General features: G+C 39.3%; 5 protein-coding genes and 3 pseudogenes across 6 annotated transcripts; 4 read left to right on the forward strand and 4 right to left on the reverse strand.

Annotated features, from left to right (window-relative positions):
- Positions 1–5410: 5410 nt before the first annotated feature.
- LOC139464624 (zinc finger C2HC domain-containing protein 1B-like) lies at positions 5411–218734 on the reverse strand. Of its 2 annotated transcripts, XM_071246160.1 has the most exons (8): positions 218668–218734; positions 202895–202950; positions 197374–197496; positions 155291–155429; positions 123412–123557; positions 53790–53895; positions 18325–18374; positions 5411–7513 (listed from the first exon to the last, which is right to left on the reverse strand). In XM_071246160.1, exons 1-8 carry the CDS (start codon positions 218684–218686, stop codon positions 7502–7504), a joined length of 651 nt encoding a protein of 216 aa, XP_071102261.1. In that variant the 5' UTR covers positions 218687–218734; the 3' UTR covers positions 5411–7501. The 2 variants fall into 2 exon arrangements, with proteins under 2 accessions (XP_071102261.1, XP_071102254.1); XM_071246153.1 differs by lacking the exons at positions 5411–7513; positions 18325–18374 and having other exon boundaries at positions 53167–53895.
- Positions 50470–51841, forward strand: LOC139464607 (uncharacterized protein KIAA1958-like; annotated as a pseudogene).
- LOC139470837 (uncharacterized) lies at positions 124237–129699 on the forward strand (annotated as a pseudogene).
- On the reverse strand, positions 142219–143384 carry LOC139464614 (uncharacterized; annotated as a pseudogene).
- LOC139470846 (uncharacterized) lies at positions 143938–146481 on the reverse strand. Its single transcript, XM_071253160.1, has one exon. It carries the CDS (start codon positions 146479–146481, stop codon positions 143938–143940), a length of 2544 nt encoding a protein of 847 aa, XP_071109261.1.
- Positions 218735–220038: 1304 nt separating the features above from the next.
- On the forward strand, positions 220039–220500 carry LOC139455843 (uncharacterized). Its single transcript, XM_071237393.1, has one exon. It carries the CDS (start codon positions 220039–220041, stop codon positions 220498–220500), a length of 462 nt encoding a protein of 153 aa, XP_071093494.1.
- Positions 220501–234841: 14341 nt separating this feature from the next.
- Positions 234842–244843, reverse strand: LOC139464642 (uncharacterized). Its single transcript, XM_071246169.1, has 5 exons — positions 244756–244843; positions 242517–242738; positions 242042–242248; positions 240494–240718; positions 234842–236353 (listed from the first exon to the last, which is right to left on the reverse strand). The coding sequence occupies exons 3-5, from the start codon at positions 242054–242056 to the stop codon at positions 235715–235717; spliced, it is 879 nt and encodes a 292-aa protein (XP_071102270.1). The 5' UTR covers positions 242057–242248; positions 242517–242738; positions 244756–244843; the 3' UTR covers positions 234842–235714.
- Positions 244656–248156, forward strand: LOC139455855 (uncharacterized). The gene is made up of 6 exons (XM_071237401.1): positions 244656–244890; positions 245297–245367; positions 245671–245844; positions 246794–246908; positions 247176–247416; positions 248020–248156. The coding sequence occupies exons 1-6, from the start codon at positions 244656–244658 to the stop codon at positions 248123–248125; spliced, it is 942 nt and encodes a 313-aa protein (XP_071093502.1). The 3' UTR covers positions 248126–248156.
- Positions 248157–288358: the final 40202 nt, after the last annotated feature.

Consider the following 288358-nt stretch of genomic DNA (forward strand, 5'->3'; position numbering starts at 1 on the left):
CTTGCACCCGGGAGTAGAGGGAGACTCCATTACAACCTCACAAACGTTTAGCACCAGTTAATACACACGTGCTTGCGATTGTCACTCCAGAAGCGGCTATTATTATCTGTATTATAGAAAACTATTAGAATAATCTTAGATTAATGTGACTTACTACCAAGTGCTTGATCGTCACTACCATTACAATAGGTGTTGAAGCACACAAGGAAAAAAGTGAAGTTGCTGCCATTGCATACGTCATAGCTTGGGTGGTTACGATGCTACTTGGGAACAAGTAATTGTGTGTGATTGACAGTGAAAAGGACGTCTTTTGATAATCTGAAATTTTTTAGTTAGTGTGACTGAAGCCAAAATACATGATTTATGGCAGAGATGTAATTAAATAGAGGTAGAGATTTCGTAAGAATTAGTGGAATAATAACAACCACCCATCCAAAATGGTGTGGTGGTTTGAAGCAAGAACAAGTAATTTTGTATTGGTGACAGCAGTCCAGTGTGCTTTCATGTGAGTTCCACTCTGTGTTAGAGATATCCAAGATTAGACTGAAATTGCACAGAGTTGTACACATGTAACATTATAGTAATAATTAGTAATTATATCAACAAATGTCCAAAGTGGTATCAGTATCAATATTTATGATAATTTGAATGGTATATGTAATGACATTGAATATCACATTATGAAAATAATCAGATCATGTTGCAAACATTTTTTAAGCATTGATATCAAAGGGCCAACCTTTTTGCTCCAGTGACCACACTGTGGGTGTGAGCTTATCATGTGTCCAGATTTTTGTTTTGTTTGTAAACAAATCCACTTATTCTGAAATAAAAACAGATGGGCCTAATGCGACCATTTTGGTGTGCTTTACATATTGTTTTGCATAATTAAACAGATATATTACTACAAGTGCAACAGTGAGTCACATGACAATACATCTTTACACATCCAAGTGACCAAAACACTAGCTTTCTGTTGGGCTTCAATGACAGCACATGGAGGATAAATACGCAAAAGGGAAATAGTTTTTCACATTTTAGGATACTTTCTCAGTGAACAATAAACATTTCAAGACACATTAATGAACTGTGTAAGATGTGATAATGTTACAGAAGTACTTCGCTGGCTGCAATTAAAGGAACCCTGAGTACGAGAGTGATTGGCTTCATACTACCATCGCATATTATTATTGTAATCTAGGCTTTGATATGCACTGGCTTCTAACGTTATCAAGCTGGCAATCAGTATTTTGTAACTCATCCATAAGAAAAACACACAAGCTTTCTCTTCAATTTGCCACTAATAACAAACATGACCGAAGTTTATTCTGTGCAGCACTTGTTTTGTTGGCTTCGCTGTGTGGAGACCTATTGTAATCGGGCATGAACTAAAAGTGTGACTTCAGACTCAGAAATTATTTAATGCATGTTTCACAAACACTGTCCCTTTTACTGTCCCTTTAAGTACATTGACCCAAATCTGAACCAATTTAGAATAATACCTTAATATTGCAAATATGAAGCTTGCATAATTATTGAAACTAAAACCTGAATACAAGTACCTTGCCAAACTTAAGGATGGCATGCACCAAATTAATAGATTTAAGCTACTGTTATAGTAAGAAAATTCACAAGATAAATTAATAACAATAGGGTCAACTCATTGTAACAATGAACATATGTCATACACAACGCATGTAAGGTTGTGAGGTCACAGTGAACTTCTACTGTTGTGACAAGTTTGTCACCACATGTCATACATCACATATATCAATCATTATGGGTATGGCCTTGAAGATAACTTTGACCCTGGACATGACCCAGGTTCATTGTGTCAGGAACATCATTAGATATACTTGAATGATAATATGCATGCAGACATAAGTATCTTAGACATTAGATATACTTGAATGATAATATGCATGCACACATAAGTATATTAGACATTAGATATACTTGAATGATAATATGCATGCAGAACATAAGTATCTTAGACATTAGATATACTTGAATGATAATATGCATGCAGACATAAGTATCTTAGACGTTGATATCTATCAACATGACATCAGTGTCTTATGTAATATATGTCCAAAAGATGCAAGGTTGTGTGGGACATATGAAAATAGAGAAGGGGTAGTGCTTAACTTATAGCCAGTTACATACATCAATGTGCAGGAATTCCTTCATCTGATAATGGGACTAGAAGTAGCTCTGAAATGTTAACCATAAATAGTTTCAAATGTTTATGTTCTGCAAACTCCAAATATGAAATCAAAGACATTACACATTTTATTTGCATCCAAAACATCAAACAATACTGTGAATAATTACTCCGTCTATAACATTATAGCCATAAATCCTGTATTTTGGTGTCATCACACTATAAAATCTTAAGATTTTCAACAGATGTTCTCTTCACTGTCAACTTACCTCAAACTTGTTAGGCAAAGCATCTCTCAATGTCCCAGTTCTTCTGCGCAGCTGGGAAATCATGACTTCTTTCCAATAACCAACATCAATCTAAATGCCGATATTTTGGGGAGGTGGGCGGGATTACTCCTGATGTAATGGAGGTAGTATTCTTAGAATTATTCACAATAATAACTATTGTTAAAATATATTCCTTCGAAAACCCTACCTCTATTACATGTTAGCCAGTATACACAAGAGGGATCGGTAGAGCTATCCTAGATAGCAGTGAGATATCAACACTTATTACCCACGTGGTGAAGATACAGGTGGTAAGATACTAATCCCTACGTCACATGTGTGTCGTACAAGGTTGACCTTGTATTATTCATTTTGATTGGATAACCGTGTCCTCTGTCATACCGGGACTACTTTATTCATTCACAAAAAATCGTGAGACATCATTCATTTTGCAACTACAAGGCAGAAATGAAGCAATCTCATGAGAGCGAGAGGTATTTACAAACACTTTATAAAACCCAACAAGATAGTCACATGCATCAAATTTGGTTTACATTCTATATAAGTTATGCATAGAGCTTCTACAGACATTATAAAATCGATCTATATCCATTTACATTGTACATGATACGACTACCAATCAATAGATCGAGAGTCCTCATGAGCGAGACGCGCCCGACCACTTTCATTTTGATTTAACATAAAAGGATAAGCATGGTGATATGAAGTCAGTTCAAACCATCTGGACAGATATCTAGACCTATGTTTGATGCTACAGTTGTGCCATCAGTGTCCCATTCAGAGCGTATTTTGTGGCACTGTTTCGGGCGTTGTTTGTTCACGACTACACGACCAGATCACTCAAACTGAACATTTCCGATACAAATCATTTGAAAATTCCCCAGAAGTGTGACTGATTTCTCATAATGTGGCCCAAAATATCCCAAATGTGAACGATAACATTCCCTATCACTAGTGTAAAATGCTGTGAGTAGATCACTGTTGTCTTTTCTTATTCCGGTTGTGACTTTGCCCTTCGCTCGATGCTGTCACTGACATGCAAGCAGACTTGAGTTAGTTGATTTTCACGTCTTCAGTGTAGGGTGGTAAGGTTAACATGAATGTCTTTGGCGAACACTCTCATTTCCCTCTTCGAAAATGGAAGGGACATAATATATATTCAGCTGATAAATCAAGGAAACTGAACCATTTTGAATGCACAGACGGCACCCCTGCAGTTCGAGTGATGGAATGTTGGTCCGATATTCAAAGTGCGAAGCTAATGGTACTTTTCAAATTTTCTTATAGGTGTCCTGCGTACTAACAACATGGCGCTTGAATTACCATAAGTTGAAGAAATTCTGCCAAAAGGATCTTGAGCATCAGTGCTGTTATATTTGCCAACACAACTGCAGGTGCATGTTGTTAATGTGTATACATAGAAATGTCAACAATGCCCGTATATGAGCATATAACAATATTCATGCGCAACCAGATTTTGCAACCGGTTTCAGTCTGTATCAGTTTCAGTCAACGAATGAAAATTGTTATGTATTTACACTTAAATATATATTTAACACGGGTAATAAATAAAATACCACACTCATTCTCGTTAGATACCCTTTTTATGAAACTCGTGAACTTTCAGTGGTATCTGACCTCACTTTCGCTTGGTTAGATACCATAGAAAGTCCCCTTGTTTCGTAAAAATGGTATCTAATGAGAATGAGTTAGTATTCTCTATATAGAAACATTGGGAAAATGCACAATATCTGATACTTCCACTGACAATACTGTTGTAATGCCACTTCCATTACATCTCTTCTCCTGATATGACATCTCTTCTGGGTCAAATGACATCACCTCCATTTCTGTGGATGATCTCAGGTTCCTATGATGTCACTTCTGGTCTCCTGACATCACTTCCTTTTTATGATGTCACTTCCGGTTAAGTTGCAGTCACATCTGGCCATGACAAGGCTTAGTACTGCCATCACTTCTAATGGACCGTACATCACCTCCAGGGCTTCTAATGTGAGTCCTGCTGTTAACCTATGATCTGTCCCACTATAAGCTGACAAATGATCAAAAGGCTAACCTACCAGCCAAGCTTGTAGTTGCTGGATTCTCCGGCACACCCAAACCCCAAACAATCCACCCCACCCGCTACTTTTTTCTCAGAAAGAAAGGTGATCTGAGCTACTATCAAATTGTCACCTGAGCAGCCACAAAAGGCCACAGGGAATATAGCCCTTCAAGATCTGGTTGAATATCATGCAAGTAAAGATTTGTGAATGACTTGTTCAACTGAGACCAATTTTCACAACAGTAAATTGGTTGATGAGGCTCTTATCTCTTATCTCAGTTACCAAAGACTGGCATGGAGAGCTGTGGCGGCAGCTGCCAGATATAGTGGTCTTCAGTCATCCTGAAATTGTGGGCATCATGAAGGCCTTCTGTCTGAATACATTTTGCAGGAGATGAAAAGTCCATGTGTCATCCCAAAACTTACTGCACATCATTTGAATCAGAGGCGTCAGAAATGTAGGGTACGTCAGTACTGGATAATCAATGTTGGGTTTATGTCATATATTCTGACAAATCAAGGTTCCACGACCAAAGGAATTTAGTTTAGAGACGACCTAATGAGTGTTTTATGGACGTTAACATCATACAGCATTATGGTTTTGGGGGCGGGTCCATTATGGTGTGGGGTGGTATCACAATGACTTTCAAGATCATAATGCACATGCTCATTGTGTCAGGATTGTGACCTAGTTCCTCCTACAGCAAAACATAAAGGTTATTCCATGGCTAGCACTCAGTCCTGACCTTTCTCCATTGAACAGATCTGGGATGTCATTGGCAGATGTGTATGTCAACATCAAAATCCACTGATGGGTGGAACAACATGAGTAAAGCTGACATTGGTCAACTCATCAGGAGCACGCCTCCAACAATTCATGCATGTCTGGCCAACAGAGATGGTTTTAACGCATATTAGTGACATATTTTGAATTTGACCCCAGACCTCTTTAAAGACCTGGTGCCACCATCCCTTAACACCAACCATCAGAACCAATTTAGATCAAATCGCGTACTCCCCAGAAGATATGATCATAGCATTTCCACTTGGTGTAGTTATCCTTGTGAACCAAGGTGCTACCAAATTGGAGAATTTGAGACTCATACCTCTGTGTGTTGACTGTGAAACAACGATACTTTAAGCAACACAGATGAATGGGTATATGAAGATATGAGTCCTGAAGGCGATTAACCAGTCTTCCATTCTGAGAGTGGTTCTTACCTTCATTACTGACACTTGGGCAGACAAACGAGGTAGTCTTTGTTGAGGAACTTTCAAGTCTATTATCATAGGCATGTCTGACATATTGTTTTTTAGCACTAGGAAGACAGGAATAAAACCCTGTCGGGATATCTGAGAACTTCAGTGTACAAATTGCTCCCTTGTCTAGAAGAGATAGTAGTTGATAATTGAGATCTATAATCAAAGTCAGGTCGATATAGTTTCATTGAACTTGTGCTGCTTTGACCTGCCTGCCTCCCCCTCTATGACTTTATTGATTTCAAGAGTAGAGAAGGGGTGAGACGATCTCTACTTTCATGAAGGGGATAGAAAAGAAACCCTTCTTAATGTAAAGTGTCTCCTCCGGAATGATCGCAATGTTGCCTTGACAACTTGTTGGTTGCTTATGTGCCTTTGTAGCAAGGTTGATGTTTGAAACCTGTAATCTTTCCGCTGTATCCTGTCAAACTTCTTCTACCACCTTGGAAGTTCCTAGTTGGAAGAAGGCCGGCAAAATGATGAGACAGACTTCTTGGTAGGCTCTTATATACATGTACAGTCCATTGCAAGGAGATGTTCCCCTGTGGTATCAGCATCATCCACATTTGGGCAGATAGAATATCTTGCATCTTCATAATGCTCTTCAAAGCACTGTGGACAAAGCTTACTTCATCAAATATCATATTAATGAGCGTATCTCCTAGCATGTCATAGTTCTGATGAAGATGTTGTAAGAAGTGGCGCAATCCTGACGTAAACCAGTTGATGTATAAGCCAACCTCGATCATTTCTCTGTTAGCTACTCCCGTATCTCTTAAACTTGGACACTTGATATTACAAGTTTGTAGTAATCATCATCATCATCAGTGGAAGGGAGCTCTCAGAACAATGAGTGCATCTTGTTTGTGCACTTCTTCATCAAATGTATCAGCAATTTGTCATCCAACTTAACCTGCTGATGCTCTCATTAGCCTGTTTAATGACCTGGTCTGTGTAGCTAGGCCACAGCAGAGTATGGTACTTGATGGAAGAAGTTGCTGTTTCTGCCAACTCTGGTCACTCAAGCCTGTGGGGTGACAGTTCTTCCTATTCACTGGGTCATGGCTGAAACTTGTCGATCAGAGCTGATTCTGCTTCGCATCTTCCCTTTGACAAGCCAACTGGTAGGTTGAAAACCTTGGTCACATGGTGATGTTTTGTCTCTGCCTGTTGATTGGCGTGCAAACATCCTCTCTGCACAGTCAGCCAACAGCGATCAGTGAACATGAGTAGACGATGGATGACACTAGAGGGGGAGTGTCCTTGCTCCCACAATACGTTATGCCTCTAATCAACCAGGTAAGTACTATTTAGTTATGGTCTGTTAAGTTTAGAAAACATAATGAACTACAGTGTCATAACACTACTGAAAACATGTGTGTCATAAAAGTTTTCAGTGTTGATCCCAGGACACACAGGAAGCTGCCTAGAAGCACTGGGGCACGGAGAGACTGATTTCTTAACAAGTTAGAGGATAGCTGGCAGTGAAAAGGACATGTGTTGGAAATCGTACGATTTTATAGTGTGATGACAGACAAAGTACAGGATTAATGGCTATGATGTACTAGAAGTATTTGAAGGAATTATGCTATTTAAGGCTGATAATATTCATTAGATATAAACCTATCAAGGCATCAGGATATATATATACAAAACAACAGGTTTCATAGAACAGAATTCTGGTTCTTCATGATGTGGACAGGCATCGTCTTCTTAGAAAGCTTACCACCCTCCCTGAAACAGGATTAACATGTTTATTCACGGTAGAATGGAGACATGTATAAAACATATATTACACACATCGTTCATGACTTGAAAATGGCTTCATTTATTGTCAAACATTCAGGCCTATCTGATTTTGTTGAAAGTTTGGGGATGGGTCCCTCATCATGCATGACCAGAATATACCAGAGCAAAGATATTTGTTGTGTCCACTTGTAAGCAATGGTAAAACTGTTAAGTTTTAAAAGTTATATTCTTATGTTTCCAAGGCACAAAGTTAGAGCTGGGTTCATTTCGGTGAACTGGCAACAAGGTCCAAAAAAGGGAAGGGTTTCCTTTAGAGCATAACTCTTAAAACATCAATTTTGTAATTGTTTAGCTGTTTTTATTCTTGGGGGATGATTTGTGATAGAAATATTCAGAAAAATATTAGTAACATAAGTGTCAACCAACTTCTAAATGAAAAATTGTACCTACTGAAAACTAGTAAAATCCTAAAAAAAATCTATATTTGTATACATCATGCATTTACTGCTTGTTCTTGTCAGAGAAAGAGCTGCATGATTCAAAATTAGTAGTGCCCTTAAATTCTGCCGAGGGCACACCTAAAACTGTAATGGCACGGTGAATTCCTTACCTGCATGCCCCTATGGCACACTTAATTTATCGATGAAAGTGACTGACGAGTTTTTCTGTTGATAATTATGACTCGTATGTAAAAATAATTTTTAGAAATAGGTGCGAAAACAAATTGAATTTGCTTTTTGGAAAATGATGATCAACACGATTTAACTCTTTCAACACTGTAGGCCGGTACACCGGCCAAGAAGCCTCGAGTCCTCAGACACCGCAGGCCGGTAGACCAGCCAAGCTGTAGTCACGTCAAAATAGTATATAATTTTATGAACATACCTGTCATATCAATCATTTATTAAATTTTATCACATTTCACAATGTCTAAAATACGTATTCCATTTCGATTTGTCATTATTTATCCATAAATTAAAAGAGTATTCACTAGATCTATTTTCCACAATGTTATTGAAAATAAAATTCTCGGACACTTCGTCAACGGGTCAACATCGAACATGTCAAAGAGCAAAATAAAGGCCTGTCAAGCAAATCTTGTAGCAGATTTCGCCAAGAAAGCATCATTAGGAATACTTTTTTTATCCAATAACATCGCATGTTACAAATAGACTCTAGGTGAGGTTACTATCGTGTAGATGATAAAATAAGCTTTCTGATGGTGTGTCACATGGCAGTCTTCGACGCACATGTTATTCATACGATGCTTCGAAAACAGAGGTATTTCTTCATGTAACTGAGTGGACAGACACTATTATCAGGAAAATGATGACAGATATCATTCATAATTCTTTTTAAAATAATTTTCCGATTACGTAAACAATGAAAATAAAAAAAGACATAGGTAAAATTTTTGCTTCCTTGGTCCTTAATCTGGATGTTATGAATGTGTTAGGCTGAAAAAGAAGAAGAATTGGTTCTCAGGCAATAGTTTTTGAAAATATTGTGTGGATGAGCAGCTTTTTTGGTGTGTGTGTGTGTGTGTGTTTGTGTGTGTGTGTGTGTGTACAAACTAGTAAAAATCCAAATCCGTATATCGCTGTGTTAAAGGCGAGTTTTTCATAGCTGAAATTAGGAGGCTTTCAAAGGGGGGTGGGGGTCGTCTTATACACAGGGTTGAAGGGTTATTTTTTTAATGTTTCTTTTCCCCAACACAAACACATTACTGTGAGCACGCAACACTGGAAATACCATGTCAGCAAATCCTTGCTGAAGTACGCAAATTAATCATGTAATTACACTGTCTGGTTGTAAAAAGAGTTCATAATATTTCTGGATTTATATTTGAAATCTATTTTATTAATTTATTCAACATTTCATTCAATATTGTTTTGATTCATTTTAGCGAAGATCACATAACTCACTGTTATTTACAGCAACCATGGCCATATTAACGCTATTGGCGCCTTGAAATGAACTTTAGTGGATAGAGAATGGATATATATATCATAAATGCCATACATTGAATCACTGAAAGTCATATTTATCCCATGGCGACGGGAGCATTGACGGTGATGGGTCAAATTCTTCCATACAAAAAAATATTCGGCAATAGCGATCAGCTGAACCAATGTGCGACGCTTATGGTTATTAATTTATTTCACATGTATATATATATAGTAAAGCTACAACTTACATGATATTGGAATAAATTATTCCTGATAAATAAGTTATAGAAATTAAACCCAGTTAAAGTCTTAAACTGACGTACCGAGCCAATGCATGCAGTCTGGGGTGACACGCACCAGAGAGGTCAAAAGGTTGGCTCTGGACATGTAGAAGCATCAATGGCGTCTTGTGGCAGTGACCAGCTAAGCAACCACCAAAGGGCAAAAACTGTGGACTCCTTCCATGTCTTCTGGCACAACGTCTCGCAAGTAGTGACTGGCAAAGACTTTGTCTAAGCACCAGAAGCAGCCTTCCACAATGGTGTGGATGGAGCAATTACTGTGAAGCGCCATGGTAGAGGCGACCGCCTGAATCTAATGGGCGTTGTTGGCCCTCAGAGGATCCAGTACAGCAGCCTCATAGGCCTGAAGAATGATGGCGCGAAGCCATAGGGCAATCCTGTTGCGACTGACTTCCATCTCTGATGTCGTAGATACCGGGATGAAAAGGCGGCGACGTTGGTTCCTGACTGACAACTGACAACCATGGGACCATTCGTTAAGGTATGTGTTCTTTTCCTTTACCCTTAAAATAAGTTTGACAACCAGTGCGGCACTATCGACATATATTCATATTCTCAGTGGACAGTGTTTTATGATTATGTAGGATGTGTTACTTGTTTCTGTGATGTAAGATTATTTATGAAGATGCAACTACTAATAGGTAGGCCAAATTACTCAACTTAATATGTTAGTCTGTTACCTGACAGCATGAGCAGTGTCATGAAAGCCATGCCTTTGAAAGTTTGAATAGACATTATATTAGGCAAGATTTTGAGGATGAAATTTGGTAAATCTACGCTTGGTATAATTATTTAAATGTGAAATTTATTTTAGTAAATTGTATTTATTTACTTTTATAGTAATTATAGTACTTAATAAACCAGCCATGAGTTTGAAACTAAAAATCTAATATGCATCATATTTGTTCATATTTATTCCTTTAATTAAATATATAATTTTACATCAAGAAACTTGTTAGTTATGAGTAGAAATACTTTTTACATTTTTTTTATGAAGGTGACAATAGGGTGTTATGCAATGTAGAAAGCATGTGCATAAATTGTTGTGTAATTAACAAAAAAAATTTTTGTATATTAAATGTGAATAGATATAACAATGCAGATGTATTATTTTTTGCACTTTGGTAGGATTGCACTAAAATTTTACTCTCTACCACATGTACAGGATGACTGTATGGAAGTTAAGATGACAGAAATTAACAAGAAAGACACAAAAAAAAGACCACACCCTCATTAAAAAAAAAAAAATGTCTATAATTAAGCATAAAAAAGTTATAGTGTTATAGTGTCACAAGTCAATCAATAGTTAATCAAATAACCATGATAGCAAGGCAATACATTATATTGATTAATATTGCCCTCTCTCAAAACGTGAGTTATCTGTCCTTGGCGGCCGCTATAAAAAACATGATGTGCATGTGCTGGTCAATGGGTATCTACATCCGGGACATGTCACGCCTTTGAGAACATTAAACGTCAAGATGCCGTCAAAACAGCGATACTGTTGTATTTGTAGCAATCACTGTAAGAAATATGCGAATGGCTGGAAGATCACGATGCACAGATTCCCCGCAGATATATGACTGAGGAGGGTTTCGATTAAAAGGTGCAAACTTGTTCGTTCCAACTTTAAATATTCAAGAAATGACAGCATCAGATTATGCTGGGAACACTTTGATGGACATCAGTGACTGAGTAAACTCCCTCCTTTGCCAACTGTTTTTCCAAACAAGACATTCAAACTTTCGGTAAGTTATTTAAATAAACAGATGAATCTTACTTTAGACCTTAATGTTATTTCGTTTGCTCCAGTCATTTTGGTGCAACCAAAGTGTTATTGTTAAAGCAAGGTATTCCATTAGCATGATCAGGCTGTCCTACAACTTTAGGAGCCAAGACCCACGTATTGTACATATTTAGATCAAGTACTGAGATTAATGTTTAATATTTCTTATTATAGTCAGGATAAATTTGGCTTTAATAAAATTTATACATAATTATACATGACCTCCAAAAACATTTTGGTAAGTAAGAAAATTAGATAAAATTAGATAATACCTTTCTGAAAAATATCCCAGCTTATGTTTCATTATCTTATCTTCTTCTACAGAAAGTGTCCCATGTTATGCCTGGAACCACATGCGAGACTGTTTAGGATCAAGGTATTGGCGAGGATCTGCACATCAACACAATCAACGGTTAGAGATACCAGTTCAGGGTACTACCATTCGGCATAACCATAGCCCCATGGTTATTCATCAGGATCACCAATCCCATCATCGGATTCGCCCATATAAAGATCATAAGGTTACACGGTTACATAGACGATTTCCTATCGGCCGATCAGGACAAATCGCAAATCAGATTAAATACTGTGTGCCTCATCCAACTACTAACACACTTGGGATTCCTGGTTCACCCTAAAAAATCAGAGCTAGTACCCACACAGGACATCACCTACATAGGCGCAAGATTTCTACTCAACAAGGGCTTAGTAGCACCTCCAGAGGACAGATATGCAAGAGTAGAACACATGATAACAAGCACACTCGATCAGCCCATCAAATCGAGACGCTGGTGGATGTCTTGCCTAGGCACGCTCACATCTATCGAAGCCCTAACCTACAGAGGCAGGCTACAATTATGGCCCCTGCAGAATTGGATGAACACCACCAAAAACCTAGAGCTTGAAGCATTAATTCAACCTCCAAAAGTTCGAATCTCAGAATTTCATTGGTGGCTGACCCGTAAAAATGTCATGCCAGGTATTCAAATCCCATACCCCACCCCCCTACATCAACCCTACACAGATGTGTCAGGAGAGGGATGGGGTGCCCATATGGACGATGTTACCATACAGGGAAAATGGTCCTCCCAAGAGAAAGAGTTACACATCAATTGTCTAGAAATGAGAGCGATATATCTAGCCTTAGAAGCATGGCAAGATCGTTTACACCACTCGTCAGTGAAGATCGCTATATACAACTCGACCGTGGTCGCTTACATACAGCATCAAGGGAGCACAAAGTCTCAGCCTTTACTGAAGGAGGTTACACGTTTATATGCCTTGGTAGACTCAGTGAGTTGCAGAATCGAAGTGAGACATGTACTGGGCAAGCTAAATATCCTTGCAGATTACCTATCCCAGAAAAACAAGATAGTACCCACGGAATGGTCACTACATCCCGAAGTATTCAAGTGGATAACCCACCTATGGGATACTCCAAACCTAGATCTATTCGCCACATGTCTCAACAACAAACTACCAGTCTACGTCAGCCCCGTACCAGACCCGTTAGCTCTACAGGTCGACGCTTTATCCATGGAATGGGAGGTAATATTTGCGTACGCCTTTCGCCCATGGGCTCTCCTAGACAGAGTACTGAAGAAAACAGAGGAAACAAACTGTGTCATAATCCTCATAGCCCCGGCATGGCCGAACAGGGCTTAGTTTCCAAGGTTACTACAACTCCTAGTGGAAGAACCTCTGAAACTCCCAGTATGTCACGACCTATTGAGACAACCAAAAACAGACATATTTTACGCCCACCTCGACAACCTCCATCTTCACACTTGGAAGTTATCTCGAATAAAATGCAAGCCGACGGTTACTCTAAATCAGCTACACGAAGAGTGGCAAGCTCATTGAGACCAGCATCATCTGCACTATACAATAACAGATGGGACAAGTTTGTCGAGGCAAGAATGAGAAAGCAGTTAAACGGGGAAATAACGTTACCTATAGTGGCTGAATTCTTGCTCTATCTCAGTCCTCATAATAATCTGATTCAGCATGACTGTGCGCGTGTCTGCTGTGCGAGGATGCGCTGTCATATTCAGCCTTAGATATCTTTTGAATCTCGTGTTGTGCGACGGATTATTTTATATATTTCATGAGACATTGATTGCATACGTTTGTCAATCATTACAGATATGGAATTGGTTATTTTTTCACGTCTCTTTAGCCATACCGTGTCCTAACAGTCTGCTGGCTGGACAGTTGGTCAGTCAGCTGGGTTGCCGTGGGTGGATGGCTGGTCCTTGGCCCGTACAGTATTGTCTCACAGTAGGGAAAAGTCTGCTGGCTTATACAGGGCTGGTTGGATGGCTGGTCAGACGGCTGACCGTACTGCTCAGCTGGCTGGTCGGTACAGTCGACTGGGGTAGGCCCTACAGCTGTGTGCATTGACAGATGGCAGTCCCCCATGTGGTCTCGTGACTGGGAGACTTATCTTCGCCAGAGCTGTCTCATTTGCACTCTTCATATTCTCCAGTTCTTCGTCCGTCTTGGCGAAGATATTCTTCATCATCTCCTGCTGTTCACTAAAATGTTGTTGAATTAGACTCAGGGAGAATGCAGGAGATGGTTGATCAACTGGAGTGGGAGGAGCTGGGGAGGAAGCCGATGTCTCGGCTGTGATGTCCTCCACCTGTACCCAATGACACAACTTCAAAGAATTTGGATGCAATGGTCGGAAGAAATTGTATCTGAAATCATTATTTCATCAGGAATAATATTTTCCAATATCATGTTATTTTAGTTGCAGCTTTCACTATATACAGGGGGCGTTCAATAAGTTTTGCAACTTCAATATGAGACAAAGTTGCAGAATATCTTTTGCACTTTTATTTTTCAATATAATGTCCATTCACCTCAATACACTTATTCCATTTGTCCTTCAAGCTTTTAATACCACTTTTATAGAAATCCGCAGATTGGCCCTCTAACCACGTCTCTATAGCAGCCTTATGTCCTCGTGATCCTGGAAGTGTCTTCCACGTAGGGCAGATTTCATTTGCCGGAACAGGAAAAAGTCACTGGGGGCTAAGTCTGGGCTGTAGGGTGGGTGATTTAACTGTTCGAATCCACATTCACATATGGCGGCCTATGCAATTCTTGACTTGTGAACTGAAGAGTTGTCATGCAAAAGTAGAATACCACGTGTTAACATCCCACAGCGTTTCTGGCGAATTGATTTTTGCAATTCTTTCATTACATTGGCATAATACTGTCCATTGATTGTAGTTTTTGGTAGCATGTAATCAATCAGTAATATGCCTCTTGCATCCCAAAATATGGCCATTACCCTGCCAGCCGATGGTTGAGTACAAAACTTCCTCGGAGGTGTAGAATTGGGGTGTTTCCCTTGCATGGATTCCAACTAAGTTTCTGGGTCCCAGTGGTGGATCCATATTTCATCACCTGTCACCAGATGAGAAAGATATCTTCATCAGCAGTATAGAGATCCAGGAGGTCTCGATAACTTTCAGTTCTCTGATGGCCATCTTGAGCTCTGAGGTTTCTAGGTACCCATCTTGCAGATACCTTGGACATACCAAGATGCTCATGAATAATGGTTACAACAGTTTGAACTGATATTTGGAATTCCCTAGAAAGTTCAGATACTTTCACTCGTTGGTCGGACAATACTTTTATTCTTTCCGGTTGGGTGGCATCTGAAAGCCTCCCTGACCTTGGGTCATTGTCTATGGACTCCTTACCCCTTTTAAACTGTAGAGACCAACAGCAAATAGTCAGGAGCATCCTTACCCAACACTTTACACATGCGATCATGGTTTATTTTTGCTTTGCATCCCTCCTTGGTAAGGAACTTTATTACAGTGCATTGTTCATGTTTAAGAGAATCCATGATTGTGACCACCCTTAGGTGAATGAAGCCATGACATCTAACTCATTGTTGTGTCTGGAACTTGTTATGACACGTGTCAACCTGATGTTATGACAAGTGTCACACCTGCCACAGGTTGACATTGATTGTGTAAACACAAATGCCCAAGTTGCAAAACTTATTGAACACCCCTCGTATTTTTAAAATTATAAGAACCATATGCGTAGCGCTTTGGTACAGGAGATTGCTATTGCAGGATATTTTTACGTATGGAGCAGTTTGACTGGTCACCCTTGCCACTTTACCATGCTTCATGTATTTCGATTGCGAAAACGTTATGTTGACATTCAATACCGGTGGTCAAGCTGCCTCAAATATGACTTTTCAGGAGTCAAAGTATGGCATTTATGATATTTGTACCCATTCTTTTGCAACTAAACTTCGTTTCAAGGCGTCAAATTACGGTAGTCTGACAGCGGTTGCTGTCAATAACAGTGAGTTGTGCGATCTACTGATTGCTTCGCTGAAATTAATGCAAACATTATTGAATGAAATTTTGCATAAAATTAACAAAATATATTTAAAACATAAGTCCAGATAAGCAATGAACACCTTTTTATAACCAGATTGTATCATAATGGGATTAAATAGCTTACTTCAGTTTGGGTTTGTTGACAGGTGTTTCCAGTGTTATGTGATACTGATACTTTTAGATGGGGTAAATATCGTGTCATTGGAAAACTTGAGTTTATTAAGTAAATTTTGGGAGCCATGCTTTACTGTGCGCTATAACCGAGTTAGCGCCATATTGAAGAGTGCAAAAGCGAGGGAACACAGTATTAGCATACAAAGGCAACATTTCGGGGATAGCAGTAGGGTTATTCCCATTCTAATTCTAACTTTAACATACAATATTATAGCCTGTTTTTTTTATTGTTACAACTCTAAAGATACTGACAAGATGCATTTCACATTTTTGTTTGATTTCTGTGCAGGGAAAAGAAGTGCCACAAGTCATTGTATTCAAAACAACAAAATGTGACTTATCAAACTATTTATTCTGAACAAGCAGGGTTATGTCCCCAAAAAATTTATATTTGTTTTGAATTGTAACATGCTTGTTCCACTTTGAGACAAGTCGTAAACGTATTTGGAAAAAAACGTGAGTGTGGTCAACAGTAACATAGTCAACAGATAATTTCAACGCATCCCTCTGTGGACATATTCAACATATCAACATGTCACCTGACTTTACTAAATGTGGGCAAGACCAACTAGAAAATGATGAACCTTTGAATTGCTTTTGATGAGAATTGGGAATATACCTATTATATACCTAGCCAACAAGCAACCTGAGGCTGTAACACATTGAAGACTTTATTCTAGATTTAGACCTCGATTTTTAGAGTTTTAAGAGTTCTTTCTGAAAACAGGAAATTCTATTTGCCAATATTTGAGTCACATTTTCCATGGATTATTGTTGCTTCTGCTAATCTGACAAAACAATGTTGTAGCTATGAATACTTTACTTATATCTCTGGGCAGAAATCCTCATAATGTAGTAAATAAGAGTGAAGCTTTGTTGTTTTGTTTTGAACTTTCTGAACACAACAGTTGATTCAAGTGTATAGTGTATTCTTAACCAAAAATATATTTAAGCATATTCACTAAACTTAATCAAGATAGGATGCGTAAACAAGATTGAGCAAAATTTAATGTTAGCGGCCCACTGGGGCATAGTCCATGGTCCATGACAAGTGAGTGACTGAGTGTTTGTTTATAGTCTTATGCAGCTTTTAGCAATATTCCCACAATATCACGTGGGAAACATCCGAAATGGGCTTCACACATTGTACCCATGTGGGGAATTGAACTCAGGTCTTCGCCGTGACGAGCAAACACTACCCCAAGACCACTAGTCCATGATGAGAAGGCTATATATATATGAACAGATACTGATGTATACGGGCGGTCGGTTAGCCTACCCAGTGGTTAAAGCGTCATGCCAAAGACTCGGGTTCGATTCCTGACATGGGTACAATATGTGAAGCCCATTTCTGGTGTCCCCCGCTGTGATATTGCTGGAACATTGCTAAAAGCGGCGTAAAATCAAACTCACTCACTCACTGATGTATAAGACCTATATGGAAGCATTTTCAGTGTCTGGACCTAATCAAGCACATGGTGGCCCAGACCTCCCGCTGTACTTACTACTGCAGTGCAGGGAAATGGCACTCTTCAAAGTCTATCATACAGTTCTTAAACGAGAAGAAAAAACATGTCCTGTCTGGATGGGTTGACAAGGAAATGCGAGTATCTGACGAAGTGAGTGACATTTTTATGGGCTGTCAGTGTGCTATGGATGAACGACTGCGGGTTGACAACAATATTTGCCTAAATTTCCAACAGGGAAATAAGTCTACATAAGTAAAGAGGTTGTATTAATGGTATAGTATTATGTTCCCTCAATTAAGATACATATTGTTTGTGTATTAAGGAACATTCTTATTCAAAAGGCACATGCATGTGTCGTTTTTATCATTGTATTTAGATCTAAGTATAAAGATTCCAAATTTGATGCATCAGTGACAAAAATTATGTCCGATGTAATTCCTTATTTTGACTTGTAGCATATGTTCCCGTTAGCAATTTTATTATTATGGTATAACAAAATTATTTTGGGGCAAAATTGTGTAAAATCTAACGTTTTTCCTTTGCAGTAAGTAAGTGACTTGGTTCTAATCATTTGGTTTCTGAATACTACAATGAAACAATATCATATTGGTTTTGCAATGTTCAAGTGCATGAGTGAGTTAATATTTAAGGTCATATCGGCAATATGTAAGCCACAACAATGTTCAAGAAAAATAATCATTTTATCACGTAAATATAACTAACAGCTAGCAGAAACTTACCTGGTTAGTTCGTCCCTTGCTTGCAACAGACCTTCCAACACCTCGGCTGCCTGTAGTGCACACAATTACATGGTTGCTATCAGATTTGTAATCAACTTTATTTTGCAGGTAATTATATACCGGTAGAGGATTCTCACATGAGGTAGAATGTTGTCCCTAGCACCCCATTGCTTGTCGTGAGAGGTGACTAATTTTGGACAGGTTCTGTGATTTGGTAGATGGCATTTCAACAACAAATTGGGTGACTGTTCATAATATCAATCACTGGAATGTCTGATCCACACCACTCGATTATGTACATTCTGCCATCTTTCAGAAAACTGCTAAGTGCATGCACTTTCATCACAAATTTGCAAATCCACCATTCACTTCTCAAACACTAACAACGTAATCATTGCCTGTGTGCAATCTGCATGTGAAACATGAACACAAGGCCTATAAAAGCATAAAAATACATACTTTTTGTTTACCTGTCTATTTTATCTAGGTGACTATACAACAGCAAACACATGCTGCATCTGAGGGAAGTAGGAAGAAAAAAATTGGGTGCCTCAAAACAGGTGAATCCAGGTTGGCCATTGCCAGGGCGTTTCATGCATCCCCAAGCATCATAGTGAGTGAGTGAGTTGGGTTTAACGCAGCTTTTAACAGTATTCCAGTTATATCACAGCGTATCAGATTAATGTTGGAGGAGAGCCGGAAGTGATGCAGGTCTCAGACATTTACCACTTCGCTGAAACCCACATCCACAGGTATGGTACTAACAAACCTAGAAACATAATCATGGCGAACTGGGATTCAAACCCACAATCATAGGTTTGTGTCCCAAGGGTGCATGGAATCATTACCAACACCAAGGGACAACATGTTACTTTTCCAAATCCAGTGTGGCTTCATGTGCCCCCACCATGGCCTTGGACTGTTACATCCAGGTTTGTCACCAATGGCAAAGGTCCCACACAGCAACCTCTACAGCATCCGTCATACCAAGTTTGCATAGAATATCAGTCTAGATGGTGAGGAACCATCAATGTTAGGCAAGTCTTTGAACAAAACAGCCTGTTTGATGTGTCTTTTTAATGGACCAACATCACAACTATGTCAGTGGTGTTGTGTCCACAGTGTGGCTTCACCAGCAATAGAAAACTGTGTGGTTCAGTGATGCATCATATTTTTTGCTTGTTTTTTGTAAAGACATAAACATTTACTATTTGCCCCAAACTGAATACAGGAAGTTGATAGATTTGGTGAAACTTGTGTGATGGTGTGGCCAGCAATCTCAAACAATTGTAGGACGAACAGTGTTTACGTTGAGGGCATCTTAAAGGGGCACTGATCTAACGCATTTCCGCGGACTGGTTGTTGCCTTTGTTATTGTTTTTCCCCCTTGAGTACCCGGATGATACGCAACGCAACTGAGCGTGACCAGAGACTGGGCTACCGTCTGCAAGTACAGCTAAATAAACTTTGGAGGCTGGAGGCAATATTTGTTTTACGCATTTTTGAACACTGATTGGTTAACTGTGATCTATAAAAATTTCTTCAAAGGGCGCATGTTGATTAATTTCTTCAGCCTAAACAAACAGACAAAAAGAACGGTGGAGCTCATCGGATGTCGTCATTTGGAAATACCCCAGGCGGTTATAGTTTAATATAAAAAAAAGTATCCATGCAGTGAAAGCATTTTCGGATTTCGGATTGCGTCGATAATACGATTACTACTCCCTTGATGTCATCCACGTTTTCTGGTATAACCCTACACTTGTGTATTTGTCGTCATTCACTTGATGCTCAGTTAATGAATTTATTACAGGTACAATTAGTGGTAGCACCACTTAGATTACCTGACAAAGGTTCCCATTTGGCATTTATTGTGTCTGGGGAAATTATTCAATCTAAATCCAGGTTTGAAGTGAGGTGAAATTCATGTTATGTAATATGCACGTGGCAGCCCAGCAAGAGGTGAATGATCGGTTGATTTACTTATTTTTGTAAATCAACGGATCGTTCCTAGTCATCAAAGGAATATTACAGGAAATACGTTGATTGATTAATCACTGTTATCTTGCACAGTGGATATGTCAAAAGTGAGTGTTTACATGTCTAGGTTTACTAAAACAAAGGGAATACACTCATATCATGGCGTGAAGTGCTGATGTAAAAACAACATACTTTGTTCAAAGGGTTAACTGATAATACGTTGATTGATTGCTCATTGTTATCTATCACTCAATGGATTTTTTTAGGAACCGTGGACGTTATGAAAATAGTTGTCACGTGGGCTTTCTCAGCCGACCTTTGAGACTTGACACCTATGTGAAACACCTGAAACAATCTAAGTGATCAGTTGAGAAACGAACACGGGTTATAATATTCCGAAACGATGTATATCTTGATTGTTACAGAGACACGTGACATCGAATAAGTTTCTTTGTACAGCTAAAAAAATCTGTCCAGATTGATTTAGACGATCAAAAGGGCCTACAAACATCACAACAGATTATTATGTAGGATTAGAAGCCAAACAACACAGAAATGTACTTTTCAGTCTCTTGGTGATGACATTAAACATCAAAATGTTTGGAATTCGTTATCATAATAATACAGATGGAAATGTTTTTCAGTCACTTTGTTAAATAACTGAATATTTAGGCGTTAAATAAATTTTAAAATGTTACACATTTTGACAAAAATATACACACTATCAAAAAGCAATGCTCAGGTGAAACTTTGTGTTGCAAGTCAAAATAGTGTAAACGAAAATCGCAAAATTACCAAGCAAGTGACTTATCAAAACTACGTCACCATTACCGATGCTACCCACAAAGATACTTACATTTCCTTATTATCTCGAAAACTGTATTTCATTTTGTTGATCAATGTGACCATATGCCCTTATTACTACCCATACAAGTGACTAATGCGCTTACGAATGGCGCAGCAGAGGTCGCGAACTAGTCTAGATTTCTGCTATACATCCGGGTACTCACTGGGAAAAAACAATAACAAAGGCAACAACCAGTCCCGGGGAATTGCGTTAGATCAGTGCCCCTTTAACTGCACAATAGTACTGTGGTGAAATTCTGAAGCCACACCTCGCTCCCATTGTGCAGAACATCAAAGCCATATTCCAGCATGATAATGCCACACCACACACAGCGCAACTCACAATGGCATACCTACACAAAAACAACATTCAGGTCCTGGCCCAACTGATTATCACATTTGAAGATCATCAAACATTTCTGGGATGAGTTGGCTAGATGGGTGCAGACTCTGCCACAACTAACACTGGCACTACAGGCCGACTGGGCCACCATTCCCCCTACTTCTCATTGTTTGCAGGGCATAGGATATCAGGCAGTTCTTGACTTTCCAGGGTGGAGATACTGACTGCAGATTACTAAGAAAGTGTTATCCCAAACATACTATTTGTTACATTTGACCAGTTGTCAGACTTGGTGGCTGAGTGGGTTAGATCACTGACTTTGTGTGATGGCAATTAGGTGCCTCTGTGTGGGTTCAAATCCACATGTGACTCAACCAAAAAAAGTACTAGAATCTGTACTTTACTAAGAAAGTGTTATCCCATATTCAACATTTGTGCAGATGGCCTTGACCTTTGCCTTTCGACATGTGATGTCGGCAACTAATGTCAACAGTTGTAGCATGTGTCACATGTGAACATTCAGCTGCTTTCTGTTGATCCATGTAATGAATCCATCAATGTCACCAAAAAGTAAATGTTTCTTTTGGGGTTATATTTGAAACAATTAACAGAATCTTAGCTGGACGCTCAGCAAATACTGCTAAACTGAATCTTGGTTGGTACTTTGTATAATAAATGGCATGAGTGGTAAATTCCATTTATCAATTTCACTGTAACCTTTCCCATTTTCGAAACAAATACTTTAAAATTGTTGCAATCTTACAGTACATAATACATAGAAACTCAACATTTCCTCTGATATGTGTATACCCAGAAATTAATTAAGCACCCCTTGACAAAATAAAGAACAGTGAAATACACGTTTTTACAAATTCAAGTTTCATGAAACTCATTCAGAGAATGGCTGTCGATTTCGTGTATAGTCACGAAAATAACTGACTGTGTCACCTAAACACACTGACATATGAACAAGAAGCATGAAACCCTCGAGTTTCAGGAAAAACACTTAGATACTGATGCAAATAAGGTTATATAATGTGGCAATTATCTGACTGTTTAGTCAGCACATGTAACCATGGCACGCAGGAGGCGCCAGGTAAATTATTGGCATGCATTACACAGGAAAGAACTCTGGCTTCCCAACAGGCATCTGTCCATCAGAACTGTTCGAAACCAGCTAAAATACTTGAAGTAGCAAGGGGTCATCAGACGTCCCTTGTTAACTGCTCATCAATAGAGACTTTGACTGGCTATGTGTATTGCTCGACCTCATTGGAATCTGAGGAGATGGCGACAGATCCTTAGATCTGATGAAAGCAGATTCTTGCTGCAGGTTTGGAGACAGAAACACTGCGTATACTCCAAGGAACTTTGTACCTAGATTCCCGTATTGTGGAGGCTCTGTCATGGTTTGGGGAGCAATATCTCATGACTGAAAACTGGACATGTTAACATAATGAGGCAATCTCAACGGTGATCGTAACATCCAGGACATCCTCAATCCTGTTGTTGTTGTTGTTGTTGTTCACATGCTGCATGTGATTGCATTTCTTCAAGGACAGGCTATTACTTTGCCTTGGCCCGCAATGAGTCCAGATTTATACACATTGGAACATGTTTGGGACATTCTTGGACTTCAGCTGCAGGCAATGGATCCACCAGTACAGAATATGTAGTCCAGGCACTTAGGGGGATATCGTGCAGATGTGTCTACAAGCATCAAATTTGGCACAGGTGTAGACCAGAACATACTAAATTCATTTTTGGAGGGCGCCAAAGCTGGTGATCATTGGGGCCGCCATATTGGCAAAATCCAAGATGGTCCCTATTGGATTTTGTCCTTTCTTAATAACCAAAAGTCATAGGATCATCAATGAAGGCTCTTGTTAAAGGTTTTTTACCTTAAGGATTCCAAATCTGAGCTTTGTTTTGACATAGAAGTGCGTTATGTCCAATTAAGTGATTTACTTGTATCCTCGAGAGTTGTCCAGTATGGTGACCAGATACCACCGTCTTCCTTTTGCCACCCCCATTCACTGAAGCCAGGGATTTTCTGACGACCTGAGGCTGCTTGATTCCAGTGAAAGTTTGCCTAAAGCATTGCCCTTTTTATGTGTTCAAACAAGGCTGCCTGAGTGGGTGGTGAATTCTCAGTTGTAAAAAGACGATGTCTGGCTTTGTTGACTTTAGCCAAACCACACCCCTTACTAAACATGATAACTACAAATCGTTCCAATTTCTGCATGTGAAGACTCAAGGCTGAACAGTTCTGGTTGATTGGTTCGAGTCGCCAGAGTCCTGTTGTGTTTTGCCAAGATGACCAGTCAGTCTTCTGGCCACACCCAAGGAGCTGTGATGTCATGTCGCACCCTGTGATGCAATGGAAAAGCGGCAATGTCAGAGATCATGAAGGTCCAAGATAGGAAGAGATATCATGGATTGCAAATTTTTTCCCGCTACCGAAACACACCCACAGCTCTGACAGTGTAGTGAAGAAGCCACCACATCACCATCAACAATACGAACATTGGTGGCCCTGTGCTATAGCAGTCATGCTTTGGCCATCCCCAGTCATAGTCCATGGACCTGTATCCCGACGCTGATGTGTGAGGGATTTGAGGTTGTTTTCTGGGTTGGTATCCCCAATGGCATCTATTCGCGTAACTGTTGCGGTTATCTGCATGATCTGCATTTTTTGGGTGAACTCTGTGTTCATGGTTTTGACGCAGCCTCTTCACACGAGAACTACTACAGTAGCTCCTACATGTTTTGTGACACTCAGCATTATGGGATCGGATGCATTATTTAGTTGATCAAAGAAGACTGTAATATCAGACTGAACGGCATTGATTTCCTTAAAGTCAGTCAGGTCTCTGCCAAGAGTTAAAAGTCCTTCTACCTTTGGTGTTTGCAACTCTCCATGTTTATCAGACTGGCATACACAGCAATGTTCCCAATTGATACTTTCCATTGTTGGCACAATATCACAGGTACAATTTAAAAAAACAAAAGCTGGGAACATTGTTTCAACACGACAGTGCCAGGCCCCATACTGCAAGACTGACTTGGAACATACTAAACCAGCAGAATGTTGACGTTTTGCCCTGGCCTGCCCACTTGTCCGATATGAATCCTATTGAACATCTGTGGGACCATCTTGACAGACAGATTAGAGCATGCCATCAGCCTCCCGTCAACAGACAAGAATTGCAGCAGGCCCAGTAGTATAGGTAATGGTACGATCCGCAACTCCACTGGAGCCAGATTTATATACCTATACTGCTACTACAGATGGAATTTTTTATGTGTAAATGATGATGCGATTCAACGATAGTCATGAGATTAAACTAAATTGACTCTAGCTCACCACCACCTGGAGTCAATCAATGCTTCTATGATATAAATTTTTCTAGGTAATGGGGGTTCTGCCGCAACTCCACTGGAGCCAGATTTATATACCTTTACCACCACTACAGGGGGAATTTTTTATGTCAAAATGATGATGTGATTCAACGATAGTCATGAGATTAAACTAAATTGTAATGAAAATATTCTCTATTATTTTTACTAATACGTACACCATTATTTTTAACAAAGTGATATTCAACAAGTTCTTCGTTCATTTTACTAGGAGACCAGACTATATACTCTTCTTGGTATTTGGAAAGAAACAATTGATGACCGTATTTGGTTGGTTTGACATCACTGATATAATATATACCTTGTGGTAATTCTCTCCATTTGAAAATTTTGTCCGTGAGCATAAATGTTACGATAGCTTTTTCGAGTTCTTCCTTTGTTGGTTTGTAATTCTCCATTATTATATACTTATGTAAGCATTCTTCTAAATGTGATCTAATGATAGTAAGCAATCTATTTTTAATCTCAAACCAGTTCTTTGGTTTTGGGATGGAATAATTGACTCGCTTGTTTTTGGATTGTTTTTTCTCGTCTTCGCTAATACCACTGGTCTTATGAGAATTGGATCGAATCTCCTGCTTCATTGCGTTGTATTTGGTGAGTTCTCACAGCACTAAACGAAACTCATCCTCGGATATCTTACAATCAGCCATTGCTGTTGAAATATGATCCTCAATGCTGTTCAACTTTGCTTCGGCGAGTATCCGTATATTATCGTGTTTTAATGCTTTCTTTTGTAACCTACGAGAAATGAATTTCATCGTTATTCCTGCCAGTCCTGAGACTCCAGACGCTTTTTCATGCCAAGTACGATAGGCGGGGCGATTATAGTTGATAATAAACCAACACCGGCTGCACCGAGTCCCATGCCAGCTGTCACAAGTGCAGTATCAACTCCGTCGAGAGCATTCACGGCTCTGCGATACTTTATATACAATCCAAGGCTAAACTCCCTTTCCTAACCTATTCGATGTTTTATGTCGCTTATTTGATGTAATCGAAATCCATCAACAGTATCCATCTTTTCAAATGCCTCATCGAGCGCCGGATATAAACTCATAGTGTATTTTATTATATCATATAATAGTGTTTAATTGGTCTTGCTTAAATGTTTTGAGAGTATACATCAACCTTATCAAATGTATAGTATACGGCATGAATATCTTAGTAAGAGAAATGCTGTCACTTTTAATAATTTGGACCCCCTCAAGGGTTGCAACGGGTGATGCTCCAATATGAATAATACTGCAACGTTGACGTTGGAGTTTCTTTAGCCATTTAATTGATTGACCTGGTAATATTTCGAAGGCATTTTCCGGTGCATCTCCAAACAAAACTTCAATAATAAGTGTAGAAATATTAGGTATTGCACTCAAGTTCTGTTTAATATCATTGAATTCAGTAACCAAATTTAAACCAACATTTTTTACTGCTGGACGACTAAATAACATATAACCTGGGTTTTCTGGCAGGGGAGAGACTAACACACTTTTTCGTTTTGACGGGATATAAGCTGTGAGTACGATCCCACTATTTATTATCTTAGTTAAATTATGTGCCTTACCCATCATCACATACGGTGGGGTAATGACGATATTCAATAGCCACTCAAAGTTTGCTTCAACCATAGTCCATTTATTATCACCGTTGAGAATAAGATTGTACAAAGTGTTTTTACGGAGTCTACTAACGTCGACATCGCTGAAATCTCCTAGATTACCTGTGAATGTAACTTCTTTCCGCTTGTATACATTATCGTGTAAGTGTAAAGCGTATAACTTACCATCGGTACCGGGTTTACCGAATCCTTCTGTGTCTCCGAGATCGGAAAGCGCAATTGTATTAAATTGTCTGAGTGTTCCAGGGCCTGATGAATCAACCATTATTTATAATATGGAGTGTTACACTTAAGTATCCTATATGTACAGGTTGATGTTTTACATCTAATACAGAAATTTTGAGGTCTGAAATAATACCACGCTTTAATTTTTTATATTGTAATGTTGAGAAAGATTCCGTTCTACCGCTATTGTATTTTTCATCTTTGGCTGGAATAGATCTGAGTAGAGTTGAAGGACTTTCTAGTTGAATATTATCCGTTGTACTGACCTGATCAAGATGGATGCACAACTCTTTATAGGGAACTAAATCGGGTAATTTAACTCCCTGTGCGGACAAGAAACACTTCCTTTTCTCCAGCATTCAAAATCAGCATCCCATTCGACTCATTTTGTGTGAGACTAATTTCATTAGGCTTAAAAATTTCATCATTGAGTGAGCATACGCTGTAATACCCATCAGGTATAATGTGTCATTTACTATTTATGTTTACACTAATCCAAAACATATTATTACCTCTCACAGCACTTATATTTGTCCACCTCGGGTAATACGTTACATTGCATAGAGCGACTTCAAGTTGTCCATCCGAGTTATCCATAGTATGAAGCAGTTCAATAGGCTGACCATTTGTTATTCCCGGGAGTGTGACATACATATTAAATATACAATGATACTATATCATAACTTAAATATGAAATCAACTTATATTACTAATCAGTCGATTTTAGTAAGTGCCCCTGGAGCTAATTTTTTGGTTGAATTCCCTGATATCTTTGAACAATACAGGTTCACGGCAACTAGTGATAAAATGGTGCACGATTGGTTTCACAATCCGATGCAATTTTGGCAGAACCAGTTAAACTTTGCCATATGGTGTGCCACAACAGGATGTGGTGTATCTCTTTATACCCCAGGATTTGAACTAAATAAGTCTGTTTTATCATTTCACGTGTACTATCAGATTAGACGTATACTTAAAGAAATTAGTGCTCCATTACCGCAGGATCGAGCATGGAATGCATTAAATAATCCGTACAATAGGTGGGCATTCGAACGTATTTGCCAGGAATTTAATATTGCTACGAGTAAAGATTGGCGTCTGAGTGGAGTTAACCATGGTCTAGGTATTCCGTACGCTGGTGCACACTCTGTTAAAGAAGTCAGCGATGATTTACTGAAAAGAGGTCGGCTTCTTCCGAGCTGTGCTCTCTCGAGTAACGAGTGGAGAGATGATCGTATGAACTTTAAGGGTGGTGTTGCTTTCACCTTCCAAAACGTTGAGCAACCACCTGGAAATGCTTGGAATGAATTTCTTAATGATAAAACAGAAAATAATTTTACTAACCCAGGATTTGTTAGAGTTAATGAATCAATAAGAACTTATGTATGGGCAATTCTTGGTGCACAATCACAAACACATACAGGAATCATTGGTTCTGGGACGGCGCTCGATGCGCTCGATGCGCAAAAAGTTTGTTGCAAATTAATTCACCAGTTGACATACCATCTTCTATAAAGCGTTATCAAGATGTATTACAGTACGCTCAATCCAAAGTAGACTATGTTTATGCGCCGGGACTATACATGTCTCCGAGTAATATGGAACTTAAGATCGGTCAAGTGATCGGTTATAATAATAAAATTGTTATTGCTACCGATCAACAAAAAAACAGGTATAAATTCAGATATTAACACCGAATTAATAAAGCAAACAAACACAGGCGAAATGGGAATAGTCAAGCCACAGACACCACAACCATCTACTAACGCACAACCACATGTGCCACCGCATACTGTAGTTAAAAATCAACAACATATCGATGAAAAAACAGCGCTTATAGTAGGTGGAGTCGCGGCTGGTTTACTCATGACTTGGTTAAATAGTTCTTAGTGGATACTTACAACAGCCCTGCAATTGCTACGATCAGTGCCCACAAGTTTTGACTAAGCCAAGTGGTGGTCTTAGCTAATAAATTCAAGAGCCAGTAAACTATACTCCCTATTATACTGGGAAGTGCAGACGCGGCTTTCCCAGCGAGCTTTCCCAGTGCTGAACCTAATGCTTTTAAATGCTATTTTATCCACTCTTTTATGCCACCCCTATCACTAAGGGGTGTTGGTGGTCAACTGCCAAGGGTTAACGCGAGAGTCAAAGTTGATATAATAAATCCCAATGCAGTTAAAATACTGGCAATGGCTATTCCTTGTTCTCTGAACAATGTTTTAATTTTATCGGCCAGTGTAGTGTCATCGTTGAGGACTTGATCGATAGTTTCTTGAGTTCGACTGATTTGTGAACAAAGTGCCTTTCTATTACTGGAAGCCGCCTCGAGGCAGGCCGATCTTTTGTCTTCTAAGTTACGCAATCTTTCTGCAACGCGACGTCTACTGAATTCATCACCCGCTTGTTCAAGTTTGGTTTTCTCATAAGCTATATGCTTGTCGAGTTCGGATAGCTTGGCTATATTATTGATGAGTTCTCCCCGCATTGTTTGGCATTGCCTTGTCAAGACCTCGTAATTCTGTCATGGCGAGTGATTTACGACACCCATTGTCTGAAGAACATTTAATTGCAAAGGCTCATTACCCTGGAACCATGACATCTATATGCCTTGAAACATTTAATTGCTGTTATTTATAAGATGCTAATCCTAATTGTTAATCCCCATTTTTGTGAACATCGACCGTCTGCCATCCTGAACAGGATGTACAAGTATGTCACTGATGATTTACTGTTTACATTTATATTTATTACTTACTAAATGTCAGGTGACCTTGGCTATATAAGCCTTGGTCCAGAGAGAGGAGAGAAGGGGTTTGACTCTCTTACCAAGCAGACCTCTCTCCCACAGCCCAGAGTGTGTACCGACTCTCTGTGGCACCCTCAGTTATTTCTAAGTATATTGTAAATTGTTAATTGTTCTTGTAAATAAAATTGTGATTAGTCTCCTGTGACTCTGGCTCTTTGCTGACTAATTCCCCAAGAAAACCAGCACGTCATTTGGAAGGTATTGTTCACCCAGAACAGTTCCATGATAATTCCCTAAATACTGAACTCTGAATATGGTGATACACTGACCATGGAATTATTGTAGTAGGTATCCAAGATTTCTCCGAGTCCGTCCGAGGCCACCTCCGAGCTTTCTTCCAAATTATCTATGTTACCGAGTTCATCACACACAGTCCTAAGAACCTTAGTAGTATTCGCGGAAAGTTTTTCTATAATAAACATAAGTAAACATAATTTCAATATAACAATGTCTTCACAATATGGACGCAAGTTAAACCCACAACGTAGACTTAGAGATCCATTAGGGGTCAAAGCAATTCGTCAGTCTGTAACTATAACTAATAACCCGAGTACCATTGATCAGAATCAAACGCTTCTGGTTCGCTTTCCTAATCTCGGCGCACACGATGTGTTAGTTCCGGTAACTGTCCGACTAGCATTTACGATTAGTTTGAATTCTACGGACATTAACAGGAAGCATGTTCAGAACATAGGTCGTGCTATCGTTAAGAAAATCGCGATTAAAATTAGCGGTAATGAGGTTTTGAGTATTGACGATAGCGATGTATACTATTGTTACATGGATCTCTGGAGAACGGATAAAGAGCGGGAAAACTTACAGTACCAAGGTATTTGTAATCGGAACACATTTAGACTGCATTTGGGTGCTGAAATTGGTAATAATACCGTCGAAAAAGATCTCGCTGTTGCTGGTGCATTAGGTAACTGATTCTATATTCCCCTAGACTTTCAATCACTAGATTCCCACATGCCCTTCTATCAAGCATCCCTAGGCGATAGGTTAGAATATGAACTCACTTTTAATGACTACAGTAGAGTAATCAGAGCTGCTGAAGATGCTAGCTATTCCATTGACAATATTTCACTGGAGTATGATATGATAACAGATCCCGAATTAGCCAGACAAATTCGTAACCAGTATACAGGAAGTTTAGCCATTTTGTACGACCGCGTGTTTCGACATCGAAAGATCACGAGGAACAAAAAAGATATGACGTGGAATATCAATCTAAACATCCCCACGGGATCTTTGAAGGGTATTTTAATTCTGTTCGAGGACTCCTACGATGCATTTAAAAGAAATACCGAGAACTTCTACAATCCCAAGATTACAAAAGTAGAATTGACTATCGAGGGCATTCTTAATCAACTATATAGTCAAGGAATGCTAGCGTATCAACAATGGGATGAGAAAAGGTGTGTATCCTTTCGAGTATATGGATGATTGGTCAAGATTCGATGAAACTAAATTACCACCCCTTGAATCATTCTATAGTAACTTAACAGAATCTAAAATAACCGATGCTGATTATGAACACGCTCTGACGGTGTGGGATAAATCAGGTTGTAAGAATTTAGGCGATTATCACGATCTGTACTTAAAAACCGATGTACTGTTACTCGCCGATATATTCGAGATATTTAGACAGACATGTTTAGAACAATACAGCTTGGACCCGGCATGGTACTATTCCAGTCCCGGACTATCGTGGGATGCATTGTTGAAGAAGACCGGTGTATAACTAAAATTACTGACCGATTACGATATGCACTTGTTTATTGAGAAAGGATTAAGAGGTGGTATATCGATGGTAGCGAAAAGGTATTCTAAGGCTCATAATAAATTAGTGGAAGGATATGATCCGAGTAAACCTGACATGCATATATTATATCTCGACGCCAACAATTTGTACAGATGGGCTATGAGTCAACCTTTACCCACGGGTGGTTTTGAGTGGGTCGATGTGAATGATATCGAAAAGAATGATATCCCCTCAGATTCCGATAAAGAGTACATACTAGAAGTTGACTTGGAATATCCAAATTTGTTACATACAGATCAGATTGGATGTTGGAATATCAACACTCCTTGATGGGTAATACTAGGTTAGCTAACGTAGAAAAACTCATACCAAATTTGATGGATAAGACAAAATATATAGTTCACTACAGAAATCTCCAGTTATATCTATCGTTAGGTATGAAACTAAAGAAAATACACAGAGTTCTAAAGTTTGATCAAAGCCCGTGGATGGAGCCCTATATAAGGCTGAACACAGATTTAAGAAAGATAGCTACCAGCGATTTGGAAAAGAACCTATATAAGATCATGAATAACTCAGTATTTGGTAAAACTATGGAGAATCTAAGTAAGCGTGTTGATGTTAAATTAGTCAGATCTAATGAGGAAGAAAGACTAAGGAAACTTATAGCCAGTCCGGCTTTTAACAGAAGCAAGATATTTGATAACGACTTAGCCGCAGTACATATGAGGAAGAGTAATATAAAATTCAACAGACCGGTGTACGTTGGTATGAGTATTCTTGACTTGTCAAAACACTTACTGTATTTTACTACAACGAACTTAAGAAGCATTATGGTGATAGATGCGATGTGTTATATACTGACACAAATTCTTTGTTGATGGAAATACAAACCGAGGATGTGTATAAAGATATGGTAGAAAAAATAGTTATGTACGACACGAGCGATTACCCAAAAGATAATCCACTGTACAGCGTAGTAAAAAAAAAGGTGTTAGGTAAGATGAAGGATGAATGTGCTGGGACCCCTATTTCTGAGTATGTCGGATTAAGACCTAAGATGTATTCGATAAAGAAATCCGATAATGGAGAGATAAGAAAAGCTAAGGGCGTTAAGAAGTATGTGGTAAAAAAGCATATCAAACACGAACAGTATAAAGAAGCATTATTCAATGGTAGAACATTCAAACACGAAATGAACTCTTTAGGAAGTGTCAATCACAAGATATATGGATTAAGAATGAACAAGACATCATTATCCCCCTTAGATACAAAGAGATGGATTGAAAAGGATGGTGTAACTACCTATGCTTATGATTATGGTGGTAATACTGTATCGTTGGGAACTATGAGCAACTCTTCTCGTACAAATGCCCTGCCCGGTCCATCTTGAAGATAATAAAGAATAGACTAATGTTATATGTCTTAAGGGACCAAATCGGATCGGTTGCGCGACATAGGCCTCCTTCGATTTCACCGGGCTGGTATAAATATCTCACGCTTACTCTTTCCGGAAGTTTTTGTTCTTTGCCTCTCCTCGGTGCTAAAGATTCTGAAGTCACAGATTTAATTTTAATCGCATCGGATGGTTTCTTCCCGATTAATCACGTTACTTCATTATTCAGCGCTGATAATTGTGTCAACTATTCGATTGATCTCAATTGTTCCAATTTCATTTGGATCCCATACAGATAGCCAAACAAACGTTCCGCTAATGTCCTGTTAAATCTTTCGACGATAGCTTGACTACGGTGGGCCTCTTTTTCACCATGCCTGATTTCAACATCGTGCTTTGTTAACAGATTAGTTACTGATCCCATAAACTTGCGACCAGGATCTACTTGAAATAGCTTAAGCCATTTTAGTGGTCTGCATTTATATATGCGGCTCAGTGCATTAGCTACTTCTGTTGAATCTTTTAAGGTTAATGGCTCAGCCTCTTTGCATCGACTAGCCACATCCACTACGGTAAAAGGGTATTTATACATTTTGCAACTTACCTTATCGTACAAGAGGTCAGCCTGATGAACTTCATTCGTTGTAAAAATATCAAACTTCTTTCTCGGTATATAATGCGGTGCTGGTAAGTATATTTGCCACATCGCTTGTTTCTTTAGCCAATCCTTGGCCACATCTTTAGATACCTTAGCCGCAGTGGCTAATTTTTGTATTGCTCCTATACCTTTCCAATACCCTCGTGGGCTATAGTTAATTTTATTCATTATTAATTAATATTGATGTTTCTTTTAATACGACTCATGACGATCGTTGAATCGTATCATTGTTTTGACATAAAAAATTCCATCTGTAGTAGCAGTATAGATATATAAATCTGTCTCCAGTGGAAGTGGTCCAGAACCCCCATTACCTATACAACTTCAGTACCCTGTGGCAGCAGCTGTCAGTCAGGGTACTAAATCTGCATACTCTATAGGCTTCCAGTGCTATGTAAACTGTTGAAATTCAGCCTAGTCAGCAACCTGTTACTCCAGTCCACCCTCCCACCGATAAGTGAGACTTATCTACAATATTTCGTGCCCCATTGTTTTGGAGTGCTAAAACTGAAACAGTGGAAACTTACCTGGCCGGCATCAAGTTCATGTACAGTCGTGCCCCGCTTATACGGACTTCAGATATCCGGAAACCTCAGTTCCCGGACGATTTTCATTCAAAACGAAATAATGCCTATATAAATTTACCCGTATATCCGGAAATTCAGTTTCCGGAACCGGACGGTCATTTTCATACACAAAACACTGAAATGCACACAAAATTGTCTCACTTATCCGGACAATACACTTCCGCTGGTGGTAATCCTTCCGCTGATGGTAATCCTTTGACTCGTGAGAAGTCAATTAACAAAGTGACACTGAGTTACGTTTGAGAGGAGCTTGTTTATTGTACATGTAATCCCCAAGCACAAGTTCGTGGCTTGTATAGAGACCTTGATTACCTATTACGAGAACACAGGCGATCTGGACAATTTGGATTTATTGTTTAAAATTCAAACCTCAAAATGTGGTAAAGTTCAAACTTCCATGACAGACTTCCAGTAAGAAGCTGGTTTCAGTTATACGGAAATTCGTTTATACGGACGAATTGTGAAGTGACGCAAGTGTCCGTATAAACGAGGCACGACTGTACCTCCAAGCTGGTATCAAGACCCTTTTTGACATTGTATCTTCAGGAGCTGTACACAGACTACAGACTTATTAAGAGGTTACAAGAAAATGTAATTAACATCTTCAAGAAGCGCTTGCCTATTACTTACAGTGTTTAATGTAAACTAGTGGCTCAGTTACGAGCAGGCGTGTGTGGATATTTCAACGATCTGGCTATGCAAAGTATGTGCATAACTGCCTATTTTGGATATCTCCATTGTGGAGAATTTACTTGTGTCTCGTCGTTTGATCCAGATGTACATCTAACAGTGAGCGATGTGCAATTTGAACAGACACAACATAAGTGCATCCTAACCTTAAAAGCTTCTAAACAGATCCCTTCAAAAAGGGTGTGCAACTAGCGTTGTTCGCTACATCTAAGACTGTGTGTCCTTATGTAGCGGCCATAAAATTTCCGCGTCCCGTGATGGGATTTGAATCACGGACCTTCTGATCCGATGTCGGACGCCTTGTCCACATCACCAAAGAGGTTAACCCCGTCAGCAAGCTGACAAGGTAAGGATGTCATCTGTGGGATGACTCCACGCCCTGCTACATACTCCCCAGTCAACACAAGGCACGTCCCGGGCCCCATAGTAGGGTACTGAGGCTTATTTTGCTAAAATTTAATATGAACGTTCTCAGCCCCACGTTGGGCATGTATGTAGCAGCCTCCACGCCCTGCTACACTTACATGACCTTTATGACATGGCTTCAAGTTAGGAAGTTGAATGGAACAAGACCCAGTAATCCTCTCTTTGTGGAATCGAACTCTAAGGCCATTACCAGAACTGTCTTCTTGTCCTGGCTGAACATTGCTCTCACCAGGGCAGGCTTAGAATCCAGTGCTTATTCTGGACATTCATTCCACATGGGTGCAGCAACTACAGCTGCTAGTGCCAGTGTCGAAGATCATTCAGACTGTTTCACCAGATACATGAGAACACAAGAAGAGATATTAAGGAAAGCCGAACGAGCATTATGCTATGAGTGACTCTTTCCTTCAGTAGAGACTTGACCAACGTGTGTGTTGTGACCACTGACCCGCAGGGCAACCTTTCTTATCTGGTGTAACCTTTTTAGATCAACCTGCAGGGCTCTAAATCATTTTCATATATACTCAACAACAAAAGTTCCTGGGACACCAATATTTTAGTGTATTTTTCAAACAAGTAAAGTTTGGTTTTCAATATTGTAGTACATGTATGGAATCAAGTCACAAAAATGCAACTACTCAAGAAAAGCATGCATTCCATGCAAAAGTTGACTTTTATGCAACCCCCCTCCATTTCACTACCCAAGAATGGGTATAAAAACATGTGCGTTAACAGGATTCCATATGCATTGTTTAGCATTGTGCTGACAACCACTCAGAAAAGAACAAAATTACGCAATTATTCAACATAAAGAAATGCCATGCCTGTCCGAAAATGAGCGTCTGCTTGAAGCAGGATCGAGTCAACGTGATGTTGCAAGACAATTTAACATCCACAGAAACACAATTTGGTGTTTATGGCAACATTGACAACAGACGAATGTAGTCAGAGACCATCCTCAGAGTGGCAGGCCACACATAACCAATAACCGACAAGACAACTGGATTCGAACAATACACCTAAGAAATCGATTCCAGCCAGCAACAGTGACTGCAAGAAGCATCCCTGGCCTTCAATGAATATCTTCACTAACGGTACGTCATCGCCTCAGATGTGCAGAGATCGTCACTGGAAGACCCGCCAGACGTCCCATGTTGACAGGAAACCACCGTCAAACACGTCTACAGTGGTGCAGACAGCGTCTACGCTGGAGGACCATGCAGTGGGGAAAAGTTCTATTCACTGACGAGTCACGTTTTCACCTCAGCCACAGCGATGGACGGAATCGAGTGCACCGACGTCGAGGTGAACGTTCCGTCAATCATTGTGTCATGGAAGAAGATCGGTTCGGGGGCGGCAGCGTTATGATATGGGGTGGGATTACAGCAAGACAGAGGACCCGTTTGATAGTGGTAGAGGGAAATCTCAATGGACAGCACTACCGCGACGAGCTCATCGGTCCTGTTGTTCTACCTTTCAACATGACAACTCTCGGCCTCATATTGCTCGACTTGTTCAGGATTCTCTTAAAAAAAACAATGTGAATGTCATCCCCTGGCCGATTCGCTCTGATCTCTCACCATTTGAGCATATGTGGGATGAGATGGATCGACATCAACCACTTGTGCCACAGACACTCCAGGAACTCCGAAACATGCTCCACCAGATATGGACAGATATCCCACAGGACTTTGTGCAACGCCTGGTCCATTCCATGAGACGAAGGTGTGTTGCTTGCATCGCAACCAGAGGTTGACACACACGCTATTGATTTGTAAATTGACATTTTGACATGTTCATGTTTTTTATGAAATCACACATTTTCTGAAGTCAGTATGGCAAATTAAACCATTTGAACACTTACTTGAGACTATTTTCTGTTGCAAACTCAAATTGTTTCAGATTTGGTAAAAAACATAGCTTTGCATTAAATCTTATTCAATGTCACAGGAACTTTTGTTGTTCAGTATATTTTTCAAATTTACTTATGCGACCAGCAGGGCTGCCTTTTTATACTACTTACCCGCAGGGTAAGTTACCTTTCCAACACCGAGTCAGCCCCTGAATCTTATCTTGTATATAATAAATAGAGGATTCATCACGAGTGTTTTTTAATATGGGAAATATCAACCGAGTCTTAGTTAATCGGTATTTGCCGAGCCTTTGGTGAGGCAAATACCGATTAACGGGACGAGGTTGATATTTCCCATATTAAAAAACACGAGTGATGAATTCTATTTATCATTTTTGCTTCCCTATTAAGGAATAATTGCATTAACAATAACATCAGCAACTTGTCGAAATCTTACGTATAGATCGTGCGTAGTGATACATGTTTTCCATAGCCATGTAAACCAAAATAAACAACCTCTTAACTCCTTTATGGCATATTCGCTGAGAAAAAAAGTTCCTCGGATTATTTTAAACAAAATGCTTGAACAGACTTTCGCAGAATAATTGAGACTTTAATTATGGTAATAACAACGATTCTTTGTAATCTGTTAACATCTCTGGTGTAACTTCACTTATAATATATAGTTTCAAATCAAACCGCTCTCTCACTTGAAGAATGTCTCGCAGCTGAGAGGTCAGAGTAGATGCATTAGTCGGTGTCACTATCACTTTCGATGACAATCCGGCGTCTTTTGACTGGGACCGGGCTTGGAGGTTTAACGAGATGAATCGTTATGTTTCCACCAGTAATGTTGCCAGCAAACATAGTGTTGACACCACCAGAAACATTTATTATTTGAGACCGCTGACTGTGTTGTCTACTGTCGATTTGGACATTACGCGAGGGGCCGCTCTGCATGACGGGAGTTTCATCAACAAGCTGAGATGTCACATAGTGTGGGATGGAGTGTTTCATGAAATGATGTTGGATATTTGCTTGTGCTGGTCAGGATTAATATGGCAGTAATTGTTCACAGAATGGATGTTTTTTGTGGCCAGTTATCTGCATTATTTGATTTGGAATTGTCATTCAACTTTTGTACAAGGTGTTTGCGTGCAGAGTGATTTGTGAGTCGTTTCGATGTTTGGAGACTGGCGGCATCGCACATGTTTTTCATGAGAGAGGAAAGTTTGTTTTTCCCAATACGATAGCGGATAAACCACTGTTTGCCAGGTTTAGGCATACCTAAAGTGTGTGTGCCGATGTAAAAGGGATCGTCATCTCGACAGAAGTCGAGTGGACGCGTGGAGGCATACAACTTATACACCTGCACAGGGCACCGAGAGGGATCAGCAACATTAGCCAAACTTTGGCCACAGGGAAGTTTTGATAATCTGCCTTCATCACAGTCAAATTTAAATTCGGTACCATCAACCTGTAACCTGTAATATCCATTTGTCAACACGGATATCAAATTAGCACTTACCCTTTGATCTATTAAAACATTGTCTCCAACATCAAAGGTGTCCATGTTGTTTGTAAACACCTACTCACGTGCACCGGCGACAAAAAGTTCACTTCCGGCTATCTAATTTGCATATCTAATTTGCATACTTATGTCATTGGGGTATGACATACATGTTTTTATGTCATAAGCTTATGTCATGGATAAATGCTTTAGGTAAATGATAAATATTTGATCGTACTCAATTGTTTTTGTTGTCACTGGACAAAATGTTACTTATTATTAACATTGATGTCTACACAACAGATGTATGTATTTGTCACCTATGTAAGGTTTTTTCCCTTTATTTCCAGTTGTCATTTATCATTCAGAATCGTCCATGAACATTCACATTTCTACTCTGTATCAAGTTACTATTTTCTATCCCAGAATGCAATATTTTTTCTACAGAGCATGCTCAGTAATACAGATGTGACGCCATTTTGTTTATCTATATTAACAACAAGAGTCTCAATGTCATTCAGCTTGTTTCCATTGTTCTCTCAGCTGTCATTACGACCCTCCATCCATCCCCATCTCCACCAAGGGGCTGGCTCGGAAGGGGCTTTGCAAGTAAATCATTCTGTAAACCATCATTATATGGCTTGCAGACCCCAAAGTATTTTCATTTTCACTCATACCCGCAGGGTATCACCCTTTCTACATATTTTCATTTTCACTCATCCCCGCAGGATATCACCCTTTCCATTGACCCGCAGGGTCTATAAATTACATTGCCCACAGGGCAACCTTTCTTATCTGGTATAACCTTTTTTTAGATCTACCCGCAGGGTTCTAAATCATTTTCATAAATATTTAAAATTTACTTATGCAACCCGCAGGGCTGTCTTTTTATACTACTTACGCGCAGGGTAAATTACCTTTCCAACACCGAGTCTTACGCCATGTCTTGTATACAATAAACATTTGATCGTTCTCAATTATTTTTGTTGTCACTGCACAAATCGTTGATTAAGATGAAGGAATGTTTAAACAAGGTAATCCGAAACCAAAAATCTAATTGGGGAGAGCAATGTGGTAATGTTCAGATTGTGAGCACAAGAGAAACATTTCAAACAAGCTAGCTGGCACGAAAATGAGAGAGTGATGAGTCAGACTGGTTGGTCACATGGTTCTGGTGCACCTGTGCAGAAGAGGGCTGCATTTGGGTGAGATGTTTTCAGTTCACTGGGAACACTGCACAAAAAGTTTCCACTAAGTTTTGGGAATAAGAAGAGATAAGCAAGTCTGAAGAGCGTAGTAGGGTCTCTATAGTTCTGGGACCTTAGTCATCTAACAATTATCCGGAAGGGCCAACAATGAGTTAAGTGCAACCATACGTAGTAATGGTGCTACCTTTCAAGTGTCTTTGGGTACACAAATGTAGGAGGTATTCAGCTAAAAACTGAGGTGACGTAGTAGTAGGGTTTGACTTTTTGCCATACAAAATGTTTCAAACGATCCCCACTTGTCATCATAAAGGCCTCCAGCAGAGGACGATGAAGTAACTTTTTGCTATTGCTGCCTGTGTCGAATAGCCCTTTGCCCTTAACACCTATTTGAGACGAACCAAGCGTGGAGACAAAATCTGTCTGGTGTTGGATGAGGCAATTTGCTGTGAGGGTGAATGAGTAGGTTGGACAACTGTAGGAGGGGTAGTGGAGGGGTTGTGGATCGTTTTCTGCTCGATTTCTGAGCTTGATGAACCACTCTCTCACCAGCCACGAGAGTGCGACCAAAGTCTGGGCAAGTATCCTTGTCTCCTTGATCTTTTGTATTACCCTGGGAAGTAAGATTGGTGGCAGAAAGGCATACGCTTTTAGTCCTTCCCAAGGAATGCTGTCCACAACACAAACCTTTGAATCTGGTAGCAGGGAGACATACATCATGAGTTAGTCATTTTGGCAAACAGGTCGATGTTTGGTTGCCCTAACTTACGAAGCAGTAACTGGAATGCTTCTGTGTGAAGTTACCACTCAGTGGGTACGACCCTGTCTGGACGCAATTTTGCATAGGCCAGAATGTTTCGAACCGTAGTTGCAGACAATCCACTAGATGGAAAAACCTGAATGTCTGTTGAAGTAGAGAGTGGGAGTGAGTTGATCCCTTATTGCGCAGACACCACACCCGAGTGTGCCAATGAGATATGGCTAGAATTACAGCTTCCAATTCCAAATTGTTTATGTGCCACCTTCGATGAGCACCTGACAATAGCCCTGAGGCTGTCTGGTCTTGCAGGTAAGCACCCCACCCTTGAAGGGAGGCGTCTACGAACAGGTGTAGATTCAGGGACAACCGAGACAAAGAGACTCGGATCCTCCTAAGGCATTCGACTCTACCGTCAACAAAATGAGGTAAGGCTTTAGATGAGTCGGTAGCATGATGGCCTTGAGTGGATCATGACTCCTGACTAAGGGTTCAGGAAATGTTGAATTGAGTGTACTTGTAATCAGCCTCTGCTGGGTTAGATCCTTGGCTGAGGTGAGTAACCCTAACAACACTTGCATTGATAAAGAGCAGGTGACAGCGTAAAATCTTGTGTCATCTGTCCCCCAGAACTGATAGGAGTTCCTGATCTGCCTCCTATTAACTGGAGTCGAAATGATAGAGTTAACTCTGACTTCGCCGCGCTGATTATCCATCCCAGTCGATATAGTAACCTTAATATGATGAAATCCCGGTGGCATACTAATTAACGTCGGTGTGTGTTGATGACACAGGAGACAGTCGCTATGTAGGACTCAAACCAAATGTTCCTCACTTGTAGAAATGCAGTTATGGGCTTCATTACTCGTGTAAATAGCCACGGGGCCACTGAAATGCCAAATAGGAGGACTGCCCATTGGTAGTGAACCCCACTGAACTGGAACCTGAGGAACCTGCGGTCATTGGGATGGTTCGGTATGTGCAGATATGCATCTTGCAGATAGAGACTGATCAAGGAATCAAACGCTTTTATGCTGGTTCTGAGTAGTCTCAATGTGATGAGGCGGAAATAGGGTGGACACTTCAGGTAACTTTCGTTGAAAACAGAGAGACGGTGTATCATTCTGATCTTGTCTGAGCCTTTCTTGGGTACCAGGAAGATGTGAGAATAAAACCCCGGTGTTAACACTGGGGTGTGTATAATCTCTACGCCTATCTTTTCCAACAGCAAGTCTATGTTGGCCTTTAATAGCAGATGTTGATTTCTTGGATAATTCCAAGGGAGAGGAGCCATGGTCAACGGTGGAAATACTTCTACCTCTACTTGGTAACCGTGATGTAGAATGAGGAATGAGGATGCTCCAGTTCTTCCAAAATCGACTCAGTCTCCTGCCTATGGGGGTATCGACAAATGGGACGATCTCAGTCATAATTGTCCAACATTTCAATGTTTGCCACTCCTATCACCTCCTTTACTGTGGTATTTACCACGTCGGTATTGATAAGAACCTTGAAAGGAATCTTGTGCCTGTCCTTCCTTGAGAGACTCAAGTCTAGGCCTGCAAGTGTCTGGCCTGCCTGATAGCTGGGATAAACACTGAAAAATGTGCTCCAAAGCCTTGAGTGCCGTTTCATCCCTTGCATAACTAGAAACTTTGGCATGTATGTCCGTAATTTGTTCATTGAACAGAGATGTGGAAGACCAAGGTTGACGTAACAACCTGCACTTAAACTCCAAGTCCCAAGTAGATGGGGCTAAATAGCCAAGTCACCGTGTGACAGTTATTTCTGCTAGCGCAGCTTTAAGATGATTTCTCATATGGTCAATCTGACGCTGTTGAAAATCAACCATAGTTTGGAGGTGATCTTGTCGGTTAGGGTTATCATCTGACAGATCCTGCTCTACCGCATGTGTTGATGATGCTAGTGCTGAGAAAAGGTGTTAATACCCTTCGAAATTCCGTTTTGATAAATGCAACTCTGGTATCCTGAACCTTCAGAGTAGTAGGCCTTGACGAGCCTACCATCCTCTGTATCCTCGTCCAAACTATGTGCCTGGTCTTCTGCCTCAAAGCCATGAATAGGAAGTTCTTCTTTCTTAAACCTGGGAGGCTTGAATGACAGCACAAGTGTCAGCCTGGCAAAGTCCTCATCTAAATATCTACCGGTAATCATATCTGACATCATAGGGTCGACCGGAATCGACATAGGATGTGTCCAAATAGTATCTTTTTTATCCACCCCGCTACCCGGGAAGGTACTGAAATGAGGCGGTCAGCTACCCAATCAGATACTTACTTGTGCCAAGGTAAGTATTCAATTCAGTCAAGGAATCTCCCTCCTCCCGATTAGAATCAGAACAATGTTGACGTGTGCGTTTAGATGGTGAACAACTTCTACTCCGATGTGTAGTGCTACCTTTGACTGAGGGCTTAGATGAACTGCCGGGTGAAAAGGAGTCACGAGTTGATGTCCAAGTACGTGCAGGGGTACTGGTACTACTCAACAAAGAATGCACTGTATTATGTCTTACAATGGGAGTATTATATACATTAGGCACTGGAGTAGGTGGTAAAATCTGTGCCGTAGATGTAACTGATGCAGGTGTCTGATACATAGGCGTCGGTGTAGGCGCAGGATACAATTGTGTCATGGACTGCAGCCACATGGATTGTAAATTTTTTTGCATCCAATTAGTGTCTGTATTGGCATAGGCGCCTGAGCTTGCATCTGCTGCGCTGGATACGCTGGTACAGCGCTAAGCTGATCATGCGCTGCTTGCGTAATATTGTATGCTGATAGCCCTGGGGCTGGCATTATTGTAGATACGCTTGGGTAGTAGGCAGTGGCTGCGCTCGGCGTGGGCACAATGCTCTATGGTGTAGGCTTGTGCGTGGCTTGGGTTTGCGCTACCCCCAACAAAGCATCTGTTTGCAGATCTAGCAGATGTAGAATTTTCAGATGACTGCAAATTAGGGTCAATTATAATACTCACAACATCATCTGGAATAGAGGATTTCGGCGGAACATACACTTCCTCAGTGACAGTAATGGCGGACATAGAACCCGTCGAAGATAAAGGTTGCGTCATAATGCCCCAACTCTGTCCCTCGCTAATCAGGCGGGAATCACCTCACTTCTTTCAAACCATGGGCCTCATGAACTAGATGCAGATATTTGGGTAGGTGGGAGGGTTTAATTCCTGATGTAGTAGAGGTAGTATTTTTAGAATTATACACAATGATAACTATTGTTAGATAATTCTTGTGAATACCTTACCTCCAGTATACACCAGAGGGACCGGTGGGATCTGGTATCTAGTATCCCTTAGATAGTTGGCTTTTGTGAAGTGGGAAAACATGAAATGTATACAAACAGGACCAAAATGGAGTATGTCTAATAACCTAACTTAAAGGCTAGACATAGAAAAATTGTCATATTAATATCATATTCATATATTTAGCCATAAATGTGATACTTAGACATATTATGACGTCACTTCCGGTGATGACATCACCTGTGACGTCACTTGCGTTTGTCATTCTATGACCTTGTTTGCGATTATATGTCTTCTATGACTTCATATCACTTCTTATGACGTAGTTTCCGTTATGCCCTTTTTGGATAGTGATATTTAACATAAAATGACGTTAGTCTTGACGTGAAGTCTCCCATGATGTCATTTCCGATGGTAGGACATCATACATCCTAGATTATCATGTAGAGACCGTATATATCCCTTCGATCTATGATTTCAGTGTTGCCACTTGACTTGTTTACTATCCAATAGCAAACTAAGTACAACAAAGGTCAACTTACCTTGAGTTCATGAGGTATTCTGAAATCTTCACACCCCTCCCCTCCTCCCCAAGTTCCCGACAGAAGGAGGGGTGGCAAGGCTACTTGGAGACACCTGGGCTGCCACCAAGGGTCCCAGTGTGTATAGTCCATCCAGATCGGTCTGTTTGTTTGAGAACGTGCTATGGGACTTCCACTGGTAGCTAGCTACGACTTGTTCAATGGAGACTATATTCCATGTGACTAGACTTGTTGCAAGGGCTCTGATCTCGTGAGGCCTGCAGCTTCCCCAAGTTGGTGTGGAGACTTGTGCCAGTCTGTAGCTATCTACAATCACCGATCTGAGCCATCCCCCTACAGTTCCCTTGGTTATGTCCTTTTCTGACGAGGGTTTGCAAGAGATAAAAAGGCGTTTTCTCTGCTTTCTGTGGGGTTGAGTAGCTGTAATGAAGTATCTCAAGGCTCTTATATAGTCCACACATTTACTTAAGTCTGGTATCGTATATTGCCTGTGTCCGAGTGGGCTGAAGGTCGACGAATGGTTTTTGGCAATAAAATCTGGAAGTGATCTGAACTACACTGATTTCAATTCTTGGGTATGAGTTATGGTGGAAATGATAGTAGCATGTAATTCTGATACACGAGCCGCAGTGGCCATGGCTAGGAGAAAAAATGGTCTTCCTGGAAAATAATAGTAATGTCACAGTACTCATTGGTTCATAAGGTGGTTTCATCAATGCTGACAATACTATAGAGAGATCCCATTTTGGAAATATACATGGTGTTTTAATGTCTTCCAGTCGATTCAGTACTGGGTGTGTACCTATAGATAGGCCATCGTGTTGTAATACTGATGCCAGGGCAGATCTATAGCCTTCGATAGTGCCTTGTCGAAATTTCTTGTCGTTTCTGAGATAGAGCATTAATTCGGCAATTATAGGCATCGTTATCTCCATGTCTGAAGAATTTCTTATTCTCCACTTGACAAACTTGTCCCATCTGTTATTATATAGGGCAGACGATACTGGTCTCCATGAGCTTGCCACTCTTTGTGCAGCCTATTTAGAGTAACCGGCAACTTGCATTTTATTCGAGATAACTTCCAAGCGTGAAGGTGAAGATTATTGAGGCGGCCGTACAATATGTCTGTTTTCGGTTGTCTCAGTGCCGGGAGTTTCAAGGTTCTTCCATTAGGAGCGGTAGTAACCATGGAAACCAAGCCCTGTTTGGCCATACCGGGGCTATTAGAATTATGATGCAGTCTGTCTCTTCTATTTTTAACTCTGTCTAGAAGAGTCCGTGGGGGAAATGCGTAAGCGAACATTTCCTCCCAGTCCATAGAAAGAGCGTCAACCTGGATAGCGAGTGGGTCTGGTACCGTGCTGATGTAGACTCGTCATTTGTTGTTGAGACATGTGGCGACTAGGTCTAGTTTTGGAGCATCCCATAGGGAGGTTATCCACTTGAATATTTCGGGATGTAGTGACCATTCCCTGGGTACGATCTTGTTTTTCCGGGATAGGTAATCTACTAGGATATTCAATTTGCCCGGTATGTGTCTTGCTTCGATCCTGCAACTCACTGAATCTACCAAGGCAAATAAACGTGTAGCCTCCTTCAATAAAGGCTGAAACTTTGTGATCCCCCGGTGCTGTATGTAAGCAACTACGGTTGAGTTGTCTGTAGCAATCTTTACTGATGAGTGGTGCAGATGATTTTGCCATGCTTCTAGAGCTAGATATACTGCTCTCATTTCTAGGCAGTTGATGTGTTACTCCTCTTCTTGGTGGACCATTTTCCCTGTATTGTAATATCATCCATATCTTGGGCGTTTTAAGAAGTGAAGTTTGTAACCTTTTCTTACTACTTCGAGCAGCCATGAGTCGCCTGTGATGGCTTCCCAGTTGTCTGCGTTCTGCATAAGACGACCTCCAACTGGTCCCAGAATAGGGGAGTGCTAAACTTGGGTAGTCTTGGGTCCATGTCTATGAGACAGGCTAGTTTGACAGGATTCAGTGTGGTTGTAACCTTGATATTCTGAAGTTCTAAATCGTTGTACAATGGGCGGGCAGGTTGAGTCATTTCTGGAGGTATCGCCCTTGGAAACCTCCTCTGCCTCTACCTCTTCCTCTTTGTGAAGTGGGATGGTCATCTTTGGAGTTCTTATTCTTGGAGTGAAACGATCTGTCCTTCCATGTAGAGGCTCGAAAAGAATCCCGACCAGAGTTCACATGACGAGATTTAGGATTCTGTTGTTGATGCTGGGAATCTGCAGGCCGTCTGGATCTTGGATGCCAATGAGATTGTGGATGCTTGAAACTTCTGACCAGTTGATGATGCAATGGTTTCTTTCACTGACTTCAGTCTACCATTGAATATCTGTGGACCTGTAATACCTTGTGAATGCATGGATCTTCTTAGCGGCTCTGGAATCATGTGATAAAATTGCTGTAGCAGATGATTTCTTTGCATGAGCAGGAACTGTGCCGACATCCAAACTTGTGCTGATTGTAGATCTTCCTGCATCTTCCACACATGTGGTCCAATGAGCTGTGTATAAACCCGGCCTGCTGTAGTGTCATCCCCATGGGGGTGTCTAAGGGAAGACCTCCACTCTGATTGGTCGGATGGATGACATGATGAATTCCAGCTGCAACCCAATTAATAAATGAACTGATGTTAATCATCTGTTTATTGATGTTATCGAAGTCCCTGATTTTGGCCATGTCAACATGCATCCTGGTGTTTCTTAACAAGATCATAAAAATGTTCATCAATAATAGACTGTTGTCCTAAAAGGGCATTGTGTGTCTTGTAAGCACTTTTATTAATAGCAGGCATATGAAGTCTGATATTATGCGCCGATGAAGTGTTCAGTGATGCTTTGATTTTCTTGATGTCATGAATGTATGACGGACAGGGGAGGGTATGAAATTCTTCAGTTTTGCTGACAGGCTCTTCATACCCAGGACGTTCTAACTAGGGTTTGGTAGCCGTTTTATCTTTGTTATCTGATTTTAAGGCCGGCATCAGATTATAAAGTTCTGCAATGATGTCTTTAATGGAATAATTATTTGGTTTGTAGAGTTCCCATTGCATGAAGAACCAGTGTTAGCGATAGAACCGCACCCCCTGCTCAGGCTGCGCTGAGAAAAGGAAATATGGCTGGGGGTAGAATAATCCCGGTCATCGGATGTATGGCTAGCGGAGCAGGAATCACATGTTCTATAACTGTATGATTGTGACGTAACATCCACTTCGCTTTCCCCACCTGTATAACTGGGCTGTGTGACGGTATGGGATGGAGCACGCTTGGGAAATCTATCATGATTTGCACAAGTTTTGTTGTCAACTCATCTATCATAGTGGCTAGAAGGTGACTGGTGTCTATTTCTTTGCTCACTGCGATGTGATGTCCGTGATTCCCGATCTACCCTATGATATGTGTGGTGGGGATGGGATCTGAGATTCTTTTTATGACACTCCTACTGTCCTCATAATAATCTGATTCAGCTTGACTGCGTACATGTCTGCTGTGTGAGGATGCCCTGTCATATTTAGCCTCAGATCTCTTTTGAATCTCGTGTTGTGTGACGGATTATTTTGGATATGAGATTTCATGAGACATTGATTGCATACGTTTGTCAATCATTACAGACATGGAATTGGTTATTTTTTTCCATGAACTCACGGGGAAACGTGGCATAGAGGGGAGATCGGTTGCTTCTTCCAAGCCCAGATTATCCACCGTAATTACCAGACGCTTCCGGATGTACATGACTGGTTACATTAAAACATCGGTTCCTTAACTATATTGGGAGAGTGGGATCCCCAAGGGACACTCGCTTGTCACCCACATGATTATCTTTAGGTGTCACAACGGACTTAATCACTTTTTGACAGGAAGCCGATGAAGATTTTCTGACACTCTAGTCCTCTTTTTATAATCAGTGGACATTGAGCCATGCCTTTTTCAAACTTCTCCTTGGACAAAGGTTCGCAATAACTGGACCTTGATTTTTGGGTGCAATTGCTTTTCTAGCATGATAGGCACCTAGGATGAGGGTCACCAGTGATTTGATGCTGCCCACAACCTGAACAGTCCTCATCCCACAACACGTTCTACGTTTTGTGGATTGAGGACTGTTCAGTTCTCTAACTAATTACTTACTAGAGACTTGACCCGTGAAGATCCGGGGTAAAATAGGTCTTCAGAAACCCATGCTTGCCGTAAAAGGCGACTATGTTTGTCGTAAAAGGTGACTAACGGGATCGGGTGGTCAGGGTCACTGACTTGGTTGATGCATGTCATCGATCCCAATTGTGTGGATCTAAGGCTCATGATGTCAATCACTGGATTGTCTGATCCAGACTCGATTATTTAGAGACTGCTGTCATATAGCTGGAATATTGCGTACATCTGTTGAAAATTTATTAAAATTTGTAGTGTGGTTCTCAGCATAAATAGGAATTTATGGTTATGATGTAACAGAGGTAGGGTATTCACAAGAATTAACACATTTAGAATTTGGTGCACAAATTTGAGTACATGCCAAACAACATGGATAAGTTGGATAAATCTTTAATAGATTATTTTCCACGACAATTAGTACAACGCGCAAACATAAGTTACGCAATATAGATAATTTGATGAAAAGGGACTGTAAAAAACTGCCGTAGACAATTAGTAATCTATCGGCAAATTTTGTAATGAGTTGAAAGTGTATTCAGTTATTTGTATATACGCAACTCAATGAACTGCCAAAGCTAGTAGTATTGAAACACACATAAAATATGCTATACATACATAGCTGAGAATTGTAAACAAATTGACTACCCTGGCAGGCAAACAATTGTTACACAATTCAAAATGGCGGGGAACAGATAGCATGTGGCAGAAAAAAAAGACAAAGTCTTTTTACGCCCACATAAATCACATACAACTTCACAACATGTTGTATGAAGGTCTAAATAAATCCAAAATGAGAGCTCTGCTGGTACACGTCCTAGCTGTAGTGCAACAGGCAGTGATGTGAAGTGGTGACCTAGGTCACGTGAGGCCACAGGGATGGCGACGGCATGGTATAAAAGAGGAATTCAGGAACAGTTTATTTATCTTCACCTAGGACCATCGTCAGTACGCTGTCACAGTTTTGTTGCAAGGTTAGCAGTGAATGCATTAAGGAGTAATGCAGGATAAGTAAAAATTATGATTATCAAACACCACAAAATGGCAAATAATCGGCATGCATAACGCAGGAATTTGGGGTATCATCACACTGTCCTATGCCGTTAGGTCGAGAAACATGCTCAGACCGGTGATGTCCAGGACCGTCCCAGATCCGGAAGACCTCCTGTGATGACACATCGTGAAGACAGGGACCTTCTTCGTCTCATATGCCAAGAACCCTTTTTAACAAGTACTCGTCTGAAACAGCTGTGGTTGCCCAATCATTGTTTCAGCACCAGAACCGTCAGGAAAGCAGCAGGACGGGGGGCTACACGAGTCATAAAGTGTCCCTTGATGAGTGATCACCACAAAGCTGCTCGTTAAGCATGGTGTATTGTGAGACAGAACTGGAATCTGAGAATTTGGAGATGGATCTGCACCACGTCAGTGATTGAAGAACGAGAGTTAGGAGGCACCGGAACACGGCCTACACCCCCAGGAACATTAAACCGACTGTTGCATACAGCGGGGGCTCAGTAATGGTTTGGGAGTGTATCTCTCATGACTGCAGGTTGGATGTGTAGGATAAAGCACTCCTCCTCGGTTATGTTCGGGAAAGTAAGACCTCGGCACTCGGGTATCCGTAAGGTAAGAACGAGGCGCGAAGCGCCGAGATCTTACCTTGCCGATACCCAACTGATAAACCGTAAAAACAGCGGTAATAACATGTTTTCAGTATGTTATGCTTCGTTTAACGGTATTTAGGGGTACAACATGGAATGGGCAACTGCTCGTCCGCGCCGTTAGTCACGTGACTTTTTGCACCTCGTGGCACATTCACGCTGAATGCAGTAGCCTAGCAGTACACGATGGACGACACAGATGATGATTTATTTATAACGCAGTCGAAAAAGATGATGATGATGAAAGTTGTCATGATGATGACATTTATTACCGTTTTAAGAACCCATTGGATGAACAAACTCTCTCTGAGAAGACTGAACAGCGTGTTCCAAAGTCTACTAAATATAAACTTGACTGGGCACTTTCAGTTTTCAAGAGATGGCAAGAAGAGAGGCGGAACCGGCCCATGAAGGAAAATACTAACTTGCCAATGGAATGTCTACAGTCGCAGGTATAAGAAATGAGTGCTTCCGGATTAAATACGGCCATTAAATATTTCGTTTTTGAAGCTGCCAAGCAAGACGGGTCAGACTATCCTTCTAGTACAATCTATGCACTATTTGGGGCCATCCAGTCACACCCTAAGGGCATGTATTCGGGTTTAAACATATTTGAGGATGAAGAGTTCCGAGAGGCCAGGGCTGCTCTGGATGCAGTTATGAAAGAAAGAGCGGCCACTGGCCATTGTCAGCGAGAAAAGCAACCGAGAAATTACTGACGAGGAGGAAAACACACTGTGGGAGAAAGGTGTGTTAAGGTGATGACAACCCCCAAAAGCTGGTGGACAGCATTTTGTACTTAAATGGTAAGTGAAAATTTCAGGTTATACAGGTCAATTTTTAGTCTAAATGTCCCGTCTAAATTTGCATACTCAGTAATTAATGATAGGTAAAGGTAACTAACATACATTGTATTTTCCTGAAATGCAACATTATATAAGAGAATTTTTTACATGATAAAGGTTTCTACACTTGCTGAACTAACCTCTAATCTCAATACAACCGAAAGTGTCAAGTAGAAAAATCACTTGTGAGACATCGACTTTTCAATGTAAAGTTCAAAATTTTCACAGCTGCATCAAAACACGTTTACATATTGTTTAAATATAGCCAAAATAATTGAAGACTTTTAAGTTGAAATTTAGAAATTTGAAAAGGCTTTGCGAAAGTATTCAGGACATCAAGTTTAATCAACAGTATAAATCCGATATGAAAACTAATAACTAAAAATGTAAGTAAAGAACTTTGAAGATATCTTAATGAATTCATTTTAAATGTTTTATAGGTCTACATTTCTCGCTCAGAGGCAGAAATGAGCATTGACGATTGCGTCTTTATAAGGATCCTCAGATTACTGGACCATACACTGACGCCAATTGAAGGTCTTATTTGGTTTACAAAGAAGATGTGTCGAAAAACAACGCTGGCGGTCTTAAGCAGAGAAAAGTCGCACCAGAGCAAGTGAGAGAGCCTATGAGAATCGATGATATCCAGACAGATGTTATATCCGGCCTTTCAAAAAATACAAGAGCCTTTGGTATGATGTTTATTGTTTATTGAAGAAAGCTTAAAATATTGTACTTTAAAGTGATAAATTGCTTTATGCTTTCTGTACAGCGGATAGACGATCTGAGAATGGTTTTGATATTCCACTAAAGTTTGATAATTTTTTTGAGAAATAAGTTTATTTTCATTGATTAAAATTTATGATCAATTTCTTTTTCCATTTTAGCAAATCAGTTGCCGAAAAGACTGATGCCTTTTATTTCACTCCACTGAAGAAGCCAAAGCCCGGGGAGTGGTTTTAAAAAATACCACTGGGCCACAACACATTTATCAGCACAGTAAAAGGCGTGTGTGCAGCGGGGGGAATTGAAGGGCGGAAGACGAATCATTCCTTAAGAGCCACATCAGCAACGCGCCTTTATCGTGCTGGGATTGACGAACAGTTGATTTGTGAACAAACAGGTAAGTGTTACATAATGACGAGACTTAAATATTTTTGTGTGTAATCAGATTGTACTGCTTACTAAGGGTTGTCAGAACAACAACACCAGCTTATGAAATTCAGTCCTATTTATCAAAACCATAATTCTTAAAATCGCTGAGACACACCGTTTTGTTTTGTCTGAAGGTTGACTGTAACGGTTTGCAGGCAGTTACTTAGTCCAGAAGAACAGTACCCAATATGATGATTTTTGTGTACAATGAAGTCCTCGAGAAACTGGTTGACATGAGGTTTCACTTTTGTTCGGTCATATACCAGCCTTTCAACACACGTCTCACTACATCAGTCATGACCAGTTGTTAACAGTTTAACGGGTGATGCCTCCTAATGAATCGTTTTGTATGCCTGTGATCTGACAAGTTAGCGCTGGTGGAAAAGAACATTCGATTACAAATGTTAGAGTATAATGCTAAAATAAATTTGTTAGTATTCCACTTCTGTGAATTAAAAACAAATATGGTATAGTTTTAGTTTGAAAAAATGCAGTATTACAATTGTTTACACTTTAATATCATTTCCTTTTAGGACATCGCAGCGAAGCTGTAAGTATTTACAATCGTTCCTCAGATGAACAGAAGTCTTCTGTATCTGATTTGCTCTACATCCCTCCTGAGAAGAAGACTCAAACCACTTCCTGCATGGTGGTAAGATATTCGGAGAACGAGGATGAGGCAAAGACTGAAACTGTCAGACCCAAACAAGGTGGCCATGGTGAATCAAAGGAAACCAAGGATGCAGATCGGCATTACTCTGTAATTCTGAATTTTCACTGAATAAACAGAACATTCCGTGTTGTGGTTCAGCAACAGTCATCGTTGCTCGTTTTGACAACCATCCTCCGCAGTACATGGATGACAATGCCAGGCCTCATCGTTTGCATGCAGTCATGGATTACATGAGGGCCAATGCAATAACGACTCTACCCTGGCCAGCAATAAGCCCAGATTTGAACCCCCTTGAACATGTTTGGGATATTCTGGGGCGGCGCATACAGGCAAGAGATCCTCCTGTACAAGATTTACACCAATTGGAAGCAGCATTGCATCTGGAGTGGTTGTTGTTGATCCATCAACAGATCCAACGTCTGACTGGCGGCAAGAGACGTAGGGTGGAATGCATCATCCGGGCACATGGCGGTTATACCCACTACTGATCTGTTTCATGTGTCATGTCAAGTAGAGACTTTAAGGAACATTTTCTCATGAAATATCAAACGTAACTCATTTACTTAATCCTGCAGCTCCATACTTTTTTTAGGTATAGTGTAAGGTCAAAAACAGTAGCTGTGTTACCATGATGTTTTTTGTCGGTAAATTTCAATTACAAATCACCAATATCTTCTTTTTGTTGTTGTCAAATGTTTGTTCTATACGATGACATTGGTATTGCCCAGCTCCAGTGGTCTGTCATATCCCATGCCATTATTTTTGCCTTTTGACATGGTTCAGGAATAGGGGTGTGCTTATCTTTTTTCTTTGTGTATAGATAGCAGAGGCAACCATGCCTCAGATACTGACAATAGTAACCTTGACCTTCGACTAATCTTGACAAAAATAGGGCCCCAAAGAGAAGACAATAAAACCATCAAAACATTTTGAGGAAGAGTGACCAGAAACATTTCAGTGAGGTTTGAATTAACAGGTCCTCTTTGATCTTGATCCAGGTGAATCAAAAGTTCGCCATCAGAGATTTCATGTTTTCTTGCAATGCTTTTCTCACCAGGTTTGGATGCAGCTGAACTGAGGACTTTGGACTGCACTCCAGGAGCAACACCAGAGGATAACCCACTAGGACTGCCTTTCACTTTAGGACGAGGAGCTTGGTACTGTAGCATAGAATAGAAAGTAAATAGGTGAGTTTACGTACAGCTAATAATGTACCAACTTTCACAAAAGATAATTTAGGATCTCTGCTCAACTGGAAGTACAAGTTGTTGGATCATCATGTGACCTTTGAGTTTGACCTTATCTTTGTGGTAAGGAAACCTACATTGGTGGTCAACTATTAAACTTGACCTATGTTTATATAACATTATTATATACATTATTGCCTGAACCACCACACATTGGTCAGAGCATGTGCAGCAGCGTCGCCTCAATGTAACACAGTTACACAAATCACTGTATTCTGTATTCAGGCTACTGTTTGGTCTGATGCATGGGTCAGTATTCAAAGTAATCAAAGTTTAGGAACATTGCACAGTACCCTTTAATTAACCCTAATGACATACATATCCTTAGATAACGTTGGCCATAAATCTGCCAGCTATGGTCCAATCTTCCATGTGGCAGCTGAAGGCTAACTCAATTTTTCTGTCAATGTCTATGGGGCAGTATGCTTCTTCTAGGGGGGCTGTATTTGCTACATAATGCTACTTAATTAGGCAGTCCATTTCCGTGAGCAACAAAAATGACTGGAGTGCCTGCAACTATGCTTATTAATTTAATGTTATGCACTGACAAGACATTATCATTTCATTCTGCAGCCTTTATGTTTTATTTGTTTCAAAAATATACTGAATGCAGCCTCATGCTAAAATTAATCCAGCAGGCAGGAGTAAGAAGTGTGAAAATAATTCAGCAGGCTAAAGGTTAATAGCCCAGGAATTTAAAAGTTTCAAAGTTGTATCACACTGGATATGTTTTATCCCAACAGGATGTTATGTTTAAGTGCTAGTTATTAACATGGTTAGAGGCATAGGATATTAACATAATTCATTTTTGAATGTATGACCCTGAAGGTGATTTTGACTTTTAGTATCAGTGACAAGTATTTCAAGAACATTCCAAAGGGCTACCCAGAATCTTGATGTCCCTGGATGGAATTCAATGTGACAACAAAATGATACCATATGCTACTCCTTGAAAGTAGATCGATCATAGTGACCTACCGCTGATGTCATCAGATTGTCATCACTAGTCAGGTATACTTATTTTTTTTAACATTATATAACCACTACATGTATAAGACTTTTAATATACCTGCTGCAAATGGCAAAAAATATTTTATGAATAACCTCCTCTATGACCTTGCCTTACACATAGGTCACACGTGGCCTTTTCCAATCTAGGCCTGCACTAAGGATAACATGTACCAAGTGCTACTGACCTACAGTAAATTCTTCTTGAATTTATGCTACTAATTTAAAGAAGGTCCCCATGACCTACTTTTGATATGAAATAATTGTCATCACTTGTAATTCATAAGCGTTTAGGTATAAGACTCAAAATAAAGTCTGCAGAAAAATGAGTAGTAAAAATAGCAAACATTCTTTCCAAATGACCTTTACTGAGACTAATCTTATGTGTAGGTCACTCACAACCTTTTCAAATTGTGGCCCCAGCCCAAGTATGACATGTACCAGCTTCAATGACATACCGCCAATGTTTCCTGAGATAGACAGCAGACAGACAGACAGACAGACAGACAAACAGACAGTATTGCAATCATTTTAGTAGCGTCTTCGCCATGCTTGTGGTTTTTGACACAGAGGTCCATCGATAGTACGGACCCAGAAAATGTAGAGGGGGTCATGGAAAATGATAAAATCAAAATTCAGAATAGGTACCTCCCAATCTGTTGGCAGACATTGGCAGAGTACCCGGGTTTGTTGCAAGGAATACAGACAGCCCTTCTGGCAATCTGGGCTGATGGAGTGAAGATAACCCCTAAATTCAAAACAATAAACTATTGAAACAAGTTCATACTTTTAATGTATCCAACCAATTACACTATTTTCTATAATGAACAATGTTTCTAATTGTGGATAAATTCATTTTTTATATGTGAACTCAGTTACTATGTTGTTTTGTAACAACGTTTCTATCCTAAATTCCCGTCTTGGGACTAAACCATAAGCACATGTTGCCACCTGACAACATTTGCACAACTGAAAAAACTCAAAACCACAGTCGCATAACATGTTAAGTGCCTCTTGTACTTGAAACACAACATTTTCATGTCCATTGAATGTTCGTTTGGGTGCGTTTTGGCGCACTGTTTTTACTGCTGCGTTTTTGCGCACAGTCCTTCTGTCCATATTCCCCTGCCTTGATGGACTGTAGTCTATCAACTAAATAAATTACTATCCTCAGTTCACTATGTACATTTCCTTGCACAGTTCTTTGCACAGTTCTTTATCCTTGAATGCTTTATCCTTGAAATCCGTTCTTTGCACAGTCTTGATCCTTTAATGCTTTATCCTTGAACCCCGATCTTTGGTCTTTTGAGTCTTCTGAGTCGTTCCATTCCAGTGGACTGATGTTCTTTATAGATCTGGTTAGTACAGTCTGACCAACCCTTACATCCACTACCCGAACTTGACCGTCAGCTCCAGGGTAAGTCTTTATGATTGTTCCAAGCTTCCAGTGTCCTCTGGGCGTGTTTTGCGAGATCACCAGCACGAGGTCTTTTTCTTGCAAATCTCGGCCTTGTCTGTTCCACTTTTTGCGTGTGTTGAGACTTGGCAACCATTCTCACATCCATCTTTTCCAAAAATGGCGAACCAGTTCCTGAATCCTGCACCAACGTCTTCTGGGGTTGAAGTCTTTTGTGTCCACACATTCAGGTGCAAATACACCTCCAGTTTGTCCATGAAGGAAGGGATTTGGTGTGTGTGGTGTGTCATCTTGAGGGTGAGCTGACTGATACGTTAGAGGCCTGGAATTTATGAGACCTTCTGCTCGTCATTGCAGTGATAAGATCCTCATCTGTGATGTCACCTTTGCTGAGGATGGCATAGATTGCCTGCTTTGCTGCCTTAATCATTGTTTCAAATATTCCCCCAAAATGAGGAGTGCATGGAGGATTGAAAAACCATTTTACTCCATTATTCACAAGAGACCTCATAACAACATCTTGATCCTTTTGTTGTACGAGCTCCTTCAGTTCTTTAACTGCACCCACAAAGTTTGTACCATTATCTGATACCATGACTTCAGGAAGACCTCTTCTGCTCGCCATGCGATAGAATGCATTCAAAAACGAGTCTGTATCTAGACCATATGCAACTTCGAGATGCACAGCCCTGGTCTTGAGACAAATGAACAAACACAAATAACGCTTTTGTCTCTTCTGATTCCTCCCTTGTACTGTCAAAAACGAACCAGCAAAATCTACACCTGCATCAGTAAATGCTCAAAGTGATGGTTGTACTCTGAACTTCGGTTATAGTGCCATCACTTGGTATGCTGGCTTTGCTTTGTCTCGTTTGCACTTAGCACACTCAAGTTCCCATTGTCTGATTTCTTCTCTGCCAGAGATGATCCAGAATTTGGACAATATGGCTGATAATGTCTGGTTTGTTCCCATGACATGATTTCCTGCTTCATGATAGTGCTCATGAGTCCCTGGTCATCAATTACCGGTTGAAGACTAAGAAGTTTGGAATTTGGAGACATTCTGTTTCTTCTTTTTCTAGGAATTCAGGACCTGACCACCAGAACTTGTTGTTTGTCAGTTGTGATGCAGCTACACCTCAAGACAACATGTCAGCTGGGTTCATTTCAGAGGGAACATGGTTCCACTGAGACGGATTAGTAACAGACTGTATTTCACCAACCCTGTTGGCTACAAATGCTTTGAAAGACCTACTGTTGCTTTTTATCCAGCATATGACATTCAAAGTGTCTGACCAAATCTTTACAGTTTGGATTTCAAAGTTGAGTGCATTTGCCACTGTCAAAACTAACCTCAGACTAACTTTGGCAGCCATCAATTCCATTCGAGGTATGCTTACAGCTTTTAACGGTGCTACACGACTTTTAGCTACCACCAATCTACTTGATCTGCCCATAAGAAATGGATGAACTGCATACACAACAGCCCCATACGCCTCCTGTGATGCGTCCACAAAAGCATGATATGAGACAAGGTAATTGTAATCTAAGCACAAGTACCTTGGTACTTTTAAAGCATGCATTTCCTTCACTTCTTCTAACCACCTTGATACTTTGTTTTTCAGGTCTCCAGTTATCTCATCGTCCCAGTCAAGACCAGCTGTCCATGTATCCTGGAGCAGTATTTTATCAGTGATGGTAAATGGAGCAACAAAACCTAATGGATCAAAGAGTTTTGCAATATTACTCAAGAAGGTTCTTTTTGTTTTCATTGAAGGTAAGTAACCTTTGCCCAGGTCTACCTCAGATGCTCTGTCTTCTGGTGGAATGCTTTCTAGAACCTTATGAGAATTTGACATGCATTCCATCTTTTGACCATAACTCGGACAACTTCTTGAAGGGTTCATCACCTTTGTCTTCAGTTTCTACAGAGCCCATGCTATCTTCCATGTAAGTGGAATTTGTAACTGTCTCTGCTACTAGTGGTAAGTCTACAGCATGTCGCTTTGCATGTTCCTGGGTGACGTATTGAGCTAAGAAAGGAGATGATGTGACCCCAAATACTACACGACTAAATTTGTGTACATCAGGTGGTTAGTTCAATTTCAAAGATCTCCAAAGGAACCTGTGGTGTGATCTGTCACATTCTGGTATTTTGATTTGCAAATACATTGCCTCAATATCACAAACAAGTGAAACTGGATGCTTTCTAAAGCGAAGTAAGATGTCCATTAAGTCACGTTGTAGTTTTGGACCTGGATAGATCGCATCATTTAAAGTTATTCCTTCATACTTGGCCGATGCATCAAATACCAATCTGACTTTAATTGTCAATCTATCTGGCCTTACAATTGGAAAATGAGGCAAGTACCACTTGCCACTCTCAGTAGTTTCATCAGTTGATTATTTTGCGGATGTACCCTTTTTGCAATTATTGGTGAATAATGTCATCATATGCCATCGCTGTATTTTTGTCCTTACATAGTTTCTTTTCTATGTTTACCAACCGTGTCATCAGTGTCTGGAAGATTTTGGACATTATCTTTCCAAGGAATGGCAACTTGATAATGTTCATTTTCATACAACAATGTATCCTGCACTTTTGCAAGAGCATTCCTATCATAAGGCATTAAAAGGGACTCTGAACTGTAGTCTTCTACATCCCAAAACATGTGCATCAAGGTATTGAGTTCAACATCAACTTCGTCTGTGAAGTATGCATCTGCAAGCACAGAGTTAGGATTTTTCCCTTGATGTTCAATATTCCCAATACATGTCCATCCCAGAGGTGTCCTCCTTGCAATTGGCTCTCCTGGGTTTCCTTGAACCTCTTCATAAGAGCAATGCAGATCTAAGTGGTCTATGTCTATCAACAGATCAACAGATGGACTTTGCCCTGTGTTTGGAAATTCAATGTTTTGCAAATGATGCCAATTTTTTTTGTATTTTTGCCAATCAGTGACCTTCATATTTCCCGTGACCTTTGTTGTTGTCAATGCTGTAACATTTGTATTTGCAACGCCATCAATACTTTGAAGTCTAAACTCTACAGGTTTAGTCTCGAAAGTTTCCATTTTCCCATTCAATACATTCACAGATATTCTCTGTAACTGCCCTTGCAGACCCAATTCTGCTGCTACATCTGCGTTGATGTACGACCTTGTACTAGCATCATCCAACAATGCATTCACAGTGACATGTTTGTTGCCATTTGAAAGTATCACTGGTACAGTTCAAAGTGCTATTACAGCCTTTTGTACTACAGTAGGTGAGATGGCATGAGACCTTTCACCTTCACCCTTTTGAATCTCTTTAGTTTCATTTCCAGTCTCAGTACATTCACCTTCTTACCTGGTAGAATTGTTTGATCTTTTGTGACGACGTGTCACCTTTGTCATTGTGCAACAATCTATTGTGGCTGCTTTTACATCCAATAATGCCACATTGTGCCATACGTTGATATGTTTTACCACTATGATTTCTACCAAGACACCTGAAGCAAAGATTTGCTTTCTTTGCAACATCCCATCTTTCAGAAATCTCCATGCCTCTAAAGACATTACATCTCCATATTTCATGATGTTCTTTACAAAGACTGCAGCTTCTATCTTTACTGCTGAATGTGTTACTGGATTATGTCTTTGTGGTAACTTTTCTTTTGATCTGATTGGTGAACCTTTTGATCAGACTTACCTTTTTTAGCAACACCATGAATTGTCTCTGAAGCAATGGTAAGGAACTCTGCTTCCTGTATAACCCACATTCTCAAAGCTTCAACAGACTCCTGTCTCTCCGTTTCATAAACCATCCTCTGATAACGTGCAACCATCGGTTCTGTCATCTTTTTAAGTAGGCTCGAGTAGAACAACCCATTTCCTAACTCTTCAAATCTATCATTTTCTTTTAGATTGACAACTGCAACATCTAAAATGTCTGCAAACAGTTCAACATCTCTGGCAACACCTTCATGAATAGGTTTGAAGTTACTCAATTCTTCCATATGAATGGCTATTTGACACCGTCTACCCCCATATTTTCTCTCTAACCTGTCTAATGCAACATCATAGGCAACAGCACTATGGCCTAAACTTTCAACCACTTTCAATGCTTCACCTGAAAGATACTGTCGCAACTGGAGGAATTTGTATACAGAAGTTGCTGGAGACTGGTCTACACAGGTCATGAGGGTGGCCAACTCTCATATGTCTTGACATTTCCATAAAACACAGGTATCGAAACACGTTTTAGTTGTTTCCACATATCATTACCAACAGCGATATGTTGCTTTTCTGTGTTTTCAAACCTTCATTGCGATTAGGAAACTCATGCTAATCATCAATGTCACACAAGCCCCCCATCCCCATGTTTCCTTCATTTCCATATGCTACTGTCTGTTTCACCTCATTTTCATGATCATATTTCTGTTCCATCTTTGGTATGACCTACTTTCACACCTCTTGTTGCCTTGCCATTTTCATTGAGGTCATGTCTCTGTCCTACAACTACAGTTTGACCTCTACGAAGATCAGGCTTTTTATCACCTTTGAACAACCTGTACAATCTATGGCTGGACAGAGAACAAGTACTTGAACCACTATCCAAGTACGCCTGTGCTATGTCTATCACTTCAGACGTTTCACATTCAAGTTTTGATATTTCAGCATCAACCTTGTTCATATTCTCTGTATCATGAACTTCTGTGTAAGCCTGTGTAAGTTTTACCATAATATCCATGACTTTCACCTGAAGAGAACTCACTTCATCAATGCCTTCTCTAACTGCTTTTCGTGTTGACCTATCTTGTTCAACAAGACTAGTCAGCTTATTTTTTCCCTTTGTAAACGCACATTTAGCTTTTGCTTTTTGCTGTTTAAGGCTACGAATAAGCTGATCTAATTTTTCATTTCCTTCATTTGAAGGTTCCATTTTTTCGCTTCCTTTTTGGGAAGTGATTAACTTTTGTTCCGACATAACTTGAGAAACAACAACTGCTGCAATAATAATTTTCATCTAAAGTAATGATGATGTTTAAACTCACCTGTTTCCTATTCTGGTACAGTTGAAAAGCAACTGAAACCATTTAGCATTAAACAAACTTTTAATGTATCCAATCAATTACACTATTTTCTATAATGAACAATGTTTCTCCACTAATTGTGGATAAATTCACTTTTCATATGTGAACTCAGTTACTATGTTGTTTTGTAACAACGTTTCTATCCTAAATTCCCGTCTTGGGACTAAACTATAAGCACTTGTTGCCACCTGACAACTTTTTGCACAACTGAAAAAAATCAAAACCACAGTCGCATAACATGTTAAGTGCCTCTTGCACGTGAAACACAACATTTTCATGTCCACTGAATGTTCGTTTGGGTGCATTTTGGCACACTGTTTTTACTGCTGCGTTTTCATGCGCAGTCTTTCTGTCCAGCTGATGATGAGCGAAACCAGCCCAACTGTGCCAGGATCACCCAAACCCTCATTGCTGCATTTTTAATTTTAATCTGTAAATAATAATAATAATAATAATAATAATAATAATAATAATAATAATTAAAGCTGCAAGCAGCAATGGCGGGCTCCAAGTAACACTGTGCCCAAACGTCCCTGTTCGAATCCTCAAACGGTTTCCTTGAACCAAATCCGTCAAATGTAGGCACCACTTGCAGGGTATTGTTGCAAGGAAAATGGCGTGTGCCAGGGTGTCCAGGTCTGTTCTAAAACCATTTACGACCTCGAACATGTTCGAATCCATAAAAGGTTGGCTTGTGCCAACTCTGTCAAAAGATAGTCACCAGAAATCGCTGCTACGAAATTGGCGTGTTCCAGGGGTGTCCCAAATATAAATCAAATATTACCACCAAGCGGTGTTACTTTTAGCATACAACCAACAACAATAAATGAGATGCATATTGCACACTAACTTCATGTAAACTTGCAATAGTTTCTGTGGAGAACCTTACAAAATTTCGTTGAAAAAAATGATCAAAATCAAAATTCAATACGTCCGTGACTAAAAAAGAATTCCAAAATCGGCTATGAAAGTTTGATGTGTTATGTATGGAGACAATTATCAAAAAGTTTGAAAGCATTTCATGCTGTGGACTCGGAGTTGTTTGCGTTTAAAGACAGGTACCCAATAAACACTGCGGAAACCTTGAATCCAAAATGGCTGCCAAACCATGTGACCAATGAACAAAAGAACAAAAGTCAAAGAACAAAAAATGAGGTACATATAGCACACTTATTTCATGTAAAACAATCAATAGTTTCTGTGGAGAACCTTACAAGATGTGATATTTATAGTAAAATTTCAATGAAAAAAAATGATCAAAATCAAAATTCAATACGGCCGTAACTAAAAAAGAATTCCAAAATCGGCTACTTAAGTTTGATGTGTTATGTATGGAGACAATTATCAAAAAGTTTGAAAGCATTTCATGCAGTGGACTCGGAGTTGTTTGCGTTTAAAGACAGGTACCCAAAAAACACTGCGGAAACCTTGAATCCATAATGGCTGCCAAACCACGAGACCAATGACCAAAGTCAAAGAACAAAAAATGTCAAGCATCAGATACATGCAAGGTTTCAAAGTAATCGGGTAAGCGGTTGCTGAGCAATAGGGCGAAATACATCTTCAAAATATTCTGTTCTTTTAGTTTCTGCCCTTGGCTTTTGGGCCTACGGCCTTGGATTTTTGGCGGGCACTAGTACCCAAAGGTCCACATACACATACAAAATGTGAACAAAATCGAGCCAGTGGTTATTTTTCTAGCTCTGGTACAAAAATCAGCGGAATAATAATAATATTAAATCAAACGCTAACACTGGGACTCTTCAGCCTTTCGGCTTGGTGACTCTTTAACAGGCTGAACTTCTTTGTCAGTTGGGCTCCAGTCAAACGGATTAGCGTTCTGCGTTCGTCCGGGCCCCGGGTTCCTGTCGCATTGCTGAGATAAAGTGCTAAATCTGTTTCCCACCTCGTTCATATATTCGAATCCTCAAAGGGTTTACCTGTACCAACGCCGTCAAATGTAAAGAACCTCTTGTGAGACATCACCACTACTAAATTGACCTGGGTGTCTCAGGATGTTTTAACCAATTTCCAACTTCGACCATGTTCGAATCCTCAAATGGTTTGTTTGTACAACCGCCATCAAATGTAAGGAACCACTTGCAAGACATCGCCACATGTGTCCCAGTGTGTTCTAAACCCATGTTTGACTTCGACCATGTTCGAATCCGCATATGGTTTGCTTGTACCAACGCCATCAAATGTAGTAAACCGCTTGTGAGACATCACCTCACGTGTCCCAGTGTGTTCTTAACCCATGTTTGACTTCGACCATGTTCGAATCCCCAAATGGTTTGCTTGTACCAACGCCATCAAATGTAAAGAACCTCTTGTGAGACATCACCACTACTAAATTGACCTGGGTGTCTCAGGATGTTTTAACCAATTTCCAACTTCGACCATGTTCGAATCCTCAAATGGTTTGTTTGTACAACCGCCATCAAATGTAAGGAACCACTTGCAAGACATCGCCACATGTGTCCCAGTGTGTTCTTAACCCATGTTTGACTTCGACCATGTTCGAATCCCCATATGGTTTGCTTGTACCAACGCCATCAAATGTAATGAACCGCTTGTGAGACATCACCACACGTGTCCCAGTGTGTTCTTAACTCATGTTTGACTTCGACCATGTTCGAATCCGCATATGGTTTGCTTGTACCAACGCCATCAAATGTAATGAACCGCTTGTGAGACATCACCACACGTGTCCCAGTGTGTTCTTAACTCATGTTTGACTTCGACCATGTTCGAATCCGCATATAGTTTGCTTGTACCAACTCCGTCAAAAGATAGTCACCGTTTGCAGGACATTACCAAATTGGCGTGTGCCACAGTTTCCCAGAGTGTACTAAACCAATTTCCGACCTCGACCATATTCTAATCCGCAAATGGTTTGCTTTAAACAACGCCGTCAAAAATAAGGTACCCTAGCAATTGGCAATTGAGAAATGAAGAATCAAGCCAGCGAATCTGACCACCCAATCGGATTTGTCGCCTCCTGTGACAAGCATAGTTGCCTCTTGAGACAAGCATCGGTTGAAAAAGGCCAATTCTGATCCTGGTCGTCAAGGGTAGTACACACAATATTGAACAAGGCTGTGGAGAACGCTTGGATATCTGCATAGCCAGTGAATGGGGGTGTATGGTAGATTTATGAGGCGCTTCCTTCAGTATTTGTACTCAAGTCTGACTTTTTTTACTTAAATCAAATAATACCACACCAAGCAGTGGTGCTTTCAGTATGTAACCCAGCGCAAAATGAGCTACATATAGTCTCAAAACTTCATGCAATCTTTCAATAGTTTCTGTTAAGAACCTTACAAGCTATGATCTTAAAGGTAAAATTTCGGTGAAAAAAATGATCAAAATCAAAATCCACTATGGCCGCAACTACAAAAGATATCGACAAACGGCTATGCTGATTTGTTGTGTTCTGTATGGAGACAATTCTCAGAAAGTTTGAAAGCTTTTCATGCAGTGGATTCAGAGGAGATAGTATTTGAAGACAGGTACCCAAAACACCCTTTGAAAACCTTGAATACAAAATGGTTGCCTAACCACGTGTCCAATGACCAAAGTCAAAGAACATAACATGTCAAGCAGCTCAAGCATCAGATACATGCAAGGTTTCAAAGTAAACGGACAAACGGTTGTGGAGCAACAGGGCAAAATATATCATCAAAAAATACTTGTTTTTCAGTTATCTGCCCTTGGCCTTTGGGCCTATGGGCTTGGCTTTTTGGGGGGCACTAGTACCCAACGGTCTACAAACACGCACAAAATTTGAACAAAATCGAGCTAGTGGTTATTTTGCTAGGGCAGGTACAAAAATCGGTGGAATAATAAATAATAATAATAATAATAATAATAATAAATATAGCTGCAAGCAGCGATGTCGGGCTTCGTGCGTTATTGAAATATAGTAGCGGATTCTGGTTTACATTCGTGGAAGTTCATTCACAATATCTCACTTGCGTTACACAGAAACCTAAAACAATGAATTTGAGTTCTAGATGTCCTAGCTTATAAGGCATTCTCTGTTGTCTTATAAGTCACTTCCGGTATCAGGAAGGATATGAGCACTACTGTATGTGATTATTATCATAATGTGTTTATTCGCAATCTGATACACAACTGGTCCGTTTTGATTGAGAAAATATTGTCAGTTTTGGCAATGCTCCAGTTTGGCATTTTTAAATGTGGTAACTCTATTTGCTTACTTTGCAATTTGAGAGCGCATTAGCCACCAATACGACCGCCAGTAGCAACAGCTGCATCATCCCATTAGTTACACGTCCCATTTTTCATACACATTAAAAGAACATAGGTCCTGGCTGCAGGGATTCGCTGGTCAACCTAAATTTAACAATGGGAGTGATCCAAGAAAAGTAGAAAATTAATCTTGAAGGGTGTGTACTTTATGTACTTATTTAAGAATTGACTTTCACTTTGTGTGAGTTCATTGGAGTATGAACCTTCATAGAGTGAGGGCCAAACTGTATGAACGTCGGAGCTTGCGACGACGTTCATACAATGTTTGGCCCTCCCTCTATGAAGGTTCATACTCCAATGAACTCACACAAAGTGAAAGTCAATTCTTATAATTTTTTATCACAATTTCTTGCCTCAAAGGATGTAGGCCAAGATCTAAACACAATTTTATTTAGTACGACGTCGTGTGACTTCATGTTTACACTGACAGCCATACAACAACCAGCTATATCGCGGAGTAAAACAGTTCCTCAAAATGAGAGGTGACATGAGCCTATGGATACATAACTTGCTCTTCAGAAACATCTTACGCTGCACATGTGTTCAAATCATATCCTCATTAGATGAGAAAGTTCTGTAAAGAACTACCTCAGTAAGTCAGTCAGTCACAATGACAGCGCGTTGTAATACATTTACATCAAGTACAAGACGTCAAAATGGCCGACACGATAAACGTGACGGGAGAGATTTCTGAAGTTGTTAATGAACCTGTGGCGGTTACATATGTTACTCATCATTGATTAACTGGCCCATCATTTAAAGGTGAAGTGAATAAAGATGCGTCAAACAGACAATAAGGTAAATGCATAGATTGCTGGAGACGGTCAGTGTCAGCCTAGACACGAATCGAGTCTATACTACGATAGTTCAGATGTGCATTTCTTCGTTTGTTCATTAGGATAGGCCGCAGCGAGGATATTCGTGAACAATCATGCAGTCACGCTCTCTGATATATCTCAATGTATACTGAAACGCTGAGACCAAGAATAAAGGCACTAAATGATCAGAAAGAACACTTATGTATGTTTTCGTGCTAGGGAATTCCCAGGGGTTTCACAAGGAATGTGGAAGTAGTCCGTCAGTGTTTACGTCATTTCAAGAACACGGTCTCGTGAAAAACGTATGAACTTCAAATTGTGTCGTTCATACACTTATGAACGTCAATTTCGCGGTCATGTGACCGACCTCTCGTCCAATGGAAAAGCCGTATATCGTGTAAACTTCAAGTTAAAAAATTATATAAAGATATATACAATAGACTACGGTTATATGCAGAGTCAGATCATAGTTTGGTGTATTGTGATTTTGTGAATGCATTTCAATATCGAACTGCATATATACTAGAGAGTGCCTGGTCTGACAGCTATGGGATGGTCTGGTGAGGTACAATAGGTTAAAGTTAAAGGTTGTTATAGATGAATTCTGTTTCATTTTTCTTTCCGTAGCTTTCAATTCTATGTCGCTAGAATTAAACATGGCTATGGACAAGCCCAGTGTTTAGAAACGTACGAAATTACGTAGTAGCTAAGCTATGGGTGTTTAGAGTTTTGCTATATGTGAAGTTTATGGACTTGCGCCAAAGAGTTCGCTCTTTCTTTATGGCCCTAGGTAATGAGGCATTTCAAGTTGTCTTATAAGTCACTTCCGGTATCAGGAAAGATATGTGCACTACTGTATCTGATTATTATATGGTCTTTATTAGCAATATGATATTTAAGTGGTCCGTTTTGAGTGAGAAAAAATTGTCAGTTTTGGCGATGTTCCAGTTTGGCATTTTTAAATGTGGTAACTCTATTTACCCCCTTTTGCAACTGAAGACCGCATTGACCCCCAATACGACCGACAGTATCAACAGCTGTAGCCGAGAATAGTGTGTGGGCTGTTATGCACTACATGGGCAACAACGTAATGTACCCGACGCAGTCTTTTTCTAGTCATGAATCTTTGGATACACATCAGGAATACTCTAAATTAGTGCCTAATGCTATAGAGGGAGTTTCTATGTTTGTATTTGTTTGCGTTTCCACGGTCCCAGGTTGTACTTATGATTCAATATTCAAAGATGCAAATGTATATGCACATCACATACCATAGAGCCCTTTTTGGATTCAGGGTTAAATGAGGTCCCCTGAAACCTATGCTTGTTAGCAGGGTTGACTAAATCAGAACTGGGTGACAAAGTAACAATACAGTCATGATAAGCAAACAAAGCCACATATATAAGTTCAGGCATTGTTCATATATTCTACTTTGTCATGGAATAATTATTGAGGGTTTTGCAAATATTATATGTAACATTGCTCCCAAATGCAAATTAATGTATTGAAAAGATCCATCATTTCAAACTCGCGTGATTGGATTTTTGTTTGTTCGTTGTTTACATATATACTCTGTTGTGAGTTTGTGCATATATTGAAAGTGGCGGGGCTATTGACGACTTTGTCTTCTCGTTAAACTCAAGGTCCACAATGTCTCGAAAATATTGACAGCTATTACTATCTTGACCTTATTATGTTCACTACTTGTAAAGCCAAAGCTGACAGATATCAACCAGAAAGGTGCATATACTATCTTACAGAACTGAATTATCCAACGGGCCACAAATAAACTTAAAAGGTAATTCAGCTTGGGACCTGATCGGCTTATCACTAAATATTACATTCAGAATTAGATGTTGCAATCAATATCAAACGGGATGGACATTGTTTTTGTATTAGAAAGGATCTCTATTAGATTCATAAATACATCAGACATTGGTGATCAGAGTATGGTTAAAATGGGTAAACTATTTATACATGGAAATACTGCATTAGATCCAGCTGAAAACATTAATGCTCTACGTACATTCTGTCGTACAAGTCGTCTGGTTCTGTTATGCGTTTAGCACACAACTGGAAAACCCATACAGAAAGAGACTATAGAAATCGTTACCGTCGAAACATAGAGTGAATGTAAAATCGGTCTGTTATTACCTTAAGTTGTTGTAATAAAATTATGACAAGTACGTGAAAAGATAGAAAAATTATCGGAGAGTACAGCGATATCAAACTTTCTGTCACAAACTCCCTCAAATCCTAGAGTCTGAAAATGATTTAATTATGAAGGTGGTGTTCTCGAGCGAGATATAGGGTTATGTTTTGCCTGTAGGACCCCACACGTGCCTTTCGGGTGAAACCGCTACCAGCAATTTCATTTACCCGCTCTAGCGCTTCCGCTGTTTCCTGTACCCTTACTGTGGCTCAAGCTCCAATACGCACTCGACTGACCTATCCGCGCATGGGTCAAAGGCAAACTGACACGCTGAGAAGTCAAACACATGCATGCGCAATTCTTGGTTTATTTCACGATGCTTCCCTATTGAGAGTGTGTATTGTGAATTCGCGCCAATTTCTGCAACGCAGATATGACATAACATGACATGACATGACATGATCAAGCTACTTCTGTACGCGCGCGAGACAATCACCTTGTCGCCTTGCCGAGAATACCACGTTCAGCGATAGCCAAATCAGACAAACTGCGCGCCCGTGATTTCTATAGTCCGTTTCTCTATGTTGCGCGCTTTGCACTACATATTCACAGTTTGTATCGTAGGTCCAGAGGGGGATGGGGCCACACAGCCAATACACAACCTGGGAAACAATACAGTTTACTAAGCGTATCGCCTGGTGCCAGTATCCGCGCTGTAGCGCTACCGTTGTCTCGCTATACCGTTACCGTTACTCGCGCAACAGTGTACCCACATTTACCCATTCCCATTGCTATTAGGGAAGCAGATAGACTATATCGGCAAGGTGTGTATTGTCAAATTGGGGTCATACAGCCAGCGCACGACCTTGCACTAGTGCTGGGAATTCAACTTTTAGGGATAACCGAATCAGCATGTTGACACGTGATTTCTATAGTCCGTTTCTGCAAACGTTAAAAGTAAGTCTCTGCTGACATCCGTAAACCATAGCGATGGAACACAGTTGCAGTTCACCAGGAAACAGGGCACAACAATCACATCACAGACCGCACGGGGTCGGTATTAATTCAAGAAATAAGTATGCTTATTGGAAAAGGCCCTTCCTAGCACGTTCATTAATATTCTGAGTTGATTGAAATGCGGTTAACGGGGCTTATGCCGATATTTTACTGCAGCTTCTTTCACTTCTTTCTTAAAATATATTTCTATAGTCCGTTTCTGCTTGCGTTGTTTACCCTCAGTATGTACACTCTATTTCACTGAGAATGACAAGTGATCTCGGTAGTCGATAGCGGATAAACACATTCGCAGTTCACTGAAAATTATACCCAAAGACCACGTACTTGTTTATGAAATCGACAAACCTACACCACAGGTTTACAGACAATGCTATAGCGTATAGCGCGAAGAGCAAGGACGCTTGTTTCATCGTCTTTCCTGAACAAGTTTGAAGTGTCGTAAAATATTACTGTTTTCCCCCACAAAATGACATTCGCAGAGTCGGATCACAGTTTGGTGTATTGTGAATTTGTGAATGCATATCAATATGGAACTGCATATATACTAAAGAGTGCCTCGTCTGACAGCTATTGGATGGTCTGGTGAGGTACAATAGGTTAAAGTATGTTGTTATACATGAATTCTGTTTCATTTATCTTTCCGTAGCCTTCAATTCTATGTCGCTAGAACATGGCTATGTACAAGCCCAGTGTATACAAACACACGAAATTTGGGCGAAATCGGCCCATTATTAGCCGAGATATTAGTGTTTAAAGTTCTGCTATATTGCAAGTTTATGGACGGGTGCCAAAGAGTTCCCTCTTTAAAATGTTGTAACATCCTTCTCAATTGAGCTACAGTCAAACGGTTTAGTGTTCTGTATTCGTCAGGAGATAGGCTACCAGAATAGCACATGATAATGCATGTGGAAAAGCTTGAATCCAATATGGCTGCCAAACGGTGCGTTGTAGCTGCCATGGTCCTGCAGTACAAAATGATGGGCATCTGATTGCGCTGCCGCATGGCGAATCTGGAAGTCATTGGACAATTGGTTTCGAAGATTATTGCTGCTGAAGTTGAAACTTTGATGAGTTATCTGCCCTTAGCCATTGGGCCTATGGCCTTGGGTTTTTGCTGGGCACTGCATCACATTGGTGTCCATGCTGCTGTTGATTTTGGAGCGATTCTGGCTACTGGTGGCTTTTGTAGCAATGGTACAAAAAACGGCGGAATAATAAATAATAATCTTTGTAATTACAATAGGTCTTCTGCCTTTCAGGCACGAAGCCCTAATTAAAAATCGTTATTTGAGCGATTTTGGCAGTTTTGACACCGGAATCGGGTAGCAAGACAAAAAACATTTCGAAAAAACCAAGGTCACCAAGGTGACGGGGTCAAGGTCATTTGTGTACTTTTTTATGCCTTTTGGGGGCGAGCTGAATCGTGACTGTAGTTGCATGTATGGTGGTGGCGATTAGTGTTTGTGCTTAACCCCGACTTGATGTATCATTCGTATTATTCAGATTTGGAGAATATTATGTCCGCCGTCCGTCCGCGTGTCTGTCCGCCAAAAATGTTTTTTTAGCATTACTCATGAACCGTTCAATGTACAGTGCTGTAACTTTGTAGAAATCTTCATATGGTCTGTATCTACTCATGCTGTGAAAATCAAGCCATTTGGTTTTCAAGTTGTGTTTCCAACGCAACCTGAAAGAAAAAATCTTAAATCCAAGATGGCGGCCAAACGGTTGAATTTATCAATTTTTAGTCTAGGGGGTAAAATGATCAGTATCTTATGACGGTGTCGCATGTAAAATTTGAAAGGTATTGGGTCCATAGTGTCTGAGATATATGCTGTTTTATGCCGTTTTTAATCAATTGATGCATTCAATCCAATATGGCCGCCAAATGGCTCAACTTTTGACAAGCTACTAAGAACAAAACTTGTTCGGCTTGCTATGCTGATGCGTCATGTCACTTTTTAACGTTGATTCACGAAGAACTTGGGCAGATGTGCTGTTTGCAGATAAATTTCCAGAATCCAATATGGCCGCTAAACTAATTACATTTTGACATGCATGTAAGAACAAAATATGTGCGACAAAAAAAGTTATTATATACTGCCAATTTACAACTATGTCTATGCGAAACCAATGACGATATATTCTTTTTAAAAAAATATTTAGGACAGTATTTTCATCAGAAGCAAACTCTTATATTTCCGTAACAAATTGAGATATGTCAAAACGGTTCTAGAGTGTTGACGTTTGAACTATGGACAAAATATGTGCAAATTTTGAAAGTACTGTGGCTGATACAGGCAGAGAAAATGATTGCGGAAGAGGCGAACCGAGCACAAAATGACAAATCCGCTATCAACATGTTCAATCCAATATGGCCACCAAACCACGTGACTTTTGCCATGTGTTTAAGAACAGAAAATGTTCAGCAGCCAATGGCAAGATAGGAAGCAGTTGCTGCAACTACTTTGCATGATAAGATTCCATGTAAACACGTAATTGCAAAGTCATGCATTATGTTGGTGACAAATTTCGGCCGGAAGTAGCATTCAATATGGCGGCTATTAAAGCAGATATCAAAATTTCGCTAAGATAGTTTGTAGTGTGGTGCATAGAGACCAAGCATGCAAAGTTTTGAAGCCTTTGCTCTGGTAGTTTCAGAGGAGATAGATTTGGCGGCCAAGTGGTGAGAAATTGCTAAAATGCATGTGGAAAAGCTTGAATCCAATATGGCTGCCAAACGGTGCGTTGTAGCTGCCATGGTCCTGCAGTACAAAATGATGGGCATCTGATTGCGCTGCCGCATGGCGAATCTGGAAGTCATTGGACAATTGGTTTCGAAGATTATTGCTGCTGAAGTTGAAACTTTGATGAGTTATCTGCCCTTAGCCATTGGGCCTATGGCCTTGGGTTTTTGCTGGGCACTGCATCACATTGGTGTCCATGCTGCTGTTGATTTTGGAGCGATTCTGGCTACTGGTGGCTTTTGTAGCAATGGTACAAAAAACGGCGGAATAATAAATAATAATCTTTGTAATTACAATAGGTCTTCTGCCTTTCAGGCACGAAGCCCTAATAATAATGATAATAATAATAATAATAATAATTAAAGCTGCAAGCAGCAATGGCGGGCTCCAAGTGACACTGTGCCCAAACGTCCCTGTTCGAATCCTCAAACGGTTTCCTTGAACCAAATCCGTCAAATGTAGGCACCACTTGCAGGGTATTGTTGCAAGGAAAATGGCGTGTGCCAGGGTGTCCAGGTCTGTTCTAAAACCATTTCCGAACTCGAACATGTTCGAATCCATAAAAGGCTGGCTTGTTCCAACTCTGTCAAAAGATAGTCACCAGAAATCGCCGCTACGAAATTGGCGTGTTCCAGGGGTGTCCCAAATATAAATCAAATATTACCACCAAGCGGTGTTACTTTTAGCATACAACCAACAACAATAAATGAGATGCATATTGCACACTAACTTCATGTAAACTTGCAATAGTTTCTGTGGAGAACCTTACAAAATTTCGTTGAAAAAAATGATCAAAATCAAAATTCAATACTTCCGTAACTAAAAAAGAATTCCAAAATCGGCTACTAAAGTTTGATGTGTTATGTATGGAGACAATTATCAAAAAGTTTGAAAGCATTTCATGCAGTGGACTCGGAGTTGTTTGCGTTTAAAGACAGGTACCCAATAAACACTGCGGAAACCTTGAATCCAAAATGGCTGCCAAACCATGTGACCAATGACCAAAGTCAAAGAACAAAAAATGAGGTACATATAGCACACTTACTTCATGTAAAACAATCAATAGTTTCTGTGGAGAACCTTACAAGATGTGATATTTATAGTAAAATTTCAATGAAAAAAAATGATCAAAATCAAAATTCAATACGGCCGTAACTAAAAAGAATTCCAAAATCGGCTACTAAAGTTTGATGTGTTATGTATGGAGACAATTATCAAAAAGTTTGAAAGCATTTCATGCAGTGGACTCGGAGTTGTTTGCGTTTAAAGACAGGTACCCCAAAAACACTCTGGAAACCTTGAATCCATAATGGCTGCCAAACCACGAGACCAATGACCCAAGTCAAAGAACAAAAAATGTCAAGCAGCTCAAGCATCAGATACATGCAAGGTTTCAAAGTAATCGGATAAGCGGTTGCTGAGCAATAGGGCGAAATACATCTTCAAAATATTCTGTTCTTTTAGTTATCTGCCCTTGGCTTTTGGGCCTACGGCCTTGGATTTTTGGCGGGCACTAGTACCCAAAGGTCCACATACACACACAAAATGTGAACAAAATCGAGCCAGTGGTTATTTTTCTAGCCCTGGTACAAAAATCAGCGGAATAATAATAATATTAAATCAAACGCTGACACTGGGACTCTTCAGCCTTTCGGCTTGGTGACTCTTTAACAGGCCGTAACTTCTTTGTCAGTTGGGCTCCAGTCAAACGGATTAGCGTTCTGCGTTCGTCCGGGCCCCGGGTTCCTGTCGCATTGCTGAGGTAAAGTGCTAAATCTGTTTCCCACCTCGTTCATATATTCGAATCCTCAAAGGGTTTACCTGTACCAACGCCGTCAAATGTAAAGAACCATTTGTGAGACATCACCACTACTAAATTGACCTGGGTGTCCCAGGATGTTTTAACCAATTTCCAACTTCGACCATGTTCGAATCCTGAAATGGTTTGTTAGTACAAACGCCCTCAAATGTAATGAACCGCTTGTGAGACATCGCAACATGTGTCCCAGTGTGTTCTTAACCCATGTTTGACTTCGACCATGTTCGAATCCGCATATGGTTTGTTTGTACCAACGCCATCAAATGTAATGAACCGCTTGTGAGACATCACCACACGTGTCCCAGTGTGTTCTTAACCCATGTTTGACTTCGACCATGTTCGAATCCGCATATGGTTTGTTTGTACCAACGCCATCAAATGTAATGAACCGCTTGTGAGACATCACCACACGTGTCCCAGTGTGTTCTTAACCCATGTTTGACTTCGACCATGTTCGAATCCGCATATGGTTTGCTTGTACCAACGCCATCAAATGTAAGGAACCGCTTGCAAGACATCACCACACGTGTCCTAGTGTGTTCTTAACCCATGTTTGACTTCGACCATGTTCGAATCCGCATATGGTTTGCTTGTACCAACTCCATCAAATGTAATGAACCGCTTGTGAGACATCACCACACGTGTCCCAGCGTGTTCTTAACCCATGTTTGACTTCGGCCATGTTCGAATCCCCAAATGGTTTGCTTGTACCAATGCCGTTAAATGTAACTAACCGCTTGTGAGACATCATGACATGTGTCCCAGTGTATTCTTAACCCAAGTTTGACTTCGACCATGTTCGAATTCGCACATGGTTTGGTTGTACCAACTCCGTCAAAAGATAGTCACCGTTTGCAGGACATTGCCGCTACCAAATTGGCGTGTGCCACAGTTTCCCATAATCTAATCCGCAATTGGTTTGCTTTTAACAACGCCGTCAAAAATAAGGTACTGTAGTAATTGGCAATTGAGAAATGAAGAATCAAGTCAGCAAGTCTGACCACCCGATCCGATTAGTCGCCTCCTGTGACAAGCATAATTGCCTCTTAGGACAAGCATCGGTTGAAAAAGGCCAATTCTAACTCTGGTCGTCAAGGGTAGTACACATAATATTGAACAAGACTGTGGAGAACGCTTGAGTATCTGCAAAGCCAGTGAATGGGGGTTTATAGTAGATTTATGAGGCGCTTCCTTCAGTATTTGTACTCAAGTCAATTTGTACTCAATAACTTTTACTAAAATGAAGTAATACCACCAAGCGGTGGTGCTTTCAGTATGCAACCCAGAAAAAAAATGAGGTACATATAGTATCAAAACTTCATGCAAACTTTCAATAGTTTCTGTGGAGAACCTTACAAGATATGATCTTTTAAGTAAAATTTTGGTGAAAAAATTTATCAAAATCAAAATCCAATATGGCCGCAACTAAAAAAGATATAAAAAAACGGCTATGCTAATTTGTTGTGTTCTGTATGGAGACAATTCTCAGAAAGTTTGAAATCATTTCATGCAGTGGATTCAGAGGAGATAGTATTTGAAGACAGGTGCCCAAAAAACCTTGGCAAAACCTTGAATCCAATATTGCTGCCAAACCACGTGACCAATGACCAAAGTCAAAGAACAAAAAATATTAAAGAACTGAAGCAGCAGATACATGCAAGGTTTGAAAGTAAACGGACATACGGTTGTGGAGCAGCAGGGCAAAATATATCGTCAAAAAATACTTGTTTTTCAGTTATCCGCCCTTGGCCTTTGGGCCTATGGCCTTGGATTTTTGGCGGGCACTAGTACCCAACGGTCCACATACACATACAAAATTTGAACACAATCAGGCAAGTGGTTATTTTGCTAGGCCTGGTACAAAAATCGGCGGAATAATAAATAATAATAATAATAATAATAATAAATAATAATAATAAATCGAACGATTACAATAGGGCTCTACAGCCTTTCGGCTTGGAGCCCTAATAATTAAAGCTGCAAGCAGCAATGGCGGGCTCCAAGAAACACTGTGTCCAAACGTCCATGTTCGAATCCTCAAAGGGTTTCCTTGAACCAAATCCATCAAATGTAGGCACCACTTGCAGGGTATCGACGAAAGGAAAATGGCATGTGCCAGGATGTCCAGGTCTGTTCTAAAACCATTTCCGACCTCGAACATGTTCGAATCCATAAAAGGTTGGCTTGTGCCAACTCTGTCAAAAGATAGTCACCGGAAATCACCGCTACGAAATTGGCGTGTTCCAGGGGTGTCCCAAATATAAATCAAATTTTACCACCAAACGGTGTTACTTTTAGCATACAACCAATAACAATAAATGAGATGCATATGGCACACTAACTTCATGTAAACTTGCAATAGTTTCTGTGGAGAACCTTACAAGATATGATCTTTAAAGCAAAATTTCGTTGAAAAAAATGATCGAAATCAAAATTCAATACGGCCGTAACTAAAAAAGAATTCCAAAATCGGCTACTAAAGTTTGATGTGTTATGTATGGAGATAATTATCAAAAAGTTTGAAAGCATTTCATGCAGTGGACTCGGAGTTCTTTGCGTTTAAAGACAGGTACCCAAAAAAACACTGTGGAAACCTTGAATCCATAATTGCTGCCAAACCACGTGACCAATGACCAAAGTCAAAGAACAAAAAATGTCAAGCAGCTCAAGCAGCAGATACATGAAAGGTGTCAAAGTAATCGGATAAGCGGTTGCTGAGCAATAGGGCGAAACATATCTTCAAAATATTCTGTTCTTTTAGTTACCTGCCCTTGGCTTTTGGGCCTACGGCCTTGGATTTTTGGAGGGCACTAGTACCCAACGGTCCACATACACACACAAAATGTGAACAAAATCGAGCAAGTGGTTATTTTTCTAGCTCTGGTACAAAAATCGGCGGAATAATAATAATATTAAATCAAACGCTAACACTGGGACTCTTCAGCCTTTCGGCTTGGTGACTCTTTAACAGGCCGTAACTTCTTTGTCAGTTGGGCTCCAGTCAAACGGGTTAGCGTTCTGCGTTCGTCCGGGCCCCGGGTTCCTGTCGCATTGCTGAGATAAAGTGCTAAACCTGTTCCCCACCTCGTTCATATATTCGAATCCTCAAAGGGTTTACCTGTACCAGCGCCGTCAAATGTAAAGAACCTCTTGTGAGACATCACCACTACTAAATTGACCTGGGTGTCCAAGGATGTTTTAACCAATTTCCAACTTCGACCATGTTCGAATCCTCAAATGGTTTGTTTGTACCAATGCCATCAAATGTAAGGAACCACTTGCATGACATCGCCACATGTGTCCCAGTGTGTTCTTAACCCATGTTTGACTTCGACCATGTTCGAATCCGCATATGGTTTGCTTGTACCAACACCATCAAATGTAATGAACCGCTTGTGAGACATCACCACACGTGTCCCAGTGTGATCTTAACCCATGTTTGACTTCGACCATGTTCGAATCCTAAAATGGTTTGGTTGTACCAACGCCATCATATGTAATAAACCGCTTGCGAGACATCACCACACGTGTCCCAGTGTGTTCTTAACCCATGTTTGACTTTGACCATGTTCGAATCCGCATATGGTTTGCTTGTACCAACGCCATCAAATATAATGAACCGTTTGTGAGACATCACCACACGTGTCCCAGTGTGATCTTAACCCATGTTTGACTTCGACCATGTTCGAATCCCAAAATGGTTTGGTTGTACCAACGCCATCAAATATAATGAACCGCTTGTGAGACATCCCCACACGTGTCCCAGTGTGTTCTTAACCCATGTTTGACTTCGACCATGGTCGAATCCCAAAATGGTTTGGTTGTACCAACGCCGTCAAATGTAATGAACCGCTTGTGAGACATCACCACATGTGTCCCAGTGTGTTCTTAACCCATGTTTGACTTCGACCATGTTCGAATTCGCATATAGTTTGCTTGTACCAACTCCGTCAAAAGATAGTCACGGTTTGCAGGACATTACCGCTACCAAATTGGCGTGTGCCACAGTTTCCCAGAGTGTACTAAACCAATTTCCGACCTCGACCATATCCTAATCCGCAAATGGTTTGCTTTAAACAACGCTGTCAAAAATAAGGTACCGTAGCAGTTGGCAATTGAGAAATGAAGAATCAAGTCTGAAGCGAGTCTGACCACCCGATCCGATTAGTCGCCTCCTGTGACAAGCATAGTTGCCGCTTGAGACAAGCATCGGTTGAAAAAGGCCAATTCTAACTCTGGTCGTCAAGGGTAGTACACATAATATTGAACAAGGCTGTGGAGAACGCGAGGGTATCTGCAAAGCCAGTGAATGGGGGTTTATAGTAGATTTATGAGGCGCTTCCTTCAGTATTTGTACTCAAGTCTGATTTTTTTACTTAAATCGAATAATACCACACCAAGCAGTGGTGCTTTCAGTATGCAACCCAGGACAAAATGAGCTGCATATAGTCTCAAAGTTTCATGCAAACTTTCAATAGTTTCTGTCAAGAACCTTACAAGCTATGATCTTAAAAGTAAAATTTCGGTGAAAAAAATGATCAAAATCAAAATCCAATATGGCCGCAACTACAAAAGATACCGAAAAATGGCTATGCTTATTTGTTGTGTTCTGTATGGAGACAATTCTCAGAAAGTTTGAAATCATTTCATGCAGTGGATTCAGAGGAGATAGTATTTGAAGACAGGTGCCCAAAAAACCCTGTGAAAACCTTGAATCCAATATGGCTGCCAAACCACGTGACCAATGACCAAAGTCAAAGAACAAAAAATATCAAAGAACTGAAGCAGCAGATACATGCAAGGTTTGAAAGTAAACGGACAAACGGTTGTGGAGCAGCAGGGCAAAATATATCGTCAAAAAATACTTGTTTTTCAGTTATCTGCCCTTGGCCTTTGGGCCTATGGCCTTGGGTTTTTGGCGGGCACTAGTACCCAACAGTCCACATACACATACAAAATTTGAACACAATCAGGCAAGTGGTTATTTTGCTAGGCCTGGTACAAAAATCGGCGGAATAATAAATAATAATAATAATAATAATAATAAATAATAATAATAAATCGAACGATTACAATAGGGCTCTACAGCCTTTCGGCTTGGAGCCCTAATAAATCGAACGATTACAATAGGGCTCTACAGCCTTTCGGCTTGGAGCCCTAATAAATCGAACGATTACAATAGGGCTCTACAGCCTTTCGGCTTGGAGCCCTAATAATAAATAATAATAATAATAAATCGAACGATTACAATAGGGCTCTACAGCCTTTCGGCTTGGAGCCCTAATAATAATAATAATAAATCGAACGATAACAAAAGGGCTCTACAGCCTTTCGGCTTGGAGCCCTAAATATAGCTGCGGGCAGCGATGCGGGCTCTATGATTTCTAGAAGCACTGAGTCATTCAGTTTCAGCCTACTTGAATCCACTTTATAATACAGTGCATAACAGTATTTTATAATGTAATTAATAATTTGATATTTCACTGACTTCTTCTTTGATAGGCATTTAGAAGTTGGAGTACTAAGTATGGATAAGAATTTATGGATGAAAAACTTCTTTATTACAATTATGAGTGACGTTTCGGTGTAGGTTCTATCACCATTATCAAGCAAGTGATATACAGAGTGTGGTTGACAAGTATCTATACAAGTAGGAGGCAATGTTTATGCAGTAGAGCAAATATTGTTATACTGGAGTAGAGAAGCCTGTTATGTACACACAAGGGTAGTGATGACAATCGTCGGTGAAGACAGTGACAGAAACAAAGGATGAAGCCAGTAATATTAACAACGGGATTATGGCTGATTGGGGCCTTTGATGAGTTGATGGTACACCGGGGGGTATGAAAATCAAAATCAAATATGGCCGCAGCTATAGCCCAAAGTATTCAATGGGAAGTACACGGGGTACCACTAGGTAGTGACCACTTCCCCATAAATATAACTATAGGAGACGTAAACATCCCATCACCAGCCCCAAACCAGGAACCTAAATTCCACTACAACAAAGCCGACTGGGACAAATTTCAGGACATTTGCAACCAGGCTAACCTAGCTGACCTAGAAAGTAACGACCCCGAAATCTACTGTAAAAACCTCACTGACTATATAATAAACGCAGCTAAAAACTCCATTCCTTTCAAAACAACCAGCATAGGCAAACCCTCGGTTCCTTGGTGGAACAAACTAGGCGTAAACGCAAATCCGCATTCAATAAAGCCAAACGTGACTTCAAACACCTAAAGATAGCACATGAACTAAATCACAAAGTACAAAGCTTAGTTAAAACAGCTAAAACAAGAGACTGGAAAAATTTTTGCGAAGAAATTAACCATCATACAGACGCCAGAACAGTTTGGCGCAAAATCCACGCCATTAGGGGCATTAAACGTCATAAAAAAACTCCCAACATAAACAATTCAACAAACCCCACTGAAAAAGCTAATAACCTAGCAAATCACTTCTCGGCCGTCAGTAGCAATAGCAACTTCAACCAAAAATTCCAGGAACAACTAAAAGCAGAAACCAAATTTACAAAAGAGCCAATAGATAATAACCTAGAAATTAATCTCCATTTCACAATGGAAGAACTACTCCACGTCCTACAAAATAGGAAAAAGGGCACAGCCCCAGGCTTAGACCTTACTTCATACCAGATAATTAAACAACTACCACCCAAACTAATCCAAACTCTTCTGAAACTCTATAACCTCATATATCTAAACGGACAGGTCCCATCACCTTGGAAACAAGCCCTGGTCATACCAATCCCCAAACCCAATAAACCAGCTGACCAGGCTAATTCATACAGACCAATCTCCCTAACTTCTAACTTATGCAAAGTAATGGAATCAATGGCCAAAAACAGGTTACAACACTACTTAGAACAAAACAACATAATAAATCCAGACCAAAGCGGTTTCACTCCTGGACGCTCAACATTAGATAACCTCGCCCGACTAGAGCAGGACATTAAAACAGGCCAACTTAACAAACAATATACTACAGGCATCTTTCTAGACTTCTCCAAAGCATTCGACATGGTTTGGCATAACGGGCTAATACAAAAACTACAAAAAATAGGACTTAAAGGTCAAATAATTAACTACATCCAAAGTTTCCTAACAAACCGCAAAATCACCGTGGGCATAGACCAAACGCTATCGGACCAATGTCCCCTAGAAAATGGCACTCCCCAGGGCAGCATCCTAAGCCCAACACTCTTCAATATTATGATTAACGATCTATTCGAGGGACTATCCCCCAAAGTAAACACATCAAAATTCGCGGATGATGGAGCCCTCTGGATCCGCACTAAAAGCATTAAAATGGCCCAAAACTTACTACAAAAATCTCTAAATAAAATACAAAAATGGGCTGACAAATGGGGCTTCTCCCTAAACTCAGAAAAAAACACAGGAATAGTATTTAAACACAAAAATATGCAACCCGCCACCCTAAACCTCCAACTAAACAACAAACCAATCAAATTCCAAAAACAAACCAAATTCTTAGGATTAATCTTCGATGAACATCTCACCTGGGATGCTCACATTAAAAACCTTGTAACCAGATGCAGCAAAGACCTAAACACGTTAAGATGCCTAACCGGCTCCAACTGGGGGGCCTCTAAAAACACCCTCCTCTCACTCTATATATCACTAATTAGGTCCAAACTAGACTATGGCAGTGCCATTTACGACACCTTAAACAACTCTCTCATTAAAAAACTAGACTCGATCCAGTATCAGGCCCTAAAACTAATCACACGAACTCAACATGGCACCTCTTCCACCTCACTCCAGGCCTTAACAGGAGAAATGCCACTTAAACTACGTAGGGAACAACTTACCCTAAACTTCTGGGCCGCGTCCCAATCAAACCCACTAATCGAAAACTTAATAAAACAAAATATTAGCCCTAGAAACCAAGCCCTAGCCCGGAAACATCCACTACTTACTCCAATTTCCCAAAGAATAACCAATTACCTAAACGAACACAAAATAAATAATCTAAAACAAAACAATAAATCATCCAATATCTTCACTCCAAAACTTAAAATACCAAAAATAGACACAACACTAGCCGATACACTAAATAAACAGACCGATCCTAACATCGCTAAAACCACCACACTAGCATACATACATGAAAATTGGCCAAATTGGTGTCACATATACACAGACGGATCCTCAGATCCGATCTCAAAACACACAGGTTTCGGAGTCCACATCGCACAACCAACCAAAGACACACAATCTTACCGACTCCCAAATAACCAATCCATATTCACGGCCGAACTAATGGGCATGGCCTCAGCACTACACAATCAGCAATCTAAAAAACACCAAAAAATCCTCATCCTAACCGACTCCCTCAGTGGACTACAAGCCCTCAAAAATAAAAACACTAAAAACCGCCCCAAACTAATAAATCAAATACTCAATAGCTCAAACAACTTAACTAAGGTAGGTAAACAAATAGAGTTCATTTGGATCCCCGCCCACGTAGGAATCTTTGGAAATGAAAAGGCAGATAAAGCAGCAAAATTATCCCTTAAACTCCCAGAAATAAGCTTAAACTTACCCAGCTCAAAATCAGAAATCAAAAGTGTCACTAAACAAAAAATTAACAAAAAATGGCAAAATATATACCAAAACTCAAATAGCCAAATCAGGAAAGTACTCAAAAAAAACCTAAATAAACCCAAAATACTACACCCATCCAAAAAAATCGACAGAATAATTACCAAACTACAAACAGGCCACACCAAACTAAATAATCACCGTAAAATAGCTAAACTACACACAACAGGAAACTGCCCACATTGCAAACAACAAGAAACACCAGAACACGTACTCATTCACTGCACACACTACCAAACCCACCGAACAACACTACAGACCACCCTAAATCTTAAAACCGGACTTACACTAGAATCAATCCTAAATCCACAAAATAAATTAGAAAAATTCAAAGCCTTAGGCATATACCTAATAAAAACAGGACTAATTAGTCGCATTTAAACCCCAAATAAAATATTAAAACCAAAACTACCTTATTTGATAACCACCCAACACACACAGCTCCCTTAGTTCGTCCCCCACCCACTCTTGGCATTCTTTCCAAATCTCAAAATTTCAAAATTACTATATAAGTAACCCCTAAAGCCCCCTCCTGGGTTGCACAAACTCACTTTTTCCCTTTTTGGAAACACATTAAATGGCCTGGCCGGGCCCGTGTGCGACATACGCTTGCAGTCGGAAAGCGCACGTTAAATCTCCAATATAAGTAAGTAAGTGGCCGCAGCTAATAACTATCCCATCAAATATATCAATGTTTGATGTGTTATGTACGGAGACAAATCTCAGAAAGTTTGGTAGCATTTCATGTGGTGGATTCAGAGTCGTATGCTTTTGAAGACCTCTGTACCCAAAACACGCTGTGAAAACCCTGAATACAAAATGGCTGCCAAACCACATGGCCAATGGCCAATGGCCAAAGTCAAAGAACAAAAGATGTCAAGCACCTAAAGCAGCAGGCACATGTAGAGTGTGAAAGTAATCGGAGATCAGAGCAACGGGGCAAAATACATCTCATGCCAATAGTGAGTGAGTGAGTGCGTATGGTTTTACGCCGCTTTTAGCAATATTCCAGCAATATCACGGCGGGGGACACCAGAAATGGGCTTCACACATTGTACCCATGTCAGGAATCGAACCCGGGTTTTCGGCGTGACGAGTGAACGCTGTGACCACTAGGCTACCGGACTGCCCCTCATTCCAATAAATCATTTAGTTCCAGTCAATTTGAACCCACTTTATAAATGCAGTGCACAAAAGTATGCTATAGTGTAATTTATTTCTTGATATGTCATTAGTCTGTTTTGACAAAATTGTGTATGGAGACAATTCTCAGAAAGTTTGGAAGCATTTGATTAAGCGGATACCCAAAAAACACTGTGAAAACCTTGAATTCAATATGGCTGCCAAACCAAACAAAGTCAAAGAACAAAAAATGGCAGACACCCAAAGCAGCAGACACATGCCAATTTTGAAAGTAATTGGACAAGCGGTTTGGGAGAAATAGGCCAACATAAATGTTAAAAAAATACTTGTTTTGGGGTTATCTGCCCTTGGTCTTTGGGCCTACGGCCTTGGGATTTCTGTGGTATCTGCTTCAGGACATTGGGAATCTTGGTGCCAATTTTGAAGAGATTCCGAGCTGTAGTTCTTGAGTTATGATTGGAACAAAAAACACCGGAATAATAATAATAATAATATTAAAGAATAATAATAATAATAAATATAGCTGCAAGCAGCGATGTCGGGCTCCCGCAAGTTAGAATTGTAGAAGCGGATCCTGTTCTATTCATAGAAGTACTTTTTGAAAATTGCACTTTGGTTATACAGAATACTAAAAACCATTGAAACTGAGTTCTTAATTAAACTAATTTGTTACCATTAATGCATTTTCTCCTGTTGATATATAAAAGCATTCAGATATGCGGAAGGATATGTGCTATAATGTTGTTATACATGAATTATGTATCATTTCTCTCTTATATGCTGCATGACTACAATACTCTACCAATACACACGAAATTTAGCCGAAATCGGACCAGTAGTTCCCGAGTAACAGGTGTCTAGAGTTGTGCTATTTTGCAAGTTGATGGACTGGGGCCAAAGAGTTCCATTTTCAAAAGTGTGTAGCTCCGTTGTCCGTTCAGCTACAGACAAACGGTTTGGTGTTCTGGAATCGCCAGGTCAAGTGCTATCAGGAAAATATATCACATTTGACATAAAAACATGTTTTCTTTGAAGTTGTTAGTATGGTACTTGGAGCCACAGTATGGAGAGTTTGGAAGCTTTTGAGCTAGTAGTTTGAGCTGAGGAGATTTTGGGAGTTAAGCACTGAGAAATCTGGTAAAAAACAGTGCAAAAACACTTAATCCGATCTGGAGGCCAAACGAAGCAATTTTTGCTACATCGTATGTGTAGAGAATTTGTTGGCCATCTGATTCCGCACCAGCTCAAGAATTTTGGAAGTCTTTGGAGCTTTCGTGGCGGAGATTTTAGCTGTTGAAATTGCGATTGTTTTGAGTTATCTGCCCTTAGCCTTTGAGTCTAGAGTCTTGAGATTTTTGTGGATATAACTTCAGTAGCTAAGCTATCTTTGTGGAAATTTTCAAGAAATTCTGATCAGCAGTTTTTGAGTTACGATTGGAACAAAAATCGGCGGAATAATAATAATAAATAAATCGAACAATAACAATAGGGCTCTTGCCAAGATGGCAGGGAGCCCTAATAAGAATAATAAATCGAACAATAACAAGAGGGCTCTTGCCAAGATGGCAGGGAGCCCTAAATATAGCTGCGGGCAGCGATGTCGGGCTCTATGCTTTCGAGAATTACTGGGTCATTCGGTTTCAGCCTACTTAAATCCACTTTATGATACAGTGCATAAGATTATTGTACAATGTATTAGCAATTTGATATTTCACTGACTTCTTCTTTGATAGGCATTTAGAAGTTGGAGTACTAAGTGAGGATAAGAATTTATGGATGAACAACTTCTTTATTACAATTAAGAGTGACATTTCGATGTAGGTTCTATCACCGTTATCAAACGAGTGATATACAGAGTGTGGTTGACAAGTATATATACAAGTAGGAGGCAGTGTTTATGCCATAGAGTAAATATTGTTATACTGGAGTAGAGAAGCCTGTTATGTACACACAAGGGTAGTGATGACAATCGTCGGTGAAGTCAGTGACCGAAACAAAGGATGCAGCCAGTAATATAAACAACGGGATTATGGCTGATTGGGGCCTTTGATGAGTTGATGGTACGCTGGGGGGTATGAAAATCAAAATCAAGTATGGCCGCAAGGCTCTCACTCTAGAAGCAATACTAAACCCACAAAATAAACTAGAAAACTTCAAGGCCTTAGGCGTATTCTTAATCAAAACGGAACTAATAAAACGCATCTAAAAACACAATAACCTACCAAATCAAAATCACATAAACAAACAAACATCCACCATAAATCCGGCGGCGCGAGCGTGTTCACAAAATCGCTCTTTCTACTTCCTTTCTCATGTGTAATCTCGTTCTAAATATGGCGCGAAAATCGCGGATGTCACCTGTTTTCGCGACAGGTATTTTTCTCGCTTGAATCGTAAATCAAGCGTAATGGCGAACAACTACGATTCGGATAGCGATCAGATGATTAACAAAGACTCTATCGGGAATAATAATGTGTTTGAATTGAATAATTTAAGCGAAGGGGAGAGGGAATTTCGCGAATATTTTGGTGAAGATTTTGACGGTTTCGACGAGGTGTCCCCCCCGCCAACTTTCAAGAATGGGAGTGGCAGAGGGACCACAACAGTGGAGACATGAGGGATTTTGAAGAGGCGACCGGACTCAAGAATATATATATTGACACGGTGAGTGAAGAGTCATGCTATTGATTTTTTCCAACTGTTTTACAATGATTCTGTGTTTGAACAGATTATCAGTGCGACGAATGAGAATGCAGCCTACACGTGAACGAGCGATCACAACAACAACAAAGGTGAGTGGCATGACGTATTTGTTTCTTTTTTTTTAATTTATTTTTCTGATCGCAATCGGAATTGTAGTTTGCCGGTTTGTCGTATGTCCTTATATTTCGCTCAATTTGAATAAAATTTATTTCTATATTCATGTTTGTTCTCTTGTTTTTTACATCTTAATTTAAATTTAAGTAACTGTATAAATTATTTATTTATTAATTGATTTAATGAAGTACTGATTTAATTATATTTATTTTATATTTGCAGAACTTGAATTTACGATCTTTCTGTCCTTTTACAATCTTTCCCTCTTCTGATCAATCTGTGATATCTTCCCTGTGATGTCAGTCTTATAATAGCTGTGGTTCAATGTTCAGGTAATGTGATAAATTACTTTTTAAAAACTTAAATTCTTAATTTTTGTTTCAAATCCTGAAAAAGAACAAAATATATCAAATATTTGTTTTTACCTGTGTTAACGAGTTTACCTGCGTTAACAAGTTTACCTGTGTTAACGAGTTTACCTAAGAGGCTGTAGGTGTATCATAAGTAATATGTGACATCAGTATAGAAAACAAAGTCAGTACCAAGAGTTGTAAACTTGTTTATTTGTTTACAGATGTGCACGAAGAGAATTTACCTGTAGCACCTGCGATTATCTGTGCCGTCCAAGATGACAAGACCACTGTGTTATGTTTACCTTGTATCTGTGATTTATTTTTGTGATTTTTAATACAATTTGAGCCAAAATTCATTGTCTGTTTTCATTTTTTCAGTGTTTTCAAGTTTTATTTCACTTGTAAACACCTGTAATTATATAATGACAAAGGTTAGAGACAATAACAACAAAGAATATTAAAGTATACTTAATCCTCTTTACAATGGTATATGATAAATGTATATCAAAAGCAAGTTTCTGGTAGAAAAAGTGCATCAAAAATGATGGTGTGATTTTCCAATAATACTGCCAGGGAGGCCAGTGTACAGGCCTTGTAAGTGTCAGGGACTGCAGGGTTTCAAGGGACATAACTCTGGGGCAGCCAGTGATGAAAGAGTTAAATGGCCTGGCCGGGCCCATGTGTGAAATACGCATCAGTCGGAAAGCGCATGTTAAATCTCCAAAGTAAGTAAGTAAGTAATGGCCGCAGCTAATAACTATCCCATCAAATATATCAATGTTTGATGTGTTATGTACGGAGACAAATCTCAGAAAGTTTGGTAGCATTTCATGTGGTGGATTCAGAGTCGTATGCTTTTGAAGACCTGTGTACCCCAAACACACTGTGAAAACCCGAAATCCAAAATGGCTGCCAAACCACGTGGCCAATGGCCACAGTTAAAGAACAAAAGATGTCGGTTTCAGAGCAACGGGGCAAAATACATCTCATGCCAATAGTGAGTGAGTGAGTGCGTATGGTTTTACGACGCTTTTAGCAATATTCCGGCAATATCACGACGGGGGACACCAGAAATGGGCTTCACACATTGTACCCATGTCAGGAATCGAACCCGGGTTTTCGGCGTGACGAGCCCCTCATACCAATAAATCATTAAGTTCCAGTCAATTTGAATCCACTTTATAAATGCAGTGCACATAAGTATGCAATAGTGTAATTTATTACTTGATATGTCATTAGTCCGTTTTGACAAAATTGGCGGGAACCAGAGCATTCTTGGATGTTATGAACCCATTTCAGTCCTTGTTCATATTCGAATCCTCAAATGGATTCTTTGTACCAATGCCATCAAATAAGGACGCCGCTACGTAATTGACGTGTACAAGGGTGTCCCAGGGCAAAGAGCCCTAATAATAAATCGAACGATTACAATAGGACAATATGAACACAATAATAATTTTGACGATCCCAATCTACATACACACACAACATTTGATCAAAATCGGACCAGTAGTTTCCGAGTTACAAGTGTTCAAAGGTCTGCTATTGAAGGTTTGACAAATTCTCCACTTTGTTTTCAGCAGCTCATGAGAAAAGTACTAAGAAAGTTGCTTTTTAAGGTTGCACTGATTTACATTGATGATTTGATAATCTACAGCAAAGATATCTCCAGCATTTGGAGCAAGTATTTTATTATCTCAAACTGGCAAAATTAACACTAAGCCATCCAAATGCAACTTTGAAACAGACAAAGTTTCCCTTCTGGGTCATGTTTTATCATGTTGAGATGTTCTAGTTGATGACAAAAAGATAATAAAATTAAAACCTTTCCAGTGCCCAAATCACAAAAGCAGATTCGCTCTTTCTTAGGGCTCACAAACTTCTACAGAAAGTTTGCAAAACAAGTATTTGTCACAAAGTGACGAAATGTCCCCCGCCTGTATATACACCATAGTACCAAATATGAAGACAATCCAGCGATTAGTTCTTGAGATATCGCGGCAACACCGTTTTCCAACTCCAAAAGCAGATTTGCCTGCTGTGACCTTGAAAATGGGGTCAAGGTCACCATAACCGACTGGTGTCTGCAGAGTCTGTATATACACCACAGTTCCCAATATGAAGACAATCCAGAGTTTAGTTCTTGAGATATCGCGGCAACAAACAGGTTGAACGTACGGACGGTCGTGAATACTATATCCCCCGCTTCGCGCCTTCGTTCACATAGCACTCACATAGCACTTCCACTGAATGCTTTGCTGAAGAAGCATTCAGAGGCAGAAGTAGGAAAGAGACCAAAGTTCCAATGGTCACTTGAGTGTGATCAGGCATTCAATACACTCAAATATACTATGAGTAATACACCTGTTCTGGCTTATCTAAATTTTTACAAAGAATTTCTTCTCGCTACTGATGCCAGTGATATGAGCATAGCTTTTGTTTTGAGTCAGGAAGATGAGAAAAATAATGACCATCAAATAGCTTTAGATCATTTCGTCCATATCTTGCAAATTCCAAATTCACAGTCTACACTGATCATATAGCATTGAAATGGCTGAAATCCATCAAGGATGCCACAGGTAGGTTAGGTCGATGGTCTTTGGAACTTTCTACCTACACTTTTGACATTATTCACCGCAGTGGCAAAGCCAATGGGAATGCCGATGCTCTCTTACGTAGGGAATATGAGGAAATATTAACTATAATGATCAGACAGAAGAAGATGCTTAGAAAACAGTCTTCTCAGTAACTTCAATTCAGCAAGGCAAATTAACTAGCAATACCACAATCTTGCTAAACACTCATTCATCATCACAGGTCACACAGACATCTCAGACTGAGGATATTTGCACACCTATTGTTAATCACACAGACAATACATTGGTCAGTTACCTTTGAAGAGGATTATCAGTCAGTACCAGTTAATGTTGTTACACAAAACACGGTGGTTGAGGTAAGTATAAAAGAACATCCAAACTTACATCATCTACAAAGGATTTGTCCAGATTTCATCCAAATCTTTAACTACAAAGAGGATGATGTCCTTCCACAAAATGAAAATGATCGTCAGAAGATTCTTATCGAAGCCAATACTTTTGAAATTGATGAAGGCATCCTATACAGATTCGTTCCACAAAGACAAGTTCATTTTACAGCTGGCAGTCCCAAGTACTCTCAGGAATCAAGTCCTGTGATCCTACCATGAGTATGGCGGTTGCCACCATGGGAAAAAAAGTATGCACAGCACCATGAGACCAGACTATTACTGGCCCAAAATGTACAGTGATATTGCCACTTATGTCCAGATGTGTGAGGTATGTCAACAGACCAAGAGGCACCACCATGGCAAGAAGGCACCACTTCGTCCACTACCTGTAGAAGAGGTCTTCACCTGATGGCACATAGACATTCTCGGTCCCCTGCCAACAACACCAGACAAGTACAAGAACATTTTGGTCATCACAGATGCATCATCCAGATGGTGTGAAAATTAAGCCTTTCCACTTCAGATCCAAGAAGCCAAAGAAGTAGCAGATGTTCTCGTCAGAGAAATATTTTGTCGGTATGGGGCTCCAAGGACCTTAATTTCAGACAGAGGTCAAAACTTCATGTCCAAACTTATCAAAGCAATTTGTGAACTTTTGGCAATTAAATTTACCCATACCAGCCCATACCATCCTCAAACAAATAGCTGTGTAGAAAGGCTCAACTCTTATTTCAATCAATCACAAAGAGCCTATTGTAAAAAGTCTCAAAATGATTGGCCCCATTTTATTCCTGGCATCATAATGGCCTATCGGATGGCCCCAAATTCATCAACACAAAAGCCCCCATATGTTATGCTTTTTGGCCGAGAAATGAGAGCTCCACAAGATGTAGCATTAATTCCAAAAGAAAATTTAGGCCACAATAACAAGTTACCTTTCAGATTTGCTTGAGGAGCTTGAAATCACTAGAACAATTGCAGCTGAAAACACTGCTCGGGCTAAGGATTATAAAATTGTACCTACAAACAACGCCTGAGTTTTGACGACACAATACACAAACAACTGGTCCATGCCAACAATCTGAAGCCATATTTTGAACCTGCTGATCATCCACAGTATCCTCCATTACCATATCATCTCAATGACACCAGTAACATAGATTCAGGAGTCATGGATGACAATGAGGAACCAGTCAATGATACTCAGCTTGACAGCAACAATTCCCCATCAACAAGTTAAACTTACCAAGCAACTGATCAATCACCTCCATGACAGAAAGGTAACAAGGACAATTAAAAAACTAAGGCAGGCACTTCCAGCAACAAGAATTCGAAACAAAAGACCCCAACAAAGAAGAAAAACCCTGCACAAATACAACAGCAAAACCTGCTACGTCCCAGTACAACAATTACCAAGGAAAATCATGCCACACCAGGTCCTAGTGTTCCAAACAAGACGAATGAAAAAGTAAACAAGGGGAAAAGAGGCGTGAATAGTAAGCATCACCAGCCCAAATCCAGACAACTTGACAACAGACAGGTACAGTCTCCAGAGTCAACATCAGGTAATCAAACCAAGGATATCCATCAGGTTTTCAATCCAAAGGACATCCACTCAAAAGACCGATCCAGTCCCGACCGATAAGCCCCGCCCAAAAGCTGCCATCCTCGTTTTAGGCGTTAGGGGGACAACCACTGGCTATACGCTATGGCGTTATTTTTTTAAACTGCTTAGTACAGACTTGATCTAGACTGGTGGGATGGTCAGCTCTGACAGCATAACACATGGAGTTGCTTTGTGGTCAGCATTGGGAGTGAGCTGTAGAACTTGACTACCTGCAATCAAGAAAGGGCATCGCCAATTGAGTTACGTTTGCCTGGTACATGACTCGCTGTGAAAAGGAAATTGTGCTTACCTGCCTTAAGTACCTGCCAACAAGATGCATAATGAATGGTGTCGTTGATCAATATAATTACCGATACAGCGTTTTTCATCTTATATTTTTGAATATCTGTGAGTACCGGAACATGTCTTGCAGTCCGACTTTGCAGTGTTTTTTGCCTTTCACTTCCAGGCTCGGCTTATCTGCGGGTCATATCATTTTCTTTCGTATTTCAATGGTTAAGTTAACACCTCGGCTTATCTACGGGTTCGGCTTATCCGCGGTCATATATGGTTGTCTTACAGAGTATCTCCACTGTAGCTGTATTGTCACATAAAAAACAAATTGTTTTGTTCTTCCAAATGCGACCCCAAACTACAGCAGCCATGACTATCTGATACAGCTCCAGTAAGGCAATGGACAGGTCCTGCTAAGCAGCACGTAGTAAGTCACCCGTAGTAAGTGACCCTGGAAATAAGCACCGAAACTTACTGATGCTGATGCATCTGTGAATAAGTAAACAAGAATGACTTGCCATTCCACTGGTCCAAGAAACCGCACCACATATCAAAATCAAGGTGACACTGCTTGTTAATTATAACTCGGTTATGTAAATCCTTGACAGAAGGAGCTAGCTGAAGCTATCCCTGTATCCCTTGTGGAAATTAAAGCTTATTGTTTCTATATTTTGCATGTTTCTACATTCATCGTATGCTGCTGCAATTTTACCTGTTTATGGGCTGTTACCTTTAGGGTCTTCCCATTCATAATTTGTAACGTTTCTCACTCGTATGTGGCTCCAGTAGCAGTAGTTTACGGGCGCAATGGTGTTCCCGCCATTTTATTTCTTTCCCGCCATTTTTGCCATTCACCAGGTGGCCACTTAATTTCATGTTCTGCGTTTTGAATTCTTTCTTTGGCTTGGGTAATACACTAGATTTATGTATTTTGTATTGGCATGCTTAAAGCTTTGCCTTTTCGCTACCATTTAGCGTAATTGTTTGCTCTCATAAACTTCAATAAAATACAAAGTTTTTGAGTTACTTTATGCTTCCTGTACTTTGTGGTTTTGCCACATAGTTATGTTTTGCTTAAATTCCAGATTTTCTACCTCGCTGCACTTGTTGACGCGGGTACAAATCTGGCTGGGGCCGCCCCTTCTGCCGTGATTGTACGACGCCCTGTTCTTTCACAACGCAGTGGCGATGTTGCAGTCGTTGCAGTCCTTCGTCGCTTTGCTCCTTCAACTCGATATGAGTATCGTTGACCTCCTGATGTGGCTTACAACTCGGAGACTGCGGTCTTTCTACACCACCCTTGCCGTCACCTTTATCGACAACATCATCCCTTCCACCAACGCCCGTAAAGGGACTGGTCTTCCGTCTCCTCCACCATCCACGTTGACAGCAGTGGCGCTGCCGCACCACCCGGCATCTGAGTATCTCAGCCATGCTTCCCAGCGTATCTGGCACTACCAACACCACTGGCACTCCTGAGAAGCAACACCACAGGCACCTGAGTATCTCAGCCCAGCTTCCCAGTGCCTCCAGCTTCCCGGCACCTCCAGCTTCCCAGCCCCTCTGGCAGCCCTAGCGCCACCGGCTTCCCGCTGCTTATGGTGCCCCCGGCACTCAGATCAACAAGCTTCAACAACTTCTTTCAGTGGCAGTTTGAAGTTGGTGTGATGAAGTAAGGCAAGTTCTATGGAACTCTTTTATTACAATTAGTGCGACGTTTCGGTGTAAATCCTAACACCTTTATCAAGGAAGAGATCAACAAGCTGAGTATCTCAACCGATCTTCTACTCCGGCATTAGGGGCACTTTCGGCAGTTGCCTCTCCGGCGCCACTGACATCAACTTCTATTACTGACATCTCATAGATCGTCACACGGAGAAGCAAGATGAAACCACGTCTTTCAATTGTCACCGCTCCTGTCGCTGCTCTCCTGTACGTTGTCGGGATCATGACAATCGTTCAAATTCATGGGACCAAATCTTTTCAACCAGTAGACACATTTGTTTGATTCAACTTGCCCACTCCTTAACCCCGTCGTTTGAAGCGCCATGCTTTCCGAGAGAAAACCTGCAGGTTTCCATCGAAACAGAGCTTCTGGTGGACAGCGTCTGTATCAGAACTGGCAGATCTTCACTGTTCAGGCTCATTAAGCCTCTTTGACCCCTTCGTCATAGGCTACCGGGTACCCACCACGGTGTATCATATCGCTCTACACCGCACCCGCCATTCGATGACAACGACAACAGCCACTGTCTTCTTCATCAACATCGCCAGCACTAACGCTCCTCTAACCTGCCTTAGCGCCAGCGTTCCTCAAAGAGCCTCTTCCTCGGCGCTCCAAGTGCTCCTGTGTTTTTTTGCAAAACTCGGGTACACCACTTGCATGTCTACCACACAGTTCATTTAGGATTGTCTGTGTGTGGAGCTGGCACCTTATTTTTGCTCCAATGAGTCTTTCTCGGCTACTGCGCAGAGTGATTTACATGTCAAGTACTCCGACTGGAATTAGGTCAACTGACCATGGCAAGCGGTGCAATGTATTTCTGCAGACTGGTTTCCATGCTTACATGTATGCATGGTGCAACCACTCAACCAGATGCCTGTCGCAGTCCATACATGCACAGATGACGCAAACGATAGACCTCCGCCCCCTTTCATCGCCCCCTCGCTATAAGAACGATAGTGCTTATACGGCATTCAATGGATGGAAAAGTTTGCCTTCCTTCGTTCCTTTTCTCAGGCTTCGACATTTTCAAATCTTCAGCCTTGGCTACCAAATACAGTGTCGATTTTCTACTACGTCCCACGACAGTTCGATCGACCCCTGTTTACTACATGCCTAATATCATGTTGTCGTCCTTCATCGTCACCTCGATATAAGAACAGGAGCGCTTATACGACACTCAGGGGATGGAAACGATCACATTACTTCGTGCAGTATGGTGCAATCTACCCGAATCACAGTTTTACAGCTTTCCTCATTCTCTTATGGACACATTGCCTCAATTTCAAACTACCAGGTTACGTTGAATCCTCGGGGGTCGATTGTGGAGCTGGTTATTTCGTCTACATGGGGTTTGGTTCGCAGGCAAGCACACCTCTCCACGTATTGTCCCGACAGTACAAGATCAGAGACCCCTGTTGCTGACTTTTCAACTTTGCAGTCTTGTAGACGACCTCATTTACCATGACTTCCCTCTCTTCCACTGCCCCTTCCACCTTGTCAGTGACTAGAATCCTGGGATTGCCCTCACCAGCCCACGTTGTGACCGACTGTGATCCGGAGATCAACCCCATTGGCACAGCAACAGCCTCGAGATAAAAGCGCTTATCCAGGACGTCACTTGATTGCAGAGAATTCTTGGTCACGCCCTGTTGATTATGTCCATAGACAACATGTTTGTGGAACCAGGGTACTCTCCACTCTCCATCCCTGCTAAACCAGACCTTCCGCCTCCCCATGAAGTTTCAGATGTTATGTTTAAAGCAGTTATGTGTTTTGATGTGACGTCATGATTTCCGGGTCACGTGCCAACTGTGTGAGGTGGGTGATGCCTCCTGGCAGTTGATACAACTTTCTTCAGCAGCTGAATCTCACACAGTTTGTCTCTCTGTCAAAAGACAGCAGCAAATGCAATACGGAGTAATACAGGATAAGTATACAAATATAAAAAATATTTAGATTTTACTAAAATTCTGCAAATCATTGCGGCCATGTAGCACACATGTTGCCGTTGTACTTGCCGAATGCTGTGATAAACAAGTCGAAGGTCAATGACTGCTGTATTCTGCGGGCAACTGGATTTCGTAACGGAAAGTGCAAATTATCAATTTGGACTGTTCTCATGTCAGTTGGTACTTCATCGGGAATGAGTAGGGATGCTAACCATCCTTACCATCCATATTCTGTTTCCTTAGGTTCGCCGAAATGATTTCAACTTCTTGAATAACAGTTGCATGCTGCACAGGCAAGATCACCCTCCTCCATTGCCATTGGATTGTTGTGAGCATACCTTGCTGTCGCCAAAGTGAAATTGTGATCGGAAGGGGGCAGATTCAGCGAATTCACATTTGTCTTTGGAGAGTGTAATATAGTCTTGGCTTGTTATGTTAGGGGTGGCACAGAAACTGCAGAATTTCCATGTTGGGTGTGCATAATCTGCTGTAATTGACAAACACTGTCTTGTAAAGTCTGAACTTGTTGCATTAGTTGTTGCATAGTTGGGTGTGTCTCGATTCCTCTGCTGCATTGCTATCACCTTGACTGGATTGTTCAGTAGGTAGATCTGGGTTGTGTAGATGAATATTGTCCTTATAGAAGAATTGTTGATACTGGGATTTGTTCAAGTTGCAGAGTGGCTTTATTCCCACATCTTCAATATAGTCACACAAACAAGTGACAGACCAATTCCTGGGAAATTCTGAGTATGGCCTTGTATCAGTGTCTGGCACGTTTGAAACATAATGTTGACAGCTAGTTGTGCTGTCTAATGTTGCTGATTTGGCACTATCTGATTGTCACACACTTGTGGGACTATTTGTAGGCCTACCTTGTTTCCGTCTTTGCGGCATGGTTGTGGCTGATGACCTTACTATATACAGATAATGTGTTGCTATCAAGGATCTTAATCTGTGTTGATAATGCCGAGAATCTTGACATTAAAACAAAGCGCAAAGCAAAGTTCTGACAGAGAGACAATTGCAACTGATTACTTTCCACTACGCATGTGCAGACAACTCTGACATGCTGGGAAAACTATTAAATCAATAATATTATTTACTACTCAATATGTCATATTAAACATGAATCATTATCTCAGAAAATTCCATAGTATCTCTGTGCTAACAATAGCTATACCTATGACTGCCATGCTTGATGTCCTCTCACTCTGAATTAAGAATAAATGAAAATATGAACATGAAATGTAGATTATGCAATGAATGTAATGGGACTGTCCAACACATTGTCAGTGGATGCCCAGCTTTGGCACAAACACAGTATCTTAAAGGGGCACTGATCTAAAGCAATTCCCCGGGACTGGTTGTTGCCTTTGTTATTGTTTTTTCCCAGTTTAGTACCCGGATGTATAGCAGAAATCTAGACTAGTTGGCGACCTCTGCTGCGCCATTCGTAAGCACATTAGTCACTTTTATGGGTAGTAATAAGGGTGTATGGTCACATTGATCAACAAAATGAAATACAGTTTTCGAGATAATAAGGAAATGTAGGTTTATTTGTGGGTAGCATCAGTAATGGTGACGAAGTTTTGATAAGTCACTTGCTTGGTAATTTTGCGATTTTCGTTTACACTATTTTTGCTTGCAACACAAAGTAAATATTTCACCTGAGCCTTGCTTTTTTTATAGTGTGTATATTTTTTACAGTCAAAATGTGTAACATTTTAAAATTTATTAAACGCCTCAATATTCAGTTTTTTTACAAAGTGACTGAAAAACATTTCCATCTGTATTATTATGATAACGAATTCCAAACATTTTGATGTTTAATGTCATCACCAAGAGACTGAAAATGTTACGTTGAAAAGTACATTTCTATGTTGTTTGGCTTCTAATCCTACATAATAATCTGTTGTGATGTTTATAGGCCCTTTTGATCGTCTTAATCAATTTTTAGTCAATCTGGACAGATTTTTCAGTCAAAATGACTGAAATATTTACACATTTTATAAATTGCCTGAGAGAATCACATTTTACAAATTGACGGTAATATATACACGCTTACAAAGGAAAAGACTTGTGAAAACGTCTATCGCGCATCGAAGAATTTCCCAACCAAGACGTAGAGAAACAAGAACGAATCGGTTCAATGCTACAGCAAATGAAGGAAAACAAAATGCAAATACCATAATTACAACCCTTCCAAATTTATGTGTGTAAATATTAGGCAGCTTCCTTGTTCGAGGATTGTATACGTGAATATCCACACAAAGGAACAATATTCCACTTGTCTGCAGCTGTACAAAGAAACTTATTCGATGTCACGTGTCACTATAACAATCCAATATTTTAAAAGATATACGTCGTTTCGGGATATTATAACCCGTGTTCGTTTCTCAACTGATCGCTTAGATTGTTTCAGGTGTTTCACATAGGTGTCAAGTTTCAAGGGTCGGCTGAGAAAGCCCACGTGACAACTATTTTCATAACGTCCACAGTTCCTAAAAAATCCATTGAGTGACAGATAACAATGAGCAATCAATCAACGTATTATCAGTTACCCCTTTGAACAAAGTATGTTGTTTTTACATCGGCACTTCACGCCATGATATGAGTGTATTCCCTTTGTTTTAGTAAACCTAGACATGTAAACACTCACTTTTGACATATCCACTGTGCAAGATAACAGTGATTAATCCAATCAACATACTTTCTGTTAATCCTTTGATGACAAGGAACGATCCATTGATGTACAAAAAAAGTAAATCAACTGATCATTCACCTCTTGCTGGGCTGCCACGTGCATATTACATAACACACATTTCACCTCACTTCAAACCTGGATTTAGATTGAATGATTAGCCCAGACACAATAAATGCCAAATGGGAACCTCTTTGTCAGGTAATATAAGTGGTGCTACCACTAATTGTACCTGTAACAAATTCATTCAAGTGAATGACGACAAATACACAAGTGTAGGGTTATACCAGAAAACGTGAATGACAACAAGGGAGTAGTAATCGTATTATCGACGCAATCCGAAATCCGAAAATGCTTTCACTGCATGGATATTTTTTTATTATTATTAAACTATAACCATCTGAGGTATTTCCAAATGACGACATCCGATGAGCTCTGCCGTTCTTTTTGTCTGTTTGTTTAGGCTGAAGAAATTAATTAACATGCGCCCTTTGTCGAAATCTTTATAGTTCACAGTTAACCAACCAGTGTTCAAAAATGCGTAAAACAAATATTGCCTCCAGCTTCCAAGTTTACTTAGCTGTCTTTGTAGACGGTAGCCCAGTCTCTGGTCACGCTCAGTTGCGTTGCGTATCATCCGGGTACTCACGGGAAAAAACAATAACAAAGGCAACAACCAGGCCGGGGAATGGCGTTAGATCAGTGCCCCTTTAAGCGACATGATGGAGTGGCTCAATCATTTTATAACTGTCTTCGCCGTGCTTGTGGTTTTGACACAGAGGTCCATCGATGGTACAACCCAAAACATGTAGAGAGCGTCATGGAAAATGATGAATACAAAATTCTTTGGAATAGCCCTCCATACAGCCTCAGACCTATCCAGGCCAACAAACCTGATCTTGTCCTTTTTGATAAATCCAATGAAATCATTTATATCATTGAATTTTCTTTCCCTTTTGACACTTATGTTATTGACAAGATTCAAGAAAAACATGGCAAATATATACTTTCGAAATGTCATGCTTGCATCCTAAGTACCAAGTTGTCTGACACCTCCATTGTTCTCGGTGCCTTAGGTTTGGTACCACCCAATCTGTTGACTGACATTGGATGAGTACCCGGATTTGCTACTGGGAATACAGCCCTTCTGACAATCTGGGTAATGCAGAAGGTTGAATTGTTGGGGAGTCTTCACATTCTCAGAAAAGTTTGGGGTGCGTTCGACTAGGCAGGGCTTCGTGAAAGAAGTCTCATTCGCTGTCTGGGCTGCGTCGAGCGGGGCCAGAATCACCCAAACCCTCTTTGCTGCATTTTTTATTTTAATCTGTAAATAATAATAATAATAATAATAATAATAATAGCTGCAAAGCAGCAATGGCGGGCTCCAAGTAACACTGCGAACAAACGTCCATGTTCCAATCCTCAAAGGGTTTCCTTGTACCAAATCTGTCAAATGTAGGCACCACTTGCAGGGTATCGCCGCTGCGCAATTGGCGTGTGCCAGGGTGTCCAAGTCTGTTTTTACCACATTTCCGACCTCGAACATGTTCGAATCCTCAAAGGGTTTGCTTGTACCAACTCCGTCTAAACACAGTCACCGGAAATCACCACTACAAAATTGGCGTGTTCCAGGGGTGTCCCAAATATTAATCAAATATTACCACCAAGCGGTGTTACTTTTAGTGTGCAACCAAGAACAAAAAATGAGTTGCATATGGCACACTAACTTTATGTAAACTTGCAATAGTTTCTGTCAACAACCTTACAAGATATGGTCTTTAAAGTAAAATTTCGCTGAAAAAAATGATCAAAGTCAAAATGATCACTATAAAGGATATCCAAAAATGGCTAACAGAGTTTGATGTGTTATGTATGGAGACAATTTTCAGAAAGTTTGAAAGCATTTCATTCAGTGGATTCAGAGGAGAAGACATACGCCCAAAAAAACCTGTGAAAACCTTGAATCCACTATGGCTGCCAAACCACGTGACCAATGACCAAAGTCAAAGAACAAAAAATGTCAATCACCCAAAGCAGCAGACACATCCAAAGTTTGAAAGTAATCAAACAAGCGGTTGCAAAGCAATAGGGCAAAATATAGCTTTAAAAATTGCTTGTTTTATCAGTTATCTGCACTTGGTCTTTCGGCCTACAGCCTTGGAATTTATGTGGTATCTGGTACTTAAGTATCTGCATACACACAAAATAATTGAACAAAATCGAGCCAGTGGTTAGTATGCTAGCTCTGGAACAAAAATCCGCGGAATAATAATAATATTAAATCGAACAATAACACTAGGGCTCTTCAGCCTTTCGGCTTGGCGTCTGCTCTGAACCCATTTCCGACCTCGAACATGTTCGATTCCTCAAAGGGTTTGTTTGTACCAACTCCGTATAAAAAATAGTCACCGGAAATCGCTGCTGTGAAATTGGCGTGTTCCAGGGGTGTCGTAAACATTAATCAAACATTACCACCAAGCAGTTTTACTTTTAGCATGCAACCAAGAACAGAAAATGAGATGCATATGGCACACTAACTTCATGTGAACTTGCAATAGTTTCTGTCAACAACCTTACAAGATATGATCTTTAAAGTAAAATTTCACTGAGAAAAATAATCAAAATCAAAATTCAATACGGCCGTAACTAAAAAAGATATCCATCATTGGCTATAAAGGTTTGATGTGTTATGTATGGAGAGAATTCCCAGAAAGTTTTGAAGCATTTCATGCAGTGGGCTCGGAGGAGTTTGTGTTTGAAGACGTACCCAAAACACACTGTGAAAACCTTCAATCCAATATGGGCTGCCAAACCACGTGACCAATGACCAAAGACAAAGAACAAAAAATGCGGTACATATGGCACACTAACTTCATGTAAACTATCAATAGTGTCTGTGGACAACCTTACAAGATATGATCTTTTTAGTAAAATTTCGGTGAAAAAAAAATATGATCAAAATCAAAATCCAATATTGCTGCAACTAAAAAGGATATCCAAAAACGGCTATTACAATTTGTTGTGTTCTGTATGGAGACAATTCCCTGAAAGATTGAAAGCATTTCATGCAGTGGATTCAGAGGAGATAGTATTTGAAGACATGTACCAAAAAACCCTGTGAAAACCTTGAATCCAATATGGCTGCCATACCACGTGATCAATGACCAAAGTCAAAGAACAAAAAATATCAAGGAACTGTAGCAGCAGATACATGCAAGGTTTGAAAGTAAACGGACAAACGGTTGTGGAGCCCTAAATATAGCTGCGTGCAGCGATATTGGGCTCTATGATTTCTAAAAGCACTGAGTCATTTAGTTCCAGCATACTTGAATTCGCTGTATAATGCAGAGCACATGAGTATCAGTGTCTGCTCTGGCTTAAATTTTCTTGGGGTCATTTGGACACCTTCATCATAAAATTAGGGGTCCCAAACAAAAATGGAGGGGTCCAATTTATAGCATTATAACATAACATTAACAACAGAACACAGTGGTTGTGAAAAATAAGAAATCTTTTCGCAACTGCAAAATATCAACAAACAGGCAAAGTGAGAGAAAGGTTCACATCAGGGCACATCCTGCTCTCATAACCAAGAGGTTTACATTAAGGGACATTTGATATTGATGAATATTATAACACAAAATTATCCATGTTGATATCTAACTTCGTATATGAAAAGGCAGTACACGGGTCAGCCATTGGTAAGGGGTCATTGTGACAGACATTTGTGAATGTTTTTACCAAGATCTACCAATGATTTGAAGTTATGGATTGAGTTAAGTTCAATGGCTGTTCTGATGCTACTGTACTGAGTATTGAGTTCATGTTGTAACTGTGACAATGATCAATGAGTCATAAAATATAATTGGCATATCGAACGTATTTTTAGTAAGAGTATGTTCAGGATCCAGCATTTCCTTGATAAATCTAGTCAACATGTTTCAGGTGCTATAAATGTTTAAACATGTCAGTTCCACCAATAACGGTCCTGGCAAAATGTGTTTTGCAATTCTTAATATGACTCACAAGATATTGAATTATTATCAGCGTGATAAGTCTGTTGTAGAATAACTAAATATTCAGAGTCCGCTAAATAAAAACAATGCTTACATCATTGTACATTCAAGTGTTCGCATTCATTCTTTATCATATACAGTATCGCGGTATTGATAAATCTCGTAATCCACACAACCTGTCGACTGTTTACTTAGGCAAATCTAAGCACGATATATTCCATCGCATGATCGAATACAGGACTCGTTGCGGTATGTCACGGCTACTTGTACACACGTTAACTTTTTTTATGACAGTTCCTGGGATGTTTTTGAAGTGGAATTACCCCTTCCACCATTCAAAATTGATTAGAAAATGAACCCATTTGTTCAAACGAAGTCCCTTGACCAAACCTCGGTCGTATGCAAAATTCAAAACAGGAAGTGATAAAGGCCTACCATATAATCCACACAGCCTTACTTACTGCGGTAAGATTCACCAATGACAGGTACTTTGTTTACCGAACTCGGTAAAGAAAATCAGCATCAATCAATCCAATGAACAACAAACATTTTGTGAATCACATATTTAATAAGTTTGTAAGCATGCCCCACTACGATCCATTATAAATTAACTACCGCGATAACATAGCGTATCATCCTACACGGTCGCTCGATTTCGCGGGTCACTGTTACCACGTTCTGAAGTATACACTTGATGTGCCTGGCTATTTTTAGTTTGACACAAGGTCAGGATATTTTCGACCAATCAGCAAGCTAAATTAATTACGACTATATCCGACTTGCTTAATATGTGGCACCTGATTGGCTGGAAAAAAGGTATGGACCATACTGAAAATTAAAACATGCAAAACCGACAATAGATATAGGTCAAGAAACCGGTTTGGGTATTTGTCATAAAAAGGGAGAGAATAATGAAACTGGTTTGGTTTAGCAAACGGAAGTGTTAATCAACATGCTTCGCTGTCTTGTTTGGCAACAAATACCTATACGCAAAGACGTACGTCTTTGATTTACGATAACAGTGTCAATTCGATATGAAATTAATATAGCCCCAGTCACTGCGTCCACGAGACCCACACATGTTACGCAGGTGCGTTCAAACTTATTTTTGTGCTTCCAAGACGCAAAAACGCGCTCTTCAGCCAACACTGGAGTATTATATAATATTATTAATAATTTGATATTTCACTGGTCCATTTTGACAAATTTGGTTGATCCCGGAGCATCCATGGGTGTTCAACCCATTTCAATCCTCGTCCATATTCAAATCCTTAAATCCTTCAGTGTTTGAACTTAATTTTTTTCAGATTTTAAAATCAAATATTGCAACAAAGCAAAGATACTTTTATCATGCAACCAAGAACAAAACATGACTTACATATGATAAAAAAACTTGATGTAAACTTTCAATAGTTTCTGTGAAGAACCTTACAAGATATAATCTTTGAAGTAAACCTTCTGCGGGAACAATGATCTCAGAAAGTTTGGTAGCATTTCATGTGGTGTATTCAGAGTTGTATGCTTTTGAAGACCTGTGAACCCAAAATACACTGTGAAAACCCTGAATCCAATATGGCTGCCAAACCACGTGACCAATGGGCAAAGTTAAAGAACAAAAGATGTCAAGCACCGAAAAGCAGCAGGTACATGTAGAGTGTAAAAGTAATCCGACTAGCGGTTTCCGAGCAACAGGGCAAAATACATCTCATGCCAATAAGTCATTTAGTTCCAGCCTACTTGAATCCACTTTATAAATGCAGTGCACATGAGTATGCTATAGTGTAATTTATTACTTAATATGCCATTAGTCCGTTTTGACAAAATTGGTGGGAGCCAGAGCATTCTTGGGTGTTCGTACCCCATTCGTCCTTGTTCATATTTGAATCCTCAAATAGTTTCCTTGTACCAGTGCCATCAAAAGTAAGATAATTGGTGTGTGCAGGGGTGTCCCAGGGTGTTCTCAATCCATTTCAGGCCTTGACCATGTTCGAATCCTCAAATGGTTTGGTTGTACCAACGCTGTCAAAGATAGTCACCGCTTGCAGAACATCGTCGCTACGTATTTGGATCTTCTAAACCCTTTTCGGAATTTGACTATGTTCGAATCCTCAAAGGGTTTGCTTGTACCAGTGCAGACAAATGTAAGGAACCATATGTGTCCCAGTGAGTTTTTAACCCATGTTTGACTTCAACCATGTTCGAATTCTCAAATGGTTTGCTTGTACCAAGAAACCGCTTGCGAGACATCACCACATGTGTCCCAGTGAGTTCTTAAGCCATATTTGACTTTGACCTTGTTTGAATCCTCAAATGGTTTGCTTGTACCAACGCCGTCAAATGTTGGCACCGGCTGCGGACATTGCCGCTGTGACATTTGCATGTGCTGGGTGTCCAAAGCTGTTCTAAACCCATCTCCGACCTAGAATCCTCATGTTCGAATCCTCAAAGGGTTTGCTTGAACCAACTCCGTTAAAAGATAGTTAACCATTTGCAGGACATCACCGCTACGAAATTGGAGTGTGCCAGAGTGAACCAGAGTGTTCTTAACGCATTTCCAACCAAGAAATCCACAAATCATTTGCTTTAACAATGCTGTCAAAAGTAAGGTACGGTAGCATTTGGCAATTGTGTAAATAAAGTAGTAAGTCAGGGAGCCTGACTACCCGATCCCGATAATCGCCTCTTAAGACAAGCATGGGTTTCTAAAGACAAATTCTAAACCTCATCTTCAAGGGTAGTCGACAGTCAAAGGGAGATAATCCTACCTAGAGCTTCATTCTCTGTATTTTGAAATCAAATATTACCACCAAGCGGTGTTACTTTAAGCATGCAACCAAGAACAAAAAATGAGGTACATATTCTCAACAACAAAAGTTCCTCTGACACCAATATTTTAGTGTATTTTTCAAACAAGTAAGTTTGGTTTTCAATATTATAGTACATGAATGAATCAAGTCACAAAAACACAACTGCTACTGAAAAGCATGCATTCCATGCAGCGTTATGGTATGGGGAGGGATTACAGCAAGACAGAGGACCCATTTGATAGTGGTAGAGGGAAATCTCAATGGACAGCGCTACCGCGACGAGCTCATCAGCCCTGTTGTTCTACCGTTTTTGCGTCGTCATGGCCCAGGCATTACCTTTCAACCTGACAACACCAGGCCTCATATTTCTCGACTTGTTCAGGATTCTCTTCAACAAAAAGATCGCTCCCCTGATCTCTCACCAATCGAGCACATGTTGGATGAGATGAAACCATGTGTATCACAGACACTCCAGGAACATGCTCCACCAGATATGGACAGATATCTCACAGGACTTTGTGGGACGCCTGGTCCATTCCATGAGACGAAGATGTGTTGCTTGCATCGCAACCAGAGGTGGACACACACGCTATTGATTTGTAAATTGACATTTTGGCATGTTGATGTTTTTTTACGCCTTTTCTGAAGTCAGTATGGCAAATTAAACCATTTGAACATTTACAGGAGTCTTTTATCTGTTTCAAACAGAAATTGTTTCAGATTTGGTAAAAAACATAACTTTGCATTAAATCTTATTCAATGTCACAGGAACTTTTGTTGTTCAGTATATGTTAAACTAACTTCATGCAAACTTTCAATAGTTTCTGTAAACGACCTTACAAGATATGATCTTAAAAGTAAAGTTTCAGTGAAAAAAAAATGATGAAAATCAAAATCCCCAGCTATGACAGCTATTACAGTTTTGATTTGTTGTGTATGGAAACAATTCTCAGTAAGTTTAGACACATTTCATTCAGTGGATTCAGAGTTCTATGCTTTTGAAGACATGTACCCCCAAAACACTGTGAAAACCTTGAATTCAATATGGCTGCCAAACCACGTGACCAATGGCCAAAGCTAAAGAACAAAAAATGTCAAGCACCTAAAGCAGCAGATACATGCAAATTTAGAAGGTAATCGGACAAGCGGTTTGGGAGCAATAGGGCAACATAAATCTTTAAAAAATACTTGCTCTTGCCTTTTAGGCATAGAGCCCTAATAATAATAAATCGAATGATTTCAATAGGGCTCTTTCCTTTCAGGCACAGAGCCATAATAATGATAATAATAATATGGGGGCTGGACTGATTCAGGTTTTTCATCACTTAATAGCAACATATTTGGGACCATCCACTTCTTGGAATCAAGAGTACACATTTCCATGTTGGAGAAACATTGTTCAACAGAAGGCTTATCAGTGGAAAAGTGCTAAGTAAAAAATCATCAGCACAGCAGTGATGGCCAATATCAAGTCCTCATTAAAATCAAATCTTTTACTCCAAAACAGTACCTCTCTGCATGAAGATCTGAGGAAGGTAACATCAGTTGAACTTATAACCAGCCAATCAGCATTTCTAAATTCTTGGTGTGATGAGCAGAAGCATTCAGACCTGCATGTCTGATTTCTGTATCTCAACAACGTAGTCCATCATCCTGTATCAAATTGTTTTGCTATATGTAAATCTGGAAAGTTTTGTTCCATGAGTGGCTAACATTAACCTTAACTGTGTCTGGAAAGTCATGCGACACCCTGACTGTAAAATTTACCAAAGATCAAAGCTACTTTTGCACATGTTACTTTATATTAGTAGGAAGCAGCATGATCAAATGGAACAGCAGTGTCAGTCAATGATATTTAAACTATAGATATATATGTTTGTTGTAGTTGACAAGGGAGGTTGGAGTAGTGCGTTTATCTAACAGTATAGACTAGCACGCGTATGTACGGACTACTTCAGACATGTCTTATGTAAACAACTTGATGAGATGGGGCAGGTCACTGAACTTTCCTTAAACTATTGACAAAGTTACAATGTGTTATTATGCAAACACATGATGTAATTGATTATCAATTTAATCATGTCCTGGCTGGTTTGCAATCGTCCAAGGGCTTTGTGTCGCTGATTTCTTGTCAAACTTGGCATGAGGTAGCAATTCAATAACGAATGAATGTTATCCGATCTGGGCAAGAATTGGGGGAATGCATGTGCATTTAAATTTGCATGGAACTCATGTGCATCGGGTTACCATGGCCGTTGCTGTGATGCGTTTGGGCAATCAATTTGGTGAGGTTTCATTTGTGGTTCAGTATATATATCTGACTTTCATGAGATAGCCTACCGTAATTGATGAATAAGACTGAAACCGATCCCTGGAGAACACCACATAATTCAGTTCGGACTGATACTGCACTCCATAATAACAGACAGACATCTGTCAGACAGGTAGGATGAAAAGGACTTAAGGCAGTTGCTACAACAACAAATGTAACTCTGAGGCATTGTAACATCATATCATGATCAATTGTGTTGAATGCTGCACATAAATCAAGGAGAACTAGAACTGCTACAGTTCCACTGTCAACATATAATATCACTGATAACATGTAGGCCAGTTGTCTCCATGTATTGATCAGTCAAACCAACTTTTCTTGAGGCTATGATCTTGAGGATGACCTGGACTCTTGACATGTCTGGGCAATGTGTCCAAACAAAAAATTCATGGCTATAAAAAGATAAATACATGACATGATATCCCTGGGATGTCCAAGCGCCACATGGCTTCCAAAATGAGGTGGGTCGGCTGCTGTAACATCATCATTGAATAGAATAATAGCAAAATGGATTTAGTCCTGAGAGTCCTACATTCTGTTTGAGTGTAACATGATTCATATTTCACCATCATTAATGAAGTATCATTTTTTATCATCATTTCTCCAATAACACGGCTTGATCTTCAATTGCCAGCAGTGGTTTATTCGCAGTGGTTTATTTTTTGTCACCCAATCTGATTGGCTGGCTGAGAGTGGAGAGTTGTGTCATCGCGTTTTGATTGGCTGGCTAAAAATAATTGACGGCACTATTTTCGGATCGGGGATACCTGAGGTCGTCTAGTACAGGAAATCCCCATCTGGCAAAACATTACCGTAGTGACAATGTTTTCCATCTCCGCAAAAGTTGGTGACTGTAATATCTTTATGAGTACTATATTACCTGACGTGCCCTAGAGCTATGTACTGTGAGAGTAACGCGTATGGATACCTCACGTGCCTGTGAAGGTAGTCCGCACGTGCTGTCACTGGGCTATGACGTATGAACCGGCCATGTTGGCGGCAAACAAATAAAAGTCTCTCCCCAACGCCTCTGGTTTTTGTCTCTAGTCTGAGGGCTAGGTTATAACATTTGGCGACGAGGTATAAACCTGAAGTTTTGCGAAGTTTGGAAGCGCAGTCGAGATGGCATCGTCTGTATACCGGAATCTTGGCGAGTTTAACGAAACAGTCGAGATTGGAGCCAATATGCGGAGCGAGCTGAGATCTTCTTCGAGGCGAATTCCATAACTAAACGCAAAAGTCAGACCTTGCTGAGTTCCGTGGGAGGTAAAACTTATGGATTAATAAGAGACTTACTTCGCCCCGAAAAGCCGACGTCAAAAAGTTTCAAGGAACTTGTGAAATTGTTGAAAGACCATTACAACCCCCAACCGTCGAAGATTGTGCACCGCTACAACTTCAACACGAGAGTACAGAAGCCCAACGAGACCATCAGTGAGTTTGTTGCTGTATTGAGAAAACTGACTGAATTTTGTGATTATGGAGCATTCCTTGACGACATGCTGAGGGACAGATTCGTTTGCGGTATAAACAAACAGAAAATGTTATCCAGGTTACTGTCAGAAGATAATTTGACATTCACCAAAGCCGTTGCCATAGCAACATCAATGGAAGCGGCTGACAAAAATTCTGCTGATCTTCAGAAACAAACTGCAACATCCAGTGACTGTGGTATCGTCAACTTTATTACGAAGAAACCAGCCAGGGGAGGTAACTACAGTTCTTCATGTTTTCGTTGTGGCGGAAGACATGACCCTTCAACATGCCGTTTTAAAGATCAGGAGTGTTACTCGTGTGGACTTGTTGGACATTTATCACAGAAATGTCTCAACAGGAGGGGAAATGGTCAGAGGAGAGCCTCACATCGAGGTGGGAGACAGAGTCGAGGTCGCCGAGGTAGACATCACAGACAGTACGGAAATAGAGCGAACTACATTCAAGAACATGATTCACAGGAGGATTCTGAGGGATTTGTGGATGTGAGTGAAGCATATGAGATGTTCATGGTTTCTGGTTCAGTGAACAAACCAGTTTATGTACCAGTACAAGTCAACGGTCAGGAGTTGAAGATGGAATTTGACACTGGGGCTGCAGTATCCATTGTGAGTGAAAAGACTTTGTCACATCTTCAACAGGGTGTAGAGAACTTGACTGTGACACCTACGACTAAATCATACCTTGGATACACCGGAAATAAGCTTGATCTTGCGGGACAGGTGATGGTGGAGGTTGATTTTCAAGGAGTGACTGCGAGTCTACCCCTATTAGTCGCCCGAGGGAACCGTGCTAGTCTGTTTGGACGTAACTGGATTGATGTGTTTGATGTTGATTGGAATATAATCAAACATGTGACTGCTGAGGATTCGCAAAGCAGTTTGAGAACTGTGTTGGATAAGCATCCTGAAGTATTCAAGGATGGTTTGGGTACGTTCAAAGGAACGAAAGCAAAGATATATATTGACAAGAATGCCCAACCGATCTTCCATAAAGCAAGACCAGTCCCTTATGCATTGAAGCAGAAGATTGAACAGGAGCTTGATCGCCTACAGAGTAATGGTACCATAGAAGCTGTAGAGTTTTCTGAATGGGCAGCACCAATAGTACCTGTGGTGAAGTCCGACTCGAGTATTAGAGTCTGTGGTGACTATAAAGTGACTGTGAACAAAGTGTCCAAGTTGGATAAATACCCAATTCCAAAGACAGATGACCTGTTCGCAACTTTAGGAGGAGCAAAGTTCTATTCTAAGTTGGACCTAAGTCAAGCTTACCAGCAGGTCTTGTTGGACGAACATTCCAAGCAGTACGTCACAATAAATACACATAAAGGACTCTTTCGGTATAACCGTCTGCCATTTGGTGTGTCGTCAGCTCCTGGTATATTTCAGCGCATCATGGAGAATACCCTACAAGGTCTTGAACAAGTTCTGGTCAGGATTGATGATATTCTGATTGGTGGCCGTTCGAGGCATGAACACTTGACACCCTTAGATGAAGTTCTGAGGAGACTAGCGGCAGCAGGTCTGAGAGTTCGTAAGGACAAGTGCAGCTTCATGGCAACAGAAGTTGTGTATCTTGGATACCGTCTGGATAGAGAGGGCACCCATCCAGTCGCTGAAAAGGTCGAGGCCATCAAGGAAGCGTCACCTCCGCGGAATGTGACAGAACTGAAAAGCTATTTGGGTATGCTGAACTATTATGGAAGGTTCATGACAAACCTTTCCACTGCTCTGGCACCGTTACACAAACTGTTACAGAAAGAAGTACCATGGAAGTGGACAAGCCGACAACAGTCAGCTTTTAAGAAATCCAAGTCACTGCTGTGTTCTGATAAAGTTCTCGTTCATTATGATGCGAAGAAGGAACTGATTCTCTGTTGTGATGCATCGCCCTACGGAGTTGGTGCGGTACTGTCTCATCGTACTGAAGAGGGAGGCGATCGTCCCATTGGATATTCATCACGCTCCCTAAACTCCGCTGAGAAAAACTATTCGCAACTGGAAAAAGAAGGCTTAGCAATGCTTTTTGGTGTGAAGAAATTTCATCAGTACCTGGCAGGAAATCATATCACTATAGAGACTGATCACATACCATTGTTGGGATTATTTGCTGAGACCAAAGCGATACCAATGATGGCATCAGCACGGATTCAGAGGTGGGCACTAACATTGTCTGCTTATGAGTATGAACTTGTTTACAGACCAGGATCACAGATCGCCAATGCGGATTGTCTGAGCCGACTTCCTGCGAAAGAAAAACCAAGTATTCAAGAAACACCTGTACCTCCGGAATACATCATGCTTCTGGAATTGATGGATACTACACCTGTGACCTCCAAACATATTCGTTCATGGACGCGCCAGGATCATGTGTTGTCAACAGTGTTGAGATATGTGCAGTGTGGATGGCCTAATTTCTGTGAAAACCCAGAAATTAAGGCATACTACTGTCGCCGTGATGAGCTGACAGTGCAGGATGGCTGTGTGTTGTGGGGTAACCGTGTAGTGATTCCCCCGCCAGGTCGGGATAGGATTATTCGTGAACTTCATGAGGCACATCCTGGAATCAGTAGGATGAAGGCACTTGCTCGTAGCTATGTGTGGTGGCCTAGCATGGATTCAATTCTGGAGTCAACAGTGAAAAAGTGTGAGGTGTGTCAGCAAATTCAGCAGATACCAGCTAAGGCACCCCTACACCCGTGGGAGTGGCCTGAGCGACCATGGTCTCGTGTGCATATTGATTATGCCGGACCATTCCTTGGTCAAATGTTCTTGGTGATTGTGGATGCATATAGTAAATGGATAGATGTTGTTGTTGTGCGCTCAGCTACATCTTCAGCTACAGTGGCAGTTCTTCGTAGAGTGTTCACAACCCATGGATTACCCGAGATGTTAGTGAGTGAGTTTCACTAGTGAGGAATTCAAAGCATTCATGGATAAGAATGGTATTCACCATGTGCAGACAGCTCCATATCACCCATCGTCCAACGGTCTCGCTGAAAGGTCAGTGAGGACATTCAAGGAGGGGATAAAGAAGGTACAAGGTCCGGATATTCAGACTCGTCTCGACAGATTCTTGTTCCGATATAGAACAACACCCCAGACAACTACTGGACAAACACCAGCCGAACTTCTGATGAACCGGAGACTACGAACACATCTAGACTTGACGTATCCTTCTGTACAGCAGACAGTAAAGAAGAGTCAATGGAGACAGAAGATTCAACATGACCTACATGTGAAGGACAGAAGTATGAAGGAACATGACACTGTGTATGTTAAGAACTTTGGAAATGGACTGAAATGGTTACCTGGTACAGTCTCGAACAGGACAGGGCCAGTATCGTTTGAGGTAGAACTGTCTGATGGTAGCAATGTGAGGCGCCATCAGGATCATGTGCGTACTCGAGAAACCCAACTACCCGGAGGCAATACTGACTCTCATTCAGATCAACAGGTAGAATCTGCTCTACCAGAGACGCGCGGTGTCAAGATACCTGCTATCAATGACTATCCAGAGAAGGATCACGTGTCAGAGGCGATACAAGATCCTGCTTCAGAGATTGTACTATCAACAGACAATAGCAATGTTAAATCTCCCGTTCTGAGTAGATCTTCTAAGAGGACTCGACGTGAACCAAGATATTTTGAGGACTTTGTCAGGAAGTAATTGGTTAATGAGATTGAAGATTGAACTCATATGTTATTTTGGGTTAAGGTAAAGTTTACTTGAACAGTAGAAGTTAACATATTTCTCTTATGGCAGATACCTACTAAATCTAGAGAATGATTTTTGTAGATGGCTTTCTTTGTGTACAAATGTTGAGAAGCACCTTGGCACTTTTAATGTAGATATGTTTAGTTTAGAAATGTTTCCATCTAAAGAGGGAGGAATGTAATATCTTTATGAGTACTATATTACCTGACATGCCCTAGAGCTATGTACTGTGAGAGTAACGCGTATGGATACCTCACGTGCCTGTGAAGGTAGTCCGCACGTGCTGTCACTGGGCTATGACGTATGAACCGGCCATGTTGGCGGCAAACAAATAAAAGTCTCTCCCCAACGCCTCTGGTTTTTGTCTCTAGTCTGAGGGCTAGGTTATAACAGTGACCGAGAGAAAATTTGAAAGGGGAAGAAGCGGTGTGATATGTGGAGATATATCAGAGAATTTCAGCTTCCCAATGTATGAGATTCAGTTGCAGAATGAGATACCGCATCGATATTACGGGACCAGGTGAGCCACTCCAGTACATTCTTTACTGGGCGTTTTAAAGGCTAATAACAAAGCTAATGAAACAGTTAATTAATTCATGTAAAAATACCGATGAAATAGTGAAACAAACCATATTGTTTGGTATTTTTTTTTAAAAATAACTATCAACTACATAAGAAATGTCACATAACGAAGTGTTGATCTAGAGCCGATCAATCAAAAACATATTACAAAGTTATATTAAAATAATCAAGACTTAAATTCATATTTTAAGAAAATAAAACCTCATATAATTTGGATCTAAAGCAATACTCAATTTGACATTGCAGGAAACGATCAATATTTGCCGGACGGACCGTACATCTCAAGACCAAAATGTTTTGCAACCACAGCAGTTGTTTCCCCTTTCAACGGGTGGAGTTTATCCAGATCAATATAATGAATGTATTTGGCCTATAATTATTTGGTGTTTATTAAACATGAAGACTTCAATTATTTAAACATACTATCTCAGGACAATTAAGAAACTCATTATGAAAAAACAACATTACCCCGTTTAAACTTGAATGTATTAAGTCATACCTATATCTATATAAACTCAAGAAAGTAATATATGTATTCATATTTTTTCTTAACTATCTTGATTTCTTATAGCGAGCAGACAAAATGATGAAAATAAAGATGGTGGGCACCAATCAACCTTATCAGGTATTTTTTTCAAAAACAATTTTTTTTTTCAACAATGATGTACATTTACGCATCTTAAAATATATTTTGTATTTTAGATAGGATGAAATAATCTCAAAATTAATTTCATATTATTAGTTTTAGGTAGAAACACAATATCACAGTTAATTATTTTCAGAATTAACAGACAATACAGAGTATTAAGACATGTAGAATTATGTTTGTCTCAAGTACATTCTGTAAACAAAAGATTTATTATTTACCATGTTTACTGAAAAAAACACTTCTTTAATAATGCAATTGTTATATTATCATAGCAGATAAAGATTCCCAATATGCATAGCTAGCTTAATTTTAATGATAATTATTTAGCATTTCTTGGGATGATGAATTGGACATATGACAAAATAAGAAATGTATTTTTATTCATTATTCTCCCATTACAAGGTTTACAGTGACTTATTTTTTTCACATAATCTAATTGGCTGCCTGGGAGTGGAAAGCTGTGTCGCTATTTTAATCAGAGACCTTAAATTATTCTAATGTGTAAATTTTCAGAACATGGTAAGCAAAGGAAAACTCAAATTTATGGGTGATGAAGAAATGACCAACAAGAGGTCCTCTTATAACATTTTACCATAAACCTCATTTCTTTACATTAGCAATATCTAATTTTAATTTTAATACTTTTTACAAAAACAAATCACATTATGAACAGGTCACTAAAATACAAATTTATTATTTTGTCTTGTTTTCATGAAGATAAAAAGAAGAAAATGTTAGTCTTAAATTACCTATTATCAGTAAGTCTAATCTGATAAAATAACAAAAGAATAAAGTTTGGAGGTAACTGTTGCAGTAAAATAACAATGTAAAAATACAAGGGTATTAAAATGCAAATATTTGTAGAACTACTGAAATGATAATTTCTATGTATTTATGTTTCACACACAATAAATTATTGTGCTTGTCAAATTCACATTGTTTCTTGTCATTCACAAATATGGGGAAATTAGATGACTCATTTAGTAACATTTTTGGTGTCATGATGTAAAATATTATGTTCAAAAGAAAAATTGTCCATTGAATAAGGTTTTTTTCATTTTTAATAAAAACACATGTACTCACCATGTTCAGGAACAAAACAAAAACAAACAAAAAGTGAGTGAGTGAGTGAGTAGGGTTTAACGCCGCTTTTAACAGCATTACAGTTATATCGCGGCGTGTCAGCTCAATGTGGGAGGAAAGCCCGAAGTGATGCAGGTATCAGACGTTTACCACTTCGGTGAAACCCACGAGCACGGGTATGGTGCTGACCAACCTAGAAACATAATCGGGGCGAATCGGGATTCAAACCCACAATCTGGCGTGTCCAAGGGACGCAACTCTGCACAGCGAATCGCGGCGCCTTAGACGACTGGGCCACCCGTGCCCCCACAAACAAAAAGACATGAAATAATCAACATTTTACATATTAAATTATTCACTGTAAAATTAGTTTTAAAGAGGAAAATTCGTCCAAAAATATTACAATCCACTGATGGATTTGAGAAGATTTAATCAGCAGATCAGTTGCCTGAGTTGGTATTTATAGAATCTTGCCTGATCAGTCCTGCTGACAGTTCCTTGGGCCCTTGTTTTTCGTTAACAATATTTCACATTATTTAAGACAATATTTAATTTCCTCTTAATTGGGTTGATAACATTTGTTTCTAGCGAACAAATAAACGAATAATGTATTTACATACACTAAAAAGGTGGGCCTATTTAGTGTTGCGCATTGAGAATGATAGTCACGGCGAGACGAATGCAAATAAAGTTATGGGCCGAGTAATCCAAAACCATTAACAAATATCAAATCACATTACTAATTCTCAAAACGTTACTCCCATCAGCTTTTAATAGTTAACAAAAAACATAACATGAATGCTAACAAGTGGCTAGCCTGTCACGGAAAACGCGTGTGAGTTGTCTTCGCTAGATCCTTTTTACCTGTTTATGGTGCAATTGTTTCACTGAGCATTTTCGAAAACGAGGCTGGGGGGAATCCCGAGTGGTTACTAAACACTGGAAATCTTCAACTACGAGCTCGATTTTTTATGGCGTATTGATATGGGAGAAAAAGGATTAACTACTCATTCTAATCGTTACTGATTAATCACTCATGTTAACAATTCTACGAATACTACCTCTATTACATACGCATGTGTAGATTTTTTGGTAACAACCGAACACAGTGGTTAATCCTCTATATGTAACCAATTACAGAAATTTTGATAAAAGTGTATTTGATGTTATGACATATTTTGTGTTTGTGACAATGTTGAATTTTAACCTAGAATCCCCAATTGGTTGCCACTGTACAAGGTGTAATATATTCAAAATACATCATTATCTGTGACATGTCTCCTGACGACTACTACATATACTTCCAATTTTCAAACAATTTCTTCACTGTTTGCAAAAACATATAGCCAACTGGTCCTGTAGCTGACCTGATTTTTTTCAGGATATCATATAAGATAAGAAAGGTCAAACTAGGATACAGAAGGAAAAGCAACAGCATGAACAGATGTTTCAACACAATTTAACAGACATCCTCAGAAACTACACAATTATACATATATAACTGCATAACTGGCTATTCAGAAGGACAAAATCAAACAATAGTTATCATTGTTAATATTTCTAAGAATACTATCTCTATTACATATCTGCCATAAATCCTGTATTTTGACTTTGATCACACTAACTAAATGTTTAGATTTTCAACAGACGTTCTCTTCACTGTCAATAACATACGATTAGTTGCCCCTAAGTAGTCTCGTAACAATCAATGCCGTGACATGACAATGGTGGCCAAATCACTTTTTTCCCTCATCTCCTACTAGACCTAGAGGGGCGGTTGAGTAGCCTAGTGGTTAGAGCGTTCGCTCGTCACGCCGAGGACCCGGGTTCGATTCCCGACATGGGTACAATGTGTGAAGCCCATTTCTGGTGTCCCCCCGCCGTGATATTGCTGGAATATTGCTAAAAGCGGCGTAAAACCATACTCACTCACTTACTAGAGCTAGATGAATTGGGAAGGTGGGAGGGAGTAATTCGTATGTAATAGAGGTAGTATTCGTAGAATTGTTAACAATGATAATTATAGTCTGATAATTCTTACAAAACTTCAACCTCTATTACATATTTGCCAGAATATAACAGAGTGATCCTGGTGGGATCTGCCTCCAGTAACTTCCTGTGTAATTGACAGCAATCCTCTTCTGGAAACCATGATGTACTGATTTTCATCCCACTGAGATAATTCTGAAATTTCCCTTGAGGACTTGAAAATCAGAAACTATGTCAAGAATCCATCAGATTTGTGATATTATCATGATATAACATTTATACTAAATTCTCATATAATAATTAGATCCACAGCAAGTGCTTTAATGAGTTATCATGGTGTAACATTTATACAAAATTTCATATAATTATGGTTTAGCAAGTAATACATATCATCAGGTAAAATGCATATACAAAATATCAGTAGTTTAAGTCATAGCATTTTAGATAGATGCTAGTCTAAGGTAACAAGAACACATCTCCTAGACATACTATTCAATAAGACAAGAGTTATGTCAACATAGTTTAATAGATTTAAAGTTTTTAGATAAATACTAGCCTAAGGTATCAAGATCCCATCTCCCAGACATAATATCCAATAAGACAAAAGATATGTCTATCATAGTGTTATAGATTGCCTTGAACTCTTTTTAAGTAAATCTGTCATAACCTATATTAGAATAACATTCAGCAATTACTTCAATTTAGACTCTTTAAGGATTAGCCCCAATACAAGGTTGTCTATAGTGACACCATAATCTCTTTCCAAGCACCCAGTAAATATGTCAACAAGATTAGTGCCAGTCCAACAGGATCAACAGGATTAAGTATTCCCCTCTGTCTAGCCATTCATTAACCATAGGGAACACCCCATCGTGTATCAAACAATCATATTCCTTTTTATTGTTCTAATTTTTGTTAAATACATACCGAAGCAAAATGTTAAGCAGGAGGGGTTTGACGCTCATACCAAGCAGATCTTTCTCCCACAGCCCAGAGGGTTGAACCGACTCTCTGTGGCACCCTCTGCTATAGTTAAGATATTGTAAATTGTTAATTGTTCTTGTAAATAAAATTGTGATTAGTCTCCTGTGACTCCGGCTCTTTGCTGACTAATTCCCCCAAGAAAACCAGAACGCCATTTGGAAGGTTTTGTTCATCCGAACAGAACCATAATAATATTATCACTAGATTTACCGTTATATTTGCTGATTTTGACCATGATAAACCTGGATTAGTGACCTATAATACCGGCGATTACATCACTTCCGGGATGTCACTTCCACTTTTTGGTAATGACATCTCTTTTGATCTATTTCTACCCCAAAGACATCATTTCCTCGTTAGAAGGGCTTTGTTCAGCAATATCCGGTGCAGTTTCTCTATCATTTCTGGTAATGATGTCACTTCAGGTTCATGGTGATAGATGACATTTAAGGTGCTTCTAATCCATCCTACATCCTCAGATGATAGTTTGAGCCGCGACCACTGGACCAAGGGAATACATGCCCTCTAGGTCCAGCTGGACGTCACGTGAGTAAAAGTTGGTGAAGGTGTTTTGTGAGGCCCACTGGGAGCTGGAAACTACTTGTTCTACAGAGACTGTAGTCCATGGCATGAGACTCGTGACTAGGGCTCTTATTTCGTGAGCTGAGCAGGATCCGAGGTGTGGCATTGAATTCTGAGCCTGTGTATAGCTTTGTGCAACTGTGGCCTTCATCCATCCTGCTAAAGTAGCCTTGGTGATAGAACTTAAGAGCTCTGATGGGACATAAGAGTCTGTCTGGGTGATCCACTGTTGGTCCTAATGCTGGGATTGTACAGTGTCTATGACCCAACAGTCCCATTGTGGTAGATTGGTTCTTGGTTACGAAGTCTGGGGGCGATCTTATAGTTATAGAAGTCCAATGTTGATCATGGGTAAGACTAGAATAGTCCAAGGCATGTAACTCCGAACCTCTTGCTGCTGTAGCCATGGCTAGCAGAAACAATGTTTTCCTGGCTTTTTTAAGTAGGGTAGCCTTCGCCATGGGTTCGTAAGGTTATGTTAACAGTGCCGATAATACCACAGATAGATTCCATCTAGGGAAGATACGAGTGGTCTTGATATCTTCTAGCAGAAATGATTTCATTAATCTGTTGATGATGGGATGGTTTCCGATAGATAATCCATCATGTTGGAGTACAGAATGAAGGGCTGATCTGTAACTTTCTATCGCCCCGTGTCTGAATTTATTGTATTGACATAGATGAAGAAGGAAGTCTGCTATCATAGGGATTGATACAGCATTATCAATAATCCCTATTCATCTTCTCCACGCGACAAACTTGTCCCATCTGTTGTCATATATAAGGGAGGATGAAGGTCTCCATGATCTTACCACAGCTTCCCAGGCAAGTACAGAGTAACCGGATGTTTGCATCTTCTGCCTGATAACTTCCAGATGGTAAGAAGGATGTAGGCTGGGCAGATTTTCGTGGAATATGCTGGACCACGGTTGCCATAGCAGATCTCAAAGAAGTGGTAACTGTATGGGTTGCTCGATTAGTAGCTTTAGTAGTCTGGGGAACCATGCCCTGCCCTGGAGCTATCAGTATGATAACGCAATCCGTCTACTCCACCTTGTTGATGACTTTATCTAGGAGAGACTTTGGTGGGAATGCATCTAATCCATCAAAAGAATGTCGATATGGTGAGCTCTTGGGTCGGGAACTGGACTAACATAGACTGGAAGTAGGTTGTTCTGGCAGGTGGCGAATGGATCTAGATGTGGTATGTCCCATATCTTGGTTATCCAGGTAAAGATCTGAGGATGTAATGTCCATTCTGTTGCCACTATTCACCCCGGACGTGAAAGACTGTCGGCCAGTATGTCTCGCTTCCATCCTGCAGTTGAAGGATTCTGCCAAGGCAAACAATCGTGTAGACTCCGTGTTCAGGGAGATGGATCTGGTTTCTCCCTGCTTATGAATATAGGCCACCACTGTGGTGTTGTCCGTGGCTATGAGAACTGATGATAGATGAAGCTGTGTTCTCCATTCCAGGATGGCGTAATATATGGCTTTCATTTCCCTACAGTTGATATGAAGGATCTTCTCCTCTGTGTTCCATGATCCCTGTACTATGAGATCATCCATATGAGCTCCCCATCCCGAATCTGATGCGTCTGTGAATAGATGATGTTCTGGCATCGGATAAGTCAGCGGGATGCCACTCCCTTGAGGTCTTATTGCAAAGTGGGAGGTGTACCATATTTTCTTGAGTATAGTGCACACACATGTATAATGTGCGACTCCCTCTAGCAGATTCAGTATTTTTGGGAAAAAAAATCGAATGTAAAGCGCAGAAAAAAAATACACCGTAGATCTACCCCTTCAGCGAATTTCAGTACACAAACGGGTGATGAGAAACTTGGTCAGTACAAATTCAAAATTTGAGATAATCACCAGACATGTTTATTTACCGTTTAAATTGTATTTTTTTCTTCTGCTAAGCATTGTTTTACATCCAGGGATTAAGATTACCTTGTGTATTTTCTCGTAAACTAAGCTGGAAACAGCAATCAGCTGTACACACGTTTCCATGGAATCTACCGGTGATTCGGTCAAGACACACCCAATGATATAGCTTTACAGGATTTTAATGCAAGGATCGGCAAAATTTTTATCTGAAACTATTTTTTTTATCAGGAATAATATATCCCAATATCTTGTTAATTTAGTTGCAGCTTTCACTAAACATATTTTAAATAATAATACCCATAAGTGAAGCAGTAGATCGTTATTGCCTGTTATTATTTTTCACATGAAACCAGTCTGACCAGTCACCATCAAGGCTCCCACACACGTGATCGCGTGATCACAAGAACTACGTGTTGACTCGTTAAAACTCATATTTGTAATAGTTTGACGATTCTAACGAGTCAAAGTATGGCATTTATGATATATGTATCCATTCTCTGTCAACTAATTTTCGTTTCAAGGCATCAATAGTTGTAATCTGACCTTAGTTGCTGTTAATAACGGTGAGTTGTGCGATCTTCCGATCGCTTCACACACGATTTCGCCAAAATTAATCAAAACAATAATAAAATGGATTTTGAATAAAATTAATGAAATAAGTTACAAACATAAGTCCAGATATACAAAGAACACTTTTTATAGCCAGACAGTGTAATTACCCGATTAATTTGCGACATGGTATTTCCGGTGTTACGTGCTCACAGTAATATCTTTCCATGGGGAAAAAACACTAAAACTAATTATTTTGTGTATAAAGCGCACCCCCTTCTACACAGCTGTGTTTTTTGGAAAAAAAGTGCACACTATACTCAAGAAAATACGGTCACTGAGACTGGAATTCGAGGCCCTTCAATTGTAAAGAGTTGACACATGTCTGTAGAGGACCTAGCCTCAGACTTCCTCTGAAGGTCATATCCTGTAGAGATGCCTAGCAGAGACATCCACCACCTCAGCGACTTGCTGGGTTGACATGAGATTGATTGGATCATCTTTATAGTCTTGTCAAATCAGTCCTCTGGTAGACATAGATATCCCCGGTCTAGCTGGAATCTTGCTCCAATGTATATAATGTCTTGGACTGGAGTGGTCTCTGACTTGGCTGGGTTGACATGGAAACCTTGTTAAGTCATAAGCTGGACCAAGAATATCATGTTCTCATGTAGCTGATCTTTCCCTTGGTCTGCCGCTAAGAAGTCATCCAGATAACCATGGATTTGAACTAGCTTGAGATGGGAGAACTTGATGACTGGCGCTGTAATTCTGGTGAATAGCAAAGGTGCTATTGCTATCCCAAATGGTAGGACTTGGAGTTCGTAGTGTCGGCCATTGATTGCGAGGTGTAGATAGTTCTGAGATGATGGGTGTATGGGGATGTGAAGATATGCATCTGTAAGATCTTGGCTGAGAAGCCAGTCTCCCTTCTTCAATGTTGACCACACTTCTGTATGGACTCCATCTGGAATTTTGGAGGTTTCATTAGATATCTCTTGTTGAGGGTCTTTAGATCTATTATCATCCTCGTCTCAGTTGTGTTCTTCTTCGGGACTATAAAGACCGGTAAGTAAAAGTCTTTGGTGTTCTTGGACGCCATGTGTTCTGAATGGCTTGCTTCTTTAGTAGCTTTCTGAAGGCCAATTTTGCAGCTGCTAACTTGGCACTGGTCAAGTGAAATCTTCGACTTTTGGTACCAGGGTCGCTTGTGAGAATTTGATGACTCATGAGCTCTTGCTGCACGGTCTATGGTTGAAGTCTGGAAACGCTCGACTGTATCTTGTTTCACTTCATCTACCACATTTCTGAGTTTCCCGTTGAAAGTTGTGGTCGCTGATATTGGTTGCGATGTCACAAACTTCTTGGTCTGGCTAGATACGGCCCTTGACTTAATCTGGGATAGGAGCTGTTGTCACTGTAGTCTCAGTTACTGTGAGGAAGTCCAGACTTGGGATAATAGTAAATTTTCCTGCATCTTGACGATTGAGTCAAGGAGGCTGTGGATTAGATATGACCACCATTGTGACATCTAGGCGTGGGTTGTTACGGGTCTACTTGGCAGCAACTAATTGTGTGAAATGGACAGTGAAGAGGACGTCTGTTTAAAATCTAAAACTTTTAGTTCGTGTGATTGAAGCCAAAATACAGGATTTAGATATGTGATATAGGTAGAAGTTTTGTAGGAATTATGCCATGTTCATCATGACTACCATGGCACTATTGGTAGTCACAGAGGAACAAAAATCAAAGGTTGAAGTGACAAATATCCCAATGCACAACAAAAACACTTCATACCACATGATAACTGTAAATTTTTCGTGATGATACATGCAGAAATTGCTGATTAATGGGCATGATTTACATTTTCAATATGACAGTAATATCGAACTCTGTGAGCATATTTTAGACAGAACATTGATGGGATCAGATATAAAAATTTCTGCAATGAAATGGAAGAAACATTAGAAAAACAGAGGAACATGCACGACAAAGGTCAAGCTGGGTAAGAAAGCAAGACATAAGAAAAGAACACATTATTGGTTATTAAACATGGCTGTCATGGTGTTCTAAATAAGAAGTATTTTAATCTATAGTGATAAAAATCAACTTGGAAAATAATACCCCTGACAAAAAGACCTTTAGTCAAGTTGAAATACATAATAAGGATCAAATATAATTCTGATAGTACGCTACCTGTGAACGAGCAGCCTGCTTAGCTTGAGCTGCAGCACTTGGTTGAGCCCGGTTGATACGCTGACTCTTTTCTTTACAGAATGGAATGTGACGCTCAGCAGCTTTAGCATTGAAACGACGTTGGCAGTGAGGACATTGCACATAATCTGGTGAGATAAATTGGAAATTTTAGAATAAATTGTATGTTTATATACTTATCCTTTCTCACATTGTGCATTTCTCTTTCTTCTTTCGATCCTAAGTGGAAACGTGTCTGAAAAAAAGGTTTCCAGCTTCTATAGTTAATTCAACCATACATACCTCACATCGCCATAGTCACCTCACAGATCTGGGTCATGCATTGCATGCTAGTTGACCTACCTGCACTGATCACATATCTATCCCAGCTAACTCCTTCTCTTTCAAGAGCTTACAGACGAGGGAATTGTGATGCAGGGATGGACAGATGGGCAGTGAGATAGGATAAGTTTATAAACAATTTATTATAAAATTTCCAAGTCTTTAAACTTATCCTATCTCACACTATGCATTTGATCCAACGGTTGGATGGTGAGGCACAACTTCCTAGTCTGTGAACGAGAATGTCCGAAAACTCGCCATTAGTTTTGCACATGAAGCAGGTTGGAGGCCGTTAGGCCTCCAATCTGCTTCACGTGCGAAACTAATGATGAGTTTGAGGACATTCTCCTACTTAAAACAAAACTCTCTCCAAAACTGTCCACAAAACTAATGTACTTACATAATTATCGTGCGATACTAATGGAGGTCACGAGTATCATCACTTCCTCGATCAAATGATTATGATCGACTCGATGAAACGGAGCAATGCACGTGCTAAACTATTGGAGGACCACATGCATACGAGTCATGGAAATTTGGTCCGTATGGGAGACAACATGTCGGATTGTGGTGATGAATTGTTCGTGACATTTTGCAATCAGTCTGATGTGGTTGTGAACTCAGATTTTGAAACATTACTTTATACGGATAACTTAAGAGAATATTATTGTCAGAATTTTGAATTAGGCCGGTTATTTTCTGATGAGAACACTGACACTGAACCGTATAATACAAGTCATGATAACTTTGACGATAATTGCAACACCGAACTATACTTGGCAAGATGATAGAAGAATCAGGAATTATTGGCACATGTGTGTCTGAGAGACAGTTAAATTCCGAAATACTAGATTTGTTAAAAGGTGACAATGAATGTTTTGAGAAAGCCGTACAGGTTACGCAGTTGGGAACCAATCTAGACAATGAAAAGCTTCGGTTCGGTACTCCCCTTTCTGAAGCGGATATGGTGCATTTTTTTCGATTCGGCATACTCTGTGAACACTGAACATAAGAGTAGATGGGCTTTGAATATTTTCAAGAATTGGGTTGTTGAAAGGCAAAAACGCAGTAATGATGAAATTCCAATAGCAAATCAAAACATAGTGTCGTTAGCTGAAAACGAAAATGATCTGAGCAGAACATTGATGTTATTTCTGTCGGAGGTTCAAAACCAAAAGCGTGAAGAGTACCGCAGCAACTCTCTGTACAAAATTGTGTCTTCTCTTCAGTATTACTTAAGAAGGAACGGGGTTGTCGTCAATTTCTTAGAGTCATCCTGTTACACCGGTATGCGATCCGTTCTTGATGCAAATGATGAAATTACTAGCTCGAAAAGGGATAGGGGTTGAAAAACGACAAGCGGATGTCATCACTGAACAGCAGGAAGATGTACTTTGGGAAACAGGTTTACTCGGAGAAGATACACCACAGAAGCTCTTGGACACCCTCGTCTATTTAATCGGGTTGAACTTTGCTCTTAGGGCAGGAGATGAACACAGATACCTACGCAGTGGTTCAAATTCTCAGTTACAGTTGTTGATGTCAAGTAATGGCGTCAAACAATTGAAATATACTGAGGACTTTTCCAAAACGAACAGAGGGGGGCTGAAGCACAGGAAGGTTGAAAGGAAACACGTGACCATCTGTAGTAATGAGGAAAACCCTGGAAGATGCCTCGTCAGACTGTACAAAAAGTATATGTCATTAGGGTAAATATAATTCTCTCACAAGTTCACAACTAATATTGTTAAAAAGGAAGAAGTAGTTCCTATGCGACGTTCCTGTCTGCGAGTTCTACCTGTCTGTCAGTCAGCGAGTTCTACCTGTCTGTGTAACGTAATGTGCACCTGATTAACATATTTTGGATGACTTTACCTTATGTTCTAATGTTCTTATGCACTATGTACTTTATACGGTCAGCTGCATGAATTGATGACAGTTCACTTTATTTTTAGACCAGTACATGGAAAGTGTGATGCCTTCTATTTGCGCCCGTTACGATACACTGCAGGCTTGGGTTACTGATGCGGCCGTTGGGATTCATCCACTCCGGTCAACTGTCAGCCGTCTCTGTAAGGCCGCTGGTTCAGCGGATTTTACACAAATCACTCCCTCAGAGCTACAACAGCGGAGTAGACGAACAGCTAATTGCCGAGAAGACAGAACATAAATCGGATGCAATTCGAAGCTACAAGGTATAAACTTTACCTATATGTTTGTGTATTTCCCACAATTATTAAATATGGTATATGGCGTTTTCTAATCTGCTTGTAGTTGCAACATTACCGTGGATGTTAAAGGACGCGATAATGCATTTTGGCAATGACCAGACTTCGGATCAACATCCCCGGGGTTAGAATCCCAAATAATATTTCTATATATTCAGTGGTCACACCCAGTGTCAGTATACTATATATATCTTGGAGCTGCTATTTTTTGCCCCTGTTGTACTATAACAGGAAATAAAAGTTGCATTTTGACATAAATGTTTATGTGATATAATCAAGCAAAATAAGCTTTTCTTTTATTAGAGGACATCCAAGAAAATGGCGGATACAGTAGACTCAATCGTGCAGAGAAATTCAAGACGTCCAAGTGCTTCTGTAACTGGTCCCCCTGTTATTGACGCCGCAACCTTTGATCCGCCAGGCAATCAACCATCGACAAGACCGACACTGGGCCCATCAAAAGGCGAACAGGCGCGATTTTACAATGAAACTTGGTGACGGCACAACATTTTCTGTGAAATTTTGTTCAGCATAAATATTTGTGAAATCATTTGTTTTGTTGTCTTTGTCTTATAATATACGTAGACTGTCAGTTTGTCTCTCCCGAAACGAACCTACCACCTGCATGGGCTGACCCTGTTGACCTCCTAAAATGACTAATGTTCATGTAACTTTGTTTTAATAGTAAAACAAGAGCGGTCACCCTCCCATAGTATAGCACAGTATAGTGAACATCACTTGAACATTAGTTTGAGGCATTAACTTGATCAAACTTTGTTTTAAGTAGGAGAAAGTCCTCAAACTCGCGATTATTTTCGCACGTGAAACTTGTTCTCGGCCTAACGGCCTCGAACAAGCTTCACATGCGAAAATAATCGCAAGATTTCGGACGTTCTCCTATACTTCACGCAACTTTGTTTTAAATATAGATGACCACCGTCAGATATTTACCAGAAACCTGAGACCTAACAGTGGTACAATACTTAATAAAGTAACAAAGTTAAGTGTCGTAAGACAACTCGGAGATAGGAATAAGAAACACTCTCAAAGAGTGTTAAGATCCTGATATGAGAAAGAGGAAAACACAAGAAGTTCAAAAAAGCGCAATCATTTGTATATCCTCCAAGAGGATGCTCAGTCTGAGAAGCTCGATTGAGCATGATAAACACAAACAATCATGACATGGTTTATTTCAATGGATGTGGCAGCATGTCACTTTGAGGATGTGTCTCCCGGCTTGGGAAAGTCGGTGTTTCCCTTGGGTCCTGAGAAAGAGACAGTATGTCCATTGGATTTACCTCCTCACTGACTTTGGCGTCTTCGATGTCATTTCCTATCTTTTCTCTGTTCTTCTAGTTGGTTCTGCTGAAGACGGAGACGTCCTGCAAAAAAAAGGGTGTAGACCATGGGAGTTGACATAACTGGTTCTTAAAATGGTCATCCTAAGAGTATAATGACCAATGAGTTGTGACTAATCATGCGTGGTGAGCCAAAAGATCTAAGACAGCTCCCGTCTTATTTTGAATCTTATCTTCTAGGGAAGAAGCATGAACCAAAGCCAACGAAGAGCTTCTATTGCCGAAAATCAAGAGAAGTGTCCGCCAAACTGTAGTGTCGAGGTGCCTGAGATCCCTATCCTTCACTGAAGTGCAAGAGAAAGGGCGCTAAGGTTGCAATGTCACCATCCAACTCTGGATCAACTGTTGCTAAGCCATGTCTGCCTGCACCAGCCAAAACAAACGTGGAGACTGAAGCCAATCACGTAGTCGTCGAAAAGAGCCCAAGCCCTTATCTAAGTTTGTGGCCATGCCTAGGAGCAAGCCGAAGGGACAACAAAGGAAGATAGGGTGTCCTCAGTTGAAGTACTTTTAGAAAGTTGCAATTTATCTGCAATCCATCTGAAAACAGTAACCGAGTCGAGCTGATCTGTTGTGCTGGGATGGCAGTGATATCACCTGAGTTCCATGAAGTCGGGATGACTTGAGGTAGAGTCTGTGTTGTTGTCAGAACCTGTGTTCAGTCACAGCAGGAGGGCTTTGAATCGAGGGTAGTGAGGGTAAACCCAAATGGTGAGTATGCGAAGTAGAGGGTGAACCCATAGTCAAAGTAGAAAGATGCCTATCTTTAGACAAGGACATCTACTAACAGTAGCCACTGGGTGTGGTTTATCCTATGACGGTGGGGCAAAGCATCATGGTGAGGAGAAGACTGGACCGAGAGGTTCGGTAGTCCGGACAGGTAGGGTCATGAGAGTATCCACGGAGGAAAAAAATCCCTATAATGTGAGCAACGTTCCCATTCATGTGCCTGAGTGTATGAAATGGGGTTCTAACGATAATCCCAGCAATGGTGGAAAACATAGAAATTGGGTATAATCTTGTGGTCAAAAGTCTGGATGACTAGAGGAGTAAGTGAGTGAGTTAAAATTTAACGTCGCATCGACACTATTTCAGACGTATAGCAACGAGATCAAGTTAATATATTCACAATTGAGTCATTTATTCAAAGTTATTTTTTAAAAACAATTTATCAAACATATTTGAGCATAACAATATCATGTATACAGTTTTAAAACACGGGCTGTAGGCCACCAGTAACCAAAGCTAGGCCACCTCGCTGGGGATCATGGGGACTCACAGTACCTCGACTTCCTGCATGATACCCAAGCAGGATTTACGTCATGACTTTAGCTACTTGTGGATGTGCACAATAATAGCCAATATTAAAAAATACTCAGCAATGAGTTGGCTTAAAAACACTGGTTGATGACAGTTACATCGATTATGATAGGATAACGTGTCAGACAGGGGGACAATAATTTTACGATACTTTAACCTCCTGGACAGAGCCTTCAATAAAGTCAGTTGATAATAGCATCACACCAAATTTAAAAACACGCATTTAATTATTCACATATATACTTAAATTTTTTTACACAGGCCAATTTCTTTCAAGTAGCTGATAATGAGATGCCCACTGACACGGGAAAAGAAATCTTTCAGATTTACACTTTGATAATGTGAATCCCTTGCGATTGCATAGTCCACACAGTCAAGCAATATATGCTTGACGGTGAACCTTTCATCACAAGGGATACACCTAGGAGGTTCATCCTCATCTGCCTTCAGCAGATATTCATGGGTAACCCGACAATGGCCAATACGACATTGTCGTAAAATGACCCCGTCATGTCTTGACTGACAACCTAAGTAGGTATGACCGATTGTTGGTTTTAATTTGTGTAGTTCATTGCCTCCTACCTGGGTGTTCCTATTCTTTTGCATGAGATCCTAAGTTTAACTCTTGATGGTTGGTTTGAAATCACTGTACTTGATCAATAGTTGAGATAACAGTTTGTCAAGAGCTACTTTAGCTGCAGCATCAGCTTTTGAGTTACCTGTTATGCCTACATGACTTTGTAACCAGCGAAAGACGATGTCACATTGGCCAGTAGAAAGATCATTGAAAGGTTCTAAAATGTCAAGGATTATGGGATGATTTGAGGAGACACATTTAGCGCCTGATGGCAAGATAATGAGTAAGAAAAGATGATTGGGTTTGATGTTTGATATAGGTCAAGGCTGTTAAGATAGCTTTTGCCTCAGCAGTAAAGATAGAACTAGAATCTGGGATTCTTGAGGAGGCAGTTCTGGATCCGATGATGGTGGCACTTGCAACTTTGCCGCCATCCTTTGACCTGTCTGTAAAAATGGATCTGTAAGATTACATTTTGATTGTAATTGGTTATATGATTGTTGATATACCAAAGACTTGATGATGAGGAATGGTGTGCCAAAGTGTCACCAAGTTTGTTGGCAAATTCAGATTTAGTAGTTAAAAGTGTATTACCATCTTTGAGAAGGTGAACTCCAGATTTGTATCCTTTGCCCTAAATCTTTTGCATCATGTTCCACACCTTTGACAAGGGTGTGCAGGAATTGATTTTCGACAATAGTTCTTCCAGGATTGACGTTTATTTTGTACGTCTCGCTTTGGTGCCCGTGATTTTAAGGTTATTCAAGTTGTGCACAGTGGGATGTCAGCAGAAATATTTCTCAGCTTTCTTCCTTTTTTTTCCAGCTTGTTTACAATTATTATCGAACCATGGTTTACATATAGGAGGGTTTGCAAATGACTTAGGAATGCTTTTGTCTCCTATAGCATTAAATGTATCTGAAAAAAGTTGTATAGGATCAGGAACATTCCTGAACCTGTCGGATTTTAGTTTTTCAGAACATAGTATTTGGAATAAAGACCAATTGGTTTTTGTAAAGTTCCACAGATTAATAGCTGTAAGTATTGTTTGAAAATGGTCATCATGGACCAACCATTTGATTTCATTTAAAATATTTGAATCCGTCAGTGAAAGGTTAAGGGCAGAGTTTGTGCCAATGGCAGGATGAAGATAGGTATTAGAACCATCATTGAAGATGCATAAATCATTGTTTGAGATAAAATCTTCAAGGACTTTTCCCTTATTATTTGTATCAGTACTCCCCCATAGGGGATTATGACAATTTAAATTGGCCATGATGATACAGGGCCTCGGGAGCTGATCGTACAAAGTCTGAAGATCTGATTGACAGATGAAAGGTGGAAGATACAGTGAACACAATTTAAACACTATGTTCAAAGTTGGTTAGTTGGTTGGTTGTTTTACGCAGCACTTAGCAATATTCCAGCTATATGACGGCAGTCTGTAAATAATCGAGTCTGGACCAGACAATCCAGTGATTGATATCATGAGCATCGATCAACGCAATTAGGATCGATGACATGTTCAGATATGTTTCTTGGAGACAAAAAGGTGACTGATTAAAAGTTGTAGTTTATTAAAATTCTTCTTAAGACCTCTGCAGTTCCATTGTATTTTGTCTTGTGGATTCATGGTGGTGCTTCTACAGGAGAAATGTCATGCTAACGTGAGGAAGATTTTGTAGTACTCCTATTTGTTTCATGTGGAGATGGAATTACCTCCATGTCCAAAGGACCAAAGGAGTTATGGACCTCTACTGGGACCTCTAAAGGAGAGCTGGCCTTTTGTGTTTGCAGCTGTTCTTTTTGCTGTTTCTTTTTCAATATTTTTTCCCCCTTGTTTGTAAGTTTGACTGGTTCTGGCTCTGTTACTGGTTTTGGAGTTTGCGACTCGACATTCTTATTTTATGGTTTTGGGTTTTCGGGGTGTCACAGATGGGTTTTGGAATGAAGCCGGTTTGGAAGTGGCTGAACAGACTTCACCAATGTTAGATCAGTCTGGCAGTCGATAGAAGCAGTGGTGACAGGAGGACGAGAGACAGCAGCAGAGTAAGAGATAGAAAAAGTGGTTGCAGTAGAACAAACAACCCTCTTCTTAGCTTTATAGTAGGAGAGGTTTTGTTCGGTCTTCATTTTCATAATCTGCAATTCATGTTGCCACAGAGAAAGGATTAGGAAGAGGCCAGATGGTTCCCACCGCAGTTTGAACACTTCACATCCTTCCTGCAGTCAGTGGCCTCTTGCTTGTCACCGCAGCGGTTACAAACAGCAGAGGCATGGCAGTACTAGGATCCATGTCCAAACGCTTGGGAGGTGTCGCACCGGAGTGGACTGGGGATATACACCTCCACTCCAATGCTACAATAACCAGCTTTAATCGAATGTGGAATCTTTGAATGAGCGAAAGTGAAGAGGAAGGTGTTGGTCGGTTCAACAACACCATTCTTCTTGATAGTAAACCTCTTCACAGCTGTGACTGACTGTTGGACAAGTTCTTTGATAATTTGTTCTTCGGTCATGTGAGACACGGACAAAGCCCTTTCACAAGTTCAATGTCTTGTGCTCAGAAACAGCAACCTTGATGTTGACAAACTCTCTTAATTTGAGTAGGTTGATTGATTGATGTTTCTTTACACACTCTACAAGGAGAAAACTGGAACGAAGTTTAGTGGCATTTGAAACCTCTCTGCAGATACCTCCGATACCTTCAGAGATTGCAAAAGGATTAGGCTTGGTTCTTTGTCACATGCTTCAATTACTAAAAAACATGGCCAATAGTCAGATGAAATGTATGTATTCTTGTAAGGCGAGGTATTGTCAGAATCTATTCGTCTCCGTTTTGAACCAGGGTGTTGGGAAGCCATGTCGAAAGGTAAATAATACTGCACCCCTTTTCCCCACCCACCTTGGAGTAAAAGGCGACTAACGGGATCAGGGGGTCAGGCTCGCTGACTTGGTGGATGCATATTATCGATCCCAATTGTGTGGATCGATGCTCATGATATTAATCACTGCATTGTCCGGTCCAGACTCGATTATTTACAGACCGCTGTCATATAGCAGTAATATTGATGAGTGCAGCGTTAAACAACCAACCAACCAACCCACCTTGGAGTGTCAACAAGGACAGTCTTATGCTGCAGCGGATCCCCAAGCTGCAAAGATCGAGGATAGAGGGACTGTGAACTCCAGCAAAATTGACGCGAAAAGCTAGGTTAGGGTCGAAGTGGTGTGTTGGACAAAGGAGCACTATTGCCAGCCCAGTCGCCCTCAACAACCAGACTCATTGGACCGGCTGACTAAAAATATACCAAATCTTTTCATGTTTTTAATCAAGGTGCTCACATGATTTGAGGCACTTCGCGATGTTTTATCACAATATGGATCTTGATTATCGATCAGATTGTCTTGACTGGTCACCGCTATTTAGTTTGAAGCAAATGCAAGTGATACTAGAGGTGGAATCTGATTGGTCCATAGGAGAGGCATAGAAGGGACATAACGCATATTGAGCCCAGGTATTCCAGCCTAGTTCGGAAAGGGTGGAAACTGGACTTTTAAAGTCAGTGAACTCTCTTGCCTCGGGAAGATGCATAAGATCATACTTGCCGTATGCGGTTTTGTAGACTGGAGCCATGTTCATCTGGCACACTGCTGATGGGTATCGTCATGGCTACAGCTGCCAAAACAGCAAAATCTGGATAAATATCCTCATAATCAGCCATGATAACTCGATAATTCCGTGTAATTCTGTGTGTGTCTCAAGTCCCACAACTGTAGTTTTGTAGCTGACTAGATCACGGTTGGCCCGGTCGCCATCTATGATATGTGTGTTGTCATTATTTATTGGACCAATCAAAGAGCTGGAATGGGTAATCAGCTGATTTTGGGAATCCCTTCCATTGTAATTCAATTCTTCGCATGAATCTGGGAAGTGAGATGGCTTCAGGAATTTGTCAAGACAAGATGTGAAATCTGGCATGTAAAGCACTGCACAATTCACCAATGAAGCTTGCACTGAACGTGCATCTGCAAATGTAACTTTCACACCACGAAACTCGCGTTTGTGATGTGTTAATAAAAGATTGCTCATTTTCTCCAGGTGTTTCTTGCATCTTTGCAATGAGTTGCAGGTTGAGTTCAAAAGTGGCATGATGCCGAGATTCAGATTGTCTTTCTGAATTATTGTGACAAACACATCTGATAGCATTTTGGTTGTTGCAATAAACGAGTAGGTTTTGATTTTTTTCTGGACGTTGACTGCTGCACCATTATTTCCTTCTTCTGCTTCAATCTCCTTCTATTTCCATGACAAGTGCATTCGCCCCCTGTCAGCCCTCTCAACGGACAGCAAAAGAACACTGTGCAGCTGTTTCATACTTGAAAAAACGGAATCAGAAAGAACCCAGAAAGTTCACATAATCTGGCATATCTCTTCACTGAATATTCGTACAGTATGTAAATGTTATTCAGTGTTTCTCTATTATCAGCGACAGTCTTGAATACTTTGCCTGCAGATGCTAAAGCCACTCTATGGGTGATACAATGTACTTGAATCATAAAAGGGCTGCCGCCTTGTTGCAGTCGAACACCGACCCGACTTCGCCTTAAAGTCATCACACTTGCGCCATCAGACCCTAGACTGATTAATAATCAGGGTTTTTTCCACAGTAACATTTACTGTTTCATTGATGATTAAACCAACGAACCTGCTTTCCTTTATTTTTTCTTTCAGATCCTTAATAGTGCTTCCAACTAATGCATGTTCCATTTCTTACACTGAATCAGAATGTGTATATACCAAACTGGTACGTCCATTTTTTTTCTGCATATCCAAGAGACAATAAAATTTGTTTGCAACAAAAATTTCTTGTGCCATGAACAGTACAGTTCTCATCCTCACAGTCAATGTTTCATAAGGTTTTTTTCCGTTGCTGCATTCATATGACTTGCCATGGAAGTTCTATGATGCATTGTGGTAACAGCATGGTGATGAGCTGCGCTATCGCGATGCTCTTTCCATGCAGACTTCTTCATATCAAGGCAACCTTTTGTAAATCTGTTTTGTTTACAAGCTGCCTCACATATCTTGCAGTACATCATAATTCTACCACATTCCTCTTCAAAACATAAGCAATTGAATTCCTGCAACAATTCAGAATTAAAATTTTGAATTTTAGTTTGGTTGGCCTTTTGACAACGGCCAGTTGACATATCTGGCCCTGTCTCAGACATTTAATCAAGTTTCTATTTTTGAGCAAAATTTTGACTTCAATCACTAGTGCCCGTATTTTTGTCACCCTCTTTCTCAGTCTCTGAGTCAATTTTCTTACTCTTAAAAGGCAATGTTGACCCTCCTTCCCCAAGCATACTGTTTTTGCCCCCGAAGAATGATGACAGTGTCGTCTGCTTTCCCACCATTGTTAGAGCAGTACACACAAGCTCCTCACAGCAACAGTCCGTACCTCAGAGCTCTATATACAATTGCAATGTTATGGAATGAAGGTATCAGAGCTTGTAGTACACGTGGTTCACCCTCCTACCCAGAGTTCCATGCAGCCAGCATAGTTCCTCTAGGATGATTCGTCACATCTCCATGCAATATCTTGCATGGAGATTTGACAAATCATCCTAGATATTTATCCTTTGTTTATATTGGATGTACAACTCCATGTGCTGTTCTCAAATTGCTTTGGAGAGCTAGCCGATTCGGTCACATTGTGGGTAAAAATATATTATCATGCACCTTTAGCATTTGTAGTAGCATATCTAAATATATATAATTATGAAAAAGAATATGTAAAGCACACCAAAGGCTTGCATTAGGATAGTCTGTCCTTCTTTTCAGAATAGGCTTGTTTTTAACAAACACATGAAAAGTTAAGTCACGTGATTGTGATATGCAAAATAGCCTGTAGCCAGTAAGTCCTGTGGCAATGGTGTAATGCTAACTCATCACTGCACATGAGTGTGCACATGGTTCTGAGCTCATTCAGAAAATATTGATTAAATCCGTCACTTGATTACTATAGCTGTATTGAGTTTAGATATAACATAGATGCAATCTGAATGAATCGAAACGAGTTGAGTCCAGTTAATTTTTAGAAAACTGGAATTTCCTTTCTGTGTGGGAGAGATACTCAGACTTATTTTAGAGTTGAGTGAACAAAGTTTTAACACCGCGTTGCAGACAGAGATTCGTTGAAGTTAAATTTTTCAAACATTATTTCTATGGAAGAAAGGGACACTGAAAATTGACTGGTCGACCATTTTTTACCAGCCAAAATCAGGCATATATCGGAGAACGGAAACACTGGGAACCTCCGACTGAAGATCCTGATCTAGAGGATACCAATCCTTCGATGGTCGTTCCGGGTAAAGTGAGGTGACTGTAGATCCTATGAGGTGTTGTATGTCGATTCTCACGAGATGAATGATGCCCCTCTTGCAATACCTCTTGAGAGTGGGAGGTTCGCTAGCCTTGTTCAGACGAGTTGTCAGATGACTCCGTATGGTCCTATGAAGATCGGTCCTTAGGGGAGCATGGATTCTCAATCTTCAAAAAGAGCCTGTAGGATTGGGCATGTTAACCATCGTGTGTGTACCCTCCAAGGGTACAAAAGGAGTGAGCTCTATAACAGTCGTAGGGAACAATGAAACAAGCGGATAGTCATTGGCAGGGTTCAAGGCAGCACGAGAGGTCTCATTAAACTTGGATCGGTCTCACCTGCATCTGACGAAAACACTCTGGAAGCTTCAAGGGTAGAGTTGACTAGGTATGTTCGTAGATCCAGTAGACGTCTTCAATGAGAAAGAAGTCAGAAACTCCCTCGTCATCCAGCGAAAATATGGGGCCGGTGGGGGTGGAAGTATCCTGGTCCACAGTGAAGAGGATCGGTCTGATGATCTAGCCTTTTAAACGGGTGTATTCCACATCACTGTTTATTGAGCAGCACTTGTTACAAGTATATAAACAATGTCATTCAAACACTAATTACATCCTGTAAATTGTCACTGCGGGGTCAAGACAAACGTTCTTCTCACTCATGTCATCACTGATCACACCTGCAAGTCCATACAGACGCCACCCAACATGGTGTCTTTGCTCTTTGCGACTGCATCAAAGGCCGACACGAGCCAGCGCACATGTATTGTTTTAGCTGAAGTACTCTACTCGGCGCTAATAAGCGGTGCTATTTGGTATGTGATTGGATTAAAGGGGCACTGATCTAAAGCAATTCCCCGGGACTGGTTTTTGCCTTTGTTATTGTTTTTTCCCCTTGAGTACCCGGATGATACTCGACCCAACCGAGCGTGACAAGAGACTGGACTACCGTCTGCAAGGACAGCAAAATAAACTTGGGACAATATTTGTTTTACCCATTTTTGAACACTGATTGGTTAACCGTGATCTATAAAGATTTTGGCAAAGGGCGCATGTTAATTAATTTCTTCAGCCTAAACAAGCAGACATAAAGAACGGCGGAACTCATCGGTTGTGGTCATTTTGAAATACCCCTGATTTTTATAGTTTAAAAAAAACTATCCATGCAGTGAAGCATTTTCGGATTTCGGATTTGATAATACGATTACTACTCCCTTGTTGTCATCCACGTTTTCTGGTATAACCCTACACTTGTGTATTTGTCATCATTCACTTGATGCTCAGTTAATGAATTTATTACAGATATAATTAGTGGTAGCACCACTCTGAATATCTGACGAAGGTACCCATTTATTGTGTCTGGGGTAATTATTCAATCTAAATACAGGTTTGAAGTGAGGTGAAATGTGTGTTATGTAATATGCACGTGGCAGCCCAGCAAGAGATGAATGATCAGTTGATTTACTTTTTTTGTAAATCAGTGGATCGTTCCTAGTCATCAAAGGATTAACAGAAAATACATTGATTGATTAATCACTGTTATCTTGCACAGTGGATATCTCAAAAGTGAGTGTTTACATGTCTGGGTTTACTAAAACAAAGGGAATACACTCATATCCTTGCATGAAGTGCCGATTTAAAAACAACATACTTTCTTAAAAGGGTTAACCGATAATAAGTTGATTAATTGCTCATTGTTATCTAACTCAATGGATTTTTTTAGGAACCGTGGATGTTATGAAAATAGTTGTCACGTGGGCTTTCTCAGCCAACCTTTGAGACTTGACAGCTATGTGAAACACCTGAAACAATCTAAGTGATCAGTTGAGAAACGAACACGGGTTATAATATCCTGAAACGATTTTTACATTTTAAAATATTTGATTGTTACAGAGACACGTATCATCGAATACGTTTCTTTGTACAGCTGCAGACGTTTGGGATATTGTTCCTGTATGTGGATATTCACGGATACATTCCTCGAACAAGGAAGCTGCCTAAAATTATACACATAAATTTGGTAGGTTGTAATTATGATATTCGCATTTTGTTTTCCTTCATTTGCAGTAGCATTGGACAGATTCATTCTGGTTCCTCTACGTCTTGGTTGGGAAATTATTCGATGCGCGATTGACGTTGTTTTCACAAGTCTTTTCCTTTGTATATTACATTTGTAAAATGTGATTCTCTCAGGCAATTTATAAAATGTTTAAATATTTCAGTCATTTTGACTGAAAAATCTGTCCATTTCTTTACAGATTGACCAAAATTGATAAAGACGATCAATAGGGCCTAAACACATCACAATAGATTATTATGTAGGATTAAAAGCCAAACAATATAGAAATGTTCTTTTCATCGTAACATTTTCAGTCTCTTGGTTATGATATTAAACATAAAAACGTTTGGAATTTGTTGTCATAATATTACAGGTGGACATAATTTTCAGTCAATTTGTAAAATAACTGAATATTCAGGCGTTTAATAATTTTCCTAAGTGAAAATTTTGCACATTTTGACTGTAAAAATATAAACATGATAAAATAAGCAATGCTCAGGAGAAATGTTTACTTTGTGTTGCAAGTCAAAATAGTATAAACGAAAATCGCACAATTACCAAGCAAGTGACTTGTCAAAACTTCGTCACCATTACCGATGCTACTGTCATAGCGACTGATTTACGACATCCATTGTCTGAAGAACATTTGATTGCAAAGGCTCATTACCCTGGAGCCATGACATCTATATGCCTTGAAACACTTAATTGCTGTTATTTATTAGATGCTAATCCTATTTGTTAATCCCCATTTTTGTGTACATCGACCGTCTGCCATCCTGAACAGGATGTGCAAGTATGTCACTGATGATTTACTGTTTACATTTATATTTATTACTGACTAAATGTCAGGTGACCTTGGCTATATAAGCCTTGGTCCAGAGAGGAGAAAGGAAAGAAAAGAAAGGTCTTACCCTTAGCCTAGCTAGGGTTAGGCTGGGTGCTCCGGGGCACCTAGACAACAACCACTAACACTATGTGCTGACCAGGCAAATAGTGTCTTTTGTATGTATATATCAACATGTATAAAGTATAACTGTATATACCACAAGCCATCGTCTCCAAGTTGTCACTTCCTACATGAACCATACGTCGGCCCCTTGCATATACGAGTATGCAAATTGTTCATTAATCAACGTCAACACCGCCACACGTTGTTAATTTGGTGGAGCTATCGGGTATGACAGACTTCTTAGTCTGTCCTTTCCTGTACCTCTTTGCAGCATGGCATATGGTTCACAAAACTGTAGGAAGTGACAGTCTCTTATTAAAAGGATATACTACCTTCCTGTGGGCCAATCACCAAGAACGAAGAAATGGCCTTTAACAAGATTGAAGAAAGAACAAGAACCTCTCAGATCAAGAACAAGTTCTCCGATCCCAAACCTTCCCTGCTCGAATATCTTAGCAACACTGCTAAGACTTCCCTTTCAAGATGTCGTTCCTGCACATGACCTAAGAAAAGAAGTATACACGCCTATCCCACAGAGACCCGACCACAGCCATCTTCATGCACACCCTGCACAATACAGAAACCGCCTCACGGGCACCTACAAGATGGACACTGTGTACAAGATATCTCATTGGGACTTACTAATTTGTGTTTACTTACATGGACTCAATCAAGGATATATATTGTGTGACTGTTGAATAGTGCAACCAGGTATGTTTAATCAAAGCCAGTATATAAATGCCAAAATGTTTCTTTACAATATTCAGTTTTGTATATGTGCAATATACTCCAAATTACATCTTTAGTCAAGCTAGATCTTTGAAGTTATTGTGTAGGGAATCTTTGAAATGTCTCCAGGCCACGCCAGACATATAGTTGCAGTTAGGGCCCAGACAAACCTAAGCTGTAGGGTTATCGAGTCACACCTTAAAGCTCGACTCGTAATTTCAAAAATCTAAACGACAAGATTTGTCATTTGTTACAAGTAATTAATGTGCACAGTTTGGTACAAAATTGAATGTATTGTCTAGGACTTTGAATTCAGATTAGGGATATTCTTGGGTGAGCCACCCCTACACATATGTTTATTGTATGTCAGTATTAAGTAATTAACAGCACAGCAGTATTCAGCATTTCAGAGTTTTGATGTCGGAATTAAGGATTTTTTTTTCTTGAGCATCGCACCCACAATATCTGGGCAAGCTCCGTCAAAGACACGGGAAGAGCACCCATTGTACTTTAAAGGGCAATAGTACCCACAAGTACCGTTTGAGTCACGCGGTAAAGCTAGACTCCTGGTTTCAAATTTCTTTATGCGAAATATTTGCTGAGATGTTTAATTTGTGCTTTTTATGACATTACTCATTATCATCATTCGGTACTGAGTCGCACCGCCAAACTAGACTCCTGAATTCAAAGAACCTTCAGTGATATATTTATTGAATCTGTGCAAAGCAGTAATTACCTTGTAGTGAAATTGCACATTACAAAGATTACTTGGTTAGTTTTCAAACTGGCACTAAATCAAATTGGCTAGATGATCACTTTCACACCGTCATTGCATAGATATATTTGTTGCATAAGGATTTCATATAACTGATTTTGATCACATTTGCATGGTTGTTTTCCTTGGTGATAAAGTTCACACATATCAATTTGGACTCATGTAAGCTTGGGGTCCAAGCTTCACGTAACGGAGGGAAGTTGTCATAGCGACTGATTTACGACATCCATTGTCTGAAGAACATTTGATTGCAAAGGCTCATTACCCTGGAGCCATGACATCTATATGCCTTGAAACACTTAATTGCTGTTATTTATTAGATGCTAATCCTATTTGTTAATCCCCATTTTTGTGTACATCGACCGTCTGCCATCCTGAACAGGATGTGCAAGTATGTCACTGATGATTTACTGTTTACATTTATATTTATTACTGACTAAATGTCAGGTGACCTTGGCTATATAAGCCTTGGTCCAGAGAGGAGAAAGGAAAGAAAAGAAAGGTCTTACCCTTAGCCTAGCTAGGGTTAGGCTGGGTGCTCCGGGGCACCTAGACAACAACCACTAACACTATGTGCTGACCAGGCACATAGTGTCTTTTGTATGTATATATCAACATGTATAAAGTATAACTGTATATACCACAAGCCATCGTCTCCAAGTTGTCACTTCCTACATGAACCATACGTCGGCCCTTTGCATATACGAGTATGCAAATTGTTCATTAATCAACGTCAACACCGCCACACGTTGTTACTACCCACAAAGATACCTACATTTCCTTATTATTTCCAAAATGTATTTCATTTTGTTGATCAATGTGACCATATGCCCTTATACTATCAATAAAAGTGACAAATGCGCTAACGAATAGCGCAGCATCCAGTCCCGGGGAATTGCTTCAGAGCAGTGCCCCTTTAAGGCCAGGATTCTCCTGTAAACCTGACAGAGGACATTTTGTTTAGATATAAATCCCCTGATGCTTGAGAGGAGGGGTTGTCGCATTCATATTGAGTCACATTTTTGGCTAGGGGCCAGCAGTCGCATTCTTTTGGAGACGCATTAATTTCACGTTTTTTACAGTAATTAACACTTCACTAACTAGGGGAAACACTACCTTAGCGAAGTGTGAAAAGAAAATGATCCCACCCTGCTTCTGGTGTGTGCATCAAATCTATACCTTTTCATGAATGCCAAAAATCATACAGGTAGAACAAATTCTGTCATGATCTAAATAAAAAAGAATTTCTGGGCTAACAATGTCACTTCTTGTTTTAGGAACACATTCCTAAACAAGAGAACAGGGTTATCAGTATCCATCACCATAGGGCACATCAGAATTTTGTTTGTTCATATAGAAGTGAACATAAACTATATAAAAAAAAGTCCCATGAGGCCTTAAGAAGAGATAGACACTAGGGTCGCTTTATGTCATCAGAAAGAATGATTAAATGTGTATTCAAGACTCAGTTATTTCTTGATACGTCTTGATATGTATCTCTTAGATAAGATAACTTCTGTAGTTTCTGACACTATGCACTTTGTAAAATGGATCTAAAAACATGTAGCAAGTGTAGTTACTCAGGACAATTTTTTTATGGTACCAAGTTGAACTCAGTCTTGATAAGTGTCACTTAGATACTCTAAATCTGGGAAGTTTTTCACCATGATATTACAATTGAATACTTGACGGGACACTGTTGTATTGTAGCATTGTTAGCCTTCCAAAAACAAGCAAAACCTTTCAAAATTAAATTTATAATGTCAATAACAACACGACAACATATAAAAGAACAACATTTATTAAATTTTTTGGCATATGGGGATTCTTGGTATATACATATATACATGACACATAAACATAGTACATGGAAGACTAACTTCAGCCAAGTCTCTAATATAGGAGTAGCGCATTCCATACTGTTTGAGCGTACTGAGACATGGCTGAGTATACGAACACGGACGTTGAAGAAATATACCCGATCACCGGGCTGTACCTCTGCCAAGTAATACAAGTAGGAGTCGCGCACCCCTAGACTTGCTCCCGAGCGCCAGGAGTACCTGGCAGAGTAGATGAATGATGAAAAAACAAAAAGAGATGAATGTTAAATTACTTGCAGGGGGAATAGTATCCGCCTGAATTGCCCTCTGATAGAGCGGATAGATTGCCCATATTATTATTAATGATAATTGTGAAATTGAGTTGATGAGAATCCCCAAAAGTAATTAGGCCGTAAGACATAAACAGGAGAACATGATAAAATGTTACAGAGTTCCAGTTTGTTCTAATCCTATTGAATGCTGGTCACTTCTGTGTCATCGCTATCTGAGCTTTACGTATTGAGACTTGGGACGTCCTGATATAGCGAGTGTAACATGTCTGAATCATGTGATCAGGCACACCTTTACTTGCAGCTGATGTTGTTGCTCCTATTCTGAATGAACGTCCGTTGTAGGCTTTGTCATCGTATCCAGCTATACTTAATAAGGTTTTGAGGCACTGAATAAAGAACTTCCTGGATAAGGCACTACCACTGGGTGACACAAAGGGTCATGAGGGGAAGTTCAAGATTGTTTCCTGTGATACATGTAGGTCAGCATATTGTGTACTGGACAGATGGCAGTATTCATCCGATGCAGCACAATGTTCACACCTTTGCGAAATGGATCAGTTTTCGAAGATTGTAAGGTGAGTGTAAGGGATGACAAATCGCTGGCAAACACCACTGAATTGAAACACAAATTGACATGCGGGCTGAATCTATCACACGTAAATTCCCCGCATCTGAGGAATGCGAAAAAGGCCAGGCAACACACTGCTTTCAGCATAATATTGTGTGTGGAGGTGAAGGCACCTTGGTCTAAGAGTTGACACAACTTGGTAAGTATAGAGCTTGTTATGGGCAACCGAACATATGCTGTACAGCCTTGCTGTCTCTTCACGGCACCTACTATTGTATGCAGTCTTGTCAGGTTGCCCAGAGTCCAAGGGTTCGGCACTCCTGCTTTGAGATACATAAACCTCACACGGCATAGGTATGTCTTAATTGTTGCATACCTGAGGTTTTGATGTTTATGACAGTGTGCCACAAATCTGAGTAGCAATTCTTTCGATATGGGAGGAAGTGATGAACTCCATATACTGCTACATATTGCGATGAAGAGGGCATAGGCCTTGAAACCTGCTTGGTAGACTTCATATGTACGATGGGAGACTGCTGATGCCCACAGGTTGTCTAACTCGTTGTCTGCCATGCTGTAGTTGGTAGTGTTCTCGGAAACATCAATTCTTCCATAGGAGGACACGCAGTTGGGTGGCGACAGGCTTGAGGAGCTGGGCGTCTGAATCTTGCTATCTGTAATCGAGACAAAGCATCACTGATATGGTTGTGTTTCCCTGGGACATGCCTCGCGCTGCACATGAAATTGAATTTAGCTGAGGTGAGCGTTAACTTCCTCAGGAACCTCATGATACCCGGAGATTTGGATCTGCCCTTATTGATGATGTCCACTGTGGCTTTGTTATCACAATAAAATCTAACTGATTTCTTAGCCCATTCTTTTCCCCAGACCTCTGCTGCCATAACGATCGGGTATAACTCCATCAGGGCTATAGACATGTCGTCTGCTACCAGTGTGAACAGACGCCCAGGCCACTTAGAGGCAAACCACTTTCGCTGATAATATGCGCCATAACCTATGGCTCCGGCTGCGTCTGTGTACAGTAGGAAGTCTGGATCCTGTCAGCTGTGAAAAGGGACACTCCATTCCATTGTTCGAGGAAACAAATCCACATGGTGAAGTCGAGTCAACATTCTTGATTTAACTGTACCCTGTTCTTTAGGTCTGGAACTGAATGTGCCAATTGCAGAAGGTAGCCGATAAAGGTACGTCCTGGTTTCACCACTTGCACTGCGAAGTTCATGTGTCCCAGTACTACCAGCAAGTCTCGTTTGGTGACTTCACTCTGTTGTAGTAAGGAGTGGATGATGGTCGTCAATCTGTCTATCTTCTCCATGGGCAGTCTAGCTTCCATCTTGATGGAGTCTAGAGTGATACCGAGGTACACCAAGCAAGTCGTGGGGCCAACTGTTTTTGGTTGAGAGAGAGGGATGCCTAGGTCATCAAACATTTTCAAAAGAGACGACATGGTTCTCTGTCCTTGTTCCAAAGTCTTATTGAAGCAGATAAAGTCATCTAGCAGGTGTAATATATAGTCGATATGATAACACTGTTTGGCTATCCAACACACTGCTGAAGCGAGGGTATCAAAGATTTTTGGACTGGATCTGCAGCCAAACACCAATCGTGTGTAGTAAAAATATTCTTGCCTTTTGATACCGTGAAGATGCCACAATGAGGGGTGAATTGGGATAAGTTTGAAGGCATCTGTAACATCCGTTTTGCACATGAATGTTCCTCTACCTAGCTGTCTAATGCATGATATGGCATCATCGACTTTAACATACTTCAAGGAATATTCTTCTTTATCAATCAAAGAGTTGAGACTTGGATTACCTTGGTCTTCATGTGGAGCTGACATATCTACTATAAGTCGTAATTTTTTGGAATATTTGCCCTCAACCAATCCTATGGCACTTACTCGCTGCAGAGGAAAGGGACTTGTGTGGAATGGACCCATAAGGTAACCTTTGTCCTTCTCTTCATTTATCAGTTTAGTCACCATTTTGACGTTGAGGGGTCCCCGGGTTGATAGCAAGTTTCGACATACTCGTGTGATGGTTGGTGGGTTCTTAATTTCTGTGTAAAAATCTTCTTGGAAGCCGAGGATGAGATATGCTGTCATGTTTTGGTCTGGATGCTTGACTAAAGTAGCTTTCAGTGTCTCAATATCAACAGGAGTTGGTCTGGCTTCAAGTGATTTGTCCGACTTCCCATTCTTGGACGTCTTGTCTGTACGACATTGATATTTCGGATGGGTCCTCTTGCATATCAAGCACACGTGCATGAACCTGCAATGTTGATGGCTGCATCCTCTGTCATTGTAATTATTACAGATGGATTGTCCCTGGTGGAAGATGATGGCTCGTCCATGGGCGTCTGTACCGTCGAACTTGTTCGTCCGTAGCTGCTGCGGCTTCCTTGGTACCAGGGATGATTTCAGTTGGTCATCAAGTGACAATGGGAAGAATTCCGATGCGTGATTTAATTCGCCGCACCACTGGCATGCATTGGCTTTCCTGGACGTAAAGATCTTGATATAGAGTTCTCGGTCCAGTCTGCCCCAGTATACTGGTCGATTTAATAGTTCAATGGCTGCTGCCGCTTGTGCAGAGAACATCTTGTGGTAAGTGTAGAACGCATTGTCTTCCGTCTCGTTACTTAGTCCAATAATAATGCCTTGATATTCGTCCAACTCTGCTGACCTGTTGGGGAATTTTTCCAACATTATCTTTTTGAATCTTTCAAATGCTTTGAGGAAGTCTCTGATACCCAACACTTTCTGAAGTCTCTTGTCATTGGTAGTTTTGAGATGTAATTGACCATCGCCTATCTGAATGCTACATGGGCCACAATGAACATCATCCGGAATTAGTAACAGAGCCAAATTAATGTCCCTACCCTCGTGAATCTGTTGCCTGAGATGTGCAGACACTGTCTCCAGTCTTGGCAGTGTGTTGGGTTCCGGTGATTGCGTAGCGGTGGCGGCATGGTTGGCAAATGCAGTTGACAGGGTGAATTTCCCGTGTAGTCTAATTTCTTCTCTGGCGGTTGATTGCTGCGGCAGAATTGAGGGACTTGTCGTTGCGTCGGTGGCGGAAGGTGACGACTGAGTATGGTGAGGCAGCAAAACTCTTGTGATAGTTTCCACTGACTGTTGAAGCGCTTGAACAGACGCGACTAAACTCTGCAAGTCAGGCTGTGTGGGCGCAGCCATGACACTTGGTGACGTCACAGGCGAAGTCGTTCTCGGTGCTTTGTTTGGAATTTCGTTAGGTTCTCCAACATCGCGAATATCCACTGAATTAGGAGTGTTTCGAAACTCTTGTCTGATTTGGCTTGTAGCTGAAGTCCGGGAGGCAGGTAGTGGCCTTATGTTCGCTGGCACATTCTTTGAGTAGAACTGAATGAGTTGACCTCGTGACATAGAATTTGGCAGGTGTAAAATTCCGATGTCCCTGGCAATGCGCTCTCGGAGTTCTGCAACGTACCAGTTGGCAGGATCGTGAGAATGTTCGGTAGCCGTCGAGTCTGGATTAATTGACTGGTATCTCCTGCGAACGTCCGAAGAATTAGACCGAAGTCGTGTCGATACGGCCGGTCGAACATCTTGGTTGTTTACATCGATGGCAGCTTTGTTAGTCGAATTACGTTTCCGACAAGGGGCCATAGTACTGTTACGAGACATTACTGTATGTGACGGTTACTTCGTTACTACGTAGGTACTTCGTTGAGAAATCGTAATTATGGCATAAAGTTCTGTCAAGATCCGACCATTACGAAACGCGCTTGAATGAACCATGTGTTGTGAGCTGAACAAAGGAATTGCTGACAGCTGACTGCGCATGCGGTAAGGCATGATTAAGTTTGGGCGTGTGAGAGAAACGGAATATGATTGTGAATTGCTCGGGTTCCCAAGCTGACTTAACTACAAATAAACACCCATTGGAGTATATTACCTGATGACTAACAGTCACATCTGCATAGCACAGGTTAGCTTGTTGAATTTAACATTCGTAATGGACAATAAAAAATTATAGAAAATTATCGTATGGTATGGTGCATGTAATGCATAACATTCGATGACGTAACCCTTGCTATTGCCATTATAAACTCAACTCAATACCTAAGTAATAACAAAGCGCTACATTGCTACAATGCAACAATGTGATATCGGACATTCTGACCATTTGTTGCATTGTCAAGCTTTTAGTAAGTTTCTTTTTTTCACCAAAGCACAACGATGCAACATTTTTCAAGGTCAAAATATGACACGTTGTCACCCCAACAAAAATGTGTAAAAAAGGCGTTAATTGAGCGACAACACAACATTTGATAATGTCACATTGTCATGTTGTCGCCCTTTTTCATTAATGGTGCGCATGCATGGTAAGTGAATTAATCTACGCATGCGCCGAAATGGTTATACTCCTTTTCAAACTCCAGTGGTCTCACTTCAGAAATTAATTCATATATCGTTATTGTCTGTGTTGGTTTTCATAAACCAAACGCTTTTTCACAGCAAGAAACAAACACCTTGCATTTCTATTTAATTTAATTCAGGGCTCTGACATCTTTTTTCAAATGACACATGATTGGCTCTGTCGTTTTAGATGCGGCAATTCATTGTGTGTCTCCTAGACATACGAGAAAACTATGTTTGCGTGTTCGAATCCAAGCACCATACATATATTTCACTTAGGGATTTCCTCCCACATCAAACTTGCATGCTGTAAAATAACTGAATTTTTGTTCAAAGCAGAGTTAAACAACAGGTCACGTTAGTCACGGGGAGTCCTCAGATGGGTGACCGTGTTCGGCTGCTGGGCTCCTGAGAGTTTCAAGGGCCTTGGTCCGCATGTGGTGTCTGTTTGGGCAAGTGACTTTGTTCAAAATATGCCACTGTTCAGCCAGCAGTGAATGGGTACACGGTAAGATAATATGACAATGTGGCTGTTCTCTTGCATATGACAGGCAGCCTAGGTCATATATATACTCCCCTTGGAGATGAGAATGACTGGGGTAATAATGTGCTTTGAGCATGATATTCAACATGGAAAAAGTGCCATACAAATGTATTATTATTATGATTATAAATAAACTCACTCTCTCTCTCAAATCTATAAATTCGCTGTGCAGAGTGGTGCCCCCTAGTTTGCCAGAACCCTAAAAGGGTGTGTTAGAATTGCTGATTCGACTTTCGACTTTTGACTTTCCTCCCACATCCAGCTGACATGCCATAACTGAAATACTGTTCAGAGCAGTGTTAAACAATACCCACTCACTACTCGGAGTTAATACTTCAAAATTCAGTTCATTGATGACCCTTTAACTCACAGACTTAGCTCTTTCACGGACGTATGTATGCACATTTGTAATTGTTGTGACAGAGTTTGGTCACTGGTCACATTCATCTATAACTATAGATTTTGTTTTGTTAAAAATTTCAAAACAAGCAGTAACTACTGAAAGTCGACAATGTGACATTCCAACAACGCATCATTTCATCAAAATGTCGCATTGTCCAATTGTCACGTCGCACTTTGTTAAAATATTAAGATATGCAGTAATTATTTCCAGGCAGACAATGCATCGTTTTGATGAAATGTCACATTGTTGCGCTTTTCCAAAACGAAGCAAGTGCTCTTTTGTATCAAATGCATGATTTAATTTTATTGGCTGAATGTCAACTGGCTCTTAATCCTATGAATACCAAATTGGACCAAATTTGGTCTTTGTTATTTTTAATATGTAAGTGTATACCATAGTATTTTCATAAGCATATGTAGTAATTAGGTAAACTATCATTTGATTGGTTGTATTTGAAATGGTTTTAAACTGTGAAATAGACTATATTAAACTGACCTTAGTGTTTAAAGGTTTTAATATCTGCATGTGTACTGGATCATTTTAATATTTGCTGTGTTCTATCCCTTGCAATCATTTTCAAAAGCTCATCTTTCTTCTGACGACCTATCATACCATTTATATTTCAGGATCCCCTACTTGTTTCGGAGAGTATATCTTATACAAAAAATATCAACGCCAGAGAATAACCAGTATCAATTATCTGATGAAACATATTCCATTGGGCCTAAAATGCAAAATAGCTGTGAAACTTAAGGGAATGGTTCACTGAAAATCAATGTTCACATGCACCAGTTATTCACGGAAAGTGTAATAATTTCCTGTCAGTAAGACATGCAGTTTTGAAGATGAATATAATTCACAATTTTGATACATTCTTGCCACCAAACCATACTTGTGATTTACATCCCATTATATGCAAGAGAAAAAAGACAACACATATATGAACTAGCATTTTCAAAAGCCTGGGGGGATACGAACCTGCTATCTCTTGATTTATAGTCCTACCACCTGTGCTTCAGAGACTGTTGATGTCACATGTGTCAATTTTACGAGTCACTATTAGCTTGGGTTGGTTCATTTGTACATTTTTATGGTAACAGTGTACCAAGTTAGTTTTAAATCCTGGTGGTTTATATACTGAACAACAAAAGTTCCTGTGACATTGAATAAGATTTAATGCAAAGTTATGTTTTTTACCAAATCTGAAACAATTTCGGTTTGCAACAGATAAAACACTCCTGTAAGTTTTCAAATGATTGAATTTGCCATACTGACTTCAGAAAATGCGTGATTTCATAAAAAAACATGCCAAAATGTCAATTTAAGATCAATAGCGTGTGTGTCCAACTCTGGTTGCGATGCAAGCTACACATCTTTGTCTCATGGAATGGACCAGGCGTCACACAAGTCCTGTGGGATATTTGTCCATATCTGCTGGAGCATGTTTCGAAGTTCCTGGAGTGTCTGTGGAACAAGTGGTTGACGTCGAAGGCGTCGATCCATCTCATCCCACATATGCTTGAATTGTGAGAGATCAGGAGAGCCCACCAGGGGATGACATTCACGTTGTTCTGTTGAAGGGAATCCTGTACAAGTCAAGCAATATGAGGCCTGGCGTTGTCAAGTTGAAAGGTAATGCCAGGGCCATGACGACGAAAAAACGGTAGAACAACAGGGCCGATGATCTCGTCGTGGTAAGGCTGTCCATTGAGATGTCCCTCTACCACTATCAAACGGGTCCTCTGTCTTGCTGTAATCCCACCTCATTCCATAACGCTGCCACCACCAAACCAATCTTCTTCCATGACACAATGATTTACGTAACGTTCACCTCAAAGTCGGTACACTCGAATCCGTCCATCGCTGTGGCTGAGGTGAAAACGAGACTCATCAGTGAATAGAACTTGTCCCCACTGCATGGCTGTCCAGCATAGACGCTGTCTGTATGGTGGTTTCCTGTCAAAATGGGACGTCTGGCGGGTTTTCTGGCGACAATCCCTGCACATCTGAGGCAATGACGTACGGTTTGTGAAGATATTCGTCGTAATGTTGAATAATTGCGTAATTTTGTTGTTTTTCTGATTGGTTGTTGTCAGCACAATGCTAAACAATGTATATTGAATCCTGTTAACACACATGTTTTTATTCCCTTTTTTGGGTAGTGAAATGCATGGGGCTTGCATAAAAGTCAACTTTTGCATGGAATGCATGCTTTTCTTTAGCAGTTGCGTTTTTATGACTTGATTCCATACATATAATATAATATTGAAAACCAAACTTTACTTGTTTGAAAAATACACTAAAATATCGGTGTCACAGGAACTTTTGTTGTTGAATATATGTGTCATGCAAGGGCCTGTGACGGTACCAAAACCCAAGAAACTCCCAGGAAACAAGCAGCCAAACACAGTTACACATCCAGTGACTAACGTGACCTGTGAAATAACTGAAATATTTCTCAAAGCGGCGTTAAACCAAACTTGCTCTAGCTCAGAGTGGCATTTCCTAGGCGTAGCAGAAAATGTAAATTTAATATTTTTGTTTGTGCAGCAATAACAGGTACTCTCTACATATTACATGTACTCACTGCAATGTTACCGTCAAGATCTCTACACATAGCACATGTCTCTTCTTCATTCTCTGCCATGTTTTCATGCTGGTTGTCATAGTTGAGAGACCATCGTAACTTCCATAAAAAGTCTTTGAACAAATACGCCATCCTGCATCCTAAATTCTTCCACGCCGCCGTGCTACCTTTGAACTATGGATCAACAGATAGATGCAACATCCAGCAGTTGGATTACGCGTAGCCATGGCAAATCTTTACCTTCGACCTCAACCTCTAACCCCAACCGCCATGTTGCCAACACAGCCAGGTCACGACTCGACAACACGACTCCTTATTTGACAGTTGCTCAACTTCGGCAGAAGTTAGCGGACTTTGGAATGGTCGTGCCCAGCTCATGGTCTCGTAAAACGATCTACCAACTCTACCAGGAGAATTTGAATAACAGACGGGGAATCCACACGAGACAAGTGTCAGCCACTGTGACGTCACCAGACCAAAGTTCACAGGAAACGGTCGGGATACAGCCAGACACTGGTGTCCCACAGAATCAAGATCAACCTAACATTTCCCAATCGTTGGATACGGTTACCAGGAATACGATTTCTGTCCCAGACAGGGAATGTGACATTTACGACACCATTCCCACTGTTGGTGAGATGGACATGTGCAATGCACCAACAAATGTGACTTCCCCTTCCGCCAGTGTCCCTTGATCTGAATTCGATGAACTTAAAGAACTCGTGCATTCAGTGCATTCATGCATTCAGCGAATGGCACAGCCTGGTAGTCAACCTGCTAACCTTACCACTACCGTGTCTACATCGAGTTTTCGTCCGAGGGGGAGTGCCGGCAAAGCCGTTTCATCGAATTCTCTCCCTTACATCGATACAGTTCCTGCCGCCCTGGTGAAGAAAATTCAAAAAGGTGAATATATAAATCTTGCACTCTTGCTTCAAGATCAAGACATAGGTGAACCTCGCAATGGTTCATCCTCCTCTCGTCTCAACCGGCAGTTAAACCTGAGGGAATTCATGGAGGCGTGTGACATTTATAGAAATACACTGTGTGGTTCAAATTTCACCCTCCGAGTACAACTGGATAAACATCAATGAAATGTGTTAGATCTCGCCAAGCTTTACAGCAATACATGTGCTTTTTACAACTATCATGTCATGTTTGCTCGTAGAATCGCCGCCTATGCAGAAGCAGGTACACCAGTTGATGGGGGGGAACGAGATTTGAGATTGTTAAGCATTTGCACATCCGGACTGCGGGCTCGAGCATGTTCCCTCTGCCACAGTGTCACTCATGCCACTGACAATTGTCCGAATGTTGCCAACTCAGATTATCCTGGCCACAGACAACGCCACAATCAAAACAAACCCAAGAATATCCCATCATCTGCTATTCGAGGTAGGCCACGTGTTCGTCATGAGGGTCGTGAACTTTGTAACAATCTTAACGAGTTTGGCTGTTCAAAGTCAAATTGCCCATTCCTTCACTTGGGTCTTCAATGTAAGGGGAAACATAGCCAACAACATTGCTCAAACTTCAACAGTTCTCACCAGTGACTCGCAACTCTCACCCCCATCGATGTTAATGTTATGGCTCATGAGCTAGCAAGGCATCCAGATTCAGTGTTCACAGAGTTTGTCAATATGGGCCTTCGTCAAGGATTTCACCCCAAACTTTCATCAGTCCCATCTCAACCATTTGAATGTACCAACAATGCCAGTGCTAAGACTGAACCCGACATTGTTGCTAACTTAATCCGTGAAGAAGTGCAGAAAGGCTATGTTATTGGACCTTTGCCAAAATCCCTATACCCAGTGTACAGAGTCAGCCCATTAGGGTTGGCTAAAGGAAAATACAGCCTCAAAAAAAGATCAATCCTTGACCTGTCTGCACCTCACGACAACGACACAGTTCCAAGCATCAACAGTCTCATCAACAAGGATGATTGTTCTCTCTCCTATGTTTCGGTTGATCAAGCTATCAAAAAAATTAAGGAATCGGGAACAGGTGCCCTCATGTGCAAAGTAGACATTACTGACGCTTTCAAGCAGATTCCTATACACCCTGATTTTTGGCCACTGTTTGGTTTCAAATGGCAAGGACAGTTTTATTTCTACAAGCGACTTGCATTTGGGTGCCGCTCCAGCCCAGTAATTTTTGATGCAATAACAACTGCCATACGTGGATCTTACACAACAATCACAATGTTCAGTTCATCCTACATCTCCTTGACGATTTTCTGACCATAGACGTACCATCCTACGACGCTCGACATACCATGTCCACTCTTCTAAAAGTGTTTGCGTCGCTCAAAATCCCATTAGCTATGCACAAAACTGTTGGACCAGTTACTGAGATTGGGCATCATATTGAACTCAGTCACCATGACTGCTCGACTGCCTCAGAATAAGCTTACCAGGATCGCCGATATATTGCAGAACTTTTCAGACAGGAAATCATGCACAAAACAGGAACTGTTATCCCTCCTCGGTCATTTAAACTATGCCTGCAGAGTCATCATTCCCGTCAGATCGTTCATCTCATATCTGATTGAACTGTCTAAAACTGTTAGCAAACTGCATCACCACGTGAAGATATCCAAGGCATGTCGACAAGATCTAGCTATGTGGGAACTTTTCCTCAGGAAATGGAATGGTATTTCCTTCTTTTATGATGACCAGGTTACTTCTGCTCCATCCATCAACAGACGCATCTTCCACTGTCGGACTGTCCATGTCAACTACCCACGAGTACAAAGCCCCATGTTTTGATGCGAGATACTGCATATTTCAATGGCTGCAGAGACAAACTTGCTTAACAATAAACAATTACTGCTTTAAATAAACAAAACAGGATTAATCGTGACAATGAGACATTTCATCAAAATATCACGTTGTCGCAGTGTCGCTTTCAGAAGTTACTGCTTATTTTGAAAATTTTAACAAAACATTATCTATGGTTACAGTATTTTCTTGAGTATAGTCCGCACTTTTTTTCCAAAAAACACAGCTGTGTAGAAGGGGGTGCACATTATACACGAATTAATGAGTTTTGATGTTTTTTCCCCCATAGAAAGACATTACCGTGAGAACGTAACACCGGAAATACCATGTCAACAAATCCTCAATGAAGTTCGCAAATTATTCATGTTATTACACAGTCTGGCTATAAAAAGTGTTCTTTGTATATCTGGACTTATGTTTGTAACTTATATCATTAATTTTATTCAAAATTCCTTTTAATATTCCACAATTATATTTCGGTGAAATCGTGTGTGAAGCAATCGGAAGATCGCACAACTCACCGTTATTAACAGCAACCACGGTCAGATTACCGCTATTGACGCCTTGAAACGAACTTTAGTTGACAGAGAATGGATACATAGATAATAAATGCTATACTTTGATTCGTTAAAAGTCATATTGTTTTTGTTGGACGATTCAATGTCAACCCGTTATTCTCGCGATCACGTGCACAGGAGCCTTGATGGTGACTGGTCAGACTTGTTCCATGTAAAAAATAATACCCGGCAATAGCAATCAGCTGCTTCGCTTAGGGTTATTATTATTTTAAATATGTTTAGTAAAAGCTGCATCTAAATTAACAAGATATTGGAATATATTATTCCTGATAAAAAAAATAGTTTAAGAAACAACTTTTGCTGATCCTTGCATTTACATACTGTAAAGTTATATCATTGGGTGTGTCTTGACCGAATCACCGGTAGATTCCAAGAAAACGTGTGTACAGCTGATTGCTGTGTCCGGCTTCGTTTACGAGAAAATACACAAGGTAATCTTAATCCCTGGATATAAAACAATTCTTAGCTGAACAAAAAATACAATTTAAATGGTAAATCAACATGTCTGGGGATTTTTTATCACAAATTTCGAATTTGTACTGACGAAGTTTCTCATCACACATTCGTTTGCCGGACTTCGCTGAAGGGGTACGGTGTAATATTTTTCTGTGCATAATATTCAAATTTCTTTTTTTCCAAAATATTGAACCCGCTGGTGGGGGGGGCGCATTATACTCGGGTGCACATTATACTCAAGAAAATACGGTATAGATGAATGCGCCAAGTGAACAAACTCAGTCACAACAATTACAAATATGCATACAAACGTCCGTGAAGGAGCTAATTCTGTGAGTTCAAGGGTCATCAGTTAACTGATTTTTTTTGGAGCCATGCTTTACCGCACTATAACCGAGTTGGTGCTATGTTGAAGAGCTCAATAGCGATTGAACACTACTTCTAAAGCTTAACTTCCAGAATACCTCGTTAAAACATAAGGTAAATGGTCCTCTGACTGTTGGATATATATGAGTTCCACAACCTTCTATTGCCTAGGCTTAATCTGCTATAGTAGCTGACAGACAACGCAACATGACATAAGCTCGCTTGACTATCGTTCAGGTGAGCTAAACTACAAGGGATTGCTGAATAATAATTATCATTCAGGAACACAGAGAACATGCATGTCCTTCAACCCACATGCTTACATAGAGTAAACAAACTAACCAGGGTTGATAGATGGTGGGGGAGGTGGTGGCAATGGCCTTCCCTCTTTCATAGCAATAGTCACTCCTCTTGCAGCCTTCACTGTCTTCAGGAAATCGTCATGCTGAGCACGCCAGTTGGATCGGGGAGGTGGCACATCCTACAAGACACACAAGTAGAGAAATAAGTCTTCTTATCTGAGTATGTTCCTATTTCTCAAAACACCTTGTTATGTAAGAGTGATGTATTTGGGGACAAAACTACTAGTCTACAGATCTCAGTCAAGCAAGGAAGATCATTTTGTGTCTCTGAATCTGAAAACATATACCATGTGTATGTAGAATGCGTTTTTGTAAAGGAATTTTGGTTAGTTATTGAAATATACCTAAGCTCGAAACTTGCATATGATATTCATATTACCATTCTGGATAAGTCAATTTGCTACAACAAAAACAACTACCTTTTTAACCACATAATTTTTCTTGCAAAAAAATACATTCACCAATCAAGCATCAAGAAAACTCCATTATGCTTTCCTTTTTTCATAAAAATGTTGAAAGATGTATGTGAAATGGAGAAATGTATCGCAATGAAAAATAGTAGTATTAATAGATTTGACAGAAAATGGAAGGAATTATCAGCCTACTTATTATAATTTCTCAGTGAATCAATATATTGCTTACCCATATCTGATCATGTTTTAAGACTATGAATTGCTACACTTATGTACCTCATGTACCAATGTTATATATATGTCTACTGAATTGAAATCAAAATATATATAAAAAAAAGAAAGAAGATGGCTTTGACAAAAAAGAAAACACTGTACAGAATGGACAATATATTTCATATCTAGAAAAGTCCCTTCCTGTTGGTATCCTTAGGTTATGACCTGAGGAGGGAAACTGTAATAAAGCAATTCTATAAACATAAACATCACAACTGATAAATGGTCTTCAAACATAGTATTAACCTTGATACATCAAGAGAAGCCTAAACACAGATACTTACAAATACCATCAAATAGATCTAATCATCAACATCCATACACCTCTGCATGAATTTTGGACATAACCAACTTGATGATTATTCCCAATGTAACCAAAACCATATCCAAACAGTAACTTTTTCTACTTTGTGTGCCCTACAACCTATTCACTTTTTCTGCAAGAATGTATTGATATAAATAGATGTCTTAAAATAATACTATAACTATCGTTTTATATTTTGAGTTACACAAATTTTAGTACTTTTGGGGGGTTGAGTCCCATCTGGCATGCGAACCTACTCTCTCAAAGTGAGGTGATCTAAACACCTGGCAGCTGGTAGTCCAGATCACATACTTTGTATACCCCTCAGATAAGTATTAATTGCCTCCCATTGCTGAAAGCTATAAGAGTGTAGGTTTGAATCCCAGATGGAACTTAACCCCACAAAATACTAGAATTTGTAGAAAATGTACTTTACTAAAAATGTGTAATCCCAAATATAATATTTGTTACATTTGACCACTTTCTAAAAGCGGTATTGAGAATTCATAACCTCATCCATTATTTTATAATTCTGATATTTTTATTAATTTCAGTGAACATCTACCCAATTCATCTCTAACTACAATATTAGAAACAGCTTTCCTTAAATGCAATAATGTCTTATGTACCGGGTATATTCAAAATACCAGGCGAGGGATGAAATCCCCATATTTCTGACAAATAACATAGAATCAGTAAAAACTGGACATAGAAAATATATATATTAAAACCTTAAAAGGTAAGTTATCAAAATTATCGATAATTTGTTTCAAAGGGGAACAACACTCCAACTTTGACAGTTTTGAAGTATGGATCAGCTATTTCTTCGCAGATTCAAGTTAAAATTTCAACAGGTTTGACTTATGCGTTCAGCACTCTTCTTACTGCACTGTGAAAAGCAACACCTATCAGAGGAACGAAGAATGAGAAGCCGTATATCATAACAAAGGATATACAATATAGAACTGCAGCCAAACTGACATGTCTTTATGTTGTTGAATAATGCATTCACTGCTTGAAAGGATGAAGCTATCAGTCAACATTAGGCATAGCAAAAGACTACATTGTATTCCTTCAGAGAATTCAGGTAAACAAATAGGTGATAACTAACTTGGTCAATTTAAATGTAAAATTTGAGATAAATTATCACAAGACATGATGATTTACCATATAAAATCAAACAACAGTTATCACTGTCAGTAATTCTAAGAATACTTCCTTTTTTTACATCATTGCCAAATTCCTGTATTTTGGCTGCAATCACACTAAACTAAACTTTCATATGTTCAACACAATTGCTCTTTACTATCAACTATTCAACAATCAGTTGTTCCCACAAATGCACTCAATCAGCCCATTGCACTTTCCCGTGAAGATTCCGGGGTAGAATAGGTCTTCAGCAACCCATGCTTGCTGTAAAAGGCGACTAACGGGATCGGGTAGTCAGGCTCGCTGACTTGGTTGATACATGTCATCGATCACAATCATGTGGATCGATGCTCATGATATCAATCACTGGATTGTCTGTTCCAGACTCGATTATTTACAGACCACCATCATATAGCTGGAATATTGCTTCGTATGGCGTTAAACAACAAACCAACCAACCAACCAACCAACCATTGCACTTTTTCTGCCTCGAGTACTCTCCCAGTATAGTTGACAGGAAGTGACAAATTGGAGACGATGGCTTGCGGTATATACAGTTTTACTTTATACATGTAGATAAATACATACAAAAGACACTATGTGCCAGGTCAGCACATAGTGCTAGTGGTTGTTGTCTAGGTGCCCCGGAGCACCCAGCCTAACCCTAGCTAGGCTAAGGGTAAGACCTTTCTTTTTCTCAATCTCTCTGGACCAAGGCTTATATAGCCAAGGTCACCTGACATTTAATAAGTAATCAATATACATGTAAACAGTTAATAATCAGTGACATACTTGCACATCTCGTTCAGGATGGCAGACGGTCGATGTACACAAAAATGGGGAGTAACAAATAGGCTTTGCATCTTATAAATAACAGCAATTAAGTGTTTCAAGGCATATAGATGTCATGGCTCCAGCGTAATGAGCCTTTGCAATTAAATGTTCTTCAGACAATGGGTGTCGTAAATCAGTCGCTATGACAAAATCATCAGACAATATGTGATTCTTTCTCTAGAACTACTGTTATGTTGCTGATGTATAGAGAATCTCACCCTCGTGTCTTTTGATATCAAATATATCAACTCGTGTTGATATATTTCATATCAAAAGACACGAGGGTGAGATTTATTTATCATCCAACATCATTCTTAAATCCAAATACGGGAAAAAAGAACTTTCGAGGGGCGAACTGCACATCATTGGCCTATGAATACATTTAGCAAAGTCATGTGAATAAAAAAAAAAAAGACAGATTTTTTGTGTGTACCTTCATTGATAAAAAATAGTGCACAATGAAATTGCCGTTATCGGCACTAAAGTCACAGTTCATAAGCAAAATTAATGCATCATTGCATTTTTATGCGCCTTTATCACCCAAAACCATTTCAATGAAAGAAAATATTAACAGCAGTAAGTAAATAACATCATCATGTGCGAGATGTCACGTCGACATTTGCAAATTTGTGGCAGAGGCGAGAGGAGTGCTAATCAGATTCTGAATCACTGTCTATTACGGCAATTCGGCGTTTTTTGGAAGCATATGGACATTTATCGTAAAAGTGCCACTTGAAATGTTACTCAATCCAAAAACTGAGGATATCTGGTCGCGTTTCATTGAAGAAGTGCATGAAACCGACGAAGCACATGTTGAGTTCGAAGCAGGCGGCATGGTAGCAACCGGACACACCTTGCTATACCATGAACAGCTGGCATTGTTTACCTCCCTGTTCACCTCAGAAGAACGCTGTACAAGTGCTCTGGTCTTTGATCTCGAAAGAATGGAGGATATTTCCCTGTGTTGTTCAGAGTTAATATGGGAATAATTATTGATGCTGTGTATGTTTTTGTGGCCTGATATCTGCATAATATGAGACGGTGGGACGTTTGCATCGTTCAACTTTTGCACCAAATATTTATGTGCACTGTTGTTTGTCAGTTTCTTGTCACTTGACAATCCCGCAGAAGTTACAATGCGTTTCATTATGGATTCAATTTTGTGGATACCAACAGTTTGCTTCTAAACCATGGACCTGGTAATGAACCTTGATTTTTGACAGTGGAGCTTGCAATGTAGAAAGAACTATCTGGAGTGGAATAATCGCCAGATCTGAAACTACGGTAGAGCTTATTCATTTCAATGGGACAACAAGCATTATTTTTTGGAGTGGCAAACATTTTAAGAGTAACATCCCTAGTGCCCTTGGGATCGGAACCTTGTCTTGTCTTGGGATACCCTTTCTGTGAAATCGAGATAGTCCAGACTATTTGTGTCAACGCAAAGCTCATCATCCCCCCACAACATTTTTTTGTGTCCGTCGGACCCACGGAGACCAAAATGTGTGGTGTTATTAAACCAAAGAGCGTTAATTATGGCATCTGGCGACGAATTTCCTAATTGTTTGGTCTCCCACAACATTTTAATTTCATTGTCGGATATAATGTCACACCTGTTTGGTAAGTTACCTTTACCCATTGACTTTAATTGTTTTTGTTTTGCTTTCATTATGTCTCTGTACTGATTGAACTCAGTGTCATCTCAAAGTGAGTAGCTGTAATTGTGTCGGCGCAGGTATCTCTCAATTGATGAACCAATACCACGCAGTGTGTTCGTTTCAAATTCACCCCCATCCTCTTTCCGCACAGAAATTATGAATTTGCAGATTATTGTATTGAGATCTTTGGGTGGAATTTCATGAATAAGACAACTTTCGCCGACAGACAATGAGAACTGGTTCAACAATTTCATGTCTTTGTAACAGTGTTTTGATTTTCCTGCATATCGATCATTTAGTCTATATCACTATCATCGACTTCGATAAAGCGTGGATTGGGATTGGCTTAAGGGAGTGTACAGGACTCACTCGACCCTAGAGTTGTGCAACTTGAACTTGACTTTGATGAAGTTAACGCTGACGGCCGCCCAGCTGATCTCTTTGATGTGCAGATGAGCTTGATTCTGGTCTCCATTAGCTCCATTTCGTAGTCTATTTCTTCCAGTCTACACATATAGTTTCCTTCACCAACATTCTTAACAATTGTTGCTTGCCCAGACCCATCAATTGACACTTTGTCACCTGAATAAAACTTTTTGATGTTTATGTCGGCCATGTTTGTTGATGTTTATTAGGTAAAAGTAGTCACAATGGTCATAATGGTCATGTGACCTATATCATGTATATTGGCCAATCAGTGATTCAGAAAAGCGATATCTACAGTGTAGATGTCGCTTGATCTCACCTAAGCGATATCTCCTGTGGGAGCCAGTTTTGGATGATAAATACATTATGAGTATCCCTCTATCTGGATATCATAATTTGGTATAATTCTTAAGTCAGTTTTAAGGTCTTAACGACCGATTTCTGACATCACTTCTGGTATATCAGTGTTTCCGTTATCCGGTATATGCCAGATTTTGGTAAATTTTTAGTGTGACGGTCCCTTTGACTGGTAGAAATAATGCTTGAAAAAATTTAACTTTAACTCTAAAATAAGTCTGAGTATCTGTCCAAAACAGAAGGAAATTCCAGTTTTCTAAAAATTAACTGGACTCGACTCGTTTCGTTTCATTCAGATTGCATCCATGTTATCTAAACACAATACAGCTATAGTAATCAAGTGACGGATTTAATCGATATTTTCCATATAATTCAGAACCACATGCACATTTATATGCAGTGATGACTTAGCATTACACCATTGCCACATGACTTAACTGGCTACAGGCTATTTTGCATATCACAACTTAACTTTTCATGTGTTTGTAAAAAAACATGCCTATTCTGAAAAGAAGGACAGACTATCTTAATGCAAGCCTTTGGTGTGCTTTACATATTCTTTTTCATAATTATATAAATCTAGATATGCTACTACAAATGCTAAAGGTGCATGATAATATATTTTTACCCATCAATGTAACTGAAACGTCTAGCTCTCCAAAGCAATTTGAGAACAGCACATGGAGTCGTACATCCAATGTAAACAAAGGATAAATATGCCGATAGTAATAGTTTGTCACGTTTCGAGATATTTTCTCAATGAAGCTTACTTAAACAATCTACAACATATGTTTATCTAAATGGATAGGCTTGTCATGAATGAACCAGATGAAACACATATGCAATATTTTGCATGTAGATGTGACGAATCATCCTAGAGGTACTATGCTGGCCACATGGAACTCTGGGTAGGAGGGTGAACCACGTGTACTGCAAGCTCTGATACCTTCATTACATAACATAGTATAAAGAGCTCTGAGGTATGGGCTGTTGCTCCCCACGATCTCGGCTTGGACATCGCCCAGTGCGCACGTGTCCTTCCCTGCTCTCCAGCTCATTAGCCACAATGAGAGACATCGCCTTGTCACTACCAAGGGAGCTTGTCTCCATCCTGGAGCCCTTGTTGGCCTTCCGGGTTGGGGACTACTCCCTCAAGACTTCTTACAAGTGGTCCAAGCCCAAGACACCAGACTAACAACTGACAGCATCATCCGGCTCACACATTCCTGTATTCACTCAACAGACTTCACCTGGAGAGATAACATCTATCAGCAAACCCATGGCCTGGGGTCCCCATGGGATCCCGACTATCACCCTTGATCACCAAGATATTTATGACCCACCTAGAAGGGAAAGCCCTAGAAACATCCCCAATAACTCCCCTCTGCTGGTTCCACAAAGTACCGGTAGATGACATCTTTGTCATCCTACATCCCAAGACCCATGAAAATCCAGAGTAGAATACATCTTCAGCAACCTATACTTGACGTAAAAGGTGACTATGATTGTCGTAAGAAGCGACTAACGGGATCGGGTGGTCACATTCGCTGACTTGGTTGATGCATGTCATCGTATCCCAATTTCGTGGATCGATGCTCATGATGTCAATCACTCGATTATATACAGATTATTTTTGCTGTGTGATGTGTTAAACAATAAACAAACAAACAAAACATCCCAACACCTAAACCTGGACCACCTGAACTCCCAAAACCCATGAATGCAGTTCACCATGGAAGAAGAAGCAACATATGTTTATCTAAATGGATAGGCTTGTCATGAATGAACCAGATGAAACACATATGCAATATTTTGCATGTAGATGTCACGAATCATCCTAGAGGTACTATGCTGGCCGCATGGAACTCTGGGTAGGAGGGTGAACCACGTGTACTGCAAGCTCTGATACCTTCATTACATAACATAGTATAAAGAGCTCTGAGGTATGGGCTGTTGCTCCCCACGATCTCGGCTTGGACATCGCCCAGTGCGCACGTGTCCTTCCCTGCTTTCCAGCTCATTAGCCACAATGAGAGACATCGCCTTGTCACTACCGAGGGAGCTTGTCTCCATCCTGGAGCCCTTGTTGGCCTTCCGGGTTGGGGACTACTCCCTCAAGACTTCTTACAAGTCAAACACCTCTACAATCTCCATCTCCTTTGACCTAGGTCAAAGGAAGAGGCCTCTGGTCAAGGCCAAGACCAAGCCTCAAGTGGTATGCACCCCGGCCCCAGCTCCTCCTGCACCCCGCCCGGCACAGAAGAACAGGCCCCCACGGAGATAGACATGGAGATAGAGGCTTCCCTCCCTACCACCCCGCCTCCCCCGGCAGCTGCGTTGGAACTCGCTCCCCTCGAATCCAGAGAGGAGGAACCCTTCCGCTCGCCCGAGGGCACCGACCACGGGAGGAAGAAGAGGAAGAGGAGAGACATCCCCTCACCTGAACCTTTCCCCCGAACAACCGCAACCACCGCGTCAACAGAGTCTCAGACCACGGAGCCCGCCAGACCACAGCCAGACCACCGCCAGACCACAGCACCACAACCCACATCCCTCAGCAAAGCTCAGACCCAGACCACTCCGGTCGAGGCCCCCCCTAAGGTCAAAAGCTTCAGTGACGTCTTAGTGGAAAAATCAGATATCCTGATCAACCACTACAAGACTCACCCGGATCTCCATGCTGAGCTCGTCTCCACCACCAGGGAGCAGCTCCATGCCAAGAAAGGAGTTCCGTTCGCCATGGTGCACACAAACGGGGCCCAGGAGATTGAGTACGATATAACAAGTTTCACAGACTTGTACCACTTTTTCAAAAGTAACAGCGCTCCATCCTCCGAACACTTCATCGCCAACACCGCCGCCCTCCTTGCCAAGAGTCTCTACCAGAATCCCGACCCCAAGGAAGAGAAGCTGACCAAGAGACTCCTGCAAGGACACCGCCACTAGACTTCTAGCCACACGCTCGCCAGCCACGCCGTGCCTTCCCACGCTTGACCCCCTCCCCTCCAACCCAAGCCCAAATTTTCCATATTATTGATTATTCTTTTACCAACCATTCCCACCTAGCCAAACCCCCATCCCCCTTAGCTTTATTAGAGTAGCACTGTAAAGTTTATATTTTTGGGGGTTGCACTTCTTTATTTATTCATTACACTTTTTTTCCCCACTAGTATAAGTGCAAACCCGTGTGCGAAATACGCTTGAGTCGGAAAGCGCACGTTAAATCTCCAATGTGATTGATTGATTGATTGGCTGTTGCTGTGAGGATCTTGCGTGTTCTGCTGTAATAATGACTGGCAAGCAGACGACACTGTCATCATTCTTCAGGGGCAATAACAGTACGCTTGGGGATGGAGGGTCTAAATCGCCTTTTAAGATTAAGAAAATAGATTAAGAAAATAGACTCAGAGACTGACTCAGAGACTGACAAAGGGGGTGACAAAATTACGGGCACTAGTCGTCGAAATCAAAATTTTGCCCAAAAATAGAAACTTGATTAAATGTCTGAGACGGGGCCAGATACGTCAACTGTCAGTTGTCAAAGGCCAACCAAACTAAAATTCAAAATTTTAATTCTGAATGGTTGCAGGAATTCAATTGCTTATGTTATGAAGAGGAATGTGGTAGAATTATGATGTACTGCAAGATATGTGAGGCAGCTTGTAAACAAAACAGATTTACAAAAGGTTGCATTGATATGAAGAAGTCTGCATGGAAAGAGCATCGCGATAGCGCAGCTCATCACCATGCTGTTACCACAATGCATCAAAGACCTTCCATGGCAAGTCATATGAGTGCAGCAATGGAGAAAAACAATGAAAAACTGACTGGGAGTTCAGGTGGTCCAAGCCCAAGACACCAGACTAACAACTGACAGCATCATCCGGCTCACACATTCCTGTATTCACTCAACAGACTTCACCTGGAGAGATAACATCTATCAGCAAACCCATGGCCTGGGGTCCCCATGGGATCCCGACTATCACCCTTGATCACCAAGATATTTATGACCCACCTAGAAGGGAAAGCCCTAGAAACATCCCCAATAACTCCCCTCTGCTGGTTCCACAAAGTACCGGTAGATGACATCTTTGTCATCCTACATCCCAAGACCCATGAAAATCCAGAGTAGAATACATCTTCAGCAACCTATACTTGACGTAAAAGGTGACTATGATTGTCGTAAGAAGTGACTAACAGGATCGGGTGGTCACATTCGCTGACTTGGTTGATGCATGTCATCGTATCCCAATTTCGTGGATCGATGCTCATGATGTCAATCACTCGATTATATACAGATTATTTTTGCTGTGTGATGTGTTAAACAATAAACAAACAAACAAAACATCCCAACACCTAAACCTGGACCACCCGAACTCCCAAAACCCATGAATGCAGTTCACCATGGAAGAAGAAGCCAATCGTCAACTACCCTTCCTTGATGTAGACCACAATAATAAACTCTAGACCACTGTTTACCGGAAACCAACCCACACAGATCAATATCTCCACTATGCCTCCAACCATCCACCTCAAGTCAAGAAAGGAATCATCTCAACCCCAACAAGGCAAGCTCACAACATTTGTTCTACGAAGCAACATCTTATCACTGAACTTAGCCACCTCAAACAAGTGTTCACACAATATAACCACTACCCCGAACACCTAGTACAACAAACAATACAGAACATCACCAAAAGAACTCTGACATACTCTGTACATCGCTTGCTTGATAACAGTCTTAGAACCTACACATAAACGTCACTCCTAAATTGTAATAAAGTTGTTCTTCCATATATCTTATCCTTACTTAGTACTCTAACTTTTAAATGCCTCTCAGAGAAGTGACAGAATTGGGTTCAATTTCCCTGGTATACGTCTCCCTTCCATCTGACAAGGTAATGAGTCGGCCAAGTTGAATGAACGTGAGGTTTCCATCATCAGAGAGGTGGACTTGGTCCCGCCCTGCTTATGTATGTAGGCTACAACTGTGTTGCTGTCCGTGGCAATAAGAATGGAGGAGTAGGTGAGGAGATTCTTCCAGTGCTGGATTGCTAGAGGTAGAAGGTTGCCAGTTGTCTGCCAAGGACAGTCCCTCTTATGGCCTCTTGGAAAGGGATTCAGAACCAAGTCTTTTCAGCCATTCTACCTCCTGCAATAGAGCCAAAAGTAAATAAATAGTAAACATCTCAGCCTTATGCTGAGCAAAAAGCTGCTCCAGTGCGGCGATCAGCAATGTGGGCAGCTCCGGTGTAATGGATGGCTGCGGGCGATCGGTCGTTTGTTTAGGTAGAGGGGTCAACTTGTTGGACTGTAACATGATGTTGTCCACCTTCTTCTTGGCGGCATCTTTCCTCTTGGCTTTGATGAACACATCGTTAAACTTGGAGAATACCTTCATGGAAAGTGGGAGACAGAGTGTACAGCAAACGTCATCTAAACAAGAAGGCTCTCTGTATTTCCAACAATTGTGATGTGGATCACCAGCAATCATGAACCTGCCACACTTGTGACAGGCTGATTGAGGGGGAGAGGACACCATGATGAAGAGTCGTTAGGGTGAACAAACAAACACAATTACAACCAATACTTACATGGATCAAGTGGTGTCTAGCCGGGAGATCCACATTTCAGAAATGGCTATTGCCGGTAGAGCCACATTTTCAGCTGAGAGCATTTCACCTATTCTAGCGGGTAATTAATTAATCTGATTACCAATACCTTTAAATGAGTGTCCCACATTTAAATTACATCCTCATCTTCACTACAGACAAGAACATTGAACATTTCCTTGGACATAAGTTAGAGGGTGTTTCTTTCACTTCACCCAATGTATCTGGAGGAGGGTGCAGAAAGAAGGTCTGGTGATGGACTGTAAGGAAGATAAGGAGGTGAAGAAGCTGGTGAGAAGAGCTGCTGCCCTCCCTCTAGTACCTCGTGACAAAGTGGATGATGTGTGGCTTGATGCCATTGCTGACTCTCCTGCTTGCCCTAAAGTGACTGCCTTCATGGACTACGTGACAACCAGTTGGGTTCAAGGAGGGGCCTTCATGCCAGAGATTTGGAACCATTTCGAAAACCAAGGCCACCGTACCAATAATCACCTGGAAGGGTGGCACAACAAGATAAAGAAACTTGCCAGGAAGTGCCACCCGAACATCTACGAGGTAGTGAAGCTATTTCAGCGAGAGCAGTCACTCAAAGAGGTTGCAGTCCTTAGACTCTCACACCAGTGGTCAGAACCTTCACGAAGAAAGAAGTACAAGGCAATCGATGCACGTATTGCGTCCCTCAAGATCCAGCTCCTGAACCAACACCTGAGTGAGATGGAATATGCTGACCACGTGGGCGACCTCCTTCATCTGCAGTAATGACATAAAATCCATTATGATATTCATATGATATTCATAATCAACAATGTAAAGTTTTGATGAATATGTTATCCTTGTTGAATAAAAAAGGAGAAAACAAGACTTGTTTTGTTATATACGGTAACCTGTTAGAATCACAAAGCATGTTTTGACAGCATAGCCGCGAGAGCCATATTATACACTCACGTAACCATAACCATTGCCGCGAGAGCCACATCAATTTGGGCTATCTATTTTCGAAATGTGGCTTTGCCGGCCTGTAACCGATCAAGCCCAGTAATCAAAATATACTAATATACTGATAAAGTATAACAAAATACCAAAGTATAGCAACAAATGTGACCACAGATAAGTGCTAGAGAAATAGTCTACTTTTGTAGGGATGTGTTGACTCAAGCAAACAGGAAAGAAGTGAGGATTTTCCCGCTTTACGCACATAATATAGCTGTGAGCTGAATGTTGTATAGTTGACAGTGAAGAGGACACCATTTGAAAATCTGAAAGTTATAGTATGGTATGACTGCAGCCAAAATACAGGATTTATGGCAATGATGTAATAGAGGTAGAGGATTCACAAGAATCAGATACATTATACTTCTAAGATACACACAGTAGCTGAAGAAAAGGTGTATACCTTCTCTGGCTGCTGGTGAAAATACCCCCCTGTTTTTTTTCAAAGAAGCGAGGAAAGAATATTGTCTGGTAATTGCCTGTGCAGCAACAATAGGGTCTAGAGAGATCCCCTGAAGATCAGGCTGTATGTCACGTACATAAAAGCAAGTAAAGGTGTTTTGCAAACTCCATTGGCATCTTGCATCCACTTGTTCCAAGGGAACCGAGGGCCCATGATGCAAGGATCCCAGATGAGGAGGGGAGGTTTCGGCCTGACAATAACTTGAGGCTATGGTAAACTTAAGTCATCACGCTACTGTAGCTTTGGTGATGTCTTTGGAATGCATTGAAAATTGTCCAAGGCTTGATCAATAATACTTTTGCGTAGCAAAGTTTGGTGAATGTGAGACCTAGCAGGGGCGTGGCAACCTGTTTGAGAGGGAATGGCTTGGTCAGTACAGCGAGCAATAGAGCCAAAAGATGAGATTCAAATAAGGAGGCCAAATAACTGCTCCAAAAAAGAATGATAGGCATATCGGAAGAAGTAGTGGAAGGTACAGCCGTCTGAGGAGGTGTCGAGGCAGTTGTGTAGATGACATGTCAGGTTGAGGCATTATGTCGTCTTTTTGGCCTTGGTGAGAGACTCAGAAAGCTTAGAAAAAGATTTCTTGGAGAGGGGAGTGAAGAGCGCACAATGCTTATATTCTGTGCAGATGACTTCTCTGGAGGTTAAGTGAGGGTCACCCGAGATCATAAATCAGCCACACTTATAACACTCAGAAGGAGGAGGAGATGACATCTTGAAGAGTCACAAGAAACAATGCAATGCTCTTTTTATAAACAAAATCAGTGCTCATTTTATAAACAAAATCAGTGTGCTGAGTTAGGAAACCTACAAGAGAATAAATAAACAATTAGCAAAATGGGCCAAAATGTGTCAAAAACAGGGAAAAATAAATTAAAGATAATATAACTAATATAACCTCCATAATGACAATCATGTCATGTGATATGTCAAAATCACATGCTTTAGGAGCTTATAAAAAAATCCATAATTAATGTAGGTAATGTATGAAAATTTGGTAGATGTGATCCCAACCCCAATCCGGTTAAGAGTGAGAGAGTATGGTTTTATGCCGCTTTTAGCAATATTGCAGCAATATCATGGCAGAGGACACAAGAAATGGAATTCACACATTGTACCTATGTCGGGAATCGAAAACCCGGGTCCTTGGCGTGATGAGTGAATGCTTTAACCACAAGGCTACCCGACCGCCCCCATCCAGTTAAGAAAACAACAAATTTAAATTTTCATATTTAAAAAATTACTATGACAACACAAATGTATGTACAGCAAATTGTTTGATATGAAGACATGAATCGTAAAAGTATGTTACATATATGAGCTTGAGAAATTTGATTTATCCACTAGGGCGGACAAAATTGACTCCAAGATAGCCGCCAAGACAGGAAAATGACAATATATCATCTTCACTTCAGAATGTATGAGAAATTTAAATGTCAAAATTTAGATTTGACCAGGAACTCTATCTATTGTGTCATTTTCATGTATAAGATAATTATCGCCTATGTTATGTACTATTATTGCTGATCATATTGACTTACTTTGTAGTGTTAATGTGAAGCACTAACATGCAATTGCTTTAATATTGTCAGTAACTCATACACAAATCATATATTTGTGAAACAACAACAAAACAAGTAGTATGATAAAACAAAAATTTATTATTATTTGGCTAAATGGGGACTGACTCAGTTGCTGCTAACGAGAATGATAATTTGGAAGAGAGCTACCCAGAGGTGTTAATGTCCTGGGGTCGAAGACCCAGACGACCTCTGTATTGTCCTGGGGTGCTCCTGACCCAGACTGTCCTGGGGTCCTCCTGACCCGGACAAGGGATATCCAGACCTGGGGTCACCGCAACCTGGTCATCCCTGGGGGTGCTCCTGACCCAGCCTAGGGATATCCTGACTGCGGTCACAGCGATCCGGTCATCCCTGGGATGTACCGGTCCTGGGGTCATCGCAACCTGAACTATCCCATGGTGTGAATGAGGCTGCTCCCTTTGAGTTGGGGAGAAAAGTCCAAAAATGAGGTGGGAAGTTTGTAAGAACGAGCAGCCAAGAGCCCCCAAGGAATAAAATATAATAGAGAAAAAACATGGCAGAAGAAATATACACAGTACAAGGCTAACAAAAAAAAATATTCTTGGTTCTCAGGCACCGCTGCCCGCATCATCATTAAGTCTGCCGCACGTTTCATTTTTATTTTCCTTTTAAGAAAAGAATCCTTAAATATTCCGCGTCTCAAACACACGACCCCAAAAGTGAAATGCTACAATACTTAACATGCAGTTACTTCCCTTTTCATGCGCACTGCTTTACTGCGGATCTCGTCTGTTTTCATGGTTATGGTCATGACGGCAATAGGAGTTTGAATGCTTGTTTTGCTGTTTGCAAATTTGGTAAAAAAACCACATTACATTTGTGACAAAACATCACCAGACATGATGATTTACAAATTCAATGGTATTTGTGTACTGTATGCGGGACAATCATACACAGAGATTAAGATTTCAATTACATGTGTATTTGTCTCGTAAAATAAGCAGGAAATGCTAATTTATATACCCTGTCTATAAAGCGATTCAGAATGAAGCACATCACCAGTCCATACACAGTCCCTAGATCTACATTTGCATTAAAAACGTGTTTATCTTCCTCACACAAAAAATTACATTGTATCCCTTTTAAACCGAATAGATTATAACAATAATTAATCTTGGACAATACAAATTTGAAATTTGAGATAAAACATCACTAGACATGATGATTTACCGTTTAAACTGTATTTCCTGTTCTGACTGGCATTGTTTTATATGCAGAGATTAAGATTACTGTGTGAACTAGTCTCGCAAACTAAGCCGGAAGTAGCAATCAGCTGTACACACGTTTCTCGGAATCTACCGCTGATTCGGTCAAAAATTACCCAATAATATAACTTTAAAGAAGTTTGATACAATGAGCGGAAGATTTGTGTCTGAAACTATTATTTTATCAGGAATGATTTATACCAATATCATGTTAGTTGCAGCTTTACCTTTTACAAGTGAAATAAATTAATAACCATAAGCGCAGGAATTTGGTTCAGCTGATCGCCATAGCTGGATATGTTTTCATATGGAAGCATTTGACCAATCACTGTCGATGCTCCTGCGGCCGTGATTGCGAAAACTTTATGTTGACATATAATAGACAAACCACAACAAATATGACCTTCAGCGATTCAGTGTATTGCATTTATGATATATATATCCATTCTCTATCCACTAAGTTCATGTCAAGGCGTCAATAGCGGTAATATGGCCGTGGTTGCTGTAAATAACGGTGAGTTGTGAGATCTTCTGATCACTTCACATACTCACATCTGCGAAATGAATTGAAACAATATTGAATAAAATGTTGAATAAAATTAATTAAATAGATTACAAATATAAATCCAGAAATATTATGAACTATTTTTACAACAAGACAGCGTAATTACATGATTAATTTGCGTACTTCAGCACTGATTTGCCCCCCCCCCCCCCCCTCCTTCACACACACACACAGGAATACGATTTATGGATTGGATTCTTACTAGTTTACACACAACAACAAAAAGCTGCACGCCCGCACAGTATTTTTCAAAAGCTATTGCCTGAGAACCAATTCCTTTTTGTTTCAACCTAATATAAAATGTACATGAGTAATGGCACGATGAAGCCTAGAATCAAAGGCTGATAAAGGCATAGTAATGCAAAAATAAATAATGGTGAATGTAATACTGAAATTGGTGAAGCAAAAGGCAAGATAGCTAATACATATGTGAGCTAATACTGGATGGTACTGAAAATAGGTATGGTAGAAGACTTGGGGTAATGATGCTAAAAATGTAAATTGTAGTTACTACAATGCTACAGACATCAAGGTAATAACTAAAATGTTGTATTAGGTTCCACATGACTAGTAGATTGTTGTTAGTCCTATAAGAGTACACTAGGTCAGTTTACACATTGCCAGCTGTGCTTTATTTGAGAGTATCGATAGCCTGAAGTGCGAATCTACGTATTGAAACAGTTTGAAGACCAGCTCCCTGAGGTCTTGATGAGATGGTCTTCCACATGGGCACTGGCCGCTGAAGATGCAGCTCCTATACAGAATGAATGCCATGTAAAGGCTTGCGAATTAAGTCCGGAGGGATGCAATGTAATGGCTAGCCAGGATAAAAATTTGGTCCTATTAACTGGTACAGACTTCAAGTCCATGAATAATGGGTCTGCTACACTAGCACCATGTACGTGCCTGATCTTCATAAGCTGTTGCATACAGAGGAAAGGACACACATAAGCTTGTGTAGCAAAGAGTCGAATGTCAACTCCTTTCCGAAATGGATCTGATTTTGAGGCTTTCAGTTGCAATGTAAAACACTTCTGAGTAGTGTCCAAAATTATAGCACTCAAGCACAAGAGTCACTTCTGGGTCAAAGGTTTGAGAGCATGTGAACTAACCTCATTTAGAAAGGCGAAAAAAGCCAAGGCACACATAGTTTCGATCAACAGATTCATTAAGGTCCCAAGAGACCTCTACTGAGTGTTGAAACAAGCTTGCACAAAACATGTTAGGTAATTGGTAGTTATTAGAAGCAGCTTTCCACGTTAGAGTACACATAAGCGACATTATTTGTAAACACTTTGATCTGCCCTTATTGATAATGTGGATAGAGGCGAGATTGTTGCAGTGAAACAAAATTTTCTTCTTGGACCAAGAATGGCCCCACAGCACAGCTGCAATGACTATAGGATAAAGCTCCATGGACCCTTTGCTTAGGCTATCAGTTAGATTGTCTGTCCACTTTTTGGGCAAACCATGCACCATTGTAGCAGCCGCCGAATCCCACTGAAGACGCAGCATCGGTGTATAACTCTATAGAATCTGCAGAAGTGGTGAAGTCATCATGGAAGAATGAGATTCCATTCCAATGGCAAATGAACAGTTCCCACATGGCTAAATCTTGTCTGCAGGCTTTTGACAGTGTGACATGATGGTAAAGTTTCTTAACTGATTTGGACATTTCGATGAGATAGGATATGAAAGATCTGCCAGGGACGATAACTCTGCAGGCATTGTTTAGTCAGCCAAGAAAAGGCAAAAGTTCTCTCTTCGTACAGGATTTCTTGCATTTGAAAGTACTGAGGAGATTGGCTATACGAGATAGCTTGTCTTCTGGAAGTCGTACTGTCATTGTTCAAAATGATACCCAGGTACTCGACTTCTGTCGTGGCTCCCACGGTCTTATGAGAAGCTAGGAATACCCAAAGCTTGAAAAACTCCGATAGGAGTTTGTTTGGTCGCTGTGGCATCGAATGATGGAGAGTCGATTGTGAGGATATCATCTTGTAAGTGACAGATGAAATGAATGTTGTGGTTGGTTTGTAGAAGCCAACAGATGGCGGAAAACAGATTGTCGAAGATTACAGGGCTTGATTAACAACCTAAGAAGAGACAAGTGTAAAAGTAGTACTTCTCTGCCCACCTGAATCCGAAGAACTGACAATAGTCTGAATTGAGAGGAACTTGATTAAAGGCATCAGAAATGTATACTTTACACATCCAAGTACCGATACCTGAAGATTTGAGTTGAAGTCAGTTGTTGAATGAATGGGCTTTTTTTGCACAGGGAAAGAATGTGTCTTGCAAAGCAATTGAGGCATAGGTGGAATATGGGCAGTTTACACGATCGCAGCCGTAGTCATTTATATTATTGCACAGTTCACCTCCTTCGTGGGGCACTCTAGGACAACCTCGAGTGTCATTACCACTCTGCTTTTTTTGGAATGGGTTGCCATGGTTGCTGGGTAACAGAACGTTGTGCTGAGCTTCTACAGTGCCTGGCAATGTTAGGATACATTTCTGTTTGATGAGAAAGACTGTTACATACACCACAGACTTTGGCTTTTACAAATTGTCCAAATGTTTTGATCTGTCACACTCCAATCAATAGGTTCATCAATCTCAATGTCCATCAAGCTGCCTGCACAATTCGGCATCTCTGCCACAGAAATGTCACGAAAAATGTGAAAAGCCTCCAGGAATTCCCTCAATGTTAACTGTCTGGTGAGACGGCTGTCTTCTTTGAGATGGAAAACTTGACAATTGAATTCGGCAGTACGTGGCCCTACAAATTCTTGATTGGGTAGTAACAGTAATGCCAAGTTATCATAATTACCTTCCAGTATTTTCTTTTTGGGGGCTGGTGAAACTGTATGAATAAATAGGAGAGAATCAGATGGGACCTCTCTCTTGTTTACATGTGGTTGAGGAACAGATGTCCAAGTAGAAGTTGGGACATTCTGCAGGACTGTGTGATTTCTTGTGTCTTGAACAGAAGTAATGTCTCTGTCTCTGAGGTATACCACAATTCTTGTTGTTCATTTTGCAGGTCGGCAACTGTAGGTTGTGATGACATCAGTGGCGAGAGATCTAATCTGTTCTCTTGAGATGACACATTATTCAAGACGGAAGGCTGCTGTCTGTTAATTAGCTGCAGATCTTCAACATCAGCCATGGAGCTGGTTACTGCATCCAAAGATGACCCATGCCTAGGATGGCGACTGACCTCTCTCTCATCGTGATTGTCATTTTGGTCATTTTCGCTGTCTTGTGACGTCACATTTGCTGATAGCTGGCTTCGGCGTTTTGGGTTTTCCTGATACAAATGAAGACTCATACATCGTGTCCAGGACAATGACACGCCCCATGTAGTTAGTTTGGATCGATACTGTGAATTTGTAAATACAGATCTGTGTCCTGGCGTGCAGATCGACGAGTCTGTCGAATTGCCCCTTCCACTGACGATTGCAGGTCATTTGGTGCGACTTCTCGGTTGATGGATTTTTGCCATGTTTTGCGGGCTTTGATTTGATTAATATTTCTAGGGGGCTCAATCCAAACTGACGACTTCTTCAACATTTCAACATCTGACACTTGTCAGGGGGGTACTCAAAGTATGTGACCTAGACTACCAGTTGTCGGACTTCCATTTTTGTGGAAGCCTCAGTGGCTGAGTGGGTTAGATCGTTGACTTTGTGTGCTGGCGATTAGGTGCCTCACCCTGGCAGGTGTGGGTTCGAATCCTGGACAGGACTCAACCCAAAAAAGTACTAGAATCTGTACTTTACTAAGGAAGTGTTATCCTAAATATAACATTAGTTACATTTCAACATCTGTCAGCAATGTCGAGAAAGTTGTCTTCTTTGAATTTATAACTAAACATCACAATGTGTATTCATAAATATTCTAATATGTCAGATTATGTAGTGTTTGAATGGCATTTAGAAGTGATACACATAAAGAAGAGAATTTATTATGTCAACTTCTTTATTGTGAAGTTAGTTGTTCTTACAGGAAAGTACATATGTTCTCTGCTTCATAGCATTAATTCCCCTGATGAGGATGTAAGTATATACTCTGAAATGTTGTGTTCCTAATAACAATTGAGTGAGTGAATATGGTTTTACGCCGCTTTTAGCAATATTCCAGCAATATCACGGCGGGGGACACCAGAAATGGGCTTCACACATTGTACCCATGTCGGGGAGTGGAACCCAGGTCTTCAGCGTGACGAGCAAACGCTTTAACCACTAGGCTACTGGACCGCCCCCCTAATAACAAAGAAGTTGACTTATTTCCTTATACCTTTATGTGTCTTGAGATTCAGTCCACAGTATCACCTGCTTGTCCATTTTGAGGGGGAGCAATTATTTTGATCTTGTTGTGCACATTTTTTGTTTGATATTTGTCGTATATTCTATAGGGCTTTACCAAGCATACCCAAAACCAGTAATTATAGTTGTATGTGCTTTTGTAGCATTTTTTATACTATTTATGTATAAATTTAGAACTTCACCTTCAAAGTGACATTGACTTTCAATTGTACCTCCTCGCAGGTATAAATAATCATTGATTTTAGGCAAACCTTTAATAATGGTTCATATAGAAAAGGTATTTGCAAACGGTGATTTGTATGTGTTGTATAAATTTATTATTAATGAAATTAACAATGGGAATAAAGAAATGCACATTTTGACAAAATGGGGGGTGGAATAACATATCAATTTTTTTTAAAATCATTTAAAGTTATGTTGAATATGAACATTGTCATCTCATCACAAGACATGTCGGCTCATTTTGAGATATCAAATTGCTTGGTTGATAATACTAATAATTCATACCAGTTTATTTTCCAACAATTTGAAAATGAAAATAGAGCAAAATTTACCATATTTTGGCTTATTTTTACTGATAACTCAATTTGTGAGAGGCTATAATTATAAAAATAACAATGATTCAAGTCTACTATGTGTAAACATCACATAAATGATCAAAATAAGGACTCAATGCATAATGAAAGAAGACTCAAGTTGCCAGTAAACTCAAACGATGTTTACTTGTTCACATCAAAACCATAACTGACAACACAACGGTATTACTATGATGACATCATCACAACACTCACACAAATGTTAACATTGTTAACATTGCGTTCTATTTATAGAAATACTTCCGGGTTTAGAGTTACCTCCCTTACATCATTCCTCCTTCTCAGATACAATCATACCTACTAAGAAATTAGACATTGATTAAACAGATGATAATAAAGTATACGGAACCAAATTAAAAACTTCACAAGCCTAAAATTTTAACATTTTGACCAGTTATCATTGTGGGCCCTTATTGTGTATTTAAACAGTAATGGCCACGTATTGTCTTCAGTTAACACCCATTTTTGTGCAGGTGAATCGATCAAAATCATGTGCACAGCACTATAGTGGCAAAAGTGTTTTTTCACGTGAAACTGATCACATGGCCATAATACGTACTGCACATGTTTTCAGCCATACTTGTTAGCAGTCATTTACAAAAAAAGAAAAACACAAGAAAACAAAAGTCTTTACGGCCATTTGTCATGCCACGCCTTTCAAATGTGCATATGAACGTGCCATTGGCATGTTGCAGACGGGAATGACCGTAGCTGAAGTCGCAAGGACGATGGGTTGTAGTAGACGGACTGTTTATGATTTACAGACGCATCTACAGCAAACGAGTACCAGCGCTGATCGCCCTCGGCCAGGTCGACAATGTGTGACGTCACATGCAGAGGATCGTCAGATTGTCTTACGTCACCTCCGAGACCGATTTTTGACGGCTACATCAACGGCTCACCTTCAAGCACGACGGCCATACTGCGGGCCGATTCTGACTCAATTACGCAGACGTCAACATCAATTGTGGGCATTTTCACTTGAAATACAGTCGATGTAAACATGATGGTCACTCTGCCACTTTGGGGCTGGTGAATCCGATTGGAATGTCTCTGGCAATTGTCTGTTGAATTGTCACTTGCTTGGAACACATCATCAAGTCCCCCAACACAATGTCACTTGCACCTCCTGGAATGTTGATGCTGCCTGTAGAGTTGTCAATGTCAGGAGAATCTGAAGATTGATAGTCAGTGTCCACATTCACAACAGTCTCTAGCACTATCACTGCCACTACTACTTGTAGTCAAGTGGTCTGGTCTCTCAAAATGTCTTTTCAGCTTTTGGTGATTGATGACATGTGAGCGTCCATTTCCTTCGCAGGGGTGAATATGGTAAGTATTTTCACGGATTTGGCTATCAACGCGGGAAGGCCCTTCCCATCTTTCTGAGATGAGTTTCCGAGATGTTCCGCGCACTCGCTGAGGATGATATAGCCACACTTTTTCACTTTCTTTGAATGGAGTAAACCTGGTATGTTGGTTCTTTTCACACCTCTGCTCTTGCTCTTTCAAAATCTTCTCTCTCACAGTCTTCTGCAAATCCACTAATTCACTCAGTTTGGCTGATGAATCAGTCACCGGTTTCTGATTTCCAACGTCTGTTTTGTCTCTAGGGGATTGGCCAAACACATTCTTGAATGGGGTCTCTTCTGTAACCTTATTTGTTGATGTGCGAATAGCTGACAATGCTGACGGTAACTTCTCATCCCAATCCTTTTGGTCATGAGTTTCTATTAGAAGAGCTAGTCTTACAGCTAGAGTTCTATTCATTCTTTCAACCTGTCCATTGCACTGTGGGTTGTATGGAGAGGTTCTTGTTCTTTTAATGCCCAGCTTGCTGCACAACTCTTGGAGAAGTTTAGCTTCAAAGTTCCGACCTTGGTCAGAGTGTAGTCCCTTTGGCAGTCCATAGCCGCACACAATTTTGCTACATATAATTGTAGCAGTTGTTTCAGCCGACTGATCAGGTACCGCAAATGCCTCTACCCATTTGCTGAAAGGATCACACAGCACAAACAAGTATCGATTACCCCTTTGTGTTGTTGGAAGTGGGCCAGCAAAGTCCATGTTCAACCACAAGAATGGTTGATCTGGGATAATCGTCTTCCCCTCAGGTGTTCGGTCTGGCAGTGAAGGATTTTTCCTCTTTAGGCAAGTAACACAGGACAAGCACCACTCTGTTACATCACGTCGCCATCCAAACCAGAAGAATTTCTTCTGCACAGCAGCAATAGTCTTATCAATTCCAAAATGGCCATTTCCATCATGAAGAGCCCTTAAAATCCTCTCTGCTGCTGATTGAGTGCAAATCACTCTTTTCACACTGTCAGTGGTTTTCAGCACAAGCACATTGTTAATAAAGCATCATTAATTAACCATCACTCTTAATGAAGCTCTTCACATCTCGCTTGATATCGCTTGGTCTCTTGTGATCAGTTACCCACTGTCGCAGTACTGTGATATCTGCATCTGTCTGTTGCATGTGAATCAGTTCCTCCATTGAGAATAAACTTGGTATGGTGATTGCGTCCACTTGAGGTGCCCTTGACAGTGCATCCGGAACTTGTGTATTCTTGCCTGGTCGATGTTGGATCGTAAAATAAAAATTCTCCAGAGCAACCCTCCACCTTGCAAGTTTACCTCTTGGCTCCTTCAGAGTGAGAAGATATGTCAGTGGCTTGTGGTCTGTTATAACTGTAAACTGGTTTCCCTCAAGGTAAACAGCAAACTTGTCCAGCGCCCATACAATGGCAAGACACTCTTTCTCTGTAGCGGAATAATTCTTTTCAGCTCCCGTCAGTGCTCTTGACGGATACTCTGTCACCCTCCCATCTTGCGTAAGTATGGCCCCTAAGCCAACATCACTCGCATCAGTCTCAACCACAAACTTCTTGGTAAAATCAGGATAAGCCAAAATAGGAGCTGACAACAGTTTCTCTTTTAGGTTCAGAAAAGATGACTCACATTCACTTGTCCACTTAAATACAATGGTTTTTTTGTGTCAAATCTGTCAGAGGCTTCACAATGTCAGCAAATCCATGAATGAATCTTCTATAGTATGATACCATACCGACAAACCTCCTCACTTCAGCTGCACTTCCAGGTCTTGGAAACTGTCTGATAGCATTAACCTTGCCAGGGTGAGGGTTAACACCTTCTGTGTTAATAATGTGTCCAAGGTATTTAACTTCTGTTCTTGCAAATGCACACTTTTTGGGGTTCAATTTCAGTCCAGCATCTCTAATTCTTTTGAAAACAAGGTTCAAATGTTCCACATGTTCATCCAAGCTTCGCGAATACACAATCACATCGTCAAGATAGATCAGCAAAATCTCCCAATTGAGGTCACCAAAAACAGTCATCATGAGACATTGAAAAGTCGCGGGTGCACCTTTTAGACCAAAAGGCATAACATTGAACTAAAATAGTCCTTTGTGACAGGTAAATGCAGTCTTCACTTTGTCTTCTTCTTTTATAGGCTCCTGGTAGTAAGTTTTGTTCATGTCCAAGGTTGAGAAGATTCGAGCTTGTCAAAGGGCCGCCAGACTGTCATCAATCCTAGTAAAAGGAAAACTGTCACTGATAGTCCAATCATTGGTAGATCTGAAGTCCACACAATACCTTGTCGTTAAATCAGATTTCCTTGCTAGAACAAGAGGACTAGACCATGGACTCTTACTTGGCCTGATGATCCCCCGTAAGCCATCATCCACAAACTCAGAAATCTTTTCCAACGCATCATGTGACACTCGACGAGGTTTATGAGATAAAGGTGCTGCATTTCCAGTTGATATTGAATGTTCGATCACGGTTGTGTTGCCTATTTCACCTTCCATTGAAAACACGTCGCCATTATCTTGTATTACCTTGTAGATGCGCTTTTTGTCATTTTCAGCTACATGAGAATTATTTGACAATGTTCGAACCATCTCGTCAACCTTCATACTCCTGTTTGCCTCGTTGTCGCTGTTGATTTGAAGACTTGCAATAACAGGTGAATCATCAGAAGTGGGTGAAAATGTTGCAACCATCGATCCATCAGTTAACTCAGTTGTGGTATTGTAGGGGTTGGTAAGGTGAAGTAGCACTTTGTTGTTGTTTTGCACTGTATCGAGTACTGGACCACACCCTATTAAAAAACATTCACATCCAAAAATGCCTGCTGATTCTAGCACACCTGTTATACCTGGTGAGACCGAGGATGAAACAGTTTCATGTACAATATTCATACTTCTGGGTGGCACTTTAACTGAATGTTCCACGTACACATGACACACACACTGACTGTTGGTGAAATATGTGACACTGAAGCATGAGTATTACTGTTCTTCTGAGAAACATGCGATGAATCATACAGAATGTCAATTCCCATACTAAATGTCATATCCAGTTGTGAGAATAAGTCCATCCCAATTATAGCTGGATACATTGAATCCTTTACCAGAGTGAAACGGTGTTATTGAATATTCTGTTTTCCCACCTTGCATGATGTAACTATGTCCCTTGCAGTTCATATATCAGCCCCTGACACAGTATGAGGTACTACTAATGGAGGAAGTCTCTTACCTCTAGCTCGTCCTGCTACATCTTCTGTTACAATGCTAATTTCCGCTCCACAGTCAATAAGCCATTTCAATTTGTATCCCCCTAATTCACCTTCAACTTCATATGTCGCCGATACCTTGGTTGCCAGAGAGTCTCGGCTATCCTCCCTAGCAACATCTAGTTTTCCTGACCTCTTCTGCCTGACACTGAAAATCTAGCTCTACAGTCCCTTGCCATATGACCCATTCTTCCACACCTGTCACACTTGCTGTTAAATCCTCTCCTCCCTTCCTGCTGATAGCAATGACGTGCAAAATGTCCCAGCTGATTACAGTTGTAGCATCTATCATTCCTTGGATTATTTCTTGAAACTGCTGCCACTGAAGCTGATAATTGTTCTTGATTAACAGTTAGTTCTGAGATCTTCTTAGCTAATTCCAACAAAATAGCATTTTGTCCCTCACTAACATTATTCCCATCTGATTGAATCATGTTGATGCAAGCGGTTTCCCTCTCTACTTGTTCTGCTTTCCTAACCAGTCTCACCCCAGGTGTCAGTGCTCTCCTGTAATGAGCAATCTGCAGCACTGACCGTGATGCATCATCGGTAACATCGTGAAATGCCTTGGCAACTAGATCCGTGATGGAATATTTGAGTTTCACAGCCGTTTCTCCCTTCCTCTGCTTCCTATCTGACAATTCTTCTTGAAAAGTCACTGATGATCTCGCCAATCTGAAGCGCTCCACCAATGCTAATTTAACTGATGCATACCTTCACCGTTGATCTGCCGATAGTGTGGTGAAAAACTCTTCAATGACAAATGAAAGCAAGCAACCTTCTTCTCGTTTTCCATGATGTCTTTCACAATGAACAAACTTTCCAGCTGGCTAAAATGACTATCAATATCTCCAGAATCACACACGTCCCACTGCGATACTCCGGGCATAGCCATTTCCAAGTGAAAATATCCGTTAGTTCACCGCTGCCACCAATGAAAGAAGACTCAAGTCGCCGGTAAACTCAAACGATGTTTACTTGTTCAGATCAAAACCATAACTGACAACACAACGGTATTACTATGACATCATCACAACACTCACACAACCATTCCAAACTACTTTAACATTGCGTTCTATTAATATACTCAGTAACAAAAGTTTAGCAACACCGTATTTGAATACACAAAATAAGAAAACTCAACAGAGAAATGGGTTTTTTATTATCTTGACCATTGCGTTGTTCAATGTGACATTCATTAATGTTCGACACAGTTGTGACAGCAATAGGAGAGATTAGGAAAAGTCACTCAAAGGACATGCGGGTTTGTTGACCATTTTCACACATGACTGTTGCTATCCCTCAGTAGCGAGTGTGACGCCCACCGGCCTGTTGTACCGCCACACAACGTTTACGCATTCCTCTAATGAGCTTCCTGATCTCACCAAGAGTGATGGTTGCCCATACTTGTTGGAGGTCAAGGCCAAGGTCACGAATGTTGTTGACGTTAGGATGGTTCCTTCTTAAACGTCTCCCAAGGATATCCAAGGCGTGTTCAATGGGAGCAAGATCTGGAGATCTAGCCGGCCAATCGAGGACGTCAACATTGTGTTGTTGCAACAGATTTTGAGTCAGTCGAGCTGTGTGGGGGCGCGCATTGTCTTGTTGGAAGATGTGTCCAGGGTGAGCTCTCATGAACGGTAGAACCACTGGCGTTATCACCTGATCGCAGTACCGCTGGGCAGTCAGAGTGTTGTTCAGCACAATCAGGTCTGTTTTCCCACCCCAGTGGATTCCTCCCACAACCATTACACTTCCTCCACCATATCGATCATGATGAATGACGTTATTAGGGTCAAATCTCTCTCTACGTCGTCGCCGTACGCGGGCTCTTCCATCCGGTAACCGAAGGCTGAAGCGTGATTCATCTGTGAATAACACTTGTCTCCATTGTGCATGGCGCCATCTTTGGTGGATCCGTGTCCATGCGACTCGGTCTTGGATGTGACGTGGCGTTAAGGGGATGCGTCAAAGTAGACGTCAAACCCGCAAACCGGCTGAATGGAGGCGATTACGGACAAGCTGTGCATGTACACGTGTTCCAGTTGAGCAATGAAGTGCTTGAGCAAGTTCTGGTGCACTGTTTAGTCGATAACGTCGTGATGACGTCACAATGTAGCGATCTTCCCTCGCTGTGGTTTTACGGGGTCTACCGCTGCGGGCTCGATCTTTCACGGTCCCAGTCTGTGCAACACGTGTCTGTAGACGGGTAATGGTGCTGTAATACACATTAAAGTGTCTCCCAACTTGTCTCAAGCTCATCCCTGCCCTTAACATGCCAATGGCTTCATGTCTGGCATTTTGAGGCATTCCTCTGCGTCGACCCATAATTTAAATCGTGTAGCGTCCAGTGTTTTCCTTTCAACAATGAGTGCCACTAACGTTTCATCGAGGTTTTAAAGCGATTCATGTGACGAGATTCACGGGAGTCCCGATATGAAAAAATTATGTGCAATGTACGTTAAATGAAGATGTCACTAAAAATCAGTGTAACTTTGTGTGTTGGTGCGATATGTTCTCTCCGTGAAGTCAGTGCATTAGTCCGTTTCTGACATTTTCTCATTTTCAAATAATGCTCAATATTTGGGTGTTGCTAAACTTTTGTTACTGAGTATAGAAATGCTTCCGAGTTTACAGCTACCTCCCTTACATCATTACTATACCTTTTTAGGGGACATTATTTGATTTTCCTTATTTGTACAAAAGAAAAGTGCATTTTGACCCCAAAACAGTATCTGCCACCAAAACATTTGACCACACCAATCATTTTCTAGTCTGCTGGATACAAAAACATAAGGAAAACCTAAGTTTGCTTTATTCTACTCTAAGGAGGGGTATGTCGGTAGTTTGGGTCTGACCACTCCTCTATTAGGATGTGTTGACTCTAGCACATGCAGGAATAAAATGAGTTTTTTCATGCACGAGAGCGCTTCAACCGTCAATTTGGTTAAAAAATACCTAAAAATAAAACTCCAAAGAATTTTGAAGCAATGCAATAGTATTTGAAACTATTATTTTATTAGAAATATTATCTTTCAATATCGAGGTATTTTAGTCGCAGCTTTTACAATATAAAAATGAAAGGATATGATAACCATAAGCATAGAACAACTGGATACTTTTTACAAATGGAAAAATGTTATCAGTCACTTTTGAGGCCTCTGTGTTCTTGCTTCAGCAACTCAATGAAAACAAGTGTATAGTCCACGAAGTCATCTATATCCCCTGCCCAATTTCATGCGTTATGGTCCAAAACCAGGTAACTGACCCAACATTTCTCTTAGCCCATGTCAAAATAGCTGCAATTGAAATTCTAAAATAAACATTTCTAAAACTGCTTAATACCAAATGGCACCAGTTATATAGTAATTTCATCAGTGCTTCATGACACTGTTCAATCTTGTTCTGTTCTGTGACATTATCTGGATAATGTAACTCATTGGATTCAGTTATTAATTCTCATATGTATTATATTTAACATTATCGCCTTTAAGATCATCACTCATTTTATACTTTTCTCATCACTTTGGGGGCTCTCGGTTTTACATTGGGCTTTGCAAGTCAATCATTCTGTAAACTATCATTATATGGCTTGCGGCCCCCAAAGTATTTTCACTCATCCCCGCAGGATATCACCCTTTCCACTGACCCGCAGGGTCTCTAAATTACATTGCCCACAGGGCAAACTTTCTTATCTGGTATAACCTTTTTAGATCTACCTGCAGGGTTCTAAATCATTTTCATAAATATTTCAAATTTACTTATGCAACCCGCAGGGCTGCCTTTTCATACTACTTACCCGCAGGGTACATTACCTTTCCAACACCGAGTCAGCCCCTGAATCTTATGCCATGTCTTGTATATAAGAAACATTTGATCGTACTCAATTGTTGTCACTGCACAAAGTGCTTTATATATAGACATGCAATGTTTGGCAAGTAAATATTTCTGGAAATGATGCCCAGTCATACAAATTTCTAAAACTCATAAATAGCAAAAGGCAAAAATTCAGCATGTGTCTGACAGATGTGGAAAATTCCATCCGGAATCGAACCTACCCTTATTGTTTTCTGGCGCTTGTGAAGAGCAACCTCCTTGTGGTGAGTGCTGGGTAACGCTAATCACTCTTCCCCCATGTGGACCCGGGGTAGAATTTGTCCACAGTACCCCATTGCTGGTCGTCAAAGGCGACCAAATTGGGCAACTTGTTTGCCGTGGGTTGCAACCCTGTGTCGGTGGAGGACAGGATTCTGGTGGTTGAGGGCACTGGAGCCAGGAACCGGTGTTCCTTTGCCCAACACACCACTTTGACCCTTACTTCACCAAGATGGGTGGTAGAATGGGCCCGATTCTATCAATTGGCTGGTCACACCATGTCTTGTGAATGCAACATGTTCATATTATAATTTTTCGATTGATGTGAATGTTGGGTATGAATGTTATACATATAAATTCTTTGTTATCAACTTGCCTAGAGTCCCATGCCAGAAGGCGGTGGCTCATGGGCCAATCTGGTACTTTCGACCTCTGAGTTCTGTATGTCTTCAATATCTTGTCATGGGCAGAACCAGCCTGGCATTTTATTTGATAGACAAATACAGCTATTCATGTTGTTTTTACTCGAGTATACCACCTCTGTGTCCCTGATGTTTGCATCTTGGAGATCCGGTGCAGGTAAACATCGCTCTTTATGGCACTCAATGGTGGGTGGCGAGCAGGGGTGCTGAATAAATTAATTTCATCATGGCTTACAATAAATCTGGTTTGAATCGCTATGACAAGAAAAGACATCCGGAAGCTGAGAATTTCTCATCTGATGAAGATGTTTCTATTCCACCAAATTCAAATTCTTGGGCTTGGTTTCTTGTAGTGGAAGCACGAAATGAACAACCGTTAAAAATAAATCCTTTTGCCATATGTAAAGCCATTGAAGGTATTTGCAGTGAGGTGAAGAATGTTTCACAGCTCTGGAGCAGCTCTCTTTTGGTAGAGTGTGCATGGAGACAGCAGGCTATTAATCTTTCAAAATGTACCATCTTTGCAAACACTCAAGTTGTTGTCTCCGAACACCAATCTTTAAATTCAAGTCGGGGAATCATCCGCGATAGAGCACGTTGTCTGGCAGAAATGTCTGAAGAAGACATTCTAGAAGAACTAAAAGGACAAAGTGTCACGTCAGTGAAACGTTTCACTAGAAAAGATGGAGAGAAAATTGTTCCAACAAATATGTATTTGTTCACTTTTTCTCTTTCAACCATTCCCCATTCTATAAAGGCAGGCTATTTTAACATTGGAGTGGAGGAGTATGTCCCCAATCCACTCCGGTGTTACAAATGTCAAAGATTTGGACACGGCTCCAAATCATGCGATCGTCCTACTGTTTGTCACCGTTGTGGTAGCAAATCATGATGGTTCGGATTGTACAGCAGACCTCAAATGTATTAATTGTGTGGGTTAACATGTAGCATCATCCAAATCATGTCCTTTTTGGAAATGTGAAAAAGATATTTTGACTATCAAATGTCAAAATAACATTTTATACCTTGATGCTAAAAAACTCTTTGATAGCCTGACACCTTCATCAAAACACTCTTATGCTGCTGGTGCTGCTGCTACGGTCTCTCGCCCTTCAACCAGTAGCTCCATAGAATGTCAGACTGACTTGACTTGGACATACTCTGAACATCCGGTGCCTATGACTACAACATCCGAGAGTCAGACAAATCATTCCGTCAGTTCATGTGATATATCTTCAGCATCTCAAATTGTGGCTCAGGCTGTGGCCCCATCTACACCAACTACTGAAATTACAGCTTCTGTAATGTCAGCTACAAACAAACCATCAACAGAAATGGAAAAAAAATTACAATTATAACAAAGATCCTCTGTAGATCTCACTGAAACATCTGTAGATGTTCATAACTTTTTCGAGCCTCTTGAGATGGATGTTACCCCATCTTCACACCACAACAGTAGTGGTGACTCATCTTCACGTTCACGTGAGAGATCTCCTATAGAACCACCATGAATCATTCGAATCTAATTCAATGGAATGCAGAGGACTTAGGCACCATTTTAATGAACTGCAGTTATTAACAACGGATATTTGTCCATCAGCAATTTGTTTACAAGAGACGTACCTAAAAAATACAGATAAATTTGATTTAAGGCAGTATAGTTCCTATCATTCCTTCTCTCCTCCAGGAGATAAAGCTACTGGAGGTGCTTCTGTTTTGGTGCGGTGGGGCGCTGTTCACAGTCCTGTTCCGCTTGACACAAATCTGCAAGCAGTTGCAGTTAGACTTACACTGCATATTACCTTCACACTTTGCTCCTTATACCTTCCACCTTCCTCCAGTATTCAGCGGAACGACCTTCAAAAACTATACAACCAACTCCCAAAGCCCTGTATCATCATTGGTGATTTAAATGGGCATAATCCTTTATGGGGAAGTTCTATCATTAATCAAAAGGGAAAAGTGATTGAGGATTTTGTTTCCGATAATGATCTATGCATCTTTAATGGTGACTCGGATACTTATTTACACCCTGCCACATCATTAGATCTGTCTTTGACAGATTCAGTTTTGTTAAATGAATTCTCATGGTCAGTCAACAATGACCTATGTGGAAGTGACCATTTCCCCACTGTGCTTAAACCAATTCATCCCACCTTCACCTCGATGGAATTTTATAAAGGCTGATTGGCTTTTATTTCAATCTTTATGCAAAGATAAATTACAACCTGAATCTTTACAGAATGTTATTGACCCAATTCAGTTGTTCTCAGATCAACTGAATGCAATTGCTGATGAATCCATTCCTAAGTCCTCTGTCAACCCACGTGTTAGTAAACCATGGTTTGATGATAATTGCAAACAAGCTAGGAAATGTCGAAAGAAGGCGGAGAAATACTTCTGTAAACATCCTACTGTCCATAACCTAAACAATGTCAAAATTTCAAATGCCAAGGCAAGACGTCTATTCAAACAAAATAAACGTCAATCATGGAAGACTTATGTCTCAAGAATAAACTCTCGTACTCCTATGTCCAAGGTTTGGAACATGATTAAAAAGATCAAAGGCAAGGGATCATATTCTACAGTTAACCATCTATAAGATGGCGATACTTTACTCACTGATAAATCTGATATTGCCAATAGACTTGGGAAGACATTATTTCAACATTCATCATCATCTAATTATGTTCCTGAACTTAAAAAATATCAGCTCCAACAGGAAAAGAAAAAGATTAATTTTACATCTGATAATGGTGAAGATTACAATGAGGTATTTTCACTACATGAGCTATATACTGCCTTAGGGCAAGCTCATGAAACAGCAGCAGGCGCTGATAATATTCATTATCAGCTTCTAAAACACTTTCCTGAATCATGTCTTGAAACTATGTTGAATATATTCGATGACATTTGGACATCAGGGAACTTTCCACCTTCATGGCATAATGCAATTGTTGTTCCCATAGCCAAACCTGGACGGGACCATTCTGATCCATCAAATTACCGACCTATATCTCTCACTAGCTGTGTTTGTAAAACTATGGTTAATAATCGATTAGTATGGTACTGAGGAACAAAAAATCTTATAACCAATATACAATGTGGTTTCTGGAAAAACAGAAGTACTATCGATCATTTGGTGCGTTTAGAATCGTTTATTAATAAATTAATAATTCCATTGTAAATAAACCACATGCTCTATCGATCTTTTTCGACTTAGAAAAAGCTTACGATACAACATGGAAACATGATATTTTAAAAGATCTTCATGATTTTGGATTAAGAGGCCGTCTGCCTCATTTTATATCCCAGTTTTTAACAGACAGTCAATTTCAAGTCTGAGTGGGTACAACCCTGTCTGATCATTATAATCAGGATCAGGGTGTCCCACAAGGCAGTATTTTGTCTGTCGCTTTATTCAGTATAAAAATTGACGGTTTGTCATAAGTTATAAATGATTCAGTTGATGCATCACTTTTTGTGGATGATTTTAATATATCTTGTCATGGTAAAAATATGCACACAATAGAAAGGGAATTAAAATTATGTCTCAATAAAATTCACAAGTGGTGTCTAGAGAACGGGTTTAAATTTTCCAAATCAAAAACTAACTGCATACATTTTTGCAGGAAATATAAACCGCATAAGGACCCTGAGCTATTTTTAAATGGCACCCCTATCAAAGTGGTGAAGGAGGCAAAGTTCTTGGGACTTATTTTTGATAACCATTTAACTTTCCTCCCACATATTAAATACCTAAAACAGGGTTCCCCTAGACTCCAATATCTGAGAGTCACCTTGACTCAGCCTATGAATTTTTGGGAGTCAAAAATATTTTTTGAGAGTCAAATGTTTTATTGAATGATTAATGAAATTTAAAGTGTTCACTGTTAATGTTACACTTAAAGTTAAGTATCTTTTAAATATAATATGTCTTTAGTTTAAGTTAACAAGTGCTAATTAATGTTCTAAGCTGATTGTACAACAGAGAAATAAAGGATATATGAATGAAAAACAAAGTTTGTTATTTTTTCACAATCTTTAATTACTTCACAGCTCACGAAACAATTTACAGTGGCACTAATACAGGATGAATAAATAACATCAGTCTCAACTGTGAGACATAATTTTTAATCATGGATGGATATTAAAATACATTTCATGTCAGATTATAATTTAATACCACTAACTCATTTACATGTTTTATCTAGTTATCTTGTATTATCTATCAACAGTGAAGTTGAACTGAAGAATTGTGAACACTCGTTATATTTTCTGGTTGAATACAGTTTATTAGCAACAACAAACACGCCCAAAGCTTTACATTTCGTATATACCATATTTATTCGTGTATAATACGCACCCCTAATTATGGGCAATTAAATCTTGAAAAAAATATCTCTTGTGTATAATACGCACAGACTTTTCTTCAGTCTCATTTCAGGCTGTCATGGTCCGTCATCGGAAAAAGCATAACAAATCTGAATTGAATTACGCAAGTTAATCCTGTTGTTGCACTATCTGGTAATAAAAATGTGTTCTCTGTATATCTGACCTTATGTTTGTCATCTATTTTATTAATTTTATTTAAAATTTCGTTCAATAATGTTTACCTAAATTTCGGCAAAAACATGTGTCCCTCCGATACTTACAACTTCCGTTTACCCCGTTCCATAGCTTCCGCTTAACCACATACTGTGACCGCGGCAAATCACATTATTCACTGCAACAATGATAATATTTTCTTCTGTTTCATTTTTTACGAGTCTACACATCCAGATAAACATGTGAGAAAGTGAGAAAATATGCCGAAACGTGAAAAACTTTGTCAATTGGCGGAGTTTTCCTTTGTTTACATCACATGATGTCATCGAAACCACACGGAGTGTGAGAGTTACGTTCACTTATATATATTTTGTCGTGTACCTCACAGTCGCACAGTTTTAGTAGCATATCTATATAATTATGCAAAACAATATGTAAAGCCCCCGGCTGTTCTGATTTTAGCGTTTGTTTTAAAACGAGAGAAAAGTCTGGTCATGTGACAGGCTATGCAAATTAGCCCATGGCAGTGGTGTTATGCGAAGTTATGTTACTTCTAAAAACAACGATTAATTAAAAACTAGACATAAATTTTAAGATGACGTTGCAATATATTGTCTTCAGAAAATGTTTATAAATTAAGTTCAGGTGAGTGGTTGTAATATTTTCATTCCAAAGCTGGTAAACAACAACATAGATATTTTGAAACTGCGTCAGTCATTATTTCTGGATGTATTTTTCCTTAATTGACAGTCATATACGCAAGAATTCTGCGTCAGGGGAAACCCTGCCTAAAAGCTAAATGTCTGAAGGCACTCGACTTATTGAAAGTAGTTTCAAATTTAAAGTGGGGAGGGGATCAAACAACCCTCTCACACTTATATAGATCACTGATCCGTACAAAACTTGATTATATACATCATCAGGGCCTGAGGCTTTGCCTTGGAGCCTTTAGAACGTCTCCCATTCACAGTCTATATATAGAAGCAGATGAGCCTTCTCTTAAACAACCCCGTCTAAAATTATCTTTACAATACATCACAAAATTATACTCTAGTCAGTCAAATCTAGCTTTTGAATGCATATTCAATCCTCTCCACGAAGATCTCTACAATAAGAAATTATCACTCGCTCCACCCCTCAGAATCAGAATAAAATCTGCAATATCAGCTTCTAATATTAAACTCCAAGATACTCAATATGATAGCTCCTACTCAACTTTTCTCATCACCTCCTTGGCAAATGGTCAAGCCAAAGGTAGACCTTACATTAACAAAACTAAAGAAATCAGATACTAACCAATTAATTTACCAACAAGAATACCATCAATTAAGAAAAACTTACGACACTTATAAATCTATATTTACAGATGGATCGAAGGATGGTGGCGCAATTGCTAGTGCCACTGTCATTGGATCCAGAACAATATCTTCACGATTACCTGATAATAGTTAAATCTTAACAGCAGAAGCGCATGCAATTTTAACAGATCTAAAATATGTCAAGAACCAATCAAAATATAAACAATTCATTATTTTTTCAGACTCACTCTCGTGCCTTCAGGCTATCAAATATATGTCTTGTAAACATCCATTTTTAATTGAAATTCTTGATCTAGCTACTGGCCAATATGACATCGTCTTTTGTTGGTTACCAAGCCATGTTGGAATTGTTGGTAGCACAATGGCTGAGGCTGCTGCTAAGGCAGCACTCAAAAAATCTGCAACACCACTTCTTTTACCCTATAGTGATTATAAACCTGTTATTAGATGTTTCATCAAAGATCTAATGCAGAAGAAGTGGGACACCCAAGTGGGTATAAATAAATTACATGCATTAAAAGCATATATCGGTTATACCTTCTTGGGTTGTCAGTCCAGATTTGAAGAGGTCATTTTAAGACGATGTCGTATTGGCCATTCACGTTATACTCATGAATATATTTTCAAAGGTGAGGACCCTCCATTCTGCATCCCTTGTGATGAACGAATCACAGTCAAGCATGTCCTGCTTGACTGTTCATTTTTCCATCACAAGGGATAAGTATTTCAAAGTTTCAGCTATGAAGGACCTTTTACACAGTTAAGTACTCATTTTCTTCTTGATTTTTTAAAGGAAATTGAATTAATTCATAAATTTTGATTGTTATGTTTTGTAAATAAATACATTCATTTTATAATTGGTTGAATAAATCAATAACTGAGATTGTTAGTGGCTATATCCTTGAAGGGGGTTAAAGTAGTGTAAAATTATTGTACCCCTGAGAGGGTATGTAAGACCACGTCTTTCAAAGTATATTTATTTCAGCCACGTTTTTATTCGTAGTATATATGTTCGTTTAACTTTGGCTAAACTTGTCAATAATCGCCAACAGCTGAAGCGATGATGTAAATCTGGCTGGGGTCCATGCAGGTAGCAAAAGTACCTAGTGTGTGATCTACCTTCAGTTGTTGGCGATCAATAGCCCGTTTTTATCATGTTTTGTGCATTGTTCATCTTTTTATTGTTCCATGCTAGTTTTATATTCATATCTGTGATATCCTAGTTTGTTTTACTGTCCTTCATTGACAGGTTTTTATAATGTCAAAATGTCTTTATTTTTATGCATAAATTGATCTTGTCAGAGTCGTCACTATATGTCTGAAATATTGCCGATGTGACGATAAATCTTAACTCACTCAATCACTTATTGTTTTCTTAGTCCAACTTGTTGCCATGGAAACGTTAAAAAGTAAAAATTTCTAAAAGTGCTAAATATCAAATGGCACCAGTTCAGTATGTGCCTGGTAGACATGCAAAGTTTTGTAAGAAAGTATTTAACAGTTTTTGAGTAACGCTCCGGAAACAAACACCACCCTTATAGAACCATGTTCAACTTGTTGCCATGGTAACAAAAAATCAAAACTTCCAAAATCCCTAAGTAGCAAAAGGCACCAGTTCAGCATGAATCTGATAGACATCCAAAGTTTTATAGAGAAATATTAACAGTTTCTGAGTTATGCTCCGGAATCGATTTTGGGACGCACGCACGGACGGACGGACGGAACCCATTTCTATATGACCTGCCAACTTCATTGGGGCGGAGGATAATAAGCATTTTTCTGGTTGAATAAGACTCTTAAACGTTCTGTACAAGTCATATCTTGAACTGTTTTCTAGAGTGGAATGCCATTCCTGATAAAACATATTTATAGATTGTTCACGAAATTGTTTCAAAAAGAGTTTAACATCACCAAATGTTTGGTTTAACGGCTGAGCAATAGCAATAAATACATTTAAACTCAACTTCCTGTGGCTCTGCGCTCATGAGCGGTCGGTAAAAAATAGCTCTCCCGTAATCCAGTGAAATCCTAAGAAAATGTCTGGTAATAAGAAAGGAAATAAAACTAAACAGGATACAGGAGCTCAATCGAAAGGTTTAGATGACTTTATCGTGACCAGAGCAAGGGCCAGTGCGGAAAATACGGAGAAAACATCGACCCCAGCAAGCCCGACCACCATGACACAATGACACACGACGTGACTGTGAGTAGTGTTGACATGAAGAATTTCATAAAAGATGCACTTAAAGCTCAAACTGAAGAAATAATGGTTGAAATAAACATTATTAAACATGACATTAAGGAGCTTGACAAAAAAACCGGTGAAATTCTAGAGGCGGTTGACTTTAACGCCGAACAAATTAAAGAAAATAAAACTGAAATTGAAAAGTTGAAAAGCAAACTCTCACAAATGAAGAAGGAATTTGAACACAAACTACTGGTACAAGAGATGTAGTGGCAAAAAAACCAACTTGCTTCCTTACGGTATAGCAGATGAAAAAGATGCGGAGGGGGCAACTAAAGAGCTCTTCACACATATTGGGGTCAACGAGGCCGACAAAATCCTGTTCGCTAACGTGCATCGATTACCTCGAACAAGTACCGATCCGAATAAGTTTAGACCCGATATGCCGAAGCCTATCGTCGTCAAATTTGTTATTGCATCTGATAGGCAAAGGGTATATACACAGCAGCGTTGAAAAGTGGTCAAGTGTTGAGGTCAATAAAGGCCAGTATTCGCACAGACCTGCCAGTCATCATTAAAAAGCTGAGGGGAAAGATGGCAAACCGAGCATTCGAACTCAGGAAATCACACAAAGTGCAGACACGAATCTTAGAGAGGGGAATGGATTTGACTCTGCAGTACCGACGTTCTTCCGCAGATGCCTGGACAACTATCGGATTAGAGGACAACATCAGCTAAAGCGATTATTCAGTTCCGAGACAAACCGGACGATTAGTTTGTGCCCAAATAGTGCAGAAGACACGCTGAACTGTCATATGTTAAAACTTACATGATATGGGTAATATGTTTATTATGAAACAAAAGTACTGTTAGTACGCTTTGAAATCGTCGTCAATATTTGATGTACATCTGACTGTCAAGATCTTCAGGGCGAGCCTCGATGCAACAACATGAACTGAGCATGTTGATAAACAATAACACATGAGATACTATTTATAGGCATATACCGGATGTTATTATCCGAAACTGCACAGCCGTAAGCGTTATCCTTTCTGTGTGTTGACTTACCTACGTGTATGGTTATTAACTAAACAATAATGTGAACTTTACATGCTATAGTTGAGTTAATGATACATTACTCAATATAGATATACTAGAAAATATAAATACAAACTTATAGCATGTTGATGTTGTGACATGTGCAATGTCGGTATATTGATCTGCGTCACACATGCACGTGGGTAAGCTCGACCAGTTGGAAGCGGATCTTATATGAATTTAGTTGGCTTTGAAGCTGTTCTAATGGTGTATTTGTGTGTTCAAACAGTTTCCTTACAGTAACATCTCTATGCAACAATATGAACAGAGTATGTTGATAAACAATAACACGTGCGATACCATTTATAGGCTGACCGAGCACGGAGCTCATATACCGGATGTTATTATCCGAAACTGCACAGCCATAAGTGTTATCTTTTCTGTGTGTTGACTTACCTACGTGTATGGTTATTAACTAAACAATAATGTGAACTTTACATGCTATAGTCGAGTTAATGATACATTACTCAATATAGATATACTAGAAAATATATACAAACTTATAGCATGTTGAAGTTGTGACATGTCCAATGTCGGTATATTGATCTGCGTCACACATGCAAGTGGGTAAGCTCGACCAGTTGGAAGTACATCTTATTTGAATTTAGTTGGCTTTGTAGGGAAATCAAAATTTGACCACAAAATATTTAATTTTAGTTTCATATTATTTGGCTTAACCCTATATTCAGCATTGTTCTGATGATAAGTTAATAATTAAATTTTCGTTGTGTTCATGGAAATTCCTGCATTCTGATTAGCTGAATTGGTCACGTGTTATTGCATTCATTTCCCAATGAATGTAAAAACTTAAGTCACGCCCACCGCTGCGCACTACTTTTATTACTGTGGAATGTCGGGGAATCCCAATATTACAGTCGAGGGAATTCCCTTTCTGCTCACGTGTATCGTCATGCACAGGACATTTAGCGACTTTTTTATGCATAATCATTGTCCAAACTACCCTTTGAAACCGAAGGCCGAGAATGAATGAAACAGCAAACGTACAGGCTCGCTCGCCAGTTTTTTTCCCCGCTCGCCTCGGTTCAACATTCATGTCTTCGCGTTTCATTTCTAACTAGCATTTCTCCAACTGTTTTACCGTAATCAGAGAAGTAATGTTTGAATCACGCAGTAAATGACCAGGTTATATGAAACAGCCGCATTCTCTCGGACATATTTCTTCCGGTTCGTTACAGTCTGACTGTTGCAAGTCTTTTCGCCTCTTGCCTTAATTGACAGGTCAAATGAACATTGTTTTAATCCCACTTTCCGTTGATTGGCTACTGACTGTGTAGGCGTGTCAAGTTATGTGCATAAATTAAACGATCACCTGATTCATGTCACGCCACTGTATGTATTCCTACACCTGGAATTTTCATCAATGCCGTCATTTTTGTCTGTTTTGATACATACAACTGCTTTGGGTTAAACTATTGTAGATAAAACATGTTTTACGTTGTCGAATTTAATTATAAGCATTGACTGTGTATTTTTTTCTGTTCATTGAGGTATGAATCGAAAAACCGATGTGCAAACTTTTGTAAGAATCTGCTATGCGGATTCATACAGTTTGCACATCGGTTTTTCGATTCATACCTCAGTGAACCGAAAAAAATACACAGTCAATCCTTAAATAACATAAGGCCAGAGAGGAATTTGTGTATCTCTTTGTTCTTGTATTGAATTCATGTCCTCTATGCTAATATAGAGCCTGATAATTTGTAATACATAATTTATCTTGTAGATCGACAACACAGATATAATGAAACGTTACATAACATTTAAATATATGATATGGGTCTGTTTCAGATCACTCTAAAGGCTACCAGTATTGGTTATACTTTAGATGTGCACTTTTGAGCAATAATTTAAATTGTCACTGAGAACGGGAGGGGACCTCTTTGTCCACTATGGAACACCAGTATTTATTTATATTTCTTTGTTCATCTCTCTCTTTTTTTATTCTCCAAAAAAAATGTTCCCTGTAATTTATGGAAATCAAGTACCCGTTGTAGTTCATTATATTACTTTACAACTTGTAATAGTAGATTATGGCTAATATTAAAAAAATAAAAGTGATTTCGGCTAATTGCAGCGGCTTAGCAGATAAAAATAAGAGAAAGGAAGTACTGAATATTTGAAGAAAAAGAAAGGTATCTCTTGTTTGCCTACAAGACATTCACATTTCAAAAAGTGAGGTTACTCTTACGAGGAATGAATGGGGTCCACAAAGCATAATTGCACCATATAAATCCAATGCTAGAGGAGTTGCGATAATGTTTAATAATAATGTAGACATAACAATTCATAGCACTAAAATAGATGAAAATGGCAATTATATAATAGCTGATATAACTCTAGAAGGTACAAGAATAACATTAACTAATCTCTATGGACCTAATAGCGATGACCCTGATTTTTATAAAAATCTATTTGATGATATTGATAACTTCGAAAATGATTCATTAGTTATTGTTGGTGATTGGAACCTTATTCTTAATCCTGCAGTTGATTTAGAAAATTCTAAAAATATAAATAACCCTAAAGCAAGACGGATAGTATTGGAAAAAATAGAATCGTTAAATAGGATAGATATATGGAGAGAACTAAATAAAGACTTAAAGAAGTTTACATGGTGGAAGAAAAACCCAAGACAACAAGCTAGGCTGGACTTCTTTTTAGTGTCTGAAGATATAAGAAATATGACATTGGAAACAAATATTTTACCCAGATATAAAAGCGACCACTCATTCATAACATTATCTTTCTCCAATACAATTTATCAAGAAAGAGGACGCGGATATTGGTTATTAAATACTTCACTTCTATTAAATAAAGATTATACAGATTTAGTTAAAACAATTATAGAAGAAACTAAAAAAAAATATTCTGAGAATAGTGATAGTGAACAAAGTGAACAAAGTGAGTTAGACATCAAACTTAAAATAGATGAATCTACTGGTTGTGTGCCCTTCACATTAAGATGAACATCTCATAATTATGGCTGTCTTACCTTCTTCTGTGACAGTTTTACTTGGCGTAAGTTGAGGTCAGTGCCTTGAACCCTCTGTTTTGTAGAATCAAACACTTTCCTTTTCTTCTGACCACTCTTGGCACAGATCCGCTCATGTACTGCCTGTGCAATTATACAAAAGATTCACATGAATAGCACAACCAGTTGTATAAACATAAACAATAGGGTGACACAACTCTGTCACTGATCTGAATATTTCTGGAATATTTGCATTATTGAACACAAGGTCATCATAATAAGGTAAAACAAATAATGCCATGACAATGTAGCTCACCTGGATATAACAGCCACTTAGCAAAAGATGCTGTAAGCAATGACTTTAAAATATTTTCTGCATAAATACTGAAGACTAAAAACTAACACCAAAATCTGAGGATTTGAAGAAATAATAATGTCATAATAATTAAGGAACAACATCCATGCCAAAGTTCACCTCTGTCAGTTTGGCTATTTCAGACGAAATTTGCTTTGTAAATTTCATCTGAAATAGCCAAACATAGAATTTAGGAGCATGGTCCAAGCAGTTATCGGCCAAGGACACAACATTTGAATATTTGAAGTCCTCAGAAAGCCAAAGTCATAATTCGAAGGAATTCTGCTGTTGTTCCCGGAGGACACATTGATAGATAAGCCATATGCCGTGAATGTGGTGAACTGTCAATGCATACTGTTTTATGATATAAATGAGTCACACAGAAACACAGAAGAAGAAGAATTATGCTTTATGATATTAAAGAGTTATTCAGTAATAGTACAAATAGATAAAAGACATAAAACAAAAATACAATAAATTTAAACAGATCAATTTACAGCTAAATGGCAGTGAGTGTACACACGATGCGGATGTGTTTACAGATAAAGCACTTAAGAAAATCAAAACTACTAAATAGTTATTGTATTAGAAGATCAAATGTACTGAAAAGCTTTCATATGCTGTATTGTAATAACATTGATATGACACTGAGTAAAAAAACATACCAGTACTTTTTAAGTCTTATCTACCACAAAAATACCACCAAGATGGCAAATTAACATAGTTGAAAAGCTTTCCCACACTTATCCTGCTGAAGCATTTGAGATGGAAGTTACTGCAGACACAGCTCGAAAAAAAGTTCTCCAACACAAAAAGTGGTGACCATTTCTGAACAGAATCGACCATGAAATCCTTCCATTCCCCACTATTGGGAATATTGAACACCTACCTATGGCAAATATTCATTAGCTATGTATGCGTGGGTATTCAAATATTTGTGTGAGAAGGCATCTCCTTCTGCACCTTCCCATAAGCATTGCTACTGCTAGATCAATGCCCTGAAGACCCTTAAATCCCTGAAGGACAACCTCGTCTACCATCATCTGTCTGACAGACTACGCTGACTATTGTGTTGGAACTACTTCACCTGAACTGAACACTGATATCAACATGCACATATTAACATTTTAAACATTTTAACTTAACATTCATTAATTGAACATTAACTATGGTAATGAAATTATGAGCGGTACTTGTACTTGTAGTCACAGGCGATTCTGGATTAACGATGTTGACGTATGAATATTGGAGCTTCTTCAGATAAGAATGATATGTCTATTTCTCTGTGACTTCAACAGTGTTATGCAAACCTGGCAGTGGTACTCGTATATTGCTGTTGTAATAGGCAATAATCCTTAAATTATCAAACTTAATCATTCTCAGCTGCTCCCCTTTATTTCCAAGTTTAAAAACTGTACGATCTGGCATGAAACTGAGAATTTATTCCGGAGACCAGATGAGAGATGACTTTACAGAACAAAGAAGTTACCTCTCATGCCGTATTTTCTTGAGTATAGTGCGCAACCGAGTATAATGCACACTTCCCTCTAGCGGATTCAGTATTTTGGAAGAAAGAAAATTTGAATATTATGGGCAGAAAAATTTACACCGTACCCTTTCAGCAAATTCCATTAAACGAACGGGTGATGAGAAACTTGGTCAGTACAAATTTGAAAATTTGAGATAAAAAGATCACCAGACATGTTGATTTACCATTAAAATTGTATTTTTTGTTCTGCTAGGCCTTGTTTTACATCCAGGGATTAAGATTACCTTGTGTATTTTCTCAGAAACTAAGCTGGAAACAGCAATCAGCTGTACAAACGTTTTCTTGGAATCAACCGGTGATTCAGTCAAGACACACCCAATGATATAACTGTAAGGATTTTAATGCAAAGGATTGGCAAAATTGTATTTGAAACTATTTTTTTTATCAGGAATAATATATTCCAATATCTTGTTATTTAGTTGCAGCTTTTACTAAATATATTTAAAATAATTATAACAAGCTGATCGCCATTGCCGGGTATTATTTTTCACATAGAACAAGTTTCACCAGTCATCGTCGTGATCACGAGAACTACGCGTTGACATAGAATCGTCAAACTATAACAAGTACGAATTTTAACGAATCAAAGTATGGCATTTATGATATATGAATCCATTCTCTGTCAACTAAAGTTTGTTTCAAGGCGTCAATAGTGGTAATCTGACCATGGTTGCTGTTAATAACGGTGAGTTGTGCGATCATCCGATCACTTCACACACAATTTCAACGAAATTAATTAAGACAATATTAAAAGGAATTTTTTATAAAATTTATGAAATAAGTTATAAACATAAGACCAGTTATACATAGAACACTTTTTATAGCCAGACTTTGTAATTACATGACTAATTTGCGAACTTCAGTATGGATTTGTTGACATGGTATTTCCGGTGTTACATGCTCACGGTAATGTTTTTCGGTTGGGGGAAAAAAACATCTAAACTTTTTATTGCGTGTATAATGCGCACCCCCTTTTACACAGCTGTGTTTTTTGGAAAAAATAGTGCGCACTATACTCAAGAAAATATGGTAGTTGTGGAAGGAAGGAAAGCCCCATGTCATGTTCTTTACTTTGAACCCATGGAACCCAACAGAAGGACCAACTATACCTAAGTTCTTTAATTACTTCATATCTTAAGTGGTGTGGCCATTTGCAGCCAAGCATTAAGAGTGGCAGACAACAAACATGAGAACATGATGTCATGACAATACATCATTATAGTATGTCAGATATAGCGGGGACTGAAATGTGGATATTTCCAGTGTATTATGGTACAGAAACTCAAGGGAATCATTGGCTTGTGATTTTGTTGAATGACATCCTGATGGGTACTGATGATGAAGCACAGCAAATAGACTTGGTGGATAGAGTTCCAGGAGGAGTAACAGAAAATGGAATCATATACTCGCTCCATTGAGTGTCTTGGGCACTTCATCCATGCTGAAGGTCTACACCCTCTTCAAAAGGTGAAGGCCATCGTATGGAAAGTTCATTGTGAACATGTCGCCACTGTACACATTGCTGAAAGGTAATTTAGTATGGAAATTGAAAGAAAAGTCCTTCAATAAGTATTTTTAAAGCAAACCTGTCAAGTAATAGTGTCTTGGCACAATATGACACTCATCATTGCCCTCTTACCTCGGCATGTGATGCCTAAGCCTACGGAATAGGGTGTGTCATATCACACGTTATGTAGGATGAATCAGAAAGACCAGTGGCTTACATGACACAAGCATTGACGCAATTAGAGACTAACTATGCCCAGCTAGAAAAGGAAGCCCTGGCCATTGTGTTTGGGGTTAAGAAGTTTCATAAATACCTATATAGAAGGAACTTCACACTGATAACAGATCCCAAGCTACTGACAACTATCTTCGGACCATTCTGGCAACAGCCATACTTCAAACTATGAATTCAGATATCGCAAATCAGAAGAACACACTAATACCGACTGCCTATCAAGACTACCATAGGAGTCTTCAACTGCAGAGACGACAGTAAACTATGTCTGCTACTCAGAGAACTTGCTAATATCATAGATGCATTATTGATGTCTTCCACTGGAGGGAGTGACAAACTAGGAGGGGACCGAAAAGAATCTCATTCCGAAGCAACATGACATCATATAGTTGGCTTAGGGGCATTACAAAGTGTATCGGCCGGCCAATGCAGCCAGGCTGACAGTTGATGTCTTGTTGAATGTTTCTTGTTGAAGAGCACCGGAGCCATGATGGCTTGAGAGAGCACCGACTTCTAAACAGGCTCAGATACCCTTGAGCAGACATGAGAAATTGACTATGTTTGTGTAGGAAGGTAGGTCCCAATGATGGGGTGTTGACAAAACCTGGTTGTTCAAGCCTACGATGACTCCGGTGCAATGGGTGGCTGAAGATTTTTGAGCAGATGGTAAATTTCTTCAAAAAAGCTCTGGGAAAGAGCAGTCCAGTCAGAATACACCAATGGGAAAAACATCCTCCTCACGACTGGCCAACAACAAATCATTGAGTTGCAATCTACGACCTCAAGACTTTCTATCCTGTTGCTAAAAGTCACCCATTTTCAGCGACAGTCATATGGGGACTACTTTTCTCGCAAGCAACATTTCCGATAATCCTGTACATATGCGTGCTGTAATGGTCAACCCTGTTTGGTGTCATGATCTCAGAGCAAGCACCTCCACACGCATAACGGTAGTGCTGGTAATTGCTGTTTGGGCTCAGCCACACGTGTCTTCACTGCATGCCAGCCTCCAAAGTGTGATGAGTTGGGCCCTGGTTGTCACAATGATCTGAGCATGGGGGAGATTCTGACAGGTAGGTGAGCTGGTGTAGACTGGTCAAGTGTCAGGGGACACTGCCTGTTGTTGCAATGTGGAGATCGACTCTGATATCAAATTGGCGATCCATCATGCTTGTAAGGATGTGGTGATGGACGATGTAAAGAAGGCTTTCAAGTCGAAGATGATGGGAGGGTCCAGATGGAAACTGGTGTGGGGCTGCTCACCAATGCTAACAGTAACACCATGCAACGTCATTGTATCCTTCCTGCCTCGCTGAATGTTTCCTACTGGAGGACTTGTAAGACGATTTAAAAAACCCTTTATCTTCTGAAATTTCTTCGTTGTCACTGGTTGCAAGATGAGAAAAGCTGAGTTGGACGCATCAGCACAGTCTGTGCATTAGGATGAAATAGTGCAGAGTTCCGCTCGTCAGAGGATACACCAATGATGTGGGTCCCAGGGTGTCATGGCTGAGACCCCTTTATAATTAATTAGTATTAATAGTGTTTTTTATAAAGCTTACACACACAAGAAAGAAGTGACGTTTCCAACGTGTACAAAGGTTTTTGCAGGTTTTGCAAGATACTGGTTGCCTTACAACTGGCTTGGATTGCTGACAGTGATGTCTGTTGAAAATCTAAGAATTTTTTAGTGAAACATAACCATATTAGAAGGAATATTGCGTGTGATGCAAAAAAAAGTAGGGTTTTTAAAGGAATTATGCCTTTTGCACAATGAAAACAGCATCCCCATATTGGGTGAAAAAATAACTGAAAATTTAAACGCATGGTTATTAGTCTAGCAGAAACATCAACCTTAATGTCTTTCAATTAGACAAATGTGATTTCCATATCTTACCAAAGACTCTGGAACAAACTGTCTGCCACAATTTCTGCATGGATATCTGTCAATGTCTAGAAAAGAGAGAATAAAATATGTTTAGAGAAAGCAGATTATGTGGTTCAATAAACTAAACAAAGAAAGCATGAAATACGTGGCTATCAAATATGATTTTAAAAAAGAACTGGCCTAAATTAAAATATGAACATGTTCTTTTATCAACCAGACACTAAAACTGTTACAACAAAGAAGGCTCAGCTTGTAGTTTGGAGGTGTATCTTCTAGGTTTTGAAAACACATATATTCTGCATGAAAACATTTTAATAATGAGTACTTAAAGAGCAAGTTCACACGAAAATAAACCTTTTTTTCTTGTACTTTTTCATCATGAAAAGTATTTACCTTGTAGTTTCAGAGGCAAAACTATGAAAATATCACAAGTATCTAATTTATTTTATTCATAAAATCGGTTCATATTTTTCACATTTACCGAGAGTTCTATTTCCATAATAAACACACCATGGCTTATGCCCCTTGCAATATGATGTCATTGGTGCCAAGGAATGACGTCATCAGACTTTATTAGACAGAGGTGTGCGGTTCTATCTTCTCAGATGCGCAGCCTATTGTTTTGTTCGGCGCCGCGCTGTTCAAGATACAACGCTAAGCACAATTACTCTAAAATATTTCGTTTTACAAAATCGCGACGGAGAAAACAACAATGCATGGATAACGTACTGTAAGATTCGCGATGATGGTTGGAAGGGTTCGTTGTATCGGAGACCATATAATTATGAATTTGCGCTTCTTCGTTCATTTGTGTTGCGCATTTTGGCTCTTGCTGAGTTGCTGTCGTGTTCCGTGAGAGTTTAGATACCTGCTGGTTCTTTAAATCATAATAACAATACAAAAAATTGCACACAAAAATCATAGACGAGGCCGAAGGCTGTTTTTGTTACTATTATTAGTTACATGGTCCTGTGCTAAAACTGATTGGAAGCGAATGGTGTACGATCCTTTTATGGAAACGGGCTAAAGGGACAGCACTCTCATCAAGACCCTGACTGGGATGTTTTTGTAAACAAAGGCCGTAAAGTTGAAGTAACTCGGTCAGGTAAGTTTGCTGTTTATTCTTACCACAGTAGTATTTAAGAAATGTATTTTAGCAGTTGTAGAGTGATATTTGTACATAGTTTCACTTGATAATCATGAATATCTGCGATGTTGTCTTGTTCACATTTTCACTTCCTGCATGGTTATGTGTGTGTGTGTGAGGGGGGGGGGGGTACCTAATCTTTAAATAACCATGTATAATCATTTTGATTCAGACTGTTGAAGCAAAAAGTCACAACAATTCATCTTGTTGCAACATGTTTAATTGTTTTTATTTCGGCTTTATAAATTTTTAATTTTAAAAAGATATCTGGTTTTGCTGGTTTGTAGCCAACAAAATATCCCGTCAATATCCCAAATCATCGCCCACCCACCAAACAATATAAATTGACGTCCAAAAGAAACTTTACCAGAGTTTGAAATCACTCTTGCTCAAAAACAACAAAACATACATGCATGAAGTAAAGTGTATTGAGAAGATCAATATATCAACATAATCAACACTGAAAATGACAATCATACTGCGACCGAGAATGACGTCAGAGCCCCCGGAAGTTGGGTGTGGTACAAAACTCGAGCTTTCAGAATCATGGACAATAGGCAGAGTACATAAACAATCGCTCACGTTCAATAACAAGTCATTAGTAGCGTGTGTGACCACCAAATGCCTCTATAAACGCAAAAACTCTTCGACGCACAGAAAAAGTCAGTCATCTGATGAGGTCATGTGGGATTTGACGCCATTCTTCTTGGAGGGCCAAGATCAGTTCTTGCCTGTTGGCTGGAGAGTGTGGTCGTTGTCGAACACGACGATCCATCAAGTCCCAGAGGTGTTCTATGGGGGACATGTCGAGTGAGCGTGCAGGCCACGGCAGGCCGTTGACATTGTTGGCTGCAAGGAAGTTAGTGACAATTCTGGCTGTAAGGGCTCTAGCATTGTCATGCTGATAAATGACACCACGTGGCTGCTGTAGGACAACTGGACGAAGAATGTTATCCATGTAATGCTGAGCTGTCAAGTTTCCGTCAACGATGACCAGTGGTGTACTCTCATGCCCACAGATCCCTCCCCACACCAAGACACTCCCTCCACCATATGGTACGACCTCCTGCACGCAACACATCACCGTTCGTTCACCCCTTTGGCGGTAAACACGTTGTCTTCCATCAGCCCTAAACATACAGAATCGACTTTCATCAGTGAAGACAACCCTCTGCCAGTCACGTACAGTCCGGGCCCATCTCAATCGCAGACAACAATGTTGCGCTGTCAATAGCTGTCCTCTGTATGGTCTCCTTGCCAATGACTGTTGACTAACCCTGTGACCTAAGGCATTTGTCGCCGATGACGTCACTGTCAGGAAGCGATTTTGGAGGTGCAAGGTACGCAAGTACCGGTCATCATGGGGCGTGGTCACCCTGGGTCTGCCTGTTCTTGGCCTGTCAGCGGTCAGCCCTGTCTGTCTGTAACGTTGCATCAAGTTGGTAACGGCAACATGGGAGCAACCGAAGGTTCGTGCAATATGGGAGTGAGTGGCTCCCATCTGTACCATATCCAAGGCTCGTTCATATTGTTCGACTGTGAGTCGTGGCATTTCTTTTGTGTTTTTTTATCACTGTGGATGTCTGACTTGCCGTTGCAATCGTTTTTTACCCTTACCCGCACGTGCATTTGCAGTTGTCCATGGTGCACGTATTTTTCACTTTTTTCGCGTGTTATCTCTGCATACACTATTGTTGTATTTAGGTTATGTGTTTTAGATAGACTTCATCGGAAAAAAAATTATACTTTGTCTGAAATTTATATTTTCAGTTGGTAAAGTTTCTTTTGGACGTCAGTTTATTCAAATTGCATGTTCAATGCAATTTACACACATACACAATTTATAGTACATTGATACATGTAAAAATCAAGTTACCATTTATTTATTTTGTGATAGTGAGATATAGATGACAAAAGTGTTAATGTTTCTATGTTGTATCTTTCAAATATGAAGTTTCGAGCCAAGTCATGCCAGACACTGATGCCCAGAAAGTACAGGTCCCAAGTCCATCATAGTGTACAGTAGCTATCCAATGTGCTTCACAGTATGAGGTAGAAAATAATATTGAGACAATAAATAAGCACACAATGTAAATACTATATGCAAATAATTTCTGTTTTGAACAAATTTGTATATCTATTATATTCTATATTGTTGTCTTTTTTTGTAAAAGTGTAGTGTGGATGACAAATAAAAGTATACTGTGAATGACATATATAAGTTTAGATCTGATACAATTTGTACACAGTTAACTGATGATATTTGTATTCAGGCACCCAGTGACATGCCTGTCACTGCTGAAGATTATTACCACCTTCTTTTACAATTATTTAGTCAGTGTAAATATTATTTTGACAAATTTATGTAACATTTTTAAAAATATTTTTCAGGTCCACAATGATGATATGGAAGAGTATAAAAGCCTTTCCATATTCATATGAAATCTCTGTAAAAAAACAGAGTCGATTGTATGATTCTGACTAAATCATGAACATGTGTTAATGAATCGGTATCAAATACTGATAATACCAGGTGTTCGCGAAAGGTGAGAGTATCAGGTGTCAGAAGAAATTCCTGGTGTTGAGATCCATTTTCATTGTGTGCAAATTGTGTGTATTTTCATGCAGAGTTACAAGACTTAGAGTATTAGAGTGTCTTGTGAGGTACAGTGCTTCAGTCAACAAGAGAACTGTACTTTTGAAATAGTCAACCACTGCACTAACACTAAGCATTTAGCCAGTGCTTGTGATATTTTTTCAGTCTTTTCCCCCTCCTTTGCCCTTGCCAACAACTCCCTCATCCAGCATCAGCCATCCTGTATTACAGAAACTTATCAAATGAAACAGCAAAGGCTGATTGTTGTCAGAGACCAAAAAACAAGATTTCAATGAAAAAGGTTTATTTTAGTGAGCATAGAAAAAAACAGTACATACATCAGATGGAAATCATTCACGAATCACCTCAACAACACAAGATGGAATAACTTTTCTCTGATTCTTCAACTATTTCTGCAAATCCCAAAAGTGAACCTCTTGTTTATGAGGTATAGAAAGATTCTGAAATGAAAGAGTGTCTTTTATTACTCACACTATACAAAACATTACAAAAAATATCATACCATTTAAATAAATATTTTTGTCATTCAATCTGGAGGGATGCCTATATAAGAAGTAACTTATATTGATGATATATGCATACTTTTTATTACATGTTAATAATTCAATAAATACAAAAACAGTTTATAGTTCTATCGTGTTGACATGATGTGTTTATTACTGTAGGTTTGAATACTTCTTGAAATATTGTGGGCATGTTTCAATATCACTGATGTAAGTTAATAACCTTACAAGTTACATATGCTTTCACAACTTGCTGGCAAATAAACATTTGTGGTACTGGAGATTTTTTTTACTAGTCAGATTTGTTTGTTGTGCATGATAGATCTTAAAATGCATGATAAAATAAATTGATGAAAGTAAATCATATTATATGTTTTCTGAACTTTATTTCAAGTGTTCATACATAAAAGGGTGGTGGGGTAGCCTTGTGGTGAAAGTGTTTGATCGTCACACTGAAGACCCAAGTTTGATTCCCAACACGGGCACAATATGTGAAGCCCATTCCTGGTGTCCCCAAGTTGTGATATTCCTGGAATATTGCTAAAAGTGGGTTAAAATCCTACTCACTCACTCATTTAAAAAAATGATTGCATATTTCATAAGTCTGAACTTATTGAAGATGCAAAACCATTTTAATCTGAAACTGTTCCAGATGATTGCTGAAGGAAACAACACCAAAGAATTGTAATTATGATTTACCCATTCCTTGATTGTGGGGTTCTAAGGTCATTCCTTTGGGACATATACATCTGTTTCCACCTTTCCTATTACAGTATTTAATATATTGTATCTCTTAATTGACGTAATTGATCCTAATCACCACAATGGTTTATTTATGTCTAAGTACATATATAACAAAGTTATACTGTACACAGACTGTATTTTGTTATGAATTGAATTTTTAACACATGATATAAGGTATGTTATCATTTAGAACACACTGAACACAGGTTATGTGGTTGATCTGCATGTGATTATTTCCAGTCAGTTAGGACAGAGTTGTAGGGGGTGGTTGTTAGAGACGTTTTGCTCAAAATGTCAGGTTGGGAGGTCCAAATTTCCAAACAAAGATTTACAATTTCAAATATTTTTTTAATATTCAACAAGTTTTACTTATAGTTTCTAAGATAATTTATATATATCGATGGTGACAGTAAATGAGCATTTTGTAAACATTTTACATTTATCTGGTCCAATAATTAATCATATATTAAATATTTCTTCTTTTTTATAGTTTGTTAACGTTTATTTTTTTAAATCTGGCCTCATAATAGATGATAAATAGTTTCCCTGCAAAGTTGCAATGCATTTTCTATGAATGGTTGTCAGAACAAACCAATAACCAATTATCTATTAAATAGAATAAGATATAGGCCTACTGCAGTAACTTGTTTCAAACACTAAACACATCCATAGAGTGATCTTTCTTTTCACTTTCAAATGGGGACGGTTTTGTTTGGCGGGTGCTGGTGCTATTGTGAAGTACGACATCCAGTTACTTATCAACAAATATGGCAGTTAATTTGAATTCGGATGGGGAAAAAATCAAAGAGAATTTTTTTTTCCAGTACGTTTCCACTTGGCAACCGACTTTAGAAACGCACTGGGACGTACCCCATATTCATGTTACTCTACGCATATGGTCTCGTAATCAGCTGGTAAACCTAATGTGTAATCTTGTTGAGACAATGTTTGGCGACAGATCGTATTTGTTTCTTGATATTGCCAAGTAGCATTGTTCTGTAGCCTATAGGTGGTGGGAATAGTTATACCTAATACAGACAAACTCAGATTGACGACAATGCCGATACGGCAATAGGGTCGTAACAGGGTGGGACAGAATGAATAGGCCTGCTGACGAAGCATTCAGGTCACCAGGCGTGACAAAAATCTCTTAGAATATTACCTTTCCGCTTCTGAAAACGTAATAATGAGCATATAGGTAATTTAGGTATACACACATCAAAGTGATATTCTTACCTCGCTGTCACTGGTAGGCCTAATTGTGTAGAGGTCAGGTGACACATCAGGTGACGGGGGTCTTCTCTTGTTTCCAGCTTGCTCGTTTTGGTTGAAAAGCGTATGGTTTTGCGATTTCTTGAAGGGTCAAAGGAACTTCTTCGGAGCAGGCAATGTATCTGATGCCATGTTGTCTCACAATAAACTGGTATTTGATATCTTTTGCTTTGTGACAAGACAGGGACCCAGTTAAATTGGCACCAATTACGTCATACCAGGCCTGTTTAGCCCGGAAAACGAAGGCCTCATAACCGCACGACATTTTCACACTTATTGTGAGCTTCCTAATTTCACTGTGAGAAAAATGAGTGTATATTTTCAAACACTGATACTAACTAATTCTAAAATTGTGTTTTGTTTAAAATAAGAAAGAAAGTGATTTTTGCGTGTATACTTCCCCTTTAAGATTTGTATGTCACTTAAGAATTGAATTTCACTTTGTGTGAGTTCATTGGAGTATGACCCTCCAGCTTGTATAACATATGGCGCCAAAGTTACGTGTGTGATCGAAGATAGGTCCATTGAATAAATTTGCTACCCATGAAACCGTTTCAACAATTTTGATTGAATCTACTTGTACTTATTCTTGGATGGTAGTACGTTAGTATAATCTTGTTAATCATTAAGAAATAATAATGATGTCAGACATTGAGCAATGTTAAGTTTGAGAATTGTTAGGGCTGTTTAGAGATCTTTCACATTTTGTCCTTTAAAAATGTTGGAGCACCTTTACAGTACCACAACTTCTTGTGAGGACGATCTCTGCCATCTAGATGACATGTCACAAAGACAAGCATCCAGTTTTTGTGAGAATCCATCGGATGCAAACTCGCGACGTTTTGATTGTTAGCCCGACAGCTTACCGAGCTACGTCCACACTGTGAAACAAAGTACAAATTTTACCTTGTCATGCCTATACCATTACGTAACTGAATGAAAAGGGTTGAATAGGTGGCGGACACATACGAAAGTTACGGGTAGGTATTGTGTATCGTGACTTTAGTCAACGGACACTTACGAGTGATCCTGATGCCATTTGCCACACTCGTCCCATTCCATAATCTACAAGATACAGAGTGATGAGGAATGAGCCGATATGTTGAGAACTGAAAGCGGCTCTTGGCATCAGACGTCGAACTCCCCAGTACGCATGAATGAGATGGAATTTAATCATTCGTCAGGTAATTTTTGTGACAGAAAAGTGTGGTAGGGAACACTGTAAGGAAAATGTAGATAATGTAAGGAACGAGGGAGGCATAAGCATGGTTAGTGACGACACAAGGGTGAGTTCGCTTTTGAATCAGTCCTGAATAAATGTAGCATGTGAAAGTGGCTTGTGTGAATGTTCCAGGACAGTTTCCAGTAGCCAAAATATTCTACCCTAAATCATTTCATTTTTCTTTCCCGGACAATTTTGTGTGCAGAATATTAGGAGCAGTTATAGAATCAATAATAGCCACTAAGCGGGTACCTAACCCTAATATATAAAGATCGTAAAGGGGATCTAAGGGCTAAGGATAGAGTTGGGGTAATCTAATAGCCACCAAAAAAGGTACCTAATCCTAATGATTGTAAAGGGGTGATTGATCGTAAAGGGGATTCAAGGGCTAAGGATAGAGTTTGGAGTTATCTAATAGCCACTAAACAGGTACCTAATCCTAATGATTGTAAAGGGGCTAAGAATAGAGTTCTGGGTAACCTACCCCAACACCGGCGACATTTGGATGTGTTCAGCGCCAACATAATATTACCTAATAAACTGCATTCAAAATTCCTCATTATAAGGACATGTTTTAAGAATACAGAAACAGCATGGATCTTATCAGGATTTTCAGAGTCTAGCAGATTTATCATTAACTGACGGTCTTTAAAAATACCTTGCAACATGGGCAGAAATTATTTTTTCCATTATCATCAAGTACCTTTAACATTTTGTAACCCTGATATGGGTATCTATCAGGCATCATTCTAAGTAATTTAATCCAATACTTAATTACCCTTAATTGGCTGGCTACAAAAATATTAATATGGCCTGTTTCACCAAGGATTGCCTTGTTTGAGGCAAACTTACCAACACCTAGAAAACATTTGAAATATGAAGTGTGAACTTCTTCAATTGCAGCGTAATAATTAGCACCCATATTTCAGAACCATACAAAAGTATAGGCATAATTTTGCCTTCAAAAGTAGTACATGCTGTGAAAAAAGACACACAACTATTTTTCCTGAATAAATTGTAAAGAGGCCTAATGGCTCTCGACGCTGAACAGCTAATTGCTTACATGCCATAGACCATGACAATCTAGAGAAGAACATAAGACCTAACTATTTATAGTAAGTAACTACACTCAAGGCAGACGAACCAAGAAACCACTTTTCATGCTTTGCAACAATACCACCTTTTCTAAAAACTACAACATTGGTTTTATTCAGATTTACTTCAAGGCTCCATTTTGAACAGTAACTCTGAAACACATTTAACAGTGTTTGCAAGCCGTTTACAGAAAAGGAAAGAATTACAACATCATCAGCAAAGAGAAGGAGCATAATGTCCATTATTTCTTGCTTTACAACATCCTCTGGTGTACGACAAGGTTGTGTTTTAAGTGTACGTTCAATGTTGATCTTTATACATGCGCTGACTGATGCATACATGTTTTACCATGACATCATCCCTTAGTGACTAGTAAATACATCATTTTTTACCTATTAACAGTCAAAAGCTTTTTTAAAGTAAATAAATACACAATAAAAACGACTTCTGGTTTTGCACAAATATTTAGAACAAAGAGCTTGTGAAACAAACATGTTATCAACAGTAGATTAGTTTGGTCAGAACCCTGCTTGAGACTCGGACAGTAAATCATTTACTTCCATCCATATTCTCAAACGTTTTTCTATGATTGACGTGAAGATTTTTCCCATAACATTTAGTAGTGAAATGCCTTAATTACTTGGTTCACCAACTGACCAAGATTTATATATAATGAAATAATAATACTTATATTCCAATATTCTGGAAACACACCCATGTCTAAAATCTTATTGAACAATAGCTTCAAGTATGGAGCAAAGAGATTTGATGGTAGTTTAAAGAATTCAGGGGGTATCCCATCTTCATCACCTGCGGACTTGCCCGTATTAAGGTTATTGATAGCGTCCGTGACCTAGCTCTCTTTCAATGATCTCACCTGACAGGAGCTCTAATTTTTTAGAAAATGTAAAAAAAATAAATCAGATTTCCATTTTATTTTTTTTCGCTGATAGCCACATAGTCAGTAATTGTATTTGTTATCATCTCCTTTTGATAAAAAAACATATGAATTTACTGTTGTAAACTGGTAAAGAGATACATAATCAATCTTTGTTAATCTCAAAGTCGAACATGAATAGCCTCCCTTGACAATTGTCCGTGTTGTAAGTGGTAGAATTTTTAATGTTACAAGAGGCTCTATCATCACAAATGGTGGTCTTTTGAGCACAGAACATGTTCATAAAGTATGCCAGAGGCATTCTGCATTTAAAAAAATGCATCTGGCTTTTCTTTACTTTTTTTCATCCTCCAACCCTGGACTTAGGACTGAAAAATCTGTAATCCTAAAATAAAAAAAAGCCTGGCCTAAAGTAAATCAGCCAGTCAATTGGAGATATATAACTTCTCAGAGCACGTCGCTGTATGGCCTTTTTCACTGTCTTCCAAAACTGTTTACAATCACTGTGTTTAGCAGCAGTATTGATTTCTTCATTTAAATGTAGGTCATAGTTAAGTTTCTTTTGTTCCAACATTTCTTAAAACCATCTTTGGCTGATATGTACTGCTTTAAGTTTGAATCACACTTACAACTTCTAAATTTATTCAAAAGTCTGTATTTCTCAGACTTCAAAAACTCTCACTCCTTGGAGGCTGATATCTTTGTCTACCTGTAGATCCTACAGGAACAGCACCAGCTGACTTTGCACAGTAGAGTATGATATCTCTGAGCATTTACCGGTACATTTTGATCTACCAATAATATATATTCTTCAAATATCTTTGCTGAGATACTTAACATAAGATGAAAACTGTTCTGAAGATAATTTATACTTAGGAACATAGGATAAATGAACAGAAGCAGTACTTTCCTTGTATACTCCACCAGTAACAAAATCCTTGAAACTGCACACTAAAGGTAAGTGATCAGACTTGGTGCATGGTGAAACGGACATTTATCATCCAAAACTGGCTCCCACAGGAAATATTGCTTGGATTAGATCAAGCGATATCTACACTGTAGATATCACTGCAATGAAATTACATCACAATGCTTTGCAGACCATTGTGACGTCACTGTTAAGATATGACGTCACAATCAAATGACATCACTAATGGCTCTGCTACTGAAGCTGTTAGCAGTACTTTTTACACTGAAGACACTGCTAATTACTGTCTACTAATTGAAAAAGTTGGAAGAATGATGTTGGATGATAAACAAAATCTCACCCTCATGTCTTTTGATATCAAATATATCAAAACTCATTGATAAAAGTGGCAAAAATCCTCGGCAAGCCTCGGACTTTTTCCACTTTTATCAACTCGTGTTGATATATTTGATATCAAAAGACACTCGGGTACGATTCTCTAATCGTAATCTAATTGTAATCTTTGAAACAGTCTACGTATGAACTGATAACGACCACATCCATCAATTTGGTTTTGACATCAAAAACACTGACAATTTCATTGGGATTCTTTACTGGTAAATATAAATCACGGAAAATTCTCAATGAATGTGTACTTCGACATAAATGTCATATGTCTATCACCGTTAGGATATATACTTTCCAATGATATGAACTATTGGGACATTTAGATTTCAAACAAGGGCGCTTACTCTACTTTACTTGCCACATTCGGGTGCTTCCATATTACAATTATGTAGAAAAATAGGAAACTTACAATGCCATCACTTTTATGGATGGCTAAAGTGTTGTCGGAAATGCTACAAAAATGCTTTTTTGCCTTCATTTCATACATACGAGTCATAGGGCTATGAAAATAGCACATATGAAAGTAATGCAAATTGACCTAATCTAGCCTATCCTAAATGACATTGTGATTACCCTTACAATGAACTTTTACAGGTAAAATTATGATAAACTTAGAAAATATTTGTGTGTTGTCATGCATGTATGAGTGAGTGAGTGAGTGAGTTGGGTTTAACACCACTTTTAATAGTATTCCAGTTAAATCGCAACGTGTCAGCTTAATGTGGGAGGAAAGCCCGAAGTGATGCAGGTCTCAGATGTTTACCACTTTGGTGAAACCCACGAGCACGGGTATGTTGCTGACAAACCTAGAAACATAATCGGGGCGAACCGGGATTCGAACCCACAATCATAGGTTTCGGGCGTGCACAAGGGACGCAACTCTGCACAGCGAATCGCGGCGCCTTAGACGACTGGGCCACCCGTGCCCCCCATGCATGTATGAAATGGCCTATAACCTGAGGTAATTACCAGACACCTGTCCCGAGGTGATGACCTCACACCATGCCGTGCATTCTCACAGGTGCAAATTTCAACCTAGTTGGGGGTGGTCTCAAAATTTTGCTGTTATTGTACTTAATTGCGTGTGCGTTGATGGGGTAGCAATTTAGGATATGTACTGCATTATATTTGCTTGGATAAATGATGGAATAGTTAAAAGCTATGAAACAGGATGTGTACTGGAAGGTTGCAGTTTTAGAATCAAGAAGTATTTGTTTTTCTATAGATGAGGTAGCATCTATTTCCGCTGATGACGTATATGAATGAGTACTATTGTAAGAGTGAATATTATCCTACAATATTTTTTATCCCGGGGATGAAATTCTCTTCTGTCAGGATGATTCTCCCCAGTGAATTTGAACCCATGCCAGTGTGTTTAATCCTCTGGAGTAAAACTTCCCTCGGGATAATATTTAGGTTGGATATAATCCTTGCTTACACTATCACCCAAATGTATGATAACTGGTTCACCAAGGCTGATAGCTAGCAAAGACTGCATTGATCCTCCTTTTGACAAGTGTGAATTTGAATGTTGTGTTGTGTCTTGCCAAGAACCCTGTCCAGGTAGCTGGGATAGGCTCAACAGGGTTGAGCTCACAATGTCTGGTGTACGTAAGACAACGTGACCGTGTTGTGCCGCTAGCACATATGTCTTGTACTTTACTAGTTTCTTACTCGGCCAAATTTTCTCAATGAACTTCTGTTTCAGATGGTCTGATGTCGACACTGTCATATAATTCCTGTATGGTCGCCTTCAGACTACTCATGGTTCGCGCTGCTGTATCTGGTTCCCGGACATTGTATTAACTGGAGTTATCCATGACTATGACACTGAGTTTTTTAAAATGGGCAATAGCTGATGTTCCAACCAGTCTATGAACATATCTCCTCTTATAACTTCCTTATGGAAATCACCAGTTTTCTTTTTCGCCTCGAAAACTAGCACACATCAATCACCAGCCCCAGATCATGGGTTGCTGCGTGAAAAACAATGACATGATTACCTTTACCTCATGGGTGCTTTTTGTCCATCTGCCGATAGCCACATGTAGTCAGTGGAATGATTCATCAAGGTAAGTATTCTGGAAGCCCTGACTGTGATAGTTATGAATGATGCAGAGATAATGTGACATCATAGAAGGGATGGAATATTTCCCCTTGAAAAGTGCTCGGTCCTCTGGGGTAGCTTCTGCTCAAAAAGCTTGAACACTATACACCTATTGTCACCCTGTATCAAATATGGCTATGGCTATGCAAGTGTAATTTAACATGCATCATGGGAGCAGTGTTGACAAAACAAGCGCATCATCATTTTGTTTTTTTAGAAGATGTGCATCTAGAAATTTCTCAATGTGATTTTTTTGGTGTTGATTAGATGTTTTCGGAAGAATACATATTTCTATAGTCCGTTTTAGACTGCCATCATTGGACTAAATTTATCCGAAGTTATACTGTTTTCGTTTGAATTTTTCTCCTGTAAAATTGTCGATAGGAGTCCTTGAGACTGAAATACTTCAAACCACTGTAATGGGAGTTATTCAATATTTTAAACGCAACAGTCTGCAAAAAATTATATCCTTTTTTAACAGGCAAAAAGCATTTTTCTAGCATTTCCGAAAGTACTTTGGGCGGTGCATTGATCGTTTGGATTTGTTGACTTACTGTTGGACTATCAACCCGAGTTGCATATTATACAATTTGGTTGCACTGTGGGAAGAAATAAGAAAGCTGAAACACTTTTGATGGCAGCTGATGGCACCATGAGGGTTAAAGGGGCACTGATCTAATGCAATTCCCCGGACTGGTTGTTGCCTTTGTTATTGTTATTTTCCCCTTGAGTACCCGGATGATATGCAACGCAACTGAGCGTGACCAGAGACTGGGCTACTGTCTGCAAGGACAGCTAAATAAACTTGGAGGCTGGAGGCAATATTTGCTTTACGAATTTTTGCATAAACACTGATACTTGTGTATTTGTCGTCATTCACTTGATGCTCAGTTAATGAATTTATTACAGGTACAATTAGTGGTAGCACCACTTAGATTACCTGACAAAGGTTCCCATTTGGCATTTATTTTGTCTGGGGTAATTATTCAATCTAAATCCAAGTTTGAAGTGAGGTGAAATGTGTCTTATGTAATATGCACGTGGCAGACCAGCAAGAGGTGAATGATCAGTTGATTTACTTTTTTTTGTAAATAAACGGATCGTTCCTTGTCATCAAAGGATTAACAGAAAATATGTTGATTGATTAATCACTGTCATCTTGCACAGTGGATATGTCAAAAGTGAGTTTTTACATGTCTAGGTTTACTAAAACAAAGGGAATACACTCATATCATGGCGTGAAGTGCCGATGTAAAAACAACATACTTTGTTCAAAGGGTTAACTGATAATACGTTGATTGATTGATCATTGTTATCTAACACTCAATGGATTTTTTGGGAACCGTGGACGTTATGAAAATAGTTGTCATGTGTGCTTTCTCAGCCGACCTTTGAGACTTGACACCTATGTGAAACACCTGAAACAATCCAAGTGATCAATTGAGAAACGAACACGGGTTATAATATCCCGATATAGATATAGATCTTTTAAAATATTTGATTGTTACAGAGACACGTGACATTGAATAAGTTTCTTTGTACAGCTGCAGACGAATGGGATATTGTTCCTTTGTGTGGATATTCACGGATACATTCCTCGAACAAGGAAGCTCCTAAAATTTATACACATAAATTTGGTAGGTTGTAATTATGGTATTTGCATTTTGATTTCCTTCATTTGAACCATTTCGTTCTTGTTTCTCTACGTCTTGGTTGGGAAATTCTTCAATGCGCGATAGAAATTGTTTTCACAAGTCTTTTCCTTTGTAAGCATGTATATATTACCGTCAATTTGTAAAATGTGATTCTCTCAGGCAATTTATAAAATGTGTAAATATTTCAGGCATATTGACTAAAAAATCTGTCCAGATTGATTAAGATGATCAAAAGGGCCTACAAACATCACAACAGATTATTATGTAGGATTAGAAGCCTAACAACATAGACATGTACTTTTCAACGTAACATTTTCAGTCTCCCTGTGATGACATTAAACATCAAAATGTTTGGAATTCGTTATCATAATAAATGGAAATGTTTTTCAGTCACTTTGTAAAATAACTGAATATTTAGACTTTTAATAAATTTGAAAATGTTACACATTTTGACAGTAAAAAAATAAACACACTTTAAAAAAAAGCAATGCTCAGGTGAAATATTTACTTTGTGTTTCAAGTCAAAATAGTGTAAACGAAAATCGCAAAATTACCAAGCAAGTGACATATCAAAACTTCGTCACCAGTACCGGTGTTACCCACAAATATACCTATATTTCCTTATTATCTCGAAAACTGTATTTCATTTTGTTGATCAATGTGACCATACGCCCTTATTACTACCAATAAAAGTGACTGATGCGCTTACGAATTGCGCAGCAGAGGTCGCGAACTAGTTTAGATTTCTGCTATACATCCAGGTACTCACTGGGAAAAAACAATAACAACGGCAACAACCAGTCCCGGGGAATTGCGTTAGATCAGTGCCCCTTTAATATTAACCATCAAAGCTGTCTGTCCATATCAATGATTTGAATAGTTTCTGTCAATCAGCATCATAAAACAGAAAGACAATCTACATTATAGTTTCGTCTCTAGCACCCTGCTAAATCAAGTACGGTTATATACTTTGATGAATGACTATTTCTGAAGATGTCCTTATGATCATATATGTTTAGCCTTTTTGTTTACATTGATGTCCTGGCAACGCGTCCATGGTCATGACAAATCAACATTATTCGGATATTCCATATATAATTGCAAAAGAGCCCGCAATCTAATTTACATATATATCTATTTGTCATAAGTGTACCGTGATGTCAAAGCCGTTACGTGAACTAGACTCGGTTGAATATGTAATGCTTACCTTGGAATGCAGACGCCATGTCGAACAAGTTGTGAAAGAAAGAGCTTCAGACAGCACCTTATCAAAACGGCAACAAGCAAAAACGGTACTTTAGCGGAGCCGTTTCGTGACAGATATGGCGTCAATTGTGCACTTTGTGATATAAGCATGAAACGTGTCACAATTGTAGATAATGATATTCCAAATATTTTTAGATATGGAGGCCACCCTAAAACATCCAATATTGCCCCCAATATTGTGTATCTCATTTAGGCATGGCAAAAAACCTCAATATATCATGGAAAATGAACTTTTTGGAATGTATTTACCCAACAGTACATGTTAAGTAAATACCAATATTTTAGTAGACTATTTGTTTTGATTAAGGTAATCTTAGTGTGAAAAAAAGTTAAAGAATATGCATTTAGGCGAACCTTTAGACACATCATTGAAGCCAATCAACTATACCAATATTGTATACTCATATGGTAAATAACAACATATTTAAAGAACAAAATATGTATCGATTGAAATATGCTTGTACATGGTTAATGTTTTGGTTGGCTACTGACAATAACATTTGTAAATTGGTGGACTAATCAAATGTGGCATGACTTAGAAGCTTGTGGTAGTGTAGTCCAGAAAGGCTCTTTGCCATATGCTACTGATGTTACCCATAGGCGAGAATATGTTCCTGTACTTAAAACTCATGTTTTTGTTTCGCAAATTCATAAATGTATTTCTTTCAAGTATCATGACACAAAATTTAACTCATTTTAACTTAATTCAACAGTTTACACAGTGTCGTCTGTTTCGCGATTTAAGTACAGAGTCAACAGACGCAGAGCTCAGAAAACATACTGGAGATGTACAGATGCCAACTGCCCATCGTATCTGGTGACACAAAACAACGTGCTGAATGCGGTCGGTCAATGTCACAACCACCCTAGCAGTCCCTTTTTTGACTGAAGTTGATGCGTTCAAGTCAAAGCTCCATCATCGTGCAATGACTGACAGCAACATGCCTATCCCCCAGATCTATCGAGAAGAAGTCAGCAACTTGAGAAAGAACCCAACAGCTGCTCCTGACGCCCTTCTCCAACACATCCCTTTCTTTGACTCCACGAGAACCAGCATGTATCGACAGAGACATAAGACCCTTCCTAGGCTTCCACAGACACTTGCAGACATCTGGAGAATGAGTGGGCCACGACTGAAGCTGGAGATGACTTTCTGCACCGTCTAGATGCTGGAAACATTTTTCTGTTCTTCACAAGCCAGAATCTGGAGCTTCTCTGTGCAGCAGATGTCATCTTTGCAGATGGTACATTTTCGTCTTCACCTCGACTTTTTGACCAAATCTACTCGATCCATGCTGAATTCCGAGGACACATGCTACCCTTGATATATGGATTCTTCCCAAACAGAACAGAAGCGACCTACACAAGTGTGTTTGACTACCTGAAACAGACTGCAGAGACTCGAGGACTTCAACTTTCTCCTGATGTGTTCCAGTTGGACTTTGAACGTGCGTCTTACACTGCAGCTGGTGTTGTGTTTCCAAATGCTCAGCTTCGTGGGTGCTTCTTTCACTACACCCAGAGCATCTGGCGTTGCACACAGAAACTAGGCCTTGGGACAGACTACAAGTCAGACGACAGTGTGAAAAAACTAGTGCGACGAGCTGCTGCTTTACCTTTAGTGCCACTTGACAAAGTTGAAGATGTCTGGATTGATGCCATTGCAGAGGCACAACAAGATGACTGGGCTACACAGCTGATGGACTACGTCACTACCTCCTGGATAGAAGGTGCATGGAACCTGCCAACTTGGAATCATTTCGAGAATGATTGACATAGAAGCAACAATAATTTGGAAGGTTGGCACAACAGACTGCACAGGTATGCCATGAAGAAACATCCGAATGTGTTTGAGGTTGTGCGATTGCTGCAAAAAGAACAATCAGTCACTGAAGTAAAAATTCAGCAGATCCAAGGACAGCAGAGAGATCCAATCCGTAGACGTCGCTACCGCATCATCGATGCTCGGATTCGATCTTTGAAGGCCGATCTCTTTGCCGATAGACATACCGAGTTAAACTACACAGACCATGTGTCAGAGCTGCTGCATTTTGGCTAATTTGGCTAAATATTCAAATGGATGGACTTTATGAATGGACTTTATGAATGGACTTTATGAATGATCCATTTCTTAAATTTTACTTTTTTGTGTGATATTGTATGAAAATATGTTGGCCATATGATATATATGCATGTTGTTATATTGACTGAATAAATTAATATAATGTGTACAACATATCTCGCACTATGTTGTTAATTGCTTTGTTAATCTCGGGAACACATGTGTGACATCATCTCCATTTCCTGGACTGTCGACACATATTTTGACTGATTATTTTGCTATTGTCGACAGTCCGGGCATGATCCGTTTCTCGTGTGTTGTAGACTGTCGAATGGGACTCATGTGTGTGCGCAGGGTACACATATCTATTGCAAGTGGAGGCACGGGTGGCCCAGTCGTCTAAGGCGCCGCGATTCGCTGTGCAGAGTTGCGTCCCTTCGGACACGCCAGAAACCTATGATATTGTGGGTTCGTATCCCGATTCGCCCCGATTATGTTTCTAGGTTTGTCAGCACCATACCCGTGCTGGTGGGTTTCACCGAAGTGGTAAACGTCTGAGACCTGCATCACTTCGGGCTTTCCTCCCACATTAAGCTGACACGCCGCGATATAACTGTAATACTGTTAAAAGCGGCGTTAAACCCAACTCACTCACTCACTCTATTGCAAGTTTTAGTACTCATACGCTTTCTCTTTTTGTGTTGATATGAAATTTCTATTTTCGTACATGATATGATTTCATTTTTATCTTTGGCTGTTCTGTTTATATTTTTTCGAGTAGCTGTCTGTCCCTCATAAATTGATATAGTTCTGCCTCGCTGTTGCATTTCTTAACTACAGGAGATCTACAACATATAGCGGATCTAACTGCAATTCTTGTTTTAACCAAGCCCGGGTTTGACTTTCCAGGAACTGGATTCAGGTTGATTGCAAGATAGGCATACCTCGTCATAGTGATTGTTGTGCATTGTGAAAGTTTTGTTTGTTTATAAGTTGTTTAACGCCGCACTGAGCAATATTCCAGCTATATGACGGCGGTCTGTAAATAATCGAGTCTGGACCAGACAATCCAGTGATTGACATCATGAGCATCGATTCACGCAATTGGGATACGATGACATGCATCAACCAAGTCAGCGAGCCTGAGCACCCGATCCCGGTTGACGTGTAGCGACCAGAACTGGGATACGACTGAAGCGACCAGAACTGGGATAAACAGTCCATAATTTCGCAAAACCCCATTTACTGCGGTAATGCTTTCGGTTAGCTCTTAAACACATGGCGATATATATGCGGAATATGATTTAGTTTATATTTTTTTTTTTGGGGGGGGGGGGGCGTACTGAATATGATCTTCTGTATATTTCCATGTCCCATTCCAAATAAATAACGCACATTAAATTCTTCACTATAAATTGGAAACATCTTCAGTTATTATTATTATTTTGTTATTTTGTACTTGACAAATATTCACACGCCTTTCTGTGCGGCAATTCACATTTATGCACAAATGTCAGTGTCTGTGCGATATTTCTTTCAACAAATTATGTTATAATTAGATCAATAATTGAAATCAAGGATGTGTTTCTACATCACATTGCGGTCACAATAGTATATAGAATGTAATGGAATCGTCCATATTTCAAAAGTAAAAGCGGTAACTCGAGGGGTTTCTGAAATATTTCGGATTGTGGCCGTTAAATAAAAGAGCCTCGACACATCATGCATTCCATTTAGATTTTGTTTGTAACTGTAAACAATTTTCCGTATTCTGTTGTTTGTGGCCCAATTTAACGTGCGGTCTCCTCCAATCCCACAATGTGAATAGAAATGCAAATGTAACTGTGCTGAAGGGAATCCTTGTAATTCACACTTGAGTACATGTGAGAAATCATATTTATATAATTTCAAAACAATTATTTCACTTGCCTCTGCATTTAGACAAGCTCTTTCCACTTCTTTTAATTAGTTCGATGGGTTAATTGTATATGGTTTGCCAGAAGATTGAGGCGAAAATTACACAAGATGAAAGTGTTTTATAATTCTTCTTTACAAAGTTACGGGGAAGTAAGTACACAGGTACATCGGACATAAAATATACATTACTCAGAATGAAACGCGGGGTGTTGTAGATCAGACATGTTATATACATCATTATAAATGAAAGACGCGGGGGAGTTTGTATATCGGACATAAACTATACATCACTCAGAACGATAGATAACGATGGAGGGTGGTAACCTCAAATATCACATTTACATGATGCAGGTAATGCAAGCTCAGAAGTTTGGTATGCACATTTATGATAAATGTATAAATATAAATGTATAACTAACAGATATAAGCGGTAAGACGGATATGACTCCTCATGCATGCATGCACCGGTAAACCAGACCTAACAGAAAGGAGTATATAGTTACTCCATAGTGTTCCTCCATAGGAACCAGGCAGCTTCAATTTGAAAAAAAGGAAAGATATATTGAAGCAAGTCGAAATAATATATTTATATATCTAGCCTAAAATCACGATGATCCATAGACATTGCTTAAAATATACCCACCGCTTCGCTTGTCATGTTAGGCGACATTCGATGGTTGGTTGGTTGGTTGTTTAACGCCGCACTGAGCAATATTCCAGCTATATGACGGCGGTCTGTAAATAATCGAGTCTGGACCAGTGATAGACATCATGAGCATCGATCCATGCATTTGGGATACGATGACATGCATCAACCAAGTCAGTGAGCCAGACCACCCGATCCCGTTAGTTGCCTTTTACAAGAAGCATAGTCGCCTTTAAGGGCAAGCATGGATTGCTGAAAAGACCTATTCTACCCCGGGTCTTCACGGGCACCACAATCGATGGACCGGGTGGGCATGCTTGTATAGTGACTTCGTTAATTGTGTGTCATTTACCACGATATAAATACATGTAAGTAAACGATTGGTTTTGGTATGAACAACGTCCCACGCCGACATGTACGATGTCTCGCAATCAACCAAATAACGAACCTGACTACCCGAGGCTCGTTAGTCGCCTCTTATTATACGATTCTAAGCCGGACTCCCCATCCGATCATGGGAGTATAACCTGCATGGTCAGCTTTGCTGTAAATGGTTCTTGCAGTAAAATGTTGGTCCACATGGGCAGAGAGCAAAATAGTGATTGATATTATAAGCAAACACCCAGCACGTCGGAGGACGTTGAACCTCCGATCCATGAAGTCACCTAGTAAGACAATTAAAATTAAGCATGTGTTGCTGGGGAACACTTCTACACGAAATCAACTGCCTGAGTGGTCGAGTGGATAGACGTCTGCAGAAGGAGTGAGTAAGTGGGTGAATATGTATTTACACTGCTTTTAGCAGCATTCCAGGAGTATCATGGCACTGGACACCAGAAATAGGGTTTACTCAATGAACACATGATGGGAATCGAACCCGGGCCTTCGACGTGACGAGCGAACGCTTTGACCAATAGGCTAACCAATCGCACCCCTGACAGCGGAAGGTAAAAAACATGGAATAAGATAGTACCCGTGCTTGGCGATTGGCATTACGTGGATAAACGTGGATAAACACAGTACATATTCTGTTTTACAAAACTCATGTAAGAATCCATGTATTACCTTCACCCTCACTCGGTAAATACAAGAATTTCTGAATTCTGACACTCCTTGTGTAACACACTTACTGGTATAATACTCCCTATAAAAGTACCAATCATGACCTCCCTCAATATTTGCTAAGTTTGTGGTCCTATTCACTTTCAAAAGCTAAAATTAATTATAAATATTCAACAGTTAATAAATTTTAGAGGTGTTATGCCGCTTCTGCACGGTTTGATTACAGTAATACAAGGGTAAATATCTAATCGATAATTAATAAAAATCAGCTACAAGTATTCCATTATTTGTACATGTGAAAGGGCTATCCCATTTCTGGTCAAAGGGACATGAGTGATAATATAGTAAAAGGTCTCTTATAAATAGCAGTATTGACCCATTTCATTATGATTCTGCTCATAAGTGCCAAATATTATTTAATATCATCAACCAACAAGAAATCTTAAGATTCCATTAATTGTAGATTTTAAAGGCATTATCCCACTTCTGTTCAAGGTGATATGAGTCATAATATAGTCAAAAATCTCTTAAAATTAGAAATACTGACCCATTACATAAAGATTCTGCTTACATAAAGATTCTGTCCACAAGTGCAAAATATTATTAACTATCATCAACCAACAAGAAATCTTAAGATTCCATTAATTGTAGATTTTAAAGGCATTATCCCACTTCTGGTCAAGGTGATATGAGTCATAATATAGTCAAAAATCTCTTAAAATTAGAAATATTTACCCATGACATTAAGATTCTGTCCACAAGTGCGAAATATTATTTAATATCATCAACCAACAAGAAATCTTAAGATTCCATTAATTGTAGATTTTAAAGGCATTATCCCACTTCTGGTCAAGGTGATATGAGTCATAATATAGTCAAAAATCTCTTAAAATTAGAAATACTGACCCATTACATAAAGATTCTGCTCACAAGTGTGAAATGTTATTTACTTTCATCAACCAACAAGAAATCTTAAGATTCCATTAATTGTAGATTTTAAAGGCATTATCCCACTTCTGGTCAAGGTGATATGAGTCATAATATAGTCAAAAATCTCTAAAAATTAGAAATACTGACCCATTACATTTAGACCTTTGTTCATAGGTTTGAAATGTTATTTACTATCATCAACCAACAAGAAATCTTAAGATTCCATTAATTGTAGATTTTAAAGGCATTATCCCACTTCTGGTCAAGGTGATATGAGTCAAAATATAGTCAAAAATCTCTTAAAATTAGAAATACTGACCCATTACATAAAGATTCTGCTCACAAGTGTGAAATGTTATTTACTATCATCAACCAACAAGAAATCTTAAGATTCCATCAATTGTAGATTTTAAAGGCATTATCCCACTTCTGGTCAAGGTGATATGAGTCATAATATAGTCAAAAATCTCTTAAAATTAGAAATACTGACCAATTACATAAAGATTCTGCTCACAAGTGTGAAATGTTATTTACTATCATCAACCAACAAGAAATCTTAAGATTCCATTAATTGTAGATTTTAAAGGCATTATCCCACTTCTGGTCAAGGTGATATGAGTCATAATATAGTCAAAAATCTCTTAAAATTAGAAATACTGACCCATTACATAAAGATTCTGTCCACAAGTGCAAAATATTATTAACTATCATCAACCAACAAGAAATCTTAAGATTCCATTAATTGTAGATTTTAAAGGCACTATCCCACTTCTGGTCAAGGTGATATGAGTCAAAATATAGTCAAAAATCTCTTAAAATTAGAAATACTGACCCATTACATAAAGATTCTGCTCACAAGTGTGAAATGTTATTTACTATCATCAACCGAGAAGAAATCTTAAGATTCCATCAATTGTAGATTTTAAAGGCATTATCCCACTTCTGGTCAAGGTGATATGAGTCATAATATAGTCAAAAATCTCTTAAAATTAGAAATACTGACCCATTACATAAAGATTCTGCTCACAAGTGTGAAATGTTATTTACTATCATCAACCAAAAAGAAATCTTAAGATTCCATTAATTGTAGATTTTAAAGGCATTATCCCACTTCTGGTCAAGGTGATATGAGTCATAATATAGTCAAAAATCTCTTAAAATTAGAAATATTGACCCATTACATAAAGATTCTGCTCACAAGTGTGAAATATTATTTACTATCATCAACCAACAAGAAATCTTAAGATTCCATCAATTGTAGATTTTAAAGGCATTATCCCACTTCTGGTCAAGGTGATATGAGTCATAATATAGTCAAAAATATCTTAAAATTAGTATTATTGACCCATTACATAAAGATTCTGCTCACAAGTGTGAAATATTATTTACTATCATCAACCAAGAAGAAATCTTAAGATTCCATCAATTGTAGATTTTAAAGGCATTATCCCACTTCTGGTCAAGGTGATATGAGTCATAATATAGTCAAAAATATCTTAAAATTAGTATTATTGACCCATTACATAAAGATTCTGCTCACAAGTGTGAAATATTATTTACTATCATCAACCAAGAAGAAATCTTAAGATTCCATCAATTGTAGATTTTAAAGGCATTATCCCACTTCTGGTCAAGGTGATATGAGTCATAATATAGTAAAAAATCTCTAAAAATTAGAAATACTGACCCATTAAATAAAGATTCTGTCCACAAGTGCAAAATATTATTAACTATCATCAACCAACAAGAAATCTTAAGATTCCATTAATTGTAGATTTTAAAGGCATTATCCCACTTCTGGTCAAGGTGATATGAGTCATAATATAGTCAAAAATCTCTTAAAATTAGAAATATTTACCCATGACATTAAGATTCTGTCCACAAGTGCGAAATATTATTTAATATCATCAACCAACAAGAAATCTTAAGATTCCATTACTTGTAGATTTTAAAGGCATTATCCCACTTCTGGTCAAGGTGATATGAGTCATAATATAGTCAAAAATCTCTTAAAATTAGAAATACTGACCCATTACATAAAGATTCTGCTCACAAGTGTGAAATGTTATTTACTTTCATCAAACAACAAGAAATCTTAAGATTCCATTAATTGTAGATTTTAAAGGCATTATCCCACTTCTGGTCAAGGTGATATGAGTCATAATATAGTCAAAAATCTCTAAAAATTAGAAATACTGACCCATTACATTTAGACCTTTGTTCATAGGTTTGAAATGTTATTTACTATCATCAACCAACAAGAAATCTTAAGATTCCATTAATTGTAGATTTTAAAGGCATTATCCCACTTCTGGTCAAGGTGATATGAGTCAAAATATAGTCAAAAATCTCTTAAAATTAGAAATACTGACCCATTACATAAAGATTCTGCTCACAAGTGTGAAATGTTATTTACTATCATCAACCAACAAGAAATCTTAAGATTCCATCAATTGTAGATTTTAAAGGCATTATCCCACTTCTGGTCAAGGTGATATGAGTCATAATATAGTCAAAAATCTCTTAAAATTAGAAATACTGACCAATTACATAAAGATTCTGCTCACAAGTGTGAAATGTTATTTACTATCATCAACCAACAAGAAATCTTAAGATTCCATTAATTGTAGATTTTAAAGGCATTATCCCACTTCTGGTCAAGGTGATATGAGTCATAATATAGTCAAAAATATCTTAAAATTAGAAATACTGACCTATTACATTTAGACCTTTGTTCATAGGTTTGAAATGTTATTTACTATCATCAACCAACAAGAAATCTTAAGATTCCATTACTTGTAGATTTTAAAGGCATTATCCCACTTCTGGTCAAGGTGATATGAGTCATAATATAGTCAAAAATCTCTAAAAATTAGAAAAATTGACCCATTACATAAAGATTCTGCTCACAAGTGTGAAATGTTATTTACTATCATCAACCAACAAGAAATCTTAAGATTCCATTAATTGTAGATTTTAAAGGCATTATCCCACTTCTGGTCAAGGTGATATGAGTCATAATATAGTCAAAAATATCTTAAAATTAGAAATACTGACCTATTACATTTAGACCTTTGTTCATAGGTTTGAAATGTTATTTACTATCATCAACCAACAAGAAATCTTAAGATTCCATTAATTGTAGATTTTAAAGGCATTATCCCACTTCTGGTCAAGGTGATATGAGTCATAATATAGTCAAAAATCTCTAAAAATTAGAAAAATTGACCCATTACATAAAGATTCTGCTCACAAGTGTGAAATATTATTTACTATCATCAACCAAGAAGAAATCTTAAGATTCCATCAATTGTAGATTTTAAAGGCATTATCCCACTTCTGGTCAAGGTGATATGAGTCATAATATAGTAAAAAATCTCTTAAAATTAGAAATACTTACCCATTAAATAAAGATTCTGTCCACAAGTGCAAAATATTATTAATTATCATCAACCAACAAGAAATCTTAAGATTCCATTAATTGTAGATTTTAAAGGCATTATCCCACTTCTGGTCAAGGTGATATGAGTCATAATATAGTCAAAAATATCTTAAAATTAGAAATACTGACCTATTACATTTAGACCTTTGTTCATAGGTTTGAAATGTTATTTACTATCATCAACCAACAAGAAATCTTAAGATTCCATTAATTGTAGATTTTAAAGGCATTATCCCACTTCTGGTCAAGGTGATATGAGTCATAATATAGTCAAAAATATCTTAAAATTAGAAATACTGACCCATTGCATTCAGATTCTGCTCACAAGAATTTACTATCAGTAGTCATGAAGAAATCTTAAGATTCCATTAATTGTAGATTTTGAAGGCAAGGCAATATGAGTCATAATATAGTCAAAAATCTCTAAAAATTAGAAAAATTGACCCATTACATTTAGACCTTTGTTCATAGGTTTGAAATGTTATTTACTATCATCAACCGAGAAGAAATCTTAAGATTCCATTTATTGTAGATTTTAAAGGCATTATCCCACTTCTGGTCAAGGTGATATGAGTCATAATATAGTCAAAAATCTCTTAAAATTAGAAATACTGACCCATTGCATTCAGATTCTGCTCACAAGAATTTACTATCAGTAGTCATGAAGAAATCTTAAGATTCCATTAATTGTAGATTTTGAAGGCAAGGCAATATGAGTCATAATATAGTCAAAAATCTTGTAAAATTAACAGTATTAACCCATTGCATTCACATTCTGCTCACAAGTGCGAAATGTTATTTATTATCATCAGCCGAGAGCAAATCTTAACATTCCATTAACTGTAGATTTTAAAGGTGTTATTCCATTTATGGTTGAGCGAGGAAGTGACTATGGTTTTATGCTACTTTTAGCAATATTCCAGCAATATCACTGGGGGACACAAGAAATGGGCTTCACTCATTGTAGCCATATTGGGAATCAACCCGTGTCTTCGGTGTCAGGAGCTAATGCTTTAACCACTAGGCTACCCGACCGCCCCCACTTAAGGTTGAGGTGATATGAGTGATAAATAGAGGTTATCACGTGAGTGTGTTTGGGGATGGTAAATATCCTGTATTAGGAATAAACATTGTATTTAGCGAGCCTTGTCTTGTTAAATACATAGTAATTGATATTTCTCCTGATTCCCGATGGTTAATTCTGACTTGATCGCCGAATGACAAGGGCGATGCCATGTTTGTTTATAAACAGTGAAAGTAGTCCCAACTTGACCTTTGATATTTGCATCTCTATCCGCATATGACCCCAACGGATATCGTTTTTATCCATTGGCTTTATTCTGCTGAGAAACCTACCCATTATATGATAATACAGTATAAAATCTCATAACATTAGAAATACTGACCCATTACATTCAGATTCTGTCCGCAAGTTTGAAATGTTATTTACTATCATCAGCTGAAAGAAAATCTTAAGATTCCATTTACTGTAGATTTTACAGGTGTTCTCCCTTTTTCTGGTAGCGGCCATATAAGTAATAATATATACTGAACAACAAAAGTTCCTGTGACATTAAATAAAATTTAATGCAAAGTTATGTTTTTTACCAAATCTGAAACAATTTCAGATTGCAACAGATAAAAGACTCCTGTAAATGTTCAAATGGTTTAATTTGTCATACTAAATGTTTCTAAATCAACTCCCAAGTCATATGGTCTATGGCGAATGTGGTAGATACCCGTTATATATTTGTTCATATTTACGTTTACTCAGATACTGGCTCAAAATAACAGAGATGTCGCGGGAACGAATCCCAAGAAAATGCTACGAAATGCTTGTCTATAGTGATAGTGTTGCGGTTACGTAACCTGGGCATCAAACATTAAGCATTTACTCTTCTCTCACGGATTTGGATATGTTTGGCTAAATCAAAGCGTTGGAGACAAAATGTATTTTCTTAGCTCTTTTAAGCAATTGATATGTTTACTCAAAACTGGAGGTCGTCACTAGATAATAGTACACGCTACGATGTCTATAAAACCTTTAAATATTGTCTAACACCAGAGGTTTACCTGCATACTATAACAGAGAGAAAAATTAGAGACACATTTATTAAACTTAGGCTAGGGTTAAATGATTTGATGTGCAACAGGGGTCGCTTCTCTGCTACTACCTAATAGCATGTTGTGTCAGCAAGAGCCACATTTCAGCAAGTACAGATTAAAGTTCCTTTATCTGACACGTGATGTCCAATATTCATGGCACAAAAAACTGGTCAAAAATATATATCAAATAAATATTTAAGGAGCATACCAATGAACTATAAATCGTGGAAGTGATTGAATCTTTAATTTAAGATTTGACAACAGTTTTTTTCCACTTACACATCCTAATCCCCCTCCTATTTCAAGGTTAAATAATATCACCAGTATTACTTGTGCAAAGTAAACAGACTTTAACCTCAATCCTTGAGGCTCCTAATTAGCCTTAACACATTAAACATTGTACATTGTTTCATCATGGAGTTATGTAATCTGATTCATAAATGACCTGTAAAACCAAATAAAACAGAATTAATTCTTCTGATAATAAAACAATAACATCCCCACATTTAGAACACTGAAACAGTTTTCAGTTCATTTCAATCAGAAGAACGACCACATTCGCTCTTTCATAGATGTTCTAGAAGTAGAACTGTTGATGCTGACATTGGGAGTTGGATTAGGAGCTAAGAGAACCTTTACAGAAGGTGTATACGGTATGCTACACAAACTGTCATTATAGTTTCGTGTCTTAGGAGTAAGAGCCTTTCCAGAAGGTGTGGAAAATTACGTAGAAGGCATGCTACACAAACTGTCATTGTTTCTTCTCCTTGGAGGAAGAGGTGGTGGTTTGGAAGCTTTCAATCTTCTTAATTCTGTTTCCACTCTGTACAAACGAACATGAAACTTGCAATGCTGTGGGCATTCTGCATACCCAAATAGTTTATCAATATCATGTGACTGTATTTCTAGCCTACAGTTTATTTCACCAATCCTCTCTTCAATCTTAGATAACTTACAATTCAAATTTCTGGAACTGAAACACTGCCCCATAATGTAGCCCACTTCCTACTTCATGCAACCACCATTTTTATTACCCACAATCACATGTGTAAACCCCACAGTTCTGAACTGAAAACCCCACATGAATTTGAACGAAATGTACGAGTGACCTGCCTTACATATTTGTAAGTGTCAGCACCTCTCTGACAAATCCATTTCTATTTGTAGAATCTGTCCATGACCAGCATGGACATATTATGGACATGGACACAGACTGTCCAAATATTTGTGGGTTTTATTGCACAGTGCAATATTTAGATCCTCAACTGTCTGAAAAACGTATTTAAACAAGAGTTTGCCACTAACGTGGCTATATCCCCTGCCCCTGTTGCAGAATTTATGACATAATTAAATCTAAACAAACCCTAACCTTTTTTAACCGAGGTGTAACTTGTCATGGAAACTGTAAAAAAAGAGAAGAGTTTGGAACCTAAGTCCATCTTGCTGCCATGGAAACATAAAAATATAAAAAAATTCTAAAATTTCTAAATAGCAAAAGGCACCAGTTCAGCATGTACCTGACAGACCTGCAAAGTTTGATGAAAAAATATTGAACGGTTTATGAGTTATGCTCCGTAAACGAAACGTGACAGACGGAGCCCTTTTCTATATCCCCCGCCAACTTTGTTGGGTTGGGATAATAATTCACTTATGGGTTGCAACCCACAAGTTGAAATTCACCTCACAGATGCCATTTTTTGTTTTAAAATACCCCGCAATTGGTTTCCTGTAAGAGCGGAAGGACGGACAAACGGAACGCTATATACAGTACCCCCGATTTACATCGTAAACGGGGGTATAATAATTTTGTACATGCATTTATATTTAGTTTCAATATTTTGGACTTCATCATTTCACCAGTCATGAAAATGATTTATACTGAGTACATTTAGCAACAAATCTTTCAAGAGAACCATGAACATGATGAAAAATACAACTTTGACCTTTGAGCACTATATTGAGCCTTGAGCACTTCACCTCTCCAACAGGCTTACTGAATTTCCAAAAAAGATAGCTTGACCATTTTTATCATGTCATTGCAACTTTTTACTGCAAAAACTGTGTTACTTACACTTGAAGCATACACAGCGACTATGTCATTTGTTGTATGTCCAGAGCTTACCATTTTTAACAGATTTTCTTCAACATAAATGTCATGCATTTGTTCTTGATACTGACCTCCCACATTAATTTGTTTCATAAGGACAACAGGTTCTTTCACAGTGTCATTATTAACAATCTTTTGAACCAATCCATACTTGTAGGTTACACCAGCTAAATAAGCCACACATGAATTGTCCTGCCTTTTCCCTCTCGTATATTCTTCACTGCATGCATAGACATGTTTCATACGAATTCTAGCATACACAGTCCATCCAGCATCCTGGAACTGTTCTCGTTCCAGTAGCTCATCCATTGCAACATATTCTGCAAGGGAAAGTGTGTATACTGCCCGTTTCTTGCTATACAGAGTATATGGTGTATTGTCATTAGGTTTGTGCTTACACATACTGAAGTAAAGTGTTTTCACATTTTCATCTGCTTCTTCAATCTGGCTATCACACTGTTTCAGGTGTTGTCTGACCAGAAAATTTGTCATGATCTGTAACTGAATTCCAGTCGTCCCATGTCTCAAGTACTGCAGATGCCCGATAGCATCCTCAAAGACAAACGCTGAGAAACCCCATAGGGGCCCCCAAAGTTTGTAATACTGAACAAGATGGGTGAGCAAATGGGTATTGTAGGTCATATGTTCTCTCCCATACAGCCTGTCTGTGTCATTTACAAATTTCAGCAGGGCCAACTCTGCTTGATGCATTTCCCTTTCATTTATGTGCTCCTTGAGGAGAATGTGCATTGCAAAACTGAGGAGCATAAAATGACGAACATAACTGTTTGGCAACAAATCTGCAAGCATTACTGGACAGAAAAAAAGAAGAAAATTGCGAAATTCGTTAGCTTTCCAATTTATTCGTTCCGTCACTGAACGAGGCATTCTGTGTATTGCAGATGTTGGTTTCAATGATAACAGCTTCTGGTCAAAATCAGCAGATTTTTTGGTTTGCATTTTTGTGAAACTGCTATTAACCACAGCATGAAAAACCTTTGAACAACGCCCAGATACACAGCATGCATGATGTCTGGGGGGCATTGATTGGACAATGTCAAATGTGGGATATATTAGCAATAGTTTACTGGCCCCTTTTATGCCCATAATATCAGTAATCTGATCATCAACTTGTGCCAAAATATCTGCATACAAAACGACATCTTCTTGTTTTCGTAACTTTGGTTCATGAGCAAGGAGTGGGTAACTTCGAGTCCTGTTAAACACCAGCCCAGGATGTTCACAATATCCACATCCATGTTTGCCATTATGAAGCTTAAAGTGTTGCAAGCTGACTCTGGCAGGGCTGTCACAAATTCCCAAAATGAGTGAAAGTTTGACAAGTATTTCTTGACCATCTGGTAGACAAATCTTCATTCCATCTGACTGCAACTTTGTTATTTCCTCAAGCAGTGGTTCCAAATAGGTATCTGGGTCTGGTTTGGATCCATACCAAAGAGTGTGCAGTAACATGAACTGTGACTGTTTCTTAACAGGCAACTCATTGATCAGCAGAAAAAGTGGCCTCAAAGACGAACTTTGCACAATTTTGAACACCTGTGCACGGTTCCCCCTAGACTCCAATATCTGAGAGTCACCTTGACTCAGCCTATGAATTTTTGGGAGTCAAAAATATTTTTTGAGAGTCAAATGTTTTATTGAATGATTAATGAAATTTAAAGTGTTCACTGTTAATATTACACTTAAAGTTAAGTATCTTTTAAATATAATATGTCTTTAGTTTAAGTTAACAAGTGCTAATTAATGTTCTAAGCTGATTGTACAACAGAGAAATAAAGGATATATGAATGAAAAACAAAGTTTGTTGGTTTTATTTTTTCACAATCTTTAATTACTTCACAGCTCATGAAACAATTTACAGTGACACTAATACAGGATGAATAAATAACATCAGTCTCAACTGTGAGACATAATTTTTAACCATGGATGGATATTAAAATACATTTCATGTCAGATTATAATTTAATACCACTAACTCATTTACATGTTTTATCTAGTTATCTTGTATTATCTATCAACAGTGAAGTTGAACTGAAGAATTGTGAACACTCGTTATGTTTTCTGGTTGAATACAGTTTATTAGCAACAACAAACACGCCCAAAGCTTTACATTTCGTATATACCATATTTATTCGTGTATAATACGCACCCCTAATTATGGGCAATTAAATCTTGAAAAAAATATCTCATGTATAATACGCACAGACTTTTCTTCAGTCTCATTTCAGGCTGTCATGATCCGTCATCGGAAATAGCATAACAAATCCGAATTGAATTACGCAAGTTAATCCTGTTGTTGCACTATCTGGTAATAAGAATGTGTTCTCTGTATATCTGACCTTATGTTTGTCATCTATTTTATTAATTTTATTTAAAATTTCGTTCAATAATGTTTACCTAAATTTCGGCAAAAACATGTGTCCCTCCGATACTTACAACTTCCGTTTACCCCCTTCCATAGCTTCCGCTTAACCACATACTGTGACCGCGCCAAATCACATTATTCACTGCAACAATGATAATATTTTCTTCTGTTTCATTTTTTACGAGTCTACACATCCAGATAAACATATGTCATGGTTAACTTTTAGTGAGAAAATATGCCGAAACGTGAAAATCTTTGTCAATTGGCGGAGTTTTCCTTTGTTTAAATCACATGCTGTCATCGAAGCCACACGGAGTGTGAGAGTTACGTTCACTTATAAGCTGGTAAACAACAACACAGATATTTTGAAACTGCGTCAGTCATGACGCAGTCATTATTTCTGGACGTATTTTTCCTTAATTGAGAGTCATATATGCAAGAATTCTGCGTCAGGGGAAACCCTGCCTGTGCACCATCAAAACCGAAAGTGAGAGTTAAATTGTACTGGCCTTGCGTGAATGAATGGAGTCTTCTATACATGGCACCACCTTTAAAGCCTGTCATATCCTCCTTGCAAACAAAGGATAGAAAATCAGCATACAAAATAAAATGTTTAAGCTGGGACTCGATGTCAACTGTTAGCAAGTAACTTCCCGTTTTGTACAACAGATCTCTGTTAAGAACAGTGCCGCAAGACCCACAACTGAGCTGAATATCTTTCCCAATGTATCCTTTACACTTATCACAAACATAATGAACACTGTATGTTTTATGGTTCAGTATTTTCTTCAAGTGATATCTTGTTCTGGGTAAACAGCCTGGCACAAGTACATTCAACAGTCCTAGAACATCCTCAACTGCTGCTGCCGTCATATGATGCTTTGCAATTAAAGCATACACAAGCGATAAGACTTCTTTTCTTTTCACAGTACTTTCCATATGAATCGGCTTGTCTTCTTCAGCAAGAACCTGAAATTATATACAATAACTATTCATTCATGACAATTATCAAAGCTATATGGTAAACGGAAGTCAAAGTATTAGAAAGTGTGAACAAGTCATCAGAAGATGGCATATCCCAAAATAGCAAAAGGCAACAGCATATACTTATTAATCATATAGTATGAAGTTTCGTTAAAAACTTATCAAGCGGTTTTCAAGTTTTGCCCCAGAAACGAAAAAATTACAGATGGACAGACGAGCAGACGCCGGCACTGATGACTATATACCCTGCATTATATGCCGGGGGGATAATAAGGTTCTACTGTCCATAATAATAAAGTCATATCATGATGGCCATATATATGTCACACGAGGAAAGTCTGCAAAGATGTATTAAAGTGAAACCTGTGAGCCTTAAATGGTACTGGAAAATCAATGTAACTTCATTGCAGTATTGCACAATACTCTTTCAGAGTGAGCAGATGTCACATAAAAGATGTCATGAAAAGAATACCTGCCCAATAGGTATAGTTGAAACCCATGATGTCTTGGCCTGCAGTCCATACATAACTCTAACACAACATTACTTCAGACAGACAGACAGATTTATTCGGTAATGTGGGCCACATGGCCTATATTACAATGTTAGTACAATATAAATTTAGTCACGTTTTTCTAGATTTAAATATCTTATACAGGTATACAGGAGTCAGTTTTATTACATCGACATTATTGCAGTTAAGAATATTTGGAAGTGACAGGTAACCGTCATACATATCCTGTAGTTGGGTAATATAATGTTTCCATAAAGTCTGGTAATAATCACAAGTGAAAAAGACATGGTCTTCATTTTCAATACAACCCTTGTTACAATATCTACATACACTATTTTCATTATCTGTGGGTTTTTACGTAGTAACTGAACATTAAAATTATGTAAGCTAATCCTAAATTTACAGAAGGTTCTTCAGAGAGATTTATCCTGCAAAGAATCAATATATTTTTCTACATTCAGCAAAGATTTAACATTTGAATAATGAGATAAATATTTGGAAGCAGACAATTTTGCAAACCAATTTTGAAATGCAACATCTTTTAGTCTTTCCTGGAATTGATACAAAAAAATATTTACATCACCAACATTTTGGTAGTCCCAGACATATGAAAAACCATTAACATATAAACAATTTTTAAGATCTGTCACCCAACTGTGCTTACCTTTCTCATCTAGCTTTTTAAGGAAGTAGTAACATTGTACAGGATATCTATTTGATCCCATGTGCAATAATTTTATCCAATATTTTATAGCTCTGATCTGACTCTGGACAAACATATAGTGGCGGCCAGTTTCCCCTAAGATAGCTGTGGTGGTGGTGGTGGTGGTTTATTTCAGTAAATCAGGCCACATCCCATTTTACAATATATATATTCAAGCATTCAAACATGTTGCGCCACAAGTGCATGTAGTAATATCAATACTAATCCGTACAAGGGTATCTGAGACCATATACATATAGTGGTAGAATTAGTAGTTTATATAATGGACAACTGCTTGCTCCTCATTTTAAGAGCAAAGAATGCAAACTTGGCAAGATTATTGATTGTGGAAGCATTACTGGTGGTAAATAAAACCTTACATTTATGCTCTGATGGAGATGTATAATAATAACTTGGCAGAAAGTTTCTTCTAAGATCGTCATAAAACGGACAAACTAAACAAACATGGTATTCTGTTTCTACACTTGGAATGATACAAAATGGAAAAAGTCTTTCACACTTTGGAATACCTAACTTTCTACCATGTGATACCATAAGATCACTGCTCGACGTGCGAAACTGTGAGAGAATAATCCTAAATGCAGCAATTTTCACAACACTTAAATAATTTTCATATTCATTTGATAGCTTAATTGTTTTATACAAATATAATGAAGATAATTTGTCAAAAGATTCAAAGAGACACTGGTTATCAATATCAATACATCTTGTTCTAAAAGCGGATATAAATGAATGGATACAAGAAACTGATTGTCTATTCCAAATTTCACCATATCCAAAGGAAAACAACAGATTTTTAACTTTCAGTGCCCAGCAATCTATACCCTTTTCTGCCCGGTCATACTGGTACACATACGTGTGATATAATATACTGTTTTCGTTCTGAGATAATAAACACAGCCAGTACTTAATAATTTTCAGATGTTGGTTTACTTTTAACGAGTATCTCCCAAGTTCAGCTCTTGCTACAATATTAGGAACAGTTCTTCTCAGTTTCAAAATAAGCTTGCAGAATTTATCATGAACATTTACAATATCTTTAAAGGGATGAAATCCACTTATCTCTGAGCCATATAATAATATGGGCAGTACTTTAACATCAAAAATACGAAGTAACATTTTCAGGGGAAGTTTGTGAAAATTGTACATATGTGATTGTAACAATAATATTACCTTCCAAGCTTGTTGGGATAATATCTTTTGAGTTTTATACCAGGAACCCAAGCTAGAAAAATGTACTCCAAGATATTTATAACTGGGGACTATCTCAAGAGGGCTGCCATTAAGAAAAAAAAACTTTTCATAGCTTTTAAGCCTACCTGCCTTACGAAAAATAATGATTTTACTCTTGGTAGAACTAACTCTTAATTGCCACTTATTGCAATAATCCACCAACTTATCTAAACGTTTTTGTAACCCGAGAACAGTGCTATCAAATAGGATAATGTCATCTGCAAATAAGAGTATGAAGAGATCCAGCAAGTCTAAATTAACACAGTATTGCTTATCCACACTCAAAAACTGTACTATATCATTTACAAAAAATGAAAATAGGAAAGGTGACAACTGGCAACCTTGTCGTACACCAAAAGGACAGTCAAAGAAGAGAGTACATCTATTGTTAACCAAAACACATGACTTCACATTTTGATACATATTATTCAAAAGTCTAAACATTTTCCCCTTTACATTACCAATCCACAATTTATAAAATAAAGATGGTCTATGAACAGAGTCGAAGGCTGCTTTCAAATCTATGAAAGCACAATAAAGTCTACCTTTATATAATGATAAGTATTTCTGTATGATAGTATCAATTACAAAAACATTATCTACCGTTTGAAAACCTTTTCTAAACCCTGACTGTTCAGGAATAATAAAATTTTGATTTTCAGCCCATTTAGAAAGTCTAGTGCACAAAATTTTAGAAAAGATTTTACCCGAGACTTCGAGTAAAGTGATTGGTCTGAAGTTTCCTGGATTATTACACGGCCCTTTTTTATGGATAGGAATAATGACACCAACTGTCCACTGAGTAGGATAAACACCAGTTGACAAAATCATATTATACAGATAGCTGTGTTTGAGGCATATTTACCTACACCAAGAAAATATTTAAAATATGAAGTTTGAACTTTCTCTATACATGCAAAATACCTTAGCCCCCAAATTTCTGCACCATATAAAAGTATAGGACTTATTTTACATTCAAATATTTTACAAGCTGTAGAGAATGATAGGAATGAATTTTTTTGGAATAATTTATAAACAGGGATGCATGCCTTAACAGCCTGAGCTGCCAGGTTCTCACATGATTTCGTCCAAATCAGTCTAGAAGAAAATATTACCCCCAGATATTTATAATATGAAACTGTTTTTAATAAACGGCCTTTATAGTACCATTTTTCAAAGCGATTTAAAATACCCCCATTTCTAAAAACTACAATTTCTGATTTTTTAAAGTTTATCTGGAAACCCCACTTAAAACAAAAACTTTCTAAAATATCTAATTGCCTCTGAAGACTTAAAACATTATATGCAAAGAGTACAACATCATCCGCAAAAAGCAACAGCATCAAATCCTCAATATCTTGAGAAATAAACATACCATTTTGACAATTTTTGTACATTTCAGTGACAAGATCATTCATAAAGAAAATGAATAATATCGGACTCAACATACAGCCCTGTCTAACACCCACCGTTGTTTGGAACAAATCTGTTTTACCAGAATCTACTTTAACACATGCTTTCACAGAGCTAAACATACTTTTAAGAATAATATACATTACTTCAATTAACGGTATGTGTGAGGAAAACTCTTTCACGTTATTCCTGATAATGTGCAACAAGATTCTCGAATAATAAGAAAACTTCTTAAAAAATTACCTGAGCTGTATCTGTCTCACCATGCATCAAGATCTCATCATCCTCAGCAAGCACAACAGTTGCGATGTCACTGTCACTCTCCATTTCTTTAATAGTACCATCTTCTTCATCAAAACAGATATTGCCATCTGGGTCATTGAAATAGTTTCCACTTCCAAGTAATGACTCATCATTAGCATCATCATCATGGACAGTAAATTCATCAAAATAATCTTCCATCGTATTCTGAAAATACAAGCAAAATTGCTGATCACGACATAAGTAATGTTTCATAATTGGACAAATGATAATCATAATAGGACAAATTTTCTGATTTACACATTTCTTTGTTCATAATAGTTTCCAACACATAATGAATTATGATACACCAATAGTCGGCTACATTTTTCAAGATTCATATAAATTATCCTGATACTTAGCATCCTCGATTTCTCCAGGGCCAGAGACTGAGAGTTACAATAAACCTACACAAACCTGGACACACATCCCATGCATGTTGTCAATCTTGAATTACCTGCTCTTGTTTTCTATTTCTAAATTAATTACCCATGCTTGTTTGGTCTAGCAGGGAAATTATAGTGTTATTTACAAACTAGCACCAACAACATGGTGGCCAGTCTTATCGATTATGATAGGCCTTGTGGGAAATTTATGTTAAAACAAGGGTCATCTGAAGACGACATATCCTCCGACTGTGGTTTTTCACTAAAGAGAGCATAATTTGTGGTTAATCATACATGATATTGTAAGAAACAGTCTCTTAGACACAAAATAAGAAATAGAATGTATGTCACTAGTAAATGTAGCTCAATTTCTGGCATGTGTGTAGAGATATGCTGCGAACAAAAAAAAACCTAACCAAACATTTTCAAAGTACATCATGTTTCCATGGAAATACCAAAAACATAATCTGTAGAAAAGTCTGTAAATATCAAAAGGCACTAGTACTTGACCAGATTGACATGTGGAAAAAGTTTGGTGAAGCTAGATTTCATAGTTTCAAACATATGCTCTGGACAAATACACTACCCTTAAAAAATCCTAAATTTGTCATATTTCCATGAAAACATGAAAAAATAAAATTTGTAAAATTTTGTAAATAGCAAAAGGCACTAGTACTCACTCATCCAGATAGACAAGTGTATGAAGTTTGGGCAAGCTAGGTTGTATGGTTTGGGAGATACACTCTGGACAAAATGACGGACAGACGGACATAGTGATGACTATATCCCCCTGTCATTATATGTCAGGGGGATAAAAAATCTTGACAGACGTAAAATGTCCTGAAATATGTATATGATAGAATAGATACTTTCATGTCGTCAATAAACACTAGCGGTCACAGTTCCCTTTCCTATCAAGGATTCCCTGTAATCGTTAAGAAAAAGAATGTCCGAATTCTCAACTAAATTCAAGTAATCTGATCAGTTAGTTTGAATGCTGAGATCAGATCAAGGGCAGATAATTTATGATGGGTTCTGAGGTAAGTGTAGGTTTACAGTAATGCATGTCTGTTGTAGTTTAATTAAAACATTACCCATACCATACCTGTCTTGTGTCCATGGTGTCTTGTTCGCTGCTCTCATTACTAGATGAGTGGTCATGAACCAAGATGGGATCATCTGCATCAAGCTGATCTGTCTCAATATCACATTCACTGTCAAGTGCTTCTCTGCTGTATCCTTTATCGGCAAGACCTGACACATTGGACTTCCTATTATCATCATCTGGTCTGTCAGTACAGTCAGCAACAGACTGAAAATAAAAATACAAAACCTTACCAAGATAAATGCACACAGCATACAAGAATCAAATAGAAGTACAAACATTAAGCTTAATTGGTTGAATTGTATAGTATGTATACTATAACATAAGTTTGCTAACAACTGAATAATCATCATCATGATGGAAGTCTGATCAGAAAGCTGTTAACAAGTTAAGCTTTGTATGGTACTTGACTGGCAAAATCAGAATAATTCTGGAAGAGAACTATTAAAAATTACCAATACCAACATGACTATACCTGTCTTTCGTCTTGTTTGCTGGTCTCATCATGCTCATTACTAGACGAGTGGTCATCATGAACATGATGAACCAAGATATGATCACTATCACATTCACTGTCAAGTGCTTCTCTGCTGTCACCTTAATCGGCAAGACCTGACACATCTGGGTCATCACCATGATCACTGATGGATAACAAATTCCTCTCATCATCTAGTCCGTCAATATGGTCAGCAATTGACTGAAAATAAAATACAAAATTTTGCTAAGATAATGCACATAGAATGCACAAATCAAATACAAGTACAAACATTAACAATCGTTTTAAAGTGAGATGTTATTCCATCATTGTGCAGTGGAGATATTTGAGAGGTCTGTGTTGCGATGACAGAGGGATGGATGCAAGCGCTAACATGCACTAAGCTGGAAATGACTGGTTAGTTGGACAGTTTTATCTCGCATGACTAACAGATATAATATGTTTGCATTCATGTTTCAAGTATCTAAATGTATTTGCAATGTGTAATTAAGTTTTATAGGTTGTCTTTGTTGACATATTAGCAATTGTTTATTTGCACTGTAATTAGTCTCGCCTGATGGGGTATTCCAGTTGAAAAAAAGAAACCACGGTGCAATTTTGATGTCTGATAGTTTTAATATTTCTTTAAATTTCTTTGTCACATGTATTTGTCTTCATGTGTTTGTTGACAAAAGAGGGCAATATTACAGGTTAGTTTGAATAATAATGATTACAAAAGTGACAGAAATTACATTAGTTGCATTGAGCCCGGCCAACTCACTCCCGTTTATGTCTATCATGACCATGAAAACCAGGTCACTGTTGGTTTGTGCTGAAAGTTTGTTAATTATTTCAACAAAGAAAAACAAAAATATACACACCCACCCTCCCCTCAAAAGTAACAAGGTTTTGGATTGGGAGGTAGGCTCTAATTCGAACACTGTGATATTCATAATTTTACTGATAACCAATGAACAAACAAAAAGAAAAACACTCTTGATTTTTCAGATACATGCGATTTTAACTAAAGAACTTTCTTATATACAGTGCTGTTGGCTAATTCTGTGCACCTAAGCCTCATAGAACTGATTTTGTTCACAAGAGTGGAACAACATCCCAATCTTTTTAGATGAAATATTTAAATAGCATCAGGTTGATGGCATAATTACAATTTACAAGTATTTATGTGTGTAGAATTTGTGAAATCTCCAACGAAACAAAGGCACCCCCTGTTTTCAAGATCGCCGGAAGTGTCGGCTAATCCTGCGCAGGTCAACCAAATATTGCCTGCTACTTCACAGTTATCTAATATTACTGGTCAAGGTTGTATTATATCAAAGAAGAAAATATTCATAGATGGATATCTCATGTTCAATATTTAAAAAAAATAAATATCATTTGCGTAATCAGCCTTTTTCGTAACCACCCTTATCGCCACTAAGCAAAATGACGTTTGACGTTCTTCCAGATCGTAATTTTATCCATCCGATAAAATAAAAAAATTGTTACAATAGAGAAATATAGTGTCAAATAATTTTGCTTGAAAATCATTATTAACGCGAAAATATCAAAACGCAGCATTATCCAACACGACTGTATTATGTACTCGTCTTGCATTCGAAGAACATTGGATTCCTTATCCATGTTGGCTATGATAATAAGGCAGTCGTCGGCAGAAAATCTGCTTAATATGCACCCGATATTTCGGTAAACTGAGAAAGAACTATCAACTATTAGCTTATTTTTCGAGAATCGAACAGGTATCTTACTGGCTGATTTTCCGTCACTAAGCCTAACTGACGATAGTAGGTACTTGAAGGTATTATTGGCTTTTCTGATTTGTCCAAATATTGTTTGTAAGTGCGTTTTGGCATTAAACCCGTTACGATAACAGAAGAATATAAAAGAAGCAGGTAAAGCACACTTCGTTGCAGATACAACTTCATCCTCCATCCTATCTGTGGTGCTTCGATGTGGCGGAACTGGAAATTATAGTTGCGCATGCGCAATCGCCGGATCTCATGCCAGACGAGAAACGAGATTTGACATTTGGCGCCACGAAAGATAGACAGTAAATTTAAGTCCAAGGGACGAAACAGAAATCAAGCGAATCAAGGTTCAAGCTACCAAGAAGTTGAAATGGTTACCAAACAAGTCGGAACCTTCGTCTTGTGTTTCTTTACAGAGGAGAGAAAATATGGTGTCGTAAAAACTGAAATGATTAGAGATCTCTACGAACTTGTGTCACAAGATCCTACACTGGAACCTCAGATGGGCCTTTCGTCCGTAGACTTGTGGACTGTCGATTGGCCTGAAAGGAAAGGAGGGACTTCGAGAATTCTAAAGTGCCCTGCAATTCTTATTGAACATTCAGGTATGTGTAATATAATTGGATAGCCCATCGTCAGTAAGCATTTATCAGTAAGGGACCCCCCACCCCCCCTAAAAAAAACAACAACAAAACAAAAACAGAAACAAGTTTTTATAGCTGAAATAGAAGAAAACAGCTATATGACTAAGCATGTGTAAATTATGAAGTAATTAATCATAGTCGCACTGTCATATTTGAATGTTGAAAATATTTTTTTTTTTGGCGTTGTCAAGTAGGCTACAAAAATATGACATTGACAAACGAATTCTCAAAGTCAAGATTTATTTTATTGCAAGGTAAAAACTACTGGAATTTTGTGCGTAAAAGCCCCTTGGCTCCGTGAAGTCCAGATGAAATGCTGATTTATCATCATGATTATTAATACTAATAATTGTAGATTATTTTTCAGATGACCGAAAGTATTTAGATAACTTGGGAAAGAGAATGCAAAAAACACAGATGTTTCCATCAAGTAGAAAGGTAAAAAGTTACATCAGTATATTGCTTTGTGCTTATATTTATTTATTTATATATATATAATAAATGTAAATATTTGTGTAAACATTAACGGTTAACCATTTCAAGTGAGAAATGGGTAACCAATATAATATTGAGAAATGTATTCATTTTGGTAAAAGTACCCAAGATCACAGTGTCAATGTTTGTTTGACAAATAGAAATGTTTGTTCCAACTCAATGGGTTGAACCATCATACATCCCATCATGTTCCATATTGTTTAACAAGAAATTGTAACCTGGTCACATATTTAATATAATTTTTAGAGAAGCGATGGAGGGGATACTAAGTCTGGAACTTCTGTCAGTGATCAGTTAACTGCCACAAACACAGACATGACAGAAGCACAGGCTTCTACCAACATCTCCAAGATAGGAAAGAGGGGTGGTTTAAAGGATGTCCTTGCTGAATTGAAGAAGAGACACATGGAGAAAGGGGAGGTATACATCACAGATCACTATCAGAACAATGTGCCCTGCTTACTTCCCCCATCCCAGCCCAGAACAAAAAGGCAGTTCCAGCTTCATCTTATTACTTTTCTCAGTTTTCAGTTGAAATGATTATATTGTTTCCCTATAAGCAGAGGAACTTCAGTGTTAAGCTACATTATTTTTATATTGGTATGTTTCTGTTATCCCCTGCTCCGACGAAGACACCAGGGAATATAGACACAAGCTCTGTCCGTCCGTCACATGTCGTTTCCAGAGCATATCTCATAAGAGTTCAACATTTGTCTTTGAGACTTTGCACATACATCAGGCTACTGGTAAATTGGTGCCTTTTGATATTTTAGGAATTTTTGGACAGTTTCAAGTTGAATTTTGACCAAAAAGTGAAGAAAAAGATTTTTTTCCTGGAGCATAGCTGAAATACTAAAAATACTTAATATTAAATACACATACTATATCTCATGGCTTAAGGCTTAATCCAGACATCCTCAGGTGCCTGTATAAGGCCCCAGTCCCTCAAAACTGCAAAAAAAAATATCCCCTACATCAGGTATGAAAATCTCCAAAGAAATGAGATGAACACAATCTAATATGAACTTCTGTTTAACAGAGAGTTCAATACTGTGCTTCAGAATTAACTAGAACATAAATTCAGATATCATTGAAAACCTGGACAGTTTTTGAAACATTTCCCTTTCAGCATTCCCAAGGCCTTAGTTTTAAAAACCTAGATTAAGCCTTGTGGCTTTTAAAACCGTTCCCAGGGATAGGAAATATAGATCATTAGATGAGTTTGTATTCTTGTTGGTTATTATGTTTTTTACAGTGCTAGCTGCTTTGGATGGTACTTTATCTTTAAGAAATTTGAATCAAATGTTTTTATTTGTTCTCTTTGAGTATGAAACTGACTTGTTCACCTTTTTTCACTTCTTTATCATAGGAGATGGATGTTTCGCCACCAAAGGACCCTCCAAAACTCGAAGATTTGAGAAAAGAGAATAGACACTTAAAAGAAGAATTAGAGAAAGCTAAGGCAAAGGTCGACCTTTTTAAGCGTAAGTCACTAATTGCAATGTGTGTGTGTAAATTAGAGTTTTTGATGTTCATTATTTAATCAATATTCTGCCCTTCTTCATTTGAAATAAGTTTGTTCAGTCCTATAACATATTAACAGCAAAAAAATTACTTTATGCCATATTAGAAGAGATTGTTAATACCTCTTATACATTCTTCTTAAAATACTTTGTTTTTGTAAAGGGAAATCAAGTTTCTTACCTTTTACCAATCTTTGCAGATGTTCATGTAAGTTTCATGTTTTCCAGTCACGCCACAGTTGGTGAAGCAACTGCAAGAAATTTTGGACCGTCAGGCTGAGTCATCCCCTGTTAGTTCTTTGCCCTTCAGCGATGACAGCTGTGATTCAACATCAGCCTCTCCCAACCTTCCATCATGTACGCCGTCACGACCTAGCTCGCCAACCACGCCACAACCTAGCTCAACAACCACGCCATCTCCAACTTCACCAGTGCTACAAAGCCACCAACGTTCGACAGGGCATGGGAGGTATGCACACACATATTTTACTTGGTGATAAAGGCCTTGTTAACTTATGTTTGTTTGAAACATAAGTTATTTTAATTATTTTATGAATCTTTCTACGTTACAGGAATGTGAAATCTCCACGGAAACGTGGAAAATAACTGTTTTTTAAACAGTAGTCCTCGGGTGGGGGGGAAATCATCTTCCGCGTAAAAATATAATCAAAGATTATAAGAAAAATATGATTGCAAACCGGACAACCGTCTGGATTGTCCTGTTTTCAATCAGAGCTTTCAGCAGCATAGGTTTTCGGACATAATACGTTTTCTATCACAGATACTTGCACTCTAACGTGGGGAAAGGCGTCACACAGAAATTGTAAATCAGATGATGGCTTGTTTTTAAGATAAAGTTGTCTTTACATTTCTTGTTGTGAATGTTGGCCAAACTGTACGAAATTGCTTAAAATGCAATCAAATGTTAAAGGAATTTCTGGTGTGGGGGGGGGGGGGGGGGGGGGGGGGGGGGGGGTGCCCCCAGACCCCCCTAGACATTTCCTCTTTTTTGAGGGGGAACCTGCTCACATCCTTGATGTTAGAATAACTAATATGTATGTTTTTCCTGCAGAATGCTGTACTCAGAGTGTTTACGACAGATCCAAAGAGATTCCTGGGAGATCTACTTATTTCCAAGTTTGGCAAGGACTTATCAACGCACTCCTTTTCCGGTATGAAGAGCTCGCACCCAAGTTGTCATGAACAAGAACCCAAACCTGGAATTCCGAGCGACACTCTCCCCTGTCTCAGATGTATGTTTCACTTGTTAACTTAGATCCCAATATCAATTTAAAGTTACCATGTGAAAAGCTAGTTTGGCTCCCGATAAAAAACTTAATTTGACTAGGAAAGTGAATGTTTCAAATAAATAATGTAACAGTATGTAACTTCGAAACTATAAACCTCAAATCCCGTATAATTTTGTTCCTTGTTCTAACCATCATGGTTTCACAAAGATGTTTTTTTGTAAATTTACACATACATGTAATTTGTATTGATGTAAGATGTATATTAACACAATGGCATGTAGATTCCCTTTTGGGTTGGCCAAACAATTGTAGAGTATTTCTCATTGTAATCAAAATTTATGTGTGTTTCACCATTGATCAAATAAGTATTCCATTTCAGGGTACATGTTGTACTGCTGATTTATTACTTCATGTGTTTTTAAAATTTATTTTACAGATGCACTGGTTCAAAAGTTTGGAAGCAATGTGATTGATGACGACAAGCTGCGAAGTATTGTTAAATGGAAACTTAACAATTGCTCTCGTTAACCTTCTCATCATGTTCCTTGTTAACAGTTTTTATCCCTCGCCACAAAGTGGGTGCTGTCAGTCACAATTTGTTTCCAGAGTATAACTCAGAAAACATTAAATATATTTTATTGCAGAAATTTTCAGTGTTTCTCAACTGGTGCCTTTTCATTACCGTATTCTATGTAATAAGCGCCCATGGCACTCTCAAAATTAGAATTAGGGGGCTCTAATTAGAATATTATTTTCGTGGGGGAAAAAACAGTTGAAAGATTAATTTTGTGGGTTATGGTGACAGCCTGGAATGTTCATGTACAACAGATATATATTTTTCCAGAATTTAATTTCCCGTGATTAAGGATGCATATAACACACATATTATGTGTGAATAAATAAGTCTTGTGTACATTGATCAATCAGAAAGGGTGCTAATTGGAATTGTTCACAAGCCAATATATCAGCAAATATCCCTGTTGGCGCTTATCATGTCAAATACGGTATATGAAATGTCTGAAAGAATTTGTTGATATACCAGCTCTTGTATCTTTTGCCAAAAAGTATTATAAATGTCAAGTGTTATTTGCTTTTGAATTTCTTTCATTCACATTTCATGACAAGTAAACTTCTAGTAGTGATGAGAGTTGAGTTGCATTCTTCGTATCATGTTTAGATCAATTTAAAACTAAACACAATTGGGTTGTCTTGTGGTTTCAGAAATTTCTAGGTGAAGAGTTTGTAGGTTGAAATGGCCATGGGGCCAGTAGATCTTTTTATGGTGGAGAAGTGTTCCATTTTAAATGAACCTGAGTTGATCTTACTGATGGCATGTGCTTCACAGAATCGATGAAAGAATTCATTGACATTCCAATTCTTGTATCTTATGCCAAAAAGATATAATAAATGTCATGTGTTATATGCTTTTAGTTTTTCTTTTATATCATATAGACTGATTTGAAACAAAATACTGTTTCACAGATTTATAGTTGAAGAGTTCATAGGTTGAAATACAGCCTTTGGGCTCTGTAGCTTTTCTGTGGTGGAGAAGTGTTCCATGTGCAGCAAGGATAGGGTTAATGCTGCATTGTAGTAACCCCCTTGATTGGCCAGGACCAGGCAATAGGGTGATGCAGGCTGTCCTTGCAGCGACCTGTGTTAAACTCATTCACTCTCACAGGTACAGCTCCAGCTCCGACTAGTGACAGCAGCTTTATCGTAGTCATTAAGCTTCAACTGTTCAACCATGATACTGTTGTAGAAAGGCTCAAAGGTAAATCAGTATACCGATAAACCACAGTAGTATTTTCGTAAACTGTAGTGCTACTCTAGTAGTAACAACATAGTTTGATGGTTGTGGAACTATGGTTCTATTACAAATAAACTGTTAAGAGCTAAAAAGAATATACAAGAGCATGACTGCAGTATATCTGTAGTCAAAGGCTAGATGTACAGTCATTATACTGGAGTAGAAGAGTGATGCTATTTACAGTAAAACCATTGTAATACTTTTGCAAACTGCAGTTTTACTCTACTACTATTGTAGTTTGATGGTTGTGGAGCTGTTGTTCTACTATGAATGAACTACCTGAAATTTACTTGCAATGTTACCACAGTAAATCTGTAGCTGTACTGTAGTACAACTATCATCATATGGTCGTATCACAGTAATGTCTACTGTATTCATACTATAGTTGTGTAATCTGCAGTAAAACTCTCATCAACTACAGTCAACATATAGTGAAATTGTAATGATATCACAGTAAACTCCAGTTGAGTACAGTTTGATTATATTCAAACTATAGTTCTATTACTGTTTTGTTAAAGTGGAAAATTCTTGTTCCCAAATTACTGTACTCAAATGAATGTTTAACTATAGTTAACTACAATATTCTAACAACTGGGAAGTTACTGCAGTTTTACAACACTAACTACACTACAATACGACTATAGCTGACTTTTACTGTAGTATAACTAGTGTAATTTTTGCCTGGGATGCGTATTTCGCAGTAAGTGACTGACTGACTGATATAGAAGATTTAACGTGCGCTTTCCAACTGCAGCGTATTTCGCACACAGGCTTGGCCGGACCATTTAGTGTATTGCGAGAAGGGTGAAAGTGGTGTGTGCAACCCAAGAGGGGGCTTTTAGGGGTTGCTTATATTGATTTTTTGAAATTTTGAAATTTGGAATAAATGCTGAGGTGGGTGGAGGAGGGAACTAGAGATTTTTGGATTTAGTTTTCTGCCATTTTAATGCTTTTAGTGCGGATCCATAGGACTCCGTCATCCGCGAATTTTGAAGTGTTTAGTTTAGGGGATAAGCCCTCGAATAGATCATTTATCATTATATTGAAGAGGGTTGGGCTGAGGATGCTGCCCTGGGGAGTACCATTTTCTAGGGGACACTGGTCCGATAGTGTATGGTCTATACCCACGGTAATTTTGCGATTGTTTAGGAAATCTTGGATGAAGTTTATTATTTGACCTTTTAGTCCTATTTTTTTAAGTTTTTATATTAGCCCGTGGTGCCATACCATATCGAAAGCTTTAGAGAAGTCGAGGAATATGCCTATGGTGTATTGCTTGTTTAGCTGTCCTGTTTTTATATCCTGTTCTAGTCGGGTAAGGTTATCGAGAGTTGATCGGCCAGGAGTGAAGCCGCTTTGGTCAGGATTTATGATGTTGTTTTGGTCTAGGTAGTGCTGTAGCCTATTTTTAGTCATAAGTTCCATTATTTTGCAGAGATTTGAGGTTAGGGAGATGGGCCTATAGGAGTTTGCCTGATCTGCTGGTTTATTTGGTTTAGGTATTGGGATTACTAGAGCTTCCTTGGTTATTGTTTAATAGTATTAGGTCATTTTTTTCGATCCACTCTGATATTAGTTGTCCATGGTTGTCTAGTTTATCTGCAATGCCCCAGGTAGGATGATGGGCATTGAAGTCTCCTAGGAAGATGGTTGATTTATTTCCTAATTGGTAAAGGATATCTAGGTCTGTATCTTTAATTGGTTTTAGTGTTGAGTGATAGATGTTAATGATTTTTATTTTTTGGTTATTGATGGTGACTTGGATTCCATTAGCTTCTAGATTAGGAGTGTTTACTTTAACTTCCTCGTAGTTAATATCCTCTCTAACGTAGATGATTAGACCTCCTCCTGTTCTGCCTGGCATGGTTTTGGACCTGTCGGTTCTCACTGCGTTATAATTTGGTAGGTTGAATTTAGTTTTATGTGAGAATTTGGTTTCTTGAATACAAGCTACATGGGGACCATTATCTATTTTGAATTTAGCTTTGAGTTCAGAACCATGGCCGGCGAGGCCATTGGCATTCCATTGAAAAATGTTTAGGCCTTGCTTTGGGAAACTGGGTGGATTTATGTTTGGTTTAGGCTTGGTTTAGGTATTTACTTTAGTAGGTTATTAAGGTTGCTGCTGAAACGGTCGAAAGAGGTGGTGACGAGTTTTAGTTTATGTGCTACACCAAAGAAGGCTTTGGAGCTGGCTTCTGGATTAGACTGCTTTAACACGTAAGCTAGTAGGAGGACTAAGTTGTTTAGATTTTTGCTTGCTACGTTTTGGGTGAGTTTTTTTCTATAGCTTTTGGTTTTTGGGGCTGACAAAGTAAGATCGTTTATTTCCTCTGAGGATGTGTACTCGTCCTCTTCGGTTAAGTTGTCTTTAGTTTGGTCAATCTGTTCGGTGGTGGGTTGCATGCTGGGTTTGGGTGCGAGAGTCTGAGTGGTTTCTGTAGTTTCCCTGTTGACTGGGTGTTCGGGGGTTGCCTGTAGGTTTGGGAGTGTTGTTGCCCTTGTGGCTGTGATGGCTTGTGTTGGTGCTGGTTGTGTGGTGGTCGTTGTGCGTTGGGTTTTGCTTGCGGGTGTAGATGTGGTAATTGTAGGGTGAGAGGCGGGGAGGGTGAGAGTGTGAGTTTGTGGGATGTGTGGGGTGTTTGTTTCATTTGCGATGTATGCGTCTCGCTGATTTTGGTCCCATACGGAGACTGGGTATACTGTTTTGCGTGCGTGAGTGTTGTTGTTTGGGGGTGGTGTTGGTAGTAGTGGTTTGTATGCTTGCGGTGTGGGTTTTTGGTTTGGATTTTGGCCGTGTTTATGTCTATATGCCTGTTGGCCTGTTGGGTGAGTGATAGTCTGTGGGGGCATTGGTTCGAGAGTGATGAGTATTTTATGGATTTGCAGTGGATGCACCAGGGTGTGCATATGCCTGGGAAGTCCGTTTGAGCACAGTTTTTGCATTTAGTTTTTTTGAAAGTACATTGGTTAGCGGTGTGATTATATTGTAGGCAATTAGAACATTGCTTTACTTGCTTGATGTATGGTTTGACCTCTAAGTTATGGTTAGCGCCGAAAGTGATATGTTTGGGGGCTTCAGGGTGTTTAGCTGTTTTTTTTAAGTTTATTATTACAATAGGTGTGGGGGGTGGTTTTCCCGTTTCTGTTTGATTTAATCCTGCGGAGGCTAGTTATTTGTGGTTGGGTTTGGATAGTGTTAGCTTCTTTGGCGTATATGTCGAGGTCCTCGTCGGTTTCCCTTGGGTGCACTCGAATAACTCCCCTAGTGTATATTTGCCAGTTAGGTTTAGAGCTATTTACGGTGAATTGGAATATTTGTTTCATTTTAGTTGCTGCTATGTAGGGTTCTTGATTTGGGAAGATTACAGTAATCGCAGTAAGTTTAGAATAGAAGTATTTATGTTGTACGTGTTTCTCACGGAGTTGAGATGTTAGCATCTACCAGCTTAATGTTGTTATAACAATTCCTAGAGAAACGTGGAGATGACATGAGATGTGAGAATCGACCCTCTAAATGTTGATATTACAACAATTCCTAAAATCGTATTTGGTACGCTGATTCACCATTTAAAAAGAATAGCTGTATGTTATTTTTTCAATATTTGTTTAAGTAGTATTAGATAGTATTCAGGATTCAGAGGTGAGCAACGTGATAATTTAGACGGTTTTCGAAATCGCTGGCAGCTATCTTTCTTAAATCTGTGTTCAACCTTATATAGGGCTCCATCCAAGGGCTTTGATCAAACTTTAGAACTCTATGTATTTTCTTTAGTTTCATACCTAATGATATATATAACTGGAGATTTCTGTAGTGAACTATATATTTTGTCTTATCCATCAAATTTGGTACGAGTTTTTCTATGTTAGCAAACCTACTATTACCCATCAAGGAGCATTGATATTCCGACATCCAATCTTTATTAACCATTAATCTTTCGGGAGCTAGCGGATAACTGTTATGATCTCTATGTAACGAATTTTGATATTCCAAGTCAACTTCTAGTATGTACCCTTTATTCACATCATTCGCATTAATATCATCGACCCACTGAAAACCACCCGTTGGTAAAGGTTGACTCTTAGCCCATCCGTACGAATTGTTGGCGTCGAGATATAATATGTGCGTGTCGGGTTTATTTGGATCATATTCTTCCACTAATTTATTATTAGCCTTAGAATACCTTTAGCTGCCATCGATATACCACCTCTTAATCCTTTCTCAATAAACAAGTGCATATCGTAATGTGTGAGTAATTTTAGTTCTACGCCGGTCTTCTTCAACAATGCATTCCACGATAGTCAGGGACTGGAATAGTACCATGCCGGGTCCAAGCCGTATTGTTTTAAACATGTCTTTCTAAATATCTCGAATATATCGGCGAGTAACAGTACATCGTTTTTTAAGTACAGATCGTGATAATCGCCTAAATTCTTACAACCTTATTTATCCCAGACCGTCAGAGCGTATTCATAATCGGCATCGGTTATTTTAGATTCTGTTAAGTTACTATAGAATGATTCAAGGGGTGGTAATTTAGTTTCGTCGAATCTAGACACTAATCCATATATTCATAAAGATATACACCTTTTCTCAACAACAAATGACGCGTTAACCTATCGGTATATTTATTTGTTATCGCAAAGTCATCGGGATTGTTCGCATTAGCTTAATTGTCCAGGGAAGATAACAGAAACTGAACGGAGTCTATGAATCTAAGTCCATTACTTTGCTTTATTCTGGCTTTCCCATCCTTGTCCCTATAATGTATAGTTTTAGTCAACGAGAATGATATGTATTTTTCCATATTATTAGGACTGCACGTTAAGCCGCCGTCGGTCTTTGATAATGATAATGCTTTCATAATGAGATGTGAATCGTATCCTTTAAGGTTATGAAACACAATGGGGATGGGTATTGTTTGAGAATTCATTTTTAATTTCAAGTTACACTTGATATGCGTGGCTCCCCGATAATTACCTGTGACATGGCAATGATCTCTTACGGAATCCCCATTCAGGGGTTTATTACAAACATGACAACTAGTTGACTTCTTATAGGACCTCCAATTTATCCTTAGTCATACACATGGGTTTCTTACACGATAAATTTCCCCTGATTATTCTCTCTTCATTTTGTAGATATTCTAGGAACTTTCCCGCTGCATCGGGACCTCTGTAAATCACGGGAGTGTTTGTTTTCCCATCATACCTTACAACTATATATCCAAACCCACAAGGAATATGTTTTTGAGTTTTGTACGTACCTTGATTGCTATGGTTGATATTTTCTATGGGTTTGATAAGCGCTTCGAAGTCGGCGTAAATTACGTACGGTACTGGCATTTGATTACAATAATGTTCAAATTTTAATATATTTTTTCCCTCTTTAGGCATATCGATCCTGATAGCAGTCTGTCCAACACCTCTACAGTCTTCTTTATGCGCTTCTAATAGATCTTGTCTGCTATACCCATGCAGGCATCTTTCGCAGAAATATTTCTTTCCTGCATGTTTTGTTTGATCGCATAATAGTCTGCTTAAACTCTTTATCCATGTATAATGATATTTTCCATCTGTTTCGATCAGAAATGAATTGATTCTGGGAATATGTTCCGGAGCGGAGCTTATCCTGTGTATAACAATTCCTTTAGAATAATGTCCGAAAACATTTATAGCTAAATTATTTTGCTTTTCCACCTTATCAATTTGTGATATTGGTGTAGGTTCGTCTATACCATCGAAGTTGAGTCCATCGTTTTGAGGATAGCTAGATTTTTGTCTACGGGGAACAATGCAGATCTTATAATCATTCTTAAACAGTCATCGGATTTATTTTTTACATTAATTATGGCTTTTTTCTTTATATATAAGATCCACCTTTGAAGGGCATATAATTTGCTGTATCTAAATATAAACTATTGATTTTATCCACACCCCAACCGGAACCTCTATTAGTCCAGTGTTCTAAAGTTTCCTGTATCCTCTGAATTGATGTATCTAATGATGCGTTTATAGTATCGGATTCGGTTATAACTTCTTGATTACTCTGGAAATATGGTTCGGTATATTCAGTGCTATCGTCTGTGTTACTTTTACTCAATGATATTTTAATCGTCAGCTGGTATTTTATACTATGTAAATCATCTAACTCCTCGTTAATTTTGCTCGATATGATGGGCTTAACATCATTAACATCCGTGTTGGAATTAATATCCATCTTCCAACCTCTTAGATATTTACCAATGCCGGCGAATGTGGGTACAAATATTAATTCTTGTTGTTTTTTATCAACATCACCTTGTTGATTATTATCAACATCATCAACTGATTTATCATCATCAACATCATCTTGTTGATTATTATCTAGTAATGCGATCAATTCAGCTCTTCTCATTCGAGAATAAGCTCTCAGCCCACTGTTTTTTGCTTGACTTTGAGTTCTCTAACATTCTGGGGTTTGTTGTATGCCAAACCGAGTAAATCGATCAATTCAGCTTTTCTCATTCGAGAAAAAACACGTAGACCACGTTATTTTGCTAAAGCCTTCAGCTCTTTGACAAAAAACATTGTGGTTAAATGCTACATGCAAAATGATTCATTTGTCTAATTGGTTATATTTTCATATATCTAAATACATATTCTCCCCAACCTATTCCTCTCATTGATGTAATCTCTCTTTCTAGCATAAATAATCTGGTTCCTGACCCTATCAGCACCGTGTTTCTTACATAAACAATAACGACCTTTGACCCCTATCCCACATACAGAACACGTATAATTTTTATTTCCCCGCCTGATGTAATAGGCATGTATACCACAATATATACCAACACAACGCCGGTTGCATTGAAATTTTTTATGATGTCTTTTCTGCTCCGAACCTCTCATACTAGAAAATAAGAAATTACTCCCCGAAAAAGCTAGAGCATTAACAATAGCTCCACCGACCATCATCGCAATTGATGCCATATTCAATAATATAAAATATTCAAATGTTTAATTACTTCATTATATCTTCCGGGATAAGCCCTTGTTTGATGAGCATATCTTTCGTTGACATTGCTAATCCAATATGAAGAATCGTCATACTGATATCATAACCATTAAAATCTAGCTTGGGTGGTGTGGCTTTAGTTATCATTTTAGCTAGACGGGCATAGCCAATGGCCAAGCCGCTGAATGATATGTTGCGTTTACCAACATTTTACCATCTGTAACTGGAGTAGTCATGCTTCTTATAGCATTATATGGGGGCTAACCTCTAATTGAGCTTGTTGTTGTGACATCAGGGGTGACGTTTTCTCTTCTCCGGTCTTATAAAACAACCATACAGCCGCTATAGCAACAACTCCTACTAGTGCCCAAGTTTTAGTCTGATCAATATTTGAATTATTCATTAGTTTTGCTTTGCGAGCGAGTCCGCCCATTCTTCCTGCAGCTATTTTGGGGGGGGTTTTAGTAACTCTGGCTTGTTTTTGTGGTTGTGGTATTTCCGCAATCTGTTGTAATTGATTGGGGTTATTATTTCCTCGTTCGCAATCTGTTGTGGTGTCACCTGTTGAGTCTCCATTGTTATTAAGTGGGCACGTATGTTTAAATTGACTATAACTAGCCGTTATTAAAGCTGTGGTGAGTGGAGCTAAGAACATTCCGTATCTATGATAAAACTCACAGCTTACTGAGCTTATAGCGTGTTCGATGAAATACTGAGCTTATAGCGTGTTTGATGAATGGGTCTTTCTCGAGAGATTCGCATAAATACATGCGATGTTCTGCCGGGATAGGGAGAAACGTACTATAGTTGTAATATAGCCCAGCCTATCGTTTTAGTCATGGAAGCTCCCAGTCTAGACAGTTTTTTAATTTCTTCATTGGTCATGTTATCAATTTTTTCAGTAGTATAATTTTCCCCAAAATATTGGGAACATTTTCCACCGGCTACCAAAGCGGCGAGTCTTTCTCTATGTTTATCTAAAGATTTATCTGTCATTGGTTCTTCTTCAGATTCCTTGAGCATTTGTTCGATGAGTTCGTCGCATTCCATAATGTATTACCTAAGGAGATATTTAAGTCTAACATAATATAATATGACATATCCAATACATCCCGTAATAATAAACTGTTGCTAAAGAATGAGGATTTCAAACCACATTATGTCATAATAACCGCTAATGTTCAATTCATCGTGTTTTTTCACTATATTTGCTATAATTTTGCCACCTTTTTGCTATATTTACTATAATTTGGCCACATTTTGGTTAGCGGTTGCCATATTTGCTATAATTTTGCCATAATTTACTAAGCAATTGCAAAAGCAGCTGGTTGATCGGTTTTTAATACGAGTTTACAATGCTTCGTTGCTGCTAACAGTTTTCTGACTTTATCTGTTCGAGCTTGGTATAAAGAACATAATTTTCGCATGGACATTCCTCGAATGAATCTCGGTCTTTGCAATGAAACAAGGCTACCCATTTGGTCTGCTCTCTGAGATCTTTCAGGACAGAGTTGTATTTTTGAGTAAGTACCCAAACGCTATGCTGAGTATGCCGACCGGAGAATGCTAAATACGAAAGCCTATCTTTCTTTTTGGTGAGTTCTTTACTCGCGCTGCAATCGTCTATTACAAAAAGGGTTGATTCTCCTTTGTATTTTTCGTGACATATTCGTAAACAGTCTTGTAAACGATCACCTGGATCGACTCTGTGTACCTCGATAGGTATGTTTTATTAACGCTTATAGTCGGGCACAGAATAATAATATGATCGAAAAACGTCCCGATAATGACTTTCTAAAATATCTAGAATAAAAGCTGTTTTTCCACAACCCGTTTGCCCTCATATGATAGCGCAGTGTGGTTCTTTAGGTAAAAGAATATTAATAGATTGCTTGCACGAATCGTCCATTCTGTATATTAAGTTGCGCATCCATAATCACGTACAAATATATGTTTAATTTACCAGCCAATTCCTGGAGCTCCGTTATCTGTATAGCATTTTCTATTCTCCTCCCACTGCCATGTAGTTGGTCATCGTCCGTTGTTCGCATGTCGAGCCATAGCGCATACTTCGTGGTGAGGTATTCATCCATCGATACACCCCCGAGAGACAGATCTTTCACGACCGCATTAACTTCTGGGCTTCGTTTTAAAGAAGGAAGTTTTTTAATCTCATCCCACTGTTGATACGCTAGCATTCCTTGACTATATAGTTGATTAGGAACGCCCTCGATAGTCAGTTCTACTTTTGTAACCTTGGGATTGTAGAACTTCTGTAAGACTGACTGTGCACCCCTTAAGACTGACTTACACCATACAAGGTTGACTGTACATCCATGTAAGACTGACTGTACACCCATGCAAGACTGTCTGTACAACTCTGTAAGGCTGACTGTACACCCATGTAAGGCTGACTGTACATCCATATTGATTTCAACATAATTATAAAACTGATTGATCACTGATGTACGACTGACAGTACGCTCGGGTAATACTGTCGGTAAACTTGTACGATTGAATTAACTTACATCAACTGACGGTACACCCCTTAAGACTCACTGCACAACTCTGTAAGACTAAATGTACACTCATGTGCAAGACTGAGTGTACAACCCAGTAAGACTAAATGTACACCACTGTAATACTGATTGTACACCACTGTAAGACTGACCGTACAAGTTCTTAAGATTGACTGTACAGCCCTGTAAGACAGACTGTAAAACTCTGTAAGACTGACCGTCCTGTCCTTAAGAATGATTTTACAACCCCGTAAGACTGGCCGTACAACCCCGTAATACTGACTGTACAACTCTGTAAGAGTGACTACACCACTGTAAGACTGAGTGTGCATCCCTGTAAGACTAAGTGTACACCACTGTAAGATTGACTGTACAACCCTGTAAGACTGATTGTACAACCCTGTAAGACTAACTGTACAACCCTTTAGAGTGACCGTACACCCCTGTAAGATTGACTGTCTACTCATGTAAGACTGATTGTACATCCCTGTAAGACTGAGTGCACAACCCTGTAAGACTAAGTGTACACCACTGTACGATTGACTGTGCAACCCTGTAAGACTACCTGTACAACCCTGTAAGACTACCTGTACACCGCTGTTAGATTGACTGTACAACAACTGTACAAGACTAAGTGTACACCACTGTAAGGCTGAGTGTACACCCCATGTAACATTGACCATGCAACCCTGTAAGACTGAATGTGCACCACTGTAAGACAGACTGACTGTACATCCATCACAAGGGTATTTCTGGTTTGGAAAAAAAGATCCGAGACCAGGCGCCGGAACGAACTAATCAGCGTGCTGCGTTTTCGACCAATCAGGAAGCAGGGTTTCAGTGCCTCTCCTACAAAACAAGAGCGAAGCCACGCACACCGTGTGCGAAATACGCTACAGTCGGAAAGCGCACGTTAAATCTTCTATATCAGTCAGTCAGACGCACACCGTCACAGTCCGAGCACTGAAGGAGAGATCAACCATGTCGCCTCGATGCAACTGTCTGACGTGTCAGACCAACAGTCAACAATGCCAACGGAGGAGGAAAGTCTATTCGTGGACAATAGTGGCCTACCCACGGGGTGAATCGGAGACGATCCTATCGCAGAGCCCACACTGGTTTAAGACCAAGTCTGAGGCTATGGCAGCATTGCAACGAACTATTCAACACGGAATTGACGTACCCGACTGTTGGGGTGGTCCGTATTATTATGTTGTATCGAGATCAAGGAAAGAAATGTAATCAAGGAGACAATCCTTGTCCAGCTTGTTTCCAGTTTGTTTCCAACGGTCCTTTTCAGGGCCACCCATCTCACCCAAAAGAACGCTTTTCATCCTTTGCTTTGTCAATCCAAACAACAACCCAAAACAAAGAACCCACACCCTCCCCAGTCCTCTTGGAGGTACACGTCTATGCGTGACACCACCATGGTACGTCTCAAAATAAAATAAAATAAATATGTATGTATGGTGGTGTACACGAGTGGCATCACGTTTGCCTGGAGACAGGAATCAAACACCACGTATGTCTATCGATCAGTAACGTCTGTTTGAAGACACGCATGACACCACGTTTGCATGGAGACACGCGTGACACCAAGTTGGCATTGAGACACGAAGTGCATCACGTTTAATGGAGACACGCGTGACAGTACACATGTAGACATACACGAGTACCAACTCCTCAGCAGGGATGAGCGAGTGACAACGTCATCATCTTATGGATAAATGTTTGAAGACACGCGTGGCACCACGTGTACATGGAGAGACTTGGTACATCACGTTTGCACGTAGTACAGTATGTGTGTTTGAAGACACGAAGTACGCCACGTCTGTTTGCAGACACGCGTGACAGTACACATGCAAACATACACAAGTTCCAACTCCTCGGTATAAATAATAATCCTATGGATAAACGTCTGTTTGTAGTCACGCATGGCACCACGTTTGCATGGAAACACGTAGTACATGACGTTTGCATGGAAACACAAATGGTAACAGATATGTAGACATATACGAGTGCCAACTCCTCGGCATGGATGAACGAATGGCAACGTCATCATCCTAAGGATAAACATGTGTTTGTAGTCACGCGTGACACCACGTTTGCATGGTAACACGAAGTACATGCCGTTTGCATGGAGACACACGTGACAGTACGTTTGTAGACCTACACGAGAGCCAACTCCTCGGTATAAATAAACGAGTGACAACGTCATAATCCTATGGTTCAACGTCTGTTTGAAGACACACACGTGACACTACGTTTTGCATGAAGACATGAAGTACATCACGTTTACATGGAGAGACGTAGTACACCATGTGTGTTTGAAGACATGAAGTACATCACGTGTGCATGGAGACACGCGTGACAGTACGCATGTCTACATACACGAGTGCTAGCGCCTCTGTATAAATGAACGATCGAGTGACAACGTCATCATCCTATGGATAAACGTGTGTTTGTCGTCACGCGTGGCACCATGCTTGCATGGAGACACGAATGACAGTACGCGTACATGAAGACACGCGTGACAGTATGCATGTCAACCTACACGAGTGCCAGCACCTCGGCATAAATGAACGAATGACAACGTCTTCATCCTAAGGATAAACATGTGTTTTTAGTCACGCGTGTCACCGCGTTTGCATGGCAACGCGAAGTACATGACGTGTACATGAAGACACGCGTGACAGTACACATGTCAACCTATACGAGAGCCAACTCCTCGGTATAATTCATAGTAATAATCATCCTATGGATCAACGTCAACGTCTGTTTGTCGTCACGCGTGGCACCCTGTTTGCATGGAGACACGAATGACAGTACGTAGGCATATACTTACATCACGTTCATGTCTGTGCCTGTCGATTCACCTTTAGAATTCAGCCAGCACCTTTAGCACCTTTAAATTCGCCACTCACCGACTTTTAACTTGGACGAACGGCTGTCATAGTGGGCTACAATACACGGTCGCCTTGTGAAACGAAACCTTACACCTCAAAGTTGACAAACACATCACCATACCCGATGACATGATTTGTGGAATGTTGTTGCAAAATCCTTCGCCAATATGACGTCAACCTAGCAACAAAGTGGCAGAGTCGTCGACTGTGTATGATAAGCTCGTCTCAGTGAGCTATCATCTCCACATGTCATCGCCACACACCCACCAAAACAAAACAAGACTCCCTTCCGGCCTTCCTCCCTCCCTCCTCCCTTCACCACCGCGTCTATGTTTAGAACAACAACAACAACAACAACAACAAACGATTTTTGACGCGCTTCTTACAATGTCGATCCCGTTCACCTTTTACGTGCGCTTCTACGGGTTTTCCCCATCCTCCCCGGAAACGGTTGCGACGCCCTCTTGGGGGCGTGCGCCACCGGAAACGGAGGTGCAGCCATCTTGGATGCGCACACCACCGGAAACGGAGGTGCCGCCATCTTGGTTCTGGTTCTAGGTCCCTGTACACAACTACTAATCTGCCTACACTACAGGCTCCATGTGCTATGTAATTTTTCTGTTGAAATTCAGCATGGTCATCAACCTGTGAATCCAGTCCACCCTCTCACCAATAAGTGAGACTATATATTTCGTAGCCCATTGTTTTTTTGGAGTGCTAAAACTGAAAAATGACAGTGGATTTATCTGGCCGGTATCGAGTTCATGTACCTCCAAGCTGGTGGTATCAAGACCCTTTTTGATGATGTATCTTCAGGAGCTGTACACAGACTACAGACTTTATTAGGAGGTTACAAGAAATGCAATCAATATCTACAAAGTAGCGCTTGCCTCTAACTTACAGTGTTTTATGTAAACTAGTGGCTCAGTTACAAGTAGGCGTGTTTGGATATTTCAACAATCTGGTTATGCAATGTATGTGCATAACTGCCTATTTTGGATTTCTCCGTCGTGGAGAATTTACTTGTGCCTCGACGTTTGATCCAGATGTACATCTAACAGCGAGTGATGTGCAATTTGAACAGACACAACATAAGTGCATCCTAACCTTAGAGCTTCCAAACAGATCCCTTCAAAAGGGTGTGCAACCCACATGACTGAACTGTTATTCCTATCGGTGCTACTAACACTCATCAGTGCTTCCTGACACCGTTCAATCTAGTTCTGTGACATTACTTCGATGTTATAACACATTGGATTCAGTATTTAATTCTCATATGTATATATATAACATTATCATCTTCACTCATCACTCATTTTATACTTTCTTATCACTTTGGGGGCTCTCGGTTTTTTACCTCGTTTTGGGCTTGCAAACCAATCATTCTGTAAGCTATCATTATATGGCTTGCGGCCCCCAAAGTATTTCATTTTCACTCATACCCACAGGGTATCACCCTTTCTACATATTTCCATTTTATCTTTTTAGATCTTCCCGCAAATTTGCTTATGCAACCCGCAGGGATGCCTTTTTATACTACCTACCAGCAGCGTAGGTTACCTTTCCAACACCGAGTCAGCCCCCGAATCTTATGCCAAGTATTGTATATAATAAACATTTGACCGTACTCAATTGTTTTGTTGTCACTGCACAAATCGGACGTGTTATTTGCTTTTATGTCTAGTGTCTCGTAGGCCATACTTGGCCGGATGTTATACTTTATTGTTTGTGTAGGTGTTTTAGTATGAAGTGTATGTAACATGTGACACTATAATAAACATTATCCTCTCTCTCTGTCTGTCTGTCCCCCTCTCTCTCTCTCTCTGTATTACCATTGGTGAACTTGAGGAAGACACAGGTCTAAACCATGGATCCATTAAAACAATTATTCATGAATATTTACAGATGAATAAGATATATGCTTGTTGGGTGCCAAAGTTTATAAATTCTGATTCTGATTCTGAAAAAGATTTAGAGCTAATTGAGAACAATTTCGTCAAATTTTAAAAGGAAATCAGTAACATGGGTAAACCACTATTATCCCGAGTCAAAACGTCAATCCATGGAATGGCACCGTTCCACTTCTCCGGCACCAAAGACATTCAATACTTCAAGATCAGTGAAGAATGGTATGGCCATTGTAATCTGGGATCCAAAGGGAGCGACGATGACTTCAAAGGTGCCGTTAATGGGGTTTTCAGGCTGGCTTCACAAAACATCTTCCTGACTGGAATTGAAAAGTTTCAATAGCCCTATTAGATGTGTATTGAAAAGCAGGGAGATTATGTTTAAAAATAAATTAAAAACACTTTCACAGTTGTTGGTTTTGTTTGTTACGCTTAGAACTTTTTGACCAGCCTCGTTTCTATAAACTTAAAAGCACTCTACCTTGAAAACATGAAATTTGGAGATATCTTGTATTGCCTGTAAATCACTGATAACTGTTACAATAGTGGACCCGATACTTTAGTCACCCTCAAGCAGTGAAACAGTCTAGTAGTTTTACTAAGCAATTAGATGTTCTTAAGTTCCTCAGATATTTGGAGATCAGCGCATTACTGAATATAGGTATTCCAAAGGTTCGTCTGTGATATGTACTGTTGCATATTGTGTATGTAGTTCGTTAATCAGTATATAAATGTGATGCATGTATATGCGTGTGTGTGTGTGTGATTCTTATAAAACTCTATTAGATCTCTGCCATAAATCCTTTATTTTGGCTTCAGCCACACTAGCTAAATATTTCAGATTTTCAACAGACGTCCTCTTCACTGCCAATTACACACACAACCAGTTGTCGCCAAGTTCTAACAAGTGCAAAAGTGAACGTGGCTCACTAATACCCCCGACCCGCCTAGTGTGTCAGTAGTTACAAATTAAATAGTTAGGATAGGGTTAGGCAGGGTTCCCCCTAGACTCCAATATCTGAGAGTCACCTTGACTCAGCCTATGAATTTTTGTCAAAAATATTTTTTCAGAGTCAAATGTTTTATTGTATGATTAATGAAATATCAAGTGTTCACTGTTAATATTACACTTAAAGTTAAGTATCTTTTAAATATAATATGTCTTTAGTTTAAGTTAACAAGTGCTAATTAATGTTCTAAGCTGATTGTACAACAGAGAAATAAAGGATATATGAATGAAAAACAAAGTTTGTTGGTTTTATTTTTTCACAATCTTTAATTACTTCACAGCTCATGAAACAATTTACAGTGACACTAATACAGGATGAATGAATAACATCAGTCTCAACTGTGAGACATAATTTTTAACCATGGATGGATATTAAAATACATTTCATGTCAGATTATAATTTAATACCACTAACTCATTTACATGTTTTATCTAGTTATCTTGTATTATCTATCAATAGTGAAGTTGAACACTCGTTATATTTTCTGGTTGAATACAGTTTATTAGCAACAACAAACACGCCCAAAGCTTTACATTTCGTATATACCATATTTATTCGTGTATAATACGCACCCCTAATTATGGGCAATTAAATCTTGAAAAAAATATCTCATGTATAATACGCACAAACTTTTCTTCAGTCTCATTTCAGGCTGTCATGATCCGTCATCGGAAATAGCATAACAAATCCGAATTGAATTACGCAAGTTAATCCTGTTGTCACACTATCTGGTAATAAGAATGTGTTCTCTGTATATCTGACCTTATGTTTGTCATCTATTTTATTAATTTTATTTAAAATTTCATTCAATAATGTTTACCTAAATTTTGGCAAAAACATGTGTCCCTCCGATACTTACATCTTCCGTTTACCCCGTTCCACAGCTTCCGCTTAACCACATACTGTGACCGCGCCAAATCACATTATTCACTGCAACAATGATAATATTTTCTTCTGTTTCATATTTTGCGAGTCTACACATCCAGATAAACATATGCCATGGTTAACTTTTAGTGAGAAAATATGCCGAAACCTGAAAAACTTTGTCCATTTGCGGAGTTTTCCTTTGTTTACATCACGTGCTGTCATTGAAGCCACACGGAGTGTGAGAGTTACGTTCACTTTGATGAATACATATATTTTGTCGTGTACCTCATAGACGCACAGTTTTAGTAGCATATCTATATAATCATGCAAAACAATATGTAAAGCCCCCGGCTGTTCTGATTTTAGCGTTTTAAAAAAACGAGAGAAAAGTCTGGTCATGTGACAGGCTATGCAAATTAGCCTGTGGCAGTGGTGTTATGCGAAGTTATGTTACTTCTAAAACGACGATTAATTAAAAACTAGACGTTAATTTTAAGACGTTTGCATATATTGTCTTTGGAAAATGTTCATAAATTAAGTTCGGGTGAGTAGTTGTAATATTTTCATTCCAAAGCTGGTAAACAACAACATAGATATTTTGAAATTGCGTCAGTCATGACCCAGTCATTTATTTCTGGACGTATTTTTCCTTAATTGAGAGTCATATACGCAAGAATCCTGCGTCAGGGGAAATCCTGGTTAGGGTTTGAAAAATTCATTAAAAAAAATGGAAAATTAATAAAAACATTTTTTTTCTTTTGACTGCACCCCTCCATATGACAGATTATATGTACTAAGTTTGATATGAATCCCCTGAATAGTTTAAGAGATATCGCGCCGACAAAGTTTTCGGACGGACGGACGGAACCTTGGTATAACTATATACCCCCAACATTTTGTCGCGGGTATTATAAAAATACAACAGACATTTAGGTATACAATAATATAACTGCTGGAGTAAGAGCATGCACGTGCTTGGTGCAGTCCCCTTCTACCCACAAGGTGCATGATAACTGGGCGAAGTGCAGAGGCACTTCAAGTAACAAGAGAAGAGATGTGAGAAGTTCCATCAACACATCAAAGAAGACCATCAAAGAAAAGCAGGAGATGATGAAGAGCATGTTTAGACGTAACTCTCAGTGCTGGATGAAGAGATTAATAAGATCAAGGAGATAGCTGTGGCAAAGAAGAATTCTTCGGTCACGAGACCACAGAGTGGGGTGCCATCTGCCCAACCCTCATATACACAGTCGTAGGGCCTTCTTCAGATGACCAGCAAGCTGAGCTGTACGACTAGCCAACCGACCAGCCGGGTATAAGCCAGCAGGCTTTGCTGTACCGTGAGAACTGCACAGTATCCAAGGACCAGCCGTCCATGGCAACCAAACCAGCCGTCCAGCCAGATTAAGAAACCGTACAGTGGTGACATGGACTCCATGGGCCAGCCGACCGTTCGAACACCGTACAACTACACCACGGACTCCATGACGACCGTCCAGACACTCGGCTTACCGTATGATCTTCATCAACCGGCAGCTCCCAAGACAGCCGCACTGACTACACGGGAACGTCCAGTCAACCGTTTAATCGACTGGTCGGCCGACCGAGAGGACAGCCACCTGGGGGGGGGGGGGGGGGGGTGTCACCCCAGCGGGATTACAGATTGTCTGGTCCAGATCCAATTATTCCCAAGTCTGGATGTCTTCACAGCTGTTATGAGTTCAGCGTCTACACATACTGGCAGAGAAGAGTTCAACAGCAAATTGGGACATCATAGGCCATATCCATCATCTATCAGCCTAACTGCCAAGACACACAGATCCCCTCCAGTGCCGTAGCCAGCAGTAGAAAACAGTTATATTTGAATCATGAAAATACAAGTTGGAGAGAAGTGATACTTGTACAAATATTTGCCCCTTCCCCATAAGTTGTACGGGGATCAGAAGGACTCGTCAAATAAACAGCCTCCTAGGAAGAAGTTTGTCCCCCAGGTAGGATTTGTCCAAACCAAGGGATACGACAAGCGTCAGTTTTTTCAGGAATCAACTGCATTTCAGGAAGCTACTAAAGAAGCAAGCCATTCGGATACCAATAAGACCAAGGCTTTATTTCCTGGTATTCATAGTTCCGAAGAAGAATACGCCATGATAATGAGACCTAAAGACCCATTCGTCCCTTTCCATTGCATCTGAAATATATATAATATATGGGAAAATATATATGAACCCTTACGCAACGAGGTATGCCCGTTTACGCTAAGACGGATCCCGGTCGCAAAAATGGCCACGAGAGGGGCACGAGTCGCTATTCGGCTTGTCCCGGAATAACACGAGTTGGTCACGAATGCTAAAGACCCACACCGGACCAGTTGTATCTTTTTTCATGGGGATCAACTTGTTCCTACACCCGCAACATCACAGGTCTTACTCAGAACTCGGACACACCACTGGTCTCCCACGTGTAGAGCTTGAAACTAGTCGACTTAAAGGGGCACTGATCTAACGCAATTCCCCGGGACTGGTTGTTGCCTTTGTTATTGTTTTTTCCCAGTGAGTACCCGGATGTATAGCAGAAATATAGACTAGTTCGCGACCTCTGCTGCGCCATTCGTAAGCGCATTAGTCACTTTTATGGGTAGTAATAAGGGCGTATGGTCACATTGATCAACAAAATGAAATACAGTTTTCGAGATAATAAGGAAATGTAGGTATCTTTGTGAGTAGCATCGGTAATGGTGACGAAGTTTTGATAAGTCACTTGCTTGGTAATTTTGCGATTTTCGTTTACACTATTTTGACTTGCAACACAAAGTATATATTTCACCTGAGCATATGCTTTTTTTATAGTGTGTATATTTTTTTACTGTCAAATGTGTAACAAATATATTAAACGTCTAAATATTCAGTTATTTTACAAAGTGACTGAAAAACATTTCCATCTGGATTATTATGACAACGAGTTCCAAACATTTTGATGTTTAATGTCATCACCAAGAGACTGAAAATGTTACGTTGAAAAGTACATTTCTAAGTTGTTTGGCTTTTAATCCTACATAATAATCTGTTGTGATGTTTGTAGGCCCTTTTGATAGTCTTGATCAATCTGGACAGATTTTTTAGCCAAAATGACTGAAATATTTACACATTTTATAAATTGCCTGAGAGAATCACATTTTACAAATTGACGGTAATATATACACGCTTACAAAGGAAAAGACCTGTGACAACGTCTATCGCGCATTGAAGAATTTCCCAACCAAGACGTAGAGAAACAAGAACGAATCGGTTCAAATGAAGGGAAAAAATGCAGATATCATAATTACAACCTACCAAATTTATGCGTATAAGGTTTAGGCAGCTTCCTTGTTCGAGGAATGTATCCGTGAATATCCACACAAAGGAACAATATCCCACTCGTCTGCAGCTGTACAAAGAAACTTATTCGATGTCACGTGTCTCAGTAACAATCAAATATTTTAAAAGATATATAGCGTTTCGTGATATTATAACCCGTGTTCGTTTCTCAACTGATCGCTTGGATTGTTTCAGGTGTTTTACATAGGTGTCAAGTCTCAATGGTCGGCTGAGAAAGCCCACGTGACAACTATTTTCATAACGTCCACGGTTCCTAAAAATTCCATTCAGTGATAGATAACAATGATCAATCAATCAACGTATTATGAGTTAACCCTTTGAACAAAGTATGTTGTTTATACATCGGCACTTCGCGCCATGATATGAGTGTATTCCCTTTGTTTTAGTAAACCTAGACATGTAAACACTCACTCTTGACATATCCACTGCGCAAGATAACAGTGATTAATCAATCAACGTATTTTCTGTTAATCCTTTGATGACTAGGAACGATCCGTTGATTTACAAAAATAAGTAAATCAACTGATCATTCATCTCTTGCTGGGCTGCCACGTGCATATTACATAACACACATTTCACCTCACTTCAAACCTGGATTTAGATTGAATAATTACCCCAGACACAATAAATGCCAAATGGGAACCTTTGTCAGGTAATCTAAGTGGTGCTACCACTAATTGTACCTGTAATAAATTCATTAACTGAGCATCAAGTGAATGACGACAAATACACAAGTGTAGGGTTATTATACGAGAAAACGTGGATGACAACAAGGGAGTAGTAATCGTATTATCGACGCAAGCCGAAATTGCTTTCACTGCATAGATACTTTTTTTAGTATTAAACTATAACCATCTGGGGTATTTCCAAATGACGACATCCGATGAGCTCCCTTGTTCTTTTTGTCTGTTTGTTTAGGCTGAAGAAATTAATTAACATGCGCCCTTTGTCGAAATCTTTATAGATCACAGTTAACCAATCAGTGTTCAAAAATGCGTAAAACAAATATTGTCTCCAGCCTCCAAGTTTATTTAGCTGTCCTTGCAGACGGTACCCCAGTCTCTGGTCACGCTCAGTTGCTTTGCGTATCATCCGGGTACTCACGGGGAAAAAACAATAACAAAGGCAACAACCAGTCCGTTAGATCAGTGCCCCTCTAACATACGGGATTACAGTTTACTGAGAAGGAAGAATTACATTTCACGTGTCAAGACTGACAGTAAACATCCTTCGACCATAATCAGGTCAACTGACTAAGTGTGATTGGTGCAGTATATTGTACAGACTGACTTACATGATCGCTTATGCGTAACACTACAACCACTCGACCAAACGCCTGTTGCTTTACATCATGTAGCCGATTCACAACTACACATGCCTGCACATGCAGTGAACGAGACACCACATACCATCGTCCGCCGATAAAACAACGGGAACGCTAACGCGAAGCCCAAGAGATTGAAACGATTAGTATGGTACAATCTTTTTAGACCAAGTAATATTTTTTTTATATTCATCCTGTCCTACGTGATACAGAACGGGTGCGCATATATACTGAACAACAAAAGTTCCTTTGACACTGAATACGATTTAATGCAAAGTTATGTTTTTTACCAAATCTGAAACAATTTCGGTTTGCAACAGATAAAACACTCTTGTAAGTGTTCAAATGGTTTAATTTGCCATACTGACTTCAGAAAATGCGTGATTTCATAAAAAAACATGAACATGCCAAAATGTCAATTTACAAATCAATAGCGTGAGTGTCCACCTCTGGTTGCGATGCAAGCAACCCATCTTCGTCTCATGGAATGAACCAGGCGTCGCACAAAGTCCTGTGGGTTATCGGTCCATATCTGCTGGAGCATGTTTCGAAGTTCCTGTAGATCGAGTCTGTGGAACAAGTTGACGTCAAAGGCGCCGATCCATCTCATCCCAAATTTGCTCGATTGGTGAGAGATCAGGAGAGCGAGCCGGTGCCCGGTATAAACTCTCCCCCGTACAAATTCTCCCCCCGGAGATTTTATACCGGTACAGATTCTCCCCCGGAGAATCTGTTCTGAAATAAAATCTCCCCCGGGCGGATATGTTTCGCGCCCCCCTCAGTATAAAGTCTCCCCCCTGATTATTCGGTTTGTTGCAATGTCTTTAAGTACTATATTCTTTAAATAGTTATCTTTAATGTAAGGAGGGTTACTTTAAAAAATAGATTATGAAATATGGTCATGATGAATTGATATTTCAGCATATTTTATTTGGTAACTGTACCTTCCATCCTAAAATATTTATAAGACATAATCATACCAAACAAATTTGAATGAAATGACTTAATGTAACAAATACATGTACGGTTACTGTTGTAACAGAATTCAGAAATCGTATTAATCCTCGCAAACATTCAGTTTTAACACTAACTACGTAAAAACTGTCAATATATCCACGCGCGCCTCCAGCTCAGGCTGTCCGTTATACTCTGATTTTAGATCTAAAATATATTCCTTAATACAGGCTACGATATGAAAATGGTATCAGTGTAATATCAGTGGCTAGAATATCATGGTGCAAGCAGGTTTCTGTTAAACATACATCATAACTATCTAATTCAGCACTGATAAAATCTACTTTGTCTTTAAGACTGCGTATGTTTAGATATATAATCTTTGATTTAAACAGTATTTTATTTTCCATTAATGTTCAGATTTTACATTACATAGCATTACAAAATGGAAAAAGGATTAGCCAACAGGCCAAAAAGGCCTATACATGTATTAATGCTTCTCCTAAAATTGTACATTATACATGTAGATTGTAATGAAGTCTATAGAGCAGACATTAATGAGTAACACAACATGAAATAAAATGGAAAGCAAGATACCAAATGCATTTTATATTCTTAAGTTGACACAAAACTTAAGTAAAGCGGTTTGTTTCAATGATGTAATTGTGAACTGATTTTATAATGTATTCATTGTCTGAGGAAGATGAATCTTCATTGCCGTGGAGTATAGTATGTATGCTGAGCTGGTTAACAAAAAAGTATTTATCATATCAATTCTAAACTTGGCGTAGCGTGGACAAGATAGAAAAAAGTGGAAAGCATTTTCTCTATTTAGGCCACATGGACAGATGGGATTATCAATCAGAAATCTGTCAAATAAATGTGATTTTGAATCACTACAACCTAGCCTAAGTCTAGATAAAATCACCTGACTTTGCCGCTGGCCGTAACTAGCAAAAGATGTAAAATTTGCAGGAAGCTTAGTTTCTCTAGAAATTAATTGCTTAAACCGAGATAAGGAATCTAATTTCTAATATTAATACCAAGTGCATTCCAAGCTTGTATAACAGATGGCAAATAAGATCGATTATACTGGGATAAGCGTCCTGCACTGGTCTGGAAGTCATTAGAAGTTCGAAGGTTATATCCAGTCATGCTGGATATATTAGGTGGGACCCATAAAGATAGATATTTAGGAGTTAGCCCATTGACCATTTTGTAAAATATACATAATTTATGGTAATGTCGTCAGTTGGACAGTGAGCATAAACCCGTTTCCCTATAAATTTTTTTGTGACTGGTTCCTCGTACTGCTCCACATATTGTTCGTAGAGCATCCAAGTGTAAATTTTCTAATAGTTTTACTTGTTCATTATTACAATTATCCCAAATATTATCACAATAATCAAAAATAGGTAAAATAAAAGATTTGTACATGGTTTCGAGCGTTCTTCGATTTAGACGGTATTTCAGGCTACGCAAACAATTAATTAATGGGCTCACTTTACGTACAATATATTCAATGTGTTTGTGCCATTTTCCATCTTCCTGGAATACAAGTCCTGGATGTTTATGATCACTTACTTCAGGTATAAGAATATCATTCATTCGCAGAGGTAATTTAGGACTAGGATTAATTTTAGTAGAAAATAACATGGCTTCCGTTTTGGAAGGACTAAATTTCACCTGCCATTTACTTGCCCAGTTTGATATTCATTCTAAATCACTATTCAATATAGCGGCTGTAGATTCAGGATCTTCAATAATTAGAAATAAAAATGTAACATCAGCAAAAAGTTTAATATTACTCGTTATCCCATGAGTCAGATCATTAATATAAATAAGGAATAACAGAGGTCCTAAAACTGAGCCCTGTGGCACTCCGGCTAGAACAGGTTTGTAATTTGACATATAGCCATTAATTACTACAGAGTGTTGTCTATTACAAAGATAACTTCCAAACCAGTCCAGAAGATTATCGCCTATCCCTGTTGACTTTAATTTAACTAATAAGCCTTCATGCCAGACACGATCAAACGCCTTACTTATATCACAAAATATGGTGCGAACTTCCTTTCCATCATCCAAGGCTTTTGAGATCACGTGATATAATTCAGTTAACTGATAAACAGTTGAATCTCCAGGTTTGAATCCCGATTGTGAAGTGATTATGATATCATTATCCAAGTAAAAATTGTAGACATGCTTAAATACACATTTTTCAAATACCTTAGAAAGAGAAGTTGTCATGGCAACTGGTCTATAATTATTACAATCATGAACACTACCTTTTTTATGGATTGGAACAATAAGAGATTTTTTCCATTGACAAGGAAAGGAGGAAAGTCGTAGCGATAAATTGAACAGTAAAGTAATGGCAGCACATAGAGGTATAGCTATTGTTTTTAAAGGCTTATTACCAATATTATCTGGACCTTTAGCTTTGGTAGTATTTAGACTTAATAAAATATCATGGACTTCTTTTTCAGACAAGAGCAAGTTGTTAAGTTTATTTACAGGCTCATGTAAGTTATTAGTTTTCTTCTCGGGTTCTTCAACTTGGGCTTATATAATCTTTAAATCTGGACTACGCAAAGGTCCTGGATTCGGATGGATATCACCGCAGCAGAAGAGAAAAAGTAAAACTAAGAATGATAATCGGAAATTATTTAAGCAAAGTAACCCAAAATATAGAGAAATGTGTATCATCTTCCCGAAATGATTAGCATGTAGAATAGATTCAAAAACACCCACTATCAGCCTGTATTGAACAACATCAACCGGCATCCACAAAGCAAAGTGATCATGTAATTGTTACAAACGGGCTGGCGGTGAATCTGAGAAGGGATTCATACGTTATATACAACTTTAAAAAAATATGATTATGAAAAACGAAAGGAAAAGTGCCCACCCCCCCCCACCCCAACCGTCCCACACCCGAAAAGAAAAAAACCCCGCAAAATCAATAAAAATAAAAATCAACAAATAAAAACAAACAACCACACACACACAAGTAACTTATGTATATTTAGATAAATATATCACCCAGAAAAAATAAAGGAGAGAAAAATAAAAATAAAAAATACATAAAGAAATAAACATTAAAACCTAGAGGAATATGAAAATGTGTAATGCTAAAGCAGGAAGACACGATAAACTGTACCAACATTACAATGTTCCCCGTTATGCATGCTTTACTTGGGTTACATACGGGTGATCTAAGTTAGAAATATATGACTGATATAAATTCTTTAAACACGGTAATATCGAATATGCTTGGATTATCTTTTTTTTTAAATGTGCTCCATTCAAGAAAAGTTATATAGAATTATATATTTACTCTCCCCCATGTATTTTGCTCTTTTATGTAAAAGTTTTTTCACCTTACACATTTTAATTACAGATTCCTTTGTTTTGATTTTAATGCAAACAAACCAGGCTTTTGAAATGCTATACAAAAACCATGCTTAAAAGTTGACAGAGTTTGTTGTTTCTAATACAGCTTTTGTTGTCTGTATACATTTTTTTAATATACCAGTTTGAGTCTACATGTGAACACAATCGATGGTTGAAATGTAAGTCTAAGAACAAAACATGAACTAATTCTCAAGAACTCTGATGTATAACGTTACCTTCATCTTTGATTGACTGATGTATTTTCAATCTTTATTCAGCACTGAAGAGGCCACAGGCCTATAGTACGAAGCATTAAGTTTATGAATAATCAGCATTGATTTTTACTCCATAAACTGTCATAAAGTATTCATAAAGTATCAGGGGTCATTTAAACTTGCAAAATGATTGACATAACCCTTTATAGAGCGAGGATTGGGCTGTTTTCCCACCCGATTGACTGATATTACAACATTCACATGGTTTAGAACGGTACAATGAATGGTAAAGCATGCAAATTACACTAATACGCGATATTTCATAAGAAAACATCATATCTCCGTTAAAACATAAAACCAATATTTATGAGTCTACATATTGATATATGACTATCACTGTATCCAATTCCAAAATTTTAGATATAAACTTTCGGACATTTCATTTCAAAATTCTTCAACCTTTAATACATCACAGGATTTGTAGCTAGACGACGGGAATCTACAGTCTTGACTGTGTGTTTTCTTTGATGAGAATGTTTCTCACTGACCTTAGCGTGTAGGGGTGTGATATCCTGGGCAGGAAATGACAGTGTTTTGACATTAATTAACGTGTTGGACATCCCTAATTAACCTTTACTAATTCATGTTAAACCAACACAGGATGTTTTCTGGAAGTGGACAATCGCGCCATAGGGCTGACACGACACGTGTTAATAACTGTCCTAGAACTTCTAAAGTTACTAAACAATCTTTATACCTAACGACTAGCATATAAACTAAACATCGTCTCTATCAGAAGCCAGCTAAACAACCAAACAATCAAATTTCAAAAACAAACCAAATTCTTAGGACTTATTTTCGATGAACATCTCACCAGGGATGCTCACATCCAAAACCTAACAACTAAATGCAGTAAAGACCTAAACACCCTAAGATGCCTAACTGGCTCTAACTGGGGAGTTTGAATACTATTCCTGTTGTTTTTTCTGAGTTAAGGAAGAAGCCCCATTTGTCAGCCCATTGTTGCATTTTATTTAGAGATTTTTGGACTAAATTTTGGGCCATTTTAATGCTTTTAATGTTTTTAGTGCGGATCATCCGCGAATTTTGATGTGTTTAGTTTAGGGGATAGGCCATCGAATAGATCGTTTATCATTATATTGAAGAGGGTGGGGCTGAGGATACTGCCCTGGGGAGTGCCATTTTCTAGAGGACATTGGTCGGATAGTGTTTGGTCTATACCCACGGTTATTTTACGATTGTTGAGGAAGTCCTGGATGTAGTTTATTATCTGACCTTTGAGTCCTATTTTTTAAAGTTTTTGTATTAGCCGGTCGTGCCATTCCATGTCGAAAGCTTTAGAGAAGTCTAAGAAGATGCCTGTGGTATATTGTTTATTTTGTTGTCCTCTCTTAATATCTTGCTCTAGTCGGGCGAGGTTATCTAGGGTTGAGCGGCCAGGAGTGAAACCGCTTTGATCTGTGTTTAGTGCCTCAAATACAATCACACTGCCTCCCAATGCACATACCCTAAAACTAAATGTAAAAAAATGCGCACAAACAGACTGCCCAGGCACATGCACACCCTGGTGCATCCACTGCAAATCCATCCAACACACTTCACTTTCAAACCAATGCCCACACAGACACACACTCACCCAGCAGGCAAACAAACACATAAACATAGACACGGCCAAAATTCAAACACGAAAATTTGCTACACCCGCATCCAAACCACTCCTCCCTACACCACACCCAAACACCATCCCACAAACAAACACCACACCCATAACCGACAGCTCTGTCTGGGGCCCCCACCGAGAAACCGCACCGACCTCACACACACAAGCAGCCAACATAGCCAAAACATCAACCCCCGCATGCAAAACAAACCACAAAACGACCGCCACAACACGACCCTCATCCAAGCACCCTACAGCCCACATGGCAACAACACTCCCCCACAAGCAAGAACAACAACAAAACACAAACACTAAGAAATCCACAGCTACACCCATCCCGCAAACACCTACACAACCCTCCACATCACATGCCTCCCCTATGGAAACTCAAACAGCTAAACCTAATCTAACCGATGACGAAGATTTCCTCCACTACTGAGGAAACAATAGACACTACTCCAACTAAAACAAACCAAACTTCCCTCTCAGCCCCAAAAAGGAAGAAAAAACTAAACCGCAAAACTCCCCAACCAGCTAACACCCAAAACCTAAATAACCCCACCTTACTCCTAGTATACATGCATAGTCAAAACTCACCAAAAGCTAGCATGAAATCCTTCCACAAAGTTGCTTTCAATCTAAAGTTAACCCATCTTCCCTTGTTCCTCTTTAACCTCCATCTAAAAGAAGTCACCGAATAAAATAAAAACTAAAAACTAAATCACCAATCACCCGAACCCAATAATGGAAGGACTAAATATTTTTCAGTGGAACGCCAACGGACTCACCTCCCATGGCCATGAACTAAAATCTAAATTTAAACTGAATAAAGGCCCTCACATTGCTTGTATCCATGAAACCAAATTCTCAAAAAAATCCAAATTCACACTACCTAACTACAACTCAGTTAGAACTGACAGAGCTAAAGCAAAAACAAGAAGAGCCGCTGGAGGACTAATCATATTTATCAGGGAAGATATAAATTACGAAGAAATAAAAAAAGACACGCCAAACCTAGAAGCCAACGGAATTAAAATCACATTATATAACCGAAAAATAAACATCATAAATATATACCACTGGGCGGAACAAAAAGTCCATCCTGAGGATCTAAACAAACTACTCAAAATAAGCGATAAATCTACTATATTCCTAGGAGACTTTAACGCTCACCATCCTACATGGAGCATAGATGATAAAATAGATAATCATGGCAAATTAATTTCCGAATGGATAGAAACAAACGACCTAGTACTCCTAAATAACAACCAACTCACGAGGTACGATAAGATAAACCAAAAAATGTCAGCTATCGACCTAACCATATGCACCGCAGATTTAGCTCAAAGTACTCAATGGGAAGTGCACGACGTCCCGCTAGGTAGTGACCACTTCCCCATAAACATAACCATAGGAAATACAAACGTACCAATCCAAACAGAAAACCAAGAACCAAAATTCCATTACAATAAAGCTAACTGGGACCAATTCCAAGATATCTGCAACGAAGCTAACTTATACGAAATAGAAAATAATGATCCAGAAACCTATTGTAGAAACCTAACAGACTATATGATAAACGCAGCCAAAACCTCCATCCCCTTCAAAACATCTAAGACAGGCTAGGCAAACCCACGGTACCATGGTGGAATGAGGAAATAGAACAGACTAGACGAAAACGTAAATCAACCTTCAATAAAGCAAAACGCGACTACAAACATCTAAACATAGCCCACGAACTAAACCACCAGGTTAAAAAACTAGTCCAACTAGCCAAAAGTAGAGACTGGAAAAAATTCTGCGAAGGTATAAATAACCAAACAGATGCCAGAACGGTCTGGTGCAAAATCCACGCCATTAGAGGCTTAAAACGACATAAAAAAAACCCTAACATTAACAACTCAACCAACCCCGCCCAAAAAGCCAATAATCTCGCCAACCACTTTTCAGCCGTTAGCAGTAACACCAACTTCAGCCAAAAATTCCAAGATAAACTTAAAACAAAAAACAAACCCACAAAAGAACCAAACAATAACAATCTAGAAATAAACCAACCCTTCACAATGGAGGAGCTCCTCTGCGTAATCCAAAACAGGAAAAAGGGCACAGCCCCAGGATTTGACCTAACTTCTTACCAAATAATTAAAAATCTCCCGCTAAACTACTCCAGGCACTACTCAAACTATACAATCTCATCTACCTAAACGGACAGGTTCCTACTCCCTAGACCAATATCCCTAACTTCAAACTTATGCAAAGTAATGGAATCAATGGCTAAAAATAGATTACAACATTACCTAACCCAAAATAACAGCAACTATTGAACTATTTGGCAAGTATTTATAAAACGACCGGGGGAGGGAATATTCTGAGAGGGAGATTTTATTTCGTAGGGTGGGGGAGAGTTTATTTCGAGAGGGGCGGAATATTCGCCGGGGGGAGATTTTATTCTGGGGGCGAATATATTTCGTGACACCGGCAAGGGGATGACATTCACGTTGTTTTGTTGAAGGGAATTATGAATAAGTTGAGCAATATGAGGCCGGGCGTTGTCATGTTTAAAGGTAATGCCTGGGCCATGACGACGCAAAAACGTTAGAACAACAGGGCCGATGATCTCCTTGGGGTAGCGCTCTCAATTGAGATTTCCCTCTACCACTTTCAAACGTGTCCTCTGTCTTGCTGTAATCCCATCCCATACCATAACGCTGCTGTCCCCGAATCGATCTTCTTCCATGACACAATGATTGACGTAACGTTCACCTCGACGTCGGTACACTTGAATCCGTCCATCGCTGTGGCTAAGGTGAAAACGAGACTCGTCAGTGAATAGAACTTTTCCCCACTGAATGGCTGTCCAGCGTAGACGCTGTCTGCACCGCTCTAGACGTGCTTGACGGTGGTTTCCTGTCAAAATGGGACGTCTGGCGGGTCTTCTGGTGACAATCCCTGCACATCTGAGGCGACGATGTACGGTTTGTGAAGATAGTCGTTGACGACCAGGGATGCTTCTTGCAGTCACTGTTGCTGGCTGGAATCGATTACGTAGGTGTGTTGTTCGAATCCAGTTGTCTTGTCAATTATTGGTTACGCGTGGCCTGCCTCCAAGGATGGTCTCTGACTGCATTTGTCTGTTGCCAACGTTGCCATAAACACCAAATGGTGTTTCTGTGAATGATAAATTGTCTTGAAACATCATGTTGACTCGATCCTGCTTTAAGCATATGAATGGCTCGCAGACGCTCATTTTCGCACAGGCGTGGCATTTCGTAATGTTGAATAATTGCGTAATTTTGTTGTTTTTCTGAGTGGTTGTTGTCAGCACGAAGCTAAACAATGCATATGGAATCCCATTAACGCACATGTTTTTATACCCATTCTTTGGTAGTGAAATGCATGGGGCCTGCATTAAAGTCAACTTTTGCATGGAATGCATGCTTTTCTGTAGCAGTTGCGTTTTTGTGACTTGATTCCATACATGTACTACAATAGGAAGAGAAAGACAGTGCATGTACCATGTACCTGCATGTACCAGAACGGTTTGTGGAAAACGATGGCTTGATGATTATGTGAACAAGTTGAAACCTGAACAGAAGAAAGATATCTCAACTGTTCCAAGCCACAGAGGCTTTAAATTTGGTGATGGTAGCCTTATTCGTTCTTTTGAAAAGGTGACAATCCCTGCGAAGATTGGCAATACAGCTTGCAATATTGATACAGAAGTGGTAAATGCTGACATCCCACATTGCTTAGCAAAACCTCGCTAAAGAAAGCAGGCACTGTGCTAGATCTTAGCAAGGACACTGCTAGGATGTTTGATGCACCAGTCACTTTACAATTCACATCAAGTGGACATTACTGCGTTGATATCCTGGATGAAGAAAATGATGTGACTTTTGACAAGGCGGAAGAAATTCTGACTGTGACTGACGGTATGAGCAAGGATGAACAAACAAAGGTACTGACTAAGCTACAAAAACAGTTTGGACATGCCTCTTTTGAAAGGTTAAAAAGACTCCTTGAAAGTGCTGGCACAGACAACAAAGAGACATTTGATTTACTGCAGCAACTTATAGAAAGTTGTGACACTTGTTTGAAATACAAAAGACCAAGTCCAAAGCCTGCTGTTGGGCTTCCTCTGGCTACTGAATACAATGAGACTGTCGCTGTTGACTTGTATGAACTTGGACATAGTGTATGGTACCTACACATTATCGATGAGTTTACACGATTCAGTGCTGGCTGTATTATGAGAACAAAGCAATCAAGTGAGTTTGTAAAACTATTCATTCAAAATTGGATAAGTGTACATGGAGCTCCCAAGAAGTTTTACAGTGACAATGGAGGGGAGTTCAACAACAAGGAAGTGCGAGATATGGCAGAGAACTTTATGGCAGGTAACATTGAGGTCAAAACTACACCAGCGTACAGCCCTTGGAGTAATGGTCTACTGGAAAGACACAACCAAACCCTTACAGAAATACTTCTCAAGGTCAGAGCGGAAAATCAATATGACTGGGTGGCTTTGAGTTGGGCTTTGATAGGTAAAAATGCTTTGCATAGTGTCCATGGATACAGTCCACATCAACTAGTATTTGGACAAAATCCGAATCTCCCAAGTATCCTCACTGATCAAGCTCCTGTATTAGAAGGCACTACTATCAGTGAAGTCGTGGGCAATCATATCACAGCACTTCACTCCACTAGAAAGGCATTCATGGAGTCAGAATGTTCAGAAAGAATTCCGTGTGCACTTCGAAAACAAGTACGGCATACTGGAGATAAGTATTCCTCTGGAGAAAAGATTTATTATAAATGCCCTGATTGCAGAGAATGGAAAGGGCCAGGAACCGTGATTGGTCAAGACGGTGTGCTTGTTTTTGTTAGACATGGTGGTTTAACTATTAGAGTACACCATTGTCGACTGCAGAGGGTCAAGTGTCAAGTAGGAGAAAGTGATCGTGAAAATGTGATACCTGAGAATATGTCAAATGAACAAGGTATTGACCAGGCTTGCCCTCATTTCGCCTACAATAATTCAAATGCTTAATTGCCTCACCCCTTTTATATGAATGGGCAGAACTGGATCAACTTGATAAAGAAGTAGCTGCGACTGCCCCTTCTTTTGCAAGTGTTCAAGCTTCCCTGTACAGAAACAGAGCCAAGACTATTCCACAAGTTCCAGAAACCAGAGCAGCTGTCAACTTGGAAGGAACGTGGACACAGACAGAAGATGGAAGAGACTTTCTGTGCATCAATGACGGGGAAGACGACAGACTACTGGTGTTTGCTACCACTGAGATATTAGAAATCATGAGTGACTCTGACAGTTTGTTTATGGATAGTACTTTTTTTGTTTGTCCTAGCTTGTGGCTCCAAGTGTATATTATTCATCGTCTTGTAAATGGTAAAATGTATCCTGTTGCTTTTTCGTTGCTTCCTAACAAGACCAAACAGACATATGTTAGACTATTAAGGTTGTTGAAGGACACAGTAGGAACCAGAACTGGTACTGAACTTTCTCCAGAGGTGTTTCAGACTGATTACGAGTCAGCAGTCATAAGTGCCATTGCAGAGGTTTTTCCTGATAGTTATGTGAGGGGTTGTCTGTTTCACTATTCACAAGCTTTGTGGCGTCAGGTAGTTGAGAGAGGTCTTGTACGAGAATACATGAACAATCCAGCAATTCAGCCCCATGTTTGACGTGCCACAGCCCTGCCACTTCTCCCACTTGACCAGGTACAGAATGCATGGGTTGAGGTGATAGAGCAAGGACCTGATGATTAACAGATTGGTGATTTTAACGACTATGTCACCAGCACATGTGTAGATGACGACGCTAGATTCCCCTGCCATATTTGGAACGATAAGGGTGTAGGCGAAATGAGTTGTAGGCGAAAAGAGGACAGGCCATTGACCAATGTCATGAGAATGATCACACATTGAAGAATGTGACAGTGGGCACTAATCATATTCATCAACAGAGAGATGAAAATCATGTTGAAGAAGATTGTGAAAGCAGATCGTTAGAATCAATGGAAAAGTCAGATTTGAGCATGTTAGGAAATGAAACTATCCAGATGAAAACTGGACAACTGGTCAGGTACAAAGACAAACACTCTGGAACTACTCATCTTGCACAAGTACTTGGAAGGGCAGGAAAGCTAACTGGAATATACAAAAACTGGTATAACTTAGAGTTTTGTGAGCCAGAGAACGTTAAAGGAACAACAGCGTCTGTTGACCTCACCTGTGTTGACTTACCAGCTGTTAGTAATGCTGGAGATGGCCAACACAAAGAATCTACATCAACTGAAGAGTTGTATGAAAATAATAATGTTCAAGATGATAATGTCATGGTTTTTGAAAATGGGTGTTTTTAAGCAGCAAAATCCAAAGAATTGGATAGTTGGAAGAAAAATGTTGTGTATACAGAAGTCATTGATCATGGGCAGAAGTGTATTTCCACTAGGTGGATATGTACCGTCAGAGTCAACGGATGGAATAGTTCCTAAGGCAAGATTAGTTGCTCGTGGGTTCGAGGAGATGGATAATAAAGATCTACCAAGCAATTCCCCCACATGTTCTTCTGAGGCGCTGAGATTAATTTTGGCTTTGTTTGCTCAAAACAAGTGGAAAGTTCATTCCATGGACATTATGTAGCAGTATGCTTGTAAATAGAATATTGTTAGATTTTAAAGTATCATCATAGTAACCAAACATGAATTAAATTAATAAGCTAACCTAAATATTTAACATTTATTTTACTAAATACTTGTGTTAACTTCAGCACTTGCACAAATCTACTAATTCACAGGTAAGCTAGTTCTGTATATAGCTTGGGTAGTTCAGCCATTTCTTTCAATGGGTCGGTCACAGGCTTGGCCTGTGATTAGGTGCTCTTTGTGATCTAGCTTTGTTGCATGTTCTCTGCAATTATGTGGGGACACTGATCACACTTCTACTGGTCAGTCAGGACATATTTTCTCAACACGTTCTCTGCACTGAATCATATAGGGTAAGTTCATCTAATTATTACTTTATTTATCTGGAAGCTTAGGTTATGTATTTTAATCATTGTTGTTAGATATAGTATTTTAGCTAGCATTGTATTATGACATTGTAATGTATTCTTAATTCAACTTAACTGTGTATTTGACTGAGGTAATAGCCAAATGTACATTTATATATAAAATAGGTTTAAATTGGTTAGAAGTGATATATGTATATGTATCATGTATATATGTATAGTATTTTGTAGAATTTATAATGCTTGTATTCCATACATGCTAGTGTAACTGTGGCTATGTGATATATTTATATGTAGTATACTTATATGTAGTATACTTATTTGTGCAGGGCTATTTCACTGCACGTCTCTATAAGAGAGTTTCCAGCCTGCGTCCCTGAGACGAGGTATGCTATTTATGTTTTATTAATTATGCATTATTAACTGTATATATATAGAGTGTAATTTGTTTTATCTGGAAGGATTTGTTAATATATATATATGCCAAAAGTAAGGAATTATAGATTGAAATGTATAATTAGTTTTGTTGTTATATAGTGCCTTTAATAGTGCCTTATAGTGATATTTATATCAAGTTATGTATGTTTTAGGGCAGATCCGGACTACCGTGTAGTTCTCTACGCCCATTGAAAATAAATCCCTTGAACCCAACAAGTACTCTCTTATCTTTGAGAGGACCAGAGTACCGCTGTTACTGCCTTTTTACAAGGAAGCAAGCTGTCAAGAGACATACACCTTCGTCCCCCAAAAGAGGTCAGACAAAAGGGCATTATCTGGCATCTTCAAAAGTGTGTGTATGGGCTATCAGATGCCTCACTTTATTGGTACAACAAAGTATGTGAAGTAATGCAAAACTGGCGCTAAAATATCAGTTGTAGATCCTGCCGTGTTTTACTGGTGGAATGAAACAAATGGCATTGAGGGTGTACTTGCAAGCCATGTTGACGACTTCATCTGGGGTGGATCAGCAGCATATGAAGAATCTGTTGTCCCACAAATTAGGTCAGCATTCAATGACGGGAAGAAAGTGATAACTTCTCTTATGTAGGCATTGAACTTGTCAGAGAGCAGAATGCTATTTTGATGAAACAAGACTATTATGTCGAAAATCTCAATCAGATCTCTCTTGATAAAGAAAGAGCATCTCAGCACGATTCCCCACTGACAGCAACAGAACTTAATGTTTATCAATCAAAAGTTTGACATACTTTGGGTTGGTAGATAGAGCAGACCAGACATCATGTCTGATGCCAGCGGTTTGGCAGCCTCCACAAAGAAGGCTACTGTGCAAGATATTATTGTGGCCAAAAGGGTTTCAAGAAGTTGAAGTCTGAAAAAGCTACCCTTCGATTCCAATTCCTGGGTGATGAGAATACCCTAGAACTACTTGTGTTCAGTGATGCCTCGCTTGGTAACTTACCTGATGGTGGCACTCAAGGAGGTCATCTCATATTGCTTGCTGGAGAAAACGGTTCTTTCTCACCCCTTAGTTGGCAATCAAGGCGTGTTCGACGTGTAGTGAGGAGTACCTTAGCAGGGGAAACATTGGCCATAGCTGATGGCATTGACAGTTGTATATTTCTTGCTACATTGTATTCGGAGTTGTTAACAGGGCATGCACAACCAGAAGTACTGCCAATCACCTGTGTTACAGATTGTCATTCACTTTTTGATGCTGTGAAATCCACAAAGTTTGTGAATGATAAAAGGTTTAGAATGGAGATTAGCAGTATTAAAGAACTCATTGAACAGAAACAAATCAGACGCATCCTATGGTCTGGGAGTAAGCAACAGCTCGCAGATTGTCTGACAAAGAGAGGTGCATCCTCATTCACTCTGTTGAAAGTCCTTGATGATGGTGTGTGGCACCATTACAATTAAAAAACAAAACAAAAAACAGATGGCATGTGTCGTTCCATGTTCTATGCAAGATTATGATTTTAAAAAAGAACAATTATTTCTTTGATGCATCTTATGTTATAATTTCCACATTGTTCACTTCTGGTTCATATTTTGTGAGCAGGACATTATTTTTGTTTCTTTCAAATTATCTTTTCTTAAAAAGAAATAGAAATGAGATTGTTAACTATATGATTTTGTTAATATCCCGGCTTGGTCCAGTTGATCATGTTGTTGTCCGTTTTTTATGAGCAGAAGCGGAAGCCCTTCCGGTTATGTAAATGAGGAGAAAAGATGGCGGGAATAAAGAGACATCGAGACAACGAGTGTTAGAGAGATTTATTCAACACTGTGAAAGTGTCACAAAAGTACAGATTAACAGGTACCACTACGTCGAGACCTGCTGTGACAACCCAAGTCCTGGCAACTTCTGCCCAGCCTACAATCCATCTGCCTGGAAGTTATCACGCAAAAGATGCAGACATCCGGATACTCTGAACTTGCCTCAGAAGCTGTGGCAAGATCGTGAAGATCTTCATCCTCCCTTATATATGAAAACAGATGGGACAAGTTTGTCCAGTGGAGAAGAGGACTAGTGATTTTTAGTAATGCTATATCAATTCCTTTGGTAGCTGATTTTCTACTTCATCTATGTCAAGACAACCAATTCCGACAAGGGACGATAGAAGGTTACAGATCAGTCCTTCATTCTGTACTTCAACATGATGGATTATCAATCGGAAACAATCCCATTCTCAACAGACTAATAAGATCCTTTCTACTAGAAGATATTCGAACTCCTCAAATCATCCCCAAGTGGAATCTATCTGTGGCAATGTTAACAGAACCTTACGAGCCCATGGCTAAAGCTACCTTACTTTAAAAAGCCAGGAAAACATTCTATCTGCTATAGCCATGGCAACAGCAGCAGAACAGGGTTAATCTAACCAGGAAATGACACTTTGGGTAGAAAAAGACCTAGAGAGACATCATTACCAAGAAAAGGGGAAGTGACATACCGGAAGTGACGTCAGAACCGGAATTAAGTTCACAAAATCCAAATATAACAAGAAATGACATCATTAAGCAGAAATAGGTCCGAAATGACATCTTTATCACGATCAAGATCAGCAAACATAACTGTAATTCTTGTGAAGATATCACATATATGGTTGATTCTTGACACATTTCTGATTTTCAAGTCCTCAAAGGGAATATCAGAAGAAATTATCTTGAGTTAGGATTAAAATCAGTAAGTAAGAAGAGGACTGCTGTCAATTACACAGGGAGTTACTAGAGGCAGATCCCATCAGGGTCCCTCTGATATATTCTGGCAGAGATGTAATAGAGGTAGAAGTTTTGTAAGAATTATCGAACAATAGTTATTGTTAATAATTCTAAGAATACTACCTCTATTACATCCGAAGTACTCCCTCCCACCTCCCCACTTCATCTACCTCTAGTAGTAGATGTGGGAAAAAATGATGGTCCTGCCATTATGATGTCATGGCTTGGATTGTTATTTGGCGACAACTAGCTGTGTGTGTAAATGGCAGTGAAGAGGACGTCTGTTGAAAATCTTAAAATTTTAGTTTTTGTGACTGAAGCCAAAATACAGGATTTATGATTTATGGCACAGATGTAATAGAGGTAGTATTCTTAGAATTATTAACAGTGATAACTATTGTTCGATATTTAGTTGTTTTATCTCTAATTACCTCCTTAATAACCAGTAATGCTATTGCCTACTCAAAATATATGTGTATCCAATGTAAAGAATCTTCACCTATATATTCTTGTTAAATTAGTTTAACCTTGAACTAAAAAAAACTATTTTATGAGCATAATCAAAGTCAGGTTGTCACATGTTATGTAGGTGGAAATCCACATAATTTATCACATTGGTATGTGCGTATGTGTGAATGTGCATAGTGGTACCATGAGCAATTGTTGTTTCATGTGTAAACCAAGACCCACGTACCAAGTAGCTGTTTAATATTATACTGGCGGAAAAAAGTATTTGTGCTTCATAAAAAGTGGTGTAAATGTTATGTTATTGAAAATAATAACATAACATTTGGTCATTCGTCTGATCCATGTTTTATCATTCAACAAGTTCATTGACAAAACCCATACCTGGTAACAGGACACAGCGACTGGTTTAACAACTCTATAAAGAATGTCATTTTCGTGTGACCATCATTTGAGTTGATAGAGGCGAGGCAGCAGTGGTGCTTTGAAGACACGAGATGATTGAAGCAAACATGGGCAT

This window comes from Haliotis cracherodii, unplaced genomic scaffold (assembly GCF_022045235.1).
Source record: "Haliotis cracherodii isolate W230 unplaced genomic scaffold, xgHalCrac1.p SCAF_1, whole genome shotgun sequence".
NCBI lineage: Eukaryota > Metazoa > Mollusca > Gastropoda > Lepetellida > Haliotidae > Haliotis > Haliotis cracherodii.

Bases quoted from the DNA above. Each gene is read 5' to 3' on its own strand.
- LOC139470846 (XM_071253160.1), bottom strand. From the start codon at position 146,481: ATGGCCCCTTGTCGGAAACGTAATTCGACTAACAAAGCTGCCATCGAT.
- LOC139464624 (XM_071246153.1), bottom strand. The intron at 197,497-202,894 runs GTAAGATATGGA...ATAATTGCACAG, and splicing joins AGTTTGTTCCAGAGTCTTTG to GCAGTACATGAGCGGATCTG. The intron at 123,558-155,290 runs GTTAGTTTGTTT...TTATCTCACCAG, and splicing joins CCCACCATCTATCAACCCTG to ATTATGTGCAATGTCCTCAC.
- LOC139455843 (XM_071237393.1), top strand. From the start codon at position 220,039: ATGCTACCCTTGATATATGGATTCTTCCCAAACAGAACAGAAGCGACC.
- LOC139464642 (XM_071246169.1), bottom strand. The intron at 236,354-240,493 runs GTAATTTTTTAA...ATATAATTTCAG, and splicing joins GTGAGACAGATACAGCTCAG to GTTCTTGCTGAAGAAGACAA.
- LOC139455855 (XM_071237401.1), top strand. From the start codon at position 244,656: ATGGTTACCAAACAAGTCGGAACCTTCGTCTTGTGTTTCTTTACAGAG. The intron at 245,368-245,670 runs GTAAAAAGTTAC...TATAATTTTTAG, and splicing joins TGTTTCCATCAAGTAGAAAG to AGAAGCGATGGAGGGGATAC. The intron at 247,417-248,019 runs GTATGCACACAC...TTTTTCCTGCAG, and splicing joins CGTTCGACAGGGCATGGGAG to AATGCTGTACTCAGAGTGTT.